This window comes from Stigmatopora argus, chromosome 17 (genome assembly GCF_051989625.1).
Source record: "Stigmatopora argus isolate UIUO_Sarg chromosome 17, RoL_Sarg_1.0, whole genome shotgun sequence".
In the NCBI taxonomy this organism is placed as follows: Eukaryota; Metazoa; Chordata; class Actinopteri; order Syngnathiformes; family Syngnathidae; genus Stigmatopora; species Stigmatopora argus.
Genome location: NC_135403.1, coordinates 8561154 through 8809172, shown reverse-complemented (window position 1 = coordinate 8809172; position 248019 = coordinate 8561154). Strand labels below are relative to the sequence as shown.

Below are 248019 nucleotides of genomic sequence, written 5' to 3'. Positions count from 1 at the left end.
CTTGTACAGTGCGGCAAATAAGTATTTAGTCAACCACCAAAAGTTCTCCTACTTGAAAAGATTAGAGAGGCCTGTAATTGTCAACATGGGTAAACCTCAACCATGAGAGATAGAATGTGGAAAAAAACCCCAGAAGATCACATTGTTAGATTTTTAAAGAATTTATTTCCAAATAATAATAACTTGCACAATTGGTGGTTGATTAAATATGTATTTGCCCCCACTGTAATTGTACACGTACAAGTATGCATAAGTAAACGCCTTTAGTCGAGGTACAGCTACTTGTAGTACAAGTGCACATACCTGTTTTATAAGTACATACACTTGTAGTACTGGCATACGCAAGACAAAGAAATCATCTCGTGATTGGCTGATTGTTGGTGGGTCGGACATCCTTTGTAAACAAAACAAAACAAAAATACATGAACTCCTTTTAAGGGCTGACAGTCGACTTTTGAATTGGAGCCATTAAATGAATAATTGAAGTCCAAATCTTACATATTGCTTCTTTAATGTCTTTTGTTGAAAAGTTGTGTATATATAGTAACATTTTGCTTTTCATTGTCACTACATTAAGTACAATAAAACCTAGCTACCATTAAGGCATAAACAATACCTGTATATACATAATATCTGAACCATTCCCACAGTATAGTTTGAATTTCTTGGACGTTATCCATCGCCACATTCCTTCAGATGTGAACAGGCAAATGCGTTCTGAAGTGATGCTAAACTTGGCTCTTATTACAAAAAAGCATGATGTTAACATCTGTGGTTTTTTTTTAATCATTCACAGACTACAAATGATACAAATGACTGCCAGTTCATTCACTTAAGACAATTCAAATATCTTCATTCCATTTAATATGCATACGTGATGTCAACACATGTTGACCCATTTTAAATTGCTGTATTTTGAACGTCAGTGTCTGCTCTGGAAATGGCCCTTTCCTTTTTTCTTTTCCCTTCTTTGTTGCTTTTCCAGTTTATTTTAAATAAAGACAGAAGCTGTCATCTCCGCAAAGAAAATATATGTTTTTCATTTAACATTATGTAATTCTTTAATGTTTTTTTAAAGTTAAATGTAACGTAAGCCAATGTCATTAACATTTTTTAACGTTTGCTTACCTTTTTGGGGAGCTGGTTAAAATACATACAATCAAACATACATACAAAATACATCTCAACTAAAAGTACAGGTGTAAACAGGTATGTACTAGCACATAGATTCTAAATTATTCATAAATTTTCATTTAATTTATTGTCCCTTTTTTTACTCTGTTACGGAAGCATTATTACATCTAAATGAGTAAATTAATTACAATGAACATTGCTTAAGTAAAAGTAAAATTACTCTTTTAAAAACAAAATAGTGAAGAATAAATAAATAAAAGTTGCACAGCAAACTACTTAGCAGTAGTTGCAGTAACAAAAGTGAGGAGCAAATCTGTTACTCTCACTTCTGACCATTTGCTAATAAATAGTGAGGATAAACGGTACGGAAAATGAGTGAGTGTATAAATAACCAATAAACCAGGAGTTTTAAATTCAGTTCTTTTTTCTATTCATTCCCTCCAGTCAGTCATACTTTAACAGCATTATATCTTTTTTTGTTCTGTCCAAGCTGTCTGCAGAACAAATGTGGACCCCTGGTCACTTTGGGACATGAACATTTATTTTTACCCTGTCAGATTCAACATAAATTCCCCTGCCTGGGGACATACACATGTTCTGGTGTTTACTAAATATTTTCTGCTAATAGTTTTGTGTCAACAACTAATTGACTAATACAACCTATTTGAAGCCCCTTACTATTTTAGCTGGATAATATGACACAAATATGAATAGAATTGACTAGATTTATGTTTTTTTTAAATGAATTGAATGCTTTCATTGTGATTATACAGGTACTATAGTGCTAAACTAAGACATTTCTCAAATGATTTCTTCTTCTTTTAATCCAATATTAGTTGTTAAAGATGTCCATCGAGGTTTCAGTCAAGGTTTGAAAAGTAGAGAAATGTTATTTTATTGTATTTTTTATGACTTGGATGTAAATTTGGGATATTTACAAGTAACAGTTTATCATTATTACACTAATAATATCTCTTATGTATTTAGATCTGGATCAACATTTGCATTAACATTTTTCTATTGGCCAAATTCACTACTACTATGATTAGACTAGTACTATTATTACTGTATACTGTTGTATATGTGTGTATAAATATATATATATATATATATATATATATATATATATATATATATATATATATATATATATATATATATATATATATATATACACATGTATATACACACATATACACACATATATATACACACGTATATTCACATATATACACACATTGTACTTCATGGCAAAACTCTCTAGGTTTGAGGTTTTTTTTTCTGTGGTTTAGTTTCCGAAACATATTTGATTTCACAGATTTAAGATATAAATATTGGTGGTCTCCTAAGTGAGCAAACAGGTTTAACCTCAAATATTAAAAATAAATTTGCATGGTTCTTCCTCAAAACCACCTTTGAAAGTGGGCTGCCTCAATAAGCCAAACCAGACAACTGAGAAGACAGCTGTCTTTCTCTCTCTGAAATCTGTCTTCAGTCTGGTGTAGGGGGATTTCTGAATTATAATTTCATAATGATACTGGAAAATGATTCTGTATCTGACTGACCAGTCAACAGATGAATTTGCCAGTGATTCTTTCCTTCTCGCTATGTTTTTTTGTATTTTATTTTGTTACATACTTGTTTGCTAGACAGATAAACTATTCTCTAGTGAATGGCCATTTTTTAACAAATGTTTGTCCCCTTTTTATGTGGGAATGTTCACACGGAAGGTCATTTTTTTAAGGCTTTGAATATGCTATTGAAGTGGTCTTCTATGGCTCTGGCATATCCTCCCCAATAAAACTATTGGAACAGTTTGGCCAATTCCTTTATTTCTCTGCACTGAAAACATTTTTGGGTGAACATCAAATGACTAATGATATGATACGAGACAAGAGAAAAACCATCTCATCTTTTATTCCAAAATATTTATAGTGCTAGTACATCTTCGTTTGGTACATTGTCTTGTGACCTTGCGACCTTGTCTTACTTGTTCATCAGGGAGTCCTATTTAATTGATTATTACTGAATTTATACTTTGAAGACAGATGTGAGTTTTGCATGTGTGGCTATTAGAGGTCTAGGAAACATTAATACCAGAGATGGGTGGGACCGTGCAATTGTGCAATTGTGGAAGTCAGAGAATATGGAAAGCCATAAAACCCACTGCATTGACTATTGCCAATACATACACTTAAGATGTCCTGGCTATAGAAACCACGACTATGCAATGTAACAACTGCCAAACTGTCATATATAAAACATAATATAAAACACAGCACAGATCTGGCCCCACTCCTCATAAATGGAGTATGTATAGACAGGGTCCAGTCCTTTAAATTCCTGGGGGTCCACGGCACGGATAAGCTCTCCTGGTCTACATACACCATGGCAGTAGTGAAGAAGGCCCAGAAACGACTCCATTTCCTCAGGGTACTCAGGAGGAACAACTGGGACACTAAGCTTCTGGTGACCTTCTATAGAGCCACTGTGGAGAGCATCCTGGCATACTGCAATACAGTGTTGTACGCTGGAAGCACGGCAGCAGACAAAAAGGCCATGCAGAGAGTGATTAACACTGCCCAGAGGATCGTCGGCTGCTCTCTGCCCTCACTGAAGACATTGCCAGCCTTCTTTACCTCAGCAGAGGCGGGAACATTGTCGGGGACCCATACCACCCTGGTCACAACCTGTTCCAGCTGCTGCCCTCTGGCAGACGCTACAGGTCTCACAAAGTATGGACAAATAGGCTTAAGGACAGTTTTTTTCCAACAGCCATCAGGACTCTGAACTTGCGGTAGCACGACACACAATCCCTTCTGTGTAATAACTTCGGGGTGAGGTAACATGAAGGACGTTGGGCGGTGATCTGCCTCCTACTGGCTGACTGAGGAGACAGTGGGAGGTAAGTGATCCGTTTTTTTGTTGTTTTTGGCATCTGCAAGGCAAACTTTTTCTGCAGTCGCCCGGATTTGGTTGCGCTCGAGAGGTAATGCTATGTATCCATCACGGCGGAATGCCAACGAGTCTGAAATTATCATATATTTGGGCCTTTTGCCGGGAAAGCGCACCTTGTGGAGAAGCACTACCAATTTCGTCATACGCAGCTGGGTATGATGACAATTAGGCTTTTGTCGAGTCAATGATGATGACAAAGCCTATGTCCGATTATTATTATTATTATTATTATTTTGTGCAGTTCAAAGATTTCAGCCAAAACTCTAAAATGCTGGAGTAAAATTCAGTGCATTGTTGATAAGATTTCACTTACATAAATAATAATAGTAGCAAGCTAATGTTTTGTGGATAAATTTGTCTCCTGATTCTACTTTATCTATATGATAAGTCTATTTTTACTTCAACTCTTGCTCAATGTGTTCCCTCACAAAAAAACATATTTTGTGTAGCTATAAGCTATATCAGATCCAGATGTAAATATCTGGATAAAAAAGCTAAACCTTGAACAGATCTTGTAAATTACTCGTAGTATTTTTGAAACTCAAACGCTTTACTATAATGCACGCTTTGAGGCACATCATCCTGTTGTAATATTTTGTCTGTTTTATGCTTGCAGTTTTCAACCAGTTACAGAGCACCTAAATTTTCAGGGGATTATGAGTGCGAGGTGTCACATAAGATATATGACAACCCTAGAAACTACACATTTTCCTCTTTGAAGTAATGTCCCTGGAGTCTAATGGACTTTCTGGGCCATTTCTGGCATGTGTTCAGGCACTTCGGGATCCTCTGCAGCTCTGTCATCGAGACAATCTTAGTGCTGACCTTGTCTTAGAAATTGATCCCTTTAATGGCCCTTCATCTTGAGAAAACGGGGGAGTGGGTACACATGGAGCTAGTTCGTTTAAGTAGAGAGGCTGCTCCGGCGTGGTGTTTTTCTCAGGCAGTCAGATGCTCAATTATATGGGGTGCTTTGTCCTGGTCTGCCACTTGTCGCTGAACAAAAAACAAACACAGCAGGATGTCTTTGTGGGCTTGCTGTTTGACTATGCTGCCCAACTTGAAGGTGGAAAACTCATAGTTTGCAATTTAATTGAGTCCTGGAAAATGTCTGAAACGGTTTGGCTTGTGTGAGTGGTTTGCACGTCGGCTTCACAGTTCTGGGGTCGAGTGTTCAATCCCAGGTGGGTGATCACTGTATGGAGTTTTCATGTTCTCGCTGGGCTTGCGTGGGTTTTCTCCAGGTCCTCCCACATCCCAAAAGCATAGAGGGTAGGCTAGTTGAACACTCTAAATTGCCTCTATGTATGAGTGTGAGCGTGAATGGTTATTCATCTCCTTGTTCCCTGCGATTGGCTGGCCACTAATAAAGGGTGTCCCCCACCTGGTGCACAAAGTCAGCTGGGATAGGCTCCAGCACCCCCTGTAACCCATATTCATCTTCTGTACCACTCATTTTCCATAAGGGTCACGGGGGTGCTGGAAAGTCAAACACACATTTGAAATTTCTCAACATATATTTTAAATTCATACTCAACATTGATCTATAGGACAAAATCTGACACAATTATGTATTTGTTGCAGGATGACAAATTGTTTATTGGACTCACCACAAAACTGGCAAAACAGCTGACAATTTCACAAGACCATCTTGTATTAAATTGGACGCCGCAAGGGAAGAGTAGGCGAGATCAGGAGTCACGTGGAGAAGATTAGCGCAACAAGATATAAAACTGGAAAATCCTAAACGCTGTTTCACATGTTTGGAACAAAAGGAAAATTAAAGATCCCTAGTGTGTGATCTATTTGTCACACCCCTTTAAAAGCAGTTGATGATGATAATAATGCCACATGCGTTATCTAGTTCACCTGGGAACTTTTCATCATATGAAAAATGCATAAATTGCCTCCTTACGCACTGTTCATTCACTTGCATGTTTCAGGTTAATCTTTATTCTCAAAATATCAAATTTTTAGTTTTGTTCCATGTCGTAGTTACGGTTTAATTTGTAGTACTTTGAGTAGTTTTTCTGCCAACTAGGCAGGCTGTCATAATTCATCACATTTCATTTCCAGGCAATGAAATAATGCTTATTATGGATAGATAATGTCCCTCTTAATAGCAAATATTGTTTTGCACTTTTGATTTTTTTAATGTATATTTACAATTTGTAAGGAGGAAGGGAGAAGCAATATTTCCTTTGGCTTTGAATCTTTTTTTAGAAAAGACTAAACATACTCAGTTTTGGCTATTTTACAGCTTTGCAATGCACACTGCGTAATACAAGCCTGTTATCTTTGAATGTTTCTACGCACAGTACTTGGGTCAAGTAGAGAGCAATGAATGTTTCTACAAGCTAAAACATGGAAGTCTACCCTATTATGCCAGATATATTAAAAAATTGGAAAGAAAAGCTCCCGATTCCTTCAACGTGAACTGAGCCCCGTCAATTGTTCAGGTATGTTGATGACACATTCAATTGGAGCACATTTTAAAAACAATGTTAGATGATTTCACTACTTTCGTCCTTTTCTAATTGTTTTATTTACCACTGTGCACTTTTCTTTTATCAACAGGGCACTGAGATCACTTTTGTAAACGTTTATAGTTAAAAGTTGGACTTGCTGGAAGGACCGCAGAAGTCTGACCGTGCATAATAAGTCAACGAATGCTTATTGAGAGGCGTGATGACAAAGGGGCGGGTTCTGCGTATGTGTTTGCCTGCTTCTCAAATAAGTCAGTGCACGGAGATACACAGACAAAGCAAGTCTGAACCTTTTGTAAGCAGGCCAGGAGGAAAAAAAGAAGCTGGTTACAGTCAGGATGAAGCTGTCAGTGGTGTGTTTATGTGTTTTTCATCTGACCTTTGTCACGGCGGGACTTCTCACCAGCAATGATCTCCAAAGTGGTAGCAGTGATTTGGCAAGAAACTCCAGGAGGACAGGTGAGATGGCAGCACAAGCTTGATAGGTATCAATGTCTTTAGTGCTATTGTATCCAGCATTATTATGATAATATGATATTTCTATTGATAACGTGATTCTGAAAGCAAGTGAAAAGCTCATAGTAGCATTCATATACAGCCCTTAAATCATTAATCATTTCATTGCATAACAGTATAAAATATGTATTTGTATTTTTTCCGGATAGGTTTAGCAGTTTTTTTAAAGAAGTTGTGCCTGCTAGGAAAATTTCCTCACCACTTATGAATAGTAGGCTTTTCATGACCAATCCTTTAATATCTGTCAGTTCGATTTCTAACAATTAAATACATTTATGATTTTGTAATGGTTAACTTTTGTTGTGTATCTTACAGAGAGCTGAATTTGATATTTTGGTTGTGTTGTCCTGTGTAAAATCATTTCAAATTTGCACCTAAAATAATGCTGATAATGGCTAAAAAGAATTAAATACAACATATGTAATAAAAAAGTTAACAAATCCAAAAGTAATTACAAATTTGTATTACTAAAATTATTTTCTATATATATTTTTATTCAAGAGTTGGTGTATTGTGAATGTTCAGAAAATAAGAAATGAAAATATTCATCTTATATGCTGCACTGCAGTTTCACATTGATGCAAACTACCCTCTTTATGATATTAACACTTATAGACAACATATAAACTTGAAGGATCCTGTATGAGTCAAAGTGGCATGTTCATTTGCTATTTGATGTACATACAGCACCTACATTTAAAAAACATATTTTCTTTTAAACTCAATTTAATTCAAAGAGCACATTGTAGAAAATAGATATGATTGTCTTCTTTGGTCACGCAAAATGGCAAAAATCCATGCATTTTAATGAAAGAACATTTTTTTCTGCTCCAGCATTATACCTGATTGCAGATAAATTTGTTACACATCTACACATTAGTGCATATATGATCATTTGCACGTGTTTTAAATCCACCTGAAACGACAAACGACCATTCTTAATCCAAAGGCTTCATTTAGCATAACTTTGCACAGGATTTGTGCATTTTATAGATAAACCCTGATTTATTTTTGCAGTAAAGATAAGCTTGTGAAAATGTTTTTAAATGCAAGCTCATAATTGTTTTATTGCTTTCACTCTATAAAAGCAATCCAGGTTCAGCCGACATTCTGTAATAAACATTTTACTGTACTATTTTAGTTGGCATTTCATTGTTTAGAAATCACCGCGCTGTACAGCTGTTCTCTATTGTGAAAAGTGAAAGATATTTCTCCTGCTATATATATATATATATATATATATATATATATATATATATATATATATATATATATATATATATATATATATATATATATATATATATATATATATTTAACTTGATAATGGGACAGATTGTGGTTGTTTCTGTTCTATTATCCCTTTTGACAGTTTTTTTTGGGGGGGGGCAGACAAGCATCCTAATATCTTGGAGAATGTACTGCATAAAAAATACAATTATGGAGGTTTTAGTTCTATGGAGTACAGACCGCAACACACAGTTAGAGTTTAATATTTGTGGCTTTATTGGTCGAGGAAACAAAAAGTTCCAGATGAACCATTTCAATCCTTGATCACACCTAAGCGCAATTGTTAAAACATTTTAACTGATGGAGATCTTATTGCTCTGGTTTTGACTGACATGTTGTTGTTGGTTTTTATAGTATAACCTTTGCTCAACTATTAAACATAGGACAGTAATCAGTTTGAACTCAACTGAGGCCCTCTAGTGAACACAAAATAAAGTGTCAGACAAAAGGCAGGAGAAAAAATAGCACAAGACTGATCTAATCACAAAAGAACCAATTTTCTGCAGGAAATGAGATTTCATCGGCAATTTGGTACGCTGAAAATTTATTGTGCTTTCACAATAGCACAGCAGTATTGTGTGTGTTGGGGGTGGCCCGAGGGGCTCTCAACTAGTCACTATTTACGCCACTGTATTTTTTTATTTATGCACTTGTCCTAATTTGGTTGTTGGAAACTGGAGCCTATTCAAATCTGATATCAGGAGAACAAGTCAAATAGGGCATATAAACAATTCCCCTACTATTAATGGAACAATAACCAAGCCCTGCAGTTAATTGCTAATATAGTTGTTAAACAACCGAGAGTAATTCACTTTTCACCCGGAAACAAATGGTTGTTAAGCCATGACCAAAACTAATTTTCTATTCCTTCATGTAATTACACCTATTTATTCATTTTCAACACCACATATGCTGGTTAAAAATTGGCATTTGGTAAATTGCAGTTAGTACATACATAGTACTATCTGCCTCGACTGCAAATTAATGAACATGTTCTTCTCTCATTAGGTGGTATGACAAACAAATACAGAACATTGTTTGCAAGAAGAGCACAGTATGAACAGCAGAAGCTTCTGATGATGGTATATTTGGATGTTTTATTATTGTAAATTTGCTTTTTTTTCAAGATGCTCTTTAGCTTAAATTTGGTCATTAATATTACATGCTATTCTAACCAAAACTTATGTAGTATTATTTTTTGTCAAACTAAGTTTTGTCATTGTTAGTTTCCCGGAAAGGAATATTACACTGTAAAGCCTGATATATTCACACAATTTAAAAAAAATATTATATAACGGATAACGCGACAATTGTTTTTTTTTGTGATGCACTGTATGGCCCCTTTTTTGTGTACCATACAAATTATAGCTATGAGATATTAAGATCAAAACTTTATAGTTTATCAACATTTGTTATAACCTAAATGTGCTAGTTCAATAGTTTGGGATTAGAGTATAATTTACAGTACAGTAGTATTACACTATGACTGTAACATACAGTCATTTGCATGTCATATTTTACACATATACCAAACAAACTGGTTTGTCGACAACTAGTTTCAAATTCTGAAGCAGAAGTTTGCAAATGTTGGGAAATTGTTTTTTTTTTATGAATACATGTTTGCCAACTTTCCAATGATAATTTTTCTCCCTTTTCTTTTGACCCGTTAGAGGCCTAAAGCGATGCCTGTTGTTGAGAAGGACCCCCATGACAAAGAACCACCAAAATGGGCTCCTTCTTCGTGTTCCCAGCTGGGACAAAGCTGTTTGCCCCATCAGGGCTGCTGTGAGCTATGTTCTGCTTGTCACTGCCACTTCTTCAAAGCCATCTGCTTTTGCAGGAGGACAAATATGCAATGCTCCAAAAATACCTAGAAAAAAAACCCTAACAAATATAGAATTGGACACATCCATACATAGCATGGGGTTCATTGTATATGCAAATTTTGTATTTTTAAGGACATTGCATCACTCAAAATCCTTTTGAAGAACTTAATATAATAATAACCTTTTCTTGAACATGTATACATCATTTTATGGTTTTAAAAACTGGGGGTGTCGCCCTCACCAGTAATAATTTTATAATATTATTAGTGTGGTTTTCTTTTGTGATACATACGTTTTGTGATACTATATATTCGGGTGCCATTAAAGAACAATAAAAGTAAAGATGACTCCTTGATAGTGCCCAAGAAATTTTGTTCTCAAAAATTGGTGGCATTGGATTAAACTGTAATAGTTTAATGGCGCAACTGATTGTATGATACCTACAAAATTTTGATATTGGTGTGATACCATAAATTTGATATTTTAAGTAATAGTATTATTTCCTATAGATTATAATTTCTTCTTAAGTCTTTCAAATCGCTTTGAGTATGATGTATCTTGTCACACAATTTTATATATGTGTATGTATATGTATATATAATATACAAATACATATACAGTATATGTATATTTATATAATATGCATATACATATACAAATACATATACAGGATAAGTATATGTATATTTTTGTATATATATATAATATACACATACATATACTGTATATTTATATGTATATATATATATATAATATACAAATCCATATACAGTATATGTATATTTATATAATATGCATATACAAATACATATACAGGATAAGTATATGTATGTATATATATATAAATACATATACTGTATATTTATATGTATATATATAATATACATATACAAATACATATACAGTATATGTACGTTATGTTTATGTTTGTGTGTATATGAAATATACACCGTGTACTATATTACAGAGCTTAGACACATAATTTTATTCAAATGAAATCGCTAAGATTGTATGTTTAGGAGATGGTAAACATTAAAATGGATTGTGATATTATGTAATGGGGGAAAAAAATGTTTCAAGTTGCCATAGCATCTATCAGAATACAAATTACCAGTCATTCAGTTCTGATATTTCTTATGACAGTTCTAATGATCCAAATTTAATTCTGGTAGATTTTTGAAAATCATGACTTGATCCATCTATAGACTTTATTCTTCTCTTGTCACTTTTTTTCCTCGAAGCAGTATTTTTTTTGGTTGGGTTTGGCTTTTTCAGAATAAGTACTACAAAAAAACACACCCGCAGTGCATGCTGAAGTGAGTGAACATGATTGCAGAATGACGGTCCATCTTTTACAACATGCAATGAATTCAGCCAAGTCACAGAATAAGAAGATCTGGCCAGCATAGCTGGTTAACAGATGAGTTCATTTAGCATTCTTTCATTTGCAGTGTATGTGAGGTTGTCTTAAAACTGACGTGACTGTCATTGAATTGCGTGACTCTCAATCAGTGCTCCTGATCCACCACCTCACAAAAGGAAAACATCCCTCCATTCTTCCATATTGAATATCGCTTATTCTGGTCAGGGTAGTGGGGTGCTGGAGCCTATGTAGCAGTGAGCAGTCGACATAGAAAGACAGAAAAAATTCCACAGTTAGGGTCATGCTGTTTTGATTTATTGTTTCAGTCATGAAGTATTATTTTGGAGGTTTGAGATACATAGTACTGTATTTATGATATCTATCCAAGAAGATAAAAGTAATTGTAAAGTCAAACTAGGAAAGAGGAGCAGCAAAGAGAGAAAAAAATGAACAGATTTAAAAGAACTGGAAAAGCACCTGTGAGCAAGCAGTATACTAGTCTGGGCAGATGTCCACATCATTTTTTAAGTTGGGAGTTGCACGTGCGATTCAATACAGAAACTTCACAGTGATGTTGCCAAAGTCTTTTGCACAATGCCATAACCAACTTTGCAATGCCAAACTACACTTTGGCTTGCATAGTGGAGTGATTATGAAAAGTATATGTTGGAAATACATTTGAAAGCTAAACAAAAGAAAAGAAAATATCACTCGGCAAGCCAGATTTCTGTGCAAGATTTAGCCAATTAGTGCATAGGATTACGAAGAATAGAATCAAGAACTGGAAAGTCAGATTAGACTACCAGAAAACATCTACAAAAAATACTTTAGGAAGATGAATTTTTATGGGCGAATGGAAACTATTTGAATGGTAAAGAAAGGAACGTGTTTCAAAGTGTGCTATATAATTTGTCAGTATTGTCATGGACTCATATGCTTGTAAATGGAACTATAGGTTACAGTATTCAGTTTCTATTTGTACCCTATTAGTCCAAATCTACAAATCCCACATTATAAATGTAATTGTTCAATTTTAAGGAATAATGAAATACATATCCCTTATCTGGGTTAGTGTCTAAAGCCCCCAAAAGCATGCTTGTTATTTACTTACTTAAGACAAAAATAAATGCAGCAAGGGAAGTGGGCTACTGTAAGTAAAAGCCTGGAAGAAAGAAGAAAAAAATGTATCCTTTGGGGAAATTCAGTAGATTAACGGTACATTATTTTAAATCCAATTGTGGCGAAGTTTAAAGGCAAAGTTCTAACAAGTCAGCTGTCATAATACAATGATTTCTGGAAAGAAAACGCGTGCCTGTTCTGGTTTTCGGGTAAATAAAAACACATGCGATGGGAATATACTAAGTGCAAAATGCTTGACTGCATGACCACAACAATGTTTTGAATGGCCAAGTTTAATTGTGACGGGGTCCTCTTGAGCACGTTTCTGCCTTTCATCTACTGCTGTTTCCACTGTTGCAACATAATATTGAGCAGCTGTGTTTTGCAAAAGATTCTGTACACAGATCAAGAAATATGTATCATGTAACATTCACATTCTTGCACAGCTTTTTTTCTAAACTGACATTTGCCTAAGTGTACTTTGGGATGTTTGGGGTCATGCCACTTTCCTCAATGGTCTGTATAGAGGTTAATCATGTTTACGTTTTAAATGTTTCATTTTAGAGAAGGTAATATGCCACATATGTGCATGACTTAGTGCTTTATTTTTCTTTGATTAGTACAGTTATTTTAAAAAAAGAACTGGAAGATTGATTGACAGAAAGTAATCGTCAATGGGTCAAAATTTTCATTTTTTTTTTAAATCTGCCCTGATTTTGATCAAAATTAAAATATGAAACCTCTCTCCTCACCGACCAATATTATTTATATTGAATAAGAATAGTGACTGTGATTGGCCGGCAAGCAATTCAATATATTTGTATGTATGTTTGTATTCTTTTATTGTGCAATTTATTCCAAGAATGCAGCTAAAATGGCTTAGGGGGAGAGAAAAAAAAAGAAAGAACAGAGGGAATAGGGATAGAAAAACATAATTACATAATATACCTAATTTGAGTAGTCATGCTATCTCGATATAACTACCCTTGCAGCGGGGACACCGAATCGGAAGGGAATACTTAGTAAAAGAAGGATACGAAATGGAAAGATAGGTCAGATAAGAATGTGATCGGGTATGGTGAGTTAACAAGCAATTTTGTAGTGAGGAACCCAGTATTATTACGTGTGGTCGATTGGTCGCCGGTCTTTTGGTCGCGGTCTTTTGGTCGCCGGTCTTTTGGTCGCCGGTCTTTTGGTCGCCCTGACCGCGACAACGGGCGTCCAAAAGACCGGCGACCAAAAGACCGGCGACCAAAAGACCGACGACCAAAAGACCAGCGACAAAACAAGGTAAAACAACATGGTCTACGCATCAAAAGACCAAAAGACTGGCGACCAAAAGATCGGCGACCAATCGACCGTGTACCGTATTATTACAACATCACGTCATTGTAATAAACAGAAAACACCCTTCTTTTTCTTATGTAATTGTATTTCCACATTTTCTGTTTAGGGCACACAAAGGTTGGATGGGGTTAGGTTAGATTGGATAAAAAATAAAAAATAAAAATAATAATAATAATACATATTAGTGTTGGCGAATAGATTGCTCCAAAGGCTTTCCATATCAGTTGACACTGACATGTAGTTGCAAAATAGTCAGGGTTTTTTTATTTGTACACCCACAGTTTAATGTGAAGAGGACGGGAAAAGTCCATGACTTTATGTAATTTCCTGCATAAACATACGGTGAAGCTACTGGTTCCGAGTGCGACATCTGTCCCGGTGTTACGTAGCGATTTTGTTTTGAAGGGTGCTGCGCCCGTCGTAACACGAGTGGGCTTTTTTTTCTCCCTGTTGGTGGTTTGTGTACGGGGATGGCGAAAGTATCGCGCAAGACTGGAGGCCTTTACCCAGAGAAGAGCGGACAGACAGGGAGACACTGACGCCGAGAAAGCCCGTGGGAAAGGAGAGGCAAACGGTCAAGGTATCGATTAGAACGGCTTCTTTTACTGGAATCGTCATGGATAAATGACGTTACTGTCCGATGTTTTTTCCCCACTCATTTAACTACCAGTTAAAGCTCTTCTATGGCGGACGATTAACAAATGCTGCTAAAGTTGGCTAGCAAGCCGGCTAGCCGTCTGGGCTTTATGAGTAATGTACACATGAAATGTGAACTGGTTATGTTAGACTTGTAAACATAATGTGGCAGTGGTTAGAAATATAACATGTAAATGGAGCAGATGAATGGGGAGAATCTGGGTTTAAATATTTTCCGGTAATACTAGCTAGCTATGTGGCTAACTATTGACAGTTAGCATGCCGGCTAGGTGACTTCACCATTTGGGTGCCGAAGATTTATTATCACATTGTTAGCCTCCCTTATCTGGCAGATAACAAATGTAGCAGGTGTCGTTTAGAATTTGGGGGATTAAATGTTAGTTAAGAAGTCAAATCGAGAAAGTCAGTAGATTGTCCAAAGATAACGAGTAATGTTAACGTCAGTGTTTTGATTTGCTACCAAGGTGTTGTGGACTTTTCACAACATCGTGGATATGTGTACAAAATGTGAAAAATTACATGATATCAGCATTATCAGACTGATCTTTTAAAGACGTTTACATTGATGTAAGTAACGTTCTGAAATAAATATTTACAAAGTTACTCATCTTTAATTGGCGTTCAAAAACGCACAGAAAATGTACATCGATACATATGTATCAAATATGCTCAATAAATTGGTGAGCATGGAATTATTGACACGTTCAAGAGATAATTAATTGATCATTTGTTACATTTTAACAATGAAAGCCATTATGGTATCTTTGCCAAACGTAGCATAACATGTGATGCAGTTTGGATTGGCTTTAGCATTTTTTTAAAAGACGCAGAAACACAAAATATTAATGATGTCACTTGTCTGTTAGCATTATATTTCCTCCTTTGTTGTGCACTTTTTCTACTGCATTTTCCCTTTTTCTAGTGTTGAAATAATTTGTCATCATTCACACTTGTTTCAACACTTTAAAAAAGATAGTTTCCTAATGCCGAATACCTGAATCATTTCCAAGTTACTGACAAAATGAATCATCTTCTGGTTATTTAAAACTCTTAACATTCATGGGAAAACATATGTTATGTTCTAATCCATACAATATTTTTTTTAATGGGAAAGAATATTTTTTGTTGAATTGTCTGCATAACACCCAGAACAGATTGGGAATTACTTTTTTTTTACAATTTACAGAGCAGATTTGGTCTATATTCCTTTAACATTGTGAATGCTGTAATTCTTTTTTTTTCTTTTAGACCATGGGACACAGAGTGGGCTAAACTGGAGTATTGAATAACACATGCTAACTGTAAGTATTCTTGTGCATCTCAATCAGTTTACATTTTTATACAAGATTTTTATTGTTAAGAAATGCAGTAAAAAAATCCACTTTTTTATTTTAAAAAACATTCTTTTTAACAAAACAACATCAAAATGAATCAAAAATCACTAGTCAACGTTTTGCATTTTTATCCAATTCAATTCACCAGTGCTTATCAAATCGATAAATCAATCCATATCTATTAAGTGTTACACCAATTGCAGGTAGTACACAGTTAAATATTACATATAGGAGTATTTTATGAGGAGATCTATCATGAATATTTAGAAAAAGCGAAGTACAAATTATGAAGCCCTATATTAGTTTAATGACAATGTAGTCATGTAATCATGCATGGGATGTATGCTAAGCTTGTGTATTGCTTTGAGGTTTCCCACTGCGGCGTAGGACATGGCCACAGCCTCACTTAGAGGAGAATCGAGCCATAACTACGGAGGAACATCAGAGCTCCATGCAGTTGGTGAGTCTAAATCAGGGGTGGGCAAACTATTCCAGAAAGGGCCGCAGTAGGTGCGGGTTTTCATTCCAATCTAGGGAGAGGGCACCTTTTCACCAATCTGGTGTCGTACAAGTGCAAGTAGAAATCTCATTGGGTAAACTGTCTGTGCTGGATTGGTTGGAACAAAAATCTGCACCCACAGCGGCCCTCGAGGACAAGTTTGCCCACCCCAGGTCTAAATTATGTACCGGATATGCTTAATTGTTATCACATCTAGTGGGGATAAGATCCATGTCTTAGGGCTGTCTCACTCTATCATACAATTGCACAGGACTGCTGAGATAAGGCTTTCAGAGTGTTGCCCCAAATTTAATGCTAACAACCATATCTCAACAATCAACATGAATTCAAGTGTAATTAAAAACTCCAGTTGAAATACTACGTTTGACAATTCATTGTCCCAAAATTGCTCAATGTTCAGGGGAATATGTTGTTAAAATGACACTTTGAAATATAACGATATCTCCAATTACCTTCAAGGCAGTTTTATCAGCTTTCACTGCAGATAGTGATTTGTTAATAAAAGTGGACTTATCCGTACTGTATGTAGCCTTTGAACAGTACATGGCTGTTTTTGCCCTACGTGTTCCTTTGTTGCTTTTACAGCCTTGCAGTCAGATGGGCATATACGGGCATCAGAAAAATAATGACTTGAGACTGTTTTTTTATTTATTTCCTTTGAATTTTATCCGTGACGGTTAGCGACTGTTTTCCTAGCAGATCCGTGGGGAAAATGGTTTGAAGCTGTGCAATTCCTGAAAATTGTCTCCAGTATTTAAGAAGTACAGGACATATTCTTAAACACTGACTGACAGTCCTCAATCTGCAGTAAAACATTGATCATCTCGTTTAGGTTTCCTCAATTGCTTTTTTAATCAGGTATATTCGATTTAAATCTTTTTTTTGTGATACGGTTATTGAAAGTACTTCAGAATGAACGTGAGACGTGAATCCTCTTTTATTTTGATGTCCTGTTCATGGATGGAGTAGCTGATAGTAAATGTGATGTCTGACATATGTATCTCAGTGTGTTTCCTGTCTGTGTGGCCTCAAATAGTTTCCTGTGCCAAAATCAAGAGGAAGAAAAGCTTATTTGGAGTTGCAATTTACGTGGAGGTGACAGCAGAGGGGGAGTCGCGCCGCACAGCGAAATCCCATAGCTCATCTAGTCCGAAATGGGATGAAAGGCTTACTTTGTAAGAGACAGAGTTTTCTTCTATGTTACTGAAATTGCACGTGATAGTACATTTATCTATTCAGCCAATGTTTTATATCTTTGTCTTGTATTTTACTTTATTACAACATTTTGTGTGACTTTGATAATGATGATTTCAGCCACATGTATCACTTGTGCACCTTCATACCCTTAGTGGATTCTTGTCAGTCCAGAACGTAAATATTCTCTGACTAATTCAGGGCTCTCACTTAAAGATTTTCGCCCCAAAGTAAAAGCTTAAAGTTAGTCAGTCTTTTCCTAGGCTTAGCTTTACGACAGTATGATATTACATTATTACGACAATACATGTTGGATATTATTATATGACGGAGCCAAAAACCAATAGATGAATGCCCAACAGAACTGAATCAATATTTTGCCACGGCTATTTGTTCTGCAACAAAAAACTCAATTTCGTGTCTTTGTTGTGAGCTGTTGTGAGACTAGTCTTTCCTCAATATTTTTATAGTCTTCAAGTGTGCGCCCAGCATTAGTATAGCTGTTCATCTAATATATTTATGGACCATTAGGAATGTAACACCGCGCAGCCAGGTGGACTTCAAAGTATGGAGCCATCATACCCTGAAAGCAGATGCTTTGCTGGGCAAAGCCTCGCTGGACCTGATAGAAGCCTTGGAACAGCACGAAAGCAAATGTATGGTTAAAAATGAAACCGCAAACATTTGCCTGTGTTAAATTATTGTTGTAAGATCACTATTGACATTTATTTTTCATTGTATTGCTCCCACAGTGGAGAATGTGAAAGAGGTGCTGAAGCTGAGTGTGGAACAGAAGGGCGTTCTGGTGCCTGCAGGGGAACTGACAGTCTACTTAGATGGACTCACTGTCAGTGACCAGGAAGGACTAGCCCCACTGACCAATGGAAATGCAGCAAATGGCACCAGTAAGATTTTTTTTTCTTTATCTAGTCTCCAAATCAAATGGTAAGATGGAACTTGGCGTGCAAGGTGGCTTGTTGACAAATCCAACTGAAGAAGAGCCAATAGAAATCATTTGAGAAAGTACAAGCAAAAATAAAACTTGGATGGGAATATACTGTAGCCTATAAATATTTTGCTTGACACATTCATTAGAGGGTCATAAAAAGTGAATTACATTACTGTGTTTTGACCCCTTGCCTCCTTGGTGGAGTCAAATTGGGAGTACACATGTTACAATAAAGTAAACCTACACTTGGCTCACATTTTTATGTCTTTCCAGTTCTAATAAAAGTGGTCCCATATTAGCAACCTGATTAAATGTTGAGGGCACCATTGACATTTATCACCCATAAATGTATTCTTGTATCATTAACATCACCAGAAGTCCAGCAGAATGGTGACGCCATCCATGAAAATGGAGAATCCTCTTCCTCAAGGGCTCCAAACAGGTAAAATATTTAGTTATTTTTTTGGGAAGTTGTTGAAGATGACATTCTGAAATATTTTGTATTTTTCTGAGCTGTCTAATATAATACTTTTACGACTTCATACATTTAATAGGACACACCAATTTTACTACTTTGTTATCTGTAAAGGATCTTAGATTAAGTTTATATTTAAAAAATAAAAATTTAACGATTGCTCAAAATAAGATTACCAAGTTTAATGTATTTTTCTCCAACAAGGATGAAAAGATGACGTTTTTTTATATGCATGATTGACATCTTTTAGACATTTTCTATCTTTGCCCGATATTTGAAAGTGTTATTTCTAAATGTGTAATTATAGTAGGTATTTCTTCATGTCCTCACTTTATAAGGTATTTTTTCCTTACACACACAGCACAGCGAATGGGACAGACATGAGCCTGCGCTCGGGTTCCTGTTCAGCCTCTAATGGAATGAATAGTCAGGTGCCTTCCACTTCCTGTAGCCCGGCTCCAGGTTACGCCGTCAACGGTGATGTTACACCTAACTCCACGCCAAGCCACCAACCCTCGGATAGTGATGCGGAGAGTAGGATTCGTGAGTACAATCTCGACTTTGCACTTTACTGCACCTGAACAATTCTCCTATGCATGTTAATTTGGTAGCACACCTATTCATGACACCATTTAATGATTGCTGAAACCAGTGGTGTCATATGCGTAATGAAACAAAAGGTCATGTTGTATTAGAATATTTGCATATTGTCTTAAGACTGCAGGTTTTGTCTGCTCATTAGAGTCTTGTTGTCGCTTACACATCAAAACCTTTTTACATAGCTTCAAAATTCAAAGTCCAGCTTGTGTCAGCAAATTAATTCAGCCATTCTGGGTATATCTACACGATTCATTAATATTGGGCTACAGTCCATGGGGAGACGGCTCTCTCTGGGTCATCATCTGATAACAATATGTTATGTGTTGACTCAACCAGAGGACAGTATTCCAGATGCCCTTCTGCCAGATTCTGATTCGGCACCAAATGGCACACCTCAGCCACCGCCTGCGCAGGACCCAATCTCACCTCCTGCTGCGAAGCCCAATGATGGCGCTGTGGCCCCTGATGCTACTCCGACTGTTGCCTCCTCCGAGGGCACTCCCTCAACACAGGGTGCCGCGGCCATCACGGCGTCCGCATCATCGGTGTCCTCCTCCCCGGCACCTGGAGAAACAAATGCGCCTCCTGACAGTGGGAGCAGTAGTAGCGCTGCAGCAGGAACTACAGATGGGGCCAAACCGAGACAGCAGACCCCTGCAGCTGGGGCCCCAGATCCTCTTCCACCTGGGTAGATAAAGAAATATTGCATTTCAATTGTATTTTGATGTTCATTTTAATATAATTAATGACATTGATGTGTCTCACAGTTGGGAGCAGCGAAAAGACCCTCATGGAAGAACCTATTATGTAGATCACAACACCAGAACTACAACATGGGAAAGACCACAACCACTGCCTCCTGGGTAAACTTTTTTTTTTTGTTCTCTATTCTTAGCAGAGTTTAACTTTGTATCAGCCAGTCAAACTGAATTCTCCAATTAATTGAAGCAAGATCTAAGTTCTCTCATTTACATTAGATTGTATATGAATTAATCGTATGAGTTGATTTTGCATTAAAGTTCTTCATGGAGTATTTAACTTGGCTAAAGTATGAGTCAGATTCAAACCAAAATATTATTACAGTAGATTTTCATTTTGTCTCATTTTAGATGGGAACGCCGAGTAGATGACCGAGGCAGGATCTATTACGTGGACCACAACACCCGCACCACCACATGGCAGCGTCCCACCATGGAGTCAGTTCGGAATTTTGAGCAGTGGCAGAGTCAGCGCAGCCAGTTGCAGGGAGCTATGCATCAGTTTAACCAGAGATACCTCTACTCTGTAAGAAAATTATTTTTCTCAGCTTTTTTTTTCTTAATGCTAGCACCTTTTGGAATCTGTTTTGACAGAACCATATCTTTTCAGTGACCCTATAAAATGCCTTGTTTTATATAGCATTGTCTCTGACAAAGAATATTTTATCAAATTAATTTAAAAAATGGCAGTTTTGAGCTGTTACCAGCCAAATGCCTTTCGTAGACAACCTCACAACATGTAGTTGCTTTCTTTTTTTTCCTCTGTTCTATATTTTATTATTACTTTAGCAGATTAGATGTTTATCAATGGACATGGTTCTACGTTGCATGTTTACAGGCATCCATGATGTCTGCGGAGAATGATCCACTTGGCCCCCTTCCTCCTGGTTGGGGTGAGTTTCATTTAGTGCCTGGATTTATGATATTTGTTGCCAGTTTGAGGATTTTATTGATGGTAATAGTTTTTCAGCACATTCAGGAATATTATCATTGGTAATTGTCTCCCAATGCAGTTTTACTTATTGTTTGAGTCTGCATTTTTATACGTTTCTTCTAAATTAAGATGCATTAGTTTTGTTTTATGTATAACATTGATTACTCTCCAGAGAGGCGTGTGGACTCCAACGACAGAGTATACTTTGTTAACCACAACACAAAGACAACACAGTGGGAAGACCCCCGGACTCAAGGGTGAGCTAAAAGATAATGAAACTACTACTGAAACTATTCAACTGAGGCAAGGATTTTCCCCATGTTGTAACTTATCATGGATTGAATTAATGCCTTGTTCTACAACAAAAGGTTTATTGATAAACATCCAACCTTTAAAAAAATAAAATAAAATCATGCGGTCTCTTTCAGGCTACAGAATGAGGACCCTCTACCTGAGGGTTGGGAAATCCGTTACACAAGGGAAGGTGTTCGATATTTTGTGGATCACAACACCAGAACGACAACATTTAGCGACCCCCGCACTGGAAAGTCTTCTGTGTAAGATTTTTGGGGCCTCTATGAGACATGTTCATTCTATGAAAAAGTACAATCTGCCCCTGAACTTGACTTTTTGACTTATTGTGTGTTTAGCACTAAAGGGCCACAGATTGCATATGAACGCAGCTTCCGGTGGAAACTTGCCCATTTTCGCTATCTGTGTCAGGTATGTGTCTCTAATGCTTTATTTGATAACTCTCCTTTTAAAGACTACATTGCATTTCACTTTCTTTTCATATTTCTAGTCAAATGCCCTCCCTAGCCATGTAAAGATCACTGTTTCCAGACAGACCTTGTTTGAAGACTCATTCCAGCAGGTAAATGAATTGTTATCTACTCGGCATATCCTAGTACTACCTGTTCATTTTGTATTAATGTTTTTGTATGTGTTTTAGATCATGGCTTTGAAACCTTATGACTTGAGGCGGAGACTTTATGTCATCTTTAGAGGCGAGGAGGGTCTTGATTATGGAGGCTTAGCTCGGTAAGATGCTAAAAGGACGTAAATATCCAAAGCAAGATGATTTTTTTTTGTTTGATTAACAATGAAGTCTTTCTTCCCTAACTGATTTTGTTTCTTCTCGTCTGGTTCTTAAGGGAGTGGTTCTTCTTGTTGTCGCATGAGGTTCTGAACCCAATGTACTGTCTATTTGAGTACGCTGGCAAGAGCAACTATTGCCTACAAATCAACCCAGCTTCTGCTATCAACCCAGACCACCTCTCATATTTCTGCTTCATAGGCAGATTTATTGCAATGGTATGCTCACAAATCGCCCCTCTCACTACAGTATTCATAGGTTTACCTTTAGAGTTAACATATGGTTTTATAATGTACATATTCACTTTCTCAATCAAAATATGTGACTGTCGTGCAGATGGTGCTTTGACATTTCTCATCCCTCATCAAGATATAATGCGGCAATTGGTTATAAATAGTGCGAAAAGTGAGAAAATGAGATGAGATGTTTAGAAATATCCCCCGTTTTTGAGACTGCTGGGAAGTTGGAAACAGTTCACTTGGATTTTATAAGCTTTATACCTGAGATATGTATCTTGAATTAAAAATGTCGCATCGATAAAGTAATATTTCATTTTTGGTGAATAAATGATGTGACTAACAATGAATTATTACATATACAAGTATGTATAAATATTAACATGTGGTTTTCTCACATTCTGCTAATTTTCAATGCCTAATGGGAAAGTATACATATTTTGAAAGTTTTATAGATGATTTACCATTAGACAAACTAGACAGGGAGGACTAATATTGACTTTTATCTTCCTTTAGGCACTTTTTCATGGAAAGTTCATCGACACGGGTTTCTCCCTGCCTTTCTACAAACGTATGCTCAATAAGAAGCTCATCCTTAAAGATTTGGAGTCCATCGACCCTGAATTCTATAACTCACTTATATGGATAAGGTTAATATTTTGTCTGACTCAATAGAATTTGTATTCTAATTAATCGACAAGTGGTAGGTGATGGAGATGTTAGTTTAATTTTTTTTAAAGAAAATTACTTTTTTCTTCCTCTTAGGGACAACAACATTGAGGAGTGTAATCTGGAGATGTATTTCTCAGTGGACATGGAAATCTTAGGCAAAATTACATCCCATGACCTCAAACCTGATGGCACCAATATGCTTGTCACTGAGGAAAACAAAGAGGAGTACATAAGGTTCGGGCACTTAAAGTGATTAGCAATTAGCGTACACAACTTGTCTCAATGTGTTTTGTGTTTTGCAGTTTAATGGCAGAGTGGCGGTTCTCCCGTGGAGTTGAAGGTCAAACCAAAGCTTTTCTGGATGGTTTTAATGAGGTGGTTCCACTTCAGTGGCTCCAGTATTTCGATGAAAAGGAGCTTGAGGTTAGCAGAATTTGCCTTTTGTTGATTTTGGGAGGACACATTAATCAGGAAAATTCATTACCATATTTTTATTACTCACTAAATATTTAGTTTTTGGTAAGATGTTTATTATGAAGAAACGGATTGACTTACATTTGTTAATCATTCACTTTCCAGCAAGGATTTGTCACAGCATTTTGCATTTCTGAGAAACATTTGGATTGGATTGGATAACTTTATTCATCCCGTATTCGGGAAATTTCATTGTGATAGTAGCAAGAAAAGGCATAGTTATAAGTTAGAGTGAGCCATGTGAACATAAAACAACACTTTTAATGCAATCAGAATTGCCATTATTATTATAACTATGACTATATATATATATATATATATATATATATATATATATATATATAGTCATAGTTATATAAGTGGGTTAATAAATAAATACATGAATAAATATATAAATATTGCTGAAATATATATATATATACACATACATATACATCTGCATATACATATACATATACATATACATACACATACATATATATAAGCCCACATATACATACATATAGATGTACATGCATGCATACGGTAGGTCTTAACACACAGCCATTTTTTGTTAAAGAGCCTGACAGCTGATGGGAGGAAGGAAGGATCTGCGGAAGCGCTCCTTCCTGCAATGATATTATAATAATATCAATAATATCCAGTCGTGTTGTCAATGATGATTTCTGTCCTGTATGTGTGTGTGATCCAGGTAATGCTATGCGGCATGCAAGAAGTGGATTTACAGGACTGGCAAAGGAACACTGTATATCGCCATTATACGAGGAACAGTAAACAGATCATCTGGTTCTGGCAGGTGAAGTCTACTGCACCAACAGATGCCATACAGATGAATAGAAGCATATTTTCCTGGCACCTAATTTATTATGGTCTACAAAACATAAGCTGCAAAGAATACAATTTATCCTCAAACCAATATCCTCACTCATCTGCTTGGACATATTGCCAGAAATCATTGAAAAGTAGATCTTGGAGGAAAATAAGTGCGAGTACCCCTGCTATAAACTGTACTGATGCTTGTACGTCTTCGCTTCTATCCTACCCTGCAGCTGGTGAAAGAAGTTGATAATGAAGTGCGTCTGCGCCTCATGCAGTTTGTGACTGGGACATGCAGGCTTCCTCTGGGTGGCTTCGCTGAGCTCATGGGTCAGCAAACACTGGCCTTGACAAGTTCTGACACTTTTTTGTTTTTTGGACCAACAATCTTGACTGTGTTTTCCACTGTAGGAAGTAACGGGCCTCAGAAGTTCTGCATTGAGAAGGTTGGGAAGGAAACCTGGCTTCCCAGGAGCCACACATGGTAGGATGCATTAGAATCTACCATCATTTCTCTAAATGTGTTTCCTCATATATTCCCCTCAGTGGCAGTAAATGGGTTAAAAACTTATTTTTGTTTTCATGGTTAATTTTAAAAATATCCAATGCCATCAGTGGTAGAAAATGAACTCTCTCCTACTTTCTTACAACCAGCCAAAGAGCATTTGATTTCGATGCCTGACTTTATACAGCCCTGGCACGGGTGAATAAACAAAAATACATGGGTAGTTAATACAAGAGTGTCAGACAGGTTCGCGGGCCGCTTTGACGTCAACTTGATTTCACGTGGGCCGGACCATTTTAGATATAATATTTAGATTTTTTTTTTTAATAAATGAATTAAAAGAACTGGATTAAAAGCCCTGAATATTAAGTTTTTTATAGATCTAAAACAATGTTTATTTTAGCTTTTTAAAATATATTTTTAGATTTTACAAAATGATTTTTGAACTAAAAACACAGAAAAAAATTGATTAAAAAATTACAATGATTGATTTAAAAAGGGGAAAATCGGGAAATTTAATATACATCTATACTCGTCATTTTAATTTGATCCTAATACAGAAAGTCGGCACTCATGATTTACTTTCCCGGGCCACACAAAATGATGGGGCGGGCCAGATTTGGCCCCCGGGCCGCCACTTTGACACATATGACTGTTAATACATTATCAGACATCATGTGAGCTCTTGTTTGTCTCCAGCTTCAACCGTCTGGATCTCCCCCCGTACAAAAGCTACGAGCAGCTCAAAGAAAAACTGCTCTTCGCCATCGAGGAAACGGAAGGATTTGGACAAGAATAGGCGCATTTCTCCCAAGGTTTTCCCTCCTCTTCATCACTGATTGTTTGACTGAAATCAATCAAATAATTGCACAAGATAACCAATGTATATATAAGCTATTTTATCATTTTTAACCAAATCTTAATTTGCAGCATCCTTCATGCCGCAATACTATCTTACCAGACCTTTAATATATGAAACCTTCATCAAGAAATATGCAAGCCTCCCCCCTACCTTATAGATTTTCTGTTTAAAAGAAAAGGAAAAAAAACAACGATATTTTGGAGACAGATTCCCCCTTCTCCTGACAGCTTTTGTGAAGACTTCTAGTGTTTTTGGACAGGATTTTATTGTGTATCGCAATCTTCTTTTGAAGCTCTAGTTCTATAGAGCCTTAAGTAGTAGTTTGCAGTCTGGTGCCTGAAATTCTTTAAACGTCATTCCCCAAGAAGCAGTGGATAGGAAAAAAACTATGCCTTGTAAAATATGTTTGTGTGCTTTAAAAAAGTATTCAAAAAAATACCTGTACAATTCAGTAACAGGCTAAAATGTTAGAGAATAAATAAAAAGTAATGATTGCACCTTTCAAATGACATTTCACAAGAAACGGACGGCAAATTAGGTCTATTTGGTGTCCGGCTGAATCGTACAGGACGTTTTTAACGACATATTTTACAAAGCAGTAATGTTTTTTTTTATTTATTTGTATCCACTTGTTGTTTAAATGGCCATTTCTAACAGCTGTGGTCAAACGCCGTCGCACACACGGACACTTCACACATGGACACTTCACACACGGACACTTCACACACTTGGACTCAACATCCTAAATGAACAGAAAGTACCCATGAGAAAAACTCACTTTCTGGTAACTTATTCAAACTGGTGCATGGTGACATGTTCCATTGGGGCGGGATGACCTGCTGAGTCATCAACGATTCAGAACAGGGGGTGTCCAAATGTTCCTCTCATTTCCGCGCACAAAAATTGAAAGATGGGGGTAATTCCTTATCGTGCTGTGGGATGCTAAAATTGAATGACCGATCCAAATTTGGACACCCCGTGTTTTGAAACGTGTCGCAACAAACAAGGTGCTCAGTTCTTCATATGTTGTCTAGTTCATCCATGTTGTGTCTTTTTATTTTTGCAGCAACTGAGTGAAAAGGGCATTTGGAGGGTCTCGGAACAATGTGCTTTTCATTATGCTGAACTAAATAACATCTCAGGCCTTAAATGTCATCAAAACATTGCATATACATGCAGCGAAGATTTCTGCAGATGAAATGTGACAGGAGCATAATCAAAAGGCTAATGTTCCAATTGAAGAAACATGAGTGACCAAAAGTATTGAGTGGATGGATTTTTAAGAATCTTTTGGCAAATCTACGTTGTCCTTGCGCTTTTGCCCAGCCTTTAATCCGGTAATGCATCTCCTGGCCTGCTGCCCTCCCTCTTGGCTTGCATTTGGTCTTATTTTGGTATGCCACGCAAATTAAGTTGGCTGGAAAACAACACATGGACTTTGCAACTAATCTGCAGCCTCGCCCAGCATCCCTGTGTTGCCCAGAATTCCACTGTCTAACCTTGCATCACCTCAAATCCCTCACCTTAATTGGGGAGGGGTTTTGGCGGTCTCCCATTTTTTTCAATCAAGATACTCTTTGCAATTTCTCAGTTTTAGCCACAGCTCAAGAAGAGAAAACAGAAAAATGTATCACATTGTGTAGCAGAAGGAGCCGACTGTGAAAACTGTGCTTCCTTTTTTTCGATTGCAAACCTGTAATCAAAGTGAACCGGAAAACTTTTTATGTGAATACTCATTGTACAAAGAAGATAACAACCATAGTTAGATATAAGAAATTGCAGAGCCGCCCTTCCATTGTTTGGAAATCTGTGATGCCTGTTTCATATCAGAAAAAAAATAGACCGGGAGAGTCTCAGGCAGCCTTCAAGACAGAATGTGCCGCGTAGGCCGTTTGAAAGGCATCCCACCTGTAACATATCGTGTGTAGATAAACACTGTAAACACCTACTACACTGTACAGTATGGACAGTATGGCCCTTTACCGGTGTATAGAGGACTCATTTTGAAATCAAGCTTTCAGCCATTTGAAATGAAGAGAGATGGATTTATGAGATATAAATAAATACGTGAATGACTCCCTTCCCATACATGATTGTGTTTTTATTTGGAACTTTTCGGCATGGTCCCTTGAGATGAGCCATTTCTCTGTCCAAGGCCAATCATAACACTATTTTAGTTAACAATTATACAGAAACATCAGCTTCAGGTGTCAGGTTCATCTGAACTTCTTTAACAGGTCAATGGCTTCTTTATGGACCTGAACACATTGGAACAGAAGAAATAGTTCATGAGCCCAAAAAAAAAATCTTTCAGGCATAACTCCAACTCGTTTGTACCTCTTTGTCCTCATGTGTGCGTGGGGGGTAATCTTTGGCTTTGTTCAGCCAGAGCAAGGCTTTCTGCTCGTCATTCATGGCCATGTAAGTCTTCCCCAGCATTAGGAGGTTTTTACTGTAGAAGTTTGGATCCACTTGGAAAAGAAAATGACAATACGGTGCAGCAATTGCACTCAAATCTTCTTTCTCCAAGTTGATATTGAGAACATTAGATATGTTCTTGAATGTTTTTTTATGTTTTTATGTACTCAATTCACATTATCCGAATGAGTGCATAAAATCAAGTAGTTTTACCTTGTTCTGCTTGCAGGAAGAATTGCAAAGCCTGTGGGGGGAAACTAATATTTTTAACTATGCCTGAGAAGATGTGACATTGGAGGTTTACATAACAACGCCATTTGAACAGTTGGTTTCTTCATTTTTATGTGGCACAGGTTGAATCTATAAACTTACTTCCTCGTAATTGGATGTAGGGGGTGACGCAAAAACAAGGGCAGCCACTTTGCGTTGATACCAAGGCAGTTCCGAAAAAGTAAAGCACCTGTTGACAAAGGGGGGAAAAATGGAGTTAAAAAAATACAGCTATCTGAGGAGGTATACTTATATACATATGTTCTGCCTGACTCATTCTTTACAAGATGAATAAATTATTTCTAGAAAAGTGGATATTTTGTCCATGAAACAGTGTGGACTTCATCAAGTAATGAGATTATATGAATACATTGTTTTAAAAAGCAACTCCAACTCACCAGTAACCCAAAATGTGTAAAGATGTTGCATCTTTGGGATTGAGCTCAAGGGATCGCTAAAATAATAACATTCACAATATTAAAAATTTACACTTATGACAGTATAACAATGGGTTATCTCTCACCTCCAGATGTGCCCTGATTACGTAAGAGTTCCCTATTTTAACCTTGACTCCCTCGTACTCCCCAACATCACTCAGACATATTGCATACCACTGTGGGATTAAAAAAAACAGATAAAATAGAACAGGACAGGACATTAGGTAGTGTCGTTTCCCAATAATTGTGTGCAGCAATTTCTTCATGAAAAGACATCTTACTTTGTGTGCCGCAAAACACTTGTCATCTTTCTCCAAAGACTTTTTGGCGTATTCAAAGGCCTCGTACATCAGCTGTTTCTTCCGCCCCTCATCAGTTTCAGGCAAAACTGACACATCTCGGGACACTCTAGCAAGCCTCCACAAGAACTCGGCGTTATCGCTGAACACATATAAAGAATACATTGGTTGGGAATTAAAGGTAGCGAGGTGAGTGAATGCAAATCATCACCTGTCTTTGTACTGCAGTAAAAGCTGGTACAGTTTGTGTGTTTCTGCACAGCTGTACAGGTAGTCAGCCTGCTCGAGAACCTCCACTTTGCACAAAAGAAAATAAATGGATTTTATTTGACTGTAATTGCATGTTTTGAATTGAGTACTGTACCATTTTCCAAAGCGAGGACCACCGGTGAATTGTGGAACCTGTGATAAGCGCCATACGTCAGGCACGATAGCGTCGGGAGGCCCAGCAGGAATGCAGCTCTTCCATTCTGAAAAGTTGGATTGGCATAATGCTTTGTTAGGTAAGACTGTTTTTGGTGTGTGGCTTCACTGTTGGTGTCGTTATAGGAATCAGTCATGAAAGTATTTTGAAATATCACTTGGTGATTGATTCGCTTTTATTCTATAATGTTCTCTTGAATGCATGTGATTTTAGAAAGTCTTACACACTGCCTAATGCATTTAGTTAAAAAAAATTGTATTTTTTTTATAAACATTGTTGACAAAGTGATTATTCCATAGCATTTCCTATTGAATGCATGCTATTTTAGCAAGTCTATATTTTTTTAAAGGGCTTTAAAAACATTTGACTTGACAAATAATTGATAAAAAAAAAATCTGTAGTAGACTGTGTACAACACTGAAAAACCTGTAAAATGTGTAGCCTAATGTTAATATCTGCATCAAGCATTTAAAACCTTTTGAGAAAACAAATCAACAATGACCGTCTAGTAACACTATAATAATTACATTATTAAAATTAAAATTATATCATTTTAATGGATTAATATATTTTGTAAATCAAATAAAAAGTGAAATTGACAATAATTTCGGGTTACGAATTATTATGAGTGAAAACAAATACAAATACCGTGATGACTCTTGACGAAATACAATGCATATACCCGGAAAGAAGAAAAAAAAATGCAACTATTTATTTACTGTAAAAACATTGGCGAGTCTTCTGTTCGTTGTTGACCAGTAAAGGCGATTAGCCGTTCGGATTCCGATGTTTTGAGTCCAAGATCCACACGGGAAGGTCCTGTTGATACATCTTGTCCAAAAGTAGCCTGCCATCATTACAAATTTGTCTGACTAAAGTGAAAGTTGCTCACCTGACCGGTATTTACCGACAGGGGCTGTTCATGGCAGACTTTCAAGAAACACACGATCCGATCGTTGCTAAATAGAAGGAGGCGTTGCGTGTACGTTGCCTGGGATCTACTATATTGTAATTTTAATGCAATTTTATACAACTATTCAAAAAAATGTTGTCATAACACTAATTCATTCTAGGGTATAGGTCGTTTTTGAACGACTAATGCAAGTGTCCTTCTATTTAATGTAGTCGACGAGAAACATGCAAGAATAGGAACCAAATGTATCAAATCCTTGCTCTGTGAAGGGGGCATAAATAGTAATTTTGTTGATATACAGATTGTAGAATTGTTTATCATTATTAACACTAAACTTGAAAAAAATAAAATTCACATTATTTCTTGCAACATTCAATTTACACCACAAGAGGCCACAATAAGCCACATTTGTTTGACAGTTTCCATGGTTACTGTTAAATGACCTTTACGTTGCAATCCATCTAGTATTTGGGTTTGTGTGGGTTCAGGGGGTTCACATCCTTTCCCTGTTGTCATGGCAACGTGGTCCCCTGAGATTTGTTTTTCCATTTGCTTTTACCCACTAAATAGTCAAGATTCAGGTTATATTTTCCCTAATCGTAATGATAATCCAGCTTTATTGGTGCAGTTTTAACTATGAGCTGAGCATTATTCTGCAGTAGTTTTGAAATATATTTTTTCTTTTGGTCAAATCATTTTATTAGTTTGTTGAAAACATATTTTCAGTAATAGTTACAATAATGGTTGACAGTTTTTTAATGTTGGTGCCTAAATTGTCCAATGCATGTATAGAGCAATACACATGAAAAACCATTAGGTTGTACTTTTTCGGGGGGCTGATTTCTATTAATGTCACATTGCATCATTTGCAAATTTGCGCACAGCGCTCGCTGTCCAGCAGCACTGATGTATGCCTCCCCCTCCCTCTTGGTTTACATTTGGTCTTATTTGGTATGCCACACAAATTAAGTTGGCTGGAAAACGGATTTAGCAACCAATCTGCAGGCTCGTCCAGCATCCCTGTGTTGCTCAGAATTCCACTGTCTAACCTTGCATCACCTCAAATCCCCCTCAAATCCCTCACCTTATTTGGGGAGGGGTTTTGGCGGTCTCCCATTTTTTTCGATCAAGATACTCTTTGCAATTTCTCAGTTTTAGCCACAGCTCAAGAAGAGAAAACAGAAAATGTATCACATTGTGTAGCAGACGGAGCCGACTGTGAAAACTGTGGTTCCTTTTTTTCGATTGCAAACCTGTAATCAAAGTGAACCGGAAAACTTTTTATGTGAATACTCATTGTACAAAGAAGATAACAACCATAGTTAGATATAAGAAATTGCAGAGCCACCCACGACGACGCGGCGCAATCGGGAATGGATTCGGACCCAGGCGCAGGGAAGTAGGATTTGACGAGGTATTAGCTTCAAAACAACATCTTTAATAAATCAAAAGGGCTTTACAAATCAACAAAGGCTTGGAACAAAACGGGAGCATGCAGGGATATGCAGCAACATGCAGGATGCATGCAGGAGACGATCCGACAATGATACTAGGACTCAATAATGTTTAAATACCAAAACAGGAAGTAATCAGCAAATTGACCGCAGTCGCTCTGCCCTGATGGCACGCCAGGAGGGACTTCTTTATCAGGTCAATGGCTTCTTTATGGACCTGAAAACATTGGAACAGAAGAAATAGTTCATGAGCACACAAAAAAAAATCTTTCATGCATAACTCCAGGTCGTTTGTACCTCTTCGTCCTCATGTGTGCGTGGGGGGTAATCTTTGGCTTTATTCAGCCAAAGCAAGGCTTTCTGCTCGTCCTTCATGGCCATGTAAGTCTTCCCCAGCATTAGGAGGTTTTTACTGTAGAAGTTTGGATCCACTTGGAAAAGAAAATGACAATACGGTGCAGCAATTACACTCAATTCTTCTTTCTCCAAGTTGATATTGAGAACATTAGATATGTTCTTGAATGTGTTTTATTATTTTTTTTATGTAGCCTTATGAGTATGCAATTCACATTATCCAAATGAGTGCATAAAATCAAATAGTTTTACCTTGTTCTGCTTGCAGGAAATATTGCAAAGCCTGTGGGGGGAAACAAATATTTTTAACTATGCCTGAGCAGATGTGACATTGCAGGTTTACATAACAATGCCATTTGAACAGTTGGTTTCTTCATTTTTATGTAGCACAGGTTGAATCTATAAACTTACTTCCTCGTAATTGGATGTAGGAGGTGAAGTAAAAATAACAGAGGCCACTTTGCGATCATACCAAGGCAGTTTCGAAAAAGTAAAGCACCTGTAGACAAAGGGGGGAAAAACTGTAGTTTAAAAAAAAAATACAGCTATCTGAGGAGATATACTTTACACTCTTGACTCATTCCTTACAAGATAAATCATTATTTCTAGAAAAGTGGACATTTTGTCCATGAAACAGTGTTGACTGATTACCTCATGAAGTATGATTATAATTGAATACATTGTTTTAAAAAGCAACTCCAACTCACCAATAACCCAAATTGTGTAAAGACGTTGCATCTTTGGGATTGAGCTCAAGGGATCGCTAAAATAATAACATTCACAATTTTAAAAATTTACAATGGAATGACAGTATAACAATGGGTTATCTCTCACCTCCAGATGTGTCCTGATTACAGAAGAGTTCTCTATTTTAACCTTGACTCCCTCGTACTCCCCAACATCTCTCAGACATATTGCATACCACTGTGGGATATAAAAAAAAAAATAGAACAGGACAGGACATTAGATGGTGTCATTTCCCAATAATTGCACGCATTTCTTCATGAAAAGACATCTTACTGTGTGTGCCGCGAAACACTTGTCATCTTTCTCCAAAGCTTTTTTGGCGTATTCAAAGGCCTCATACATCAGCTGTTTCTTCTGTCCCTCATCAGTTTCAGGCAAAACTGACACATCTCGGGACACTCTAGCAAGCCTCCACAAGAACTCGGCGTTATCGCTGAACACACATAAAGAATATTGGGAATTAAAGGTAGCGAGGTGAGTGAATGCAAATCATCACCTGTCTTTGTACTGCAGTAAAAGCTGGTACAGTTTGTGTGTTTCTGCACAGCTGTACAGGTAGTCAGCCTGCTCGAGAACCTCCACTTTGCACAAAAGAAGAAAAAAATGGATTTTATTTGACTGTAATTGCATGTTTTGAATTGAGTACTGTACCATTCTCCAAAGCCAGGACCACCGGTGAATTGTGCAACCTGTGATAAGCTCCATACGTCAGGCACGATAGCGTCGGTAGGCCCAGCAGGAATGCAGCTCTTCCACTCTGAAAAGTTGGATTGGCATAATGTTTTGTTGCTAGGTAAGACTGTTTTTGGTTTGTGGCTTCACTTGGGCTGTTGGTGTCGTTATAGCACGTGTCAAACCGATTCCGCCGAGGGCCGCAGTGGGTCCTGGTCTTTGTTCCAACCTATCTAATGCCGACATTTTAACCAATAAGGTGTCTTCTAAAAGAAGTAGCTCCTGATTTGAATTAACTGATTACCCTTGCTAAAGGTATCCTCTTGTTGAGTTCCAATGAAAACCTGCACCCACTGCGGCCCTTTGAGGACCGGTTTGACACCCCTTTATAGGAATCAGTCATGAAAATATTTTGAAATATCACTTGGTGATTGATTCGCCTTTATTCTATAATGTTCTCTTGAATGCATGTGATTTTAGAAAGTCTTACACACTGCCTAAAGCATATATATTTTGTTATTATTTTTGTATTAATTTTTTTATAAACATTGTTGACAAAGTGATTATTCCATAGCATTTCCTATTGAATGCATGCTATTTTTGAAAGTCTATATTTTGTTAAAAGGGCTTTAAAAACATTTGACTTGACAAATAATTGATTAAAAAAAATATCTGTAGTAGACGGTGGACAACACACTGAAAAACTTGTAAAATATGTAGCCTAATGATAATAACTGCATCAATCATTTAAAACCTTTTGAGAAAACAAATACAATGACGGTCTAGTAACACTATAATAATTAAATTATTAAAATGACAATTATATCATTTTAATAGAATAATATATTTTGTAAATAAATAAAAAACTGAAGACAATAATTTCGGGTTACGAATTATTATGAGTGAAAACAGAAATATAAATACCGTGATGACTCTTAACGAAATAGAATGCATCTACCTGGAAAGAAAAAAATAATGCAACTATTTATTTACTGTGAAAACATTGGCGAGTCTTCGGTTCGTTGTTGACCAGTAAAAGCGATTAGCCGTTCGGATTCCGATGTTTTGAGTCCAAGATCCACACGCGAAGGTCCTGTTGATACATCTTGTCCAAAAGTAGCCTGCCATCATTACACATTTGTCTGACTAAAGTGAAAGTTTCTCACCTGACCGGTATTTAAACAAATAAAATTCCCATTATTTCTTGCAACATTCAATTTACACCACTAGAGGCCACAACAAGCCACATTTGTTCGACATTTTCCACAGTGTCCTTCTATTTAATGTTGTCGATGGGAAACATGCAAGAATAGGAACCAAATGTATCAAATCCTTGCTCTGTGAAGGGGACAGAAACAGTAATTTTGTTGATATACAGATTGTAGAATGGTTTATCATTATTAATACTAAACTTGAACAAAATAAAATTCACATTATTTCTTGCAACATTCAATTTACACCACTAGAGGCCACAATAAGCCACGCATTTGTTTGACAGTTTCCATAGTTACTGTTAAATTACCATTATGATGGAATGTGTGGGTATTTTTTGAAATATATATTTTCTTTTGGTCAAATCATTTTATTAGTTTGTTGAAAACATATTTTCAGTAATAGTTACAATAATGGTTGACAGTTTTTTTTAATGTCAGTGCCTAAATTGTCCAATGCATGTAGTATATTGAGCAATACACATTAAAAACCATTAGGTTGTACTTTTTTGGGGGGCTGATTTCTATTAATGTCACTTTGCATCATTTGCACACAGTGCTCGCTGTCCAGCACCACTGATTTATGCCTATTTTACAAATGCATAAAGTTGGTGTGAACTGTGTGAACTGGATTTTAACAAAGTGTTTGTGTTGGGCTTTTTTCCTTTTCATTATAGGAAAACTATGGCACATCACTTTTCTAGAATAAAGGAAATGACATATTTTTAGACATGCATATGATCTAACAAAGGTACTGCCTTATCATGAAATCGACTTTTAATTATAGAGTCAAAAGTTGCTTTATGTAGTCCTTGTTGCAGATCTGAGTTCATTCTACGGTCAACCCTAATCACACAAACTGACAAGACTATTGGTAAGTTTCATAATATTCAACCTTGCAATGTTCATATAATGCTGTCAATGGTAGGAAATGAGTTGAAATTATTGTGTTCGAATAATCCCCAAATGGAAAGTTGTTCAGTACACGGAGTATTTTGCCATTTTCTACATGTAATAGTATGTTGATCCCTTTTATGGCACAGTATGTACTGTCCTAAATAATAAAGGCACATGTAGTTTGGGCAGTCTTATTTTATTGTTGACATTCAGTGGCCAATCTAAAAGCTACTTCAGAAGACTCGAGGAATACAACTATTTCTGGAGAGGGAATTCTGGTTATTTGTCAAATGGAAAGATTCCTTCGAGCTAGTAATGATTTTTTTTAACAATATATATATTTTTCATAGTAAAATAAACAATGACAGAAAAGTGCTATTAATGGATAACATGGAAACTAAGTACGCTTAGATAATGTCTAGAGTAATAAACATGTTTACAATTTGTACTGAAGGCGATTCAGTAGAATTCAAACTTTAAATAGATACAAGATGAAATTCAATGATTAAAGCGTACATTCAAGAATTTTTTTAGAACCCATCCGAAGCTCAACTCTAATGTTTCAAATCAGTTTAAGAATAGTCCAAAAAATTTAAATTCACCAATAATCCGAACCACATTTTACCTTTTAAAGTATACTTCATAGTTTGATAGACTAAAAATCTGAACTCTGACTCAGTTGCATTTTTTAAATTATTTTAGAATAGTGATGATGATGATTGAGGGGATTTTTAATGGTGACCATTGTTGTATCTATATTGATTACAGAGCTTTAATACAGCATTCTATCTGAACATTATTACACCTCCAATTGTGTTGGCTTTATTCCAGCAGGTGCTGAATTGATGGATTTCTTTTGCGAGAAATGCAAAGAGCTCTTTTTTTTGCTCATCTACTCCAGCAACCCTCTCAATGGATTTCTAAACAGGATAAACCACTTTGGCCAAGTCCAAATACATGAGATGAATTACTTTTTAATTGGATGTACAAGTGAAAGACATGGAATAAGTTGTCATTTTTTTTCAGCCCTGCTCATGAGGATTTTTTTTTTCTGTCGGCGTGATATTGCAACAATGGATCGAAGGGGCTGGATTGTATTCAGTTTTGAAAGGAATCTCATATTTCTGGATTAATAACTGGACGCTCAACTGCCAACATGAATGGTATGCTTTTATCATATTTCTTCTCTAGCTAAATTTGATGCATTATTTCTTTCTGCTGGCATAAATACCCACGTAAAATACGGGTGTCCAAACATTTTTATTAAAAACCATCAAGGATGCAACTTGTAATCCCTCCACATTTTTAAAACATGACACTTTACAGCTTGAGGGCGCCCAGTTTAGTGAGGGGCTAAAAATCAGTTACAATGGTTAAATTATTGTCTTTTAACAGGCGTACATGTCATAAATAACATCAGATCATACGGTAATACCAGCGGATATTGATCTCTCGGCAATCATTATTTTAGGTAACCAGTGTGAGTTTAGAGAGCCCAGTATCCAGTGTCCCAGCGGTTGTACCTCCACCGTCTGTTCCCAGGCCTGGATAAGAAAACTTGGAGAAAAGGGGGTGAAAAGAATGGCTAGGACTTCAGACAGTAAGTATATTTCATTTGAAATGTATATTTTGCAGTTAGAATGTGATTAGAAATCACAGCAACTTATTTCAATGCTTAGACATGTGTAATAGTGAGTACAAATTATAATGATGCTTGTAGATGTTTGTTATTGGATGAGAGATGCCAAAAGTGGACAATTTGAGAGAAAAAAAATGCATCAAGAACATTTTTTCCCCAAAATTAAATTGTACACAATGTTCTCTGAATGATGACTTTTACTGAGGCTTAAAATACCCCTTAAAGCATTAAGGTTCCTTTAAGTAAACATTGTATTTTAAAGGTCACTGAGTACGAATTCCAACAGGATACACATAGTGTCAACAGTTTTGGGAAAATCTGTAATATTCATTGTCATTATTATCCCATTTATTATTAACTGTGACAAAAAAGGGATTTGTCACACAGTAAACATCTAAACTAGACTATCTAAACTAACTTGGTCTTTTTCTCTTGGATTAGTTTCCTCATTGCATCATGTCATTTCTTAATTTGACATAAAATTCAAGGCAGCATTTGTGGATGTTTTTATTTAAAAAGACAACATTGTTTCATACAATTAAAAAACGGTTTATTTAGCTCATTTATTTATGTAATCATTTGAAAACCTTGCGTTGAATTTAGGTGTTCGTAGGCTCTCATCTCAATACAATTGTGGGCATTGTGAATTTATGAAATAAAGTGTGGGAAATAATCCAATCATGTAAATATACGGTGGGCTCATAATTTTAAGGCAACGCAAAAATGTTGTATTTTGTACACAGAATTTTCGGTGAAAGAAGCAATTTGACTGATGGTTAAGTAATTCGCTTTTGCATAAAAAAATAATTGGTCACTTTGGGGTTTCACCGCGGGGAGGAACAGCGACGTCATGTGGTAGAATGATGTTACGGCAACTGCGCCGTAAAACTAACACAAAGCACAAACAAAGCAGTTTAAAATCTGAACATATTCAATAAAAACTCCGTACAGGATGCATGTTTGTACATAGACGTGCTTGTACTCAAAGTTTTAGGATATGTACAGTAATATAGTGATCGATTTATCAGATATTGTAGTAAAACCGTTTTTTTGCCTGTTTCTTTGTACTCTTCCATCCACTCTTTGAATGTTTCACTATGGTGATGCATGTGTTAAATGTATGCAAATTTCTTGTTTTTATTTGTTCGAGTATTCTAACTGCGGCACATTTCTTTACGATTGTAAATTAACAAAAAAAATCTAACGACTGCATTCCATATATGATTGTACTATTCTTACCAACCACTTCGTATACTTTTTACTTGTAAATGGCTAAATCAAGCGAAATGTGTGAAACAACAAAAGCTTGTTAAAAACACAGTAGTTCAATATATTTAAAAAATGATATTAACAATTGATATTGGTGCGTAAGATGTTGGGTGTTCCATACCTGTTTGAGGGTTAGTAGACGCGTGCAAATGGTTGCAAAGAAAAACACGTTTTGTGAGAAGCTTCAAAAAACGACGTCGCAGCTGACGACGTGAACGCAACACAACACTATACTATTGACGGATGTTCGTACTATTTCGGAGTTGACGTAACAGAAAAAAACGAACGCGTCTGAGAGTTTACGTAAATGAAGCGATTGGGACAAATGACGAAAGCACATTTCGTAGGAACATTTTGACGGCTATTCGTTAAAAATAAATTACAATAAAGAATTAAAAAAAGAGTTGACGAAGGCGAATGGTGGTACAAACAAAATAAACACAAAAAAAGTTGGCTTTTCGACGGCTGACGCTGTTTCTCGTCGTAAAACCAAGTGCGCAGTTTGACGGCTTCTGATGCATGTTTTGTCCTGTGTGAAAAAAATGATTCATTAAAAGTCGCCTACCTATGCAATCGCTGTTATCAGTCATAATGCATTTTTTTGCACATGATAAAATGAAGCAAGTTACACGTTGTTCTTGGACATGTGTGCTTGCTCTTGTTTTGTCAAACTTCATTGCTCATACATTGAGGATTTATTATATACTTACTTGCATTACTTTCCATTAAATAACATTAATGATAAAACTTTTTTTTGTTCTAAAATGATGACCCCTGACATAGAAAAATCTGCATAGCCATGATTTTTATAGATTTCGTGACTGAATGAATGCGGCACAAAAATGCATAGATGGACAATTTATACGTTTTGTAATGCAAAATGGATTTAGTTGTCAGGTGGATGATGTTGTTAAGAGGTAAGTCAATTTTTTATTCAAAACTCTTAAGGTCTAACATTTTAATTTTGTTGATGGGGTAAAAATGCTGTTGGTGTCTAACAAAACTTTAATGTGAGGGTCTGGGTTCATCCAGGTTTTATAAAAGGCAGCTTGAAAATAGCATTGAAGTACAAAACAAATGGGAAGAGGCAATAGGGTTAAAGTTGAGTAAGTTCAATTAAGGTTCTATGGAAATGGATTGAGTAACTTTGGAGGCTTTGACTTGTGTAAGCGCCCTTAAGTTTTGTACATTTCCCTTGAAATGTCACTTATACATCATGTTGAAAAGTATTCATCACTAGCATGAGGAGTGTTGTTGCATCACCAATGCATCCATCCAGCACCGTTACCAGGTGTTATTTTGCAAACAAAATGATGCTAAATATGATTCCAAAACAAATGGTCTTTTTTTTTGCCGAATTACCTCTTGCATCAGGCCAAAGGTTTTCTAAATATTAAATGAAAAAAAGTTCTCGCATCAAGATCCCCGTGACTGAATTGAATGATGCATCCGATCAGACCCGAGTGCCATCCTTGCCCGAGGTTGCCCACTTTGCCTGTGGGGGCTCGTTTATCACAGCCACCTACAATGATGGCGGGCCCCAACATGTACAATATTCAACAGCAAATTAGACCACCATTACACCTTAATAGCCATGCCGGTTTTCATAATCATAGCCAGGTGAGTACTGATTTACTCTCATTTCAAGGTGGCAAGACTTTAAATTACATAATCATGTAATACATTTAGTCTACATTACATAAAAAACCCTTTGACTCTTGATGTTATGTAATCGTTCAAAAGTAGTATCTAAGATTTATTCTTCAGACATCACATTAGGCGCCTGGTCGGTGTTTTAGACTAGTCTAGTCCTCTGGGCTTTTTTCCCCCTTATCAGGTACTTTGCTTTTCCTCCAGATGCATGGACTTAATCCTAATTAACAACCTATGCGTTCTTTTCAGACCCAATGGCAGAGCTACATATTGAATATTATGTATTCACCTCTTTGCAGATGTTTCCTTGATTGGAAGAATTTGCACTGTTTCTAATGTTCTTTTGTCTTTGAACAGCAGCAACTGCCTCCTCAGTGGCCTGTGCAAAATATTTTAGGTCCACACCCTCAACAAATGGTAGGTTTGCCTTGCGATGCTAACGGTGTATGTCTTATTTGTGCATTTCAGATGATAATTTGATTATTTATTGGAGTTAATGGTGTATGAATGGAATCTGAATACATTTGAACTTTTTACTCTTTTTCAAGGAAGAGTACAAAGTGTTTCTGCCCTGTATGTCTTATTTGTGCATTTGAGGTGATAATTGAATTGTTTTATTGGAGTTAATGGTGTATGAATGTAATCTGAATACATTTGAACTTTTTACTCTTTTTCAAGGAAGAGTACAAAGTGTTTCTGCCTGTTAAATGTGCTGTTACAGTATGGACTGAATGTTCAAAATATAAAGTGAACTTAAATCAACTTTAATCAATTCAAAACTCCCGATACTTATGTGTGTTTAGCGCATGTCTTTGTTTTTAGATGAGGCACCCTTCAGCAATGATGATGACACCCGGAGCGCCTCAGATGGTACCGGTTGGATTTATGTGAGTTTAAACCCTCAGAAACTTGGATCTGATATCATTATATATAGCCTGGCCTTTTTTAACTAGTTGTATTTAATATCTTTTTCAGGAATGGAGAAATTTTGTTTGAACAGGTACATCCTTTAATGTCTGCAGCGCCTCCCCAAAACCTCTTTACAACAATGTAAGATTTATATGTACTATAACATTTTTTTCCATGAACTGTTCATTTGATACCGACGACACTGATTTCGTATTTAGTGGAGTTCAAGTCCCTTGTCAAATTCCAGGTATTTTCTTATATTTAAAAAATGACTCCAAAATAAAGAATTTCAAAGGTTCCCGAAATTAACATGACAACCGCAATGCAATTAGGGAAAAATAACAAAACTTGTTGTTGATTCTGATGAATGGCCCAAAGACACTTTATTCTGAACGTTACCATGAACTTTGAAACTAAAAGGTGCCATTTTGTGGTCTTAATTTCAGAAATACAAGAAAGACTGAAAATGTGCGGGAGCGTCCCTACATAAAGAAACCACCAAACGCTTTCATGTTGTTTGCAAATAAGTACAGAGAGGTTGTCACCATGCAGTTGGAGAAGAGAGACAGTGCATCTGTTCATGTGGCCCTTGGAAAAATTGTAGGCAATGCACTGTATTCAAACCCAAATTCAAGGCCCGACACAAACTGATACCACACATAAAAGCATAAGGCCCATAATAGCGCAATTAGTACTGTTACAATTGTAAAAGTCTTGTCTACAATGGAAAGTTAGGTTTCCTATTTTGATGGTATATGTTAACAGCATGGTTATTATATGTTCACAGTGGAAGTTGCTACCACAGGCGGACAGGGACAAATATCACGAAGAAGCTGACGCGCAGAAACGACGTCACGCTCAGCTGTATCCTCGTTGGTCCACCTGCGAGAACTATGTGAGTTCAACTTGATTTTTTTCTTGCATAGATTGGAATGAATTCCATGTTTTGTTTTGACTAGGATCCCAAAAGAGAGTTCTTAGCAATGTTCCCTCTAATTTTTCGTTGGTCTGAGCAGAAAGTCAACCTCCCTGAGCGCACTGAGTACCAGTGTGAGCGACATCATCGGTACTCGGATGATTCGCCTAAAGACGTTTCGCCGACGGACGTTTGACAGACGGGCAGGTCGCCGAATGGACGTTCCGCCGAACGTTCATTCGGCCGAACGGAGGTTTCGCCGAAACGGGATTCGCGCGCTCGCCCCGCCCCCGGATCGTGTGTGTACAAGTTTTTCAACCTCGGCCCGCGGGCCATATACGGCCCGTTAGGATTTTTAATCCGGCCCGCCGCCGGTGTTGTCCAAATTATAGTAAAAATCAATGTTAGTCTACCATCAATGGCAGCCCGGGATAAGGCACTCTTGGGCGGGCAGATGTAGCAGAACCGAGCCGTAAAATGACAGCAATCGGGTCAAATCCATCCTAAAACAGCATTTAATGATTAAATACAAATACTGGAGCTCTTTGGACATTAGAACCGAGCCCAGGGAAGTGAATTCCTTGGTAAAATGTCGTGATGATATCGCGATGGAGGCAAAAAAAGTCTATATACGTCCATTCGCCAAACGGCTCAAAATGCTCTCAAATTCGGTCAAATCAGCCGAAAACAGCGTTTAATGATTAAATACAAATACTGGAGCTCTTTGGACATTAGAACCGAGCCCATCATGAAGAAAGGGGTAAAAAAAAAAAAAAAAAAAAAAAAAAAAAAAAAAAAAAAAAATCCTTTTTTTTTTTTTTTACTGCGCGCCATAGGATTTCTGCTGCGCAGAGAAGACGAGAGTAGTGCGCAATTGCGCACGCGCGCAGCTTAGAGGGAACAGTGGTTCTTAGGATTGTTTTGTTTTGTTTTTGGTTGCAGGGGAAACGCAGGAAGCGGCGGAAAAGTAAAGTCCATCCCAGTGTTACAAGTAGGTCACCATCAAAGACACAAAATGGATTAAATCGTTCTAGGTTTAGTGGATCCTAAATGTTCGCTACATACTGCTGTTAGTACTCAAGTTCTGTTGACAGAGAACTAGCTTTTTAGTTGTTTTTTTGCTAATGCTTTCTATGTAGAATCATCAATACTCGATGGTTTCATGCTCCTTTTCCGCTTTCCTTAAAGAACTGCATTTTTTTCTGCTAAATTGTACAGAGAAGTAGTCTTTTTAGTGATGCTCTTGACATGACGTAAAAGCTAGTTGTTTGCTTGATCTCTTAGGAGAAGATACACCAGATCCAGTCGCCCATGCTAGTAGTATGTGCCTTTCTACAGTCCAGAAAGATGTTACAGTATCTGAAGACATGGACTCCTCTTCAGAAGCAATACATTACAATTCCCTGCCGCCTTCTGCGCTCGATTCAGAAGAGTCGGTGGAAGCTCTGATCGAGGAGAAGTCATTCATGCAGATGCCGTGTGTTCAAAATGAACTTTCAATTTCTACCGATGGACCAACTCAGGCAGCAGGACTTGAGATCGACCACGCGCTCAATCTTCTAGATTGTATGCTGCTTTCGCCTGCTTCTCAGATTGAGCTTCAGAGCGTTGAGGATGGCTTCCAATTGTTTCTGGGGCATATCGAGCCTCAGGTGCACCCTTTAAAGCCAGAGGCTGAGGACTACGCCAAGCCTCTGAGTTTGGGGGAATCACAGCAGCTCATCATTAAGCTTTTCGAAAGTCCCGGGAATATAAAGGTAGAGACTCAGCTTGACCTGGCCGTACAGGGTCACGCAGTATCGGCAGAGGCGTCCAAACCTCTCAATAAGGTGATCCAATTGCCGATGGATCATAATGAGACCCCGTTTTCCATTTCTGAGAGATGCTATCCAAAAGAAGAGATTCAACCATCCCTCATTGCACGCTGCCAGACTTTGGTGCCCGGGTTGATTGAGGAAGAAGGAGCAAATGAAGCACAACTGGAATCTGCCCATGCACAAGTGTTCAATCCGCCCACTGCACATAATCCATCAATAGAATCCTCCAAACCACTAATCCAAGACCTAGAAATCCCACTACCATCTGAGGATTTGGAGACTTCCAGCAGGAGTCTGAAATTAGCATCCGTTCCTTCTCTGATTAAGGAAAATGTCTCTCCACATGTCGAAACTTTATCCGCGACAACACAGTCACAAGATAGAGACATACTCCAGTGTCTCAGTTTTGGTGATGAGCTAGAATTTTAGTTCATTGGGGAGCGTCCTAAGATAAAATGTCAGGTTGGAACCTGCCAATTTTTGAGGTCGCTCTTCCGATACTTGTGTCAACATACTAAAATGCGCAAATTGGCGGTCTTTGAAATGTCAGGAATAAGATTGTTTTTGGAAAAACCACCAAATTGGTTACGCCAAAGTGGTTGCTATTACTTTGATATTAGAATCGAAAGAGATATCTAGTATGCCCTTTTTTCCTTATAGAAAATAAACATTCTATCTTCTCAAATGGTGAACACTAATAGTCTGCTGGTTTGAGAACGGATATAATGTATTGTGATATTGCTGGTTTTTATTATAGAGTTGTCTATTTAAACATGTATTCTTACATTATATCTTGGTATACTATGTACTACTTTTGTGCTGCTACGAGGAGGTGAATTAGAATTAACTTTCGTGTTATTAGGGATTTGTGAATATATCTTGGTATACTATGTATATATACTCGATGCTCATTTAGCTACTTTGTAACACTAAAACAAGTTCATGTGGAATCGAAATGGTAAAATAAAACTTATTGTAGCTGTTATTTTGAAATTGTTTTATTTTCGTTATGTATAATCCACTTTTTCAAATTGATGTGTTTGTTATTCATGTCTTGTATATGCTTTTGACTGTTCACAAAATATATTAAAGGAGGTATGAAATGAAAATCGCCTATGAAAGAAAAAAACTCACAAAAACAGCTGTTAAAGGGTTTAAAAGGTCAGCAAATGTAGATATTTCTAAAACCTTTGAAAACATGAAAACCGTTTAATTCTGATGCGCATGCGCCGCACGTCTACCCTCGTGTAACGGGCAGCGACGTGCTCCGACGCATTGTGCGCATGTGCAGAACCAATCGGAGCCGAAAGTGCACATTGCCTGTCTATTTCTCGTCCCAGTACCATCCACCAGCTGGTTGTGAGTGCTTGGTCAGCTCTTGTTTGATACAGCTCAACACGTGTAATATTCACAAAAGCTTCGGTTTTAAAGAAGATTACATTTTAGGAACAACCACAAGATTTTTTTACTGACGTAAGTAACTGTACTTGAACTGCTTGAGAATATGTTCGGACTGTTTGGGCAACACCACACCCACTGAGATGTTTTCGAAATGTCATTTGGTCATGATGATACTGAACTAATCGTAATTTGACGCAAGAAATAGGTAAAGAATGCTCAAATGGAGTCCCTAAGTCGTATTTTATTCATGCCGACTCTAATGCTAAGTGTTTCATGTGTTTAAACGAAATAAAATAATGCGTTGGGTTGCCCTCTAGCGGCTAAAAGACGAATATATAGTACTATTGGACATTCACTGACAGTGCACACTACAGTGAATACAATGACTATATTCACTGTAGTGTGGACCCCCACCATAGGTTTTCTGCGTTTCTCAGTATTTTTTTGTTTTTTAATCAACCAGCTTGCTGACATGGCTTCCGCCGGAGTCCCGACTGGGACCCCCTGTTTGCCCAGTAGTGTGGAACTGACAATCTCCTGCGAAAACCTCATAGACATGGACGTCTTCTCAAAGTCTGACCCTCTGTGTGCCTTGTACATCAACACCTCCGGTTCCCAGTGGCATGAGGTCTGAAGTTTCTCGATGCACAGCCACCCTACGATCATTAAGAGAAAAATAGACAAGTTGCCTTATGATATTTCCTCTTGTTTGCCAATCAGTTGGGCCGCACCGAGATGATCCTCAACTGCTTAAATCCAAAATTTGCCAAGAAGTTTGTCATCGACTACTATTTCGAGACTGTGCAGAGGGTCAAATTTTGCGTATATGACATCGATAACAACACTTACAGCCTGGAAGATGATGATTTTCTCGGGCAACTCGAATGCACTCTTGGTCAGGTCAGTCTCCTCTTTTCACGTCATTCTTTTGACGTTTGGTCATTATGCAAGGATGCCTTTTTTGTGTGCAGATTGTTTCTAACAAGCAGATGACTCGACCTTTAATGTTGAAGAATGGCAGGCCAGCAGGCCGGGGCACTATTACAGTAAGCATATCGTGAGACCAAGCCATAGTGAAGTATCAATGAACGCTTTTTTTTGTCCCCTAGATCGCTGCTGAAGAAATATCGGACACCAGGGTAGCAAACCTTGAGGTGTGTGCCCGCAACCTGGATAAAAAGGTAGTAAGCAATCGTACTGAATCGTGTACGGTCGTTTGGTCGCCGGTCGTTTGGTCGCCGGACTTTTGGTCGTCGGACTTTTGGTCGCCCGGACCCAAACAACGGGCGACCAAAAGACCGGCGACAAAACAAGGTAAAACAACACGGTCTACGCATCAATAAAAGCCAACAATGGCCCTGAGCAGTTTCACTGAGCCGACGTGTGAGTGTATGAGTTTGTATGTACATGAGTTGCCCCCTTAGGAAGGGACGTCAGTCAGGGTCTTAACAAGTTCTCCAACAAAACACAATAAAAGTACAGGGAATTTGGAGCTTTTTTTTAGCCTAATAATTAATAGGGCATTAAGTATGACTAAATAATAATTCTCAGTTTGTATTTAGGGAATTTGAGCAACGATTTAAATGGTAATTATCAATAACCTTCCGGGCGACCAAAAGACCGGCGACCAAACGACCGAGTACCATACTGAATATGGATTTGGTAGAACATGACATGCGGTGGAAACATTTCTACAATGTGGACAGTTTTTGTGGTGGTCCGACCCGTTTTTGGAATTCTACATGCAAACGGATACTGGATGGCAGCTGGCTCACAGGACCGAGGTAACCATGACTCGACGATTCGCATGCTTGTTTGACTATGAAATAGTCCATACAGTATATTGTTTGGATTATAGGTGATCAATAACAACCTCAATCCTACTTGGCGGCCTTTCCGCATTTCGCTGCGATCTCTGTGTGGAGGAAATGTTGAAAAAACTATTAAGGTAAAATATTTCTTTTTTCTATTGCTATTCATCTTTCCTGCACTGATCTCCCCAGAAGAATGCTGTGATGGAATAATTGTTTGTTCCTACTTATATGTGAAGTGTCTCCTGCAGCCTACTAAAGTGACTAATATCTGGCCATTGCATTTTTCTATTCAACTTTCATACTTAACGCAACAGTCCGGCTGGATAAGCGATGTGTGTGTTTGCGCAGTTCACGAGGTCATCGCATAAAGGTCTGGCTTGTTTTTAATTTTTCCTTTTATTTGTCACTATTTCATTTAGTGTTTGACACTTTCAATTCCTATATAGTCATCATTGTACCTGAGAAAAACAGACATGTTTTACTAACCTACTTTCTCTTTCTTTTAATGCAATATCATTCAAATTATGCAATAGTGGTTTAAACTATTTTTTAATATATTTTTTTCATCAACAACAGACCCCAAATACAATACACTATCCCGTCAGTAAAATTTTAACTGTAACATTTTATTTAAATTGTAGAGCACTGGGTCGCGGGCAGTGTAATATCTTGCTTACTATATATAATTGGTGAATTAAAAAAAATACAATTAAGCTTTTATCATGAGTGATGACCAATGTTCCCTCTAATTTTTTGTTTGTCTGGGCAGAAAGACAACCTCCCTGAGCACACCGGTGTGAGCAACATCATCATTGCTCGCTATGGGCACACACTAGTATCACACCTGCCATAAGCAGGTGCATGTCTACTACACATAAATGATTTAGTAATAATAAAATGTAATGATTAATATCTATGAATGGGGCGGCCCGGCGGATGAGTGGTTCGCGCGTCGGCCTCACAGCTAAAAAAAAGGATTATATTTTGTGCGCTCCATATGATTTGCTGTGCGCAGAGAAGACGAGACTACTGCGCAAATGCGCACGCGCACAGTTTAGAGGAAACATTGGTAATGACCTTAGCTTGAATATTTCCAGGACTTTTGAAGAATTTGGATGATTAAAAATAAAAAAAAATATTTCAGATGATCATTGAAAGAAAATCACAACACACTCTTCAATTTAGTTATCTCTCATGACATCACATCTTTGTCTCTAGCAATATGTATTTGTCCTCAGGTTGACTGCTATGACTATCATGTGAACGGTTCCCACAGTCTTATTGGGAGTTTTAAAACCACGCTTGCTGAGATGCAAATTGCAACCCATGTTTCCCCTGTAAGTACACTCTCCACTCTCCTTTAAACTGTGATGGCATTCTATATTTTTGTAATTAAATGTATCTAATACATCACGTGTCCTCTCATGACAGATTGAGTTTCAGTGCATCAACCCAAAGAAGCTAAAGAAGAAAGATTATAAAAACTCTGGGGTCATTTTCATTAAGAGCTGTAGGGTAAGGCATTGACATATATGTATAGCAAATATGCCGTTGATATAGTGCATAAACATCATTGGAACCCAAAGATGAATTCCTTTTTGTTAACCTTCCCTAGGTGGAGAAAGAATATACTTTCTTGGATTACATCATGGGGGGTTGCCAACTCAACTTTACTGTGAGTTCAAAATTATTGTCACTTGTTTGAATTGTGTCATCTGAAAAGGGCATTTTATGGACAAAGGTTTTAGACACATGCACTTTGAATCTATTGAGATTGAAAATCAACGTTGTGTAAAGAGCATGGCTTACTTTGCTATCTTTATGTTTTGGGGTCTTGAGCCAGATTGCCATTGACTTCACTGGTTCAAACGGTGATCCCAATCTACCCAATTCCCTCCACTACATCAACCCCGAGGGCTTTAATGAATACCTGTCAGCAATCTGGGCTGTGGGTAATGTAATCCAGGACTATGACAGGTACATTCTAACTCTACTTTAGTTTATATTTAATACCATATCTTTGCCATGTTGATCTTTTATAAGGCCGTGGAAATTGAAGGGTTATGCATTATCTACTGTATTTTGTCAATTACATTAAATGCATACAGAAATGTCTAAAATGTCAATCTTGACTTTCAAAGACTATGTAGGAAACTAATTTAATGTTAGTACACTTAATAAAAAATGTTAGTTTTTTTTTTTTGAATTTCCTGTAGAAACTATTCGATTGAAAGCATAAAAGGTGTACAGGCAACATTTTTGAAACAAAAAATATAGAGTCGCTGGTAATATTTTTGGCGACCATGTGGGTGTAATTATGCGGAATGTTACACTAAAGACAACTCATACATAATTTATTCTGTAATTTTTTTTCCTTCAATATCTTCTACCTGTTTGTCATTGTTTGTATGTATTTCTCTTTAGTCACAAAAGCTTTCCTGTTTTTGGGTTTGGAGCCCAGCTTCCTCCAACTTGGCAGGTATGGCGTATAAAAAGATTCATGAAGATACATTGATAAAGTCTGGCATGCACAAGGTTAACTTTATACATCACAGTTTTGAGTTTTTGGACCATTTAATTCAATTCAATTCAATTCTCATGACGTTACAATGTCAATTGTCATACGCACACAGGTTTCTCACCAATTTCCCGTCAATTTCAACCCATCAAACCCATTCTGCGATGGTAAGCTATCGTGTCAAAAACCAGGAATAAACCAAATCCACCTCGGCGCTTCTCTCACTGACGAGCGTACAATGTGAGTGCAGGCATTGAAGGTGTGGTCCATGCCTATCGGCAGTGTCTACCCCAATTAAAGCTCTGGGGGCCAACCAACTTCTCCCCAGTTATCAACTATGTAGCCAGCATCGCCAGGCAAAGTCTCTACCAGAATAAAGCTGCAGTAAGTTTGGTTGTCAATGGGAAAACTTTGTTCCTTAGAGAAAGAAAACCCAAACCATTCACACTCATATTTGCATTGTCACTGATCCGCTAATTCAACGGCTTTTTCTCATCCGCCGGCAGCAATATTTTGTGCTGCTCATCATCACAGACGGCGTCATCACGGACATGGACTTGACCCGAGCGGCAATCGTAGAAGCCTCTCGCCTGCCCATGTCCATTATCATCGTGGGCGTGGGCGCCGCAGACTTCAGCGAAATGGAATTCCTTGACAGTGACGACAAAGCGCTGCTGTCGCCCACCGGTGAAGCCGCTGCGCGGGACATCGTCCAGTTTGTGCCTTTTAGAAGCTTCCATGTAAGTTCCAGCCCAGCGTCATCATACTGGTCATCATTATAATAATAATTGAATTAAGTCCAATAGATATCATTGGAAAATGTGTATTTCTTTTACTAATTTTGTCATTGCAGGGAAACAACATGGCGCTCACGCAAAGTGTCCTGGCAGAGCTACCCGAGCAAGTGTCGTCCTTCTTCAATTCGTACAAGTTAAAACCCCCCAACGAGGCCAGCCAGTAAAGATTTTTTTTCTGAGAGTGGTAGCTAAAAGCAGCCTTAAAAAAATATGAATTATTTATTGGCATCTTAATTATTTTTTTCCATTTTTAGTTCATTGGCTGCTCTTGATGGTAAAAGACGTCCAATCCCTTTTTCAAAGGGAGAAGCTGGCAATGATCATTCGCTGCCAGTCAAAATTGGACGTCTGTCACCGTCATTGGCACTGACGCCTGATCCATTTACAACCGGTTCTCGCGGTTTAAATGAATGGGGATGTTTATCATTGTCAATGGCAGGCAATTAGTTGACTCAGTGAATCAACCAATTGCCACTACTACATGGTTTTTGTGTAAAATGTGGGTTTATGTTTGTCACTTTCGGAATCTCATTTCATTTTAAATTAAAACTTTTCCATTCATGTATGTATGTTTTTATTTTAACCTATCTTAAACTCCTCACTATAAACGACTCAAAACCAACAAAAAAAGTATGAATGAATGAATGTAGTACATGAAATAATAACTATAAAATTAGAGGAAGAGTAATGCAAAGGACTGATTGAAATGGAAAAGATTTGATTCGCTTTGGCGCCCTCTCGTGGGTTAAATCGGATGTGTAGTAGTAGTAGCTCAGCTCTATTTATGTTGGATTACGTGAATAAATACATTTACACACGACCTACACCCACCTCTGCTAATAAATGAGTAACGATGCGTTCTCTTTTAAACTTTTTTTAGAAGACTTTTCCGCATGTTTTCTGCTCGGGTGGAGTCCTAAACCGAGCGTACGAGGCCACGCCCATGTTCGACTCCCCTTCTCTGCTGCACTGCGACGTGAGTTAAAGGCGAAAACAACATTTATTTGATTAAAATGTATTTTCTGATTCAATGTATCACTATGGGCGATTACCTACCGCAAAAGTACAAAAGTTATAACAATGGTGAATAAGTGTCAATGCCGCTGTTGGTTCAGCTTTTCCGAATTAGCCAAGTGGAATGTGGAATGGTTTATTCTGCTTTCTTAACTAATGATGGCTAACTAGCAAGGCTGGAACTAAATCTGGATAGTTAAATACACCGTTATTACTGAACTTTGACTCACAATCAGACTTTGAAACTCAGTTTCATTGCACGGTACGCAATTTCGAATCTACTTGATTTCTTGACAAAAAACCGTTCGTGTTATTTTAGGAAATCTCATTTATACTTGTATAACTGTGCCTTAATTCCATTCTATATCCCTGGGGGTTGTGGTCCAGTTGTAAAACTTAATGAAATGCTTCCTACTATGTTAGTATCGTCCATGTATATTATTCTATTCTTATCCACGTTTCCTCCATAACTTTCAGGTCTTGTGTAGGTGGGGCTGCCTTGCTGTCATGGCCGGAGTTGGACCCCCCCTTCCTGGGGCAGCTAACTGTGTGACCAGGGTGTCCCTGAGCATCTCTTGTGAAAATCTGATGGACATGGATACCTTTTCCAAGTCGGATCCACTTTGTGTTTTGTATATGAGCACATCTGGAAGCAGCTGGGTGGAGGTCAGTGCATTCATGGTATAGTGATTACACTATACTTGCTTAATAAACTTGTTATTTGGGCCTATAGACATTTTTGGGGCTTTCAAATATGTTGCTTCTACAATTAAAAAAAAGGAGTGACATCTTTAGAAATAATGGTAATTCATGTCATTAATATTATTTCGGGAGGCCGAGTGATTAGCGAGGGTTCGATTCCAGGTGGGTCCTCACTGTGTGGAGTTTGCATGTTTTCCTCTGGCTTGCGTGGGTTTTTTCCGGGTTCTCCGGTTTCCTCCCACATTCCAAAAACATGCAGGGTACGCTGGTCGAACACCATAAATTGCCCCTAAGTTTGACTGTGAGTGTGAATGCTTGTGCCCGAAGTATGATGGATTAGGCTCCAGCACCCTCTGCGACCCTTGTGAGGATAAGTGGTTCAGAAAATGAATGAATGAAATTTTATTATTTCATTTGGAAGGTGTGCAGTGTCACTCACTAGTATCATACATAGCTATGAGATTAATTCGAGCACACCTAATTTGGCAACATATAATAGCAGTGGTTAACCGCACTTGTGACGTCAAATATTTAAAATTTCTGACTCATTCGTTGTTCCACGTTCCAAATTAATGCAGTCTTCATTAATTCACAACTCTAATGTGTCCTTTGTTCTGGTTGGATATTGTCTGATATGATCACTGTAAATGACTGAGTATACATGGACTCAAGTACCAATCCTTTTTACCCTGAAGTACTTAAAACCATAAATAGTGCATAGAGATTTGTTTTTGTTCTAGGTTGGTCGCACAGAGAAAATCATGAACACACTCAATCCCAAGTTTTCCAAGACATTTGTAGTCGATTACCACTTTGAGATGGTGCAGAAGTTAAGGTTTGAAGTCTTTGACATTGACGATGACAACTGCAGTCTGCAAGATGCTGACTTCTTGGGAGAATTAGAATGCACCATGGGGCAGGTACAGTAGAGTGGTTTGGGCTTTACAAGTACTTAATTTTTTTCTTTCAGCTAATGTATTACAAAGTATTGTGCTTTAACTTTTAGTATTGACAATTCTGACTTTTTCCCCCCTCTATCCAGGTTGTGTCTTCAAGAAATCTAACCAAGCCGCTTTTCATGAAGGACAAAAGGCCTGCAGGAGCTGGAACCATAACTGTAATTATTCACAATCAGAGTTCTTATTATTATACAAAATGATATTTCAGTTTCGGCAATGTTTTTTTATGTTAGGTTCATGCGGAAGAAAGAACAGACAATAGGGTGGTGCGATTTGAAGTCGCAGGAAGACGACTTGATAAAAAGGTATTTGGTGTACGCGAAATTGCTTAGTAAACTGGGGACTTGATTTGTGTGTGTTTGAACATTTTAGAGTTTTTTTGGCAAGTCTGACCCCTTTTTGGAATTCTACAAGGAGACAGAAAAAGGATGGCTGTTAGCTCACAGGACAGAGGTACAAATTGTATAGGGCATAGACATTATTTATTTTTAAATGTGTTTTTAGGACACTAAATATCTGATTACATAACGTGTCTCATTGTCTGTCCGTGTAGGTGGTGAAATACAACCTAAATCCAGCATGGAGACCTTTCCAAATCCCAATTCAGGCACTTTGTGGAGCTGATGTGGAGAAATCTATAAAGGTATTGTTGATTCTATTACCCCACATCTATTAACAATATTTAATATCATATTTTCATCATGTTTTATGACACAAATGGTATTTAAATTCCAAGTACCAAGCTGAGGTTTTATGATTTTTTTCCCCTTATTACGGTAATTCTAACTGTTTAACAAAGAAAATATACTTCATAAGAAGGAAATACTGTAGAATCCGTTTTATTTTTATTTTATGTTTGCTGTCACTTTCCAATCCTGTTAAAGCACACTTGTCAGGAAGAGCTCATTTCCAGCCAACATTGCAAGTGAGTTTACTGTACCTTTTAATGTTTGGACTTGTAATTAGGACATGCAAAAACCTATGCACATCAACCTATGTGTCTAAAAAATACTTTATGCCATTTACTAAAACAAGTCTAGTAACACCACGTGAATAATTATTTAATTAGGGTAATTGTGCGTTCTGAATCTTTGAATTTAAAATAACATTGGTTCAGAGCTTGTTTACATAGGAAACTGGTTTGATGTTTGTAGAAAAAAAAATCTAGTACTGCTGTTTATTATCCAGATATATTTTTTTAAATATAAAAATCTCTCTTTCAAATGTTCAACTGTCATACAAAGTCATATGTAACCCATTAAAACCCAACTCACTAAGGAATTGACAACAAATTTCAAATATGATTGGTTATAAATCTGTATTATATTTATAGGTTACATCTGTTTTTATCGGGGGGAATATCACACTGCTCAAATATGATACTTCTTGTTGGTTTTGATGCTTATATGGTACTCTGCATGCATTCTATGTACATATAGATTTATGCTTGATGTGTTAAAACACACTAGAGAATGCCATCCTAAATATTTTCGTCTCATCCTTTAATAATGTTGACAATTGACTATTTTTCCATATTGGAAATCACCGTGTTTGCTGGTCTCTTGCTGTTTGTCACACTCTTTTCTTTTCTTTTTCCAGGTGGATTGTTTTGACTACAGGAGCAATGGCTCCCATAACTTTATTGGTTCTTTTCATACCACTCTGAGCCAAATACAGCAGGCATCGCAAACATTTGCAGTGAGCTCCATCTTCACTCCAAGCATAAATCTTATCAGTTTACCTGAATATTTGAACATCTTTTTTTTTCCATACCAGGCAGAGTTTGAATGCATCAATAGAAAGAAGAAACAGAACAAAAAAAGCTACAAGAATTCTGGTATTATTGTCATCAAACAATGCAAGGTACACGCGAATGTGTTTTCTATGGCAAACATTTGATTTGATTTTTGTCTGGGAATCATTGTTTCAGTACTTTTTGCCTGTTAAATTATGGCAATTGGGACACTTTGTTGAAGGGCTGTTTAAAATGTTAAGTTCCTTTTTTTAATTTTACAATGATTGTCAGATGATTGACAAAAAATAATTTTAATATGGAGCCCTTTATTTGATTTCCCATTTTCAGATTGTGAAGGAGTATACTTTCCTAGATTACATATTTGGCGGCTGTCAGATCAACTTCACTGTGAGTTCATGTTTTCGTTTCGATAGCATGTTCTTAATAGCTTGTAATGTATTTATAGTCACTTTTTTGTGTGCCCCCCAGATCGCAATTGACTTCACAGGCTCCAATGGAGATCCCAATTCTCCACAGTCCCTCCATTACATCCACTCTTATGGCTACAATGAATACCTTTCAGCTATCACTGCAGTAGGAAACGTCATCCAAGACTATGACAGGTAAATAACTAGTTTGATTGACTGGCGCCGATTCCAGTTATTATTTTTTCCTAACGTCAGTCATGGATGACTTCTTTGCCTTTTGCCGTGGTGTAATTATTGTTTGTTTTTTTTCTTTAGCGATAAATTGTTTCCTGTTTTGGGGTTCGGAGCACAAATCCCTCCTACCTGGCAGGTGATTTTAAAAATATATATATTATTATTATTATTTTTTTGCAGAGACATCATACTCACTTGACTCATTTGAGTTGATAGTCAATGAGGTGAATCATTTTGGGGTGTGGTTTTATTTTCTCAGGTCAGCCACGAGTTTCCTGTTAACTTCAATCCTTCCAAACCATTTTGTGAAGGTAATTGAATGGGATTGTATTAAAATAAGTCACACAAATTGTGCACTCTGTATCTTGTAATAACACCAACACCTTTTGACAAGCAGTACTAGAATGATTGATGGATTCGTATGAAGCATTCCAGCCAGATGGAAACCACTTAAACTAAATGAGCTCTCAAAATAGCATTTCCTGGCTTGTCAATCTTATTGAACTATGTGAACACAACAAAATGTGTCTGCAAACCACAATTCATTATTTTAAAGGGAAACCCATAATTTGTAGTTTTGCCTCAAGTAAAATTGACAACATTTTTTTGATCCATGAACTGAACAATCACTTCATCTTCGATATTTTCCTGTTAAGCAACACTTGGAACATTTTTTAATGTACTAATTGGTAGCAATGTTCCCTCTAAGCTGCGCGCGTGTGCAATTGCGCACTACTCTCGTCTTCTCTGCGCACAGCAAATCATATGGAGCGCACAAAATAAAATCCCCATATTTTTTTTTTTTAACTGTGAGGCCAACGCGCGAACCACTCATCCGCCGGGCCGCCCATTCATAGATATTAATCATTACATTTTATTATTACTAAATCATTTATGTATAGTAGACATGCACCTGCTTATGGCAGGTGTGATACTGGTGTGTGCCCCTAGCGAGCAATGATGATGTTGCTCACACCAGTACTCAGTGTGCTCAGGGAGGTTGTCTTTCTGCCCAGGCAAACAAAAAATTAGAGGGAACATTGATTGGTAGCCATTTGCAGGCCACACATCCACAATGAGTTGAAATAGATGCCAGACACTTCACTTTTATCAATAAATTTGAACTTTACTTGTGATCTGTAAAGCTTTGTTGATTATTTTAGTTTGTTTTTAAGGTATTGAAGGTGTGGTCCAAGCCTACCAGCAGTGTTTGCCGCAGATAAAGCTTTACGGCCCAACAAACTTCTCCCCAATCATCAACCATGTCGCCCGTTTCGCCAGCCAGGCCTTACAGCAGCAAACTGCCTCAGTGAGTATCCAATCCGAAGCTGTCAAATTCTGGCATTTGGAGAGAGATATTCATTATTTTATCAATTGTTTCACAGCAATATTTTGTCCTGCTCATTATTACTGACGGCGTGATCACGGACATGGATGAGACTCGCGATGAAATCGTGAAAGCCTCACATCTGCCCATGTCCATCATTATCGTGGGAGTGGGCAGGGCAGATTTCACTGCCATGGAGTTCTTGGACGGAGATGACGGGCTTTTACGCTCGCCTTCAGGCGTGACTGCCATGAGGGACATTGTCCAGTTTGTTCCTTTCAGACAGTTTCAAAATGTAAGTTATATACTGGATGTACATGAACATGTTTTTATCTTTTCCTTCTGTATAATTTATACGTATGTAAATGTTCTATGTCATTTTAGGCAGGACCTGGCGCCCTTGCTCAGAGTGTACTGGCTGAGTTACCTGACCAAGTGGCTTCCTTCTTCAACTTAAATGGCTTGAAACCCCCGAGTGAGCCCATTCCTTCTTAGAATTGTAAGCCAACATAAGTATTGAAGCAGAATCATATCACTTGTGAAGTTCCTCTTGCTGTTTTAAACCACTCTTTCCTTATTTAAAAAAAATCTTGCCATTGACATGCCAAGTAGTAACGAAGCGATTTTTTTTTTGATAAACAAAATGCCTTATTAGCCAAGTACCGTTGTCAATGTTTACAGACCCGCTTCTTGTTTGCATTTCATTCAAAAGCCTTTTTTTTTGGATGGTGCTAATGCGTTAACAAAAATGTGTGACATTTAAACATGTTGGAATCTAGAAGATTTTCTTGTACCCAAGTAGTATATTTTTGACTTTCCAATGACAGAACAACTGGCAGCAACTTTGATCAATTCAGCTAATTTAATTGATTAATATTATGTAACAATTATAGAAATGATATAATACTCATAGTTTTTGCTAGTCTGGTAGATGAAATCATAATGAAGCACGTGAATGTCAAAATAATTTTGTCTTTCTGCTCTAATAATTAAGCCGAATAGTTTTCTCTGCTGCGGATAAATTTCATATGCTTGGCTGGTTTTTTCACATCTCAGGCCAACTTTGGCTTTGTTTACATGAGACAGGTTTTTTGTGGCTATGACTGAAAATGACAAAAAGGCACTGATGCCATAGTTGGTTTTATTAAAACTCATCTCGCTGTCTATTTATAAACTTACTATAATTCAATTTTATTGAAGGATTTCAATAATAGCTGTTTAAAGTTTTTATACATCATTTCGGTAATGTCATTTTATCCTTTTCATAATCACCGTGTAACTGGTGCTAACAAAACAACATATTTTACGAATTGTTTATGTCGTAATGAATTGTTCTGATCAATGGTTATTATTTAATATACTGCTTTTATTCATTTCTTTTTTTAGTTTAAGTATATGACATTAAAAACAACACAACTCAATATGATGCATTTACTAATATATTCTAAATAATTTAATACAATACAATATAACATAATGTTATACAATAATAGCATAATAATACAAAAATGAACTATTACCTCTATTAACTAACTAATACTCTTGTGAAATAGCAACATGCCTTAATTTTTTCAAAGTCCCAAATGCCCCCCAATTTTTCTAAATTCCACCATCTGCAGTGATGAAATCCAAGGTGATGATTTTTATTGTGGTTTTTCAATAACTCTGGAATCGAAAAAAGCCATGGTCTTGTTTTTTTTTAACAAATAAAAACCTTACTACTTACATGGTCTTTTTTTCAACAAATAAAAACATTACTGCTATACATGGTCTTTTTCTTTTATTAAAAATAAAATAGCCTTACTATAAATGTGCCTTAATTTAATGGTCATTTTTTAAACAAATGTCTTACAATAGGTGGTCTTCCTTTTTTTTTTTACAAATTATAAATACCTTACTATATGTGGTCTATTTATTTTATTTTATTTTCATTGAAAAATAGGCTTACTGTGCATGGTCATTTTTATATACAAAAAATAGCCTTACTATACATGGCCTCTTTTTAAGAAAAAAAGCCTTACTAGTATACATGGTCATTTTTAAAGAAAATAATGCCTAACTATACATGGTAATTTTTCTTAACAAATAAAACTCTTAGTATGGTCATTTTCTACCAAATCAAAGCCTTATGGTCCTTTTACAATTAATATTATTACTATTTATTATTCTTGTTATTCTTATGGTCATACACTAGAGGCGTGGTCTTACTTGGGAGGCGTGGCTATGATTCCGGGCGTCACCACGCACAGTCAGTCCATAAACGTTTGTTTTTTTTGACATGGCGACACGTTAAAAAGCTCCAAGCCAATTTTAGCCACGCCTAACAAATACTCAATCATTTTTAACGTAATTTGGCAACGTGTTTCATTGTTGTAGCCTGGTAAGTCTATTTTTTTGTACAGTACGTATGTCCAAAATGCGGTTGTAATACGTATTGTACGTACTGTACTGTACAAGGTAGTCATTAGCTAGCTTATCTAAACGCCGTCGCGATCTTAATATAATGTTCAGTTCTGTGTTCATAAAGCTAGTAAGATCTTTAAAAGACATACGGGTTACTGTAAATCGTCTAGTTTAGCAGCTAAAGCAAAAACTAATTTTATGCAGCTTGAAAGACTAAAGTGTTGAAATGTATTAACTCCAGTCTGTTAAATTTCCGGCTAATAAACATACTTCTTGCTCATGTGTTATATAAACATTCTAATCTTTTTCGCCAGTAATATAGCCTGAAAAAATAGCAATTATTGTTTAGTACACAGTTGTTTATCTACGAATCAGTATTTTGGGCGGTGGGGATCTAAGTGTATGCGTTTAGGTAATTTTGCTATGTAGGAAGTTGCTTGATTTTATGACCCACTTGTCTCAGTACTTTGATTTTTTTTTTTTTAAACAGCCTGTTTACATTGAGTTATGGCTGCCCAATGTGTAACCAAAGTGGAGTTGACAGTTTCCTGTGATAATCTGCTGGACAAAGACATTGGATCCAAATCAGATCCTCTTTGTGTTCTGTTAATGAGCACTTCGGATTCCCAGTGGTATGAGGTCAGTCAAAATTAGATTTAAAAAAAATATATATATAATTTTTTGTTGTTGTTTTCAACATGTACCATTAAATGAAATACGTAAATACTCTTTCAAGGTGATTTAATATTACAAAATGGAAACATTCCAAGGGAATTTGGCATCATAATGTTAAATAGTAAACTGTTCTTGTGTGTTGTGTGTACTGAGAAAAGGTTACAAAGCCATTTACTTCTGCAAATGACTGCGGCTGCAACTGAGAATTTCAAGACTGGTAATCATTAAACTAGAGAATGAAATACCAGCTTTTCTAATCAGTAACCAGAATGTACTAATTTAACTTTAAACTCCTTTTTGCGTTCCCACACGTTTTTTTTCAGGGTACGGAATTTATGAATTGAATGCATGCTAATGTGAAATGACTTAATTTTGTGGTCAACAGTTGGCACGCACAGAAAAAGTCCAGAATTGTCTCTGCCCAAAGTTTGGCAAAAAGTTTGTCATCGACTACTACTTTGAAATGGTGCAGAAATTGAAATTTGGGATTTATGACATTGACAATAAGACCATTGATCTCAGCGACGATGACTTCCTGGGAGAACTGGAGTGTACCTTGGGCCAGGTATATATACTTTTCTATCTGAGTGATTATATTCTTCAACTGGTAACTATTAATAATCATGATTTTTACTCATCTTATGCATCCACTTTGGGTGCAATCATCAAACTATGAAAGCTTGATTAAATTCAAGTGCTTTGAATGTTTTTTTTTCCCTTCAGGAACTATTTATACAATCATATTTTCATAATACTTCCTGGATGTTTGTCTTTTTCAAATACAACTAGGTTGTGTCCAGTAGAAAACTGACCAGGCCGCTGGTCTTGAAGAACAAGCACCCTGCAGGAAAAGGGACCATCACAGTGAGTACATTAAGAAAGTGTTGCTTCATTCTATGCTATATTTAACAAACAACATTGCTCAATTCCTCGTCCACTCTTCTGCAGATCAGTGCTGAAGAAATTAAAGATAACAGGGTGGCAAATTTCGAGATGGAGGCAAGAAAACTGGATAACAAGGTATATTTAGGAGATCTGGAATGGATGGCAAATGTTCTAATTTTCACTGTGTTAAAAAAAATTAAACAGGATTTCTTTGGGAAGTCTGATCCGTATCTGGAATTCTACAAACAAACAGAAACTGGGTGGCAACTGGCTCACAGAACAGAGGTAGAAAACTTGTTTAGTTTCAACCCTCAATTATATCATCAAATAAGATATATTTGATCTTGAATGGTGCAATGATAACATCCATTTGTTCTGTTATTAGGTGGTAAAGAACAACTTAAATCCGACCTGGAAACCATTCCGAATCCCTCTGCAGTCTCTCTGTGGAGGAGACATGGAGAAACCTATTAAAGTAACCTACTTTTATCAGATTATTTTTAACAGTAAAAAAAAAAGTCCATACCCTTTTGCTTGAATGAACATATTCAGGATTGATTTAGCTGTCGTGGTCGTGTCATCGCAATTAAAACCACAATGTTAATCATTAGACAACGTTTTTATATTTTGCTATCCCTGTCTATCACACGGCAAGACGTTATGACCGAGTTAGTGTATTTGACACATATCCTTCCAACTTCTAAGCGAACATGTCAGGAAGGAAGCGGTTTCCGAGCATGCAAGACAAGTGAGTTTTTCAAAGCATTGTTTTTAATTTGATGTCCATCTTAATACGATTGATCTAATTTGAATGAGGTGTGACTAGATTAGTTGGAAAGCACTCTGGTTCTCTCCGTTTCTTTCATTCAGCTCTTCGAACATTTGTCTTACACCACAGATATTTATGTGATTTCCACATCATGCATATGTCCCTGATGTTTGCATGTGTTTTTGTGTTCAGGGACCTTTAAAATATTGTTTCACTCAAATTAAATTTGGACTACTATAGCTTATCATTGTCATTAGGTAAAAGCAAGCATACTTAAAATGGTAACTGTACCAATATATGTTATTTTATCGAGCATTTTGGGTGGAGCAATCATTTAAAGCATGTATTGTTTACTCTGCATTTATTACATTTTTCAGGTCAGCTTTATTTATTATGTTTTTTCTTGATTCTAGGTTGAGTGCTTTGATTATGACAATGATGGATCCCATGATCTTATTGGAACTTTCGAGACCACAATGAAACGCCTTCAAGAAACATCGCGGACTTCTCCGGTATGAGCATTTAGGCTAACGGTGTAATTAGATTAAATCATCCATTATTATTATTATTAATCTACTTGGTGGTTGAGTGGTTAGCATGTCGGTCTCACAGTTCTGGGATCTAGGGATCGATACCAGGTTTGTCCTCACTGTTAATTAGTTTTTATTTAATTTTTTTATGAATCTCTCCTTGTGCCCTGTGATTGGCTGAAGGGTGTCCCTCACATAGTGCCTGTAGTTAGCTGGGATAGGCTCCAGCACCCCCTGCAACCCTTGTGAGATAAGCATTTTAGAAAAATGAATGAATTACTCTACTTGTCATTGGTTAATTTCCACAAGCAGTTACTATGGGGTACTATTTCTAGTACAATAATGTATCCAGTCAAGATAGGGAGTTTTAATCACACATTAATGGGCATTATACAGAATTAATGTTAATATTATGTATCAATGGGATGAAATAAGTGTGCTTTCTGAAATAATCACTATATGCCTGTTTTCTTCTCAGGCGGAATTTGAGTGCATCAACAGTAAAAAGAAACAAAAGAAGAAAGGTTACAAGAACTCTGGTGTTGTGAGCGTGAAGCATTGTCAGGTATATTTTGTTTGCGAGTTTTTCTGCAATAATTTAATTATTGTAAGTGACTTCTTTTTTTTCATTTAAAATTGAAGGTGGTCAAAGAGTACACATTCTTGGATTATGTTATGGGGGGCTGTCAACTCAACTTCACTGTGAGTTTGTGTTTTTTTTAAATTATTTTAAGCAAAACAACGTATGCTTGGAATCGTTAGGTGTTTATTTCCACAGCTTAAAAGTTTCCTAAATTGTGTTTGCAGGTAGCAATAGACTTCACTGGTTCCAATGGGGATCCAAGGTCACCTCAGTCTCTGCATTACATCAGTCCACAGGGAGTGAATGAATACCTCTCTGCCATTTGGTCTGTGGGCAATGTCATCCAGGACTATGATAGGTATGTGTTTTGTGTGACACAAAATACTTAATAAAACATCCCTCCCTAAATGGCAACAATTTATCTTTAACACAAGTATCATCATGAGTATATTTTCGTATTTGTCTCTTCTGTGTAGTGACAAGATGTTTCCAGCCTTTGGCTTTGGTGCCCAAATCCCTCCAACATGGCAGGTATGACTATTTTAGTGTTTGAGTGATCTGTGTAAATATCTTGTGATGACCTTTTTTTTACAGGTTTCCCATGAGTTCCCACTCAATTTTAACCCTTCAAATCCATTCTGTGCAGGTATGCGTCGAGAGGTTTCCTCTTTTTGATGTTATGTTTCCAAATGGCTTCTTTTGCTGTGAATGTGCTTTTTTTGTGTGTGCAGGTGTTCAAGGGATAGTGGAAGCCTACAGGGTCTGCCTTCCCCAGGTCAAACTTTATGGCCCCACAAATTTCTCACCTATCATCAACCATGTAGCGCGTTTTGCAAAGCAAGCGCTTCAGCAGAACACGGCATCAGTAAGTGCTTGTATTTCTTTCTTAGATTGTTTTTTTTAGATGAAAGATTTAGTGTTAAAACTGATCTCAAATGTACCTAATAGAATAGCTAACGGATTCTACGTTTAGCGATACAACTGTTGTTGTTTTTTTTTCTTCCCCAAAGCAATACTTCGTGCTGCTCATCATCACAGATGGAGTAATCACCGACATGGATCACACGCGAGATGCCATCGTCAATGCCTCACGCTTGCCCATGTCCATCATCATTGTGGGAGTGGGCGCGGCAGACTTCACGGCTATGGAGTTTTTAGACGGAGACGACGGGCGTCTTCGCTCTCTGGCTGGAGAGCCCGCCATGCGAGACATTGTACAGTTTGTACCATTCCGACAGTTTCAAAATGTAAGTAAAAATACAGTTTAATATTACGGTACGGTTGGCATGTGAAGGTCACTTAGCGACTGTAATTAGTTCACATTTTCGGTTTAATTGCATTGAACATATGACTATGTACAAGTTATCAAATTCGAGTGTCACTAACTTGTGCTAACACTCCAGTGCTTTGATATATTTTGCTTTGGTAAAACATGAAAGTCGATCTTTTGCCTGTCAACTCTGACAAAGCTGCATGTCTTGTAAGAAAGGTGTGGTTGTAATGTAAATTAGCGACAATGTTACAAAACGATGGGGCTAAATTTAAGACCTGCCACACTAAACTATTTAATACCTACAACAAAAAAGTCAGTTTTCAATATGTCCCCTTTAAATTGCATGCATTCTCATCTTTTCCATGGCACTCAGGGGGTTCATTCCCTTCAAGTGTAGCACAACTATTATGCCTTATGTCTCTGCAGGCACCCAGCCACGCTCTTTCACAAAGTGTATTGGCAGAGTTACCTCAACAACTGGCGTCCTTCTTTGGGCTATTCAAACTGAAGCCTCCCCATGAACCCACTTCTTCATAGGGGTTTCCCTTATATTTGGTACAAATTCCCATAACCCTTCCGTGCCATTTCCTCCCCTCCAAAATAACTCAATGTTTAACTGACTTGCTGCATGCATCTTATTTAAAAATCCTTGATATTGACCTTAATATCCATGTAGTAGAGCTTGCTATCTTTACTCGCAAGACAATTCAGGCTACTTTATTACAGGTGCAAAATGTCCCCACTATAGGAGTATAAGGTACTCATTTTAAAGGAGGCAAAACCTCGTATTTTGGCGATACTAGTAGGGTCCAGTAGTGTCATTCGGCACTGAGGTGAAGACGCATCTCATTAAAAAACAAAGGGCGCCAAAATTTAACCTCTTAAACCTACTGTTTGGCCTGTGTGAAAAAAAAAAAACATGGATGACGCATAAAGATTGGAAGCTTCCACTAAACTAGGAAGTTGTTGAGTCCTTAACCTGCTGCCAACTCTCACACAACACAACACAGAGGACCCGTGTCCCCTCTTTCTTGAGCACTGCTTACGTATCTTTAAGAGAAAGCGGTTCAGAATGCAACACCATTCAGCTTCCCAATTCTTAGACTTCCCTTCCTCTTGTGTGTCACGTTTGAAAATTGTCTGTGTTGAGTAATGCATGCAATACACAATTTCAGAATGACCTTAAGAAAATGGACATGCACACTGGTAATGTTCTGATTCACAGCCACTGTGTCAATGTTTGCTTTAGTGCATATTTTTCAAGCATTAACATTTTAGTCTGTAAATGTCAAGTCAATTAATGTTTTGTCATTGTCCTGTCCTGTTTTCAAAAATGAGTTGGATATTTTCCAGAATGCCAAATGTGCCTCTCGTTACAACAGGCCCCCAAGGAAGCACTTGCACAGAGCGTGTTGGCTGAAGTTCCAGGTCAGCTTGTGGAGTTTTGCAACACCATGAAGCTGAGCCCACCCAACAAGAATCCACCTGTAAAGCCCACAGAGGCCATTTGATACTGCTGCACAAATCAACTGTATCCTACATCACAGCAACTCTTTCCTTCTAATCCCCTCTGCTAAAACCAGATATGAATACATAATGCACTCCACTTTATTGACCAATTACACTCTTTATCAAGCAATTGCCCTTTTTCCCCAAACTATTTGTGTTCAAAAAGTAAGTTTACTATAATGTCACCTTTCAGTCCATACAGGCTCATTGAAAATGCCACTCGTATGTACACTCCTTTTTGTTTCATCTATTGTTACAGGTGTTTTCTTTTTTAAAAGATAACTTTCATTTGAAAATTACTAGACTTGTGCTCAACTCGCACCATGAAGCTAGTGATTCAATCATTTTAGGGTCAAGCCATTTTGTGGACGGAAGTTTACATTCTCATGGAATGATTAGATTTTTAGTACATTTTCTATTTTTGCACAGACTGTTGTGTTGCATAAACATAAGGCAATGTTTTGTTAATACAAAGTCATTTTATTTACTCAAATGCCAAAACCCTGCATTAACCACACAGTATGATATATTTTTCTCAAAGCATTTATTTTCTATGTACAGATGCCATCATTGTTTCTTTTTGTTTCCTGATGTACCCATCTTATAAAATGCAAAAGAAGAACTAATGCCAACATATCCATCTTATAAGTTAGCATCAGCGTTAACAAATAGAAGTAGGTTTAAAATCTTGAATAAAAACCTACAGCTTTCTATAGTGCACTAAGATAAGATTGCATTGTGATTCATGTACTATACAGTAAATTACATGTAACCAAGCATCTTCATGATTTTTGCAAGATAAAAAATATGCTGTTTTCATGATTGTTACCCATTACTATGCAAGCTAATACAATGTGGGCACACAATTTAACCAAACAATTTCTGTCTGCACAACTCATCCACTTAGCATTCAAAGTATCTTTGAGCTTCAAACTAGTATGCGATAACCTTGATTTTAAGAAAAGCTATCTGGCTAAGTGAAAAACAAAATGCATTTTTGAAATGCCAAGGAAAGACAACCCGACTGCAGTAGTGAATAGCCGATTACATGCGATGGATGTTTGCATGATCCATGAATTGTTTCAGGTTCTGCAAATTGTCCCACCATTTGAAAAGGAAGGTTTCTGCAATGAGTTGAAACCAAGGAGTAATTTCCAGTTCTTTCCGTTTAGCTTTCTCCAGCATTTGAAGAAGTTCTTCTTTGCTCACGTAACAATGGCTTTTAATTTCATTGGGGTCTGGACTCAACTCCACATCCTTTGGAGACATAAAAAAATATCTTATAAAATAATTCCATTGCAAGTCTAAAGTGGCTAATATTCCAAAACATTCACAAAAATACTTCAAAATTTGAGTGTTACCTTCTGCATGAAGAGTATGTAATCAATCTCGTGTTCTCCCCAAACACCATCGGACTGGGCTTTATAATGGATTCTTGTTAGATATGTCATTTCATCTGGAGTCACCTTCATATCAACAGGAGGGTAAACAAATAGTTCCAATACACCTTAATATTTTTTTCTTTTTCTTCCACACTTTACCTGCTCCATAGGAATACCCAGTTCAGCTTCGAGTCTCCTCTGAGCAGCTCTCCTCACTCCAATAGCCTCTTTTTCTTCCAACTCACTGTCTGTATGTAAAGGGTGACTGCAGCACGTGTTGGTGTAACAGCCTAGAACACAACACGATATTACACAAAGACCTAAAACAAATGCTTTGTTGTTTTTGAAACTAGTCAAAACATGCCCCTGACCTGGAAAAGTGATTTTGGCATCAGACCGCTGTTGTAAAAGCAGTTTCTCTTCACTGTTAAAAATGAAGACGCTAAATGCTCTGTGTAACAACCCTGCGATAGATACAAAGTTTCAAGTCAGATATGAGAAGGTAAAAAGGGAAAAATGACATTGAAACCCATATTTTGTCTTCAAGGTACTAAATAACTAACCTTTATCAATGTTGGCATTTAGATGGCAGTTTTTCTTGGTGTCGGCGCCGATCCGATGGTCGTTCTCATCGATGAGGATGCACATCTCGGCCAGTAACTGCACCTGTTTCTCATCCAGGTGGTCTGTGGTTATCTCGGGCATTCTGGATGTACAAGGTGGGCGCTGAATGTCACTGCAGCAAACAGAAATGTCAATTAGACATCTTGAAGCAAGCACACTTTTAGTTTTCATAAGTATAAATGTGCGAAAGGTAAGTGGTATTTCACCCTCACCTTTACATTTTTCTTCATTTTATACATGTTAGTCTTTAAAAAGCTTTGCGGAATTTAGTATTGATCCCAGCTAAGAAATCCAGCAAATGATGGTTTTTGCACCAGTAATACCAGTACTAACTCAATTCTGATTATTCAAAGTAGTTCTCCCCGAACGATTTATAGCACTTTCCTTTTATTTAGTTATTTCTGGGCCTCATGTGCACTCTAAAAACCGAATGAAACGAAGAATGTAGACTTTGCATGTGACTCCCACAGGGCACGACATTACTTCATTTATTAGGGCTACGCAGCGTGGAGTATACTTTCGATTTGTTTTGATTTATAGGCAACATAGAGAAGACTCGAGGGACAAAAATCTCACCTGGATAGAGGTCGGAAGAAGGCAGTGATCGGTTGTGGAAACGCTGAGCAGCTACGTAGACGAACGTTTGGGGTGACAGCAGGTATGTTTGTTTTTAACGCCGCTGCTCCTTGGGCGGTCACCGCCCGTAGCACCGCCCACATGGCCCGCACCATGGTATGACCAAAGCTACAAACCAATCACATGCATTTTAACGTTGGTTGCCACTAAAACGTGGAAGCTAACACTGTATACCTTTCAATTTTAACACGTTTCCCGACAACCATTAACACCGATGACATCTTCCCAAACAGACTATGCGATCATAACACTTTAGCAAAAACACTTTACATCTCCAAATACATTTTTTTCAGCATACACGAGCGATAGGTTAGTCTATTCCCGAAATCCCGGTTCTGGTTTTACTATCAACACCACACACACATTCACACGCCATCAGACCACAGCACGAGTGGCCCGCTCCACCCAGCCTTCTGACAACTCAAGTATGTGCATTTGTCTGCGCGTCATATAACGTCACAAAAAGACAAAAAGGCATACTTTGTCTGATTTCCTTAGTTGGGCAGGCGACTGCGTCTATTATCCTTTTCGGCTTCGCTTACGACGACATTTATTGAACGGGAATCGCTCGACTACTAACTAGCCCATGCGGCCGACATTACTGTTTTTCTATTGGTCGCCGTGAAACCTGCGCTGCAGCTGATTGGTGGACGTCGTGCCAAACACAAATAGCGTAACACGGAAGTGTTTGCTCTATGTCAGTACGTGATGTGTCAAAAATGAGAATTTTCGGATCGGTTGCAGTGCCTCCTGCTGCCATATCGTTTTTATACCTGAATAATGTGCGGAATATTAAACTGATTTAGTTTGGGCTGAATTGCATTAAATCCCATAGTGATAGTGGGAATCAACGGGGTTGTGATCTGAAGACATCACCATCTAAAAGCGGTTGTTGTGCACATTTAAGTGTAGCAGTAAAGCCGTGAGTCTTCGTCTTTTGCTCTTTTTTTCGCATGGTAAATTGTTAAATTTGACGCGTGCTTATTGGTTTAGTGATTTGCTATTGTATTTATGAATTTTGAAAGGCCTTGGTGCATATTTTCTGTCATCATACTGTCATTGTTTACCCTTGTCCACACGTATGATGCGACTAACCTTCCCATATATTTTGTTTTTAGTCAGCCATGAAAATGTGGTTCACATGTTAGTAACCTGTTATAACATGAGCACAAATTAATTCCGTGATTCACAAAGTACACAGATTGGACTACTGGATGCAATCATTTTTAGGCAGTGTTTTAAACATTGAATTTGGTGCAATTTTGATTTCCCTTTAATATGCAACACATTACACTTTCTCCTGTAATTCCATAGGAATGTAGTGCATATTTTACAGTTACCTGCACAATATGACTAGCTTATTACAATAGATTATTTAAATTAATACAACCTTGAACTCCCAGACTTATTTATGTATTTTAAATGTGGTTACTATGCTTGTATTTATCAAGATTTTTGAGAGGAAATTATCTGATTGTAGTAGTTATAACAGAAAATAATTAATTACTTCATGATGAGTAAATTGCCTCTAGTATGTAGAAATTCCATAGGAATGCAGTGCATATTTTACAGTTACTTGCACAATATGACTAGCTTATTATAATAGATTATTTAAATTAATACAACCTTGAACTCCCAGACTTATTTCTGTATTTTAATTTTGGTCACTATGCTTGTATTTATCAAGATTTTTGAGAGGGAACAATCTGACTGTGGTAGTTATAACGGAAAATAATTACTTCATGATGAGTAAATTGCCTCTAGTATGTATATAACTGCCATGACACAGCTATTAATAACCTCTTAGTTTTGTTTATAGTCATTCAGACATTCTTGTTCTTGTGATAGTAGTCTCCTGTTTAGAGAAATTTGCCACTGAAAGGAGAAAGAAATCTACTTCCTAATATAATTAGACTTTGATGAATCCCTTTTTTTCTCAGTCCATATCTTTTGTATTGTTGTGAGCAAGACTCTCTTTTTGACCCACAGGCAGATGGTGCTAACTGACCAGCGCTGTCCACTGATCAGCTATCCAGCCTCTGTCAGATTTAGTTTGCCCGCTCTTCAGGTAGGACGTAAGCAGGGGGGCAGAGCCGTCCGGCCAAGTAGGCGGGATGCCTGTTGAGGGCGGGAGCAGCGGCAGCAATGCCTCAGCTGCTCGTCACCCCAAACAAAAGCGCAAGGCTCACAGCCTGTCTATCCGCCGTACTAACAGTACGGAGGAGAGGCCACCTGCCACCCACAGAGGAGAGATGCTGGAGGGACAGGTAAGAGGGATACCTAGATCGCCATAGAAACACGGTAAAGTTGTTTTCTCACGATAGACAGACAGGACCTTGGACGAAAAAATTTATTAGAAATTAACGCAATTTTCTATGTCATTTTGCCAGAAGGCACTGTTTGGCTTCTCATCAAAGTAGAGTTTGGGCCAGTTAAGCATTACTTATTCTATATAGTTTACTCTTTCAAATCTATGATGTGTGTTCTGCATCAAGATTTTAATGTTATAACAATTGTACTAAACTCAGGTATGGCTTAGTGCTTGTTTTTATTAGGAAAAGAAGCCTTTTTAGACTAATCTTCAAATTGGTGATTCAACTCCAAAGATTATTACTACATTTGTAGGAGCTACCCTTTACTTATTGACTCCAAAAAATGGAAGATCGTAAATATTAGGTGGACAGGTATTTACTTATCAAACAAGAACACCTTCTGTGTTTGATCACATAGATCCTGGTTGTCAAAGTTGGAGCCCAATAAAGATGATACAATCATTTCTAGAAAGGTTTTAGGAGATATTGTCTTATACATTCTCACGATTCTGCGTTGTTATTACCCCAAGTACATAAAAAGAAAAAAAATACATGAAATTTGTCTCTAGTAGGTTGAGACCATTGTTGTACTACACCATACAAACTAGTTTTGAAACATGTACACTGATGAGTTTAACACATGGAGTCATCAAAATATTCAATACAAAATAATGTCAATCTTATCTATAGATGTGACCATTTTCTGGATGTTCTTTAGCCTTTTTTTTGTTCTGGTCTAGTTTAACAAGCTCTCAAACTTGAGCCTCCAACTTGCACTGACCTGTTGTCTCATCAAGTTTTAATATGAGCTCATTGTCCTCCTCTGATGACTCCTTTGTGGACTCAGTTAATGTCCAGCACCTATTCCACTTCCTATCTGTCTACCAAGCTTTAAAGTTGACAAATAACATGCAGGTTGCACTTTCACACTCTGACATTATTAACCCGATTTTGTTGGCGGATTTAGGGGCACAACTAAGCAGCTTTGTATACATAAAGGCCGCCTGTTTTCTCTTTTATGTTTTTTTTCTTTTACCAGCATGGCACGCTGACACAATGGTCAGGAGACGAACGTCAAAATACAAACTGTTGTTTTTGAACTTGTGCCAGGAGAAAGAGTGACAGTTGAATATTTGCTTCCTTGGTAGGCTCAATGGTTGGCTAAGGAAAGGAAATAAGACTCAGCTCTTCATTCCAGCTGTCAAATGCAGACAGTTGTTGTCACTCTGGGTGCAGGTTTTTGTTCCAACCGATCCAACACAGGCAGTTTAACCAATGCAATTTCTGCTAAAACAAGAAGTACCTGACTGCAATCCACTGATTGTATATCTAACATACCAGATTGGTAGAAGAGTTCGTTTTACGGGTTGGAACGAAATATTGCACCCATTGCGGCTCTTTGTGGAATAGTTTGCCCGGTACTCGGACGTTTGGTTGCCGGACTTTTGGTCAAATTCCCGAAATACAAACTGTGAATTACTTAGTCACACTTAATGCCCTATTAATTATTAGGCTAAAGTAAAGCTCCAAATTTCCCGTACTTTTATTGTGTTTTGTTGGAGAACTTGTTAAGACCCTGACTGACGTAGCTTCTTAAAGGGACAACGCATGTACATACAAACTCTTATACACTCACACGTCGGCTCAGTTAAACTGTCATGGCCATTGTTGGCTTTTATCGATGCGTAGACCGTGTTGTTTTACCTTGTTTTGTCGCCAAACTTTTGGTCGCCCGACGTTTGGTCGCGGGTTGTTTGGGTCCGGGCGACCAAACGTCCGCGACCAAACGTCCGGCGACCAAAAGTCCGGCGACCAAACGTCCGGTCACGAGTTTGCCTACTTTAAAGCATGGTGTATCCAAATGCAGCATCTTTTGTCAGACTAAATGAGTCGCTTTTTGTATATCATCGCAGGACTCCAAACTACCGCTCTCTCTACGAAACAATCTTCTTGACCTGTTTGGCCAAATTGAACGAGAGTTTGAAAATCTCTACATTGAAAACCTTGAATGTGAGTACTCTTGTTTGTTAAAAAAAACATGCCACCACGACAACATCAATTATTTCAAACTTAGTGACAATAGCGGTTTTGTCAAAGTATATTCTGAGAAGATACTTTGTTGATCTTTAGCTATTGATTGACTAAACCGGAATGTAGACAGTGTTTGCCGACTAAAGCCTTGCCTTTGTGCTAATATTACAGTACGACGGGAAATTGATTCCCTGAATGAACGTCTGACTGGCGACGGGCAGAATCTTGAGGGAGGAGATCCCTCCAAGGGAGCGCTGAAAACAAAAGGTCTAGTATTTCCTGTGGGATTTGTTGAAGTCATGTTATTGTTATGTTCGTCTGGTCTCACTGATGCCGATTCGGTGACTTCACTGCTTGATTTTGAAATGCTAGGCTTGGCTTTATTGAGACGTTTGCCAAGTAGGCCATTAGATTAGAAGAAATCTGTTTTGAGAATAATAGATTTTAAACACGTCATGAGTAAAAGTGCAAAAAACTGCGTTTTGCTATGGTAATTAATAATGGACAAAAAATAAATATAGTGTACTATACATGTCAGCAAAAAGAGACAAAACAAACAATGGAAAATAGTCACTTGAAGTAAACATAAATCTTCATAAATGAAACTGAAATCATTTTATGGCAACATTGCCTGTTCAATTCATCATCCGCTAATATCAACAAAGTAAATGCGCCATCATAAATCTTGTGACCATTAGTATAGTGGTGCCCCATCAAACGGACATTTCCAGCTAAAGTGTTCAAACACCACTGCTTTTACGGTACACGGTCGATTGGTCGCCGGTCTTTTGGTCGCCGATCTTTTGGTCGCCGGTCTTTTGGTCGCCCGGAATGTAAGTGATAATTACCATTTAAATTGTTCCTCAAATTCCCTAAATACAAACTGCGAATTACTATTTAGTCATACTTAATGCCCTAGTAATTATTAGGCTAAAGAAAAGCTCCAAATTTCCCGGACTTTTATTTATTTTTTGTTGGAGAACTTGTTAAGATCCTGACGGACGTACCTTCTTAAAGGGACAACGCATGTACATAAAAAGTCTCACGTCGGCTCAGTGAAACTGCTCATGGCCATTGTTGGCTTTTATTGATGAATAGACGGTGTTGTTTTACCTTGTTTTGTCGCCGGTCTTTTGGTCGTCTGTCTTTTGGTCGTCGGTCTTTTGGTCGCTGGTCTTTTGGTCGCCCGTTGTCGCGGTCGGGGCGACCAAAAGACCGCGACCAAAAGACCCGCAACCAAAAGACCGGCGACCAATCGACTGCACACGGCTTTTACTGCTACACTAAATTAACGCTTTTGTGAGTAGACCTGTACTCGAGTTGTTACCGCTGCAATGAAACCAAACACTAAGTTTGTCTACAACTGTGAGTTTGTTTGCATTTTTCATGTTGACTGTCTTTTTTTTCCATAGCTAGCCACAGTACCAGCCAACTGTCACAGAAACTGAAGACAACCTACAAAGCCTCTACTAGTAAGGTACTGTCCCCTTTTGAAAATGTACTTTCTGTGTAAATATTTGTAAAGCAGACAAGGAGACTACTCTTGTACTTCCATCTAAGGTCATGTGATATGTCATGTGTTTTCAGTGTAATTAATTGACAGAGTTTGCAGAGACTTTTAGACAGTCACACCTCCCTTAACGCTTCCTTTACCATTTCTTTGCTATATATAACAATGGAAAAATAGGTGGCCCATGCAATTTCAGTGTGGCCATTTGAGAGTTATGAGGATGAGAATCATGGCTAATGTCCCGTGTATACTGTTAATCACATGCTCCGATTCCCTTTTTAAACTGCCGTCTGACCTTGACTCCGCATCTCTGGTCTCGGTTTATTTTTAGCAACAGCTGTATTGGCAGAGATATAAAACACTATTTTTTTATGTCGTAACTGGCGACATTTTTACTCGACTGTCGCAAGTACCAATGATCCATTTGGCTTTAGTTTTAAGGGGACTGTTGGTACAGAATAGGAACAAAATGTGATATATAAGTATCTGAAATAAAAACAGATCAAGAGAAATGACTTGAAATTAAACAAACAATTAAAATTAGAACTATAAATCAACAACATCAGCCATTAATTGGAACAATTTCTGATCTGAAAAATATAGCATAGCTATAGCCGCAGCCTTTTTATTGAAAAATACTTTTTTTTAAATCAAGAAATGACGCTAATCCATATTTGGGCCACATTGTTTATGGGTCACCCTGTACTCTACTTAATTCTTATGTTGGCAATAAATTCAAACTGAATCATAGCTTTAGCATCAAAGCAAGTTGACCTTGAATAAAATGGACTGTTTATCCTATCGCTTGTCAACTAAAGTGTTCTAATAGCTGAGAAGAAATACGATCACTTTGTGATCCTAACCACACCTGACAGAATGAGAGCATATATATTAACACAGTCTGACACAAGTGAACCAGATGCTTTTTTGCTTTAGTGTCTGTCTAATCACTCCCAAAGATGCACTTCCTTTGCTGTGGTCAGTTAACTCCAGCTTCCAAATTTTGCATAAGGTTTTCCCTTTTAACATTCCAAAGGGAATTCATTCTGTCATTGTATGATTCAAATTGCTTGACAACTAAACAAGACTGTACTTAAAATATACTAGGAACCAATTCAAAGCAGTTCAAGTTACTAATAAAACAACATGACAGTATATAAGCTGTACAGAAAATAAATGAATGAATTGGAAAGAAAGAAAAACAGCGCCACCCAGTGTGTTTTTTCCCCTTGCCAATTCCTAATGCAGCGAGGCAGAATATATGATATATATTTATGTTCTGCAGTGAATTTCCACTCCAATTGGCTTTAATTTAAAATAAATCAACAAATAGAAATGTTTGGGAGACATAGCCAACCTGACTCTTATAATGATTCCTTTATGTTATTGAATGTTGATCATAAACATTATTCCTACTCTTCAACAGTTGATATCATTTCTTCAAAATAAAAAAAAAACAATTCTCTTTCGCTTCCTAAATTCTGTTATTGTCATTCAGATTGTGTCCAGCTTCAAAGCCACGACAGGGTCCCGAGCTTTGTGCCATCTGCAGAAGGAGTACGTTGGCCACCGGGATGGAATTTGGGACCTCGGTGTCACCAAAAGTCAGCCAGTGGTGCTCGGAACCGCTTCAGCAGGTAAACCACCTTCCAATGAAAAATAAATAATGACTACGCCCAAGTGTAGTTTCTGAATTGAAATGTAGCCCTCTTTTGTGCATGTGTGATTTGCAATTGATTTGGAAAACATTAATTATTGCTCACACCGGCTTTTTTGACAGACCATTCAGCCCTGCTTTGGAGTATAGAAACTGGAAAATGTCTACTGAAATATGGTGGCCATGCGGGATCAGGTAATACACTTTTGCCCTGTAATTTGCAGAGAAAAGGGATCGATCCTGCTACAAATAGTAATAGATCATGAGGGAATAATGCAAAACTCCACTTTTCGATTATGTGGTTTTATTGTATTTTTAATGCAGAAGTGCTATGCATTTCAAACTTCACATTAAGCATGTGGAAAAGAATGACTAAGTAATTTGTATTGCTATTTCCAAAAATATGTGTAAATTAGTAATTGAAAAAAGTTTATACACACACACACACACACACACGCACACACACACACACACACACACCATTTTCTTTTGGTTTACATTCCCCAAAATCAGGTTATTTTCATAAAATAATATTTTACTTTAAATGATATATTTGGGCCATATCTGAAGCTTTAAATTCCTGGTGTATATTTTTGTCATATCCTTAAAAAATAATAGCACTCTTGACTATGACTATAATTTTTGTGTATGGAATGTTGGAAAGATTGTTTATTAAGAATTATTTTCTAAAAATCATACAGCTACACAAACATTGATTCTCTGCTAGTATCTATTAGTCATTTGTATCGATCGTTTTTTTCCTACAGTCAACTCTATCAAGTTCCACCCCACGGAGCAAATGGCCCTCACAGGTATAAACGGGAATATTTGTGTCAATATGATATTTCATCTCATTGCTTTTCCAGCACGCTCTCCTGTAGAGCCTTTAATCTCCATCCTTGTGTTTTTTCATCTGTCCCTGCAGCCTCTGGGGACCAGACGGCTCACATCTGGCGCTACATGGTTCAGCTTCCTGCCCCCCAGCCACCACCAGATGTCAGTGTGAGTCCCTTGATTCTGGTCAATATTGCGGGCTTTTGAATGACTACACTCGAATGCCCTGGGAAATAATTTGACATTTGGATTGACTTTGTTAACATTGGGCTGCTATTTTAGGCTCCGTGTGATGATGAGCAGGATTCTTCAGACAGAGAAGAAGGCGACGTGGACGGCGAGGGCCCTTGCGAAGTGCCCACGGTCCGGGTTGCTACGGCAACCCTCAAAAGTCACCAAGGGGTCGTTATCGCCGCTGACTGGCTGGTGGGCGGCCGGCAAGTGGTGACGGCTTCTTGGGATCGTGCCGCTAACCTTTATGAAGTGGAGACCTCCGAACTGGTGCACGCTCTCACCGGTGAGTAAAATATTTCCCAACAATGGCAACAAAACTCTTTAAAGACAATCTGGTCTTACATTTGGGTTGACTAGCCAAGACCAAAGAATCATATCATATCGAAAAAGTCTTCCATGAGCTTTCCAAATATAAACAATATTTCATTTTACTTTATGGGAGCTTTTCTCATTCTCTTCCTGACAGGAAGCTAACAGGAATAAGAAAAATGTTCCTCTTACCTAAGCCCTCCGTATTGACTGCAGAGTCTGTGCGGATGGTTGCTATCATGTTCTGCTCTATATTATCAATTGATAACCTGCGTCTGATTTCTCTCAATGTGTAGGCCATGACCAAGAGTTGACCCACTGTTGCACCCACCCAACCCAGCGATTGGTGGTCACCTCATCCAGGGACACCACCTTCCGATTGTGGGACTTCAGAGATCCATCCATCCACTCCGTCAATGTCTTCCAGGGACATACAGAGTGAGTCTTTTGCCTCACAACACAAATTTGCTTAGCCAAATCCTGCACTTGCACCTCATTCATCACTAAGCGCCTCTCCCACCACCGTTCTCGCCGTCTATTAGCATCTCACTGTGTCTGTCTTGTGTACAGTATTTTTCTGTCCGCTTTCCCATTAATCCCTCGCTCTGTGTACTTTTCTCACTGTGAGCACTCAATTGCTGTCATTCACTTAAGCTTTGCAGTAACAACTTGTCTGATATTTAAAACTTGTCTGCAGGTATTTTGGGTGAAACGCCATATTAGATGCATAGCCTTCTTTTCAATCAATATCTTTGTCACCAAAAGAAAGATGGCTAATTTACCTTAATGTGGGAACAAACGTAAAGCGTTCCTAATTTCCTGCATCGCATTCTTCAAGTCTTCTTTGGCAATTAGCGTTAATGCTTACTGACAGCAATCCACAGCAACTAAAAGTGCAACAGACACGCTTTGCCCCGCCATAATTGCAATGTAATGACAATGTGTGAGCTGGAAAAAAAAACAACAGCCAGCGGGAAGAAGAGTAGTGAGTGGACTTGCTCCACCAATGTCACGTCACATTTGTCTCTTTTGATAGCTATGGGATCCATAATGCTGATGATAACCGTTTTAACTGTGTGCGTGTGTCCCGTTGACTTTTCACATTTAAGCTGTTTCATCATTGATGTACACCACTATGAATAGTACATAATTAAGAGGTAAGCAAAAAACGTTTATGAACACCTCCCTATTCTTGTACATCAACACGTAACATTACAATGTGTTCCTTCCTTTACGTTGTAGCATTTTTTTTACATTCTCATCATTACCCCATGAAAAAATATTCTTGACCTTAACTGTCAGCGGCACAGTAGAGAAGCCATTAAGTAGCACTGAACATTTCCCTCCCTCTTCACACACCCTTTCTGAAATCGCTTTAACCTTAATCAACCTTTTAATAAATTACCTTGTCTGACAACGCTCCCCTCGTTCCCCCCTGCAACTAGACCTCTTATCCCCCGCTCTCTTCCCACCTTGCACATTCCCTTTTTGGCGAGATACTGCAAAGTCGCAGGGCCAGTTCTGTGATCGTCTGCATCACTAAAAGGACTGCTAATTCACCCTTAATTTCATGTCAGTTTGAATTAAACATGTGGATAAAACTAACTGTGTGTGTGCATAAGTGATCATTTAAATCTTTTCGACCATTTCAGTTAATCAGCACTATTAAGAAGTCTCGTATTAATGTGCAAACATATCTGTTCAGACAATTGCCAAACAGTTAAAATCCCATTATCACAGGTTTTTACACACTAATTAAATGGTAGAATCATGCCATCAAAATATTAAGACTCACAGACATCCACAACTATTGAAATTGTACAATAAGCGGTTTGCCTCTGCATAGTTGAAATCGATGATGTGTGAAAATAACATTCTCCAACCCCGGACAATGTGTTTAATTCTGAAAAAAAAAACACTGCACATCATCAAAAGCAAAACAATCATATGAGCAATATCTCTTTGCTATTGTAGCACGGTGACATCTGCAGTCTTCACCGTGGGGGACAACGTGGTGTCAGGCAGTGACGACCGCACAGTTAAGGTGTGGGATTTGAAAAACATGAGGTCACCGATAGCAACCATCCGCACAGACTCGGCGGTCAACAGGTATGTAAAGTCTAACCACTATTACTACTACAACAGTTACATCTAGCGGATGTACAACACAATCCACTACTACTACTACTGCATCTTATATTGTGGAAAATACATTAGTTGTAGTAGTAAATGTGGGAACACGGCATAAAGTATCAATGGCAAGTAATATGTTGTAAAAACAGAAAGAAACATTCATCTTTCAGGATAAGCGTCTCTACCAACCAGAGGATCATTGCTCTGCCGCACGACAATCGACAGGTGCGTCTCTTTGACATGAGCGGCGTGAGGCTGGCCCGACTGCCTCGCAGCAACAGAATGGTAAGGAGGGAAAGAAAGTTTGGTGTCAGAGAGCATATTGAGATTCAAAAAAAAAATGCGTGTCATCCTTCATTAGGGCCACAGGCGCATGGTGTGCTGCACGGCCTGGAACGAGGAGAACCAAACATGCAACCTTTTCACCTGCGGCTTCGACCGCCAAGCCATCGGCTGGAACATCAACATTCCCGCTTTGCTGCAGGAGAAATGAAGCCCGATGGGAGGCTAACGTGCAAATGCTTCCCTTTAGTCTACCGTCCCACACGTGCTTTCAAAATAAGTCACGTTCACATCCGTCTAATTATTATTGGTGGCCAAGTCCGGTCCTCGAGAGCCGCTATCCGGTCTGTTTTTCTTATCTCCCTCCATCAACACACCGGAATCAAATCATCGGGAACGGTGTCAAGCTTCTGGGCAGGTTGCTGAGGAAGTGGGAGGACGTATTCGAATCACTGCTGTTAAGTTATTGCTGGACGATTGCATGAAGAAAAAAAAATCAGCCGTTTCTGCTGCATTGGTGACATTTTGTATAGTTCAATCTTTAGAAGTTTAAGCATTGTGTTGTTGCCTGATTAAGTGACCTCCGTTAGATGATGGTGAGTTAAAGGATTTTAATGCCTTACAGTAAGTACACTTTTTGTTTGGAATTGGATCATTTTTATCTAAACTGAGGAGTGCCTCATGATAAATATTTGCTTTATTCCCGTTTCATTTAGCAAAAAAAAGATTATCCTTTTTGACCTCAACAGTTAAAACTTAAGTTGCCTTGGACCATGTTACACAATTTCTTTTTGACATTCTATTTATCCTGCTTTTAATATGTAAAGTGTTGTGGCTGTGGCAATAATAGATCGGGACCGAGTATTTTCAAATACTTGTGTTCAATTATTTTAGTTCATCTAGCTGCATCCACATTATAACTCTGTGATTTGACAGTGGAACCTATCATTATCCGTTCTGTAGAGCGTAAGTGTTACAAGTGTACTTGTTTATTGGTTTCACAACTCCAATGTGAAGTTTACAGTTTGCTTTCAAATAGCCTTGTGTGACCTGTTGAGTAGAAGCTGTCATGTGAACACTAAAGAATTACACTTTAATAATTATTTGGAAAGGTTGTGTGATTTTAAGTTAAAAAAGAGACTCCCAAGGAAGACGTGCATTTATAGTCCTGATCTCTAGATGTTTATCGATGCGGTTAATTTTTCAAGTGATGCCTCTGAATGTATCCTCGTATTGTTGTGCGGACACTATCAGGTCCAAATATTGTAGCATGAATCTCAGCAGTGGTGTGCCGTCAGGGCCTTTAAGGCCTTCTCTGCTGGCCTAAGAAATAGCTGAATCACAGACTGATGTTAATTATATTTTGTCCAGGAATACTTATTAAATAATTCCAAATTGTCTGTTAGCTTCCTTTCATTGCTTTCCCCCCTGGTTGCACTGTTCCCAGATGTGTGTTTTCATATTGAATCATTTAACCAATCACATTTCAGCCATTATTTGTTGCCAGGATCAGAAATCTGCCTCAAGAGCTTCACAATCAGTTCTGCAGTCTCTGCTGCATTAAACAAGCGTCGATATGACTGTTGCTTTAACCAATCAGAATTGGTCATTGCTTTTCACCTATGATTGGCTTGTGGTAGAGTGGAGTAGCCAGAGTTTACGCCTATTGTAGACGCAGACGAGTTAATTAGGCGCATGCGCAGTAACCATCCCTTTTGGCAAACTTTTCACACGCTGACTTCGACGAGCACGCCAAGGTAAGGAATAGAGCAATTTACTGCCCTAAATACGTTTTTATCACGCTATCGGGAGGTTTTTCAGCAATCAATTGAGCCCAAAACGCCAACAAATATCTTCGTTTAATGCCAGGTTTAGCACACCGTCGACAATTTAAATTTGCGCTTCTTTTCCTCACCGGCTGTGTGCTGTGTAACTAGTTAGCATTAGCGTTAGCGTCACGATTTGACTGAAAAAGTATGTTGTCCGTTTTCTCTAAACACCCGTTGCCGATTTGTAATTGTTCTGTTTTTACAAAAAAATCTCTTATACAAAACTGTTAAGCCAACTTTCTCCTAGCTGTTAACGTCAGACTGTATATTTAATCGCCGTATGCAAAACTATTAAGCCAACTTTCTCCTAGCTCACTGGTGTCAAAGCGGCGGCCTGGGGGCCAAATCTGGCCCGCCGCGTCATTTTGTGCGGCCCGAGAAAGTAAATCATGAGTGCCGACTTTCTGTTAGGATCAAATTCAAATGAAGATTATACATGTATATTATATTTTCTCATTTTCCCCTTTTTAAATCAATAATTTTAATTTTTTAATCCAATTTTTTCCTTTTTGTGTTTTTAGTTCAAAAAGCATTTAGTAAAATCTAAAAATAAATATATTTTTAAAATTCAGTTTTCCACTCATATTGAACATATTCCCAAAAATATTTTGTTTCCTTTTGAAATGAAAAACAAATAAGATATTTTCCCTCATGAAGAAAAAAAAAGCTCAAACATTTTTTTAGATCTATAAAAGCAGAATATTTAGGGCTTTTGATAGTTTTTTTTTAATCCAATTTAAATAAATAAAAATATCAAAATATTATTTCAAAAATGGTCCGGCCCACGTGAAATCGAGTTGACGTTATTGCGACCCGCAAACCAACCCGAGTTTGACACCCTTGTCCTAGCTGTTAATGTCAGTCTGTATATTTAATCGCCTTGTCTGGAAAAGGAAAAATAGCACTTGGCACTCGCTAACTAATTTTCATTCTTTATCTTGATCGTTTATTAAATTTCTTGTAAGATTTCTCTATCCCGTAATTGTTTGGCAACCCCAAATACCTTGGTTAAATCAAGTTTTCCCTGTTTAGCATCAAGATAAAACTACTTCCCCTGAATCTCCAGGCTCTATATATGCTAACTTATGCTTTTTTTGTGTGCAAATTTCCCCTGTTTAGCACCAAGATGCAGCCCCTCTAGCATGCCTAGAGCACTATTGAGGTTATAGAAGAGGAGACTGGGCCAGGTAAAACTACACCCTCCAAAAAAAGGTGAATCTCCATTCTATATATTCTAACTTTTGCTTTTTTTTTTGCATGCAACAGGCCTGAGATCTTCCTTGCAAGTTGCCCACTTGAATCATATGGTGTCTCTGTACTTCTGAAAATCCAAATTAAATAAAAGCCTAAATCATCATGGTGATATTTCACTGGCCATTCATTTCCACAGCTCTAAGACTAAATCTTTAAGGTAAGAAGGTTCTCAGTTAATGTTAGAGCAGGAATTCTAAGTATTTATTCCCATTTTTTTTTCTAAGTGTTTATTCCCCAATTTTATTTTCTAAGTGTATATACCCCCAGTATTTTTCTAATTTTCTTTTCAAAGTGTATATACCCTGTTTTTTTCTAAGTCTTTATTCCCCTTTTTTCCTAATTTTATTTTCCAAGTGTTTATTGCCTTTTTTTTTAAATGTTGTTTTCTAAGTGTATATACTTCTAGTTCTTTTTCTAATTTTATACCCAAGTGTTTATTCCCCCAGCTTTTTTCAAACGATATTTTCCAATGTTATTTTCTAAGTGTTTATCTCCCAGCTTTTTTTCCAAAATTATTTTCCCCCCAGTTCTTTTTCTAAGTGTTTATTCCCCCAGCTTTTTCTCCAATATTATTTTTCCCCCAGTTCTTTTTCTAAGTGTTTATTCCCCCAGCTTTTTTTCCATTATTTTCCCCCCAGTTCTTTTTCTAAGTGTTTATTCCCCTTTTTAAAATTTAATTCATAAGTGTATGTACACCCCAGTTCTTTTTCTAAGTGTATTTCTCCAAATTTTATTTTGCTAAGTGTTTATTCCCCCAGCTTTTTTTTTCTAATTTTATATACCAAGTGTTTATTCCCCTTTTTTAAATTTTATTTCATAAGTGTATATACACCCCCAGTTCTTTTTCTAATTTTATTTTCTAAGTATATTTTATTTTTTTATTCTAATTTTATTTTCTAAGTGTTTTTTACAAAAAAATAATTGTAAGTGTAAAATTGTTTTGTGAACCTTTAACTAAATTGTCTTGTCTTATGTCTACAGGTGGACAAACTGGAGAAAAGACTGGCTACACTAAACACTACAATGTACTGCCAACTATGTTAAAGTAGACATGTTTACCTGTAAATATTTTTTTTAACTTGGATTGTTAATTGCATTTTTTGTTAGATAAAGACAAACACATGCATACATTTAAAAACTTTTATTTTGAAAGTTTGGAGATAAATTCTGCCATAACAGCCATATACTTTGCAAGAGCTTTTATTTTGAAAAACTCCACTGATAGGTTCGCCCAGGCCATCCAGCATTTTGAAAAATCGGGTTTGCCTTCATCCATTTTCAAATGGACGAAGACACTCCCCTTGGCACCAGGTGAAATTCTGGAAGAAAAAAAAAAGGGGTCAATACACAAAGTTAAGTAAAAAACCATTCGCAAGGTCTTACCTTTTATTTTGAAAAAGTTTGGAGATAGGTTCTCGCTTAACCACCAGCACCGAGAAATGGGGGGTGCCTCAGACTATCTGTACATAGGCAGGAAACCTTGCCCCCCTTGTGGAATTCTGGAAAACAAAAAAAAGGGGTCAATACACAAAGTTAAGTAAAAAACCATTCGCAAGATCTTACCTTTTATTTTGAAAAAGTTTGGAGATAGGTTCTCGCGTAACACCCAGCACCGAAAAATGAGGGGGTGCATCAGCCTATCTGTACATGGGCAGGAAACCTTGTCCCCCTTGTGGAATTCTGGAAAACAAAAAAAAAAGGGGTCATGGGACCAAGTTAAGTAAAAAACCAATCAAAGGTCTTACCTTTTATTTTGAAAAAGTTTGGAGATAGGTTCTCGCATAACACCCAGCACCGAAAATGAGGGGGTGCGTCAGCCTATCTGTATATGGGCAGGAAACCTTGTCCCCCTCGAATGGAATTCTGGAAAACAAAAAGGGGTCAAGGCACAATAGATTAAGTTACATAAAAAATAAATACAGACTAGGGCCTAATTAAGTAAAATTTAACTAAAAAACCCTCCTACATTTAGCTTTTTTTTCTATAAAACATTAAAAGGGTACACAATATTAGACATACTCCTGATGGTCTGGTTTTCTTTTTGTCTGCTGCAGAGAGACAAAATGATCCGAGTCTTTAAAGGCCCCTATCCAGTCTATTTTTCATGTTTTCCTCCACAAACAAATAATCAGGATCTTGATGTGGTGGGAAATATAGAAAACACACTGGACAGGGCCCCACAAGGTACAAATTACATGAAAATAATTATAGAATAGCTCCTACTTCTGCCTTGAGGTTTGTCAATTATTTCAAATCCAAGCATTCTTTAAAAAATAAATAGCCAAAAAGCTTCTGTTTTTCTCTTCTTATGCCAAGGAAAAAAATGTTTAAGAGTCCAAAATAACACCTCCACTATTGTTGAATAAATGTCTCACTTAGGTTTTGTTAAAACTCAAAATGAAACGGTCCTGAGGTCTTTAAGAAAGTTAACAGGGTAAAAGTATATAATCTATTCGAGTACACAGTTCCACTACATGGCAGATTTTTTGTAACAATTACCAATTGTCATACAGTTATCTGGGTATGATGACAATTAGGCTTTTGTCAAGTCAATGATGACAAAGCCTATGTTCAATTATTATTTGTAAGTTCAGAAAGATGTGAGATTCACAAGCAGAAGCTACTCCTACATGTGCCACTAAAGTACTTTTTTAAATTAAATTCAATAGGGATGATCCTACTTTACAATTTATTTATCGCAGCCATGTCTGGTCTACATTAACTGTGATTATCAAGGGATTACTGTTTATTCCTTACACGTCCACTAATGGCATTTGTGGGCGACTTATCCACAGGTTTTTGCTATTAAAAAAACACCAAACTAGTATGATGACAATTAGGCTTTTGTCAAGTCAATGATGAAACCTATGTTTGATTATTATTTGTAAGTTCAGAAAGATGTGAAACTCACAAGCAGAAGCTACTTCTACACTTGCCACGATAGTATATATTTTTTTAAATTAAATTCAATAGGGATGACCCTACTTTACAGATTATTTATCGCAGCTATGTCTGGTCTACATTAACCGCGATAATCGAGGGATTACTGTTTATTCCTTACACGTCCACTAATGGCATTTGTGTGGGTGACTTATCCACAGGTTTTTGGTATTTAAAAAAAAAAACACCAAGCTAGTTAGTGTTTTCATTCAAAAGTTGAATGTATCATGACGGAAAACGAACCAATTGCGCAAAGCCTTGAATACTGAACGCTGACGTTTAAATATTACACGGATAGAGAAATAGGAACCATTTAAAAATGACTCACTTCGTTATGGCGTCGACAAGATGCCCCTTTCTGGTCGTTTTGGCCACATTCTTGATGTTTCCCAGCAGTCTGTGCTCGTTGAGGGACTGAAACACACAATGGAATGATTTCTTTTTAAACAAAGAGCGATCGGTAACGCAATGTAGCCAATTTGTTTGCAAACATTTTGTCGTCTGCACACACATGGGGCTACATCACGTCAACGAATCGTGCTCTTATCACTCTTAAGACGAGAACTGGGGCTTCGAAATCCCCAAATGACAACGTACCGAATGTGCTGCATCGTCCTGGGAGAAGTTTGTCAGGCTTTCTTCGGCAAATCGTCACTTTTGAGCTGCTCTGCAGTGCACGTCCGTGCTGCCTCCTAGCTAGTCGGCCATTTTTGGTTTGACGTCGGCTATTTGAACTGTGACCTCGGCCACGCCTATTAAAGATAGACACATACAAAATATAAATGGTTTTCATAATAACGTGCGTTAGTCAGTGTGTGTGTGTGGGGAGGGGGGCTGTAAATGCTTTTTGGTTGGACTTTAATACTTAAAAAAATATATACATTGTTTTCATAATAACATGCATTAGTCAGTGGGTGGGGCGGGGGCGGGGCTGTAAATACGTGTTGATTGGGCATTCATACTTAAAAAAACATTGTTTTCATCATAACGTGCATTAGTTAGTTGGGGGAGCTGTAAATATTTTTGGGTTGGGCTTTAATCCTTTAAAATACAGTATTGCACATTATGAACATTGTGATGACATGCACTTTAGTGTTTGTTTTTTACTTCTAGACATTTAAACAGTGGCAGTGCATTTTTTTGGCCGTTTCACGTATGGACGTATATGGACGTATCGACGTTCATCGATGTCTTTTTTTTTACGGTGGAAATGATACTCCGGGCCCGGTTCTGATGTCTAAAAAGCTCCAGTATTTGTATTTAATCAATACATGCTGTTTTCGGCTGGATTTTACCCCATTTTCGGGCAATATTTGCCCGTACGCCATTGACGTTCATTACTGTCTTTTCCCGGGAAAATCCCCCCGGAAAACCCACGTAGGCCACTCAATTTAAAGGGCCGTCAAAGTAAGATAGACAAATACGTACCATTGATGTGAAGAAAATGAGGTATCATCTGAAATGTGATCCTTTAATGTTTGAATCTGTGAACATAAAAATAAAAAACTTAAACCATGATTTTGGCTTTCTATACACACAATAAAACCGGGATGTGGCCCACGATTCAATAGTTTCGACACCCAGCCACTAAAGATAACCAAATGCATTCCCATTTTTATCATTGAAGACTACATTCCAAATGCCTGTTTAATAATTAATTGTGTTCTGCCACATAGGGAAGATAGTAGTTATATTAAATATTTTTTTTATTCACGTTTCATTGAGGAATCCTACAGCCTCTGGTATCAATGTCAATTTCATCTAGCGGAAAAACGACAGGTCTTCAGTGTTCATATGAATTCCAACTTGGAGGAAATATGATTTGAGCCTGATACATTAAATTATGGTGCACCCGATTGGATGGCTAAAATAGCGGATAGGCTTCGCTTCATTGTTGCAGGTCATATTCACCTCCAACTTCATTATGTGTTCTTCTATGCATAATTTATTGTGGCTGGTACGTGCTCTTCGACACTTTCTAATAAAGAAAAGTTTCAGGTCTTTGTCATCTCTTTTTATAGACTTTTTTTTCATTCCCACCTTTGAAATATCTTATTTGATCCAGTTGGGTCTCGTGACAAATGGAAATAAATTGCTCATTAAATCAATGATCAAAATTGCCCAATTGATACAATGTCAAGATGGCAGATATTTCAACAATCTTTAAAGAATAACCTTTCAGGCCCCAGACTAGATTGGTGGCTGATTGCGCCCGTCACCCAATTACAGGTCCAGCCCCTAATGACTCGCGTGCTGCCAGGTGTGAGTCATTACCCTACAAGGAGTATTTAAGGCCACCAGGAACATGGCCATGCTGTTGGATCGTCAAACAGAATACTGTGAGGTACCCTCCCGCGTTTTACCTACCTGTCTTATTGATACTCGACCTCTTGTTTACACCCAGGATTCCGACCAAGGACCAAGGACCAAGGACCAAGGACCAAGGACCAAGGACCAAGGACCAAGGACCAAGGACCAAGGACCAAGGACCAAGGACCAAGGACCAAGGACCAAGGACCAAGGACCAAGGACCAAGGACCAAGGACCAAGGACCAAGGACCAAGGACCAAGGACCAAGGACCAAGGACCAAGGACCAAGGACCAAGGACCAAGGACCAAGGACCAAGGACCAAGGACCAAGGACCAAGGACCAAGGACCAAGGACCAAGGACCAAGGACCAAGGACCAAGGACCAAGGACCAAGGACCAAGGACCAAGGACCAAGGACCAAGGACCAAGGACCAAGGACCAAGGACCAAGGACCAAGGACCAAGGACCAAGGACCAAGGACCAAGGACCAAGGACCAAGGACCAAGGACCAAGGACCAAGGACCAAGGACCAAGGACCAAGGACCAAGGACCAAGGACCCTCGCCTGCTTTGGGGTCCTCCACCCCCGATCGTAACGTAACCAAAGTTGTCACTTTCCTGAAATGTAAAAAATAGTGATACAGTTAAATTTGCAAAGGTTTAATATTAAACGGCTAACATTTAAACAGTTAACAATGGTAACACTGAATAAATAAAAGCCCCCTTTTTGCACAATATCCTTATTATAGCATTGTTTTTACTTATACTAACACATTTTGATGAGTTCAATCAATTCAAAAAATACTGCTGTATACACATGCACATTTTAAGATATGTTTATGTAAAATAGACACTGCAAACAATAAGGTTAACACTATATACATTAAAATGTATCTACAGTGAAAACCTGCACGATTGTGTTTTGCTACACTAGTAAATTGTGACCTACCTTGCTGAATTTTTCAGTTTGATTAGAAAATAGTACTTTTCCACCAGATCCTGCACTCAACCCCTTTTGTTATTAATTCTTTAAACTCAATACAATGACATCACCTAGATATAATTACTGATATTTTGGTATACTATGCATAGGATAAATATGATTGAAGATGCTGGCTGAATCTATCTTTCCACTTAAGTGACTTTTTTGTGGGTCTGGTCATTATATTATAACTAACCGTGACAAGTTGCTGTAGCAAATTGTCAATTATGATGTTTATTGTAGAGTGCACAACCTTAGGGGAGAAAAGCCCACCCACCACCTTCCTTCTGCAGGCTAATTTGGAGCCTGGTGAAACCTGCCACTGAGCCTAAAACAGATAACCATTTCAATCGTGTGGATTTCCCTTGGGAAGTCAAGAGGATGCAGTTCCAAATCTTTAATATGTCTTCATAATCTCCTGAGAGACAAAGTCCTTTTTTTAAATCACTGGTGGTCCACTATAAAATAAATAAGATCAAATGTCACAATATTGTGGTTTTATTGACATACAGTACAAACATTCATTTTAATTTTGCCACTCAAGTGCATTTTAAAGACCTTATTGGCAATTCTTCATAAACTGTAAATGTACATTATCATTAGACATTTGGGTGTCTCTTATTAACATCTCATAGACGGTACATTTTTTTTACATATGTACACTTTTAGGTAGAATATTGCCTTTCAGACATGAATTTCTGTCACGCACGCACTTGACACACCAATGGAAATGAGTTTTTTTTTTTTTTTTTTTTTTAGGTATGGGAGATGAAAATCTAGAGTTGATGAAGTGGTTTTAGTGTTTTTTTTTTTAGAAGCTACACAACTATTGTTACACAATAAGCATTAATTTAAAGGAACCCTATATATCAGAATTGAGAAATTTCAGAATTGGACAGAATCTACAGTCCATTTATAGTCATTGAAAACATAATTTTAAATCAAATACGGTGATAGGAACACCACATATTGGAATTATATTATTTTAAATTACAACCAAAAGCGTTCATTTGTGTGTCTACCAATGTTTTTGTATATTTATGAAGGCTTTTGGGATGGTATCACTTTAACAAATGTGCCTGTTGTGAGGCCACGGTGGTTAATTTAAAGATAAATAAAGATTATCTTTGATTTTGGATTGGATCTCTCAGATGATGTAAAGTGTTTGGGTTCTAAATTCTAATCAATGTACTTAAATTCAATTATTTGTGTATACATTAATCTGTTTTGGCTCAAATAGGAGGCCTGATTTTTTTTCTCCAAGAAGTAAAGTGTCATAAAGGGGTGATTTAGGTCAGAAAAAATAAAAAAACGATGGATGGATGTTACCACAAGATGTCACTCTCACTGCTTCCATGTTATTTGTACTGGTCACATCATTACTGGTCATTGTTCTCCATCAATGTGCAGGCAGGCCTTCACAATCAAAATACGACGACCTGCATTGAATGGGTAGCAAATATATTATTCCTCTAAAACATTATATTTTGTTAGCTTTACTAATGTATAGCCTCACCCGAATCTCAAGTCAGGTTGAAAAGCAATTTGCCTGAAATTAAACGGCTGCCATAGGAAAATTCAAGACGTGAAATGCATTAAAATTAAATTAGAAGGAGGAAGCAAATAGATAAAATATCAGGACTGGTTAGCTGGCAGTTAAATTGAATAAGGTATTAGTTATTGGGAAGTTTGTGAAGATGTCCTGATTGAGGAAAAAGTTGGAATTGATCAAGAATTGCGGACGTGTGGAATTATTTTTCATTTTGGAATGAACTGGAATGTGCAAAAAAGTTGAAAAAAGAATGATTAGAAATCCTTTGGAGTTTTAAAAAGTCATTTTTGTGCAGAGGCCAAAACAAACAAAGAAAAAACATTATTTTGCTCCCATCTTGTAAGAAGTTAGAGTGCTTAGAGAACCTTGTTGAGGTCATTTGAAAAGCTTCATTTAGACAAAAGTAATGGTTTACTTACTTAGGAAATATGTTGGTTTGCTAGCAATTTGTGGCTTCTTTGCGCCAACAAATATTAAAGTGAGTTGAGGACTTCCATCTGTTGTCATCTTGCGGCCAATTGGAACTGCTTTGTGTCTAAATAAGATGAATAGTTTCATTTAACAAAAAAAGTAGCACAATAGTGCCACGGTGGGACATTTTGCTTGAGTTTTCGATATTGATGACACAGTATATTCCCTCAAAACCTAAAAATAAGTCAGAAAAAATGGGATGTGTTCTAAAATCTCACCTGTTTTGGATTTTTCCTTTTAACCTTTAAGGATAAATGCATTCTACAACATCATAAAAATCTGTAATGACGATACGAATAGAAACATTGATTGCAGCTCTTGAGAAACAGATCTTGGCACTCATTTTCCTCAACAAATGCAATAATCATTTAGCACAAGAGCGCGCGAAAACAACGCAGTAATGGTCGCCCTCGGGTCTTCTCTGAGTGTATTAACCTGCCGCCGTGTCGTTTTAAAATGCGCTACGCTCGAGAGGCGAGGCGGCGGCGGCCGAGATGGACAAGAAGCGGAGACAAAGGAAGTGGGGAGAAAAAGAGCCAAGTCAAAGGAGGAAGTGGACCTTATAAAAAAAGGTGAGGACGGCTCAGTTGAAATGGCATCGAGTTGCGTGCCTCCACCTTTTTTCCCCGCCCTTCCCCGTTTCACTTTTTCCTTTCCTTTCTTTCCTTCTATCACCCGTCAGCATGACAGGGCCAGTAATTGGACGTGGTCGTCTCTTTGGTTGCTTGGCTCTTTCTCTCTCTCTCGTCTCCCATGGCTCTGCTCCTCAGCGGGAGCCTTGGGACCCGGAAATAGCTGATGACAAGATAGCGGCTGCCTTTCATTTAGCTCAAGGTGACCCCACCCTTCTTTGACAGACGCCACACCTGAAAGCTGGGAGTGCGCAAAAAGGTGTTTGTGTGGAAGGCGGACGTAGGATTAAAGAATAAACGTGTAATTCCTTTTCACCCGCGTCCGGTTGACCTTCCAGATTTTGTATTAAGTGGTGGAGAAGATGTGTGGACCATTCACAAGAAAATGTAGACAATTGGAGTTGGATGTTGGCATGGTCCCTACCTTTCTCTAAAAAAATAAAGGTTAACACGTTCGCACTGATATACACACTCATACACAGGTTTTTTTTAGTCCGATAGCAGGAACTGTTCCTGCTCAGGTGGTTTCTTCACCCAAGTTCCCAGGCCTGTTTCTTGCAGAGATCTGAACCACTGTTGCTTGACTGTCTGATAAAGACGCGCCGCCATCTTGGCCTGGCCGTAAACCAGCTGGCCTTCCTCCGAACAGGAAGTGGGGATACCCAGCTGGCAAAGGGATAAAAAGGAGCAAAAACACAAATTAGGCGATGTTAAGCATCATCAAAACAATTTTTTTTCCTATTTTGCAATCACTCTTTGACAAAAGCATGACAGTACAATAATACCTTGAGATATGAGCTTAATGCGTTCCGGGGCCAAGCTCATATGTCAATTTACTCACATCTCAAATCAACATTTCCCATAGAAATGAACTAAATACAAATTAATTCGTTCCCACCCAAAAACAGGTTATAACAATGGAAAAAAAATCCTGTTAGTTCTAATTCACCATCTACTAACGGAGTAACAAATAACTATCTAGTCTCGTATGCTCGTATCTCAAACGTTGTCAACGTATCTCAAGGCAAACATTTGCTCGGAATTTTACTCCTATCTCCAATTTCTCGTATGTTGTTGGGGCACTCGTATGTCAAGGGGTACTCGGACATTTGGTCGCCGGACGTTTGGTCGCCCGGACGTTTGGTCGCCCGGACGTTTGGTCGCCCGGACGTTTGGTCGCCCGGACGTTTGGTCGCCCGGACGTTTGGTCGCCCGGACGTTTGGTCGCCCGGACGTTTGGTCGCCCGGACGTTTGGTCGCCAGACGTTTGGTCCCCGGACGTTTGACAACATGACAGAGAGTTTACTGTTGAAACCAGCTCTCAAAATTAAATTCATGAGATAGAGAGTTTAATATCTAAATATCTACTGTTGAAACCAGCTCTCAAAATTATATTCACCCGGGCGACCAAACGCCCGGGCGACCAAACGCCCGGGCGACCAAACGCCCGGCGACCAAACGTCCGGCGACCAAACGTCCGGCGACCAAACGTCCGGTCACGATGTCAAGGTATTACTATACTTGGTAATGAATGGCCTTTATTTTGAAGCCACAAACATTGGCCTCTGTCCCATTACAATATTAAAGGCCATAGCATAAGAGTTATAACTATGATTTGTAAAGGGCATCTATTCAAACAGAATTTTCCACCATTATCCATACCACTTTGAGTAGTTTTGAGGGGTTCTGAAATGACCATTTGCATAGTACCGGGTGCCCCCTAAAGGAATCTGTACAATACTCTTTACATGATAGTCTGCTGGTAAGATTTTTTTATTTTCATTAAGAAAATTTGCAATGCACTCCGATTAAAAACTGCAGTTGAAAATTATAAAGTGCTTCAAGGTCTGAATCCCAGCAAAAGAATTTCATCTCCAACGTAATGGAACAAATGACACTTTTACCCTTGAATGTTATTTAAAAAAAAATAAAAAATAAAACATACACTAAGTGACAAAACTGACTGAAATGCCAAAGGTTGCTTTGGCGGATCGACGGAAGACGGCGAGCAAAACAAAGCGAATGAGGTGGCACAAATGCATTTAGGAGGGGGCTTTGCGGAGAGATGGGGGGCTTCTCAACAGCTGTGTAATCTCCCCCATTTAAATTTCACAAGCAATTGAACATTCTCGGCACTTTCTATGCATTACTATCGTCGCGAGGGGAAACAATGAAGATCAGCGTGGAGACAAGGCTGGGGGGGGGATAGGGGGGTCTGGAATAAGAAGGCAAAAGTTTCTTCGGGAGATTAGTGTGACTGCTCTTGCGTGGCTCTTATGTGCATGGCGTAGGGAACGCTTAGGTTAGGAAACTGGGTACTTCTCCAAATAATTATCCTTTTATAGTCATTATGCTTTAATGGCCACCATTTGGTGATGAAGCCACTGTCTGTTACATAAAGTTTCTGAATAGAAATCAGGGTGCAACGAGGTCTGCTGTTAAAGATCCACTGCGCCGGGTTACGATAACACGCTAACACAGCACACGCTTGCGGGTCAACGCGTTTATCTACTGGAGAAAGACAAATGTGGCCGGGTGTGCTTGTGTGTTTAGAGTTGCTGTTAAAGTGGGTCTCTTATTATGCTAGAAATTGTATTTTATTGGAGGGTTTTGGAAAATACAAATCAAAAACGGGGATGCTGTACGCTTCTGTTTTTAAGTCGGCAATTTGAAATGCACATTTGTTTTTTTGGAGTGGAATTTGTTAGATATTGGCATTAAACCATTTATCCACAAATCCAATGCAATCTAAAAATATCATATAAATATTGAAATGTTACTTAACCCCTTCCATTCATGTATTATGATTCCCCCCCTTAAATGATGTTTATATAGGACAGTTTGTAGTATTGTTGTTGTTGCCTGCTTGTATTTTCTGATGGGTAATAAAAAAATGCAGAAATAATATTAAAATAATGCTAAAAAAGAATGAATTAAATGTTCAATTTTTGGGAAAGAAAATCAATTATTTAAATTGTAATAAAAATATTTAAAACCCATGAGTAATAGGACGAATAATTCCAAATAAATATAATGAATTGAACACTTAAAAATTAAATCAAAACAAATTGTAAACATTTATCTCTGATGATCTAATTATTTGGCTGCCTATTATGCTAGAAATTGTATTTTATTGGAGGGTTTTGGAAAATACAAATCAAAAATGGGGGTGCTTTACACTTTTGTTTTTAAGTCAGCAATTTAGGGATGCACATTTGTTTTTTTTTGTGCAATTTGTTAGAATTTGGCATTAAACCAGTTATGCCTTGTGTCACTACCACTAACCAATGCAATCTAAAAATATCATATAAATATTGAAATGTTACTTACCTCTTGCATGCATGTATGATGATTTTTTTCCAGCTTAAATTACGTTTATATATAGGACAGTTTGTAGTATTGTTGTTGCCTGCTTGTATTTTCTGATGGGCAATAAAAAAATGCAGAAATAATACGAAAAATGAATGAATTAAACGTTTTGGGGAAAGGAAATCAATGATTTAAATTGTAATAAAAATACTTCAAAACCCACGAGTAATAAAACGAATACTTCCAAATAAATATAATGAATTGAACAACTTAAAAATTAAATCAAAACAAATTGTAAACATTTATCTCTAATGATCTAATTATTTGGCTGCCATTTGATCGCTTCCACCTCTCCCAGGTCAAATGGATTGGACATCAATAAGTGTTGGGGTTATTCTGGGATATTATTATTATATATGTGTGGATTAATCATTATATGTATGTGTGGAATATTAATCATTATATGTATGTGTGAAATATAAATCATTATATGTATGTGTGGAATATTAATCATTATATGTATATGTGAAACATTAATCGCTCAGTATAACGTTACCAAGGACACATCCCCCCTGCAGCTGGCCCCGAGGACATTTAATTGTTTTGAGGACTATTGACAAAGTCCCGGGCCGAGGACTGTTGATCTGAGTTCGCAATGAAGATCTGTGAAGGACTCTTAAATTGCTTTGGCTTGGATTCCGGCAGATGGCGATAATCGAATCAACTTCTGAAAATACTCGCATATTGTTTTAAAATAGTGTCGCTCTTTTCACCTTTTATGGAAATTGTTATGCTTACTTGTGCAAAACGCTAGATTATGTCGCCGATGTCTCTCCCTTTATTAAAGTATACCTATTAATAAACCTATCAATAAGTCTTTTAAATATCAATTTCCCTCTTTTACTAACTACAACAACACATACTCTTTGACCTGGGCTAGTTAAGCCAATGCTACTGACTCTGAAGGGTTAAAAAATGCTTGCAAATGTTGTGTGTTTTCATCGTATTCCGCTGCCATGGCTAAACTCTGCTATTTTTCTTCTTTGGAAGACTTCAACATTGTAGAAAAGGAAACTTTCTACAGCAAAAAAGGGCAAAAACTAAATGAACAATGTTCCAAAACGTGTGTGTGTGTGTGTGTGTCAAAGAAGTGCGCTCATGTGTGGTGTTTGCCAACTGACATTGCAACAAGGCCATCTTGATGTCGCACCTGTGTTCTTTGCGCAATGACCTACCATCACTATTCCTATAGACGCGGGCAAACCTTCCTTTGTTGAACTAAAACACCACACAATAGTTGAACTTATCCCACATCGGATTTCCCAGACCGAAATTGCTGAACACATTATCAGGTTTCAGAGAGGTGTTATCTTCACTTTGCCGTGAGTAGCTCACAATGGAATTCTAACCTTGAGGGAACGAACGTTTGCTAGCCAAATGTTCCACGCCAGTAAAATAAATCAATGTCGGCTGATCCACAGCTCAGACCAAAGTAAAAATAAATAAATACTAAATAAAAACAGGTGATGAAGACGCTTCACGAAATCCGCCTGTTGACGCAAATGATTCCATCTTCTCGACTTCGCAATGACTAATTCTGAGCTCAGTGTTCATTCTCACCTTGCAGTAAAGTCTGTTCCAGCGTGTGAACAGTGCGTGTTTGCAGAGGCGTGAAGGCATCCCTGAGTCACGTCTTCGTCCCGTGGCGGTATTTATCACCTCCAACTGCGCGTCGCCCAACGTCCAGTTGACGCTCACGCACGAGGCCTTCCCTGAATGCTGATACTCGGCACAGCTTAATCCTGCAGTACAAAGAGAGATATGGCTGAAACACTTCAAAAAATTGTGGATGTTTGATGCTCACTCATACTGTAAATACCAATTTAAATGCTTTCATTTTTTAGACACGGGTGCTGAAAAACTAGAATTCTTTGAGTTCTCAGATTGAGTGTGCGCACTATTGCACTTTGCTCTTTTTCTTATCCGCAGTCACTTTCTCGCCCCTTCCAGTCAAAACTGCGCCGTCATTGGCAGCCAATGAGTTAACAAGGACCCTTAAAATGCCCCAAAACCAACAATCCCTTCTGTGCAATAACTTTGAGTATGCAATAACAATGTGCAATATCTTAGAGCAGGGGTCGCTTTAACGTCAACTTGATTTCACGTGGGCCGGACCATTTTATATATTAATTTATAATTTATATATAATATTTAGATTTTTTAAATAAATGGATTAAAAGAACTGGATTAAAAGTCCTGAATATTCCGTTTTTTATAGATCTAAAACAATTTATTTGAGCTTTTAAAAAAATATATTTTTAGATTTCACAAAATGATTTTTGAACTAAAACACAGAAAACATTGATTAAAAAAATACAATTATTGATTCAAAAGGGGGAAAATCAGGAAATTTAATATACATCTATACTCTTTATTTCAATTTGATCCTAAAACAGAAAGTCGGCACTCATGATTTACTTACCCGGGCCACACAAAATGATGCGGTGGGCCAGATTTGGCCCCCGGGCCGCCACTTTGACACCTGTGTCTTAGACTGTGCAATATTTTAGAATTCACCTAGCCAGGATGTGACTTTTTATACCTTTATACTACTATTTATGTTTTTTTCTACTGGGCAAACACACTTTGAAAAGCTTGGAGTAGCACCACCAATTTCGTTATACGCAGCTGTGTACGATGACAATAAAGGCTTTTGATTTGATTTGAAGCGGCAAAAAATGAGCATAAAGCGACCAACACACAGAAAACGGCCTGGAAATCCCTCGTAAATAAATCGGAAATGATTCAAAATTGACAGCAAGTGACCTGAAAGTGCCTTAAAATGACAGGAAAGCAACACAAAATGGACTCCGTGCCTGCCAGTGACCATAATAGGAGGTAGAATTCACTTAAACTAGCTGTGTAGGCTCATCTTTGAGTGCCATTGACGGCACTAGACGTCCTATCCATTATTATTATTATTTTTAATATGAAGTATGAGTGTAGCGTTGTAAAGATTTGATATAATCGTAGCATAAGTCTGCAACTTAACTCTCTGAACACCCCTATTTTCCTTGAGGCTAATACTTGGGATGCGAATTTACAGCTCCTTGAAACTCTAAGGCTGAGTATATAAACCTGAATAATGGCTCAGAAGCTGAGGTGATAACAAGAAACCTAGAGCTACAAATGGAAAGTGGAAGTGAGAACATACTGTTATCAGAGACAAGTGTATATGCTAAAATTGTGTGGCAAAACCCAAAGACGAACGTTTTGGGGGGCACTTTTCATCAAGAGATAATAAAAGGCTGCACAACATCATTTTGCATGTTTTGTCAAGGTTCCAATTCATATAGTTGGCATATTGAAGCATGTCTATTTTAAACTGGGTTGGAAAACTTGCAAAAACAACATTTATGTCTAAAATGTATTTTACTGTGTCTGTATTCTCAGCCTCTTGCTATTGTGACAATGAAATTTACCGAATACGGGATGGATAAAGTTATCTAATCTAATTTAATCTAATCTAATCTAATGTAACTATTTTTTTTACACAAGAAATGTAAGAATTTTGGAGTATCGTCGTTTAGTTTAAAAGGGAAAGATTCTGTTGGGGCGAACTTCTTAGTGTGGTTAAGATAACCGTGATGAGTAGAAACCTTTACTTTCTGATCAAATCCAAGTAGATTTTATACTCTAGCAGCAACCTTAATTTATAATTACTAAGAGATGGGTCACATGGGAATTGTCAAATTAGTTAGAGTATATTGCAACTACCTTTTGGCTTTACTGGACATCATAAAATCTGACAATATCATTGTGCTTTATGTGCCATCCAACATGTCCTGATGTCTGTTTTTCTCCCAATTTCAGAGTTTGGCAAACGATTATTTCTGTTTTTGCGTTTGAGCAATTGAATTGTGCATTCCACTTTGTTTTTCCCCGTGTTTATAGCGCCCCGGTCTACCCAGCGCCATTGTTTGCCTTTGTGTCGTAACTACACATTTCCCAGGTTGGGTCGTCTTCTCTTTCCCTCCACTCCACCTCCGCCAAAGCTTGACAGCATGCACGCCTGCAGATCATCTCCCCATCATGCCCACGTAGCCACAGTTGCTGTGAATCAACTGCCTAGCACAGCAACAATCCTCACTGTGTCTTATTATCCGTCTCCTCTCTCTTACTGATGCACTCCTTTGTACAAAAGAGGCGCTCTATCCATCTTGCCTTTACCCTCCCTTTCTCCCTCGCACCATTCATGGCTCATTGGATCCCTTCAATGGACTGCGCTCCTCTCTGTCTCTAATAGCCAATTTCATTTTTCTTCCTCTGATGGAAGACTTGATCGCTGTTTCGGTCTGGGAGCGAGGACGCTCGCTACACATGAAAGAAGCAGAAATTAGTGTGTTTAGTTAGGAAATGCGTGGCTATACAAAATACACTGAGTGGTGGATTCATATCAGTTTCTGTTTTTAGATCGTTTTTTTGTGTTATATCCTCAGTCATAAGGACATTTTTAAAAAATGTGCCATATTTTCACGACTATAAGGCACACTTAAAAGTCTTAAATTTTCTCCAAAATAGACAGGGCGCCTTATAATCCAGTGTGCTTTATATATGGAAAAAACATTAAAATGTGTCATTCATTGAGAGTGCGCCTTATAATGCGGTGCGCCTTATAGTCGTGAAAATACGGTACGTTTAAAAAGATATATTATCAAATCCCCACGACACGATCCACAACAAAAATGTATGGGACGAAACCAGCAATTTAAAAAAAAATGGAACTTGGCGCTTCAAAATGGAAACTATATACATGGAGGAGTTAGACAACTGCTCATCATAATCATGAGTAAAACTAAACATATCTGAATGGTTTGGATTCAACCACTTCCCTAACACTATTGGCTTTAGTTTTTTTTAAAGCTCTGTTGCTTCCAGAAAGACAGTATTAATCGTTGTGAGCTAATTTTTGTCAATGACATCTGTACAAAGACTTGCCCTACATCACTTGCGTAAATTGCTTAGGGAGTAGCCTAGATTGGAAGTGATGGCGGATGTAGTATCTACAAGGTGGGCGTTATTCAGATCCTTTTCCAGCATTCAGCTGTACTACAAACAAAATTGTCTTGTCTCAGTGGAATTTTGGAAGCACACTTGCTAGTCTCACTGCCACAATGACAATGTAGGCTTGGACAGCTTGATGAGTTTATGCATCTGCGCGTGTGATGTTTGCATGCACGACTCTTAGAGTCCATTTGGCACAAAGTTGACACATTTGGAATGCCCAAAACAACACGAGAGTCCAAAGAGAAATTCATCTAGACCTTAAAACACGGAGGTGAAAAAATCAAAGGCACACATTGTCATTTGTGTTGCGTGAAAGCCGTCTCATCATATTCACCATTTTGAATTGACTACATACACTGAAATTTCAATTTCTTATCCTTCTCAATATAATAAAAATAAAACTCCCCAAAAATCCACTTAGGTGATACCCTATTGCACAGGTGTCAAAGTGGCGGCCCGGGGGCCAAATCTGGCCCGCTGGATCATTTTGTGCGGCCCGAGAAAGTAAATCATGAGTGCCGACTTTCTGTTTTAGGATCAAATTAAAATGAAGACTATAGATGTATATTAAATTTCCTGATTTCCCCCCTTTTGAATCAATAATTGTATTTTTTTAATCAATTTTTTCTGTGTTTTAGTTCAAAAATGATTTTGTGAAATCTAAAAATATATTTAAAAAAAGCTAAAATAAATATTGTTTTAGATCTATAAAAAGCTGAATATTCAGGACTTTTAATCCAGTTCTTTTAATCCATTTATTAAAAAAATATCTAAATATTATATCAAAAATGGTCCGGCCCACGTGAAATCAAGTTGACGTTAAAGCGGCCCGCAAACCAACCCGAGTCTGACACCCTTGCCCTATCGTGTATGTTTTGGTGTATTTTTACCACTGAGCAGCGGCTGGTTGCGTCTATACGTGTTGGGGAGGGGTCCCAGTCGTTCCTGCCTCGTGCTGAGAACTCTGCTAAGATGTCCTGTGTGGCGCAGGCTGCCAACCGTCACGCTATGAAGGTAGACAGGCTCAATTAAATGGCTCAGCAACGCACCCTGCAGGCCAAGAATATTCCACCTGTGCATACGAAAAGGAGAAAGAAACAATGAGGAGCATTTTTATTTGGACGACAGGACAGCAAAAGTCGGAGGGGATGGTGAAGGTAAGAAAAATGGGAATGGAAGAACAAGAGAGCCCAATTTAAGAGCCCCAATGACGGGTAGAGACAATTTGATCGTTATCTTGATGTGGGACGTGATGAACAACATTTGCTGGACTGTCAATACACCCCAACGCGCCATTTTCCCCCAGTTAGAGACACAGACCATCAGCGGCGCCGACAACAACAACACTGCCACAGGTCAGTGCATCAGCATTCATTACCACAACAACACATTAGCATGCGCGCATTTGTCAGTGCCAATGGGGTTAATGCACTGCACAACATCGCAGCCGGGCCCGCGTCCATCACTGAGCGGGAGGTCGATCGCTGCGAATTTGTTAAGGGAGATCCACCCGTGTCGGACGGGGGTGGTTCAATGACGCCCGCTAAGGAAGCCGGACACCAACTGCTGGAATCCTCGATTTAACAAGCACGTCGTGTTCATTCGCTGATGGAAAATTAGGATGTTATAGTTTTTACTAGCCCCGCAGAGGCCTTCTACTGATCGGATTTCTCAACACCTGAACTTTTTTCTGGTGCCTGCCGAGTCTTTCTTTCTGTATAAGTCGATTAATATTTGTTTCACATGAGCTTTGTCATGGATGAAATGAATAATTACACATTTTGATTGATGTTTTAAGATCAAGCTGACTCTGTTGGTCAATAACAGCACCGTAACCCTCTATTGCAAGGGTGTCAAACTCGGGTTGGTTCGCGGGCCACATTAACGTCAACGCCATTTCATGTGGGCCGGACCATTTTAGATCTAATATCTAGATTTTTTTGGATTTTTCTAAATTGGATTAAAAGAACTGGATGAAAAGTCCAAAATAGTCCGTTTTTATAGATCTAAAGCAATGTTTATTTGAGCTTAGTATTGGAAAATGTCTTTTAATCATGTTTTTTATTTCAAATGGAAACATTTTTTTTTTAAACCGGAAAACGTAAAATATTTGTATATTTATTTTTTAGATTTTACAAAATGCTTTTTGAACTAAAAACACAAAAGAAAAAAAAATATTAAAAAATTGCAATGATTGTTTTTTAAAAGGGGAAAATCAGGAAATATAATGTACATAATCATTTGAATTTGATCCTAAAACAGAAAGTCGGCACTCATGATTTACTTTCTCGGGCCGCACAAAATGATGCGGCGGGCCAGATTTGGCCCCTGGGCCGGCACTTTGACACCTGTGCTCTATTGTCTTTATATTTATTTTTTTAAAGCATTTCGGGATGAGTAATGATCTTCCCAATGATGCAATTAAATGCACAGAACAGAATTTTATCTTGGTTACAAAAAATATTTCCTTTTTCATTCTGTTCTCACTATGGAATCTCTAAATCTGGATTTTTCGCAGTCCTAAATTTTCCTTAATATATCATTGGATTAATTAACAACACATTCAGTCAAACACAAGACAGGAATATGTATAAAGGTGTTCCAAGAATTCTCTTTTCTACTGGGCAACATTGCCGTTCTTTTTGGTTAATCAGTGTTGCTTTATCATGGGTGCAATTACAGTGACTACTGTTTTTCTTTCCGGGCTGACTTAATAATCACTCATTACAGCGCCTTTCACTTCCTAAGCAGTCAATTAACATTAGCGGCTATCTGGGAATCACTAAATGAGCTCGTGATGCGGAGGCCACATTTTACCTGCAATCTGTCCGCACAGGCGCTCAGTGTTTTTTTTCCACCCAGTCGCCGCCTGTGCCAAAACCAAAATGGTTTACCCTGAAACATTAATTCAGCCAAAAAGCGACACCGTGAATCAGAAACATCTTCTAATCTCATGCAAGAAAAGACAGCCATCTGGCTCGCCGGCATGAATTTAAAGAGTGGAGACCTTTACTCTCCCTCTCGGTCTCTCCCGTTCTCTTCCCACCCTCCGTAAACGGCGTCATTAAAGTAATGTGATCATCTGCATAAAACTCCGAAAGGATGAGGAAAAACATCATGATTTCAGGAGAGCCATTCAGGACCCTCAATTAAATCCAGCTGTTTAATCAAATATGAGTTCAGGGCTATCGCCAACCATTCGCCATGTGACCTATATGAAAACAAACAGCCGATTATCTCTTAAAATGTTAATAATTGGTAAAAAGAACTTAAAAAACTGGACGCATCAGGCCTATTAAAAGCATGGTTAAGTGCAGGCGCTGAATAAAAGTAATAGAACTGTAAGAATGGGTGATACTGAGGACAAAAAGAACGTTGATGGCGATCAGTTTAAGAGTAGCTGATGTGTGTGTGTGGTTGTGCGGTCAATTTGCAGTCCTCTTACCCTCCAACTCTGACCTTGATAAAGCGGCCCTTGGTGACCCACTCACTTTAACGATGAACACTGGTGATTTACAGCGATATAAAGAGTGCTCTCAGGGGGCTACACAGCAAAGAGTACGTCTTGCTCAATGGTGTGAGAGAAGAGAGGGGGAAAAAAAAAAACAGGGTGTCCCTTCTGTCACTCCTGTATTTTTTTTGTTAGAAAAAGTAATTGCTTTCACCCTTGGTGGTGACCTGGGTATATTTAATCACACTATCTTCAGCCCTTTCCAACTGAATCAAATTGGTCAAATTAACAGAGGAGGAGGGTTCACCTTACGCTATCACACACAGTATCTCGCTGCCTCGCTCTGGTTTTCACTTTCTCTCTCTTTATATGTACCTCGTCACAAAACAAGAGACTCGGCGCTGGTCCTCGAAGGTTCAGGTCTTGATGTTTAGTTTAAAACTAAGCTCCTACTAGTAATTGATATTAGAGACATTGTCTTTAAATTATATTATACTGTAGGGTTGCTTAGCCGCTAATCAGAATATCAAACACATTGGAAGTAACCATTTTAAGAATGGACAATGCCTAATGATACAAAATTGGGAATGCCAATATTTTTGTGTTTAGGCACACTCGTGGATTTTTGCAAAACAATTTGAAACCGACTTTGGAAAAGCTTTACAACTTATTATCCCCACTCAATCAAATCCAATTGGCGTTACGTATTCAAGGACATTTTTAGAGCTAACCATGTGGTAAATGTGTCTAATGGCTAACAACACTTTGAAAATCCTTGCATTTTTAAATCTTTTGGTCATGATGAAAAGCAAACCTTTGTCATTTGAATAAAATGCATCTCCATTTCTTTCAAAATGACAGAAGACCTTAAAGCTGTCAGTCAAGCTTTCAATGGATGGTTAATGTTGAAGTGTTTTGTACTTGCTATCTTGTATTATGATTAAGCAGCACCAACCTGGTCATTTTGTCTGTGCAGGACATAGTGATGAGCTGTTCTCCCTGTAATACACCGTCCCACGTCTGAACGGACCCCCGACACCTCACTGGAACAGTTCCTTCGCCAGATTCGATTTTGGTTCGCAGGTGGCAGCGATGCTTCCGCATGAGGTGTCTGCTGTTTGTTACTGTAGACAGAAAAGATGCGCTATCTGCAACAAATTCTGAAGAGCTAGAACTCTTAATCCAAACTTACGGTCTGTGGTTATTTCGTAGGGCGAGTTGAGTCTACCGTCACCACATGGCGAGGTGCTGACGTACAAGTGGAAGTGGATGCTGTCTCGTAACCTGTAGCTCCGCTCCTTGTGACGCACAAAAATCGACTGTTCCCAGTCTTCTGGTCTTTTACTTTGGTGGTAAACATGCAAAAAAACATTTAAAAAGAAGCAAAAACAAAACATGAGAATACATTTTTTCCCATAGTTCGATTTTTGTAATCCTAGCACTTTACGCTACACTAAGTTAATACAGAATAATTGATTTATGATCCACCTGATCGCAGAAATTCAGATTTGAAAGGCGGGTGGGGGGCATCACAAGCAGCCCTCTTTAAATAACCTCTCATCTGTCTATGGTGTCCTTTCAGTGTGGGTAAATATGTCAGTTGTGGCATTTTGGTGGCCCATTTCATTATGAGTTATCTCCTCCGTTAGCCTTCTTGCTAAGCCGTAACTCCTTGTCACTGCCATCCAGTATTGTGCTAAGAAGGAAAAGTCTTGCTGTGTATGCAAATTTGACATTCTCCTATCTACACTTTTTGCCACTAATCTGATGAATCAGCCTTGCCATTAAGTTATTGAGAGAGGACATAATACATCCGAATGCAACACATCCAGACTCCCTTTCAGTGCTTTTGTGAGGGATTATGCAGACTGGACAACAATGAACAGGTTGCACGAGCAGACAAAAACGGGTACATTTGCAACCGGTCTAAAAGCATTAAAGGTCATGAGGAAATCTGAGAAGTTAAATTAGCTGACATAAACGGGTTATGACGATTAAGAAGTCAAGGTGAATTGAGCTATGGTGCTTATTATTGAAGAGAGAGCAATTCTTAGCACTGTAGTGGGAGGTCACGCCAAACAAGCTTTTTAAGGAAAATATTATTAAGCATTTAATGTGTTTAGTTGTTCAAGTTGCTGGAGGCAAAGCCTGTAAATTTGGCAAGTTTGAAAGCTTCAAACAGTGTGTTGTGCTGTATATGGATCATTATGATCAACTTTATGGCAATCCTTGCAGACATTTTAGCTAGAAGGTTACCTTTTTAAGTCAGGTTATGCTTTTACAGGAGATTAAGACCGGGTGATGTCGGTCCTAGCTTCATTTCCCAAAACTTATGTTTTCATGAACATTGTTGACCTGTGCAGGAATTTTGAAACCACGTGAAAACATACATTACCTAAAGAAGAGCTCGAGTTGAGAGTAAAGGAAACGTAGCAAGGCTCTGCGTGCAGTCACTTCAGCATGACAGTCATTGACCACATGTCCCTGGTCACTGAGATTCTCCCCATTGATACACTTGGTTCCCGTGGACAACGCCACCACCTGGGCACACTTGATGTCCAGACCTGTCAATACACACACATACAAGCATACTAAGACAGGTTGAAATGGTATCGTTCTCTAATTGAAGTGTGTTCCTTTATTTTCTTCTAAATTTCCAAATAGATAGATAGACAGATAAAACAAGCAATACTGGAGAGCAGATTTATATGATTCATAAATCGTACATCTCAAAGGGCTTCACATATTTAAGGTTTACATGAAGACCGATTTGGAATCCGATAGACCAACTGAGCATACCTATGATTATGTCTGCCAAAATAACACATTTTTCCACACAATTGATTACTCCTCTATATGGTTAGCACCTTCAGGTAGATAAACTGCGAAGGGTAGATGCAGATACCAGATAGAGTTGGAAACATAGGTGCAAGGTAAGGGATTGAATCTTAGTAAATGCTTGGGGAATTAAAAACGAAAACAACAAAAAAGGAGACATATTGTATGGTCTTAGCAGCAATGCAATTTCGGAGGGTCTGAATTATCTTAGCAGGGCATCAGGAAGGCCTTTGTGTCTTTGGGATTTGAACGACATACAACCAATCAGGTTCTAAGTAGCAGGTGTTGTCTGGTGTTAAGAAGACACTGAAGCCAGGTAAAATGTCAATCCTAGAAATAGGTAGACACAAACAAACAAAAGTCGAACGATCCCCGAATACTTTGTTTCCCATGTCTTGTATCAGCGAGTGCTTTGATGGAATGTTACCCAGTGTACACGTCTTCCTGACAACCTCCAGTTTCTCCCTGTGTACACCCGATCCGCCACTACCTGCTCCACCTTGATCCCCTCTCATCCATCAAGTCACCAGCTTTTCTTCTCTGCCAGATTATTGTCTCTGCTTCTGCGCTCACCAGCTCCGTCAACACCTTTGTCGTTCCTCGCGTGATTAATCATCATTTACCTCAGCTCCCAGAATTGCCCTCTCAGGTTATCCCACTTGCCTGTTGGCCCACCTGTCGACCACCTTGTCAGCTCCATTCGCCACTCTCTCTTGCCTGGTTCATTACATCAGTTCTTCGCAACTCACTTCATTATTCTCTGTCAGATTCTACTCCTTCACTGACCTCTTCCACGAGCACCCCGTCTTTCCATGTTATATGTCAAAACATTGCGTTAAGACAGTGCTTCTCTAGTTAATTCACGACGTAACGCAGAAAAGCCTATTTTGTCGAGTATGAGTGTTTTCAAAGCATGTAACGAGGCTAAATTGCAATTGAATATTTACCGCACGAAACGTGTGAATTGTGGTGCCAGTCTAAACGGTGTAGCCACAGCGAAGCTCATCAAACAAGCATCTGGAGAGATGACAGAAAACAAAGCTCCCTTGCGGCACATCATTTTTTAACAACATTTTTCCGAGTGATTTTTTTTTCCCGGACAAGCGTAAGGCCGCGAAAGTGTGTGATGCATGGACAAGAGGCATAGCAGCAGCACATTAATGGCAAGCAATTCCTTTGTCATGTGCCTCACATCACTCCTCTTGCCTCAGTAAGTCAGCCTCAGTTGGCTGCCGGCAGATCCGTGGGCACTGCCGGACCGGCACATGAGCTTTTATCAGCTTCGGCTCAGACGGCATTGTGGAAGGAAGAGTCCTGACACCTCCATTGATGAGAGGAAACGGTGTTGGGAGGGCGGGAGTAATGGGTGGCATGATGAAATGTGTGCAGTTGAAAGAGAGAGAGAGAGAGAGGGAAAAAAGACACAACAGGAAAGAAGGTGTATTTGATTTCATTTGTGGCAAAGTGATTAGCTCTAAGACTGAGCGCTCTGAGCACCTGGGTGATTTCAGCATTTCTCAGTCCACAAAAAACACTATGCAATGCAAATATGGATTGAAAATGAGTTGTATTTTAGTAACCCTAATTCTTCACTAAATTCACAAACTTCCTGACTTCAAAGCATCCAAAAACTCTCAATTTCTGACTCGACACTTCACATTCATATTTCCTTCACAGTAATAAAGTCAGTTCAAAAAGAGAACAGACCCCCAATTTCACTCTCCTGCTTTTCCTCACTGTTCCACTTCGCAATTGTTTAGATCAATTTTGCAATGGATAATTTCTCCAGCGCTACTCGCTAGCATGCCATGAAATTGGCACCGAGTTTGCAGTTGGTTCGCAGGGGAGTGGGAGAGATGGATGCAAGGTGAGGGGAGACAAAAAACAGAGAGAGTAGAAAAAAAAATCAATCAATCTATGAGCTATGTTTTCCAACCAGATACAAAAAGCCAAAATACAAAGTAAGAGGTTAAAAAATGTATGTTCCCACACTCATCTGTTGATTGGTGCTTTTTATGTCACACTTCTGGATACAAAGAATGTAAAAAAAACAAAAGTGAGCAATTCAGAATGATATGTGGATGTCAGGGTAAAGTGCTGTCAATGGCTCTAAACCACATGTGTCAAATGCCGGCCCGGGGGCCAAATCTGGCCCGCCGCATCATTTTGTGTGGCCCGGGAAAGTAAATCACGAGTGCCGACTTTCTGTTTTAGGTTCAAATTAAAATGAAGAGTATATATGTATAATAAATTTCCTGATTTTCCCCCTTTTAAATCAATAATTGTCATTTTTTAATCCATTTTTTCTGTGTTTTTAGTTCAAAAATCATTTTGTAAAATCTAAAAAAATATATAAAAAAGCTAAAATAAACATTGTTTTAGATCTATAAAAAACTGAATATTCAGGGCTTTTAATCCATTTATTAAAAAAATTATATCTAAAACGGTCCGGCCCACATGAAATCGAGTTGACGTTAACGCGGCCCGCGAACCAACCCCTGCTCTAAACAGTAAGTAGCACAATATAAGGTGAGGGAGTTCATGTCCAATTATTTTTTTGCTCATTTTTCATATGTAGGGGGCAAAAATGAGTGTTCATAGACCTGTCTTGATCTTCCATCTACCCCCACTCTCTTCATTGTAAAGGAAGCAATTTGGCTTGTTTCAAGATCATCCTTTTCATCACACAATCGATCCAGAACACAACAATCAATAACCCAACCACAGACCACAGAAAAGTGAGTGATGAAGCATGACATGCTACAAGTATCAAACATGTGATTTGTTGAATGAAAACATTTTTGGAAAAACTTCAAGAACAGACACGACAACCTACTCCGAAGCAATGTGTTTTTGCATTTGGGATTTCTTTCACCATAATAAAGATGAGTGGTTACCAGAATATCATAGGGGAAAAAAAGCCCAAGTTATTTGAATCATGGGAATCCTCAGAAAAACCTCACTGGTTATAAGAAGGGAAAGCTGGCAAGAACAGAAAGAGCACCCTGTTGAATTGTTATTAGCTTTAGCTGTCAACTGTTCTGAGCACACAAGGGTGTCTTTGTGAAATGGTACTGAAGCACCCAAAATCTCTCCCTGGGCTGCAACACACTGTGCGCACTGCTCTGTTTTTTTTCTTCCTCCACTTGTAAAAGGTTTTCTTGCCTCGTGTGATTACTGACTCGTACATTTACAGCCAGCTTGAAAACTAGATAAGTGGTTGGGGGGGAAAATCCCTGTTTGAGAATGACTGTGCAGGCTAAATATCATAACTTAACTGTCAGTTGCAATCAACATTTAAATCCCCCTTTCTCTCATCTTTTTCTTAAGTCCCTCTGGTAGCGCTGTATGCGTCTGTTTCCTGAAGCTAAGCTTAAAGAAATATAATTAAAAAAAAAACAACCTTCACTCAATTCAACCAAAAGCATTTTCCTATGCAGACTAAGATTTTTCATGTCTCTGAGGCCAATTGAACATAAAAAATCTCCACAGTATTTGATGCCGTGTGCTTTTACTTTTACTTTGACTCTTGTCTCGCGACTCTCACCCCGCTGGTAAGGCTAATCTCGATCTCACTAGGGCTCAACTTCCTCAGCAGGACTCCGTTGGTATGTGGCTAGCGAATTGGCTGTCTGTCTGCGCTTCAAAGATGGACTCTGATTAAGATTCTCGACGCGCAAGAAGGGGCATCAGACATACGAAGCGGGACAAAGAAGGAAGGGAAAAAAAGGAGACAGTGGCGGCAGGCAACACAGAACAGGACTCCCCAGTGTTCCTGTCAAGTTCGGTGTCTGCGCCAGTGACGGCGGAAGCGGTGCGACCGCCACCTCTGCAAAACGCGCAGCCCGCTTGTCTGGATCTTTGAAGATAACGTGCTATTAATAAACGAAGGGAATCAATTACGAGTGGGCAGGCGAGAGGAAAAGGTTCGGATTAGGTCAGGATGAGCGGAAGCGCTCACACTGATGTCAACAACATTGACGAGCTGCAGTCCGGCTGCAGATACCGATCCCCTCCTCAATGACCTCGGAAATCCTGCAGCCTGCCGCCACAAGGGAAGGGAAATACTCCAAGGTCAAAGTCATTTTTGAAATAACAGTCCCTTTGAAAATTAACGCTTAGGGACTGAGTGGTCAGGGAGAAAAAAATACTTGGGTATTAGTCGCAGGCCCATGCAAACTATGAAAAAAGTGCGACTAACAGACCAGAAAATACGGTATATCAACACCTATGGAATCACGGAGAGGGACAGGAACAGGCTGAATAAGATGGTCCGGAGGGCCAGCTCTGTTCTGGGCTGTCCTTTGGACTCTGTGGAGGAAGTGGGAGAGCGGAGGATGCTGACCAGGATGATGTCCATCATGGACAGCACCTCCCACCCCCTGCATGAGACTGTGGAGTCCCTCCGAAGCTCTTTTAGCAATAGACTGCGGCACCCTCATTGCAGGAAGGAGCGCTTCCGCAGATCCTTCCTCCCATCAGCTGTCAGGCTCTTTAACCAAAAAATGGCTGAGTGTTAAGACCTACCGTATGCATGGACGTACATCTATGTGTATGTATGTATATATGTGCTAATATATAGATGTATGTGTATATATTTATATATACTTCAGCGACACACTTATTTATTTATATATTTATTCATGTATTTATTTATTAACTTACTTATTACCTATCTATTTATGTCTAAAATGCCTTTCCTATTTCTGCATCCTCACCCCCTTGCTACCGTGACAACGAAATTTCCCGAATACGGGATGAATAAAGTTATCCAATCCAATAACGTCCCTAGAATTCAATTTTGTTATTTAGAATGGTGAACAAAACAAAGCTAGTATTTATAATATTTGTTAGTTTCCAGTGTTAGTGTCTTTGGATCGTGAACTTGCGTGATATAGGAAGACGTCTCGAAACAATTCCAGATCAATGAGGAGCTATGAATTTACATTCAACCTTGGGAAGAGGACTATATCTCTTAATATCACTGAATTCTGAAAAGTTGGTTTGAGGTAGAAATGCAATAAAATATGTATTGGCCCAAACTGATTAAAACCACAGTCCCTGGTGGAAACAAGACTAAACTCTGGAGTCAATATTGAATTTCTTTGCTACCGTCAATGGGAAAACGTAAGCAGTATCTGGCTCGTGTCTGTTTGTAGTGGGCAGAAGTGTCACTTTACCATGTTATGTGTGGCCAAGACAACGTCAGAAACATAAATAAAGCAGCAAAGCGGAATGTGCAGTCATAACTCATCGTTTCACTTCCCAGCAAGATGCCTCTGCCACCTCGCTATTCCTTCACTGTGTCACACTGTCAGTCTTAGTTAGAATTAAAATGATTTTGTTAGGATTCCCGCCGTGTCATCTGAGCAAGGAAAGTCCAGCAAGCAGGTGGGAGACCGACTCCCACCAGCATGTCCTCCTTTCTTCAGAGATTGAGTAGTCAATAATTCATTGGGAAGGTATACACTACTCTAAGAGCACCAAAAATCTTCATAATGCTTTCCCCCCTAATCCAGACCTCCTTCTATTTTCTCATCTAGTGTTTCTTACTCCCCACTCTCTTTATATTGCACCACCTCAATAATTCAACGTGATATATAAAAGTAGATGAAATTTACCATACCTCGGGTCATTACGATGCCTGCCAGGGATTTGTGTTGAGTGTAAACTGGATTGCAGCTGCCCACCAGTGAGCGATACTTCTCCCTCACCAAGTGGAATATTGAATCAGCAAAGTCCTGTAGAGCACAAAAAAATAATTGCTCCCATAATTTTGACGAGACACACGAACAAAAAAAAAACCTCTTCGAATACACATGTCGAAAAGTTTACATTTTTAAATACACAATGTTTAGCTCCGCCAAAAGTAACACCAGATGCGACCAACTAACATTATATTCCTCTATAATGCTCTTTCTGCGCGGTACTCGGTCGTTTGGTCGCCGGTCTTTTGGTCGCCCGGAAGGTTATTGATAATTACCATTTAAATTGTTGCTCAAATTCCCTAAATACAAACTGAGAATTATTATTTAGTCATACTTAATGCCCTATTAATTATTAGGCTAAAGAAAAGCTCAAAATTTCCCGGACTTTTATTGTGTTTTGTTGGAGAACTTGTTAAGACTCTGACTGACGTAGCTTCTTAAAGGGACAACGCATGTACATACAAACTCTTATACACTCACATGTCCGCTCAGTGAAACTGCTCAGGGCCATTGTTGGCTTTTATTGATGCGTAGACCGTGTTGTTTTACCTTGTTTTGTCGCCGGTCTTTTGGTCGCCCGTTGTTTGGGTCCGGGCGACCAAAAGACCGACGACCAAAAGACCGGCGACCAAAAGACCGGCGACCAAAAGACCGGCGACCAAAAGACCGGTGACCAAAAGACTGGCGACCAAAAGACCGGCGACCAAAAGACCGGCGACCAAACGACTGCACACATTTCAGCGCAAACCAGCATCAAGTTTAACAAGTTGGGAACACCATGGTGTATTTAAGTAGATTTTCTTTAGTATTTGATGACCTTTTCTCTCTCTACATTTGTACACTTGCACACTCACCAGTCCTTACAAGTACAGTATGCCAAGTTTGAAAATATAAACATATTCAAAGACAGTGACAGCTCCAAATCCCCCCCATCCCACATTGCCCAAACCCCAACAGTCTAAAAATGTATTTGACTCAATTCAGTCGCTATCCCTGTTTCTCGTTTTCCCCCCGTTCCCATAATCTCTTTCACTCTCTGCTTGTGGCATATCATGAAGTCCTGCTAGCAAGCAAGAGCTTAATGTGTCCAAAAGACTCACTTTGCTGCCAATCTGTTGGCATGTCCCAGGGATCCATTTACACTCCACAGTTGCCGTGACCACTGCTTGATAGCTAAGCCCTTAATTAGTAGTCAAGTAAGATTCAAAGGAGTGTCTACAAGTATGTGAGATGCAAGTCTTGGCAAAATGTACTCAACAGAGTGCAGTTAAGCGGCTCACCGTTGAGGGGTTGGCATGGCTATTTACTGTATAGGTATCTTGAAAAGTCCTAAACTGGAATTTTGTGTTTCTGTTCCTCAATAGTGCAAGATTTTACTACAGGATTTGAAACATTCCCTATGATAAATACATGTTACTGAGTTGTATGACCTGATTTATGGGTATTGTATTGAGAAATGCAGTTAAAGAATTTTCTGGGTGTTCGGTTTTGACTGCATCCATTCCACAATATGTGAAAGAAATGCCTGCCATTTTCTTGTACCTGAACGTGACATGCAATTAAATCCTACGGAATCCTGCTTGGCTTGGCCGCGTCAGCTGCTGTCTGTCACAGTCTGAACTCTGAGTCAAGTCCTATATGGCCTTTAGAGGCGTTTTTATTGATGATATAACAGAGGTTAGAGAAAGTGGCCGCTCCAAAAGACCCGGAGCGCAAACGTGGAAAAAAGAAATCCCGGTTCGTAGCCTAGCTGTTCCACTCTTCTTTTTCCTAATATTTTTGTTCAAATTCTCATTTCACATCTATTCATTTTGAAATAACTTTCATCTTACACCTTTTAGGAGACGATGATTGAAGTGAAGAACAAAGTCACTTGACTGAAATGTTTTTGTTTTTGAAAACATTGCCGCAAGTAATAATTTAGGCATTTGAGGTGCCTAATTCCGTGACCGGACTAAGAATGTACTTTAAAAAGAAGTTTAATATTAAGGTAGGGGTGGGCAATTAATTTCACAAAGGGAATTAACCTGTGGCTATAATCTTACATTTTACATGTATATGTTCATTAATTTGTATAGTCCCTTTATCCAATAAATCTAACTCAATCTCAAGTGCAGTTCAAATGCAGTTGCCAGACGACCAATCCATTTAAAGCGGAACCTCTGGTTGAAATGTACTGTTGACAAGCGCAGTGAATGAATGGGCTCTTTAACTGCCAATCGCCCAATGAAAATGGATTGGACGCCTATTGCCGTCAATGGCAGAATATGAGTTAACCTCACACACTGACTTGTCTAAGCTTTTCTGTGGAATTTTGTCTATTCAATACTGGCAGATTCTTCAACGGACAGCACAACAAACTGACCAGAGTTGCTACTACAACATGAAGGCCATGTGTTTATCACCATTGGTTTGTTCATTTATTGTTGTTTGAATAGGAAACTACGTTCATTGGAGAAAGGCCGAAATTAAACATCATTCATTAATCAGCATTACATAGGAAATAGACCGAATTATTGCTTCCCTAAATCATTGTTTTACTCGTCAGTCAGCACCATGGACAGAGGTCACATCAACTTTGCAAACATGTCAGGGCGACATTGGCACACAGGGCTCTGTAAATGTTAATATAGCCGTCTAATGTTGATACCTAAGCCTCTCGCAAATGCTGCGTTCAATTGCTCCACCAGAGTCAATCACACTAGCTACTTTGATCAGGACAAGTAAACTTCAAAGTATACTTAGTGAAATGCGCTATTTTTTTGCCCAGACACGTTTGCAATGGTGATGTGACCTCTGTCCATGGTGCTGACTGACCAGTAAAACAATGATTGAGGGAAGCAATAATTCGGTCTCTTTCCTATGAAATGCTGATTAATGAATGTTGTTTAATGTCGGCTTTTCTGCAATGAACGTAGTTTCCTATTCAAACAACAATAAATACAATAAACAACAATAAACATGTAAATATGTAAGATTATAGCCACAGGTTAATTCCCTTTGTGAAATTAATTGCCCACCCCTGCCTTAATATTAAATCTCTTTTTAAAGTAGCGACGAATTGTCCGTTCGACGAAAAGTCCGGGTACCGCCTAATTCAGTTAAGGTGAATTAATTTTTTTGCATTTATTTTAGTTTTAATTGCATTTAAAAAACAATACATAAATTGCAATATTAAACAAAAAGTACTGGTGTAAACCAACTGCAGCACTGCTTTAAAACTAAGGACAAAAATATACACTGAAAGAACCGGAAAGGAAACTGAGGGGTTTCCAGCAGACGTACAACCTTGATCTCTACCACCCCCTGCCGAAAGATCTCCGTCACTATGATGGAAAACTATAATCCATGAGGATAGGACATGCTTGGAATAGGACATTAACAGTGACCCTGAAGGACCCTAGACCCAAGAATTAGGTTGTTTTTTCACTACTACAGTGTGCTGTATCTGTTTATATAATGCAAAATCAATGTCAAGCTTTTTTTTGTCATTTGTCTGTGAATAGATGTGTTTGTACATCCTCTTTATTTTCCTGTACAGTCCCACATAACACCTCAAGGGCAGTTGAGTTCCACCTTCACCCAGGGCCTAATGTGGTAGAAAAACGAGGCCAAGGATCGCGCTCCACAGACAGATAGTGTCACAGCAACCTGCCACCAACTGTGAGTGGCATTGTGTGCCTGGCTGACTGCCCATCTTCCCCTTGGTGGAGCATTACGCTACGTGTAACACGCTCCCATAGCTACGTGTTAAAATTTAAATTCAAAATATATTTTTGCTTAACTGATGAGCAACATCACAGCTTTCTTCATCAGTGCTGAAACGACTACAGCGGCCATCGTGTGAGTCACCCCACCTGGTGTCTTTGCCGCATTAGTTCTGAACAATTTAACAAGTGTTCCCTTTGGGCCTCCTCAGGATGGAGAAAACAAGCAGCGGGATTTATTTAGTAACTGCTTTGGCTGCACTAAAGGAGATTTATGGGGGAAACACTTTCATCGACACAAGTGCGTTAGGGCCCGTATTCATAATCTTCATTTGTCAAGGCAGAAATATTGCGTGTTGGCAAGATTATTTCACACACAATGACAAATAGCTCCTACTCAGCGGACACATTTTGTTAGACACCAAGTAGTACGATCCTATATAAAATAAATGCTGAATGTTAGAAGTTATTAGGACCTGAGTTGCACCTAATTTGGGCTTTTCAACAAGGTTTGGACTTTAAAAAAAAGTGGCAGTAATGTGGTTTTGTATTTAGAAAATTAAGCAAAAAACTACTGCGGCCCACTGAATTTTGAATTATGAATCACAGAAATATGAAGTAAAGCAAGACAACATTGAAGACAATGTGATGACAAAGACAACGTAACAAGTTACCTTGGACCAAAGAAGATTGAAAGAAAGCGGGAGCTAAATACAGACAAAATGACAAGATAACAACAAAAGACCGAGTATGGAGGGAGCTGATTGGCGGACGCAAATGGCAAGGCTAACAAGAACAAAACTGAAATGAGAAATCAAACAAGGAGTAACGAGTAACCAGAGAAAATAAAACCTAATTCAATCAAAAGAATATAACAACACAAACAGCTCAGTTATAAAAGTTAGAAAGAAGTTAAAAATAATGAGAGAAACACCCAAATAAAAAAAACATTCACAGTTTTTACACAACATTCAAACTTCAAATTCAAGTTGGCTTTACAGAACCTTTGTTTCTTAGCTTTAATATTTGACAGAATGGTATGCTACTTAAACTGTATTTATTGAGACTGCTAATATTGTAGATATGATTCCCTAATTATCTTATCAATTAAAGGATGCATAATAGTCACATTAATAAGCTCAGCCATAGTTACACATTTCTAAAACCAAATTTTCTCAACCCTGCTACTCTAACTAGTAAAATACACATTTTAACAAAGATCGCCAATGTAGAGTTGAATGTCATAACAATCCTCCTGCTTCCTACTCAATATTATACCAGAAACACAAAATGTCACTGGGGAAAAATTCTCAACTACATCTTGACCTAAAAGTCAGGCACGCTGATATGTGCCTTTGTGCGTGTTCCACCAGTGAAAAAACCCTTTAATATATTGTTTAGCTTTATGGCCTCAAGGGGGAAATGATTGAAGAATTGAGGTTTTTTTTTCCCCCTCCACAAGTAATATTTTAAAGCCTCATTACATTCTCCATACGCTTACTACATTGCACTTTGTAGCGCTGTTAAAGGTAAGCACGTAATACTGAAGTCACCATGTTGATGAGCACGTAAGGTATGTTATGCCATTTATGTGGATTTGATTCCCTGCCTCACACACACACACACACCCACGTGCACACACACACACACACACACACATACTTTAACCCGACAAATTCCCTCTCTTATCACCTGCCTGCAGAGGGCCGAGGCAGCATAAAAATGAGGCCGTGTCTTATATTTCTTTATAGATGTATTTAACAATTCATTCTGCTGAGTTTTAATAGTGTCTGCCCTCTTCTTGGATATCTTCACTCCCCACCAGCGGTGAGGCTAGCTTTTTTTTACCATACGGCATCTGACGAGTGACGCCGAGCACGGCGCTTTTGAAAATTATATGCATTCAGTTGGAAGCTTTGGCCTCGGTGGCGTTTGAAAATGTAAAGGCAGTCTTCCTGCAATTTGAATTATTCCCCTCATTTGTTCTCCCTGTTAACGCATGTTGTTCATTTCCCTTTATTCTTTTGCTAGCCTCTTGATCTGTGTCACACGATCCTTAGCTTAGTCCTCTTGTTATCACATTGATGTCAATAGAGCAATGACGACACTGACGATGCTTACATTGGCAAGTCATTCAGGTTACGTGCATAAATTTCATTCTCCTAACTATCATGCTGCTGTCAGCCCATATGTGGTTTCGTGTTTCTTCAAATGATTGACCTGACTATGAGCAGAGATCGAGCTATAATGACACAAAACGCCAACATTTTAATACTTTCAGTATTTTTGGAGGTGAAAATATGTGAAAAGTTTCCAAGAAAATACTTTGAAGATATAAATTCAACTTTTAATGGGCTGAGCAATGTCAGACTAAAGGGTTTTAAGCACATTTTATGAGTCTGACTTAAATTGATTAATGCATTTTCCTGACTCTAAGTCATGTGTGGGTGGGCCATCGACTAATACTCCCCTGCGACTTATGTATGATTTTTTTCTCTCTGATCACCGACAGCCTGTTATGTTTTTTAGGCTATAATTATCTGAAAAAAAGTTACCGTATTTTCACGACTATAAGGCGCACTTAAGTCTTAAATTTTCTCAAAAATAGACAGGGCGCCTTATAATCCAGTGTGCTTTATATATGGAAAAAAAATTAAAATGTGTCATTCGTTGAGGGTGCGCCTTATAATGCAGTGCGCCTTATAGTCGTGAAAATACGGTATGTTAATGAATGCCATATAAGTCAGTTGTTCTCCAGTTTATTATTGTTACTTTAACGCATGTTGTTCTTGGATTCCAATAAAATAATGGGACTTTTATTCCAATCTGGACATATGCATTACAGTTTTACTCTTCATTGTGTATTGTTTAGCTGGAGCGACTTACAGTCCAAAGAATTTCGGTAACAACATTTTTTTCTTCTGCAAAAAATCAAGTCTCTGGTGAATTCTATATTAACTTATCCGTATCAGTTATCTGTCTGGCCTGATGGTCACTTTGCCTTTTCTTTCACAACGGGACCCTATGAGTCACATCCAACTACTGGGCTGCCCCATGTGGCTGTCACCGTAAGAGGTATTTGCCTTTTAAACTACATACCTGATCTTGAGACACACCATTCGTGCATGCCAGAGAGGAGCAGTGTGCAGGTGGAAAAATACACCACAGGCTTCTATAAGTAAAGTGGAGCTCAAGCAGAGATTCCTCATTAGCTTTAAAAGGCTGGAAACAGGACATAAAGCCCGGTATATGAGATAAGGATCAAAATCAAGGATGAGCGACTACAAGAACGATACCTCCATCCGCAAACCAAGGTCTTGACTTTCCAATGAAGGCATTAAATATAGCATGGGATCGTTATTTCTTCCTTCCACAGGTCAATACATTCAAACCTTGAGCCTCAAGGCATGATGAACTCACTAAAGTGCAATTGCACATGACACTTTGCTCTGGTACATATAAGGATTTTAAAAATATCAAAAGATCAGTTACAGTCCGCCCACAAAGATGATCACGTCTAGCATTTAAAAGTTTTGCTTGCACTGCGCGGTGTGTTCTGTTCTGATAATCTAAACACCAAACACACAAATATTTAGTCCTGGGGAGCTTTTGATAGCTCAAAAATAAAAAAAGACCTTCCTGGATGGGTGGTTGACTCAGGAGACCAATGCATCCAATAAATTGCACTCTGGTGGACCCACTTTGTGATTGTAGCATCCCACCCAATAAATCGACTCTTAGTACACCATAGACCAAATAATAGTGTCAAAGGACCGTTTTATATAACAAGAAAGTCTGCCATTAATCGTACTCAGTCGAGAGTGGCCAAAATCTGGATACGATACACAGTTACTTCATACAGCATATAATCAATGGTGCATCACATCACATCACTTTTTTTTCATAGGGAAGTAATCAATCCATAATAATGTGAACTTTTCTTATTGTCAGGGCAAAATACTTGCAGAAACAGACAAGCTTTCACAAAAGTAAAAGAAAAAATAATCCCTTTTAATAAAAGCCTGGCAATAGACACATACGTACGCTCACAGACACACAAAATCCAACTTTACCAACTAACTTCATATGTCGCTCGACTAGTTACGTCTGCTCAAAACCTGTGCAGCTTTTAAGCTGGAACCCAAACATTAATTTGGGAAATTAAAGCCCCAAAACAAAAGCCAAAAACAGACTATGTGGCTCACGACCCTATAACGCAAATGTTATGCATGACTAACTGTGGAAATCATCATCAATCAAAATTCTAGTGATACAATCAAAACATCCAACAAGTGCAGCCAAACACAACAAAGAGTCACTATCAGATCTGTAGCAGTGTATTTGGTAAGCTTCTACATAAACCTTTGCCAGGTCCATCAGCCCAAGAGGGTTCACTCAAACAGATGACAGAATATCTACAAAGCACATTTAACTAAGCTCTTACTGATGCTTGCTTGCCATGTTTTAAAAACGCAAATCTTTCAGATCAGGCATGAGGGAAAAAACCCCCAACTCAAAACGAATAGGCATCATTGTGATGATGAACCTAATCTGATTTGTCTGTACACGCACTGCAAATTAGACTGCATAGCTAAATGCATGGTTTTATAATAATTAAACATGACAGCTACAAGTAGAGCAAATTAGACATTGTGCTAAATCACGAAACTTATTTAAAAAAGGCAAAAAACAAAACAGAAAACTTGAGATACAACATATCAAAGATATGTCCATAAACTAAATCTACCTCAGCAATCATGTTAACTAATGAATACATTTTCCATCACATTAAATTCATTTTAAACATACTAGATGCAGTTCAATACGAGCATGAGTAAAAGCCAGGATTTTTAAAAATGCCATTTGGAAGATTTTAAAATTGGATTTTCTATTAAAGATAATATTTGAAAGCATTTTAATAGGATTCTGCTTTGGTTAAGTATCTTGGCACAATAAACAATGTGATGAAAAATGGTTGATTTAAACATAAATCCCTTTGACTAACCACCATGGGGAAGATGAAAGCAACGATATAACTGAAAGACTTAATAATGTCAGACAGTATAAAATACACACCAGAGGCTTCATACATTATGCACCAAAGGCCAGAAGAAAAAGAATCCCCCCTGAAAAGATAACATGACCCTATCCTTAGGGGAGAAGAGAGGAAAGAAAATGAGAAGTAAAACAGGCAGGCACGGAGAACAGAAGCCGGGTCGAGGTGATGGGAAATAAAAGGGTCACTGAGGAAATTCCACCCAGTTTCCACTAGTAGACTGAAACCACTTCTAACGACTTAATTAATATGTATTACATAACAGATAGTTTGCACTAACATATACATGATGTGATTCATCGGGGAGGGAGAGCGCAATCTTCAGTATGGTGCTTTCCTAGATGTCTGTTTTCATTTTTTTGCGTTGTAGTTGAGTTTCATTCATATTCTTAAACCAAATCCACAATGGAAATGTTATGTGTAGTCCATATATAGGATATGGAATGATAAATATACAGAAAAAGTATTGCTCTGGAAGTGTGGTATAAAAAAAACAGACCTTCCGGCTGTTATAACCAGGTTGCAGTTTTTTTTTTTAATAAAAGACATATAATGGCATGGTGTGTCTTCTAACTTTTATCAGTCAAATAATATAGTTTGTGTCCCCACAGAGAATTTCAGTCCTGAAACTTCAATTTCATATCTTCAAGTGCAAATACTATACAATATTATGTTTTTTTTTTAATTCACTGTGGCCAGTCAATTTTTCTATCAGCCTCTCCACTTTGTGTCTTTGTGGCCAAAAATCTAATCTAATCTAATCCAATAAAACATTGGTATTGTGTTGCAAATGCACAATGTCTGATTTTGTTCCGACTTGACAGGGTAAGATAGACAGAACCTGCAAACCTTGCCTTTCCCAATCTTCGACCTTACATTTTAGAACCATTTCAAACACATGTTCACCAGTTTGATTCCAGGGAGATTTGAGACGCAACACCACAACCTTTCAACCCCCAGGACAAACTAAATACAGATTGTCAAACTCCAAGCAGTGCTGTTGAGCTGACATTTGGGAGATGTAAGATCCCCCCTTCCCTAACAACAAAGATATGTTTATCCTGCTGATAAAAGCTACAAGTTTATAGCTGGCCTTTACAGAAACTAGCCTTGCTCTTTTCTTTGCTGATGAATAAGCCTTCTAAAAAACATTCTCCGTCAAAGGTGATCATTCCCATTGTCAAGCCCCACTCAGAAATGGCACCGCGCAATGTATTATACACTTCACAGCTTAAGGACTAATATTTGAAATAGTGTAGAATGCCATTTGAATGAAGGGGGAGAAACCTTGCCCCTGCACTTTTAATATTTACCAAAATCTTCTGTGTCTAAGTTCAATCGACAGCTTGCTAGATTGATTGTAACAAATGCCTTTGCTCTGTTGGCATACGTCTTTATGTCAACCTATCATAAGTGTCATTTGTACAACTCTTTCTTGGCAACACTGTCATCTGCATGCAGAGTTCAGCACTTTCTGCACTGGAGGGGAAGACGTGTCATCAAAGAAACATTATCTGGTGTGACAATAACAACAAAGACAGCAGTAACAGGCAACTGAAAAAGTCCACCTCTTAAATTTTGAGATGATTGAGAGAAGGTAGAAGACAGAGCAGAGGCACAGCGAAAAAGTCAATATGTACATGGAACACAGTTTGTTTCTTAACGATATACAGGATGACTACAAGCCACTCGCTCTATCGTGGAGGATAATGTTGATGTTTGAATAAAATGGGACTTTATGGCCATGTTTATACGACAACAATCTTAGGCAAAAATGCAAAATTGACATGGTATTTAATTCCACACTTCCAGAGCAGCAGTATTCTGTAGCCAAATTTGCGTGCACATGGAAACGCACAAGTGCATTCAATATGAATGAAACCAAGACAGTCAGGTGTCACCCAAAAGTCACTTTTGCATTCTCACCTGTTGAGACGGCAACCACATGTTGGAGCATTGTCAAGGTTTCCATTGTGAAAGGATTTTCCTCTAAAACATTGCTGCCTTGCAGTATTTCTGTAACATTGTTGCAATACAAAACAGTAAAACGCAATCAAGACAAATGCCTCTTGCATTTGATCTTGTCTTAGAACATTTGATTAATATATTTTGTGTGAAGTAGCTCCCAAAGAAATGCTTTGAATGAAAGCAGTGTTTACAGTGATAGTCGCCTTTGTCATTATTAAACAAGAGAGTCAACTGGTTCCATTTTAGATATCTTTTCCCTCATATTTGGAATTTACATTCGCAAAATTCTGCATTAATAAAATGGCTGCAATTGTATTCCTTTCATATTGAGCAAATATTACTCATTTTAAGAGCATAAAAAATGATATGTCTGTCCCTCTTACTAATACCCAAGAGGCTCATCTAAAACTGCACAGAGATGTAAAATGAGATGCACCATTTATTAGGCATAAGTTCTAGCCACTGCACAGGTAACTAACTAGCTATCTTTTGTATACTCACGGGCAAGCAGCCTGAAATATGAGGACTGGGGGACACGAGGCCTTCCCAGAATGCTAAAGTTTCTCTCTGCTGCCTTTCCATATCTCTCCATATCCCCCCCAGCCTCCATACAGTGCCCTGAAATCAATCTGACGCCTAATTAATCCTGAAGGTCTTTTGTTCCGCTGAGATTTCCCTCTTTTTTTTTCCTCCCTTCACCGCAGTCCATCCATCCTCACCCCTCTCACCCTCCCATAGCTTGGCCCTCATCTACTCCATGCCAACCCGGATTTTACCCCCACCTCAGCAACACACCTACGTACTTGTATTCTTACATTCAGTGCACTGTATTCCCCAGTCTACCATTTCATCATCCCTAGTGAGGCTAAATCTAGTTTTGCAAAGCAGGACAGCGGTAACAGATGTTTTGGGTTTTGCATGGTTGGTGTATTTCTTTTCCTGAGGAAAAACGTAATGTACTCATTTTAAAGGCATAATGTATTTCTTTTTTTTGGCATGTCAGCAACAATGCGGACATTGTAAAGTATGGCAATTTTTCAAAGGGAAATGGTTGATGCTTGAATATGGAAATCATATTTAAGGTCTCACTATTTATTGTTTTTACACACTAATTAAAGAATAGAATTCCGTAATGTATTCCCTGATGTGACATAGGCGTTTAAACAATATCATTTTTTCCTACTATGATTTTCTTGCTGATTGAGCAGCATAAAAGTCATAAAATTCCAATTAATTCAGACATATTGTGACATTGGAATCCCTTTTATCATGTAAGTGGTTGAGGGGGAAAAAAATATGAATGAATGCTTTTCAGTTATATTCAGCCATTTAAGGTATTCCCTGATTGGGTTACCAGCCAATTGCAGCCTTTTAGTAATATTTGACTTACATTAAACTTGATTCTACACGACATTACCACGTGGTTACTTGAATTATAGTAGGCTATAATGAACTTAAGCGGTGGCAAATTGGCAAAAGTGGTAATATTATTTGGCTCAAATGTGGATACTTGCATTTTTAAACAATACGGCAACTCCCATCAGTCCTCATATTGTATAGTAGTATATTAGTTTATTGCTGTCACCAACAATGTGATTTGGCAAACACGATGCAGTGTGTAAGACGAAGGTCTATGGCTGTAGGATGGAAAATCATTAATAGGCCAGACCTCTCCCCTGCCTGACTACTAGAGATAAACATACCAGCCACACAGGCCCAATAGTCATGATTTATCAGTCATCATTTGCCACCTGAGCGCCTGTGAAATTGTAATCAACTTGGTTATGCTTTTAATGGAGTGAAGGGGGTTCCTGAGAATTGACTCTTGCCATGCTCCAGCATGCAGAGACAGGCGGAAAAGAAGGAGTGGAGGGCATTCTCAAACAATGAAGATTTAGTATGGCACATCTTAGGGTGAGCGAAGGGTCTTTGGAACCCATCACAGGGATGTTTCTCATCATATACAACTGAGCTGACCAATCATTTTGATTCTCTCTTGTTAAAGGATTTCCTTTAAATACTGCAGGCTAGTACATTACTTTTCCATACTTCTTGTAAGTTGAGGATGATGCTAATCTTTCTATTTGCAATGTGCTCCTATACAGATTGTTTGGTGAATTCACACACACATTTCGACTACTATACCCCCCCTTTTTTAAATTTTATTTGTTCCCTCATGCTGATGAGAAATATATATTAAAAAAAAGCTAAATTATACACGTTTATTTGTGAACGTTTAGTTTTGTGCTTACGTACTTATTTTGCTACTACCATGCAACTGTGATTAAAAACATTGTATATACAAGGTTAAGGTATTACATTTGCTATATTTTCAATTGAAATGTATAACTATAATTTGAATCAGATTTTTGTTATATTTTTGGGGTGATGTGTTAAACTTGATGTCTAGTTTTTCTAATTGCAGTTTTGTGCTTTGCATTTTCAGAAGAAAAAAAGAATATTGAATATGTCTCTTAGTATTACTTGATTGCAAATGTTTAATAGTTTTAATTTTATGCAGCTAAGGTTATATTTAGTAAAAAAAATGTACTTAATATAATTTGGATTTTTACTAAGTAATTTCACATTCATAATTTGGATTTTTATTCAGTAATTTCACATTTATACGCAAGTTTGCCCCTTGAAAAACAACTGATAAGTGAAGTGGTGTGTGGAAAGGCCAATAAACAATCTAGAACGAAGGAGGATTTCACATTTGGCAAACTGCGTGAGAAACGGTTCTATGAAATTTTATAGATATACTGTTCACACCACATTATTAGTCCCCTTTCTAATTATAGAGGTCAGAGACAAAAAATTAGCTTTGATTAGGGCTGTTAACTTCATGCGTTCATGACTAATTAACTTTAATGAACCTATTTAACATAATTTTAATGGCCCTATTTTCTTTAACGCAGATGAACACATGCTTTGTTTTTACGACCTTTTGGTTTGTGGTACCTTGGAGTGGGAAGCTGAATGAATTCTGTCACAGGCTAAAAATAGCATTCATGTTATAATGTGACAATGTTATAATGGAACAAAGTTTTCCATTTATTTGTGCTCTTCCGTGGAATTAACCTATTTCTTTTTACAGTATTCACCTGCGCTTTTCACTAAGAAATATCATAGACATAAAGCCATCGTTCAACAAGTGAACTGATTAAAACATACGCGCTATCTAAGGCTGGATTTAGGTGGGTATGAAACAAGTTATCGTGATTTTTTTTGCGATGTCAAATTATTGGCATTAGCAGCCAGTAAAGTGTCACTGCATTCAGTTTAAAACAAGGCAAACGTTTTTTTTCTTCTTCTGTTATTGTAACAAAATTCTCATGGTGTTGTTGACCATGCATCACAAAAGGCCAGAAAAGCCGCTCTTTAGATTCAATCTAAATTTAGATTTGGAGGCGAAAGGGTTGTACGCCCTAGGCGCCATATTTGTCAGGACCGCCTCTGCTTTTGCAGCTCTTACAGCGTCAGTCGCAAGTGGAAGTTCATTATCTTTTTGAGGGAGAAATTGGGACTGCAAACCAGCAATAAAAACCCTTTACATCACCACATAGCAATAACATATGCATTTGTACTTTATCCTAGCTGAGAGTGAAAATGGACATCTCCAAATAGTTTGTCAGGCTATTTGCACCACAACACGAGGGTGTTAATCATAACTGATCCTGGGGGGATAGTGTACCGTGGCTGCTGTCAAACAGTGTTGATCTGCTGCCATCGCTGTCCACATGCTGTGGTTGCAACGCTACCTACGCTGGTAATGAAGTCCTCCCGCATGTGTCGTTCACACCTTCTCCCTCTGAGATTTGGGTGTTTATTAATTTTTTTTTTTTTTTTCGGGAAGACTGGCGTCTTGGCTCGATCACTGTCTCAAATTTGTTGCTGCAATATTAATTAATGATCAGCCTGTCACAGCTGTTTATAGTGAGACAGATTAGAAGTGGGAGAGATTAGACAAAGAAAGCAATCTGCTGAAGACTCGCCCGTTGACAGGGGTCACCTTCACATGTCTCAAATCATATTTAATTTGTTGTGCTAGAGGGAGAGAAATGACTCCACTTGACCATTTTGTCGCCTGCTCTGCTGCCCAAGAGCTAAGTGAATCAAATCACTTTGTCACATTTTATCTTTGACGATATCACCGCCAATAAAAGTATTCGGTATAACGTTTTGTTTACATAAAAGTGAAAATACTGCAGGCTTGGACCCACTAGTCTTTTTTTTCTGCATTCTTTCCTCACTTTCTCCTTCATTAACCTTAATTGTCATTCAGCTATGCTGCGGAGCACATTTCCCTAATCAAATGAACCTTAATCCAAGGTGGCAGAGTGCAGCAGCCTGACCACTAACCTCTGTGCTGTCCTTTCACGAGGACCGGCACCTCCTCTCTCACTCCTGGTGCGGCACACGTTTCAAACTCAGCCGACATGGCAACACGGCGCCGCGTTGTGACAGACATGGGAGATTAAATGGCCAATCACGGCCTGGACAGAAGGCTAATCATTCCACTTGACGAAATAGCTTCCAGGATTAGTTGTACGCTTTCTCATTGTAAAGAGAAGAGGTATTTTTAAAGGCAAATTGGACCTTGATTTTGAAAAGAGGTTGGTAGAGGTTAATACTTGGCGAAGGATATAATCCTTCTCTGTGCTGCTTTGCTGCAAATGTGCCCCGGCAGGTTTAGCAAAGCAGTGCATGGGCAAACACATGTTAATTTGATAATGTATGCCTTTACCTTTTATATAACTCATAAAAAGTTTGGAATATTTTGCTCTTGGCTGAAATGTCAGGGTGAACCAAAAAGTACTTATACGTGAACTTAATACCATGTTGAGCTTTGGCGGTTTTACTTTTAGTACTTTTTGCACAACAACAAAGAATTGAATGACAACAATCACAAAGTGTTCTCTGGAAATCTGCAAGGACATCTTTCTGTGACTTTTGGTTCTTTTTTCAAAATGCCGAAGTACTCAGTGAAACAAGTGGGCCCTTCCCAATGACAATCACATTGTTGATCTTACTACTGATCAATTTTCAGTGGCGTCTTGGTCACATGTTATCAAAATGTGATTTTTTTTTTTACACTATGTCCATATTAGAAAACACATTTCGCAGGCATTCGACAAGCACAAGGAAAGAACATTAAAACTAATTCTAAAATTGAAAAGACATTACAGCAACCTAATCTCACCGATGAATAACCTTTAAAACGTGGGCAACAACTTTTAGGAAAGAAAATCTCTTACTAGGAGACATTTTAATCCTTATTCCTCAACTATTGTTGTTTCAATGTTGACATTTGAAATTCACCCCTGGAAATTCAGATTCCAGCTGAGCAACATTAAGAAGACTAAAAAAAAATATTGCTCACCAAAACCACAAATAGCTTAGCAAAATAGTGCCTTCTACAAACAGTTCACATCCAACTACATAAAAGTACACCTACATCTTAGCCAAAGGGCAGCCACGGATTGTCCATGCAATCAGTGTTTTGCACAATTGCCAGGCTAAAATAGAGCATTTGAGTATTTATGGTTAATTGCAGCCGAATCTCAAACACGTCCTGTTCCCAAATTGTTCTACTTTCCTCCTTTAGCATTTGAAATGAACTACTAGTGAGTCAAGCAGACTGCGTGTCTGACTTGCAAGAAATATCCACAAAAGAGTACTCTCTGGAACTAAACTGGTGCGCCAAATCCTCTTAAAATCGCTTTAGACACCGTGGCAGAGGGGAAACAGGAAAAGTTTCTCCCAGGCAAACGTGCAGAATTGCTAGGTTGATGCCATGCTCTAGGGAAGGACACTTGCCGGTTTATTTCTTCAAGGATGAAAATGGATGTTAATACTACCCAACATGTGCCTGACACAATTGTGGCAATAAAATCCCTTAAAAAGACTATATATATATATATATATATATATATATATATATATATATATATATATATATATGTATTATATATATAATACATACATATATATAGAGAGAGATACAGATTTACATACACCATACAAACAACATAATATATCAGTCTGACAATGTAATTGAGATAGTTTCCGTAAATCGATTTCAGTGGCTGAAATGAAGTTTGAAAAAGCATCAACAGGTGCCAGGCAATCTCACAGCTGATTTCCAATTTCCTCAAGTTCTTTAAAAACTACTTTCCTGACTCTGATTGCAATTTGTCTATTTGGGTAAATGACCATGGCATGGGCTCAGTGTTTGTTTACTAATTTTTCCATGCTTTCCGATAAGCTTCAAGCAAAAGATTCAATTCATACTCGCTGTGGCAAAAACACAGTTTAAATCTGATTCCTGTGTTGAACATTTAGATAACAATCTACTTTGCGTCCGGTGCCTTTTTAATATTTCTCAGCATGTTTGGCTCTGAGTTCCAAGACTGCTATTTTGGATATTACATAACCTTGTAGTTCTGAGTGTGTGGTAAAGAAATTTAGCTAAAAGCAATTCTGCACTCACCTGGGGCAAATGAGGACATATCTTTCTGCTGGCTTTGAGGCGCGTCCTCCCGTCAGGTGCTGTCCTGATATTGAAGAGAGCCTCGAGAGCACACTGGGCTGCATGAATCTTAGCCATTTTCTTGCTGCGACCACAGCCCTCAAAAATCCGTCCATCCACACGAACCGCCATAACAAAGCTACGCAGTCGTCTGCCCTTGGCTCGTTCGGAAAGACAGGCATAGCGCAAGCCGGGACGGAGCTCATTGAGCAGAACCACAGGACCTTTGGGCACATTTGGCTCTGGAACAATGCCCCCTAACCGCTGTTGAGCCTGTACCATCAGGTCCAAAGTATGGCGAAGCAAGCGCCCATGTCTCAGCAGTTCACTTGATAATAGCTGACTTTCTGCTTCTGAGTTGCAAAGGGTGAGGCCATCAGAGCATGGAGAAGATTGAAACTCTTTGAAAAGAGTGTCAGGGAAGTCAGCTTGGTCTGAGGTGAAGTCGGCAGATGGGTTGGAGATGTTTCCCATGGCCAGGTGGGCCTGAGGAGCATTGGGGAACTGAATAAAGGATTTAAGAGCCAACTCTGCTGCCCGCATCTTAGCTTTCTTCTTTGTGGGTCCCGTTCCTTCAAAGGTTAATCCATTAACCTCAACAGCGATAGAGAAAACAGGAGCGTGGACAGGACCAGTTTGCGACACCATCTGATACTGCAGGCCTGGTTTTAGCTCATTGAGCTGAACCAAAGCATTCTTTGGTGCCTCTGACCAGGACAGTTTCTTACAGATCAGACGGAGTTGGCCTAGGTAACTGTTGTTGTCTTCTTCCAGTGGGCGTTTTCGCTTCAGACCAGAATTTCCACTTCTTGCAGATTCAGCACAGAAGGGTGATTGACACTCAGCAGATGCTAAGGAGCGATCCTCCAAGTTATCAATGTTGCGGTTTTCTTTCACCTCTGCACTGCTCGTACCTGAAGGGGAAGAATGTACTTAATCTCTGCTGAACAAAATGAATGGAGGAAATTTCTCCCGGCTGATTGAACACCTTGATATTTAATGAAACAATATTAAGGCAATCTCATACCATGGGCCTTGGTGATAGCGCTTTAAAAAATCCTGTAAAATGGGGGGTACTATCTGCCAAATCATTCTGTAATCGGTCTGTAAATTGGTTGGAAATCCTTGTTGTAAGTGAGAAACTGGTCCCCGTGGCCAATGCAAAGCAAAAATCCTATTTGTAACGGGGTTGGGGATTCCACCAGTGGTAGGCGCATTCAGAATGGATGACAGAACGGTTTATAGCTTGCTATATTTCACAGTATCATCCTCCCAAAGAGTAGAGGCTGAACAGCTGCGATACACTCAAATCTAGTTACAAAGTGGCGGTGCATTGCATTTCTAATGAGAAATTTATAAAAAATGTTTAGAGCTCCCTCAAAGAATTATAATGGGGGACTAGGATCAGGTGATGGTTGGCCATTGACATTTTTGTTTCTTGTCGTTTTATTATTGTGAAAATGCACAATATTTTTATTTTCAACCTGAATCACCATTTTATTCCAGCATGTAAAATCAGCTTCACCCACATAGCTATAAATTAGAGAAAAATTAAGTTGTAGAAGACTCAATGTGGATCCTGATTATTCATATCAATCTCACTTTTTATTATTTTTATCAATGGATTTGGTTTCACTGACTATAGCTCAGGGGAGCTCTTTTGGACTATTAATAGTTTTACTCATCAAAAAGGTGGGCATGTTATTGCTGTGAGACTCTTTCATTAAGAGGACACTGCACATTTTGTTTAATTGACTGCTTGAAATCCAGTAATATGTCATGACCACTTTTGGATCAGTTGATTTGGCCTAAAATGAGATCGTCCGATGAATGCTACAGTCACAGAGTTAGAGAATGAGAAAAAGGAGACATTATCTTACTTAAACTGTCCTCGTCCTCTGTGCTGCTGGTCCCAGGGCTGATGTACTTGAAGGGAGTGATCAATGCCGACAGCATACTGACTTTCTCTGGAGGGGAGACAAAGGACATGCACGGTCAACATGAGCAAGGCAACATATTAAAGGTTTTGATAGTATAATCGATTAAAAGCCTGGATAAGCACTGGACCAAACGCAGAAACAGAGCTTCTGTGATTATCCACCTGAGGTCTTTTTTTTTTTCAAACCAACTAAGACCCTTCACTTCTGGGGATAAAATTCTTTTGAAATTACAGCTAACTTGCTGGCAGCTGCTCTCTCCAGTTACCCCCAAGGGACCTCCTGTTGTCCAGGTATGCGTGTTGTTTGCAGTTTGAAGCCCTATTAGAGCAAACACTTAGTCTGGTGCTCTTCATGCAATGCTGAGCCGAATTGACAGGCTAGCCTGGCTCCTTAATTACAATCCCTCTGTGCTTGAAACGGCAGCTAATCATCAATAAACGGAATTTCAAGGAGAGGAAAGGATAAGGAGGTTTTGCGGGAGAAATGACGATAAGTAAGAGGGTCAGAGGTCAACCAAAGGTAGATGCAGTCTTAGACCTTTAAGACCTCAGTTGTGGGGCAGCAACAGTATCACCTACCCAGTAAATGCTCCACAACATTTAAAGTGCAATGAACATGGTTTGATAAAAGCTTAAGGTTCGTGAAGAAAATTGGCCCTCGGTGCTCTCTTGCTATGATCGCAGCTCAACAGCACTTAAGAGGCTAAATGACTCACTGACACATACTGATACGCTTTAAACACAGAGATAGCAATTGTGCTGGTCGCTTTGGTCCGACATGACAATAGAGCCATTTGCATTCTGACCTAATTATGGCCAGCAGCCAAACAGAGGCTGCTATTTGGCACCAAAATGACTCGCAGGACCACCATTATTCTGAGTATTTTAAAATCAGCCTCCATGGTCTCTTAGGCTATCAGGGTAGATTTTCTATCAATGGATCTTAGTAGACAAATTAAAGAGTAAAATATTGACTGGTAATAAGCAATCAAGTGTCTTTCACGGGCTTGCGTTGGATGATATGACTATGCTATTAACTCTGGCTTTTGCTCTTGTTTTTCTAATAAATATGAACGTGTGTCTGTAGGAAAACAGGTGGCGAAAAATACATAACCAGAGCTAGTATTAGACCTTATGAATATCGGTTCTAAAATTGTTTAAAAAACAACAACAACCTAGTACCATAAGTTTTTGCACAAAATAAAGACAATTGAACTAACAAAATGCTTTAGCTAGACAACAGAACTCAAGAATCTATCTTAGAGTGAATAACCCCGTAATATAAAGCTTGTCTTCAGGAATGACATGTTTTTGAGAATTTTTAACACTTCATTACTGACAGTTGGAGAAAGCCCCGCAAGTCCCACAGTTAATTAAAATGTCCTAGGAAAGAGCAGAAAATATTCTATTTGCTATTTACAGATGCTGCTGAATCAACTATAGCCTAGAAAGGAAAGCTGTGTGGTTTAGAGGTCATTTCTGAAATGCCACCACTGATCGTCATTTCATAGCTTTATGAAGTGCTGGCACAAGCACAGGGTCTGATTTATGAGTAGGCTGTGTACAACAGCATAGGCAGTTTCTTTTAGTGGTTAACAGCGTAACGAGTGATTGATTTTCCCATTGAAGCACAGTATATTTTCAACCTCATCAATTTAAATAGACAATAGACCATAATTCACAATATAATAATGGTACTATTGGTTGTCTGTACCACTGATGCTTTTCCAGGTACTTGGTTTTCCACTCCACATTCCAAAAAGCTGCAAGTCAGGATAATTGAAGACTACGAATGTCCATCGATGTAAAGGAGTTGTTTGTCTATATTTATTTACCCTGCGATTGATCCCCCACAAGTTAAGAAAGATCCTCATAGCAACCAATAATTTGACAAAGGTCAAAAAGTGATCGTTCAAAGCCTTCCTGTGTTATATTCATCAAACACGTCACGCCTGTTGTGGACATCATTACCTTGCGTGCCCTTCACAGTATCTCTCATCCATTTCTTTTCATTCATCAGCGGAATGAATGAAGGAGACAATGCATGCCAATAAAGTCTCAGCTCACTGCGTCCAAACCCTCGCCGCATACCGTGACACAGACGGACGAGACGATGCTCATTTGTTTCCACCAAAGTTGGAGAAGCGAAGGAAAATCTCGGCACGTGGCCACATGACAAAACTTGGATCTGTGTCCATTCACAATGTGAGTGACTACTTGCTCTCCCTGTATCATTTGTGAGATGAGGGAAATGAGCCCGAACAGATTTCCCAATACCTTAGCATCACGAATGGGTCAGATGAGTGAAGGCAGACGCTATTGAAACAGGCGCTAGGGGAAAATCATTGACTGGACCCCTCGCTCTCTTTCTTTGCTGCCACTCTCTTTATTTTCCTGCAAAGCTCCTATTGACAGTCAATAAACCACTAAATAGTCTGGCTGATTTGTTTTCCCCCAGCAGATAAATACAGATTTTGTCATGTGACTAATCTAAATCTTTGGAAAAATACGCTATTGAGTGTCGTTTATTGACACTGTTTTTACACCATTGGCACAGAGACACCTTTTTTTCCCAAGCCATGATAACTCTTTTTTTTAAATTATGTGAATGTAGCCTAAAAATACCAACAAAAAAACATCAATTGCGTTTAACTACATTACAAAGTGCTTCGAATTGTCATTTTCAACAAGGGTTTGGAAATGAGGTTCTTTGGAATGTGGCGCTGAATAAAAGTTTATCTATTTTTTGCCTTCCCGGTCATAGAATTCCTTGGAGTGGCATGCTTGAATTCAGGGAAGACGAAAGTTTAAGAATATTGGACAACAAAAGCCTTTTAATGTTACATGTGCAGTCTAGAAGTATGCTATTTGAAATAGCAGTAGAATATGAATTTTTCACACCATGTTTCTTTTATGTTGTGCATTTGGGGTCGTGGAGTAAAAGTATGCTTCCTTTGGAAAATGTGACTGCAAAAGCTTTTAGCACCAGAATAGCAAGATCTCAAGTATAGAGCATTATAATACCAAAAGCTTGTTGGGGGGAAAAAGTGGAGGTACGTACAGGTTAAAAATGAGAAAACCTGCAATCTTAAATATCACATTAGCTAAAATGCAGGATGGATAGAAAGAGAAAAGTTTGACTCAGTCTTTTTGGCAGCAAAGATGCAACAAAAATCTAATCGTAATTTGTGTCTGATAAGTGGCAGCTGTAATGCATATTCCTTTTCCTGTTTAACAAAATACATTATTAACGTATGCCACCATCCATGAGAATGACTCAATTACTGGCAATCGGACGGAGCCGAGGACTCAAACCTTAGTTTGACAAGCCTCACCTGATAACAGGCATTTTGTCATATTTACGACAGTGTTGTAATGACAAAGTAGTTCTAATATTTTTCAGGCTGCTTCACACAATTTTCGTCCAATATCTCAGCAAGCAAAAACATTGTTTGTGTTTAAGAGATTTGGGATCTTGCGTACAAGGAACCAATTCCAATATGTAATTTAATTTCAATATTAGTGCCTTGTCATGTTGCTTGTCAAGAAATCACCACTGCGGCTGTGCCTTTCTGGAATCACCAATCATTGCGTTTGTAATTAGCCTTACAAAGAACAGAAACAATGCTCTACAATTGGGAACAGAAGTAAAAAATAATCTACTGTCTATATTACAGAACTTAGACTTCTCATTATTCAATTCTACAGAGAACATTTGAAAAGAGAAACTTTTTCCCCCAATTACATTTTTTTTTTCCTCTCAAATCCTCAAGTTTTTATTGGGTATATATTTCATTTTCTGATGCATCTAATTTGCCTGGTTGTTCCCACTTTTTTTGTTCCATGCAAAATGCCGCGTTGATGATTTAGACAAAGCACAGATGGGACGTGGCCACTTTTCACCGGCTGTTCCATATCGCAGAACCCAACACATCTGGAAGGTAGCGAGAAGCATCTTCGCACTAATTTGTTTGTCACTATACATTGAAGGGACTATCTGTCATCCTGCCAGGCTTTGGTTGTGACACGATGTTTGAACAACATGGCTAGTCATAAGTTTCTGACAGCCTGGCTGCTTGGCCACAAGGGATTCACACACATAAGCCATCTAATTGTTAGAGTGAAGGCAAAGGGAGGCATGGATTTTGTTGGGGAAAAGAGAAGACAGTATATCTCATGTTCTTCAACTCACTGAAATGTACATTAAGTGGAAACGAAGCCTGCACACAAAGTGCAATGACAGTATATGACCACTGGCGAATAAAAATGTCAGTGATAATTTCATGTCATGCCAACATTTCACATAGTGAGAAGTGGGAATGGCAGAATCTCTTTTTTCAGTTTTGTTGTTGTTGACAAGGGTATAATAAAAGCAGTCACTCCCGACAACATTAGGTAGATCTGCAAAATGTCTTTAGAGCAATACAAAATGTTAAAAAATGACTCGTACAAACCCAAAAGAATATAACATAACGAGATGTAATGAGAGACACACCTACTCATTCACAATGGTTCAATGCTACAACATCAAAGCCCATTAGTCATAATTCTGCAATTATTTCATCATAAATTATTTGCTATTAATTTGTAGCTAATCTATTCCTAATTATACATGAAAAAACATGATCACTTTCAACTGTATTTTTTCTATGCTCAGTTGTGTGAAATAGTTTAAGAGAAATATGGTCTTTATATTCATCAATAACACTGGTAGCAGTCACATCCACAAATCTTTTTTTGCACTAATTTATTTGTTGAAAATATTCACTATTTTAAAGGGATGATTTGTGTGCCACTTTACGAGGTAATTATTGGGGTGGCAGCATACAAAGTACAGTATAGCTATTGTACAATAGAAAACAGAATTCTATATGTGAGGCTGAAACATGGAGCTTTTCAGTGAAATGTTAATGACTGCACTTGCACAAAGATCTATTTTTTTTCCCAGGTAAAAAAAAACACACACTTATCTGTTGACAAGCACTTTCCTAGACTACTTAAGAGCAAATTAATAATTCAGGGAAGGATGTCGCTATGGTAATAGTAGCTGCAAAGAGACTTCAGAGCACTCCACATCTCAGACGATTAACTCTAAGGTTTATTTAAATTGAAAAGGTGAAAGCAAATAAGTCCTGCTTTGGCCCAGAAAATTCCCAAGCTCGCTATAAGAAACTATATTGGCCAATTTTTAGGGATATACAAATAAAAAGATGATGAATAGAAATAATACATGCATAAAACAACTATTTATTTCAATTGAAAAGCAGAATTTAGAAAATAAATTTAATTGAAGTCCGATACTTGACAATGAATAACCCTTACTTAAATAGTTTTTATATTTATTATTACCACATAAGAAGTCTACACTAGCTCTGATAAACCATGCAGAGCATGGTGAAGTTAAAAAATCATTCCGGGGCAACTGACTTCCCTCTTAAGTTGCATGTGGCATTCAAGGAGGGTGTAAATGCTGGAAAAATAAGTAGCATTCACATGCCATGAATAATAAGCAAAGAGCGAAAGACAGAAAGGAAAGAATTATTGAGTGTTGAGTCTTTTTTCACATTGTGACTATTTTCTGAAAAAAGCTTAAATAATAAAAAGGTAAAATGGGTGCCTTCAGATGTCATAAAAGGGTTTTGCTGTATTTCTCTAAGTAGGTGTCACAAAGGTGAAGGTGTGTTGTGTGCAATATGACAGCTTTAATACTGGCTGTTCTCAAATGTCTAGTACGCCTTAAATCTTTAATTCTCTTGCCACTTTCTTCACGAGTCCCTTTTGTTAAGTCATTTTTCTGCATTGTACATATCTTCTGTTATAAAAGGAATGTAGACTGACGTGTCAAGATGTCCTAAATTGGCTTCCGGGCAAATGGTCGATGGTTGTAACGCAAGAGGAAAGCTCTACTAAGGATTTCAAAGTTAAAAGTACCAATATATAGTGTTTACATTTAAAAAAAACTGTTATTTTAATACTGCGGCCTTATACAAGTCACATAAATGTTTTATCTCTTGTAAGATTAATGTAATTTGGATATTTTTTGTACACGCAGTCAGCTAAAGCTCAGAATCGGTGATCTGACGCAGGAGTGAAAGGTAAATAATTCAAAATTTAACTATCTAGTATAAATCAATATGATTCCAAGAAAACATGGCACATAGGTTTAACTGACTGTTATCACTATGCACCACATAAGGCGAGTTATATTTAAAAATGTTAAAATTGCTTCATTGATGCAATCCTCTGATCTCCCACAGACCTTCTCTGAGCTAGTGCTACTTTCTCACCACAGTAGTGCCTCAATAAAATATAGGTTTTCATTCATGATTCAGGGAGAGGTTGTTATAGACATGTGCAAGTTGAATAGGCCAACTGGAGGCCTCATTTGTACAACATTCACTTCCTTTGATTTTGAAGTGTTCGGCACACCTGACTTCAAGCGGGAAAACTGGTGTTAGTACTTCTAATTTCCACCTTTGGAGCTAAAGAAGGTAAATTATTCACATATGGTCCCCACACCTTTGTGGAAGGGAATGGGGATGTCTGATGGGAAATGCAATGTTAAAACGAACACTCTCAATATAATTGGGAGTGCAAATGTTGGTGTGCTTAAAATTGTTGGTACCCGCTGGGTGACAACTCATGACGAATTGAAGAAACGGTTCAGACGAATGTTAACAGAAAAGCCAAGAACAACCGCTCAAAAAACGAAGGTCTTCATTGGAAATAACTAATAAGAACAATACTGCTAAAAATAAATAGAGGAAAAACAAGAGAACAGTATACGAGATGAATACAGTAACAGTGTTGTTAATCATTAGACTAAGATTTTTGGGAGAATTCCACAACGCAGATCAAGCAAGCTGATATGGCATCTACTGTCTGCGTAAGCAATGGGTTTTGCTCATGATGCATGACCCAAAACAGGCAAGTCCATGGAATGAAACATCCTCTTAGTACTGCTCTAATAGACTCTGATGGGTAACAACAAACCAAGCTTGGCAGTGGTACACAACATGGCTGTGTATAATCGAGAACACCCTAAATGCTCTCTGACACTAATACACGCCTCTGTCTGCTTAGATCCATTGGATTCAAAAGAGGGGTACACACTGTCCTTGCCTATAGTCCTATTGTCTACAGGGTGTGTTTGCATGCCTGTGAATTTTACTAGAAACAGTAGTAGCCAAAACACTTCTACTTCTGGCTGCCATTGTAAAATTTAAATGTAGTCAGTGTTAGGAAGAATGAGTCACATTGGCGCTATATAGTGGATTATTGTGCAATTTTTATACAGTTTTAAATAGTTTTTGCACATTTTTGTTCAGTTTGATTGTGCTTGCATACCTATTTAATACATTTCAATCATTCCAAGTCTGTATTCTAATTTCAAATTGAATTCGGTGACCCAAGGGAATCGGAACATATAATTAAGCAACCAAGAGAAAGCCAATTCCATAAAATGAAGAACCACTAAATTGAACATGCAGATTATCTTGCTTTTTATTGTGTGGCTATAAAGAGAAAGCTCATTAGTGTGGTAGAGACCTACAGAATTTGAGTTTGCTTACCATTAACAATGATTAATGTTTATCATTATCATCAACATTTGATCATTGTAATTACAAATATTATAATTAAAGTGAAAACAGTTTCGCATGAGAAATGAAATCTCAAATAAAATACCTAATTTTTGTCTTCGTCTCCCGTTTTAGTAGTAATTGCAATTATCTCAACAAAATGTTACACAGTTCTAGTGGAAGTAATTGCATACCTTATCAATGCAAGACTATTTTAATTGTTAAAATGATGTATTTGATGTATTTACTGACTCAGGCGCATAATTTCATAGTATATTTGATTTTGAAAACAAGCTGCACTGACGATCAGACAATTGTAGAGGACTGGCTTTTATGCTCATGTTCACCCTTAAATGTAAGATAGATTACATTCCCAACATTTATTTTTTTCCATTTTGGTTATCAATTTCAGCAATATTGGCTCAACAAGAATCATCCTTCCATTTCTGTTTAAGTTTCTACCTTATATACTGCTGGAAATATCCATTCCCTATGGAACTAGGGATTTTCTGTCCCTCCCAGAAAAAGGTTCATAGAGTAATATTGGTATGGTTCCCTAAACACTGGTATGTAATATAAACACAACCACCAGAGTTGTTCAGATATGGTGAGAGAATAGGAGACTTATGAACACGTTTTGCTCTATATGATCCTGTCCAACCCTTTTAACACAACCCTTTTCCTTATCCCTTCTCTGGTGTAAAGACTCAACAATCACATGTCCACCGCTCAACAGATTGCACTCTGGTTAAAATACGTTCTTTTGAGACACCCTGCAAAGCCTCTAGAGTTGGAAAAAACAACAACCCGATTGGTCGATACTGGCCTAACTTCCGAGATTGGACTTATCAAACTCCACAACTTTCTGAAATCAATGATCTATCTATCTTTAACGCAGAACAATTTGCTATGACAGTTGTAGTTCCTGCGGATGCTGTTTGACCATCTCCTTTCTAATCAGTACAGTCTTAGGCCATCGCATTTGGAGAATCAGCGTTGAGAAGGTTTTGACTTACTGTCTATAAAACAATTCAATTTACAATGCACGATGAAATTTCATCCCAATGGTGTCTGTTGCCTAGTTCCTGGTCAAACTGTGCCTTTGCCTCCAGCAGATTGCCTCCATCCTTGTCACATGTGCCTGGAAGCAGCTTCTCTACCTGGCTGCGTGGCGCCCTGCCTGTCAAACCGACTATCTACCAATCAATCTGTGAGTGTGTCCACCTGCATGCAGCGATAAGAGGCTGTGGGTGGCTGGAGCTCTGACACCAGCTGATTTACGCCGGCCCCTTCCCTTCAGGGGTCCGGTTTGTGCGAAAATCCCTAGCGAATCATGCTGTTTCTGTGCAAAACGAGAATATATCTCTTTGTCCGTCTGTTAGCATGCACGTTACACCAGCATCGTCAAAATAAAGGAATGACAATGAAGTTTCGTCTTTGCGTTCACGTTTCAATTATCTTACATATAGGTTTTATTGGGGGCGTATAACTGGCATACTGCATATTAGTTCAGAGTGAAGAGGAAACTTGTTTTAACATTGGCAACTTTCTCTTAATCAGTCATTCTATCTTCATGCGTATTTTCTAATAGAAAATCCAGAGTTTTTGCGACTGAATTCTATTGTAAATCTTCTATGTACCACATGGCAAGATTAACATGTGTTAATTTAAATGCGAGTGGCTGAAACCCAAGCTATCCTATTGTGCTTTAGTAATTCCATTGGAATATTTGATATGATCCCTTTATTAAACATGATATTGCGCTTACTTCTTTTCTTGTAGTGCTGGTGCCAAGTGATGCTGAAATGAGACAGTCATAATGAAACAACGAGACCCAGCACGGTTTTAGCTTCCACATGATTGTGATAGAATATCACACTGTATATTCAATACACCCAGAGCCTGTTTGCTAAGATAATTAAATCCTCAAAGGACGTGAGGAGATGCAGCACGTAAATTAATTTGAGCTGCAGCAACAGAAATGATTTATACCTTTGGAGGAAGGATTGACTTCCAGATCAAATAAATCGGGTGTTTTCTTAATTAATTACCGCTACAGTGCGCCATTAAAGAATATCAGTTAACAGATGACAGTGAATACAGTGGACACTTTTGATGTGTTATAATGACAGAGTAATGTAATGTTCCTCACTGCTGAAGAGTTGGGAAGGCACATAATTGTGCTATTTGGAATGCCTGGAAAATGTCACATTATTGGCAACGTTTGACGGGATCGCCGCCACCGTCCACTCCTTGCCAGCTGCACGTAGGTGACTTTCATTCCATTCCTTTTAATCAGTGGTCAAACAGAGACCCAAGATGAATTAAGTTGATGAATTATGAGTTACTTAAAGGAAAAATGTGGACGCAAGTAGCAATCAAAACTGTCTTATTTCATGTCAAACCCAATTTTTTTTAATTACTGTACAGCATTGGCATTTCTCAAGTAAAAAAGTGATGCTACGGCTTTTATGTCACATTCTACATACCGAAATAGAGCTTTCTGCCTTGGGATCAGTCAGATCACCAAAAATATAAATTAAAAAAAAAGAAAGTAAACCTTCATTCCCTTCCAATGAAGTTAGACATCACTCCTGAATTTCTCATTCACAACTGATTTTGAGGTGAATTCTTTCAACAAAAAAAAAGTCTACTTGACATGGGCTAACTTCCTCCTGTAATTAGAAAAACTCATTAAATTCATTAAGCCATCCCTTGTGTTGGGGGATTTGTTATACATGCACCGCAAATAGACTGCCACCAGAATGTAGGCTAACTGAGGCTGTTCTCATATCGACAGAATATATTTAGGCTCTTAAAAGGGAACATTCTTTGGGATATTTACATTTAAAATGGATCACAACAAGCTGTTAAAAAGCCGTGAATGAACTCCCAGGAGCACAACGTTTGCAGGAAAGGATATCAATGTGACACATCCCTGAACGACCCTTTGTCTCTTCTATTTATTAGAGGCCTTGAGCGACACCGTAACCGATGACGAGACGCTACAGCTAAAAGCCCTATTTTTTCCTCTCAAGTTTGGGCAATGAATGTAATTTGGGTGTCAGTGAGAGTAGTAATTTATCATTGGTTGGATTACTTAGTGGTCTACAAGCAGGGTGCTATCCATCTCTGTAGGAGACACAACTTCTGTCAAACACACACTGTTGTGTCCCACATGAGCACTGATGCTGGTGGTGAAAAATAAAGTACTGAAAACATTGTTATTTTTGTGCAGAGAGTCCTAGAAATACTCTTCTCTGGCATTACAAACTAAAAAGAAATCCCATTTGTACTAGTTTTCAGTCACCCAATGGCATTTTCTGTGCTTGGACAAATAACCACATTCAATGTACAAACATTATCCACCGTACTGTAATGCCATAATTGGTGGGAATACTATCGTGTTCACATTACATTACTGCAGTGTTACATGAGATAATGATTGTAATTTTTAAATAATACCACATTTTTAACAGAATAAATAATAATTTTCATACATATTCATGAAAACATATGCTACTGTATTTGTCCCTTCCCCCAGCCATCTCGACAGCAGCCTGTGCCGCTGATAACACAGAGGAAAGGTTTGCTTCCCTGCAGGTGAAAAACAAGGTGGACACCTAGATACCGTGCCTCATGCAGCAGGCTGCATTTACAATAAAACCTGTGTGGCATCGACATAAATCTGCAGCATGTGCATGGCCAGGATATGCATGACTTAATGCCGTAGTGTGAATGCCAAACATTCTAATAATTTTGGAAGAAATACACACAGAGCCCATGCCCAGCCACCTGAAATACTACATCGTAATTGTAAGCCTTCATTGAAGATGGAGAAAGACACAGATGTCGAAAACTAAGATTACATCTTTAGTCCGCGGATTCATGCGAATTGTATCGAGAGCAAAAGTAATTAAATGGTTTGAGGATGTCACTGGAAATGAGGATTGGATCATAGGATGCCTGGAGCTTATCGTGTGCATGCACATATGTGTTTGTGACAAGCGTGCCACTGCAGTGGAAGATGACACCTCTGTTGTGCATTTGTAGCCGACTTAGCTAGTCGCTCCTCATTAACCCTTGGAAAGATAAGCCTTTTTAAAGTCATGTTTGAACAGCCTCTGTGAAGTATCTCTCACTGATATGTGGCTAGCCAACCACCACAAGCGTCTTTCCCCTCATCTTTCACACATTCATTAATTATTCTTCCTCCCTAACCTCTGCCAGATTACCAGAATTAAATTTCAGTTTTAATTACAGACCTAAAATCGCTATGAATCCAGCACCTGAGCCACACCGAATCGGCATACAAGCATTCTGGGATGGCGTGCTGTCGTGGCCTGCTAACAAGGTTAAAAGGTGCACAGTGTGTGTAATAGGAAGCAGAGGAACTCACTGAGCAATCGTTAACACCGTATTAGGTACTCTCCCTCTTTGTCTCTTGCCATGTTACCTTCGTATTTTCCCAGTGAAATACACAGAGTAGCTTGTTAGAGGCACCAGGCTAGAAGTAATGTAATTTAGCTAAGTGGCAAATGTGGAGGTGCCAGATGTGTCTTTGTGCTAGATGGTGCTGGCTGCCATGATGCAGCAAGTGTAAGGATGCAAAGCTGTTTCATTATCTGCTACTTAATGTGATGCTGGTAAAAAAATATATATGGTAACTGATAAAGAAGCCCTATAGGAGATTGCATGAATATTATAAGACCAATAGATATCAGGCCAAGAGTAGGAATTATGAGTTCATATTGATGAATACGATATGAAAAATAGTGCCTATCAAAAGGGAACAAAATACTCTAGAGTGAAAAATTAACTTTATGTTTGGTATGTCCATCTTCCTTGAGCCCACCTAAACAAATACGTACACCAGCAAAAATTACAACCTGTCGGTTGCAAATGTCCACTGAGGAACCACTTATCCTCACGAGTGTTTTGCTGGGGCCTACCCCAGCCAACGATGGGCACCAAGGAGGGGACACCCTGAACTGACAGTCAGCCAATTGCAGGGCACAAATCGACAGACAACCATTCACACTCACATTCATACCTAGATCAATGAGACTACCTTGCATACTCTCGGGATGTGGGAGAAACCGGAGCTCCCGGTGAAGACCCACACAAGCCCGGGTAGAACATGCAAACTCCACAGGAAAGTCTGAACCCACCAGAGATTGAACTCTTGATCTCAGAACTGTGAGGACGACGAGCAAACCAATCCCCCATGGGGTTGTTCAGTTCTGAGGATTGTTTAAAACAAATCATGACAATGAACCCAATGTTAACGGGTTAGCGCTGCACTTAGTTGTAGTAAATGTTTTACAGACAGTGTGAGCCGTTGCCTATTGCAGTCATCATTGAGTGTAAACTCTCAGTGCTACATGGCACATAGTCTCATTGTCTGCAGGCTGTGAATTAAGCAGGAACAATGTCATGCAGTCTGTAATACAATTATGCGTGAGAGGACTACATGTTGGAATGGTGAAAAGGGTTTTGTGACAGGATTTCATGACTATGAAAGGAGATTTTCTAATTAAGCAGTAGTGCATAATAGAAGTCTTTGAGCTTTCCACTGTGTGAAATTGCATGGCAATTAGATAATCATCTACGTTGGACATGGAAAAACATTTCCATGATAACAGTATAATAAGCATAACATCACCATCGTTATTAATGTCATTAATTTTTTTACATACTATGAGCCACTTTTATATTCACACTGAACTGCAACACCATCGAGTAACCTTATAGCAAAAACATCAATTGTATCTATACACACTAAAATGAGATATAATCCATTCCAGCAGCTCAGATAACAACGAATATCATTTGTTCCTGTCTGACATGTAAATGCATCCATGAAATGACTATCACCTGGCCTTAAGGACATTCCCTTAGTCTAGATTTGTCTTGAAGCAAAAATACATCCTTAAAATGACAAGCACTAAAGTTAATTTCAGCTCCTCTAAAATCAATAAAACATATTTGTCCCAATGTAATCGCTCCTCGCACTGAGCTGTGGCCTCTGCATCTTAACAGTAACTATGGCAACTGCAAACAATATGAACAGTTTCTCAGACAACTGTGCTCAAGGATTAATAAACAGAGAAGCCAGATTGACACATTTTCGTGATATTTTCTGCAGTGATCGCCACAAAACAAACAAATTCGCCCAAAAAAACACAAACCTCCCAATGGACTGAACATTTCATGCCTAATGATAAATGTAATTATTTCAAATTAATATTATGGTTAAGTAGGAGTCCAACTAATAATTCAAATTAAATGGAAACACAGTCATAAATCAAGATATGCCTGTAGTTCATTGGCTAAAATATTTCTGAACAGATGGCTTAACATTCTCATGGTTTATAAAAATAAATACATTAGACTTTTTTGCATGAAATAGCAAATTCTATGAATACGAGTGTTTCTTCAATCATTGCCTCTCCAAGAAAATATCTAAAATTCCATTCATCAAGAGTTATGGATATGACAGTAGCTCATTCGCTAAGCAATGGATAATACTAAATACTTATAGCCCTTCACAATTTCTTTTTTTACTTATTTCTCATTAGTGTGGCCATCTGTACCATTGTTTATGGCATTTTTGTATTGTATGTCACTAGGGGGTGATGAACCAACCTAATCCTTTCATGCATGAATTTTATTTCTTCATCTACTTAGAGTGAACTGTCAGAAGTGTTATTGTGCAGAAGCTCAACATGTTACCACATATACACCTTGAAATTAACACCTTTCGGTTTCACAGTCAAGCAGGGAAGGCAAATTCCCAGACAGTATTATCTCATATAAACAGACAAATTACCTCTTTGTTTTAAGGACACAAGATTTTTTTTTCTTTCAAAAAGGAAACACACACACGTTATGAAAATCCTCACTATAAATGGGAAAAATAAAGCACTCAAAGAGAAGCTAAAGTGGCACTTACAGATACTCGGGGTAAGAAATTCTCTCATTAAATGGGTCGCCCTCTCGCTTGCCATGCAGCAGAACAGATGAAATGAAGGTTACGCCGTCCTCTCTCATGGCCTACATCCTGATGCCAGAGCTAATTGCATAATTTGTTTCAGAATTAAAAGCTAATAGCAGTCACTTGCAGAGTAAAGCAAGTCCCCCTGTTTCACACTCATTCGCTATGCATATTATTTTATCCTCCCATCATATTTTGACTTCAACCTAACATAGAAGCATAACTACCTGCAATAGACTGCAATAACTCGTACTACTTGTTACAACATAATAGTTTCACGACATACTGAGCTCCAACAACAATCATTACCATTTTCATTATTCCATAATTAAAAGAACGATATATCTACACTAAATTGTAGAATTATATGGCAATTCATTTTACGCCCCATAAACAGATTATTACGTCCGATTTGAGTGTCTTTCCTTACAAAGACAAGAAAAGGCCACAGGTGGGTTGTGTCCCCCAAAATTTACTCATAAAGAACTGTTAGTAATATTAAAAAGGAGACTTGCAAGCCCAACCACTAAACAGTAAATTTCGGCAAAGAATGCATATCTCTTAAACATAATATAAAGTCATACTATTAAAATGCCTTTTATCAAGATTACAATTAGTCCGAGGGCTGAGAAGCAAATTTCATTTTAGCATTATTTTACCTACCATTGGTTTCGGGACTCTGCAACGTGGGGCAATTTGCTAAATATATTAAATACAGATGCATGCAAGAATTAGTGCCTTTAACAGAAAAACATGTACAGACATATTTAGAGTTACAGGTATACATTATCTTCTCCATGGTTGATCGGAACAACTATTATTGCAGCTTTCAGTGATTAGGACCATATCCAGCTGTTTTATTTGCTTTTAATGCCATAGCTACAACATCTCAAATATGGTATACAGGACTATAAAATACTTCGTGTACAATCTACTATAGTTCCAGTGCACACATTATTGGTCTGAGCACATGGACTACACTTTATGGTATGCTCTCTCCTGAACTATGTCTGTGTCGCTACCAGACACAGATTCTACGCAAACATTATTAATAGATTAAACACATGGCTTCTAAAAGCGTTGTATGTGATTAATGCAGTAAGTGAATGAGCGCATGAATTCAAAATAAATCTTTTCTATTGATGACTTTTCCCATTTTCCAGTAGGAGAAAATACCAGCGCTGAAATAAAAGTTTAAAAGCTTTGGCCAAACCAATCACTAATCGATCCCATGGTAAAAGGATTCCAAATTGCACAAATGATGACGAAATTGAAAAATAGGTGGAACCAATACTCGAGATTTACTAATAATATTTCTTTTTCGTGCCTCTCCGTTATTTCAGAGCTCGTATGAATACTGATGGCATGGTGGGTGTGAATTACTTCACACACACTTAATGCAATTTCCAGCTAGTTTGGCATGGTATATATTTAAATATTTCTCTTTCATATGACCTGACCCAGGTAGCCAATGATCCGTATCTGGCTCTCTCTCCTTCCTGATGCATATGCCATGCAAACAGAGCCCTGGGCACAATTCTTAATTAAGTTTCTGCTCAATGTGCGACCTTCTTTCAACTTCACTAAAACAAAACAACAACACAAATCCCTCCACCACTTCGTCTTCGTCTGTTTTTACCATTTACAAAATAACAACTACTCGCTGAACATTCCTCATACCTTTACCGAGAATGTACTTATGTCCTGAGGTCATGGTTTCCATTATGCTAGGTAATAATGTTCCCTTGCATTGATCCAGTTTGGAAGTTTCAATTTGACAGCTCCCCCAAGTAGGTACACTGACATTATTTCATCAGTCATATTAAAATGTCGGTGCAACGTCCTAAAATAAAAGGTTTGGTGTTAATAAAAAAAAATGGAATAAACTCAATGCACTCTCAAATACCATTCTCCCCAAAACAAATTAAGCTCCTTGACTGTTAGAGTTAGTGATATATTGTAACTACATTAGGGTTTAAATTGTTTCTATTTTGTTGTTGACAATAGTACCACATATCGACAATCAATTATGAAAGAATATATTGGCTACTAAAATTTATCTTGACAAGCCTACTTTTAATAGAGGCAGCAACATGTGTCGACCACTAACGGTTATTGCAAGTATCCAATATACTGTATTTGTGAGTGTGAATAAGAATGTGTCATTTAACTTTCAGCAACAGTCCTTATAAGCCCTGGTCATAGTACCCCCACACAACCAGAGAAATATCAGGGTCACCAGAGATGGACGGCATGGGGCTCAGGCTTTACTCATCTCTGATTAGTCCATATATACTATGACGCACAATCACAAAGGGCAGCTGAAGAAAAGTTAATAATAGTCCAACCTGCTTCACAGTCAGTAATCACGTAAAAAAAGAAGGGAAAGAAAAGTACTTTAGCATGTTGTTGAGAAGTGGGAGAGAACCTGAGCACGGGCAACGTACAAACTCTACACGGGAAAACCGGGGGGCCAGATTGAATCCTTGATTTCCTAACTGTGGGGTTGACGTGCTAACCACGCATCCGCTATGCTGCCACGATTTAATCAGTGTAAACAAATTGCTGAGATTGCTATGTGCATGAACCTCTTTGCTAATTTCCTTCTGAGCAATTGTCAAATCCATCAAGTCACTTTCCATGGTTTATAGATTATACTGTGAGATATGGCAGAATTTTATTCTAATGGTCATGAAAAGTCAGCGTTGTTTCCATAAATTAGGAATGAAAATAGTGACAAAAACAGCAATTTACTTTAGTGTTCTTAAAGGAAAAGAGACGGGGTTTAATGTAAATCATCTTAATGTGAAATATAGTTGCTCAAATAATCTAAATCTGAAAATTGAGAAATTCTTTGAAAAAAAAAAAGTTTAAATAAAAAATGCTATCACTTAAGCACAGCCAGTGTGCCAAACATGAAATTAACAAATTTCCAAAACCAAAGTCTAACAACAGCTCTATAGTTTAATTCCTGAAAACATTGTCTTTTATTGACAATTTTGCGACAATTGCGCACAATAAAACTGCCAAACTTTAACTTGTTACAACACTCTTAATACACAACAAAATGGATAATTATACACTGATAAACAATCTTTACGAGAATGAAGTGATGCAAGGGAAAGATTGATATGATGATTGGCTTCTTAGAGCAAGTAGAAGCCAGAGATTTTAATCAAGATTTGAGGTATTTTACCAGATTTGGCATAGGTTATCCTTGCCTTCCCAAAGCATGCTTTCCCTATCAGCTTATAGCACATTGATAACGCCAGAAAACAACACACTTTCATGATTTCGCTGAAGGCAGGCCAATATATCTCCGCTTCAAACGTCTCTTTAAGATAAATTGGGTTTATCTGGTGGCGATTGAAGACCAATGCATTTTAATTTTTTTCTACTTCTATGTAAACTTACTAACCATCAGCAACAATACACAATATGTATTTGATTCTTATCCGTTACGACTGCCTTTACTAGATGCATGAATCAATTTTTACATACTTTATGATCAGCAAGTCTAAAATATGTATCTCTTTAAAAGGTTGCATTTGAGTGTGTACCAGAATATACAGCATAGATACATAGATGCAATTTGGATGGAAAATATGCATGAATGTGGAATTTAAACAGGATTTTTGGCTGAGGCTACCAACATATTGAAACAGGTGTGACTTGTCAAGTTAAACAGTGGCTTGTTTTTAGCCATTCCATTTTGTCACACAAATCATTCTACTTTCACCAGATGTGGTCTACAACTGGACTAACATGTGGTTTTGTTTTCCTCAAGACAAAACAAGTATAACAAACATTGAAATGTGTCTTCTAAACCAACGGCATTGTTTGTTCTATTAACTCTAAGGGCCCTAGTTTGGTAGACTGCGCTACACACTTTTAAAATTTGGTGTTCACCCATAAATGCAAGTGCCCATTTAACTGGCCAAATCGCAAAGTAATCTTCACTCACTTTTGCCACATCAAACATCCACTAAGCAAACCATTTCCTTCTTCTGTCAAGCTGCTCCAACAAATGCTTCACTTGTTAACGGGAATAGAGAGAAGCCTGCTTATTGGTGTGGAGGAGTTGCCGGGGCTCACACCCTGAAGTGAAGATCCCACCCTCTTTCCAAATTGCAATTATTGTTGGAATGGGTGAAATCCTTAAAACACCCGGCACTAGTGCAATTTTATTTGCACAATTTTTACCTCTTCATCCTTAAATCAATTCCTAGGTTCTGCCATCACTTCTGATCTTCATTGGCTGCAATATAGTGAGTATTATATTGCCGTCTCTCAACCTCTTTTTGCACACAGTTACAGGAGCACTTTGAGGTGAAGCTAGAGCTGTTAGTAAAGCATTTGAGAGCATTTTCAGCACAGATGTTTCAGCGCTGTCGTGCATAACTCTCTCATGATTTGATTGGCAGGCCAAGCCAGACAGCGACACAGCGCTATAATTACTGACAGCGAGGCTGTATGCACAACACAAACAGAAGCCGACACAGATATCTACGTTGGGCTGAGCTGCTCCATTCATCTCAACAAAGCCAACATCCTAAGAGTTGTGCTAACAATATTCAATCACATCGTAATTGATGTTTCTCCCCGTTATAGATGGAAAAAAACTCAAAGTAACAAGCTTTCGTCGTTTTTCCCCCATCTTACTTCTGATTGTCTCTCCTTTCGTAGACAGCAGCCACATTTTGCTGTAGCAATCGGTTTACATAGTAGGACAGAAGGTATAGAGTGGCAAGTACAATTGTTGTAACATTTATAGCTCAAGTAACCTACTAAATTTAGTTTGCCTTGCCTTTCAATGAATAAATTTCTATAACAGATTATCTCTAGATACTCCCCTTTTCTATGAACCAGTTTACCGTGCCAAGGCCTAGCTCAAGGGCCACAGCGGGTCCTGGTCTTTGTGCAAAACAACCCAGCACAGACAGTTTAACCAATAAATTTCTCACAGAAACAAGAAGCACCTGACTACAATCCAACGATTGCACTTGTAGGACATCAGATTGGTGGAAAGGTGTCCTTTTGGCGAGATGGACGAAAATGACCAACGATATATGACCAACAAATGGAGGTGAGATGACCCATTTGTATGTAGCAAAGCAAGCCACAGCGAGAGGAAGATCCATTCTTTTGCCATCTGCTCTACACAGAGCCACAGTTGCCTCTTGCCTCCATTGATTTCAACTGCCTGGACAAGCCAATGCTAAGCCAAGCAAGATACAAAGAAAAGCATTTAGGTCCTGCCAACTGCGTTCACTTACACAAGCCTACATGGACAAATTAGAGGGCCAAAAAGTAGATGGATGACCGTGAAATAAAACCAAGGAATAATTAGTTGTTAAGAACACATGGAAATTGGAAATACTACATCTGTTTGTCATTTCGCTAAACTTCCTCCCACCATGGAGAGAAAAAAAAAAACCTGATAAATTAAAATTGGTTAGATCTTCCATGTAAATGTGTCATTATTCTGCGAGGCCAGCAAGTGAGGGCAAACATGAGTTATGGAGTCTAATTAGACTCAGCCAATCAAACATAACGAGAAATGCTACCTCCTTAAATAATGGCAATTAATAGATGGAAATGACTTACTGGACATGTAAAATCAAGGAAGTGCTCACCAAAAGCACTGTGATGAGCCAACATAATTAGCAATTTAATGCACATTCTGTGTTCATTGGAAATTGAAGAAGCAGGTGGATTGCTGGTGGCATTGTCCAATTGTCTCTACAAAAGGTTTGATGACATTTAAATATAATAATTGCCATTAAAACAAAGATAATGCCTACACTGCAGTGAAATTAAATGAACAGCATCAACCTCATACAGTATCTACTTGCACTGCATCTCTTCAGCAAACACTTCATGCGTGACCGTCGTCATGCTGCTAACATTGACACAGACAAATAAGAAGTAAAGATAAAGTTGTGACTGTCACTGAGCTGATAGAATGAGACATGGCAGAGATGGATGGTGCTCCGATCACATGCAGAGATGCTCACAGTTTACGGAGGAAAACATTCATTTAATCAGAAGTGTTGGGACTGCTGGTCATAAATGTTGTGACCTAAGACCACTCAAAGATTTGCATGAACTGTTAATACCATGGGAGATGAAAATGTGCTTCGTTTTAAACATTTGAAAAGACACCACTGGCTTGGTTTTGAGGTTTTGGAATTAAATTCCTTGAATTGTCTTAGTAAAAGTTATGAACAAAGATTATTGAAGAACGATTGGGCCTCAGCCTAATCCTGCCTTTTTAAGAGGCATGACACAAGACTTGTAGATATATTTACCGGAAGAGATTAGAACCGCATTAAAGGTTGCCTCTGAAACCTGCTGTCTCCAATATAATGTTGGCAGTGAATATTTCTAATGTTGTACACAAGCTGTTTTTAAGTCTAAATATACAACTAAGAGTAGGCGCATGGCATTCATATCAAGACGTAATAACTAATTGGCCGACCATGACTTCAAATGGTTTTTAATATCGCTTCCTGGAGCTGTGTGTTATTCTAAATCTAAATAGTTGAGTTACAGCCAAGCATAAGCTGAGCCAGCCAGCAGTTCTATCTTCAGTTCATTGTTAGCACTAATATGCTTTAATAGTCTTTAGCCTGAAGCATATATTCGGTGTGCATCAATGTTGTGTTAACTGCTCCATGTGCAGAAGATGATCATCTGTTTTAATGTTTTATCCTTCAAACACTATGATTGTGGATCCCTCATATGTAACTGTGTGTGAGACGACATTATTTTATCATCTACACTGTTGTGAAACTTGGACTGACCACGAATGTCAATTGTAACCGATCGTAACATAAAAGCAGACAAATGTGAATTAATGTCATCCCAAGTGAACAGCACTTTTTTTCTTCGCATCCACATGCATGTGTATTTAGTATATTAGAAAGGAAGTGTTTGCTCTGAGGCCATGAGGCAGACACCAAACACTTCAAAGACTGAGCATGATATTTGCCTGAAGACACAAGGTTTAGGCTCTGATATGCCTCTGTTTTCATTACGATTAAGCAGACGACAGGGCAGAATGTCTTTAGTCTAGCACTGTTCTGGTGGATTTGCAGCGCTGTTTGTCTTCTTAAATCTACAAAAAGGGCTTGGCAAATGAACCCTGAGCCCGGTGAATAAATCAACAAGAGGAGAGAAAGAAAAAGGCTCGAGCAGTGAGAGCATTTGAGGAACTACGAGGTTTATCCTGGATGTCTTTATCCTTCTTTCATGTCATACATGCGGGTCATTCTTGTTTTTCCATAAGTTAACTAAATGACTTGAGACAAGACTTGACCTAAAATAGGTTTCCTAATCCTCTTTACAAAGTTTCTACAACAATTTAATTGTTTAATGTTTAAAGTGATAGACAAATATTGACACAGATTGTTTTTTCTTTTTTATATGTCAATAACATCTGTGCTCCTCTCGTTAGTGGTGCCACAATTAGCATTCAAATTCCTAGGAAACAAGAGTGTAAATGAACTCTTCCAACACCAGAATATTATAGCACTATCTAAGACAGACTTGTAAGTCATTAGCTTAGAGAGACAGTTTGACCCCGTGACATTTCAACTAACATAGCCATTCCTCACTAATGAATATGTCTGTGTCTGGTTCCGAAAGAAAAAAAAGCCAGAGGAAATTTTTTCCTCCTTTTATCATAAGAATGCAGGCAAGCCCAGTGGGGGCATACATTCAACACTCTACAGGGACAGTCAAGAACAGACTGCGAACTAGATGAGGCATTCATGCATTTTCCTCATCAGTGGTAATATTCAAATACATGGAGTACGCCTGCCTATTGCTACTATAGATGCTCCACATTTGACAAAAGCACTCCTTGGCTGGACCTCAGCCTGTGGGCATTGATGGAAATTCAATGAGCTCTCATGACCCACAGGTTCTAATCATAATCATAACCCACACAGTTACTCACTATCACTCACCTCCTCCACTACAGACTTCTAGTCCCTGCGTGACCAATGGGCTCATTAGCTTATGTAGGGGGGGGGCATTTTTGACAAAGGTGGGTTGGCGGACTTTAATTACTTCAACACCTTTTCCATATGTATTATTCAGTTGTGTAGGAGGTATTTGGCAAAATAAACCCAAAGGAAATACATGCATTCATCGCATGCACTTGGTTCTCCAGGCAATCACACATTTACTGTGAGAACATTTTTTTTCTTCATACCACTTCTCGCAGTTATTTTGCTAACAATGCCTACACGTCTTTTTATAGTGTGAGCTTCCAGATAAATAAATGTGTTTGTCGGTGAGTCAGACATAGATCAACACAGAAATAAAAGTAAGAGATGGAGAAGGCACACGACCAAGTGCTAATAGATAATTAAAAACAACTTCTGGCAGGTCGATAAGTTTTGGAAGTCTTGTCCAAATAATAAACCTACACCAGTGAGGTTTGAGATAGACAATTCAGGCCTAGAGCCAACAGTGGTTGGATGTTGAAACATGGATATTTAACAATAACATTAAAAAGGTTTTTAAGGATTTAAAATGTAAATGATTCCCTCGAAAAGTATTAGTGTCACAATCCATATATACATATGCATATATATATATACACACATATACATATATACAAATATACATATATATACACGTACATATAAACATATATATACACATGCATATATATACATATACATATACATATATATATACATATATATACATATACATATACATATATATATACATATATATACATACACATATATATTACTTACTCATGCACTCTAGTTTAACAGTGTTACATAGTAAACTACAATTTCATTTGGAATACACTGAAGACGAGCATTCTGAAGACTCCAAGAACAAAACAGATTTTACATTTTAGAAAGTCAAGTCAAACTGTGACATATAGAAAATCCCTGTTTTACGCTGCCTGTATTACTTTGTATTTGAGGGCAATCATTTCTACATTTAAGCGGCTCATTTTAAGTGGCTTAGTGCGTACCGGCAATCTGGAGAAGGCACCTTCAGCAATCAGCAGTAGCTGCCATATGTGAGTAATGTTATGGGTTGTAAAAGCACGGAACACTGCAATTAATTCGACATTCCAAAGAAATAGAAATTCCGTGGGAAAATTATGGTGCCACAACTTATTTGCTAAGCATGGGTCTGTTTGAATAAGTACTTTGTTTAATAACAATTGAATGAGGAAAATTCTGAGCAGTAGGCTAGGTAAGTTCTTCCTACTTTTTACTCCTCTCACCAGAATTGTATTTTGTGCTCGAGTGAATTAGGTGATCATTTCTTTTATCTTACATGCCACTGTGGCTTGTGGAGTTTCTTGCTTCAATTGGAGGGAAAGCGGAAGACGAACATTTATCGCATGCTGAGGTTAATCTCCTGAAATGGTGGGATTTGGTCAGAGAGCAAGTAGAAAATCCACGCTTGCACTTGCAAGCTGCATTACAGTCACATTTCCTATGTTATTTCTTCACTCCTCCTTCTCCTGTTCACCAGCCTTCCTCTTTACGATGGAAGAAAAATCCCTTGAGCTCAAGAGCGGTGACAAGATGAAGCAGCAATGCATAAATTAACACTGACTATACTTGTCACTTGCCCAGATCCCCTAACAATACCATATGCTGTTTGAATTATGCTTTTAAAGGTAAGCAAACACCTGCTTGGAGTTCATATAAAATGTTTAGTGTGACGGTAAAACAGACGGTAAACGCTCAATTTGCAAATGCTTTTAATTACTCCAAAAATAATTTGGGCTTCATTGTTTGACTAAATTATAAAGCTGCACTGTTTTAGTTTTCTTTGTTAAATTCCAAAGTTTACCATTAAGGCCACAGGGATTAATTAAAGGTACCACTGTAACCTACATTCCTATAGAGATCTGAAGATGCCTTTTAACAATAAACCTGCACTTCACTAGAGGGTTTTCCTGAACATCTTCAGATTAAGTGGATCTCGTGAGGAGGTTTATACTTGCACTTTACAGCTTTGCAAAGGACTACCTCCATCAAACAGAGGAACTTCAATCTGTCATTCTGTTTGTTTTAGCAAATCCTAACAAACTACTGTGTTTGGAGGGGGTGGGGGCTCTTTATTGTTCCAAGTTTTGTCATAACCACAATAGGTTGGCGACAGCAAGATATGGGACACCCATTTAGCTCATGGGCTAGGGGGTAACAGGACGTGTATCACTTTGGTTTTTCCAGTTGCATGTGATCTACCTTTAGATCTTCTTGCCTAGTCTTTGCCTGCTTCCAATAGCTTTACAATCTTGCCGATAGACACCTTGTCATGTCAAATCTTTCTGCCCAGAGGTGAACAAAGGACAATGCAAGTAGACATATGCAAAAAGGAAACTTTCATCACAGACTTACCCAGTGGTGGAACAAATTAAAGCAGAGCTGAGGGTGAGAACTATATGACTGGGCCACGCAGATGAGCCTATAATAACTTGAAGCGACTTCCTCTTCCCGACTAGAAGACAAGCGGCCTAATTTCAAGCCTGCTGTTTTTGACAAAGAAAAGCCTGACCTACTGTATGTAAGGAGAACTGCACAAGTGGGCTCTCTCTCTCTCTCTTTCTCACCCATCCTGTCAGCCACTTAAACAAACCACGCGTATGCTGTAGTTTCTTGTACCTCAGTAGCATGGCCTGTGGTCTCATCGCTCCACATACAGTTCTCTTGCCTGTGTACAATATCTCCTCTCATTAAGTCAGTTATAATGTGTCCCCCTGGCAGGAATGGCGTGTAATGTGAAGCTGTCTCATTAACACTGTCATGTCACTTTCATTTAGGAGCTATCCAACAGCATTATGCGCCTCTTTGAGCACTCAGGCCCTCCCAGGCTAGTTCAGCATGTCCAATGACTTATTCCTGCTTAGTGATTCACATTTCTTTAACTTTCACTCATTATGGATGGATTATAAAAACATATTCCCTGCGGAGTTATGCCAATTGAATCTTTTGTTAATGTGTCTGGTAGAGTAAATGTAGTAAGCGTCATAGGTCTTGATTAAAACCAAATATTAATCAATAGACAGTGTTCAACTAATTTGCAAAAACAGCTTGGATAGTCATTTACTAGCCAGATAATAGAACTACTGTTAATTCTTGTTACATGGCCAATTGGTTTTAAAATGACATGAGTTTAATTCATTTTAAAATTCTGCCTTGGATAAATCAAAGACAATTATTACCTATAAGTGATGAATAAAAACATTCTCCTCCTACTATTTCATCATTTTTTACAAAAGTTGCAGCTCCGGTAGGTATATATTTAATTTTCTTTTTTTTATGGCAAAGATTGTAGAATACTCTAATATTGATTATTGCTGACTAGAACCAAATAGAGAAAAGGGCAATAGTTAAATTCAATCTTAAAGGAAAACTGCAGTGTCTAGATTGATCTTTGTTCATTCATAAGCACTGAAGCATTTGTAATGTGGAGATGAAGTGGTGAGTTTATGACGGGTCTCTTGGGTTTTTTCCAAACGCATTATGTGCAGTTCACTTGACAATGCTTATGACTGACAAAACGCCAGGCAAACATTTGGAGTGAACGACAGGCTGTATTTCAGATTGCTGACAACACAATCTCACATCTCTTCATTCACAAAGCGTGGCACTTATTCTCAAGCTGTCTATAGCTCAGCACCCCCCCAGCCCCGTTCTTTATCAATCTCAATGGATTGCCTCTTCCTTCTCTATCTTTGTCCAAAACAGAGACAAATTAAACAACTCCCTCCTCTAATGGTGGAAACATAAGCCCCTGGCAGTGCTCTATTAGCCAGGCTGCCTATTTGTTAACTGGCTGGATTAATGTGCTGCACTTGATATGGGAGGCCACCTGCTCACACAGTGAAGGGTATTCACAGACTCACCAGTCCGCTCACTAATCTTCCACCCAGGATGATTGCAGGTTTCTGTGACATGATAGGGCACCTTTTCTCTTGTCTCTCTCATTTTTACATCTGCTAATATCACGACTTGACGTGTCAGATCAGACTCGTCCCTTCAGTATACAGTACTCAGATCTCAATACAGATTAAGTTCCTTTTTTACTGGCACTCTCAACTATATAACTAAATATAATAAGGTTACAGGTTTTGTATGTTGATACACACACATATACAGACACAGGCACACTTGCAAACGCAAACAAAGCTAATGTCACTTTGTCAGATACCCATGGGTAGCGCTATGTTCCATGTCAGGAAAGAGAAATGATCTGTGAATCCTGGGGGAGCATTCGACTAATGTGCACTGAGCTCTGGGTCTCTGCACTCTGGATAAGTGACATGGAGGTTTCCCTTCAGTGCTCATCTCAGTTAAAGACATTACACATTTCCCTTAAAACTGATTGATAAAAGGGTCCACATGCTTTCCTACGCAAAGTAAGAGACAGAGTGAGTGACTGGTTTCACATATAAATAATCATAACACATCCGCACTACTTAGTGTAAGTGTGTACCCTATCTCTGAGTGAAAGCAATTAAATTTTATTGTATATTAATGTTAAATGATTAAACGATTAAACACTATTAAAACAAAACTGTGAGTTTAGATAACACGACGATAAATGGCTAAAGCCAGTGGGTTTTTTTCTATTTATGCCTGACTCACCTGGCATCTGTTGTGTTAACTCTTACATGTCGTAAAATATTGCTATTCTCATTATCATGCAATCATAAACCTTGTGCTGTGTGACTGTTAAAAAGAAAATACCCCTGTAGAGTCCTCACAGTCCTTGATGAATGGCTATTACCTGTTATCCAAATCCCAGCAATTAACACAATCAATTAAAAAACAAAAGGCAAAACTGGACTCTTTAACAATCCCTTTTGTGTTCTTGCACATGCACTCGTAAGTCAAGGTACGACTGTTAGATCAAAAAAACCTGTCGCACTGTCAGTTCTAAAGTTTTAGTTCAGGCAAGTAATATGTAAGAGAGAATTTTACTTTAGTAGATCGAACAAACGTGAAACAAATATTCTGTTTTCCATTTTCATCCCTCAACTGATTTCCAATGAGGGAAAAGAGGGGGTGAACGTAAGAGGTGCTACGCTCGAATATGATATCATCATAGAGAAATGAGATGAAATGACGAGGGTGAGTAAGAAAGCATAGCTGGATGCCACCACTCTCTGTGCAGACGGATGACACGAGCCTGGGGCTACAGCCGTCATAAAAGCAGTAATAGCGTGAACACACATTGTCATTAGCGATTGATTTATTTCCAATTAGGTATTAATTTCATGGGGGGGGGGCATCACCACACATTGGCCTTTTTTCCCCTCCCCAAGCTACATTCCTCAGCTCTGCCTGACATAAGTGTGGTAATTACTGTGGTTTCTGCTCCCACCCAGCAAGCTGTTCAGTCTCATACCACAATAAAAATTGAATGAGCATTCGAGAGCAAAAATATGCATGATGGGAAGAGGAAGAAGAAAGAAAGGGGTAAATCAAAGAGAGAAAAAACCCAAGGAGGTATGGGAATAATGGATCTATCACAGCCCTTATTGTCCCTTTGCTTGATTTGTTCTAAGTGTGGGAAATGTGTTACAGCAAGGACAAAGTTTTGAAGGGAGGTGAGAAGAGAGGCGTGTGGTGACTGAGTGAATGAGTCAATGCTTGCCTTGAGGATGAGCATGCTTGAGTCATCAAGCCCAAGTCAAGTGTTTTAAGTGAGCAGTCACACATGGCCATGTATTAGTTCCGTCTAATTCCCTACTGAAGATATACACATCGAAATGCATATTAAGTATGACAATGTGACGCTGACCTGTGGTTCAGACTAAAGCTGAGATTTATGTCAGGTGCCTTGGCGGGTTGTTGAGAGGTCAGTGACAGACTGTAGATGTAATGCAACCCATGAAATGAAAATGTGCATTCACACAAGCAAATGGGTTGATAGAAGACCAGGTATCTTACCTGTTACATGAAATCATCAAGGTAGCACAGGGTAAAGAGAAAAAAACAGAAAAGTACACATTTTAATAGAATACAGGATTATGAATGGGATTTAAAAGAGAAGAAAAATCAGTTGCATTTTGGTTTTGTTTCCAGTGTCTACCAAACTACTACATACTCCGATTTGTACTGTATTTTGACAAAAAAATAATCAAACAAAACACTCCTGTCTCTGGCAAAACTTTATATAAATGTCCCAGAATGAGCCCAGAATTGACAAAAGTTTTATTCTCATCATTTTTGGTCTTGAAGTGCTCATTTTGTGTCCATTGTCAGGTTTCTATGTGCAAGTGTGACCTCATAGTGTGACTTCTTTAAATGTGTATCGTGTTAATTGCTATTATAGAAAATGTATTCTAAATAGGATATATCCGGAAAACGTGTATATAATAAAATATTCTGTAAGGAATAAGGATGAGTTCAATTATTTGTTGTGCACGGATAACAATAAAATATGGTGTGTTTTGTTGGGACATCCCTATTAATTAGCAAAAGTCTGATTTACTGTGCCTTGCTTCCTCTATTGGGGAAAAAGACCTGCACTGTGCAGCCTAAAAACCTACATATAGGCAACACATGTTTAGTAAGTGGGGAACATTACTATTCTGCCATAACCTGCTCAGGAAAACAGCGCGTTCATTGCACTGGAGGCTACCCAGCGGTGTGGAGAAGGGGGAAAAAAAATGAACTCCAGCGGGTTCATCTATCACACAAGCTCCCTCCAATGCTCCATAGAACATGAAAAAGGGGAGAAAACAAATGGCAAAGCAAATCAATTACGTGAAAAAGAATCGTGTCAACTGTCAAATATACATTGCACTCTGTGTAGTAGTATTTTTTAACAGAGCACCTTTTTGAGATTGAATTTTGAAAACCTTATACATTATTAACATTATTCATCAATTTACAGAGGTACGCCACACTTCCCAAACCTCTCACTTATGACAGAAATATATTTAATATATTTTTGTATTATATATATATATATATATATATATATATATATATATATATATATATATATATATATATATATGCACACTTAAAAGATAGTTAAAGAAAAAAAAGAAGTTGAGTAACGACAGCGTTGTCAAGGAAACAAGTGCTACTGTGACTCCTTAATCTTGAGAAATATAATTGGAAAAAGAAAGATAAACATCTTTATTTCTGAGTGCCTGATGCACTAAACATATTGCCTGAATCTCTTATTTGTACAGTAAATGCAACAATATGCCCAAATACCTACAGTACATATGAAAAGACATTGCTGCTAAAAAGGTAAGATTTGATGTAAAAAGAAAATGATCATTTTATCTATCCCTCAGTGACTGTTGTTTTTCTTTTTTTATACAGTAAATATGTTAGAAAGGCATGGATTAATTTAATCTAAAATAAGTACATTAAATGTATTTCAGTGAGACTTCCAAGTTAGAGTGCAATGTGTTTAACTCTGTTTTTTTCCCTCATGATAATGTGTAGAATGGAATTAATTCCTTGCAGGGTGAAAAATGTTGGCAATATAAAATCGATAAAAACGCAACAGACAATGTTCTAACTAATCTTTTGTCATTCTGTACTGTGCTAAAAATAAAACTGCTGTGCTGAAAAAAAGAAGGAAGCTGACGCCTATCCCATCCGACCTCAGACGAAAGGTAGAGTACACCGTAGACTGGTTACCAGTAAGTCATAGGGGACACATAAAGACAGACAACCATTCACACTGAAAATCATCTCACTACCGAGTGGGAACTGATCCGACGCTGCTCAGGCAAAAGGACCACTGCATCTTTGGTTGGCAAATGTAAAAATAACGTTCACAAAACAAAAACAAAAAGACACTATTATAATTAGTGTGTAATACAACTCCTACATGAAGAACACATTGTGGAAAAATGACATGCAAATAAGAACTTGAGAAATCTTTGCGATCTCTTCCAAATTATCTTGTTAATTACAAACCATTGTCAACCGCTCCCACTGTGAACGGGCTCGCTGATTATACAGTGTATTTCTCCCCACTTTCCACAGTCTAATCAGTAATTACTACCTGCGGCCGAAACACTTCCCATACACATTTGGCCATTTTGGGGTGATTGGGAACATTGAGCTATTTCTGAGATCTTGTGTCAGTTCAGACAAAGTTTCCTCACTTTGGTGAGGTACTTTGCATTTGATACCAGTCATCAAGTGTCCTTTTCACCCTTTTTTCTAAACCTATGAGTAACTTTGTAGTCTTAATTTAGCACTTCTGTTTACTTACGAGTAATACCAAAAGTCTTGTGTATTGAAAATGTGTATAAAATAAAAAAGAAGAAAAAAACCCCAATGCATTCCAATAAACCAGCTTTACAAAACAGACATTAACAGAGAGGATTACCATTATTATAAAAGGTTGGGTAGATGGCAAGCGTTGTACATTTCACTATAGCCAAGGTCAGGAAAGGTTGAGGGAATGATATATGCGTATATAGAATGTATAACATGTTAGTCCGAATCTATTCAAATTCATTTCTTCCACAAATCTGATCTATTGGTCAGTCACCAAAAAGGCCTATCAAACCGTACATATATGGACTGTTATGAGGTCCTTTGGGGATTATTTATGATTATAACATGGCCACCGTCAACATTTAAGAGTAAGATTATGATGATATGGTACCGTAAGAGACAACATCTTTTCAGACCAGTAAAGCTGATATCCTATGTGTGACAGTTGCTAGCTAATACACAAAACGCATTCTAGGTGGATCTGGAACAAAGGTGGTGGTGCAATTCATTGCTTACAGTATGTGTGTGTCCTTGTACGTGGTTATGAATGTGTGCTCATGTGACTAGTCAAACAGATAAAAACCTGGCGACCTTCAGAGGTCATGGCTCCAGCGTCAGACTATTCATCACAGTCATGTATGACTGCTCTGATGCCACACACATCTGAGTGGGTTTATTGTACTTAGTCAAGGTAGACAGACAACCTTCTCATGCCTAGATGTGAGTGGGATCCGTATAAAAAAAGCAATGCAGAGTAACAGCTGAACTCAACAATTTTCCTGCAACATAAGCATTACTACAAGCTCTGATGCGTGCATGCACAAAACCCAGAGGCAAGACATGGCAAACCATGAACTACTCTTTGGAGACCTCCATTAAGGAATCCCTATCCGGTCTACCTGAATTGTTTGATTGACGAGTGAGTCATGCCATGACGGACAATCATCAAGGTGGCGTTAATATTTTGGAATGTACCTATGTGACAATCGAAAGCAATCCATCTGGTAGCAAGCCGCTCCATTTTGGCACAATCTAAAACAATGAATTAAATTCTTCAACTTCAACTTCCATTAATTACTGGATTTTAAGTCACGCATCAGTTTTAAAATCTTTGAATTACGCTGCTGTCTGGCGAATGAACAACGAGAATTACTAACATAAAGGCCTCTTTATAACAAAAAACAGCAAAAATGTGACATAGTTATTACTACTGTAAACAGAGGGGAGAAACGTGATAGGCAGGTCGCCAAATAGGCTGGAAATGGAATCCCAGGCGTGGAATCACACATGATATGTGCAGAGCAGGTCAGAAGAACCAGATAGGTTGATCGGCAATGTGGAGCTGCGTCCACTGGGCTTTTAAAGCTGGCTGATGATAATCACAGTCAGCTGTCCGATCTGTAATCAAGCTTTGGTTGAGGCAAGTCTCAGGAACCAGGGACGAATGCCCTAACATCCATTGGTTCATTTGGACTTTTGGTAGATGTCGAGATCTTCTCTATATGTGTGTGAGTGCATGAAGTGGTGGGGATGGATTAATGAAGGAGAATAATGGAGAGGGCTCCGATGGATCTACAGCAGGTAGAGGAAATGATGGGGCATGGCAAGCGTAAGGGTGAGGAGGCATGCCAAAAAGAGGAAAGCTGGTTGGTGAGATGGAGGGCTGGATGACAGTCGAGTGGAGAGAAAGGAGAATGCTTCACTGCTTCTACTTGACAGCTGAGTGAGAGGGGAAGCGGAGTAGCTACTCCATGTAATTTGTTAGCGGGTCCATGATGCATGCAGGCATAATACCACCCAGAGAGCACAAAGCACCCGGCTTGAGACCAACAGACGACTAATATTAGGACTTTTCAACAGATCAGATGCATCAAATGTGTAAAAGAAAGCCCGAATTAGGGTACACAACGTTTGACAAAGTGACATGTTGGTAATTTTAAGGGAATTCATCGGTGTGGACAGAGATACATGGCGCTGAGCGCCTGATCCTGTTTGGGAAAAATGACCGTGTGGAATATAGGTAACAAAATAAACATCTACTAGTGAGTACCAACATTTAGTTAAGAACCACAACAACTTTTTTGCCAAATGCTATCTGAAAGCTTTCAGGCTATTTTTGTCTTCATATATGGTATTTAAAATTTGCATCCTGCACAGGATTATTTTAGCTGCTGAATAGAAGGGAAAAAGACATAATGTGCATTATGCCACAATACTAAAAGTGTGTTCATGTGCAAAGGTTTGTGGCTTTGTGAAGTTATGCAATACGTATGCCATGGCAGCTGTCACCGTTGATTAAGTAAGAGCTCGATCACACATCCATATGCACACACAAACAGTCACATACACAATAATGATTACTTCATGAGGCAAGGTTTGTCGGCCTCCCATTTTTACACAAAATAAGTGAATGTGCGTTTCATTCCACAAATGTTTGCACTCTCCGACGATGTTTGATTAGCTGCTACATTAAAAATATAAAAGCCTGTTTTGCTTCGGGAAACAGGATGTTGCATGTGTAATTTTCAAGACATGGGAGCTTGAAATAAAAGGTCTGGAGGTAATTCTGAGACAGAACGACTCTATAAACACCGTCTGCTGTTTGACTAACACATTCATGCCCTCACATATATTCACCACATAAAGCAACCCACTGCAGCTTTCAGCCCACACTCGCTGCAATATTACCATAATGAACTGTACAATCATGTTAAAAGCCTTGAGATTGGCAGAAGTGAAAATGAAGTATTAGGTTTATGGATCGATCAAGCAGAAAACAGAACAGTAATGGGGACCAAACAAAATGGCACATTTTGATCTTAGAATCGCCCTCGCAGTGATTCATATTAATGGTGGAGGGTGTACTGGGGCAGCAGAGTTGGTATGCTTACAATCTGACTCAATCCAAAAGGGTGGAAAATGTCATTTGCCGATAATTCCTTTTTGAAATGAAGTGAATTCAACCGTATTCGACTGAAATGATTGCTTATGCTTAAATCCAACATCCTAGTGCTCATACAATTTAAAAATGTCTGCAAGGTTCAGAAAAATATAATGCTGGAACAAATGTCATTTCTCTTGTCATAGTTTACGTCTCCTAGACTTTAATTGCTTCTAGGTTGGAATTGCGTCAAGTAGGCCTGTTATTTGTTTCTAATATATTATCCCTCTTCCATAGCTCAGACAGGAGACCAAAGTACTGCCATTCAATACTCCAGGTGTACCTAATGAAGTAGTTGGTATGTCCCTCTGCAGTCTCACAATGGACAGTGTCCAACAACTACAGGAGAGTAAACAGTGGGCTTTGTCTCTATGGGCACGCCTACGCAAGAGGATCCCTCTACTTCTAATCCTCCCTTTTACAAGAGCAGAGACTTTCTTGGCCATTGTGGTCCGTCGTCTCCCTCCATTTACTCCCTGCATGGCACTCATTTCAGTCAGTTTAACGGCATCTGGGTTCCAGGGGGAAGGATTAGGACACGGTGCGCGTCAGCTAGTGTGGCGACAACATTGACTACATAGTCACGCCTCTCTCCTCCCTCAAGGACACACTTGTGGACTGAAAATTTTCCTCATGAATTTATGCTGATTATCTGTGTAAGCGTGCATTCTTAAACCAATCAGGCGTTGCAGCAGGAGGGGAGCAGCTGTGCTCGTTCCTACATTCAGATGAATCCAGTTAGTACATTTACTCCGATTAACTCTTTTTTTTTTTTCTACTTCAAACTTGGACGTGGGGAAGCAATTTTGACTTGTTTGTCTGGAAACAGTCAGAGTCTTCCATTCAAGAAAAGGGGAAAAGTAATATTTAGGTTTTCATTGGAAGAATGAAACATAACTAACCCAACATCAATGGCAACAAATATATTTACTGGGATCAAAATCAACCGAGCAGTCATGTTGACACTTTAAACTTTAAGACAAATTCTAAACAGGTCTCCAACGGTGTTTTTATTGCTTAATTAACAGAAGACTGGAAACTGGTATGCTTACATTCTAACTACAAAGATGAAGGAAAAGGAAAATGAAAACCAAACAAACAGTGTCAGTGTCCTGCATATGTTGCTGTTATCTAATATTAATTATTTGGAATTTTTAACCATTAAAATATTTAAATATAATGTACAGAATCAGAATGTCTTTTTTCTTTTTCCCATGAGGACTTCTTGAAGGGCATTGTCAGTAGATTTACACATGGAGGAGTGTGCTAATGGGAAGTCACTTATTCAGGTGGAGCGGTAGAGGTTAACCCCACACATGGGTTGACACCGTTTAATTTAGGTTTTAAAAGGCTAACACAAAAAGCGATTACCATCGTAGGGAAATCCATTAAAACTTTGACCTTTACTTTTGGTAAGGGTAGTTCATGTGTGTGTTAGAGAATAAGAAACAACAAATAACTTGCATTAACTTGGCTTGCGTGATTGAGTATTTGTAGTGCGTGATGGTGACGTAAAGGGCAATGTGCCACTTTGGGCAATGTCAAAACGCAATTGTAATTGTAATTTTTTAGTACACTAAACAGAGAAAGTGTCTTAAACTGCTGTGTTTTTAATCAAAACCATTCTGACTTTTCATTTGCAATTTGGAACTCATCATTCATTTGCAGATCATACTTTATTAAACACTGAGACATTAATTACATCACACTGATTACAGTGTCCAAGGCCAAATCAAAACTTACAGCTCGTAGTTCATCTAAAATCTGAATTAATTTTGATAAATCACTGCTCAGTTTGATTGCTTATTTTGCAAACATGCCATTAACAATTCTCGGAGGCCATAACGTACAATTCAAAATGAGTGGGTGAGAGGAACCACCAGTGTCCTTTGGTGCGCAAACCACTGAGAAATGTTCTAATTACATCTGGTCATTGGTGAGCAAGAGAAGTCAACAACGGGAGGGGCAGGAAAAAATCCAATTCTTTCTCAGCAAAAGGAGAACAATGGCACCAACGGCAGAGCCTTGACTGACAAAGGCAGAGTACAACAGCTGAGGCGAAAAGGCATTCTGGTTGACTTCCTATTATGCTTGTACCTAAGAGATGTTGGGATCTGATTTTCTCCCTTCTCCTTCCATTCACTCACACATCGGTCCATTATCTTTAAATACATGTTTGATTTCCTCACAATACGGTCACTTCTCACGGTGAACAATGAATGTAAAGAGGAGGCAGAGAAAACACATTAAATAAAAGACCAGCAAGAGAATGACAACAATAAAAACATTTGCAAGAGAAATGAGCCATGTTTATAGTGATAAATGATGTAAAGAGACACTGGCAATGTAGGCACCCAAAACGCCAGAAAAGAAACAGACAGGCAGAAGAAGGGCCGGTTAGAAAAAATGTAAAAGGTTCTTCCTGAGGTTTAGTACATTTGTGTTCAGTTATAAAGTCACACAACAGCAGAGGCTGTTACCAAACATTCTATCAGTCTCCTAATGAAAATATTCAATTCCATCAATTCCATACGGCATTGCTGGATGTGTTAGAGATGGAGTGACTATATAGTCATTGGTCCTTTGCCTCAATACAAACAGAATCAGGCTCCTTTAATTCACAATATTTATCTGTATATTCTGTTGTATCTCTGCTCAACCAGTTACGTGCTTCATATGAAAGCTTCAGATCGTCAGAATCATTAAAAAGAAAATTACAAATATCCAAGCTGACATTAAGTGGCACAACACCAACTAAAGGTCAAAACATTTAGTAGCTTATTTTCAATCTTCTCTGCAATTACAGTGTGCAGACACCCCGTGGACCGTGACAGAATAGATGGTTTTATGCAATATGTGAAAGGATGGACAACTTACAACCAGCTTTTTGAAGGACTTTGGTAAAACTGCCATACATGTATTGAGAAGTTTTAGTTGCTAGCCTATAGCAAACATGAGATACTATACAAGGATAAAAGAAAGAAAAATGTATTTCCAAGGTAACAGTCGAGATCAGCTTTGAAGTTCTCTTGTCATTCGCTCAAAACCTGAGCAACAACAAACCAAAAAACTGCAGGGTAAAAAAAATATCTATTGCAGCACACCGTGACAGAGGCCTCCAAAGACCAGACTTCAACACAGCTCCAGCACATGTTTTGTTTTGACTAACCTGACAGGTGCTTTTGGAGCAAACAAAAGCTATTGACATCTTTGTACAGTTTTAGTACATTCTGACAGCTCATCGGAACCGAAACATTCGAAATTAGTCCTATACATTTCCTGAAAGGCACTCTGGGAAATGTAGGAAAGTAAAGCAGAAACTAATCATGGTTTCCATTCACTTTGGACTTGCAATCTGTTCTGATCAGAGACCTCTAAGGAGCCCATTAAACTCATTGTGGGAATAAAGAGACAAATGTGTTAAAGCACTCAACCACTTATCCGAATTAGAGAATCGTGTATGTCTACTCACTAAGACACTCAGGGAATTCTGGGACCTTTGTGTGGTCTTCAAATAGTCAGTTGTTATAGGTTTCAAATTCTGTTGTGTACATGTTCACGTTCATCATCAATGTATTACTGCACACAGACACCTACACACACAAACGCACACACCTAGACATGCTGACATGGCTTTGGATCGAGAGGGGAGGCTCATCATCACACCGCACTGTGAGATAACTGAAGAAAAGCCAGGGCACTATGGGTAATGCTGCTGATTAATAGCATTCAGCAGACATTAAGGCCCTATGATTATCTGTCCCACACTGTGCCTCTCTCTCCCCGACTATGCTAATTATCATGGTGTCACTCTGAGTGAGGGGTTGTTTCCATTTTTTTTCTTTGACACAGTAGTCTCTCTTATCATCACGTTATCAATAGGTGATTCATATATATATATATATATATATATATATATATATATGTATATATATATATATATATATATATATATATATATATATACATATATATATATATATATATATATATATATATATATATATCAGTATTAGGGATGTAATAAGCTAAATATGATCTTGAAAATATACAACCTAGTGCTTAATGATGCCTCAAAACCTAATTATAGAATGGAACCATAATCAATTACCTTACCTAAGCCAAAATCCATACTCTTTCCCATTATTAAGTCAGAAGACAGTTGATGATGATCTTGTAAAAATGTTTCCCAAAAATATCTATTTACAGATGTAGTGGTGACATACGATCTTTGGTTGTGATGTCATGACTCAAATGCAATTAAGAAAAGATAACTCTGTTCAACGGCTAGCTGGCACATCAGATCTATTGCTTGCTGTTTGTAAATGGCTTTCAGAGAAAATAAAATAGACACCAATCTTCTGCCACTTTACACTAGCACCCAAAATTACACTTGGTATCTCGCTGAAGTCAGTCATTGATGAAGAACGCCTACTTCAGCTTAGTCTAATTTTGATATAAACTGCTGCTAATTTCTTTGAGGGTCATTGGTAACACCATTTAGGTGACAAAGAAGACACAGGTTCCCAGGTTTTTCACAAGGAACACTGATTGGTCCAATCAACCACAATTGTATTCGGCATCATTTAAATTGGTTAGATTTACTTCTCCTCCAGAGCATCCAACCACCTCAAATGATTACTTGCACACAAATTACAATACGGGTGAAGAGGACGATGGCCGTATAGAATGTCTCTACAGTATAGTAGTATGGAATGAGGCATAAGAGTCAAGATAAATCAGTCACCAGGCAGTGGCTTGGTCACTTAGGGCACACTTAGAATCTTGCCAACCTAGCCAAGTTATGAAAATACACACTTTAAATTGAGTGCATACTCCATATAATATTGTTATTAAACAACATTAATGTGAATTTTGTATTTAGTTCTAAAAGAAACAGACACCTCCAGAATTCCAAACACAACATTCCCTGGCGTCAACAGTACGAACAAGCAAAATCTCAATCTCCACGTATGAATGACAGAAACCATGAAACACTTGACAGCCTTATTAAGTCCTCCTGAGACTGAATGTGACATTGTTGCTGTCAGTGCAAGACGAGGCAGCGTTTTCACTTCCAGAGTCAAGCTTGGACTGGGATGCAAAACATTAGGGAATACATTTGGACCGCATGCCAACGCAACTTCTTGTTGTTTCAATCAGCGTTTAAATCTTCACTCACAAGGCCTCTTCTTTTGTACTGTCAGAAAATGATGATTTCCTTGCAGGACTACTGGAATTGTTTTGGGAAAGACGAAAGCTCTCCAGCAATGCTACAGGCACTTGCAGGTCCAGTACAGCAGTTCTGATAGAGGCCTTAGGGAGAAGCAGCTAAAAGCAGAATGTGAGAGCTGACACTTAACATGAGCAGGGGCATGATGCATCAGACAAAGAAGGTCACAAGGTCCCATTGAAAGTGTATGCTTGTGTGTTTGCTGCAATGTAGCATAAAGACTAATGTGCATGGTGTGTGTGTGTGTGAAGAGATAATAGAAGCTGACAATAGCGAGGTGCGTCCTCGGACTCGGGGACTGACAAGGACATGTGACAGCAACCAGGCCAGCTCAACTGTCAGCCCCACTCACCATGGAACCATACTGATGACAGCAGACAGCATCCAAACACCACCTCTCAAGCAGTGCTACACACACAAGCACACTCTTATTTTCATATTTACTGTCACTTTTCAGAACACCCAACGTGAGACTGTGCTATATAAAAGAATATAAAAGAAAGCTTTGCTGGTGATTAACAACCTCGACCAGTTCAGGTTTCCTGGGCCAAGTACTGAATCGGTCAATGGTTTTGCAAAATTAGTTTTCACTATTGTTCGATTATAAAATATGATCACAGCAGATCACGTGGGATCATTAACATATTCCTGTTCAACATTAATATTACAGTAAGCCATTATTTAAAGGATTAAAAGTTACAATAGGTTTCCTAATGTCTTGCAATTTGCAAAAAAAAACAAAATATTAGAACATTTTTGTAAATTACTATATTACAAGAATAAAACCAATAGGCGCCTTAGTCCCCCCCCCCCTACCATTTGTTCACCAACAATGTCATAACATACCCTTATGACAGGTCATTTCATTTAAGGCTTTTCTTTTTCCATTCTACCTTTGCTGCCATCAGCAGCCCTTTTCAATCCTTCACCCCCCCACATATTTTGCCAGAAGACCATGCGGGTCTTTGCACACACACCTTTTCCCAAGTATAGTACATTGCAGTGTGAGTGAAATGCATGCTGGCTAGCTTGTGGGTATAACGGCTTTACAGTGTGAGGTCAATATGTATCCCGACAGTCAGCAACTGTGCTCGAAGAAACTGAATGCTGGGTGACAGGTCGCCAGAGTTTTGTGTGACCGAATGCTTCAGGGAGGAGAGGGAACGGAGAATAGCCCCTCAAAACAAAACAGAAAACCGATGACTTCAGAGCTGACCTGTATCTTTCAAACTTCATTAACAGCTTAATGGCAATTTTGCACTAGAACTCTCAAGTGACCAGGAGTAGGAGCTACAGACAAAAACTGAAACCACACTACTGGCATTATAGGCAGGATACTTGGACAACAATGTGAAAACAGTATTTTCATTTTAAATGAAGTTTAACCCCTTCAATAATTGATATTTTGGCTACAAATATGTCTTGGCCCCATTTGTTTGTCTGTAAATTGAAACATTTTAAAAACTAACATCCTCAAATCCTGCGAAATAAAGTTCTCAAATGCAAATTGTATATAGCTACTGGATAGTATTTACTAAAGTATATAGTTTGACATTTTCCTATGGAAAATTCTATGAGGAGTGTAGGTGGTGCATCAGAGGCTTGACATTGAGTTGCATACTCAATGAGTGCTAATGCATAGTTCAGTCTGATTTTTAATATTCCATGATAACTTCATCAAAATGCTTGATACAGTCATATGTAAACATACTAAGCTCTCACGGCTAAATCAAAAATTCATTCTGTTCTCCTTGGAAACCCCAACAGAATTTGAAATGTTAATGAATCAGGAAATTCATTTTCTCTTGAGGTTGCATACAGGAGAATTGTCTAGTTTATATCCAATGCTCCCACTGATCGGAGGAAAAAATACAATTTAGCAGGCGCTTTGTTATGATTACATTTTCCAATCTGATGGGATTGTTAACGAAAGGAAAGTCAGTCGAGGGTTGTTTTTTTAACGTTACTTTTTAGGCACTCAGCAGGGGTCTTCCAGCTGGGAGATGATATCAGCATGAAACACTTGCGTGCATGCCGACACACTTGTTCAGAAACACACACACACACACACACACACACATGCCCGCGTCAACGTAATCAACTAATAAGAGTTGTAATCAAGGCTGGAATAACAGCATTTTCAGCGGTATATCGGAAATGCAAGGCTAATTTTGCCACCCTCTCTTGAAAGTCAGAAGGTTGCCGTGCTAATTAATGGAGCATGAATGTTGTCCTTCGGCGAACGCAAGCATGCAGCCAAACACCCACAATCACATGCACATACACACTTACCCGAGCATATATACCACCCATTTGACTTTCAGTTCCAAGAAAAAAAATACACACAAAAATAACTTTGCATGGGAATAAGTGTGCTTGTGTGTGTTGAAGGAGTAATCAAGTGACATGCAGCTGCACACTCAATGATACAAGTCCTGATTGGAGATTGGATAGACACGCACAAACACGTAGACGCACAATGGCAAATTTCCTATTAGTGCTCTGATCATGTAGTTGTGGCGGCAGGAAGAATACGAACGGTATACTGGATGGATGCTAACTGATGTACTATTGCACCAAGCTAAATCAATTTTGTTCTCGTACTGAGTTTAGGTGTTATTGGGCACTATTAAATCAGTAGAAAAGGGATATTCATTCATTTTCTGAACTGCATATCCTCAAAAGGTCGCATACGGTGCTATCCCAGCTAACTGCGGTCACCAGGGAAGAGACACCCTGAATTGGTGGCCAACCAATTGCATGGCACAAGGAGACGGATAACCATTCATGCTCATACTCGTACTAAGGAAAAAATTTAGAGTGTTCAACCAATCTACCCTGCATTTTTTCAGAATGTGGAAGCAAACCGGGGTATCCGGAGAAACCCCACACAAGACCAGGGAGAACATGCAAGCTCCACACAGTGAGGACCCACCTGGGATCGATCTCTCAACCCCAGAACTGTGAGGCCGATGCGCTAACCACTCGGCCACCACAAAAGGGATATTCAACAAGGTCGAGAAGATGGTAATGTATTAACTTTCATATATATTTAGGTAATTCAGTTGTGTGCAATCAATACATCAGTCAAATATAATTGCTGCGAATTGATGGTGTACTAGAAGGGTGAATGGAAACGACTAGTATGGTAAGAGAGGCAACCTTCATTATAGAGAATTCACCATGAACACCACCTATAACTGCATACCAACACAAAAAGCAAACTCACTATTGTACACATAGGCGTACATGCGCACACAGGACTGTCCATGGCAAAAAAGGACAAATTGGAGGCTGGGAAATATACCAAAGCCAGATGGGACGAGGCAGCGCATACACCTGTTCAGAATAACACAACCTGTCAGCAGACAAAAGCCTGCAGTAGCTGACATGATTCGCAGCCTTGTTTTCCATCATCAGGACGGTGTACATTGTCACCGTGAAGCATTAAACTGAGTAATAAACTGGCCTGACTTTGCGATGTCTCAAAATTACATGTTTTCTCGATTCTATTTTAGCTGTGCATTAAAACTGGATGAAAAGGTAGCTTCCTGCCTGATATCACTTTTTCCCCAATCAGCTTTCGGGGCATACAATGAAAGTAAAATCTTTTAAAACAGTAGCGTCTGCAAGAATCCTCTGGGGTGGGGAGTGAAGGGGTTTTTCCCTCTAGCAAAGGGACTCTGATGCCAACCCAGTTTCTAAATGACTACACTCTTTAGCTGAATCCTGACCCAGAAGCATAATTCATTATCAGGGAAATCATGTAATAGAAAATGAAGCGGAAGAAGGAAAAATATTACTTCTAAAAGCCATCAGTGGTCTGACAAGGGCACTAAATCTTAGCTTGCACTCAGGTGTGACTGCGTTTGGTGAATCAGGTGTTAAATTTGGAATTAGCTGCTTGCTGGCTAACAACACATACATCACACTAATGCAGTTCTGTCACTGCAGTCCTCGCCCTTAATCAGGACGCATCTGTGTTCTGATGAGCCACTTCAGTACACTAGGATACACGTACACAAAGACACATACTGTACGATTGGAAGTGTGCGTTGGCTAGTTCAGTTCAATAGTTGAGGGTAAATTTACAGAATATTTGGTTTCTGATTTAACAGAAGTTTGAAAGTACTGATTATTCAAAATGTGTATTTGACAGTTATTAAAGAAATCAATATTTCTCTTAATGACAAGAATAGCTTAATGCTTCACTTCCATCATGACTGTTAAGACATTGTCATTAGATGACTTGCTCATCATACATACTGATTAAAAGCCCTGAATATGGATACGTTTAGGATAGTTTTAACCAGGTAGTATAAACTTTTAAATTTCCCTGTCCTCAATGTTGAGTACATTTCCATACTAATCAGCAGCACTGTCAGCAAGTAGCGTCCCCCTCAACTATGGGACACCTCCATCTGTGACCGGTTCGTCCCGGGGATTATCAGCTATCACCGACTGCCTTTTCCGCTTTGGCCGGCTCTCAGCTCATCTGCTTCTGAGCAGCGCTCCACTGCCCATCATAATTGAGGCCGATACTGCTCCCCTATGACTGCCATCTTTAAATGCCTTCCCTCCCCTTCCTCCCCCTTACCATCATCCTATCCCTCTGTCTTCCTCCTTGGGCCTAAGCATCCTCTCCGAATCAGGCGGGAGTAACCTATCTAAGAACCAAAATAAAATGTTAAAATATCTATAACTTACTCTCAGCAGTCATAGATTTAACTAGCTAGACCTTCAGATTCTTCTTCTCGTTACAATATTTTCTTGGCAGACACTGCTTGGGATGTATTCAGACTATTTACAGTGTACAGTTTACAGTAAAGTTTATCATTCTGAAAAACTTTTCTAAGATTCCATCCTATTTTGTCCAAAGGTAAACTAGAAAGAGAATGCAATTCAATCTCATTCAAAACTCAAATAGAAAAACGGTTCAAAGAGAAATATGAAAGGAAACCAATTTTTTTGATAGCAACGCTTAACCCCTTTCAACAGAAATAAAAGTAATCTTCCACTGTCAGAGAATGAGACAAAAGTGGGTTGATCTTTGAAAGGCTCAGGTTGCAGGTTGACTGTGTTTTTCCTCCTTTGATGAGGTAGAGCATCAGACAGCAGCAGATAAGAAGCACGAGGTGAACGTTCACATTCGGTGTGAAATAAAACACATGACCATGACGCATTCAAATTACTCAAACTTCTTAAATAAGACCTCGTCATCATGCGGAAAACAAAGTCCACTCAGAAATCCATGACCAACAATGGACTCTGACAGAGCAAACTTTCTAACTGAGGAAGCCATCACATTTGGACATCTTATGATTGGCTCATATTTTACCACAGAAGTAGAAGTAATGCGTTCGAAAGAGGTATGGAGCCTTTTTGGGTTGAGACAGACGGTAGGATTAACTTCCGTAAGAATGCTTCGTTGCATTTCCGCTCAATCGGTGTGGCAGTCTGTAGGCACTGGAGAAGACAAATTACCAAACGAATGACTGGAGAGTACTGCAAGCAACCCTACCCAGCCTCCTCCAGATGGACATAATTAAACCATTAGCCAGCAAGTGGGGGCTGATGACTCCATCAGGACCCATTTTGGGCTTAAATAAACGATAGAAAATAAAGCGGCATTCAAAATTACAGCCCGCTTCTTCATGCACCGTTTACCGGCAATGTGCTGTAAACCACCTAAGAGGTTTCATATTTATCTATTTTTTCCTTTTTTTTAAATGAGTAAAGTACAGCCTCTACACAGTTGCAGAAACTTGGACCTTAATTTTATTAATCATTATATCATGTGACCGACTGATTCGCTGTGGCAACCTCTTAACCTGATTTAATTGTTTGTGGTCGGGTGTTTGTTCCAAAAAGTTCAACATTTAGATGATAAGAGACGATAATTTCATGTCTGATGGTCTCAGATTCTTTCAAGTACAGTACATTTAGGTAAACCATGTGCCATTTGCCAAGCAAAAACTTTTGTCTGGCAATACCAGCAAAGTGGTCTAAATAGTGGATTAATAATGGTTTTCTTGCTTAAAGGCAGTCTTCTTTCTGTAGAAGCTCTAAAAAGCATGACAATCAGGTTCTTGGATATCGCCCCGACTTTGACCTTTGATCCCTTGTCTTAGATCTTTTTTTTAGATGATTGAGGTGATGACTGTTTGCACTGGGAGCGTCAATGCAGTAGAATTTTTCCCCCGTTACTCTTCCCCACAACCAAGTCTCATAACAAGCCTGTCTCAGGGGTCGACATACAGTTTGTCTGATTCAATGCTTGATTTGGGCTCAGACATCCCATGCTTAAACAGCATGTCCTAAATAGATATGTACAAATCCAAATAATCTACTAATTAGGATGTAACATTGTAAGGATGATCAGAGGACAAAGGGTGACATTGAGATACTGTTCTGAATGTGCTTAAAAGGCAAAGTGCTTTAAATATTTCTTAAAAGTTTTTTGTTAAAAAACGATGCACTAAGATTAATAACATATTTCATATTGTCTTGCATGTCTCCCATGTAACCACATATACTTGATATTAATGAACATGAAAATCTAAAATTAAACTGTTATCTCTGCTACTCTACTTAAATGTTAGAATAATAAATTAAAGTTTATCCTGCTAAAATTGGTTTTTCTTTCATTATTTTCGCAAGGCAAATAGTCTTTTGAAAACAGCACAAATGGAAGGTCAAGCAGCACTAGTGATTGTATTTGATTCCAGAAGATCCACTGTAGTTCTCTAGGCTCTACTTGGATCAAGTGGAGGTGGCTTCCTGGCAACACTACTGTAACGTCTTAATCAGAGTTGATTTAAGATTTAATGTTCAGGGTTGAGGTCTGAAGAGACTCACTGCCTCTGGGATCTAGTTGGACTATCTTCACCTCAGCTGTCCCATATATCCCGGCAAGGACATCATTTATGTCATCATTCACTGCGCCTGATGCTCTAAAGAGCCCCTCTGAGTACCACCACAAGTGCAGCGCCAAGCAATGATGGCCAAAAAGGCACTACATTAACTCCCTCTATCTCCTGCATTTACAGCAAAAGACAATGAAAAAATACAATATCAACATATACGTATGATACTTGTTTTTTTTTTACAGCCAGCTTCATCTAAACCAACGTATTTTTTTGTTATGGCTGTAAAGAGACAATTTTGTGTAAGCAGTGACCTTTGCTGTCGCACCGTCACTCTCTATCTTTACACTTTTATACTTTAGGGCAGCCAAACCTCTCCTTGCCCTATAATGGCAGATAAAGTGTAAAAACTAAATAACAACATGGAAATATGACCTACAGCGATATGCTCTAATAAGAGTTGTCACACAGTAAGGTTATAATGGCAAATTCTCAAATATTTAAGATCAGAAGGAATAAATGCTATAAAGCCAGGAGGCCCTTTTTTGGTTTGACTGAACCCTAAACTGTAAAGAGGATCTGAATTTCCGACCCCTAGACTAATTCCCTGTTGTTTTTCAACGTGGGCTGATAACATAACAGAGCTTGCTCCAGGGTCTCTCTCCTTTTATTTTTTGTTTTCCTCACCTCAATACTTAACCCTTTTCTAAACACTTCAAAAAGTATCTAGTGTTTTACTCCCTCTTTTGCCTCCAACAATGAAATACAGTAACACCAATCTTTGGGTCCCTTTGCGCCAACACAGCTGTGCGGTTGTCCCACTTTTCTACAATCCAACAGCCTTCCTGCTGACATTTCCTTCACTTAGTTCAACCGACAGCTCTGCTTTCCATTTTCCTTCTTGTCATTTGCTTTAACCTGTCTACTCCTCCCTCTCTGTTCTCTCCACTTCTGTCACCCACTTTACAAGCGGTTGGCAGCATCTAAGATAAGGGCCAAACAAATAGTTGACGTCCCTCTGAACATCTGCTCCGCATTTGCTGCTTGTTCGCTCTAGTGCTCCATTTTTAACGTTTGATTTCTCCTTTGGCATCTGGGGAACAGCACACTGAGCAGAGAGTGTATGACATGCGAGAAGGCTTCCAAAGCGGCCTTGTTGAATTAACAACATCAGCACGTGTTTCTGAGAGAACCTTGTGATGACATATTGAGCTGAAATACCCTGAGTTTATGAAGCGGAGCACACATACCTGTCAGGTAAACCAGTGTTTACTGATATAACAGCTTATTTGAATACCTGTAGAAAGGCAATGTTGTGTCAGCTTAGTACACAGAGGGCAGGACTTTGTACTGCTTGAAATTGTAATGAGAACAGGGAAGCTGTATTAGATTCTGCTTGGAAATTGCAGTAAAGAGGATACTGGTCAGAATCTGATAAGTAGCATCCTTGCTGGAAAGATTAAAAGTGGTTTACAAGATGCCAGGATTAGACGAGACCTAATATTATCCTGTCTAACATAAAAGGTGCTAAGCAACAACAATTTTAGACATTTAGAGTCGACTTTAGCATTTGCTTAGGGTAAATAGCTTTGACGGCTTGCAAGTGCAATATAAGCGTTTCATTCACATATTCGAGTGCAGACCAGTGGGTGTACATTAATCACCTTTAAATGGGGTATGTTTTGAGGTCATTAATTGTTACGCTAACAGTAATGAGCTGTTTTATGGATAACAAGAACAGCGACCAACCGGATCTAGCAGAGGATTATATCAAACAATACGGCATGGCAAGCATAATATATTTAGCTTTATGCAAGTTTGTCCGAGATCTGCACTGTATTTATTTCTAACCCAGTTTGCTACTGTATACTGATTTTTCTTCTCGGTTTCATATTTTAAGATAGACCTTATAAAGCATGAATACACTAGTGGCCAGTATGACCCAGTAATAGAACAAATGAGAAATTTGGAAGTCGGTTTAAAAGGTATTGCATTCAATTCCACAGATGTACACCCCCACCCGTACCCGCCAGGCAGTCGCATTTGTGATTGAGAGTTAATTATGACACACTGACACCACAGCAAGTTGCAACCACAGGCATTGATCCAGAACACCCGCTCTGAGGCCAACCACCAGCCAGGATGTGTGTGGGGGGATAGTGTATGTCATGTTCAAGCTGAGACCCAGCGAGAACACCCTTTAGTCTTCTTTCTCGATCGTCCTTCCAACCCTCTAATAATCACTGACACTCAGATTCCTCCCCTCCTCTCATCTCATCTGATGCGCCGCAAAACTGGCAATTGGCCTCAAATCAGCCAGACATAATTCCGGCATCCTCCTTGTTTTGCCGGCAGTGCCTCCGACTGGTGCAAGAAACAGAGAAGAACAAAGGGGCTGGTAGACTTCACATCTAGATCTGGCCCAGTCTCTCTGCCTTCTCATGTCAGAAAGAAACAGTCTTTGGGCTAGTCAGCTAGCAACTTGCTGCCTCTATTGTTCTGTGTAATTGTGCTCAATGGACCTTGTGAAGCAGACAAACTGCAGCTGGTCTTTATCTTTCATGTAATCGAGGATTGCTGAGGAGAGTTGAAACAAACAACAACAACAACAAAACAAGAATAAACCCTGGTGTGTTGCTCAAGACATACAAATTCACTCAAAAAATAAAAATCCCATGCTGAAATATTAAAAGCTAAATCGGTTTCATTCGTGCGCTGAATATCTAAATTGTTATCCTCAAAAGGATCACATGGTTGTCAGAGACTATCCCAACTGACTATCGTCTTGGAGGGTAAAAAGTAAAGTAATGTAAGAAGCTGGATGATTCACAATTCCACAAACTGATGACAAAGATGGGATTTTTAAACATACTGTAGTACAAGGTCATTAGACGGTGACATATACCATTCCGCTACAACTAAAATAATTGTTTCCATCGTGATTTATGGTCTCACCTGACAGCAGCATTCAACAACCCACTTCCCCATCACATATTCAGAACATAACAATTTTGATCATTTAATTTCATGAGTTAATGAGAGTTAAAATTGCACATTACCACAATGTGCTAGGTGCGCGTACGAAATCTGAATGTGTATGTGCTGTTGAGCACGGGAAACAGGGGAGTAAGCGGGGGTCTTAGAAGAAATCAATGCTCCCATTTTTTCAGCTTCTATTCAATGGCTTGTGACAGTGCACATGTGAGGGCACACACCACTTGACTCTTGTCATTAGGGCGCAATGGTGCCAGGCTACAGCAGTTTTATAAGCATATTTTTAGAAGTAATAACCAGCTGGTGAATGTGGCTCGCTGTGAAAACACCAACAGGGGGGCGCACGCAATTGGATCATGTAGAAAAAAAAATCCTGAAGGGAAAAAGTCTTGGGTACTGTCAACGCATTCACTGTCAGTACAAAGTATTATGTTTTAACTCTGAAAAAAGGCAGAGAGAAGACAGAAAGTGTCGTCAAACAAGATGCCAATAAATGAAAGCGGTACATGCCACAACCTACTACCCTGAATTCTAGTCGGAGTGTAATATAAAAAGGAAGGGAAGAAAAGCTACTAATCATGCTTCATGTTCATCTTTAACAACCACTCAGGTAAATTGTCAGAGCTGTCAGATGTAAACAAGGCTTACTAGTTGCAGAGGAAGGAAAATCAATCGACATCTGTTAATTTATCTCAGGCAGGAGACCAAATTGAAAAATGGATTGCTTGATGTGGCGCTCAGTGAAAAAGATCTGCATTAGGATCAAGAAGCGATAAGTCACAGCACCTGTTTTAGTCATGATAATGGGAACCGCCGTATTTTAGCCAAGTAGGCAGGCAGGAATACTTGACAAGCAGGTGTGCTTGGCTAAAACCGAAATCTTAAGATGAAAGGGCCATAGTAGTTTAATCCTTCCGGAAAACTGCTTTATCTGGATGTCATCAACATTCTGGTTCCCCTCAATCTTTTCCTAAATAAAACATGTTCGTACATCCTGTATATGTGCTGTGATTGACTGATGATCAGTTCAGTGCGTGCCTTGCCTCAGCTGAGGAAGGATCCCATGATTACTCATTATGGTGATCAGGATAAGCACTGGAATGACTGTCATTTGTAAGTATGACTTTCATCAGCATAATATTAATTCATATCAACATAATGAGTGGCATTGACAATAATAAAATCCATATTTAATACACTCATTTTGGCTACCAGTTATTATAAGAGATTTTCTTCAACTAACAGTTCTCATTAGTCGCACTTTGGTAGTATTTTTCTCCAAACTAAAGTCCTTTGCCCAGCAGCAAAAGAACATGCATGCACTTTATTTTTTAAATTATGCAATTAGTTTTAAAAAAAATCAACTTCACACCTTTGCACATGTATTTAGCATGTGCGATGTTCAGAGGACCATTGGGCTCATTTAATTCTTCTCACTTTGCTGCTTTTATGCAATTCCACCAATTTCTTTCCATGTAGTCATTATTATGATCCGCAGCTAGTACACCTTCATTCCCCCACAGGCGTCATTAAGGTTTCATGTTATTTTATCTAATCTGAACAGGTGACGTTTGTGTGTAAGTAAAGTGTCTCTTGTAAAAGAGGTACATTTGCGCTTGGAGCAAACTAGTCTTCATTATTGGAGTCTAATGGGTGAGAATGAAAGACAATGAATCTATTTTCCATTCAGGGTTGTCAGGCACATTTCACAGCAGCTGCACTAATGATAATGTCCTGTATTTTAACAAAGAGTCACTTTATATGGCCTAATGCTCATTACATTGCACAACCAACTACGTCTGCAGAAGACGAAGAAAGCTTATTAGTTTAAATATATTTTGTCTTTTTTCTATTTATTGATGCCATTTTTGTTTTGATTACAGTTGCAGTTCATTCTTGTAAAATGAGTGATAATTATGCATATTGCATTTTCGCACAGATTATTACCATTATGAAAACTGATGTGGTTAAAAATAAATACAATGCAGTTGGTCATTACAAGTAAAAAACTAATTATATTCTTTTTTCCCATGATATCTGCTATGAACATGAATAAACAAATGCTTATGACAGATGTCATTGTTAGGCTAAACTTAACCCACAGACATGATACTGTCAACTTTTCATCAAATGTCACATAATTAACTGAATGACACATAATGCCTTCTGCCATATGCATTCATTCATATGCATGGGAGGTTTCATATCATGATTATGACAGCCTTCAAATAAAGTGTACCAAAATGTTTATAAAACGTCAGAGAAAAAAAATGAATGCATTATTTGTGTTCATGCACGGAAACGGAGCAAACAGGATAGCTTCAAACAAGGTTTATTACCAGAGCACATGAGCAAAATGGTTTAAGGAAGAGGGGGGTGCATATTTAAATAAAACATGAGTGTGCATGTGAATGTTCCTGTGTGTATGTGTGTGATTCTGTTCTGCCGGAAGACAAATACTCCTTTGGCCTTTGCATGAACCACCTGCCCCTGGTGCGTGATAACTCATGACCTGGTGGAATGATAGGTCATCCATCTCTGACCATGATGAGGATGAGTGCGATGATGAACACCCCCGTATTCCCCCTCCCCCTGTGCTGCTATTTAGATAGCCCTGAAGTCACAGCAATGACAAACTACCCTCACAGGGACCGGGCCTTGTTTATACGGTCGACCCATTCGACAGCAAACCGGTAGTGTGTAAAGTCTAACAGTGCCATAGGCGGTTAAACAATTCAGGGTCAACTTAGAACATGGGCCCACTTCATTGCTGCGACTTAAAACATGGTCCTACTTTGGAGTGGCTGGTGATGTACAGTTAGACAGTTAAAAAATGTAATAAAAAAGTATTAAGGCTTTACATAAACTGCTGAATTCTTAAAGATTACTCCATTTTGCCGAAATGTTTTAGATGAGGCACATTAATAATCCCTTCCACACAATTCCTTTAGAAAAAAAGACTGCAAGAAAGAAAGTGCGGCTTAAACAATTGTTGACCCCTACACAAAATGGGTCAACTTGCCTGTCTGGATTTAAGTCTTGATCTGCTATATTGGTGATTCAAGGCTCATATAATTGGAAGCAATTCTGTTGTTTAGATCGGATTCCAAGCAATGTTCCCTCTAATTTTTCGTTGGTCTGAGCAGAAAGTCAACCTCCCTGAGCGCACTGAGTACCAGTGTGAGCGACATCATCGGTACTCGGATGATTCGCCTAAAGACGTTTCGCCGACGGACGTTTGACAGACGGGCAGGACGCCGAATGGACGTTCCGCCGAACGTTCATTCGGCCGAACGGAGGTTTCGCCGAAACGGGATTCGCGCGCTCGCCCCGCCCCCGGATCGTGTGTGTACAAGTTTTTCAACCTCGGCCCGCGGGCCATATACGGCCCGTTAGGATTTTTAATCCGGCCCGCCGCCGGTGTTGTCCAAATTATAGTAAAAATCAATGTTAGTCTACCATCAATGGCAGCCCGGGAATAAGCACTCTTGGGCGGGCAGATGTAGCAGAACCGAGCCGTAAAATGACAGCAATCGGGTCAAATCCATCCTAAAACAGCATTTAATGATTAAATACAAATACTGGAGCTCTTTGGACATTAGAACCGAGCCCAGGGAAGTGAATTCCTTGGTAAAATGTCGTGATGATATCGCGATGGAGGCAAAAAAACGTCTATATACGTCCATTCGCCAAACAGCTCAAAATGCTCTCAAATTCGGTCAAATCCAGCCGAAAACAGCGTTTAATGATTAAATACAAATACTGGAGCTCTTTGGACATTAGAACCGAGCCCATCATGAAGAAAGGGGTAAAAAAAAAAAAAAAAAAAAAAAAAAAAAAAAAAAAAAAAAAAAAAAAAAAATCCGTTTTTTTTTTTTTACTGCGCGCCATAGGATTTCTGCTGCGCAGAGAAGACGAGAGTAGTGCGCAATTGCGCACGCGCGCAGCTTAGAGGGAACAGTGATTCCAAGGAGTTAATGAATGGTCGCCTGACTGACCTGTAAGCGTCTTCTCCCTTGCTGAACACATCCCCACTCGCTGTCACACACACGCTCGTCTACACAAATCTCAGAACGCAGATAGTACACAAGCGAGCAATTCACTCATTATCCAACTGATAGCCTGTTCAAATTAATATTAAGCTTCATCACACTAATAGGAGTCAAGAACAAAGCACTAGCTGTCTGCAGTCAGCAGGAAAACTGTGGCAGCAGGATTATGAGTGCTGTTGTCGGTGCTATTATCATTACATTACATATTCTCCTTTTAACCGTGCACACAAACACACACACATGTTTCTAATTTGTTCAAAATACAAGTACAGTATTCATGACTGTTTTGAATATCCTCAAAAAGAGACTAGAATTCAGGTTAAAAACATTTAAATTTTTATGCCATTATAATTCTTCTTATTAATTATACCATTAAGAATGCAGGAGTGTTTTTGAAAAAGAAATCCATTTATATCAAGTAATTTTTTTATGATTGCAATATAATTTAGAGAAAGGGTAGAATTAATGATCTATTTCGCAGGAACAATTATTGTAGTCTACTATCCAGTATAACAGCATTAAGCTTTTTTTTCTTTCCCCCCTTTCTTACGTTTGTTAGGCAAACCTTGTGTTTAAACGTGGACTAAATGCAGTGTTGTAGTTTGACAACACCATTTTTCAACCCGGAGACATAATTTCCTCTTTGTCCTTTATGCAAGGAAACATTCCTAGCCTCGGGTCCCTCACACCCTTCACCCATCATTGAATGTTGCAGCCCCAAAGCACAGAAGGTAAAAGCGGTGAGGGAGGTAAGGGAACCCATGCGAGCCAACCTGCCAAAGCACCATGTATGTACAAACAATTCAACTGAATTTGAAATGATGTATACTCAGGCCTTATCTATCCCAAACCAAATACACTCTGAGCTATCAGAGGCAATGGATGGGTGATTGGAACTCTTAGTTTTTCAGCAAAAAGGCAAACACATCTACTACGCTTCATCACTTCAAGCTGTACAAATCAAAACCAGGGCACAAAGTAGAAAATAAACACAATGCTGTGTGACTGTTAACAAGCATGGAAAACAGGATTGTGTGATCGGTGATCAACCACGACACTTATAATTCTCCAACTTGGCCATCAGTACCAACTCAGGGCTGATAGGCTGAACAGCAGAAGGAAGTAATGCATGCAAGGATTTTAATACCTTTTAAGGATTTGTAAGATAAGTCGGTCAGCCTGTCCTAGAAAGAAACCCTGGCGAAAGGTGGAAGTGATGGATGAGAAAGGATTTATTATATATTTAGTCCCAACGTGTGATCAGAATGATCAAAAAAGTGCAATCATCAATGAGCTAATCTACCATAAAGCAGACAATAGGAAGCAAAGAGGAACAATTGTCAGTTGTCGGCCATTTTAGGCGGGGTCCACTCGATTGATGTTGCATTACAGTCAATGAAACGTTCACTTCGTCATAGGTATAGATTGCTCAGTTTCCAAACGATTTTAAAATGGTCTGGTTTATTATAAACCTCAGAGATGCCCTCAATCTATTGGGGAAAAAACTGTGGTACCTCTACTTATGTAATACATTCCAGATGTGATTATGGTTGCAGACTATAGTAGAACTCATCATTGGGGATGACTCTGTGTTCTGAGTTATTACATTATGATCTTTTACATGGGAGATATTATTTTTGCCATTGCGAACAGAGTTCCAAATGAGTCTTCATTCAAATGTGGTGTCTTTTAATTCAACTTGGGGAAAAAAGAAAGAAAGTCACAATGGCACATTAATTGCCTTTTATGGCTTTAAAGACATTCCAAGTCATTTCAATGGGGATAATGATTTGATAAAAGTGTAAATTTAGTTTAAAAAATTGGTAACGGGGGAAAAAACCTTATAAGTCAGGCTAACACCGTACATAAAAACATTGCGTGATATGTAATTGACTCCTTTTGGAGTTTGTTGAGATGTTTGATTCCCTTTGACTTCCAGAGGGATCCCTAAAGAGAAGTCCTCTTGTAAAACACTCTTCCTTATTAATGGAAATAGATGCTATGAGTGCCCTACCCCCTCACCCTCAGCACCTATCCCCTTCTCTGTCAGCAGTAAGAAGTGTCTATTCATGGCTAAAGTCCCCTTCATTAACGTTATCTCAAATAGGCACCCAGTTTGATGGGAAGAGTAGGGACAGTGTACAGTTAAGCTGCTTCATCCAATTTCATTATTCAGTAAGAGGTGGGGTATCAATGTTGTATTTGCAAAGTCAGCATACTATATGCGGTGATTTTTGTGTCAGGTGACTAAGGTATGATTTCATTGACGATCTAAAATACAATAAATAGGGTTTTTCATTTACAAATGTGCTGCTGTCAGATGGAAGGATAACACACATTTGTGCCATAAAGGATCATTTCTATCACGCTTGCCTTAACTATCTTTTGCGTATAAAACATGTTCTTTTTCACAGTTGTTAATACGAAAGCAAGCTGTAGGACAAGAAAAAAATAAATGTGTGTGATCAAAAGGGAAATACTTTTGAACTAGAAGGAATACATGAGAGTGAAGGTGAGGATAAAAGTGTTGGGGTGTGAGCATGTCTGAAGACATGATGACTCAGGGATGATGGCAGATTTAGTATTAAGTAGGATCATAAACTGGAGAAATGTTTTGCCTTCATAGTACACGGGAATGTACAGGCAGAACCATTGGAAGTGCGAGCTTACGAGGTGTTTTAAAAAAGTTCAAGGACTAGTGTCACTTCAGAAGCAGCGCAATTTCAAAAGGGAAACAAAAAGTTCTTCCCTAAGGGTTCGCAAATGGAGACCAGCACCAAAATGTCACCTCTCTGGCGGGAAAGGAGCAGGATTTTGTAGAATAGGTTCAACAAATTATTATATAGTCAGCCTCACCTTGATACAAACTAGCCTTAGCTCCAGAACTCAAGTCCTTGAGAGTGGTTTGCCACTCTCCCTTTGCGTTTCTGATCCGTTCTGGTTTTTAATAGGAGTTTAACTCGGTGGACGAAAAGGTCGCTTACCTGCGCCTTTGAGGTGGGAAAGAACTCTGACTATTATTGGTATGAAAGCACCAAATGGTAGTGCAGATTACCCGTACTTTATGGATTCCCTGGGAAGAGTAGTGGTGGGAGGAGGAGAAGGAGACTTCATTGTCCAACTGGGGGACTTGAACACCTACATGGGCAATGATAGTCTGACCTGGAGGGCAGTGGTTGGGTGGAACTGCCTGCCTGATCTGCACCTGAGTGGTGTTCAGTTATTGGACTGGTGTGTGAACTCGCTCACACTATTTACAGTGGTAACGGGGAGGAATGACCTGCCTGATCTGAAACCAAGTGGTTTTCAGTTATTGGATTGGTGTCTGAAGTTGCTTAAACTGTTTACACAGGAAATATCAAGCTAGTAGCTCCAACTATGGACACAGTTGGGCGGTGCAGGGAATACTTTCTTCATGAAGGGCACAAGAGCCCTGGGCTTGGCAGGTCACTCACTGGGGCGCAAGTCGAGAGGTAGTGAAACTACTTCAATAGTTGAGGATAAAGTAATGTTGATGGCATTTTTCAATATTAGGAGAATTTTCTACATCAAGTTCTTGCCACATGGTCAGGATATCAATAGAGCTGCAAAGAGAGAAACTGCAGCATTTTCCTCCTTCTTCCACATGACTGAGCCATTTGAAATTGTATTTGTATGGGCAAAACAAAATCTTTCCCATAATCCTTTTACTTGGTTCATGGATGAACTTGTTCATGAGCAAGCCAAGGTATCACTAGTTTCAATTGATAGTGTTTTTTTCTCTCTAGTGAATGTAACAATCATGCAATACATTATGAGTAACATTTGCAAGAGTAGAGCGCAGGGGAGTTGGCATTTATTTGCCTGTCTTTCAAAGTGAATGTAATGAAGCAGGACATCTGTCTGAGCGTTGACACAGTGACTTCGGCACCAGCATCTGGTGTGACGTGCAAAATACTTGCACAGTATACTGAATCTTTTGTGTCTCACACAAGTCGTGGCCTACTTAATTGTCACTCCCTACAGCATATCCACTCTTTAACGTTAATCTTCATAAATACATTTGACTAACCTTAAATTGCAAATATATAGGTCCCAAAACACAACATTGAACAACAACAACCATTGAAATAGACTCACACAGATATTTTATCAATATACAAGTATGTACAGAACTAGCATTACTGTTTTTAGATTTAACAGCAAAATATTAGTATTTTATCTTCAAAACTTCCAAAACAAAATCCTACTGTAAATCAAAGAGCAAGAAACAGCTTCATTTTGACAAAACCATATTTTCCAACACGCAACAAAACCTCGAAATCTTTTGACAGTTGCTTAGAGGCACCTTTGTTTTTCACAGAGGAAATATTACTGTTTCTGGCAGACTGAGCACGCATACACAGAAATACACACATACTGATGGGCGACAATAATGCTACTGACTTGCTGTGATACGTCTCTGTTTATGAAGACTGACAGGTCAGTGTGAACTACAACACAACAGCATGAAGAGTACAAATGCCAGTTAAAGAACAGACTTCGAAACATCCCGTGCCCAATGCGTGAAAACAATAGTTTTGTATTTATCAAGCGATGTGGCATATTCAGATTTGCTGTTGTCAATTGTTTGAAACTGCTCATTGTTTATAAATCAACTAAGAACAGATTGATGAAAAGTCTTTTGTAATGTCGTCATAGCAACAACTGCAACAGGTTCTAAGAGATGTGATTAATACCTTTATCTCACCAACTCAGAGATCAAACAACAGACTAATGACTTCAATGTCATATTCTGCATCACTGCTTCTGCTTACGTGATTTATTCTTTTCAACCTGACTGCAGCAACTCACCATTTGCCATAACAGTTTGGTTTTTGTAGCTTGAACTTTAAGTTGAATTTCTGACTAGCACACTATAAAAAGCCAAGAGGGACTATTACAAGATAATTAGTAATTATGCTAATGTGTTTTGCCATTTCTTCTCCTTGGTCATTTTATCATCTGTCCTCAAGAGACCACCGTCGGTAGTAATAACATTTTTTTTTCCCTCAGCTAAACGCTCAGTCACTTGGAGGACACTGCGTCCTGAGCTGCAGAATTCTAACGCTGGTCCCCTTAATCAGGAAGCGTCTGTAAATTCACATGAGCGCACAGAAGAAGCACAGTGATGTTTCCATTGGCACTGACCTTCATTAACCTAATAAATGCCGGCAGTGTTTCTGTCGCAGCCCTTAATGTGTTTATCAGCGCAAACAAACAAACAAATGTGACAAAAACGATTCAGGGCAGAAACGGGAGCTTTCCGTCTGTGAAATGTATCCGCTCACCCACAAGCACCTTTTTCCTGCTCTTGGCTGCAGGACATTTCTCTCTCCTGACACGAAAAGCAACCAGAAATAACACAACCATGTTGTGTTACCCACTCTAGGACACATGTGCTCATGTAATCTGGGTGGGTGATGCAATTATGAAGTCAGCACAACAAGGTTTTGTTCAATTAAACATAAATGTACTATATACTTCTGAAGAATCCCCCCAAATGAGACAAAAAGTTACTAATGTGGCTAAGGGTGAGGACAGCCAAGGTAGGTCAAATGACCCGTTTACTAGAGTACTAGAGAAGTACTTTTTCTGACCTAGAACACTATCATACCAGTTAAGAAATGTATGCAACACTGTTCAAATTGAGTAAGATTGCCACACATCATAAATTGAGTTGGATGAAACAAAAATGTACTAAGCTGTTATTGGACAATGCCTGAAACAGGTCAACTAAAACAAAATCATCGATACTGAACATAATTTGCAAATGATTGTATTCTTTTAAGTCCCTGATTGGATTGATTCCCACTCATAAGCGGTGTGAGTGTGAAAGGTGGTCTCTCTTTGACTGAATGGCACCCAGTTTGGGGTGTAGTCCGGCTTTTGCCTGAAATCAGCTGGGATAGGCTCCAGTACTTTGGCACCCTATAACAAGGATGAGTGGTGTTGAAAATCGATAGACGTATTCTCTTTTAATTGTTTTAAAGACAACGACCACAACTTCATTGGAATTGGGGTTGTACCAAATACATTTTCTTTTTTGACCACCTATTATCACCATTCTAATATAGAATTTAAGGCACCAATCATTCTGCCCTTGTTCCGTCTTCTATAATTGATAATTTGAAGTGCCACACTCCATCCTAGTAGATAATGTATATACACAATAAGAGACACAAAGTGTGGGAAAGCATGGCAAATGACGTTTTCATTTCTAAACTGTACCATGGTGATTATTTGATATTGTTATGTGATATAATTATTCGTTCCATCTCAAGAATAGGTTGGCATTACATGACAGGCTGGATAAAAAACAAAATAACATGACAAATTCCTTCCCCCAAGAGGTGTCATCGTATACACGCACACACCTCTTCCACTCACATCTGGGTCTCTCACCGGAGCTGTACACAACACAGTCCTATTTAGAGTATTGAAAGCGGAGGGCAGATATTTCTGAATGAACTCTTAGCGTCGTGTTATCTGGTTTTGAGAATGTCTTTACTGTGTTTACAAATGACATTTCAAGCTCTTTCACAACACAGCTAAGCGGACGTCTTTGCTGCAATACAGAATATAGAAAAAAAAAGAACTTACAGCAGTTTGAAAGAGGTTTAAGTCAATTCAGAAAAAATATGTAAACAAGAAAATGAGATAAAAGATTGACTAAATCAATATGTTAAATTATATTGTCATGCAAGCTCAAGATTTGTGAAATAGTTCTACTAACAGTTAATATCATACTGCTGAAATGTATTCCTAGTAGAGCGCCAAAAATATCAAATGAGGCTTATCAATTTTCTAACAGATGTTGATATTAATTTCTCGGAAAGTTGAGAGACATAAATTACACTATTATTGCCTTTTGTAATTTTGTCATTAACGATAACAAAAGTATAGTCAGTTGCAAAATCTTTTTCAATGCACCCCCAAAAATAAAAAATGATTCTAAATGTTTTGGATTTTAAGGTCATAGAACAAAATGCTGAATAAAAATATCTGTTTTGCAACAAACTTGTAAAATCCACACGTGATTGACCCTAATGATATAAAAGTAGACTCGAACAATGATTATCAAACATTCTGCGATGCAACTGCCCATGTAAATAACACCAAACCAGACAAATGTGAAAAAAAAGTATGACAACTACTATGATTCAACTTAATTTCCATGGTTTTCTCATACTTTAAACATTCATGTTTAAATTTCTCAGTGTTGGATTGTCTTTACGTAAACAAATTAATACGATGAACGGACACCACGAAGCTCGGTCAAATGATTTTGATGCGATGTTTGAGTATTGCTCGGCAAACATTTAGGATTTTATACGTACATTAAAAGCATTACAATACATAAACCCGTTTTAAATTATATTTTTTTGTTATTGCTTTTTTTTCAAAGATATGTCAGTATCGTCAGTATCTCAGATCTATAATTACAGAACCTAACATCGTTAAAACTGTATGATGTTAGGAACTAAATCTCAAGTGTATTTGGAACTTGCATTATTTCTCATCTAAAAAGGTGTTTCAAAATTTAACTGAACTGGAGATCGATCCGTTTCCTATAAAACATTACCTATATTGACAATGTATAAATCAATAGAAGATGAGTTTCGGTGCACTTGCTCCAGCCTACCTAATGCCTGACACATACGTAACGATGCCATCATTTTAACACAAATAATAAAAATAAAATGCTTTTTCAGAAAACCTTAAAAGCATGTTTTAAAAAACATCACCTGCCTGTATCGTTTGACTGTCCACCTACCTACCTTTGTAACATCTATGTGTCAGGATCAATGACGCTACTAAACCCCGCCAATGTTATGGACCCTCTTGAGAAAGCAATGACCCCCATATTCTCGCATTGACCAACACCTGGCGTCCTCCACTCGACCCCTCTGCCGACCCTCACTCGCAGGCGGAGTGTAAACAATAATTGCGACATGAATTATGTCCCCCAAACCCAGCGACTGCCTGACTCCAATTCCCCCTCACCACAAACACCACATTCCCCACAAGGGCCCCCCCCCCCCCTTGATGATAATGTGATTTACTGTACTGTACACTGGAAGGTGCATTGTGATAAGCCTGGCTGTGAATGAGCAATATTAGTCTATCCATCTGTATCATATGTTTTGTTTTAATAACGGAAACACTATGGATGAAGGAAGACAAATATGTGGTCCATATGCCACATATGACAGGAGATCGGAGGGGTAAAAAAGGTCATGTCAGACTGATGGAACAGATTGACAGACATGATTTGGCAGGCAGTCACCCTGGGTTGTGCTATAACAGGCGGTGCGGCACTTTTCACCCAGATGTTCCTCTATATCAGCAGAGTGTCATATATGTTAGATTTTTGACAGAAATATGGCAGAATCATTTCAGTAGGGGCACCACCATAAATCCCAGCACTCTTTAATTAACAGTCACATTCACCGAATGTCAATGACTCTCTCGTAAAACACAGAAATTGGTTGTGTTTCTAGGTGCAGGTGCACATCCTTATGATGCCAAACAACCATAAGATTGGATTGGATTGGATAACTTTATTCATCCCGTATTCGGGAAATTTCATTGTGACAGTAGCAGAGGGTGATTAGACAGAACAACAAAGCAAAATCAAAGTAAATGGGATCATTAAGAATCACCAAATCAAATCATTAAGAACCACAAAATGAACATATCGGGCAGGTAGCGGTCACTTGGGGAAATGCAAACGGGCAACAATCAAGACCCTAGTCACTTTTTTCAACTCTCGGAAGGCAAGCAGGAATCAAATAAACAGAGGGAGTCGGAGGTTACGAATCAGTTCCGAATCGGCTGAAATCATACTTACTGTAGGTTTATTTGAACTCATCTACAAAATAATCTGCCGCTTTTTCAAAGGATTATTCGTCAAATGCCAAGCGTTAATCCTTTTGGATTTTTTTTTAAGGTCCAGAAATAAAACAAAAAAATCAATTCTTAAGATTAGGATGACTACGTATTATGTCTACAGACAGTAAGTCTTTTTCATCAAACTTTTTTTTCTCGCAAATCAGGCTTTGAGTATTTTTTCGGTTCAAAGTCGCATGCAGTGATCTCATTTTTCCAGCCGAATAACGCAAAAAATGTGGGTTGCAAAAGGAAAATAGGGCGTACGGATCTCCTGCAGGCTTTTGAGGAGTCAGCGTCTATCGGTACTTCCCAAAGACACACTTAATTTACAATGAATGTCCAGACTGGGTCTTAATGTCCCATGTTATCAGAATGAATCAGCAGTCCTGATAAATTGGTCGTTGGAAAACACGTTATGAAGGCCTGTCAGCCAATGTGCACGCATTGTGTGATATTCATACGCAATGCTTAATGTTCTGGAACCAATTCTGTCATTTCCATTATGTAAATACATTTGCCTCAGTGCTATATTTTAATATATTGTCTCCCTTGTCTCAATTACTTGGGCTATTAAAAAGCAAGAGGTTCTGGAAACGAGCTGCAGTTATGTGTTTGCAGTTTGATGACATATACTAAGTGTTTATGAAAGCTCGTTACACATTATGTTGCATTCGGATATGTCAGCACTAGAACCATTCATCCGTATGCTTCGGGAAGGATGACGTCAACATGAAAAGTGAAAATAGAAAATATGTACATAATGCACAGAGGAGAGTGATAGTCTGTTTAAAATTTAAATAGTTAGGATAATTGCGTTCAGACATCAGGATCATTTGAAAGTGGCAAAAAAAAGTTCATAATTCTGTGTTCATACTTAGTCAATATGACTATAAATTTGAGGTGGTAACTTTTAGCAAGTGCTGCCATTTCAAATATGGCACTTTATGACTATTACAATTTACATGCACTTTCTGTAGTTGTTGAAAATAGTCCATTTCACCCTCTACCCAATTGTGAACAATGTAAAGCTATGGGCTGTGAATTAAAAACTAAATATCTTAGGTATAAATAGTTTTCCCAAAGGAAAAAAGCCTGCTGGAATGATGTTTGAAAGAAAAATGTTGTATTTATCTCCTTAAAATTTTTCCTTTTCCTCTATTAAAAAAAAGGTTTGAGACAATAACATCTGCTCACTGAAAAACAAATCAATTTAAATATGCTAACTCCTGATTAATAATGTACTATTTTATATATATATATATATATATATATATATATATATATATATATATATATATATATACACATATACATACATATACATATATACATATACATATATATATATATATAAAACAATCATTCCTTTTCACTTCACAGATTTCAGAAATTAGAATCGATGATCTCACGTATTGATTTTATCCGAAATGTAAAGCATTTTTACGTTAATTATGAGGATAAAGCGGTTCAGAAAATGAGATGAGATGATAATAAAATATAATATTTAAGGGGGAAAACAAAAAGAAAACAATTTCATTGAGATGTGAGGAATCTTAAGTATTTAGGTTAGTTTAAGTATAATTATGACACAAGCACAGCAATATTAACCCTAAAATCCTTTTGTTGAATCTTCCAGAGGTCTCTTCCCCCCACAAGTGTATAAGTTTTAGAGTAAATATCAATGAACTATGAGTAAATGAAGTCACTAAATGGATTTATTTAAAAAAAATAATGAAACAGATGGGGTGAATAATCTTCCTTTGTTTAACTGCAATAAAACGCGGATTAAAAATAAATCAAGTTAACTGAAAAAATAGAAAACTTATTTATTTTAACACTAAAAGCCCTGGAAAAAAGAATTCAAACAAAGGTTTCCCTGGATCAAGTAAATAAGTAAATAGGCACTACTCTATTCCTCCAATTTGAATCAGCACGCTGTTTCCTCCATGTCATAAATCCTATTTTATTCCAACTTTAAGCGGAGAGGCTGCTTGATGCGACTGCTGCGCTCCGATGCTCTGCCAAGGTGCGCGCGACCTCAGTTTCACGCAACCACGAAAACTGCCTAAACGGGCTAGAAAAGTTCAGTTTTTTTCTTTTACCTTTTCGCTTGGATCTCCTCCTCCTCCTTCTTTTCAGCTTGCATTTCACCTGCCCACCTTGAGCGCCCGACGCGCGGCTGTTGTTCCCAAGTACGGATGCCATCTGCCTTTTTGGAGCGACTAGTCGGAATAACTTGAGACTTGTGGCAGGACTCTTCCCTTTCCCCTCCTTTATTTGCCCCCTCCTCACCCAAAAAAAAACGGAGGGTGCGTTGTTTTCTTTTTTTTTTCTTTTCTTGCAGCTACGGTTGTCAAAAGCCTCTGGCTGGAACTCCGCGTTTGAAGGAGACTGTCTTCCCTGCGCGCAGCATCGCTCTACGGCGGCTTCTCGGTGCTCTCTCCGCCGCTGTGGAAATTTAGGCGTCAGCTACTTTGGAATCAATCAAGCGGGACACGTGTGACGCCTATCTATTCCTCTGCCAGCTTTCTAATTAGGGTCCAATCGTTGCTGCCTGGGAGGTGTGACATCACCAGCTCGACACCCCCCCTCATTCACACGCGCACTTGTTTGTCAAACTGGTGGAATTTTTTTTCTTCAGACTTGAGTTGTTTAGACTTATAGGGGGAAGCTTGGTTGTACCTTGGGAAGGTCAGATGTGTTTGGACGTCACCTTGGCAGAGGTAAAAGTGGCAGACATGATTTCTCAAATGGATTACCATTTGGTCTCGAATGGGGAATATGCTCTTGTAACAGTTTAAGTTACCTATACAATAGAGATATGTATTGAAATTAATGACTAATTAACCATGTTGAGACGCCAGCTGTCTTGAAATGATTTTAGGGTCCGAAAACTAAACCCCTTTTTTGGCGAGGGAGGGGTCCCCCCCCAGAAAACATACAAAGCCTGCTGGTAGAAAAGCCCACAAGCTGCCAACCACGTTTTTGGTAAGAAGAAAAATATATATTCAGTCATTTTCCAAACCACTTATCCTCACAAATGTCACGAGGGGTGCTGGAGCCCATCCGACCCGACTATGGGGACGAGGCAGGGATACCTTGAATTGGCTGCCGGCCAATCGCAGGGCAGAAGGAGATGGACGACCAAATCACAAATGCAATCTAATAACATAACTGCCATTAAACAAATATGTACCTTTTTAAGGAGACATTTCAGTGGAAATGATTGGATTCTGTCAACAAATGACTGTTGTTAAGAATCTTTACTTTTGTTTTGGTCTTGATGTAGTTGCTAAAATCACTTGCTAAAAGTAAAATAAATGATTTAATAAGATCGCAGATAAGCAACGATAGTTACGTGCTTAATTTGGTACAATGGGACCAAAGGGTAAATAACTGCTCCAAATTTGATAAATAAATTTTAAAAAAATCGATAACTATTTTTAACAAGGATTCAGGGGAAAAATTAAGCCAGCCTATCAGACACTACAGGCAGCCCTGCACTAGTGTCAAATATCCACTTGCTAGTACTTAACAAAACTTGTTACAACGATCTCAACAGAGCTTATCTACCATGCCATCGAGAAGCATCCTTTCTCATCAACGGGGCTTCGCGAGAGCAAAACAGCCGGCTGCTGGCAACCAGCAACCAAACTAACCAGTGGTTGCCTTCAAATAGGTCAGCTACAATTCACTTTATTAAATTTAGTGGGGCCTTGGCAGTATTGTACACATCTACCGCCAGCCGGCACGAAAGAAAGGACTTCACGGCCGTGGGGACCCTGCGATGCAGCTCGTGGTTATCTGTCCCCGACGGCGTCCGTTATTACAGAAAGCATACGTTACACATCTGAACTGGATGGAAGAGCTATTTTGGTGACAGCAGCCGTAATTTTTGTCTCCTGCTGCCCCCGAAAGTAACACTAAAGTGGTAAATTGGTAAATGGAGAATACTTATATAGCACATTTATCTGCACGTTTATACCAAGCCCAAAGCACTTTACAATAGCTCAAATTCATGCTCACTTTCAGACACCAATGCCCATGGAAATTTCTGCTAACCCACTCCGGGCAAATTAAGGTTCAGTGCCTTGCCCAGGGGCACTTTGCCAATAGGCAGTTGTAGCCAGGAATCGAACCAGCCAGTTTTTGGCTTTGGGCATGACCTTCTGCATGTATAATAGGGTGGTGTGACATTCAAAATTTCCTTTTTTATTTATTTATTTATTTATTTATTTATCTATTTTAAACTGATAGTGATCAAATCTCAAGCCACAAAGATGATGTGCAGTGGTGCTGCTTTCCGTGTTTTTTTGTTTTTTTAGACCCAATGATCTATTGCCTTTAAGGACTTGAACGTGGTGGTTAACCTCAACTGACAGTTTTTACATCCAACTATGGAGAAAGAAGTGAAAATGAACCCTCATTGTGTACCTGCTACTGAACTGACTGTCACTAGGTTGTGCTCTAGCTCATCTTTAAGCGTGCAAATATAAAGGATGACTATTTTGTTCTTAGCGTTCATGTTTCAATATTAAAGTCAGCTTTTTCTTTTTGTTTAATTTTTTAATTAATATTTTAAAACTGCTAATAGCATTTGCTACAATTAGGATTTCCACGTTAACTTCAGCCACTTCTGTCAAGATTTAATTGTCAGGTCAATTCTTAATAGCATTTCTTTTTACAATAACATTTACGAACCTGTTATTTATTTTCCAAAGAGGTTAATCAGTTCATCACATTAACACATTATTGATGATCTGTCTGAAAGGAGTAATTTAGATACCTAATAAAAGTGATTATTTCATTTGAACTACATATACATTTTTAAAGAAATATTCTGCAGCTGCTTGTATCCATAAAAGCTTGAGGTTGCAGGGCAAACTCCACTGACAGTCTGGACTACATTTAGTGGTTGTAAACTTTGAAGATTGTGACATTTTGGCATTGTTGTGTGAAAGTGAAGTGTCAGGCATTTCAGAAAGCATTTGTAGTTTTCCTAGCTGGAGGTTATTGTTTTAGTTCCTCTTAATGCAGAAGGTCAGTTGGGTGTGCAGAGGAGACACGGCGATACTGACGCACGGTCTCTCAGAATCAGGCTGAATGTCTTTGTCACCATCCAAACCAAAGCAAAATGTATTTGCATTTCCACCCATTTTCTTCTACGTAAACATTCAAGCTCAAAGGCATTTAATTTACATTCATCAAGTGGTAATGATCAAGCTGAATAACAAGCGAGGGGAAAAAAATGAATGCCCAGAAATAACAGCACAACATGTTTGCTGATGCCAGGCTTAAAAGTCACTTTGAGGCTCTGTTATTGGATGGAAACATTTCCAACCGGGCCTACGGGCAGAAGACCGAGGAGAACGACGGTGTCGGGGGGCCGTGTGCCTGCCTGCCACCTGCCCTCAGGACGCCCACAAATATCCATGTAAATTGCAGTTTAAGAGAAATCAATACAAGTGACAAGTTGCCAATGCCACTATCTGGGGCAGTAATGAAGGTATGCTTGCAGGTGCCTGAAGCGTACATAGATAACAGAAAACAGGCTCGGTGGGGGGAGGTTACACGCACAAACACACAAGTACAACAAGGTCAGGGGTTCTTACACTCAAGCAGTGTACCAAAACCTTGAAATATCGTTTCTTACTGGCACATTTAAGACTGAGCGACCAGTTTTCTTTGTGTTGTTTAAACTGCATGTACATGACGCATTTAGAGGGCATAAAATATAAAAGTATACTTTATATACATGGGTAAATTTTGAACCCAGATCACATTTCTGAACGCAACTAAAAGTTTGGCCAAAAAACAATGTTACATTTTATTAACTTAACTATTTATGTCAATAATATCATTATTAGAATGAGGGACACAGCAGCAGTAATCATATCTGGACAGTGTTTACAACAGCTACAATGGCGTTACACCTACTTTTGCTCTCTGAGATAATTAAAAAAGAAGAAAAAGAGCCCAAGTAGATCAAAAACAGCATGTTGGAACAAAAGGCATGTACAGGTGGTTGTATGCTCTATCTTAGTAAGACAGACAAAAATACTTCAACCACTCGTTATCTATTGAAAAAGGACTCTTACGTATTGATTTGGTAGGGAAAATGTACATTTCTTGTCTTTTTTCTTCTTCTCTCGCTTCAGATGTGTGGAAAGACTACAAAAAACGGAGTCATTAAAAATAACTTACATGACTTCCATTTAATCTGTCAGAAATCATTCAAGCTATTTTGTTTTTATGGTTTCAAACGCAAATTCAATTCCGCTTAATAATGCATGTGATGGAGAATTAAAAGTGTATTAATCACTTCGAAAATATCAATGTTTGTTTTTGCGAATCTGAGAGTTTGTTTTCAGGCTCTTTGTTTGATGTCATATCTATGGATTAAAGAGATTCAAAATTGAGATTACATCAAATGTATAGTGACAACACTCCTTTTTCCCCTGCATCAAATCAGCCACCTGCGATCTACGATAAAGAGACCAATCAGTGCACCACTTATACGACATTCACTGCACATTTGATTTTTACTTTACTGTGTGCCAAAGCCATTTTAATTGCATGCAACAAATCAAGCAACTGTTAATTTCCATAAACTACACTTTATATGCTTGTTCATCTACGTATATGCCTTTCAGTATACACATTAAGGACACAGATTCAGTTAGATTAAATGTCACAGTAGTCCGGTGCATTATAACTAAATTGCTGTCATTGCTATGGAGAATCAGCATTGTTGTTTAGATTTTAACCAATAGATCATGTGGAAACTAAATAAGACAATCCTTTCTGAATATAAATATATGAAAAATATGACAAAATGTAGTTATTTTCTCCTAGATGGATTTACTTGGATCTTCTTATCAACCCTTGCAGCCAGGTTGTAGAGATAGAGGCCTGAGAGGCCTCCTCCCCATTAGTCTTTGGGAGTATATTGACTTTAAGCTTTTAGTTTGCTATTTCCAAAGGTGGAGCTTTGGTGTTGGTGTTGGTGGAGGGGATTAGTCGGCTGTCGTCTTATCATGTGTTCAGACGGACAACTGGGAGAAACGTGTACCTTCATCTCCCCAACACAGTCACTTTGCTGCCTTCCGGATGCTACTGCAAAGTAACATGAAGGCAACAGTCTGAGACCAGCAGCAGCTGTCTCTTCTAAGAGACCGCAATACAGTAATCTCTTAATATCGTTAAATGTTTTAAACACACTGCTAGTTTACAGGAAATATCTCATCAAGACGGGATTTCAGGCTCTGATTTATGTGGACACCACCACAATAAATTGCTCATAATGTTGACATGCCAAAATATTGACTATTTGTTTGAATTTGTTATGCTTCAATGTGTTGTCATTCACAACAGTGTTGCATGCACTTTTTTTGTCAGTCTTTTATGGTTTTTGACTATTTTCTTAGTACAGTACAATTATTTTTTTCTGTGTTGGAAATTACCAATCAGTAGGGTTTATTTTACTACAATGCAGCCAAAACAGCACAAAAAAGCCATCGCCGTCTTTGTAAGGACATTTAAAACTTACTCGCTTGTGCAAATGAATATGAATTTATTCTGGCTGTAAATATATGGGTTGGGTCTGTGCATGTGCAGCTAACATGCAACCAAGGTTATTTAACGATAAGTAATTGTGGGTGACAGAATTCACCATGCAAGACTGGCCAAACCTGCAGTTCCGATTTCAAATAAATAAAAATATGTAGGGAAATCTATTCAAAAAGAGAAGCAATGGAAGAAGCCAGGCTCACAAAACACAAAAGTCAACACACCAACAGGCCAAAGTGTTCTAACAAATGAGTTACCTCAGAATCACCAACTTGAGAATTACAAATCAAGGATATTCCAGTTTACAAAGCCAGGATTCTTTGTTATGTGGGAAGGATAAATACTTAGCTACTACGTCAATCTATCAAGAACATTTGTTCATTGATCAGTCAATCACACAAAAGCTATTAGATGATGCACAAACTTCGAATTGGTTGGGGAAAGATTACAATACAGAAACTGATGAACTCTTTGGCTAGAGTTTTTAAACTTGAGCAATTTCATGTTTGCCAGACTCTGACCCTGAGGTTTGTATTTCAATACTGTAACTTGGAAAGTCACATTCAAAACTATTTTGAGTGAGTGTCAAAGTACTTAATGGGAGGATACATTCTTGCGCCACGCATTCTTTAGCTACAATCTTCTTTGAATGGCTTATTTTCCCCGACTCTGCAACCTCTCTCGCACCCTTCTTAATTGACACCCATTAATCACATTAAGTCTTTAGGAGAATTGTCTGCCCAGCGTCAGTCTTGGCTGACCCCAACATTTGGAGAGTGAAGATAAAGATGATGCAGTGACAGCTCCGAAACAGCCATTTTTTCTTGGGTCAGCATTTGGGGATAATATGAATATCATTATACATAAGAGAGAGGAAACAAATGACTTCTTAAAGAGGAGCTGAATCAAAGTGGGATTTTTGAGAATTTCAGTGGATGAATTAGCAGGGTGGATTTCAAATTAATATATTAGCAGCCAAAGTCTTTGTATGTGCTTCTGCATTTTGATGAGATTATCTTGCTTGCCTATTAATACAACTTTATTAGTAATAATAATATCATTTTTAAATGTTTGGATCTGTGCAGAAGTTTTATATTGGATTTCTTAATTTTAGTATGTGCTCTTTGTGTGGTTGAATTCTAATCAAAATGTCTCTGTGAATAGAAGCTAACATATTGCCCTTAATGTCACATAACATTATCAGCTCCGTGGTTCAGTACAATAGAGCCATTGTGTTCATTGGGGTGGGGGGCTTATCAGTGAAAGACAGGAAAGGAGAAAATGAATAGAATAAAAGTAAATTCGATCTCTGTTTTGTAAAGACGAGATTTCTCCAAATAGTATTATTCAACGGACGATTGGGAAATCTCGGCAAAATACAAATGAACTACAATGTGCTTGACTAATAAATCACCAAGGGCATAGCTAGTGTTTTTTCTTTGGATTTAAAAGCATATTTTAGTTGTAAAATATGTTTTTTTTTTCTTATAATACTGGCTCCAGTTACTCTGGTGGTGGGAACTGTACTCTGAGTTGTCTGACTTCATGGATATTTAATAGGAAGCATTACTGTATTTTAGTTAAGCTTCATATGAGAAGCAGCTTTCATGATTGTTCAAGCCAATGCAATTATACACTACAAAACACGGATCTAAATTCTGTAAAGCAGGCCCCTCATTAGAGTTGCAGATAACCAGAGCCTATCCGAGGTGACTTGGGGTACATGGTCAGATAGACCATAAACTGGTTGTCAGTTAATCACAGCACACCGAGACGATCACTCCCACCAATATTTACAATTTTGAGGATTTACTCAACCAAGTTATTGTAGGTAAGTAGCAGGCAGAGGTGATAACACTACTTCACATTGTTGCCAATAACCATCATTGATTCACATGCCCCAAAAATTCCTGTATAGTTTATATAGATTTTTTTTTTTATTTGTCATTTTTTGATTTTTGTTTTTGTAGCTGCATTTTTCGGGTGAATTTAGATCCGGACAGACAAGAAGAGGGAAAGTTGTGTAGGTCCCTGAAGCTACATAAGCTGGTCGTGCCAGGTCCGATTAAGGTGAATTATGCATCGAAGAATGGGGGTGGGGTGGTAAGGTTATTGGGTTTGGGCATTTTGGGGGTTTAAGACAGATGCATGTGGTCTTCTGACATCTGGGATCGCAATTCCAATGCAAAAATATCATTTAATACTTGCTGTCCATCTAACACTATTTAAAAATGCATAAGAGATAACAATAGGAGCACAAAGACATGACAGGGAAAATATTCTATTAACTTCACCGTGCTCCGGTCGGGAATTGGATATAGCATTTTGAAATACAAAACCACCAAACTAATCACTACGGCAAATTTTAAAATGTGATTCAGTTAGCGAAGTAAAGTAGATAAGTGCAAATGTTTTGGACACACTTTTACGGGTTAGGGTTACAAAACATCCTACAGTCCTTGAAATTCAACTGTATCCCATTTTGGAGACGCAGATTAATTGCCTCTTTTTCAAGCCATCCAACATTAATCCTGAAACTGCTTCAATTTTGGTGCTCCTACATCTCAGGGAGCCTCCATTCATCTCTCACACACCACTAAAGCCGTCGCATAAAGTCAAACTGGCCCTCCCCAACTGCACACACTTTACGACATCACCAACATCCAGCTCATTATCACTTAAAAGCTTTCCTGACTTAGTTTAAGTCTTGTTTGATGTATTACAGAGAGTCACAGTCGTGCGATTGGCAGGAAGCAGGAAGACCAACAATGTTACTACTCACATTGAGCAGTGTGTTAATCTCGCCGTGTGGGGTGGTTGCTAGAGCTTTGGTGCACTAACAGCTTTTATTTTATTTATCTATTTATTTATTTTTGGGGTTGTGGCTTGTGGTTTACAGCTTCAGAGCCATTTAATACCTCTTGGAATAAACGCAAAGATCAGGGAGGGAGGCGCAGTAGTCCCTATGTGATATTTTCAAGGCACCGTTTTAATTAATTTCCCCTGTCTTTGTTCACGGGACCGTGCGCATACAGAATGGCAACATATGGTGCTGCTCTGTTTTGCAAATACTCCAGAATCCAATGGTGTGGGATTTATGAAAGTAACAGATGAGGTTTTGATCATTATAGCAAGCTGCTGATTGTCACCGCTGCTGGAAAGCGGTTGTGCCTTTGACTCAGGTGGCACGGCATATGCTGAGCATGGATGTTGAGAGGTCAACCTGATCTTTGGCTCTTTTATTCCAGCAACAGATGCATGCAGGGATTTCATCATTAAAACATCCCTTTAAATCAATATAGCATCATGAAAATGAGGAATGTGATTCAGAATGTCATCACAACCAACATTAAATATTTTGGCATTCTGGCTGCATAGTTAAAATGAAATTATTCAGGTACATAGGACGTGTTAGTGAAGCATTAAAAGAAATGCATGAAATAAGAAAAAATAAATTTGAATGCTATAACTGCAATTTAGCACTAAGTGGTTTTCAATCTTAAATTTGATATGTATATTGTTTTTTGGGTACATTAAATATTATTATTTTTTAAAAGCTTCGCAAGACCTTTAACATAAGGGACACCGATATACAAAACACTGTCAAAAGTAAAGATTTTTTGTTGCATTTGTAACTTCTAGGCAAAGTTGGACCTGGAAACTGATACACAATAAAAGCTGATTTCTCACAAGAGGTTAATATTTCCTTGTGATTGTGACCTAAGTTACCTCTTGATGATTGGGTCATCCCAATCATTTCATAGCCATATAAATTCAAGCCCCCTGAAATGTGATCCCAATATATAACAGTAGTATTACTTAAACCCACTGTGCCTGCCCTTCTCTCCTCCAATGACAAAGCAGGATAAATGGTGTGTAATCAATCTGCGATCCAATCAGACGCGGGTGCTTGTGTGAATGACAGAAAGGACTCAGTGGGACTCTGATGAGGGCAACCAAAAGGGCTCCCCAGGGATCAAAGGGCCATGACAAAAGTGCAGTCTTACAAAATGTACTATGTTCTGTGAACCTGTCTTCTTTTTCAGTCCATCACTGTTAGATATAAAATAAAGCCAATTTCATTGACGGACACTTTTGAATAATCCTGACAAAGATTATAAAAATATATACAGTCAGTCTATACGTATGTGGTGAAATCGGTGAATACACACTTGTGTTATGTTCTGAAGCAGCTGTAGTGTGCATCCTTCAATGGGATGTATATTCAGTAATTCAGTGTTTGCATTACATTTTCAGTGAGATAGAAAACATAACCTTAAGGCAGTAAAAAACTAATGAACTGTATTATAATCATGACCCATCATTCAGTTTACGTCAAGGTGAACAACTATGATGTGATGTTGATACATTCCCCCTCGAGATGAGATGGAAAAAAATTATCCTTCATGTGGACAGTAGATGGTGGCAGTAAGCATTTTACATGGAGTTGTTATAAAGTCTGCATATTTTCAATGAAGAGAGTCATTTTAAAATATTTTCCGCTATTTTTTAGGGGGGTTAATTCATCTACAAATTTAGGTGAATTATTAATGGGTTTTTTTGTGCCAGAAAGAGTGGACACTTCAGAGAAAGTTCTTACACCAATTTGGTTACAACAAAATGCACTAGTTCAGACAGCTCTAGCATAAACTATAGTTCATAAAAAGCCGATACAAAATTGATGTGTGAACGCCCAAGTTAAATGACTAATAAGTGTAATTAATTCAATTGTGCATTAAAATCAGAACCACTAAGGATGTTAAACATTTTGTCTGGTTTAAGTTTAACACAACAGCCCAACTTCCTTGGAATTAGAGTTATAGTATTTTGAATTTAGTATTGGATATTTTTTTGAGCAATCCATGTAATTCTGACTGAATATTAACATAAATCACAACCAAAAAAATTACACATTTTAAGGAATGCCCAACTCTAACATTCTCTAAATTTAGAGCATTGTATCTTGCCAGTCAAGAAGTCATGCTATGCACCATTCCATCATGCTGCTTTAATCAAATATGCTTGTTTCAGACTGAAATATTTGCCATTTTTGTCATCAAATGAAAAAAAACTGCAATAACACAAATCTAAAGGTCCAAGCAGCAGTGAGTCTTTGAATTGATAGAGCCGTGGGATGGTAAACTGTCATGGGAATTCTGTTTTGCCTCTTTAGTTGGAATTGATTTCTTCAAAGGAGACTTGTTGTTTTTTAATTAAAACACTGAACTGGCTAATTGTAAAATTGATTATGGCTGTGTTTTGCATGCTGTAAAGCAATATACTGATGCCCTTTGTGCCATCTATATTTATTAAGAAAATAAACTGCATGCCTCATCTTTCTTGGAAGTTCTTATTCTCTTGAAGACAGGAATGGCTTTTTGAATACTTAATTCTATAATCTCACAACTACTCAAAATGTTGCGGAAGTTATAAGCTATATGTACAAGTGACAACATTGGAGTCTTTAAACTCACAGCAAACCCAGAAAGCTCATCTTCAAAGTAGCTTGAAAGACTGTATCAAGCAGGATTATATTATGAATTTAGGGAAGGAATATGCACTTCGTTTACTTGCAACGTCATGGAAGAACGGAGAGCTGAACTGTAAATGTCTACTACAAAGACTTTTACGATAAACTTATTGTACTCACCCCGCCGCTGGTAAGATTTACGACTCTGGTGAGATGAGATTTCTTTTGTAAAATCATGTGACAACCCTTCACATTCATTTTTCTTGAGGGCAACATTACCTTCAGAGACATTATATCTTAGTGGAGCTTTTTGTCAGAGAATTCATCAACGGTGCTTCAATTATTCATCCAGATTTTTTTGCAAGTCTTATTATAAGTCTACAAATTCATTAAAAAATACATAGCTATTGAAATGACAAAGCTCTCCAGGAAAATTGATACGCATATCCAAATTATTATCCATACTACAGTAGTATGCAATTTTAAATCTTGAATGCCATCAAAAAATAGCCATTGATTCCAGGTATTACTTCATTTAACTATTCATTTTCCATATATACATGTACCATAGCTTCCGTAATTTCCCAAATTTATGGGTACCACCAACAATACCAGCCTGCAAAGGATTACGTCGCTTTTTATTTTATCATTGTGAAAGAATAAGATGGCACAACAAAGTACTGCACATTCAAGTAAAGCAAACTTTACTCCCAATAGCCGAGCGTTTGTTAAAGCAAATGTCTCACAGCTGACCTGTTCTTGTGCATATGTAGCGAGACATTGGTTGGTTCTGGGGCTCTGACAGACATGACAGCATCATGAGCTGCTCACGCTGATAAATATGTCATGTTTTAATTAATCACTGCTCACTCAGCATGCGGCTAAATACTCAAGAAGTCAACCATATTCATTTCTTGGAAACATTTTAAACTTCAGTTCACAGACAAAGACACAATAGTCCTCCCAGTGGGAGCCTTGCTTTTCATATTTCCAAAGGAACATTTAGCTATCCAATCATGTAAGCACAGGAGAATAATTAGAATGGCATATCAGCAGGGAGACACAACTACTTAAGCACAGTGCATAGGTACTATATTTCCCGAGTCAACAAAGGTTATGAACCACTTGTGAACATTGTCCAGTTGCTGAATTTGGTGGTAGTGTGTGGTACCAAGTGCAACCTTAATCTACGAACATGAGCCCCTAATTTAACTCTGGGTTACTAAATGGGTATATTCAGGGGGGAAAAGGAAAGAAATGAGAGGAATTAAAAGGCTACCTTAACCAGGAACAACTCAGAATGCTGCAAAGCTCAATGCCAAGAGAAAATCGTTCCCACTTAAGTCCCAGTGGGGCTACAACGGATTCAAGGATTATACAGTGTGCTCACTTAGCGTTAATCAAAGTACAAAGCTGTATAGGCTAGTTTGCTCTTCTTAGATACTTAAGACAAGCGGGTTCTGTGAGACAGCAAAGCAATCGTGTTTTCCAAACATCTACGTTTGATCCAAGACTACATTTCTACTTTTCATTTGTTTCCCATGTGCCTGTTTTATATTTCAAACAATTCCAGGCTATAGCTTACATCTTGATTACTGTGTTTGTATGTATGACATGTAAGACATGAGGCTTCAAGATTCAGACTTTATCTCTGTGAAGGTAAAAAACACAGGTTTAGTTTGTTTTTACCCATGCGTTCCCTCAGGGAGCAGCTAATACTACTGTGTGTCCTTGTGCAAACAGTGCGGGTCAAGTCTGTTTCTTGATTCTGTTGTGAGGAACAAGAAACAAAGAGCACCCTAAATTGTTCCTACATGTACAAAATAGTCCATCCATATGGGTTACTGCGCTACATGAATGTGCAAAGGCAACAGGCACAGGAATAAGAGTGATAAAACCTGATATAAAAGTTAATGTCCATAGATAAACTGTTACCAATATTTTTTTTTCCTTTTGTTTATTCCTAACCTCTCAGCCAACTGTGAGCAGTAGATGGGGGACACCCTGAATCGGTCCCCGGCCAGTCGCCAATGAGAGGGCAATGAGACAAGCGACCACTGAGGCTCACTCTCATACACAGGGACAATTTAGAGTGTTAATGTGCCCGGATAAAACCCACGAAGGCACCGGGAGAAGATCCAAATGCCACACAGGAGGATCAGAACCCCCTGGGGATTGAAACTCCAATATCAGAACTGCGAGCTGGACGAGCTAGCCACCCATTCACTGAGCTGCCCGCACTGGTTAATATTGACAACTATTTCCTTGAATGTCCATCACCATAAACAAGCTATTCATTGTTGTGTAACATGCATTATTTTGCGCATGACAAGCAATTCTACAGATTCTATTGGCATCTCTTTTCAGTGCACCAGAGTGACCTTTCTGAGTTTTTCTTCCTCATTATCAGCATAACCCCAGTGGACCATGTTCTAGGCCTGAGATCAGGGCCACCTCTTCAAAGGGATTGTGGGGTTGAAAATGTACAGGTTACTAGAGAGGAGGATCTCATTTAATGAATCTCTTCTTTGTTCTCACTAACCCAGCACTATTTGAAGACGACTGTTTTTTTTCCTCTGGGATAAAGGCAGGTGGTCCTCTGGTTTAGAAAAAGGGAAGCAGCTGAATTTCACACCAAATACTCTGGATCACTTTTGGCTCATTAAAGACTCGAGGCTGCCGCTTAACCAAAAGTGAGTCTTCTCAATCATTTTTCTCACCTCGAGTCAGAACTGTTTTAAAAAAAGGATATTTTGTTGTGTGTTTGCAATCAAATTGCAATCTTTAGTAGACTACAACAATACCCCCATTTCATAAGTTACTAATATTAGAAAACTTTAATTTACAGTTCTCATAGTCATAATGGAACGTCTCTAGTTCAGAGCCACGTTTATGTGGCTTTGAGAGCATGCCAGCGTACAAGGAAAATCAAAGCAAAGCAAAAATGTATTCTTCGGGTGAGTCTCACATTTGCGGCGCAACAAAATAGTGTCATCATCATGTGGTAATGGCAGTCCAAGGGGCCACCGCTCAGATGATGATGATGATGCCTGGATATGTCCTCTTGTTTCATGTGGACTAATATCCAGCTTTTTGCCAGATACTTTTCTACGTCTGCCCTCCTCTTCATTGAAACTCTTTGATGTTGGGTACAAAGCTTACAAGAACAAAGACTGCAACAGCACAGTTGCATCCAGACAGTGAAGGTTAAGAACCAAACAGCGAGGGCCGAAGCATGCTGATGAAGCCTGGATGTTTTATCAGCTCCTCAACTTCTGACTGAGCAGTATGCATGTTTATCGATCTGATATTAGTGAAGAGGTTTTCGAACACCTGACTTTTAGGGAACGCAACATACATTGGCCTCACAACGTGGACCATTCTAAGATATTGAAAGAAACTGGAATGAAGTTGACTTAATCATTCGCTGTGAAAGATTTACTGTAAGCTTAACTCTAGTCTTCGAGTCAATGATTCTGTCCATCATTAGCAAAAACTGTAGGTAGTGATGCAAGTTATTGGAATGGTTTTACCATGCCCTTAACTGTCAGCTCAGGAAACCCATAGCTTTCAAATGGTTTATTTATTATATGGAGGACGAACAATCTTGTGCCAAACTCTTCTGAATTATACAGTGAATGTCATTTTTGGGGACATTTACTGTTTGTTGACAAATCAGTTGTAGTCCTATGCTTTAAATTGAATTGACCTTCACATAAAAAAATAAATAAAAATCTAGCTGTGCCTTTCCATTAAATTTGCCCTGCCTGAAATTAGAATGGTAGAGAATATGCTTTCTGAATCATTTCTTATAGGAAAACATCCTCCCATGACAAGGCTTGACTGATCCAGTGCAACTAATGTATAATTTTTTGATCGACAACTCATATGAGCCAAAGCTCACACTCAAGATTGCTAGGTGTGCAGTATAGCTGATATATATTTGTACAGTTACAGTTTTACCAAGAAAAAAATATTTTAGTTAATAGCTGCCAGAAGAGAAGCAACCAAAAGTCAAAAGAAATTTAGGGTTTTTTTCGGGCTGGTTAGATGGCTAAGGGGCTCTTCAGCTTGTGATACGCACAGACCCAGGTGATCTTCACGGCACCACTTTCGTTAGGTGCTTAGGTGGGATTACAAGGGATGGATGAGATCTGAAGGCTTCCTTTCGTTCACTCCCTAGCAATAACCCCACAGGGAAAAGTGCAGTCCAGGATAGCATACACTGGACTTTTCCCCTACTAGCTGTTTAATAACAGACATCCCTCCTTTATTTTGTTGTTTTCCCTTCTCTATAGCCTTTCACTTTGATCTATCTCAATGATCTACAAAGAGCTCCACTTTGGGGAATTAAAGGAAAACTAATGTGATTCATAAGAAGCATAACACTTTTATTCTCTGGTGGCAAGGGAACTTCAAACTCCTTAGAGAGTTGAACACAGTCATTAGGTAAAATATTTAATAAGTTCATTAAATAAAAGCAATGCAGTGTAAATGAGTGCTGTCATATGGTCCCCAATGGATTTTTTTCTTCCACTGTACCAAACGCCTATCACCCAAGCTCTGGTGGCTGCTATCCACTCGGGAGAACTTGCTACATGATCCACTGCTGCATGCTTCCAGCAAGCAATTCGAACACAAATCAAAGAACCTTTCATAGTCAAACAAATCACCCTCGAGTGTTGTCTTTCCACATTTGGTTCTGACTCTTGCGCCAAAGTAATGTTTGTTGACTACACAAAACAGCTACTTTGCACAAACAGTCACAAAAACAACATTAAACAATATCTTATTGAACTTAAGTTTCATCAGCAGAAACGAACTGGGTTAGTTGAAATGATGAATCCAAAGATTTGCTCCAAATACTTCTTCATTGCTAGGATAACCGTACATAAAACTCTCCCCATGTTGACAGAAGGTAAAAAGTGTCTTTAACTAAGAGATCCCTATATTTAGCATAATAAAATCGTTGGTTAATAAAAGTGAAAGTTTTAGCCGAAACCTGTAATATGACTTTCAGCTTACCAAAGGTTGTGGCATCAAACGGGCTATTTGCAAACATATATTCCCTTGCAGGACCCAATATACCATCCTACAAAATCACAAACATGCCAAGAAATGGTTGCAAAACCAGGCACCAAGGTTCAAAGAAAGACTCTGTCACTAGTAAAAAAAAACATTGATAATTATAAGAGATCCAATCTGGTCAGTAATACCATTTTCACAAACACACAGGTAGAATGAAGATTCTCTATGGGGCCACCTTCCAATTCAGTATTTAAACCAGACAACACTCCTGCTCGGAAATATTCAATAACCTTTGTACATGAAAGGTTGCTACTTTATAGAAGTGCTGGAAAAATTCTGGAATGGACTGCCTGCATTTGTGTTTTGGTAGATTTTAATTGCAGTCTGATATACGACTGACTTTTTATTGTATGTATTATTGGTCTTATATCTCATAGCAATAAAGGATTGAGACACTCCTTTTAAAATAGTAACACTGCCAGATCCCAATTATCTTGAATTACTACTCCAGATAGTATCTGGTTAGGTGCTTTGGTTGTACAGAGCAGTTTTATTTGAGTGATGTGTGTTGATGTATAGCATTGTACAATACATTTTATAACTAGAGTAAAAATATATAGTAACAATTTAGCGAACGTGTGCTCATGACTTAACCTAAAACGATCCCAAGGATTAAAAACTACATTTTTCCCTCTTCGTAATTTTTTATGTAAACGTGTAGCAAGGGATTTTGCGAGAAGTTTCATCAAATAACAGGCCTGGAAGGCAAGAGACTGATTCCGATAACCCAGACATGCTCTCCCCTTATACTCCTCTATAGCTCTCCAAGGAAAGCCTGAGGCATTCTCAGGCCCTATGAGCTGTATAATCCCTCGAGCATGTTCTCGGTCTGCCCTCGTAGTCGAACATGCACAGAACACCAGGCAGACAGGAGGTGTTCTAATCAGACACCGTGACCACCTTGGCTCATTCTTTTTACAGGAAATACACCAATTCATGCCTGTATGAATTTCTAGGTGTTCAACATATAAGAGACTTCACTTACCTTTAAGCCGTTCAAACAACACATAATAACTGTTACTGAAGCATTTTTTAACAATACATTGCTATGTTTTGTTTCCACAAACACTATTTTATATTGCTTGCTCAAATGACATAAAATCCAATGATAAAAATTGAAGAAAAAATATTTCCGTCAAGTTACTTGATAAAAGTAAAATTATCTTGGGAAAATAATATTTCTGGCCAGGCCAAATCGTTAACATATTTCTTTTTTCTTTATCTGTAAAGACTTGTATGCTCCTCTCTTAAGAAAAACTGCTTACCTTGGTCAGGAAATAGGCCAAAGACTTCTGCATCGTCTTCCATATTTCTTCTCTTAGCAAAAGAATGATTGATCTCTCCATTGGTGATAAGGAGCTCTTCCCCATTAAAGTTTTGCTGCCACCTCTGTCCCATTTTCCCCGAGCTATCATGGCAGGCCTGTCTGAGAGGCCCATGATAACGATAGGTCTAGGACACAAAGGTAAATCAATCTCAGCAATGGAGGCAAGAAATGTGTGTGTATGTGTATATGAACATCAGTGTATATTTTCCCAACAGCTGGACATGCTACCAGTGCATGCACAATTAGGTCCGATCTGTGTTCAGAATTAGTTGACTAGGATTTTCCTAATATCAGCTTGTTTGTTCTGTTACTGCAATTTTTGAACGCTTTCTAATTCCATCTACGTTGTCCAATCTCTGACTTTAGGTATGGTGCTTTTGTAGGGATAAACAAGGTTGTGTTTGAGCCAAAACTTTCAAACTTTGTTGCATCATGCACAATTTGTCACATGGCCGTTGGGAGAAGCTAATATTGAGTGTTTGTGTGCCTCTAGTAAGGTGACAGAAAGGTGGAAGAAATGTACTTGCAACCAACATTCTCAGGGTTCTATAATTACATTTAAATGTTAGCTTTTCAGGCTGCAACACTGACTTGCAGGTACAGTTATGAACTATTGATCCACCAGCACAGACCAATTTTTATTCATTTATATGAACCTGGAAAATTGAAGGTAAAAACTTGGTGCCGGGGCAGGATTCAATAATTATGACATATATGAAAGTGATCATGGGAAATCATTCGGACACCGTCAAATAATTTGTTCATACCTCCCACATGACCTTTACCAAATACAATTTGACATTAAACTAATGTCAGCTAAATCAATATGCATTTCACAGTTTAAACAGAACATTGATTTAGAGAGTATACTAACTACTGCAAAGCTGTCTGCCACTTCACATAATTTCTTTCGTAGACTATGAGATATTAAAAAAATGATATTGGTGCCTGTGTTTTAGTTGTGAATGTATAAATAATTTTATTCAGTCAAAACTGCACGGACATCCTGGTCTTTAAAATATAATTTTGTCAGTCTGGCAAAAGTCAATTTGCTGGAAAAAAAAGACAGAAAAAATAAATCAATATTTGATTATAAAATGTGTATTTCTTATCTATGTTGTGACTATCGAAACAAAATCTTGTTATCTTTAAAGCTCAACCTTGACAAGGTTATGAGGGATTTACTGATGGTCTCCGCTTTCTCTTCTGTTTGAGTAGCACCAGTTTATACCCACGGATACATGCTGGACCAGAGACAGGAGAAATGAACTGTTGAACAACGCCAATTTAGCAAAATGTTATTAACCTTGGTTTCTTTTCCAGGGTGTTAATATCCATTTAGCCAGTATATGTTGGCAGAAACATATAAGTAGTAAGAAAAATAAATTGAATGAATATTTTGAAGAGAAATTTAACTACCGTTCTATGACACTGGCCTAACTGCAATGTGTTAGACTTGCAGACTGATTGGGATCAAATTGAGACGTTCAATTTTAGCGTAACTGACGGGCTCAATAAGTATTGCCTCATCTCCCATAGTATTGGACCGGGTGAAATTGAAAACAAAAAAAGTGACACGGTGACCTTGCGTAAGTCTCATTTCATTTACCGCCTGTCTACTGTAAATGCTAACTGGACGGGCTCACCATTATTGTTTTGAGTTTTGGCCCTCACCTTCTCCCACAAAACAATGTCCATCCGGTGATAACAGGTCTGAACTGTCATATCAGTATTCCTCACCACCAAAAATTAAGAATTTAATTACAGTGGCACAAAAGAGCAGGCGATGGCTTGGTCTCTCAATACAGTTTCATGGTAATAAGGCGACAGGAGGTTGAAGGCTGCATTTGTAAAGTAAAGTAATCATTGAGCCACACTTGATTAATTTTAAATGGCAAGATAAAAGGTGAGGTTTGGGGGTTCTTAGTGCAGTGTGGATGGAAGGGAATAATCTCGTCTCATAAGGAACAGAGAAAACCCTGCTGTAAGATTTCAAACATTTTGCATCTGGTGCCCAAAGATACCGAAAAGTTCATGTCCAGGTCGCATCATAAGAAGAAGGCTGGTATTTATATTGAAAGAACCTTGTGATGCTGTTCCCATCATGGTGAATACTGAAAGAATAATAATCCTGACGACCAACCTGCCTTTGTGATTTGCAGCACATTAATTCTATCAGCTCATAAAAAAAACTGCTGTCAAACATGTAGAAAAAAAGATTAAAGGTTATCGCGAATAGTGAAATCCAACTAATTTACTAACTCCATTGCATTTGAACAATTTGCTCAACATTTGATGAACTAAATGTATCTTGCAGCAATATTTGTTTCAATAAGCATGGTGTATTAGCAAAAGATATTCAGTGCATGACATACACTTGAGCGTGGCGTACGGTAAGTAGGGCAATGCTTCTAATAAATGTAAATAGGGCCAGCTATGTTTCACTAAAATGGTTCTGGCTGCCCTACCTTGACAAGAGTGCTGACAAAGTCATCTGCAATCAGTGCAGTAAAAATACTTCTCTGGGAAGTAATATTTCTATATAAATTATATTCAATTATAATGCATTGATTGGTAAAAATAGGAAGAACAAATGAGTTTCACCTTAGTCTTTCAAATGAAAGGCTCAGTAATCAGGGTAATTGCAAATAATAACCCCGACCTGAAATGTAGGGCCTGGGGTTCTCAGCCAGCCCCTTCTGTCACATTCCTTGTTCCCACTGTTGCCGTCATTAACATAGCGGGACTCAGAGGCATATCCCGCTGTTCAGCATGATTAAGAAAGGCACTGAGTCGGTGTCATCCAATCCAATTGCAGGTATTTCTAACTTGGATCTTTGCTTTCACGTCTCTGACTGCAAAGACTACGACCAATGCAGTAAAAGGATGAGTGGAAATTTTGCTTGGCATAGCAAAAGATCCATTAAATGAACCATCATAAGTTTACGGGACTGTCAACTCCAACAAGGTAAGTTTTCCTCTATCACCAGGCCACTAGTATTAGCTAACAATTATTAACCACGGTCATTTTGGATCTACAGAGAACAAATTATACTGTTATTACACCAAAATACATTAGCCTGTAAAAATCCACAAACTAAATCTGTTCAAAGGTGAGGGAAAAAGTTATGGTATATAATAGAAAAATTACAGTATTTGTATCGTCTACCTGGATAAACACCAACGTAGATGTTGTCAAGGGATATATTTGTTGTCCCTGCATTAATAAATCATTTACACAATTGTAAAGTTTTCTGGTAACTTCTATCCGTCAAAACATCATACATTTAGAACATTGGATACACATGTTTTGAGTATAAGTAAATAAATACCAGCTTATGTGCATAGTATTTAAATTTGATTCAATGTCCCATTTGTCAGTTCATGAAAAAAAAAATTGAACTCCAAATTTGGTCAACGGTGGAAGAATTATGGTCTTAGTTGTGTAAGGCAAACCAAAGACTCCATAATTGCCTGTTGGAGCGAATGTGAACGGTTGCCAACCTTTAAGGGGCCAATTACACAAGACTTTTAACTGAAACGATAATATAACGTTTCTCCAACAGAAAGTACATTTACTGCACCACTACAATCAGTGGAGACACATTACAGTGATGGAGGGTTTTCTAAAGACTGCATGTATTGTTAGTGTCAGTCTTGTGAAAGTGTGCTTCCGCTTGTTTTGAAGATACGGGTGTCTCCAATTTTCAAACCTCCCCCTGAAAAGATCTGTGTTGGCAAACTAAGCGTGTTTTACATTGGCAGTTTTTTTAACACGAAGCTTAAAATGATTTGATATGAAGTCGTATGTGCCATTTACAATCCACGGCATGGTATTTGTCCAGTGTCTTAAACCTTAACACTTAGATCCCTGTCTCTTAATTGATGTTGTTGTTCAGACAAGAATATTGATAGCACAGCTCAGCCAGATTGGCAGCTGCACGGATCGTTATTAACCAGGTTGTTGGACAGCCTAGAGTGTAGTGAGACGATGTTCAAGTTATGCTGTTGGACCCCAAGGGATACGATCATGGCTCAGACAAGAGATAATTAACCATCTGAGGCCTTCTACCCACAGGCCAGTGACCCGCTGAGAGAGAAATGGGGGGATAACACAGTACTATAGGATAACAATGCCTGTGGTTTGTCAACGTAGTGCCAACATTCGATGGACACGCAAACCCTTTTATGACATCTCATTGCTGTTATGAGCTTTTTTCATTCCGTTTTGATTTCATAACAACTGTAAACATATCAATGATAGCTATTACTCTTATTAGATCATAAAACAGACATGTACACATATTGTGTCTTCATGTCAAAAGCATTGCATTTCCTTAAAGGGTAATCTTTATGTTGGAAAATAACATAATTTAAATAAGCGGTATTTAAAATGTTTACAATGGCTGCTAAGAAATTTGAATAACTAACAAAGAGGGCGCCAACAACTTTCTAGATTAATTGCTAATCATTCGGAACTGCTGCGCTGATAAATCATGGCAAAAATTGAATTGCATTATCGGAGACAGATCTAAGTAGAGATGAATGATTTCCAAGCAAATCGCTCAGCTTACGTCTTATCCTGAATCTTCCTTGAATCTGCATGAAATATCAGCACATTAAGACCTCAATTTCCCCCATGTATTCCTTGATATTCTAACTTAACATAAACACCTTTCTCTAATCGCATTTGTCAGGGACATGAAGAGATGCTCATCACCTCAACTCCTCCTGAGCACTCTCACATTTTTCAACACTTGACAATTGCAGCCTCTTTAAACAAGTTAAGAAAAGTCTTCAACAGGGTTTAAGCCTATACAGTCGGATAGTATGTATGCAAACACCAATAATTAACACCTTCTGCCTCAAAGGGAGGCTTTTGGAAGTTATAAATTGAACAACAGCTCATGGGAGAAAATGTGATTTAGTGAATCGCAGGTGTGGACATAGGATTAAGTTCCATGTTCATTTTGTGGTCAACATTGATATTGACTTTCTGTTGTCCCACAGTCACGTTATCCTCTCTCTACACTGTTGACATGGAGACTCACAGCCTTAAGCATCACATTGACACTAATATGGTGTTGAAACACCATTGGTTTGAATCTCTCAGTTTAAGTGAGTCCTAATGACTTAATTCACTAGTTGCTCACATTTGGATTCATTACTCACTGTTTGTTTCTTTAACGGATACTTGATGATAGAAAGTGGGCAATTTTCCTTTGCTCGATTTACCCTTTTGCACAATTAGTGTCACTTAATCAATTTAAGTCATTTTTACTCAAACAGCTTATAAGAAGAACAAACGTAAGAATATGGCATGGAATGCGCTCAGGATTAATCACGGAAAATACCGGCACAATAGAATATTACACTATTGGCGAAGCTAGAATGGGCGAGTGTCTGGTCTTTGCTAACATCTCTTGGACCAAATCCCTCTTGACTGTGCTGAGTACTTAATCATTTGTCTGGTAGGTATTTGAACTTCGCAATGAAAATTGTGTTGTCTAAAATCTGCTTGGGTCTCACTATGATTCTTTGCAATCTGCTAATTTCCTTCTGCAAAAATGAGACATCTGTTTAAAAAAACAAAGAGGGAAATAGTACTACATAACCTATAACAAATCCCCACCAACACACACACATACGCACCCTAATGTGTAGCTCACTACTGCTGATAAATTATGTTCCTTAAGGGAGCATCCTATCTTTGAGGATAAAGTCATGTATTACCAATATGAGGCTTCTGGAGAGCAAGTATATATTTACAACCATAATAAAGTACATTTTTACTACTTCATCTTCACAGAAAATTATGATCACTGGAGATTTACAGTATCCCACCCCTTTGGAAATGGTTATACAGAAAAAATACAGTGTTTTTTTTTCTTTCTACACCACATTTTTAAAAACAAGTTAAGTTTTGTACATCTGACAGTGAAACAAGCATTACTACGTTACCTAGCAGACTACATTTGAAGAACTGGATCTACTTTGAATATTTCTATGTCATCAGGATACTGTATATCAGCCTGGATCACAAGTGAAAGGAGGAAATGAGGAAGAAGCAGGAAAGAGAATAGAAAAGAAAAATCAACAAGGTGCAAATTCAAAGGCTGGCAGACATTATGTCCATTTATCACCTACTGCAGTGTGAAGAATAAAAGGCCTGTATGAATGGAGTCTATTATGGAAAGAGAGAGCCGCTAAGCTGCTTGCCACTGTTGATTTCTTGCAGAAGTCGATAAATTGAGCAAGGCCTAAGCAGCCTATACGTTGTGTTAAACAGTGAGCACCGCTTGGCATGCTGCATTTGTCACCAGCGCTTTGGCTGATTGCATTGCTGTATTGACTCGCTGTATTCATGCACTCGCCATGCGGAAAACGCACCGAAGAAAAATGCTCTCTGATTGTGCTATAATAGCTCTAATAATACCTCTCGTTTTGCACAGTGTTCATTAAGCCAAGATGGAGCTGAATGCATAGCAGATCTGGACACTGAGCTAATCGTTATGAACAGGAAAAAGACAAAACAAGGGCTAATGTCAATCACCACTTAGCTTATTATGTATCAGTATTTGTAAGGTTTATAATTGCAATAACATTGTTTGCAAAGTCATATATACATTATAAAAGCAATTCACAGCTATAATGAAAGGTAGACGGAAAAAGTTAAAAAGTTACTTCATTGTGTGGGTATAACTCTGCTGTCAGCTAAAACTTTGAATATTTCTAAATATAATCAGAAATTCAGCCATTGATGTTTAGCAAAATAACTGGAAAGGCAAGTCTTTTTCTTATTTTGCCACCAAACAACTGAACAAGATTGTAAAAGCTATTTGCTTTTGTTCGATTTGTCTCATCAAGCTGTCAAGATTAATACAAACACACAGCTAATAATGTCGATTTAAAAAAAAATTAAATCAATTACTATACACAGTGGTGTTTTATTTAGGGACTTTTTCTGCTCTATTTACTGTTAAGTTGCACCATGCTTTTCCATTACAGGTTCCATCATGTTTCTAGACTTTCCCCCTCCCACAACCAAAAAGTGCATCTCTCATTATTTGCCCTCAATTATACGAGTTTGTCCTGCATTGCTTAATTACTTCTTCCAGGAAGATGATAAGTGAATTTTTACGATTAACCCTCTGACACTTCGGTAGACGAGAATATCATGAGGCGATTATCATTTTAGTTACTAGATGACTCCCCTTTGACACAGAGGGCTATTTGCAGAAGGTTAAAACAGCTTGAAAATAAAATAATCCAAACATTTTAAAAGCAGTGAGGGGGAAAAAAAAAAAAAAATGTAATGTTTATTCATTCGGGAACTCTCCAAAAAAGGTGGACTGATCGTTTAATTGCAAAATCTATTAAACTGGAACTCCTTTCCCTCGCACTGAAATTAAATGTCCTTGGCCCTTGATAGTATTGTCATGTAAAGAAGATGGCAGGAAACAAGTTGCAATTAGTGCTTTGGCTCGCATCCCTTCATCTCTCTCCACTGCACCATCTCCTCTGATTACTGGCATTACAGCAAATTTGCAGTTGATAATCAGCCTCAGATTCCTGCTAAATTTCTCATTACTCTGTTGGAGATGTCACTTGGGCATTGAGTTTGAATTAATAGGATTTAATCTGCTAGTCTTGTGTATGTGTACGTGTGTGTCTGACCGCGCATCCGTGCTAACGCATGGCCTCAGACACATCACATGTGTCAGGTACAATCTTGTTAGAATTCCCATGATGCCTCTTGTTTAACAATTACCCTTCATACTTCATTATTTCTGATTGGTAGAGAATAATTATGCTCAACCTTCCCTGCACAAGTGCTGAACAATCAAAGAAAGTCCAAACATATCTAACTCCTCTAACACACATTATTCTCTGTAGTGAAAAACTATTTCCTCTATTAATTAAAGTTACTTTGTTTATTACATTCACCTTAAATCAAGTCAAGAATATCATTGTTTTGATTGCTGTAAGTGAAACTTAAAAGGCTTGAAAATAATTTAGTTTTATACTTAGTACTATCCCTTATGCATGAGCTGAGGGTGTACTAACAACTTAATTAAAACCAACTTATCCAGGTATTCTAAAGAATGAATTACTGCAGCCTTGCTTCAAAGTAGATTATTATCTGTCTATTACATTGTTAGGGTGGGATCAAAAGGTATACGCGCTGTAAAATGATGTGAAACATACATTTTAAGTCTCATATTGTTGCATGTGTTGGAGTGAGCACATAAGACAACATGCCAAAGTTTCATGACAAGTTCCTAGGCACATATCAACAATCAAGTTATCACATTTATGCACGGCTAATTGGCATTTTTGTTTGTTTGTTTTCACGTTAAATGGGAATTGTGGTATATATGGAATGGACATAATTTAATTTTTACTTCTGATACTCCAATAATGATTATTTTCCTGATACCAATGGACAGTAAAAATGTGTTTAGGCACTTTTAGTTCTAAATAAAACTGCAAGACGACTCATCGTGCTGCACAGAAGCAATTCATCAGTTCCCAATCATTGATGGTGAAATGGACACCTGGCTTTTGAATAAATAACATTCCCATTGGCTCCCCGCCTTAATCACTTGAAAATGATCTACCTAATGCCACTTTGCAAATCATCCTAGTGTCAAAGAATTCCCTAATAAGATCCAAGAGCTTTTCTCGTGGTTTAATTTCACGTCTGCTGTATTCGTCAATTGCAGTGAATTAGTAAAGAATGTTTTGATGTGCATATGGTGGTGAGGGGTGTACTATAATGAAATCAATTTTGGAAGAATGTAATTATGTTAAAATATGAAGTGAACTAGTTCACAGCTTTTTGTTTCAACGGCTACAGCACTGACAGTTTAACCAAGGAGGTTTCTTCTGAATTCAGCAGCACCTGACTGCAACTTTTAAGACACCAGATTGGTGAAAATATATCATCTTCATTGGTTGGAATGAAAACCTGCACCCACTCTGGCCCTCGAGGACCGGTTGGACTTCCATGGCCTAAAGGATACACAACATACCCCTGTGCCACCATTGTTTCCAAGAGTGCGAAACACCAGATCCCTTTTGCTGTGTTTCATTTCATCCTATTATATAAACTGGTCTTTGGCTTGCTGGAAGCCAGACATGACATGATTCTCACTGACGCATCATGACATCCCTCCCGTTGTAGTCTTGGGGCACTCTGATCAGCCTGGTGCTTCACCTTACATCCCTCTCTTACCCAAATATCACCTCTAAGTTAACAGTGGGTAGAACATAAATAAAAACAGTTTTTATGCCGTTTATTTTTTTAGTATACTTCTTCCTGGTTGTGTGTCATGTTAACTATCGGCAGTGGATGATGGTATTAAAGCAGTCGGCCTAAAATGTTTTAAATGTACACCATCCTCACTTTTATCTAGAGTTTTACCAAAACATATCAAATGTCATTACTGTAAAACTTACTTTCAATTTGCTGCTTTGAACTTCACATTTTTTAGAGAAAAACAGAAAGCCACTAAACACATGTAGCTCATGTGACATTCAACTAGAGGTCAAAACAAATATGCTATTTTCCCCCCGACTAAAAGCACTAAACTGTCACAATGATTTGAAGTTGGACGCATTTCTAACCTCTATAGTCAAGTAATTTTCCTATTTTACATACTGTGTATGCAAACTGCTCTGTGGCAAAATCACCTTGCCAGGCAACAGGGGACTTTACAGATAAGCAACCAATAATATTTAAGCTGTGGGTGAGGTAATGCAAAATTCAACCTTCTCACTTCATGCTGTGCAATGCCTCAACCAAAAGCAGACACAAATATAAATAAATAAGTTAGCAGGAGATGTGCTCTTGAAGTAGCATTACCAGGCTGACGGCTTAAGCTTAGAAAGAGAGGAATGAGGGACAAATTTAGCAGCAGATCTTAGAATAACTAGGTGCGGATAAAGCTTATAAAAAGTGCAAATGGCTGCAGTTCTGGACAGCATGCTTAAGAATGACAAGGATGAAATGCTGACTCTAATATTTGCAGTTTAGCGGGGGGAAAAGAATCATTAATATATGCACTTGAAAGCTTCCGTTGCATTCACAGCTACACATTTTGTCATTCATTGTTATTACGTGGAATGCAATGTAACATTCGGTTCATTTTATGGTCTCATTCACATGCAATGGCGTCTGTCACCTCAAAAGTAAAAATAGTAAACGCCCTCCCTTTACTGACAGCAGGTTATTAGACATCAAGAAAAGAACAAGCACGGGACATTTGTGTTGCAAGCCAATTAGTTGATTTGTCTTGTCTACGTCCGAGCAAGGAGACTCAAAATCAATTTTTCCCCAACGGCATTGCAGTGGCAGAGCCCATTGTGTGCAACTTTAATGCCATGGCAGCACTTCTGCCCCTGCCATTGTGTGTCATTCATGTCTCATACTTGGGGGAAGAAAAGGGTTAAAATGACATTGTGTTCTTCCCCCTTCTCCATAAGTAACTGATAAGTGGGGCCGAACTCTCAGCTTCAGTGATTGGGGCATCTGGTCTTCCCTGACATGCATTCTTTGCAGAGTGGCCCATCGCCATCTTCAAGCATTCAAACAGAAACGTTACTGCTCGTTTCTCCTCCGAGTACTCAACTCGAGTCAATACACCGCTGCTCCTGGAGCTATTACCGATATGCTCCGGCCAAGTGTAAAACTTCTATCTGCCACTTATCAGTGCACCAGCTATCGTCCCAAAAAAAAACTTCCCAATATGGCACACCACCCGTTTATTTTCTGCAACAATGATACAGAAGTTGTTTTGCTGCATTTGAGCCCTTTGGATAGGAAGTTTTAGTATTTAACATTCTGACTATTTACTACAGAGAATGCCAGTTTGTTAGAAATTGACACTGCAGACTAAAATTATCCTCTAATGGGAGAACAATTTCTCAACAAGTTTACTTCCTAAAGTTGCTTGTGAGAATCTCCATGGCCATAACATTAAAAAGGTTTGACAAATTATGTTTTTGACAATCTCTCACGCATCCATGCGCACATTTATTCCCACACTAAACAAATGAAGTGTGGGTGTTCCTGTACTTGAAGAATAAGTGGAGCAGTCAAAAATTATTAACTAATGATTGCATATTTTACTTTGAGATCATTTGTAATATAAAATGCAAATGAATTTAATTAAAACAATCATGGTGAAGTATGCATCACCCTGGAATGTGAATCACGTATCAAACCATTGACTTTTGACTCAAATACTGTCTACTTGTCAACAGATTATTTGAGTTATATCTAAATACATACAAGCAAAATTTTGCTTGGGAAAATGTAACAAAGTAAATAAAGAATTTAAAAAAACTGCAAAAACGGTTAAAGACTAAGCAAGCGGAACTGCTTTCCCTTTGGCTTTCCATAAACAAGTGTTTGGCCCCTGGGGTGGCTAATTTTGAATGTAATAATCTATTTAATCACAAGTTAACATTATTGATCCCAGTGTTAAAAGCTATTTATCTGAAGGCCTGTGGGTTGGTCGAGCAACGAGTGCACTCCCCTCTGTGTCATTAATTTCCCATTTCAGTTAGCCTGAGGCTGCAAGCCTGCTGAGGAGATAACAAATTAAATGTGCAGGAAGGATCATTTCTGCCCATCCTCAAGAGGACACAATAACTCCTCACTTTAGGTCATCACAATCACACATACAGTATGTGTACAAGATATTATCACATTTTTGGCACGGGTGTGTATGCATGCTTTTTGGCTAAAAATTCCATTTATGAACATGACACAATGTTTTAAAGTTTTCACGCATACTTTTTATAACTCATACAGCTAGCATTTCTACTCTACTCTACTTCTATTATTGAAGTAGCTGACCAAAGTTGTGGGAGTAAGGTGGTCCACAGACATAAAGAATGATGTCAAGCTTAGTATATTTTGAGTATGACTCACTCAACGAGGTTGAGTCTTAGAAATAAAACAAATTTCTACGACTATGAATTCATGTCTGTAGGTAAGAATCAAAAACCTGCAAGATAACACTACATCACGTAGGACATGGGAAAGTAATTTAAAAAAAGATCCTAAAAAAACGCCTATGTAGAAGAACACTTTTTTTGTCTCCATGTACAAGTCGTGGGGATCACTTATTTGGAGAGGAAAAAATAATTATTAAGATTTTGTGTGCAATTAAAATGAACCACTACAATCATGATCTTCTGTACCCATGAAAACAACATGGCATTTTGGAGGAAAATTATGTTTCTACTGTTTTCCCATTAAATTTAAATGAGATTATTGTTCACCTCTTTTTTTTCTACACCTGCTCATTCATGCAAAGCTGATCTCAAGTCGACATGAGAGAGGCTAAATAGATATGAAAAACCCCAAAGATAATTGGAAATTGATTTTTATCTTCCCCTATCCATTTAAATATGATTAAAAGTGAGCTGGACACGGGATGTCAAATTAATAATGATGCATGGTGGGAAAAGACAATCAATAATTGACAAGATAAATACAGATAAGAGTTCATAATGCTCCCAAAGGAGGTCACATGCACTGATAACAAATGGAGTGCATGCAAGCGAATGATAATCAGGAGTCATTAATGAGGCAGGTGTAAATGAATGAAAATGCCATTTGACATCACCTCAAGCCGCAGAAATTAACGGAGCTCCTTGTCATCCAGTTAATCTGTTTTACTGCCTGATAGGAACCTGGAGGTCATTTGGCACTGTTACTCCACCACCATTCTTGCCCCAACACTGTTCGACCATTTCCTGAAATCAAAAAAATGAAGTAGCTGTTAATGAAAATGAATATCACATTTTTATGTCGTTAGCTGGGAGTAATGTAGAGGGAGCGTCAAGAGTGTGAGCATAGTTCAACAGCTATTATGAAGAGGTTACCGTCTGGGCCAGACACTGTATTTATACTCCTCGCATTATGTTGATTCATAGAGCTGTTGAACCATTACCACTCACCTCCTACTCATTTTAATGAAGGCATTTCCTTCCAGTATCTTGTTGTTTTCTTACCGTATTTGACCAAAGTTGTTAAACTGTGATTACTATATTTGTTATCACGGAGTTTCATTGCAGTCTTTTGTCCATCATGTTTTATTGTTGTTAATAAACTATTACATTTAAAGAAAAAAAAGTTTATCCTCAATATATCCATCTTCTATACAGCAACTCCTCATTAGAGGCATCATAGACAAATCTCATATAGACAAACACTGCGACTGAAAAAAAAATTGCATTGCATAATGACAATCGTTGCTAATTCTCTCTCGGAAGTGCTATATTCTCATAAATACTGTCTCCTTGCTGGGTGAGCAATGTTCAGCCACTAACTTATCTTTTGGTGTTCAAATCTATAGGTTTTTGATGGCTGAGCACATAAATGGGTTATCTAAAATCCAATATATATTGGGGGAGCAGTCGCAAAGGGAAGGGCGCATGAGACTGTATCATGTTGATCTATAACCTGACCGCAAACCAAGGGCCCATTTATTGTCGATTTCACCCGAAAGATGGGCCTGTCAGTTGGGTGGGAGCTTGCCGCTGTTTATTTTCAAATCAATACTCAATTACTATAAGGAAGATCCGGTCTCTCATTTTCAAGATGAAATTATGGACTGCTCCAAAAATGCTTAGTTAAAGCAAAACTAGTGTCAAACTCACGACTATGCAGTATAAATAAAACAATTCTAACAACAAACAGATTTACTAGCTATCTTCTATTACCCTATCAATGTTTCATTATTCTTTGCAACAAAGAAAAACCTTTTCAAAAAGAAATACCCTTTTAATACAGAACTCATCGACTTTAGCAACAAACAACTCATCATCGCTTGTATTTAATGTACTTCCTCATGTTATTGAACCGAATTCAAATGCAACAAGAGACTCTTCATAATTCATGCCATTGATTTGCTAAATGCCAGACATTTGCCACAGGACATAGTGCTGTCAATAGCTTTAGTGTGTGTGTGTGAGTCTGTAAATTACTTCACGATGGGGCAGTTTCTGGGTGTTTATCACAGAGAGAAATGGATGGTAGATGACATAAATTGACATAGATTGTCGGGCTGTGAATCAAATGCCAGCCTGGTTAGCCAAGTCTGTAAAAAAATAAGCTTCATGAATAGTACAGCACTTTTTTGGCCCGAAAGACAGACATCATTCACCGTAACAGACTATGACACACAGACTTTGCTCTTGTGAAAGTAGGCTAGATATGTCCGAGGGGGACTACCAAGCCCTTTCAAAAGCACTAACAAGCTGTTCTGTTGTGGTTTTTGTTGTGTCCACAGCAGCTGGACAGGTCAGTCAAAACAGACATGAAGCGCCGTTAAAAACAATGCTGTCTTGGAAACAGACAGCACAAAAACTTCTGTGATACGTTACGACAGTCCAGACATAAACGGGTCAGAGCAGTTGAAAGGAATCATCATTAGAAGTGGTTAGGGAATGCACAAAATTGTTAACAATCAGGAATAGTTTTTTTTAAAGGAATTATTCCGTACATTCATTGCATTTCAGTGTTGGTGTTTGGTCAAGTGCAACACTTAAAAACAATAACCAGTGGTTTATTGTGTGGGTTTTCTTTCTGTAATCATGGCATTGTGGACTAGAATATTTTGCTCTTTGTCCAGACTAGTATTAATAAATAAATGGAGTAATTACCAACTTAAGTGTTTGTGCTAAAATATCAGTAAAGTAGCTAAAAGCAGATTCCCAAAACAGCAATCAGCAAGTAATTAGCTGCTTTAACAACTAATTTAGGCAAATGACAAAAGTAATTTGTTCATTTTCTGAATGCTCACAAGGGGCTTTTTTAGGATGTGGGGGGTAGTAACTGGAGTGCCCGGAGGAAACCAATGCAAGCCTGGGGAGGACATGCAAACACCACACATTGGGGACCCACCTGGGATCCGTGACCGGACTGTTGGTCGCCGGACTTTTGGTCGCCGGACTTTTGGTCGCCGGACTTTTGGTCGCCGGACTTTTGGTCGCCGGACTTTTGGTCGCCGGACTTTTGGTCGCCCGGACGTTTGGTCGCCGGACGTTTGGTCGCCGGTTCAAAGGATCAAAGTTTTGAAGATACATTGTATCACATAAATACTTACAATATAAAATACAATACAACTAGAAATGCTGCTGAGAATGCATGAAGTTCTACATTTTATCTACCAGACAGTTTGCTCAATTAATGGATTTTTTTAGTGCTTTAACATCCAGACTTTAATTGTGAATCTTAATTGCTCACGTAATTGCAGCACATTAATTACTCAGAAGAATACAAAATTAGTTGCAGATCAGTCTATACTGATAAGGCACAATTATGTCTCCTGAAGCAAGTTTTTAATCAAGATTCTGATATTCAAACACAGCCCAGTCAACTGTCATAAAAAACTAACTTCCTATTTTATCCACTTTTCAAATGTCCTCCGTGTGTTTGGTGTGCAAGTGTGTGTATATCTACTTTATGCATAATGAGGTATAGTTATTTCATGAACTGGACTTTTGAAGACTAGCATTTAGTGACTTATTTGAAGTAGATGAGTAGTGAAGGGATTTAAATGCTTTTGAAGGAAGAAATGCTAAATTTCAATCAAACGGCACCAATAATTTAGACTTGTACTGGCATAAGATCCATAATTTAGATAATGTAAATCTGGAGAAACAGTACATAGCAAGAACACAATGGCATGCCTAGAACTGATTGACTGACCAATTGAAATATTTGCCAATGTGCTGATATGCCGTTGAGAAAAGTAGTTCTCCCATCAAGACAAAAGAAAGAAATGTGTAATTAAAATGGATAGAGGTATAACATTGTTTTTGTGGATGGGACCGATGCATTACCAAATTCAATAATATGGAAATTTGCTGAGAAGTTTTTGATAAAGCGACTGTAGTTTGCGTGTTGTGTGCGCATCAATAAGTTTTAATTCTGGTTGCAGGACCATTTTGCCACCAGTCTTGCAGATAGCTCAATTAATTTCTTCTTCGCCACAGGCGTATCTATCATTTATTTGTGTGTTTAGTTATTAGATGGATTACTCCTTTAAATGAATCGGATTTAACACTGATTTACTTTTTTCCCCACTTTTGCATTTTGTATGAAGAATTACAATTAAAATAATGCCTTCAGAGTAGTTTAAGTACTCTTTTGGGTAGTGATTTAGTTGTTCATCTATTTGTATCTCTTTAGCTAACGGCTCATCAATTTCCAAAGTGTCCTTCTTGACAATTCTAAGTTCTAATGTAGGCATTTTCTATACCCCATTACTCCTTTCAAATGATCATTGGTCTACTTAATTACATGATAGTTGAATTATAGCCTCATTGGGGGCCGTGACCTTGAAGAAAAGTTGTGATGTGACAAATGACATCTCAGTGTTGAAAGCTAATGGCGGAGGAAAAAAATGGCACATTATTTTTGGGTGGGCGTTAACACTCCCTGGTCACTTTGACAAAGTTAAAATGCAAAGTGGAACATGAACTCTATAAATACCAAACACTTTGATGGGTACACATGCTTGAATAAGGTCTGATATGCAAACATAATTAAGAGAAAATGCCTCTTTAAGACCACAATCACACTAATAATACCTTTACCTTATAATACTGCATTGCATAATTTTTACATCTGTTTGCATTTCAATGCATAAGAGACAAACAGAAGCTTAATGCTCACAGAGCTTTATGGGGACTTTTGTAAGTTTAAGTTGTATTTTTTCTTTTGTTTTAGTAACCTTTAAAATCATTATGCTCAACCGTCATTAAACAAATGGCCCAATATTTGGAGAGTGTTTGGCAGTCCTGGTTAACCTAACTTGATGAAACTCCAGCTCTCAGTGCCACTACTATCATTTTTGATGTTCAACACCATCACCACATCAATCCGGCCAGCAAAATCCCCTGAGATGGGTTTTTTTTTTCTTCCAGAGCCAACATGTGAAATATTGCTTTGCTCGATGTTCAGTCATGCGAGAAAAAAATCATTGCCTCTCTCTTGCTGTAAGGTTGAAAGATGGCTATCCATACTGTGAGAAAAACAATAGCTTGGAAGGTACAATGAATAAGCAGGTCAGCCTGTGCTTTATATACTTTCTATTTCTAAAAGTGGCTCTAGAGTACTGAATAATTGGCTGCCTTTGGTTGAATTCCATAAATATACAGTTCGAATGACTGAAATCAAACCTTAACTATCATACTTCTTATTCTTCTGAAACCCATGCATAGTACATAATAAGATCACTTTTAAGACAGGTGTGAAGAAAATGAGAACAATTTGTCTATTTAAGAGGGCACTGAGTCTGTACATATTTTTTTAGAACAGTGCCCAACGTAACCACTGGTTGTAAACCATATGAATTGTATCAGATGAATACCTTTAATGGTAATTATATGGTAGAAGAAATATGAAAAAAAATTACGGTGGGCATTGGATTACTAAAGCACATTGAAAAGCAAATGTACAGAACTTTGGTCACTTGTTAATAAGACCGTGAGAAGAGAAATCTTAATTAGGGGGGCTCTTATAGAAAGGTTTTGACAGTGATAAGACAATGATGACAAGATGGCAAATTGGCTTAGCAGTAATGGAAATGTGCAAGCCTGGTGTATGGTGTAAGCAAAAGGGCCTTTGTCTAAAAACGACAATGTCAGTCGGCATATAGACAGGGTCACTTCACCAGATCAAGCAAGGGTGAGAGGCTGATCACTTAACTCTGAAAACACGTAGAAGATGTTTCGCTCTGCTGAAGCTACATGCAATGGAAAACCTACCGCATGGAGGAGGATTCCATTCGAAAAGAGAAGAGGTGGACTTTTTTAAGGATGAGGTGCTTGGAACTTCGAATGGAAAATAACATCTCGAGCTCAATGCTCACATACTTTGCTACCCCTGAGTTTCAATATCATTCGCATTTGGTAACTCCATGGGGTGTCCATAAAGCATTTAAGGTTTAGAAGTATCTCCAATACTTGAGGGATCAGGACAGTGTTATCAACCTCAGAATTGATTCGAGCACTGTTCCATTGACATGGACAAAGACCATATCTTGGATCTGTCCACCTGGTAATGGCCACAGCTCAAGGAGGGTAGAAGACTAAACCAAGCAGACACTGCGCTCATGTGTCAGTCTAGCTAATGTCAAGAGAAGGCGTTTTGACAATGAGGAAATGGGGAGGTGACCCAGCTAGGCCACAGCTCTTATTGCTTTGACCCTCCCACTTGGCCTTGTCATTGTTTTTCAATTAATCCCAGCCACTTTGTGGCAAACGACACAGACAGATGGCAAGGTCTTTGTCAGGGTTCATGAAAGGGGCGAGGCGGATACTGCTTACTGGTGGGGAAAAGTGAATTTTGGGGCTAAATGATACACAGCCCTGAGCAGAGCAGCTGAGGCAGATTTCTAAGTGCTGATCTATTCAAAGTGCAAGGAACCAGGAAATAAGGTGAAGGAGTCTCCTGGTCGAGAGGATATTAGCCGGCTACGTCGAGGGAGAGTAGTGCATGATGAAGAGATGTAATTGAAATTTAATGCAGTTCATCGATTAGGCTGCAAAAAAAATGCATTGCTTTGTACAGAACTCGTTTTTTTTATACCTAAAATTGTTCAAATGGGGTTTCCTTGGAAAATGTACCATACAATTGTTTTCATATCACAAACTCTTAGGTCAAATTATAAATTGCATAGCCTGCCCTTTTGATGATCAAACTAGTGAACAGTTTGCTGATTGTATCCTCCACTTGTTTTTATCTTATTAACATTACCGTGTGCATATTCTTCCACAGCCACAAAGAGGGGCCCCAACGACCACAAGCTAATGCTATTAGGACCATTAGTTGCACTGAGATGAATGTGCAGCAGTCAGTTTGCGGCGATCCCTCCACTTTATGGCCCACTAAAGCATAGGCATATGTGCCGTTAAGTAGCTCTCAATGGTTGTTAGTCGAGGCCTAACTTTTCCCCGGTGCTAAACTATTGATTTTGCATTAGATAAACATGAATCTTGTAAATAACAGGTGCACATGGATCCATTGGGCCACCCCATTGTGCTGTCTGTGTAGAGTAGCGAAAGAGTGAGAGAAAGACAGAGAACGGGAGAGACAGGGAGCGTTAAACATTAGGCGACACAAAGTGCAAAGCTTCATTTGAGGCGTAATTATCTTTTGCAGCGAAGTGCAGTGAAGGGACAAATGGGAGCGCCAGAGGTGACATCGATTCTTTGATGGTAGACAATAAAAGGTCAAATCTTAGAGCCAAAAGACCATTGAGGGGAGAAATAGACACTAATAATGACTAACAAATGGAATTAAGTTCAAAGTTTTCTCTTGAAATGTAACTGCGCATGCACCTGAGCTGAAATAAATATATATATATATATATATTTTTTAATTTTGTTTAGAGAAACTGACATTTTTGTCTCTTTTAATTAATTTATTTTTAAGGGCAAACCAGTTCTGCTTATATAAAAGGTGACCAAGACCATGTTATCTTTCCTGTTATTAAAAGGTTATGAAAATGTTTACAAATCTGAACTGAGTAATACTTATATACTTCTAGTAATACAATTATGAGCTATGGGTGAAAAGGCATTCAGGTGTAACCCCAAGCAATGTGTCTGCCACACTTTGATGCAATCACATATTCCTATTGATTAATAACTGGTCAAAGGATTCCATTTCCCAGACATACTATCTCCGTGTATTGCTGCACATTTTGCTGCTGGAGCATCCCCCAGGACAAATGTGTTTCAGTTGAGCTGATCCAATCCTTGCTCTATTGTTTTTATGTACTTCTGTTTAGTGCTCCCTCAGCTCCGCTGAATACCTTGTCTGTTTAGAGGCCAATAAACATAAATCACACTTGTTAGAGGTTTTCATAAATCCTCTCTATGCAAGAGAAAAGGTGGTCTAACGGCATGGTGAAGCCTATTGAGAATTGGAAATGAATTTCTGTCTTGGTAGTCTTCAACAACGTTATTGGTGTCATTAAATTCTTGATGAAAAATCTGCGTTATATGAAGCCACAAACTGTATCGGCAAGCTATTGTTATCAATCAGTATGACTTACAGTGCAGCACACTTCATTTGTTGAATGAAATCTCCTAAAAGGCATTTACTGGAATCTTTTTCATCCTTTAGAGCACTGGTGTCAAATTGCCGGCCCGGGGGCCAAATCTGGCCCGCCCCATCATTTTGTGCGGCCCGAGAAAGTAAATCATGAATGAGTAAAACATTGACGCTTATTTTTAATGATAAACTACCGGCTACTACCTGTACTCTGTTGGTCACATTTCCGCTATTTCGGGATTGAAAGGGTGCATTTACCTTGCTAAAAATCTAGGTCAAGGGTGTCAGACTCGGGTTGGTTCGCGGGCCGCTTTAACGTCAACTTGATTTCAAATGGGCCGGACCATTTTAGATATTATATTTCGATTTTTTTTAAATAAATGGATTAAAAGAACTGCATTAAAAGTCCTGAATATTCAGTTTTTTTATAGATCTAAAACAATGTTTATTTTATTTAATATATTTTTAGATTTCACAAAATGATTTTAGAACTAAAAACACAGAAAAAATGGATTAAAAAAATTACAATTATTGATTTAAAAGGGGGAACATCAGGAAATGTAATATACATCTATACTCTTCATTTTAATTTGATCCTAAAACAGAAAGTCGGCACTCATGATTTACTTTCCCGGGCCACACAAAATGATGCGGCGGGCCAGATTCGGCCCCCGGGCCACCACTTTGACACATGGTCTAGGTTGTTCCATAGATATTCAGAAAGGTCGCATGTTTCCTTGTTACTCTATTCTTTCGCATCTAGTATATAGTCTTAAACAAAAAACGGATGTACAACAGCAATGAAAAAAATGTGTTGACATCCAGAGCCTCTCCATCTCCTGAATCTTTGGGTCAAGACGTGCAAGTTGGAGATTGGATAAGATTAAAAGTGAAAGCTTTCTAGTTTTATTTAACCCTCTTCCACTGATTCAATATGAAGCACGTCTGTGTGCAGATGATAACTCAGTGCAAAAGGTTGACGTCAATACGACTGAGTGACTGTCTACAAGAGCATGCGCGTGTGCCAGCAACCATGAATGTGGTGAGTCTGTGTCCAAACATACATGCGTGCATGCGAGTTTAGATGTTTGTTTTTTGCTAGTTATTTTTTTTACACTTAAATTTGTACCCACATGCATGCACAATAACGCACAGATGAAACTGCAGTTTAGCCTGTGATCAGTCTAGCCTCCAAGGCTATAATGATAGTAGCTGTTTTCTGAAAAATTGCATGTAAAAATTCTCAAAAGAGGATAATATGAAATTTTTTTCCCACTGATTAAAACGTGGAATTAAAGCTTCTTGGGTATAAAATACAACAGTAACCATCTGAAGTACTACAGACGTGTTGAGAAGACACTCAGGTTAAACATATTGAGGCGATAGAAAGCAGAATTATGGACAATGGCTTTTGTTGGTCCTGCATTTTATGACATATTTGTTATTATTCCATTTGATTATAGATCTAAACATTACATTGTTTCATATTTTTTGTTCTTACAAATTATCAATATCTCCGAGGCATGTTTCTTTTTTCAGAAGAATTTGTTTTTAGGTTTCCATCCAGTTTGAAACGTTGCAATTCCAACTATGATTCCCCTATTTTCTTTCCTTCTGACTGTAGATGCTTGAAATGATTTCTCCTCATGCTTGCACTGATAAAATGTTTGGAGCCTCACTGAGGAAATATGATTAGATCTCAGGGAGAAAAAAAAAACGTGACTTCAGCCTTTTCTCAAAACAGCTCCTGGGCAAAAACTTCTTATAGTACACATTTTTAATCTACAAAAATGTTCAAACAGATGTAGATAGTTCAACCCCAACAAGGATTTGGCTTCTTAGTTTCTGACCATGCTTTGTTGATTAACAAAACGTGTTAACTGATTTCAAATTCACCATTAGAAAGACATCTGAGGGGTGGGGGTTGGCGGGGGTGCTAAAAATACAACTGTGTGTGAACATGAATTTCAATGTGTTAATCCTAAACACAGCCATTTCCTAAAGCACATGTGTCAAAGTGGCGGCCTGGGGGCTAAATCTGGCCCGCCGCAGCATTTTATGTGGCCCAGGAAAGTAATCCATGAGTGCCGACTTTCTGTTTTAGGATCAAATTAAAATGAAGAGTATAGATGTATATTAAATTTCCTGATTTTCCCCCTTTTAAATCAATAATTGTAATTTTTTAATCATTTTTTTCTGTGTTTTTAGTTCAAAATCATTTTGTAAAATCTAAAAATATATATTAAAAAAAAGCTAAAATAAACATTGTTTTAGATCTATAAAAACTGAATATTCAGGGCTTTTAATCCAGTTCTTTTAATCCATTTAATAAAAAAAATCTAAATATTATATCTAAAATGGTCCAGCCCGCGTGAAATCAAGTTGACGTTAAAGCGGCCCGCGAACCAACCCGAGTCTGACACCCTTGTCCTAAAGTAAAAAGTACGGCACACTTGTGAGATGATAATATCTATATTGCTTCTCCTTAATGCAGCCCCACTTTCATGTTCTGTTATTCAATGGCCAACTGTGTTTGCACTGGAATGACATTGGGGTACGTGAGCCATACTTTGATTTGTGGTTCAAAGTTAATGCATGTTGGCTGACCTTTGCTTACACACGTATGTGACCGATGCATGGTCAGGCACCATGCCTAAGGGATTAAAACCTCTGACTAACAGCAACATTTACAATCCCTGACCTCTTGCATCACTTTCTCAGCAAATCGCAAACTACTAATAACTAGTATTTATTTTCTTACTTGATATAAAGGAGTTTTTCTGTCATTGGGGTAGAAATTGGACTACCCGGAGAAAATCTATTTAATATGTAATATCTATTTCTTAAATTGATATAAAAGATATAGTAGATGTTGATAAAACTGCTACGGTATAGTAAGTTACATATGCAAATGAAATAAGTATGAATGGAAAGTATCTGGAGCTTTTACACCGCTATTATAAAAATATCAGAAAATAATTCCTTCAGGGATATTGGCTTCCTAACTTACATGATTTACATTCCATGACCGAAAATATTAAACCTTTTCCCATTCATTTTTTTACCCATATGTAATATGTAGTGCAAGTCGGGCCCTTGGGTAGTGCACATGCTGCTTGTTTTTGCACCACACGCAAGTCGATGGCAGTCCATCTGGCTAGAAATGGCAATCGCTTTGCCCAAGGAAAACTACACAGGCAACTCATTTGTAAGTGTCACAGGGGTCCCTTGTGTCCTCAAACACTGTAATGAGTAATGATGGTTAGTCTACTAAGGATCTGTCCTCCCGTGGTGTCGACTTTTGCAACGACACTTAAATTTAGTTTTGCAACGTTTATATGAGCAGCAGGCAACTTAATAATGAACACAGTGACCTTCGAGTTTTTGACTTAAGTTTAAACTAGAGCTGAACAAATTGAGGGGGGAGGGGGGTTACAGTCATTATGTCTATTTGGGGCTTTGCACCAAATATTGCCATATTCAAATTCGGCAGTTTTTTCACCAGATGACTTACATTAAGGGTGTCAGACTCGGGTTGGTTCGCAGATCGCTTTAACGTCAACTTAATTTCACGTGGGCCGGACCATTTTAGATATAATATTTCGATTTTTTTTAAATAAATGGATTAAAAGAACTGGATTAAAAGCCCTGAATATTCAGGTTTTTTATAGATCTAAAACAATGTTTCTTTTAGCTTTTTTTATATATTTTTAGATTTTACAAAATGATTTTTGAACTAAAAACACAGAAAAAATGATTTAAAAAATACAATTATTGATTTAAAAGGGGGAAAATCAGGACATTTAATATACATCTATACTCTTCATTTTAATTTGATCCTAAAACAGAAAGTCGGCACTCATGATTTACTTTCCCGGGCCACACAAAATGATGCGGCGGGCCACAATTGCCCCCCGGGCCGCCACTTTGACACATGTGACTTACATAAATAAACAAACAAACGGAAAAAAAACAATATCATTTCCTACAATGAGACGATTGTGATGGTGATGCTCAAACGATATATTGTGCAGGCCTAGTTTAGACATGCATTTTTATGTTTTATTTATGAATGAAGAAGCGCAATGATTAAATAATCAGCAATATTTTATTGTGGGAGAACTACCCTAAAGTAAACCATTCACAAATGTGAAACCAATTGTTGAATTCATTTATATTTACCCACAATTGCCCATCATTTTAGTTAAGAAAAAAGCCTGTCATTTATTTTGAAAGGGTGATATTAAAAAAAAATGGATAGATAAGAATAGAAATTACCTGAGAAACTGCATGTGAGGCTTGATGACCAAAAGATCCCTTTATAGCGTTTTAAACTGGCGAGGAACCTGCAAGATATACAAAAAGAATTAGATAAGTCAATTAAGATGGAGGATTTTATGATGCATATGGAATAGCCATATGAACAAGTTAAAGCAAAATACAGTATGCAAGAAAAAAAGCATGCACACAGATGGAAATTAGAGTTTAATATATTCAAGGAATTATAACTCTTGAAATCATATATATTTCTTGAACAATTGCTGGTACCTGCAAACATTTTCCACCAGAATATATCCATTTATATATGCATTTATTTAAACATAAGATCAACTGAAGCTATTCTGTGCAAGAGAAATTGTTTAAAACCACCAAAGTTACAGAATCCTCAAATACATGAACATTTGTTGAACATCTTGTTCCAATTCAGATGCATTAATCTGATAGATGCAGAAACCAAGTATTATTTCTGATAAAGATGTGACACATGAGCTGTATAACAGGAAAAAAAGCGGAATAGCAGAGTTTCAAAACCCAGCATGAGCCAATGTGCATTGTCTAAAAGCCACAGCTGAAACAATCCATCAAAAACAGCTCAAAGAAGATTTTGACATTTCTGCAACTCTATTCATTTGCCTCACTTTGACAGCAGGTGAACAACTTTGCACGCCACTGGAAGAAAAGGAAGCATGTAGGAAGCACCTACCAAAAATGGATCTCCACTTCAATGACTGATTAAAAAATGGCAATGTGAGTGGGTTGGAGCACAGTAAGTGTCACGGCTAGGTTTCATCATTGTTGGAACCTGACACGTTTACTTTAAATAGCAAACGCACTGCTGTGCTATGGAGTCTAACTCATTTCTCATTTTCTGAACCACTTTTTCCCCGCTAGGGTCGCGGGGGGTGTTGGAGCCTATCCCAGCTGACTTCGGGACAGAGGCGGGGTACACCCCTGAATTGGTGGCCAGCCAATCACAGGGCACGAGGAGACAAACAACCATTCACGCTCACACTCATACAAAAGGGCAATTTAGAGTGTCCAATCAGCCTACCATGCATGTCTTTGGAATGTGGGAGGAAACCAGAGTACCTGAAGAAAACCCATGCAGGCCCAGGGAGAACATGCAGACTCCACAGAGAAAGGTCCGAAGCCGGAATTGAACCCAGGTCCCCCCCGATGTGAGGCAGACACGCTAACCACTCATCTGCTATGGAATTTAAAAATATATTACATTATTATTTGGGGTAGTTCTTTTTAAGAGTGCTTCCAGCCTTGTAGAAGGTTCTAGGCTCTGGAATGTTTTTTTTTTGCCAAAATGTTTTTTTCTTGCATAAATGTCAGAGCTGACTGTGTATTTTTCAATTGCCAAAGGACAAAAAATAAATAGAAATAAAAAATCATGCATAAAATGTGTGTGCAAAGGTGTGCTTTGTTAGACTGAATGAAACAGAACATCCCTTTGCAATGCAAATTGACAAACACAAGGGATCTTCCATAAATTACCCATTTCCTTTGGTTTGTGATCAGATGTTTGACATCCGTGTAAAATAATACATATATCATACACAATTAATTGGCGATAGATATACAATTGTGATTCAGTGTGATGGAAAATCGTTTACATCTCATAACTAGTTGAAAACCTAACGATACAATCGCCCAGGCCTATTGTATACTACCTTTATGTAACTAACGAGTTAATTGCACGGTCATAACATCTATATGAAGACCATGAAAAGCATTAAGTTAGACAGAAAAAAACTATATTTAAAGATGCGTTGTGTTGAACCACTTACCAAATTGTGTTAATCGTGTGATCATTCTTGTTTTTGGTTCTTGAAGCCAGGTTCGAAATCACTGTTCACGTCATTAATATGATTTTACATTATTATAATATGATTTGCGGGAATAGATGTGTTATATTTTATGATATACCGCAATCGGAGACCACGTTGGTGGGATAAAAACAAACATAAGAAAAAGTTTAAACCGTCAAACTCCTCCGATTTGTCCCGTTCTTAATCCTCCCTCTACTGTCATCTATATTCGTCAAATTTCCAACCGAAAGGTCCTATTTTCTGTTGCAAAAAGCTAAATAAAATGAGCTAAAATGAATGATTTGTTCCAGTTTGTACATCGTCAAGTTATCGCAACGTGATCCATCCAGGAAAAGGATTTACTACCAGCTGTGTTAACTCAATGGTGATTTACTGTGAACGCTGTCACACAAATTGTTTTATGCTTAATTGTTCCACTTATTCAAAGTCGATGTCTGTTAAAATATCCAAGTATGTAAAATGATACGTGAATATTTAAATATGTTTGAACATTGCTGCAAAGAGTGCTTTAGATGCCAAGTCACGGGGAAAAAACGGAGAAATAATAATACAATTTTCTTTAAACCGGAAATGACGACATATCGTTAGTTAACATGTGAGAGTTTTCTTCCCAAGAGGCTATTACATTCGGCCATATTGGGTGGGTTTCAGAATCAGCATCTTTTAAACTAGCTTTTCGACCCAAGGGGTTGTAAAACAGTTTGGGAAAAGGAAAATAGTATGTCATTTCTTCCTAATCTAAAAAAGTGCTTCCTTTTAAGAAAAAAATAATAAAATAAAGATAACAAATTAAAAATGTAGTGTGCAATGTTAGAGATTTTTGAATGTTATTTGCATGAGTCCTGGCCTTAACCCGTAAACCTACGGCAGGTCCACCTGCAGATTCTTTTAAATAAAAAATAAATAAATAAATAAAAATTATATATATATATATATATATATATAATTTTTCTATTTTTATTTATTTATTATTATTTATTTTTTTATTCAAAAGAATCTGCAGGTGAACCTGCCGTAGGTTTACGGCATATATATATATATATATATATATATATATATATATATATATATATATATATATATATATATATATATATATATATATATATATATATATATATATATATATATATATCCTATATATATATATATAGGATGAGTGGTTAGCGTGTCGGCCTCACAGCTCTGGGGTCGTGGGTTCAAATCCAGGTCGGTCCACCTGTGTGGAGTTTGCATGTTCTCCCGGGGCCTGTGTGGGTTTCCTGTGGGTACTCTGGTTTCCTCCCACATTCCAAAAATATGCACGGTAGGCTGTTGATTGGCCCAACACTAATGAGGATAAAGCGGTTAAGAAAATGAATTAATAAATGGAATATATATATATATATATATATATATATATATATATATATATATATATATATATATATATATATATATATATATATATATATATATATATATTTGTTGCAATGATTGGATTTCCTTGTCTGGAGGTTGAAAACTACCAAATATTTGCAGGTTTTGCACTGATGAGTTGCTTCCCTCTAAATCGTATTCACCCTGCTTCCCCTTGGAAAAAGGAATAGGTCATTGCAATTTTATTTCTCTGAAAATGATTAAAGTGAAATGCTGATTACTCAACAAAGGGAAATGAGACCACAGCCCAATTTTCTTCTTTTTTCCTCCCCAAATCGGAATTGGCAGGGCAACGTTAGGTGGTTAGGTTCAATCCAGTATTGCTGATGAACGGGCTGATTTCTATTAACCTGTAGCCTTTGGATCAAACTGACTGTAACATTCGGATGCTGAGCAAGCGAGAGAGAAAAATAGAGAGAGAGAGAGAAAGAGAGAGATTTTTCCAGGTAACTTTATGAGACAGAAAGTCTGCTTAATGGACTGGGAGATTCTTCCTATCCAGGCTATGCGGAAATAATAGCAACCTGGTCAGTGTTCAGGAAAAATGGCTTCTCCCTGTTAAATCCCTAAGTGAAATGGAAATTAGGAAATTATTAGTAGAGTGATCAATCATAGAGTTGTAGGTGATCCTGCATGAAAGATCCCCAATGTTCTCTGCGATGAATTTGTGAGAATGTGTGTGACTTTTGAGTGATTATTAAATCATCGCCTGTCTCATTGGTTCAGTTTTGTGTGATGGAGAGTCCATCTACTATCTTGATGTTACGATTACGCCATTGTTTATTGACATGAAGCAAGAGTGTTAAAAGTAGTTTGGGGAAAGTAATGTATGTTTTGTGACAGGCTATGGACAACAGAAAAGACCGTTAATTTTAGTTTTATTGAGGGTGTAACAAAACACGTTATTTTGAGTATGTTTTAATTACAGGACACCCCATCATTGAATGGGTTTATTTACATAAATAAAGGAAGCCTGATTATAAGTCGCATTAGTGCAGCAATAGCAGCATTTATCTTTTTTTTCTCCATCTTTTCACATTGTTATTGTTTCATTCATTCATTAGTATTGTATTTTTTTCTACTTATTAAAAAAATGAATAAATGAATTATATTTATTCCTTTTTTTGTAAGTAGATAATGACAAAAAAAATCTTCATTCATTCATTATTGTATTTTTTCTACTTACTAAAAAAAGGAAAAAAGGAATAATATGTATTCCTTTTCTTAGTAAGTAGATAATGACAAATCTTCATTCATTCATTATTGTATTTTTTCTACTTACTAAAAAAATGAATAAATAACTAACATTTATTCATTCATTTTTAGTACGTAGATAATGACAGAAAACTCTTCATTCATTCATTATTGTATTTTTTTTCTACTTACTAAAAAAATGAATAAATTAATAACATTTATTCATTCAGTCAACGACAACAACATAAATCCCAACACGAGCATTTGCCTAATTTACTCAACAGTTCTACATTAACTTGCTTAGCCACCATCTTATTTATATTCTCCAAAAACCCACCATCCACCTTTTTTATACTACAAAAGTGGTTTGGGAAAAAAAAAAGATTGATGCTTTGAAAAGAGAGTAGTAATGTAGTGAAACAAGTCCTGTGATGAAAATGGGCCTTGTGATGAAAGGGGGATGGGAAAATCCTTTATATAAATTGTCTGTATGGGATGGAATGGAAGGTGAGGAAGACTCAGTGAGAGTAATGACCACGGGGGGAGAGAGAAAGAGAGACAGACGAGAGAGAGAGAGAGAGAGAGAGCGAGAGAAAGTAGAAGATGGGGATGCAGCAAGAGGTTGTGCGCTGATCACTCATGATGGCACCTTAGAGGCCGTCCTGTAAGGAAGAAAAATGAAAACTATTATAGACTCGCTGGGCTATGTTGGCTTTGATGTGTCAGCAGTTATTAGCCAGGGACACCAGTTTTCACGTCCCAACGTGTAAAAGAAAATAATGCTGCAGAGGAAAGAAAAGAAACTACAGCTTTTATACAGCAAACTTTCATGATAGGGTGAACTCTAGAGATAGTTTTTTTTTTTATCCCAACAGTTTTCTTTTAATATAGGCTAAGAGAAAAGTTTTAATGCCTTTTAATTTGCTGTGTCTCCCGCCTAGGATGGGCTCAGGCACCCCCCGCGACCCTTGTGATGATAAGCGGTACATAAAATGAATGTATGAAAACTATGGGGGGAAAATGCAACAATGGTTTAATCTTAAAATGAAAAAATATATATTTGTCATTTTACATCAAATCTAGTGAACCTAAATAAATGCACTCTAAATAAATGACTTTTTAAAGTATTCTACTGCTGTTTTCACTCTCGCAGTAACAGTTAAACATTCTTAAAATTTCACTGAATTAGGACATCAAGAAGAATTAGTAGAAGCTAATTTTCTCAACTGTAATTAAATATTATTTGGTCATTAAACTCTAAGCACTTTTCCTGCCTCCCTTATTATGTTTATACGAAACTGTGCACCACAGGTGCATATACAACATAATTATATTTATTGGTGAGCTTGAACATTTTACAGAGCGTATTTAATAGAGCATATTTTATTTTATGTTCCTCAATCAGCAGTCTAACATAACCCAATATAACACGAACATATCCACATACACAATTTACTAAATGACAGACACTGATGGACTAATTCACATATTTGTGATTACTATAATACATATAAACTGTTTTATGTGAATTTTATTTTGGCATTCAAAAGAGAAATGGCATTTTTAAGCACTATTTAATGACATCACTCTTATTAGTTAGTGCATTCACATCTAGGATGATACATGGAATTGGATAGTAGGGTTGGTAATGTAAAGTTCTTTGAATGACAGAGGGCTATGTCGAGGTTTTAACAACAACAAAAGAAAGCCAGTGTTTTTGCTGCAGATGACAAAACAGACTGAGAGCGAGGCGACATACTTCAGAACACATTAAGGCCCAACGACAACTGCTGTGCTGACATGATGTCTGCATGCTGGACAGAAGACAAACTGTAACTCAGCATCCAACAAAATATACACGTTAAAACGTAAATTTACATTTACATCCAACTATAGTTGGTACTGTTTTTTCATTTATTCATTTATTTTCCCTTCCGCTTATCCCCACAAGGTAGCCGGGGTGCTGGAGCTTATCCCAGCCAACTAGAGGCAATAGGAGGGAAACACCCTGAACTGGTTGTCAGCCAATCACAGGGCACGAGGGGACAAAGAACAATTAATGCTCACATAATTTGTGTTCATCCATTTTACCATGCATATTTTTAGAATGAGGAAACCGGAGTACCTGGAGAAAACCCATGCAAGCATGGGGAGAAGATGCAAACAACACAACGTATGACACTTTATCTTCATTAAAACAATTTTAATTGCTATGGTACTTTTTGGGGAGATGCATTTATTTGTGAATAGATTGGAAAAAAATAAATGCATGACCTTACTGTGCATTGTGAAAGAAATGAATATTCCTCAGAGATTGTTAACCTTTTGTGAAGTTATATTACCCTCTAGTGGGGAACTGAAAATGCCGTTTTAAACAACCAAGCTATAATCCATAATTAATAAAACATCACTTGCACATATAATTCAAATTGTTTATATGATTTGCAATAGATTAATATAAGTATAATATATATTTCTTGCAAACAGATTGTAATGGGATGGACAATATTTTCTCTTGTCGCATAGATATTAAAGAATGTATTGTTAAATTATGCAAAATCTTTTAAACACTTCATATTCATCAATAATTTGGAAAAATATAAAACCACACTGCAGCTGAGAAATAGTATTATTAGTATCATTTTTCACTAGACAACAATAATCGATACTTAATAACATATAGCGTATTAAATAGTATTTGGAAATGATAATAGTTGTTGTCCAAACAAAGGATTATTACTGCAGGCTATATTTAGAATGAGGTTTTTACACTTATTATCATATTCTAATAGCTTGCCCAATGGTGCAGTTTGTTATGCAGGTTGAGCGGTCAACCAAGACACAGTCCATTAGCCCAAGCAAACCTTACTTTGCAATGCTACACAAAGCATACCTTATTTGTTTCACATTAGTTCCTTGATGTTGCATGGCATGCTCTACCAACAGAGGCAATTTATCATACAATTTTGGCACAGCCATGCTCCGCTTACTAAACCACTCCTGGTCATCCACCAGTAGCTCCTTCAGCAAATAAATTAAACATGTGTCATTGAGCATGCTAAATGGCTTGCAACACATAATCATCGAAATAATTACGAGGCTGCCATTAAAGTTGGCGAGATGGATGAAACGTGAACTACGGTGGAAAAACTGGAGGTAATGGTGCAGAGGGGTTTAGTTTTTCTGTATGATTTCCTTTGGTCTGTTTTGTTCAGGATTGCAGACTCAAAGTGCTGATGGACAATGGCATGATTAGGCTAATCAGAAGAAGCCGTGAGGAATTGTGGGTAGCCTGCGCCACCTCTCACATCTTTCTTTGTCCTACTCCGTTTCATTAATCAGCAACCCGAGGCCTCGTGGAGTTCGTTTGTTCTCACGTGGCAATCACAGAAAGAAGAAATCTTTTGGAAACCTTAAGACTATTGCCGGAATCTTTTTTTTTTGCACAAGCAATATTACTTCTATCCAACAAAACAAAACATAACAGAATATGATCTGAAATATCTATTTTAATGAGTCAATTAATGGAAATTTGATACCGGTGCAACACTGTAAAATAAGAATTGTATATTAATTATTAATGGAAATAAATCATTCAATCCGCTGCTTTGTTTAAACCACGTGTGTCAAAGTGGCGGCCCGGGGGCCAAATCTGGCCCGCCGCGTCATTTTGTGTGGCCCGGGAAAGTAAATCATGAGTGCCGACTTTCTGTTTTAGGATCAAATTAAAATGAAGAGTATAGATGTATATTAAATTTCCTGATTTTCCCCCTTTTAAATAAATAATGGTAATTTTTTAATCCATTTTTTCTGTGTTTTTAGTACAAAAATCATTTTGTAAAATCTAAAAATATATATATAAAAAAGGTAAAATAAACATTGTTTTAAATCTATAAAAAACTGAATATTCAGGGCTTTTGATCCAGTTCTTTCAATCCATTTATTAAAAAAAATCTAAATATTATATCTAAAATGGTCCGGCCCACATGAAATCGAGTTGACGTTAATGCGGCCCGCGAACCAACCTGAGTCTGACACCCTTGGTTTAAACAAATAATTATAGATTACATAATTTTACACAATGTTAGAAGGGTTTTAATACATCTAAAATGGTGAATACTGTTGCCAACCAGAAAGGATTTTAAACTAACCCAAACTGATTTGATAAATATGATAATCTTCCACAAAGATTATGTGGAGTTGGTTTTAATTTCCCCCCTCTGGATCATATAACAGCTGTGTAAACTGTATCCCAGCATAAAGGACTAATCTGAATGACAACTCTAAGCCAATAAGCAAACAATCAATGTGATCCTATAGTGCATTCCCAGTGAAACAGTGACATGATTTCCCTCGGGACACAAGTCACCACAACACAATGCTTCACAGACCAGGTTTGTGGTGTTCAATTACAAGAAGGAAATGTCATTTGAAAATAAGTGAGGTTATACTTTGGCAACTGGGACATGTATCATGAATGTCAATATGAGCAAGCTGAGATAGTAAACTGGGTTGCTTGAAAAAAAAAGTGGCAGCATTTATTGATATAACATAGCTTTGACGTTTATGAAATGTATTACTGTTGCCATTGTCCATGAGGCTAATAGGATATCACCTTAAAGAATGATACAATATAGCAAGCACAGTTCCTTCAGAATGAAACCTAATAAACTCATTTATATTCTCAGGAGAGTTGCTGCAGTCTATACCAGGAGACTTCAAAAGGAAGGGTGGAGAATACTCGGCTCTAGAGCCGCATGCGGCTCACAGACAAAATAAATGCGCCTTCTTATCATATTTTGTCTATGGGCTGGCTAAGTTACTTTTGATGCGTGTGTCGAGGGTGGACTCTTACCTTCAAATGAACATATTGTTGTTTTGTAAGGAGAGGAAAGTGTTATGGTGATAATATGGTTGTGTGTGTGTGTATGTGTGTGTCTGTTTTGTTAGGTCACTGTGTGGTGTGGCTCTTTGACTCACAGTTTAAATTTCTAACGCTTAAAAGGAGAGCTATGGGTTTGGATTATTTTATGAATTGTTCAAAACTGTGAAATTAATCATTTAAATCAATTGTGGGAATTTCAGCATTCAAATGAAGTGTGCTTAATTCATTTAGTTATATTTCCGTGCATTTTCTCGTAGCGCCTTCAACGTATCAATCCAACCCTCAAAAACTGTTTTATGGCTATAAAACCTCTACTGCAGCTACAGCTGCGACACATAAAAAAATAATCAATAAATCAATGCACAAAAATGGGGTAATATCCACTTCCTAGCAGCATTTCATGATTAAATACAAATGCTGGAGCTTTTCAGACATTACAACCGGGCCGGGGGGTGATTTTCCCTGGAAAAGACAGTAATGAACGTCAATGGCGTACGGGCAAACTTTGCCCGAAAATGGGGTAAAATCCAGCCGAAAACAGCATGTATTGATTAAATACAAATACTGGAGCTTTTTAGACATCAGAACCGGGCCCGGAGTATCATTTCCACGGTAAAAAGACAGCGATGAACGTCGATACGTCCATATACGTCCATACGTGAAACGGCCAAAAAAAATGCACTGCCACTGTTTAAATGTCTAGAAGTAAAAAACAAACACTAAAGTGCATGTCATCACAATGTTCATAATGTGCAATACTGTATTTTAAAGGATTAAAGCCCAACCCAAAAATATTTACAGCTCCCCCCACTAACTAATGCACGTTATGATGAAAACAATGTGTTTTTTTAAAGTATGAATGCCCAATCAATACGTATTTACAGCCCCGCCCCCGCCCCACCCACTGACTAATGCATGTTATTATGAAAACAATGTATTTTTTAAGTATTAAAGCCCAACCCAAAAATATTTACAGCTCCCCCCACTAACTAATGCACGTTATGATGAAAACAATGTGTTTTTTTAAGTATGAATGCCCAATCAACACGTATTTACAGCCCCGCCCCCGCCCCCGCCCCACCCACTGACTAATGCATGTTATAATGAAAACAATATATTTTTTTAAGTATTAAAGTCCAACCAAAAAGCATTTACAGGCCCCCTTCCCACACACACACTGACTAACGCACGTTATTATGAAAACAATTTATATTTTGTGTGTGTCTATTTTCAATGGGCGTGGCCGAGGGCACAGTTCAAATTGCCGACGTCAAACCCCAAAATGGCTGATGAGCCAGGAGGCAACACGGGCGTGCACACCTGCAGAGCAGCTCAAAAGTGACGATTTGCCGAAGAAAGCCTGACAAACTTCTCACAGGACGATGCAGCACATTCGGTACGTTGTCATCTGGGGATTTCGAAGCCTCAGTTCTCGTCTTAAGAGTGATAAGAGCATGATTCGTTGACGTGATGTAGCTCCATGTGTGTGCAGACAGCAAAATGTTTGCAAACAAATTGGCTACTTTGCGTTACCGATCGCTCTTTGTTTAAAAATAAATCATT

The 248019-nt window shown here is 38.2% G+C and overlaps 11 protein-coding genes and 3 long non-coding RNA genes across 33 annotated transcripts in view; 9 read left to right on the top strand and 5 right to left on the bottom strand.

Moving 5' to 3' along the window:
* The first annotated feature begins 6412 nt into the window (after nt 1-6412).
* LOC144092007 (uncharacterized) lies at nt 6413-10565 on the top strand. Its single transcript, XM_077624749.1, has 4 exons — nt 6413-6551; nt 6670-7037; nt 9393-9466; nt 10055-10565. The coding sequence occupies exons 2-4, from the start codon at nt 6917-6919 to the stop codon at nt 10256-10258; spliced, it is 399 nt and encodes a 132-aa protein (XP_077480875.1). The 5' UTR covers nt 6413-6551; nt 6670-6916; the 3' UTR covers nt 10259-10565.
* Nucleotides 10566-14332: 3767 nt separating this feature from the next.
* Nucleotides 14333-34668, top strand: wwp1 (WW domain containing E3 ubiquitin protein ligase 1). 3 transcript variants are annotated; one of them, XR_013305706.1, is made up of 28 exons: nt 14333-14619; nt 15945-15997; nt 16399-16490; nt 17587-17725; nt 18276-18400; nt 18497-18649; nt 19069-19135; nt 19530-19711; nt 20105-20456; nt 20536-20631; nt 20878-21052; nt 21365-21419; nt 21633-21717; nt 21889-22017; nt 22111-22183; nt 22263-22334; nt 22413-22501; nt 22615-22774; nt 23309-23442; nt 23558-23698; nt 23767-23887; nt 24630-24734; nt 24988-25084; nt 25166-25238; nt 25959-26074; nt 29922-30048; nt 33806-33911; nt 34105-34668. XR_013305706.1 is itself a non-coding variant. In XM_077623737.1 (26 exons), the coding sequence occupies exons 3-25, from the start codon at nt 16421-16423 to the stop codon at nt 26056-26058; spliced, it is 2793 nt and encodes a 930-aa protein (XP_077479863.1). In that variant the 5' UTR covers nt 14333-14619; nt 15945-15997; nt 16399-16420; the 3' UTR covers nt 26059-26074; nt 27188-28209. The 3 variants fall into 3 exon arrangements, 1 of the variants encoding a protein (XP_077479863.1); XR_013305705.1 differs by having other exon boundaries at nt 34101-34668; XM_077623737.1 differs by lacking the exons at nt 29922-30048; nt 33806-33911; nt 34105-34668 and adding an exon at nt 27188-28209.
* rmdn1 (regulator of microtubule dynamics 1) lies at nt 28208-31092 on the bottom strand. The gene is made up of 10 exons (XM_077623748.1): nt 30689-31092; nt 29910-30015; nt 29757-29841; nt 29528-29687; nt 29333-29422; nt 29208-29263; nt 28912-28999; nt 28753-28783; nt 28459-28592; nt 28208-28379 (listed from the first exon to the last, which is right to left on the bottom strand). Exons 1-10 carry the CDS (start codon nt 30824-30826, stop codon nt 28338-28340), a joined length of 930 nt encoding a protein of 309 aa, XP_077479874.1. The 5' UTR covers nt 30827-31092; the 3' UTR covers nt 28208-28337.
* Nucleotides 32300-35378, bottom strand: LOC144091438 (regulator of microtubule dynamics protein 1-like). The gene is made up of 10 exons (XM_077623749.1): nt 35103-35378; nt 34089-34194; nt 33934-34018; nt 33711-33870; nt 33525-33614; nt 33398-33453; nt 33102-33189; nt 32943-32973; nt 32634-32767; nt 32300-32553 (listed from the first exon to the last, which is right to left on the bottom strand). The coding sequence occupies exons 1-10, from the start codon at nt 35238-35240 to the stop codon at nt 32449-32451; spliced, it is 993 nt and encodes a 330-aa protein (XP_077479875.1). The 5' UTR covers nt 35241-35378; the 3' UTR covers nt 32300-32448.
* On the top strand, nt 34871-45405 carry LOC144091436 (uncharacterized). Of its 8 annotated transcripts, none has more exons than XM_077623745.1 (10): nt 34871-36194; nt 37049-37380; nt 37689-37817; nt 41139-41195; nt 41601-41665; nt 41754-41828; nt 42134-42287; nt 42475-42582; nt 43546-43594; nt 43888-45405. In XM_077623745.1, exons 4-10 carry the CDS (start codon nt 41193-41195, stop codon nt 44847-44849), a joined length of 1416 nt encoding a protein of 471 aa, XP_077479871.1. In that variant the 5' UTR covers nt 34871-36194; nt 37049-37380; nt 37689-37817; nt 41139-41192; the 3' UTR covers nt 44850-45405. The 8 variants fall into 8 exon arrangements, with proteins under 8 accessions (XP_077479871.1, XP_077479869.1, XP_077479870.1 ...); XM_077623743.1 differs by having other exon boundaries at nt 41136-41195; XM_077623744.1 differs by lacking the exon at nt 34871-36194 and having other exon boundaries at nt 36216-37380; nt 41136-41195.
* Nucleotides 45406-45711: 306 nt separating this feature from the next.
* Nucleotides 45712-52488, top strand: LOC144091587 (copine-3-like). 3 transcript variants are annotated; one of them, XM_077624059.1, is made up of 18 exons: nt 45712-45893; nt 46285-46449; nt 46542-46721; nt 46793-46867; nt 46931-47002; nt 47528-47605; nt 47680-47769; nt 48874-48972; nt 49067-49150; nt 49251-49310; nt 49479-49612; nt 50060-50114; nt 50269-50320; nt 50404-50537; nt 50660-50893; nt 51007-51110; nt 51831-51926; nt 52442-52488. In XM_077624059.1, the coding sequence occupies exons 2-17, from the start codon at nt 46294-46296 to the stop codon at nt 51868-51870; spliced, it is 1647 nt and encodes a 548-aa protein (XP_077480185.1). In that variant the 5' UTR covers nt 45712-45893; nt 46285-46293; the 3' UTR covers nt 51871-51926; nt 52442-52488. The 3 variants fall into 3 exon arrangements, with proteins under 3 accessions (XP_077480185.1, XP_077480186.1, XP_077480188.1); XM_077624060.1 differs by lacking the exons at nt 51831-51926; nt 52442-52488 and having other exon boundaries at nt 51007-51511; XM_077624062.1 differs by lacking the exons at nt 51007-51110; nt 51831-51926; nt 52442-52488 and having other exon boundaries at nt 50688-50870.
* LOC144091586 (copine-3-like) lies at nt 51068-57922 on the top strand. The gene is made up of 17 exons (XM_077624058.1): nt 51068-51110; nt 51831-51926; nt 52442-52630; nt 53407-53586; nt 53709-53783; nt 53859-53930; nt 53998-54078; nt 54179-54268; nt 55225-55323; nt 55402-55488; nt 55709-55768; nt 55850-55983; nt 56104-56158; nt 56282-56333; nt 57198-57331; nt 57408-57644; nt 57734-57922. Exons 2-17 carry the CDS (start codon nt 51894-51896, stop codon nt 57842-57844), a joined length of 1689 nt encoding a protein of 562 aa, XP_077480184.1. The 5' UTR covers nt 51068-51110; nt 51831-51893; the 3' UTR covers nt 57845-57922.
* A 1652-nt stretch (nt 57923-59574) lies between these two features.
* LOC144091567 (copine-3-like) lies at nt 59575-66687 on the top strand. 2 transcript variants are annotated; one of them, XM_077624027.1, is made up of 17 exons: nt 59575-59729; nt 60243-60391; nt 60813-60992; nt 61217-61291; nt 61376-61447; nt 61517-61597; nt 61698-61787; nt 62495-62593; nt 63090-63176; nt 63254-63313; nt 63419-63552; nt 63671-63725; nt 63789-63840; nt 63926-64059; nt 64205-64441; nt 64894-65022; nt 65850-66687. In XM_077624027.1, exons 2-16 carry the CDS (start codon nt 60260-60262, stop codon nt 65002-65004), a joined length of 1599 nt encoding a protein of 532 aa, XP_077480153.1. In that variant the 5' UTR covers nt 59575-59729; nt 60243-60259; the 3' UTR covers nt 65005-65022; nt 65850-66687. The 2 variants fall into 2 exon arrangements, with proteins under 2 accessions (XP_077480153.1, XP_077480152.1); XM_077624026.1 differs by lacking the exon at nt 64894-65022.
* Nucleotides 66688-66777: 90 nt separating this feature from the next.
* idi1 (isopentenyl-diphosphate delta isomerase 1) lies at nt 66778-69260 on the bottom strand. The gene is made up of 7 exons (XM_077624030.1): nt 69099-69260; nt 68559-68726; nt 67922-68094; nt 67730-67822; nt 67518-67648; nt 67338-67442; nt 66778-67233 (listed from the first exon to the last, which is right to left on the bottom strand). Exons 2-7 carry the CDS (start codon nt 68711-68713, stop codon nt 67021-67023), a joined length of 870 nt encoding a protein of 289 aa, XP_077480156.1. The 5' UTR covers nt 68714-68726; nt 69099-69260; the 3' UTR covers nt 66778-67020.
* Nucleotides 68930-81320, top strand: wdr37 (WD repeat domain 37). Of its 2 annotated transcripts, none has more exons than XM_077624028.1 (14): nt 68930-69043; nt 70608-70885; nt 72844-72940; nt 73133-73228; nt 74374-74438; nt 75970-76108; nt 76252-76323; nt 76896-76940; nt 77054-77130; nt 77245-77479; nt 77802-77943; nt 79480-79614; nt 79809-79923; nt 80000-81320. In XM_077624028.1, exons 2-14 carry the CDS (start codon nt 70733-70735, stop codon nt 80129-80131), a joined length of 1503 nt encoding a protein of 500 aa, XP_077480154.1. In that variant the 5' UTR covers nt 68930-69043; nt 70608-70732; the 3' UTR covers nt 80132-81320. The 2 variants fall into 2 exon arrangements, with proteins under 2 accessions (XP_077480154.1, XP_077480155.1); XM_077624029.1 differs by lacking the exon at nt 68930-69043 and adding an exon at nt 69139-69540.
* A 268-nt stretch (nt 81321-81588) lies between these two features.
* Nucleotides 81589-84187, top strand: LOC144091832 (uncharacterized). Its single transcript, XR_013305886.1, has 4 exons — nt 81589-81677; nt 82869-82936; nt 83016-83160; nt 83985-84187. It is a non-coding gene; the product is annotated as an uncharacterized LOC144091832 (long non-coding RNA).
* Nucleotides 84130-88325, bottom strand: LOC144091831 (uncharacterized). Of its 3 annotated transcripts, XR_013305883.1 has the most exons (8): nt 88311-88325; nt 87372-87427; nt 86541-86695; nt 86272-86357; nt 84749-84866; nt 84567-84683; nt 84387-84502; nt 84130-84322 (listed from the first exon to the last, which is right to left on the bottom strand). It is a non-coding gene; the product is annotated as an uncharacterized LOC144091831 (long non-coding RNA). The 3 variants fall into 3 exon arrangements; XR_013305885.1 differs by lacking the exon at nt 88311-88325 and having other exon boundaries at nt 84567-84663; nt 84845-84866; nt 87372-87386; XR_013305884.1 differs by lacking the exons at nt 84749-84866; nt 88311-88325 and having other exon boundaries at nt 87372-87386.
* A 1719-nt stretch (nt 88326-90044) lies between these two features.
* Nucleotides 90045-239301, bottom strand: adarb2 (adenosine deaminase RNA specific B2 (inactive)). Of its 2 annotated transcripts, XM_077623937.1 has the most exons (14): nt 238917-239301; nt 237118-237185; nt 225395-225524; nt 212692-212878; nt 195402-195747; nt 131406-131492; nt 129487-130439; nt 112181-112295; nt 106112-106280; nt 104909-105060; nt 104672-104840; nt 101156-101337; nt 96819-97000; nt 90045-92555 (listed from the first exon to the last, which is right to left on the bottom strand). In XM_077623937.1, exons 3-14 carry the CDS (start codon nt 225427-225429, stop codon nt 92379-92381), a joined length of 2754 nt encoding a protein of 917 aa, XP_077480063.1. In that variant the 5' UTR covers nt 225430-225524; nt 237118-237185; nt 238917-239301; the 3' UTR covers nt 90045-92378. The 2 variants fall into 2 exon arrangements, with proteins under 2 accessions (XP_077480063.1, XP_077480064.1); XM_077623938.1 differs by lacking the exon at nt 195402-195747.
* Nucleotides 239302-247555: 8254 nt separating this feature from the next.
* The window catches only part of LOC144091853 (uncharacterized), a 3005-nt gene continuing 2541 nt past the window's right edge, over nt 247556-248019 (top strand). The window contains exon 1 of one of the 4 annotated variants that reach the window (XR_013305896.1): nt 247556-247852. This is a non-coding gene — a long non-coding RNA (uncharacterized LOC144091853). The remainder of the gene's footprint in view (nt 247853-248019) is intronic. The other 3 variants (XR_013305895.1, XR_013305897.1, XR_013305898.1) reach the window with 3 other exon arrangements.

Excerpts from the sequence above, each read along its gene's own strand:
- LOC144092007 (XM_077624749.1), top strand. The coding sequence starts at position 6,917 with ATGAAGCTGTCAGTGGTGTGTTTATGTGTTTTTCATCTGACCTTTGTC. Across the intron at positions 7,038-9,392 it reads AAGAAACTCCAGGAGGACAG|GTGGTATGACAAACAAATAC; the intron begins GTGAGATGGCAG and ends TTCTCTCATTAG. Across the intron at positions 9,467-10,054 it reads AGCAGAAGCTTCTGATGATG|AGGCCTAAAGCGATGCCTGT; the intron begins GTATATTTGGAT and ends TTGACCCGTTAG.
- wwp1 (XM_077623737.1), top strand. The coding sequence starts at position 16,421 with ATGGCCACAGCCTCACTTAGAGGAGAATCGAGCCATAACTACGGAGGA. Across the intron at positions 20,457-20,535 it reads CCAGATCCTCTTCCACCTGG|TTGGGAGCAGCGAAAAGACC; the intron begins GTAGATAAAGAA and ends TGTGTCTCACAG. Across the intron at positions 20,632-20,877 it reads CCACAACCACTGCCTCCTGG|ATGGGAACGCCGAGTAGATG; the intron begins GTAAACTTTTTT and ends GTCTCATTTTAG.
- rmdn1 (XM_077623748.1), bottom strand. The coding sequence starts at position 30,826 with ATGATGGCAGGCTACTTTTGGACAAGATGTATCAACAGGACCTTCCCG. Across the intron at positions 28,784-28,911 it reads CTACATCCAATTACGAGGAA|GCTTTGCAATTCTTCCTGCA; the intron begins GTAAGTTTATAG and ends TTCCCCCCACAG. Across the intron at positions 28,593-28,752 it reads CTTCCTGCAAGCAGAACAAG|TGGATCCAAACTTCTACAGT; the intron begins GTAAAACTACTT and ends TTCTTTTCCAAG.
- LOC144091438 (XM_077623749.1), bottom strand. The coding sequence starts at position 35,240 with ATGATGGCAGGCTACTTTTGGACAAGATGTATCAACAGGACCTTCGCG. Across the intron at positions 33,615-33,710 it reads AGTGTTTCGCGGCACACACA|TGGTATGCAATATGTCTGAG; the intron begins GTAAGATGTCTT and ends TATATCCCACAG. Across the intron at positions 32,554-32,633 it reads GCACACATGAGGACGAAGAG|GTCCATAAAGAAGCCATTGA; the intron begins GTACAAACGACC and ends CAATGTTTTCAG.
- LOC144091436 (XM_077623738.1), top strand. The coding sequence starts at position 40,566 with ATGATGCATCCGATCAGACCCGAGTGCCATCCTTGCCCGAGGTTGCCC. Across the intron at positions 40,746-41,135 it reads GTTTTCATAATCATAGCCAG|CAGCAACTGCCTCCTCAGTG; the intron begins GTGAGTACTGAT and ends GTCTTTGAACAG. Across the intron at positions 42,583-43,545 it reads GGTCCACCTGCGAGAACTAT|GGGAAACGCAGGAAGCGGCG; the intron begins GTGAGTTCAACT and ends TTTTGGTTGCAG.
- LOC144091587 (XM_077624059.1), top strand. The coding sequence starts at position 46,294 with ATGGCTTCCGCCGGAGTCCCGACTGGGACCCCCTGTTTGCCCAGTAGT. Across the intron at positions 46,722-46,792 it reads TCGAATGCACTCTTGGTCAG|ATTGTTTCTAACAAGCAGAT; the intron begins GTCAGTCTCCTC and ends TTTTGTGTGCAG. Across the intron at positions 50,894-51,006 it reads TGCCTTTTAGAAGCTTCCAT|GGAAACAACATGGCGCTCAC; the intron begins GTAAGTTCCAGC and ends TTGTCATTGCAG.
- LOC144091586 (XM_077624058.1), top strand. The coding sequence starts at position 51,894 with ATGTTCGACTCCCCTTCTCTGCTGCACTGCGAC. Across the intron at positions 54,079-54,178 it reads TGTTAGCTCACAGGACAGAG|GTGGTGAAATACAACCTAAA; the intron begins GTACAAATTGTA and ends CTGTCCGTGTAG. Across the intron at positions 54,269-55,224 it reads ATGTGGAGAAATCTATAAAG|GTGGATTGTTTTGACTACAG; the intron begins GTATTGTTGATT and ends TTCTTTTTCCAG.
- LOC144091567 (XM_077624026.1), top strand. The coding sequence starts at position 60,260 with ATGGCTGCCCAATGTGTAACCAAAGTGGAGTTGACAGTTTCCTGTGAT. Across the intron at positions 60,993-61,216 it reads TGGAGTGTACCTTGGGCCAG|GTTGTGTCCAGTAGAAAACT; the intron begins GTATATATACTT and ends AAATACAACTAG. Across the intron at positions 61,448-61,516 it reads CAAGAAAACTGGATAACAAG|GATTTCTTTGGGAAGTCTGA; the intron begins GTATATTTAGGA and ends AAAATTAAACAG.
- idi1 (XM_077624030.1), bottom strand. The coding sequence starts at position 68,713 with ATGGTGCGGGCCATGTGGGCGGTGCTACGGGCGGTGACCGCCCAAGGA. Across the intron at positions 67,649-67,729 it reads TGCCAAAATCACTTTTCCAG|GCTGTTACACCAACACGTGC; the intron begins GTCAGGGGCATG and ends GTTGTGTTCTAG. Across the intron at positions 67,443-67,517 it reads TGGGTATTCCTATGGAGCAG|GTGACTCCAGATGAAATGAC; the intron begins GTAAAGTGTGGA and ends GTTGATATGAAG.
- wdr37 (XM_077624028.1), top strand. The coding sequence starts at position 70,733 with ATGCCTGTTGAGGGCGGGAGCAGCGGCAGCAATGCCTCAGCTGCTCGT. Across the intron at positions 76,109-76,251 it reads GCTCGGAACCGCTTCAGCAG|ACCATTCAGCCCTGCTTTGG; the intron begins GTAAACCACCTT and ends CTTTTTTGACAG. Across the intron at positions 77,480-77,801 it reads ACTGGTGCACGCTCTCACCG|GCCATGACCAAGAGTTGACC; the intron begins GTGAGTAAAATA and ends CTCAATGTGTAG.
- adarb2 (XM_077623937.1), bottom strand. The coding sequence starts at position 225,429 with ATGACAAGGAGCTCCGTTAATTTCTGCGGCTTGAG. Across the intron at positions 131,493-195,401 it reads GAGGAGATCCAAGCGAAAAG|AGAAAGTCAGTATGCTGTCG; the intron begins GTAAAAGAAAAA and ends TCTCCCCTCCAG. Across the intron at positions 97,001-101,155 it reads CAACCAGCCGCTGCTCAGTG|GATTAAGCTGTGCCGAGTAT; the intron begins GTAAAAATACAC and ends TTTGTACTGCAG.